The sequence below is a fragment of the Anomaloglossus baeobatrachus genome, chromosome 1 (genome assembly GCF_048569485.1).
Source record: "Anomaloglossus baeobatrachus isolate aAnoBae1 chromosome 1, aAnoBae1.hap1, whole genome shotgun sequence".
NCBI classification, from domain to species: Eukaryota; Metazoa; Chordata; class Amphibia; order Anura; family Aromobatidae; genus Anomaloglossus; species Anomaloglossus baeobatrachus.
This window is the reverse complement of record NC_134353.1, coordinates 860286357-860491701: the sequence shown is the minus strand read 5'-3', so window position 1 is coordinate 860491701 and position 205345 is coordinate 860286357. Positions and strand designations below refer to the sequence as shown.

At 48.7% G+C, this 205345-nt stretch overlaps 1 protein-coding gene across 1 annotated transcript; it reads right to left on the bottom strand.

Annotated features, from left to right (window-relative positions):
• Positions 1 to 7100: 7100 nt before the first annotated feature.
• Positions 7101 to 132685, bottom strand: TENT2 (terminal nucleotidyltransferase 2). Its single transcript, XM_075325773.1, has 14 exons — positions 132327 to 132685; positions 125231 to 125359; positions 118375 to 118621; positions 108567 to 108681; positions 108366 to 108457; positions 88382 to 88448; positions 88059 to 88125; positions 65676 to 65752; positions 58079 to 58207; positions 50364 to 50407; positions 49042 to 49178; positions 40803 to 40894; positions 37415 to 37494; positions 7101 to 8760 (listed from the first exon to the last, which is right to left on the bottom strand). The coding sequence occupies exons 1-14, from the start codon at positions 132458 to 132460 to the stop codon at positions 8683 to 8685; spliced, it is 1488 nt and encodes a 495-aa protein (XP_075181888.1). The 5' UTR covers positions 132461 to 132685; the 3' UTR covers positions 7101 to 8682.
• Positions 132686 to 205345: the final 72660 nt, after the last annotated feature.

The following is a 205345-nucleotide window of genomic DNA, read 5'->3' as shown; positions in this document are numbered from 1 at the left end:
GCAAGACAACCTGGTTGCCAGTAGCCTCATAGAAATGAGTCATGGACAAACAGGAAAAAGCCTGGGAAGCTGGATCATCTGTCTAAACCAATGGTTCCCAAACTCCAGTTCTCACGACCCCCAATAGGTCATGTTTTCAGGATTTCCTTAATATAGCACAGGTGATGCCTTGATAATGATTCCATGAAAACATGGCTTGTTAGGGGCCATGATGACTGGAGTTTCGGAAACACTGGTCTAAACCTTAAAGGCCCCATAAGACTAATGTTGGATGAACCCGCCAATATCAACCGGTTAAAAATTGCGTGGGAAGGCCAGATGAATTATAGTCAGGAGAGATGTCGATCGCTCATGTCAGATTTTGAACTGCAGATTGCTTAGTTCTGCAGAAAATAAGGCTCTTAAGAAAACACAAGAGCTCGGCTGAACATGTGCTCCTGTGCATAGGAGAGTAGGTGGAGATAGTTGTCCGATGATCAACCAAAGCATCATTAGGATGACAACCATTTGACGTGTATGGGCAGCTTAAGGCTACATGCGCACGCTGCATCTTTTTTGTGTTCACAAACTGCAGCCAAAACTGCAGCCAAAATGCAGCCAAAACTGCACCTTGTCAGAGAGAGCCTGGAAATGTCACAAAAAACGCATGTAATTTTAGGTGCGTTTTCGGTACGTTTTTGCTGCGTTTTTGTGACAAATGTTGACAAAAACGCAGGAAGAATAAACATGCTGCATTTTATTTGTCACAAACCTTTGACAAATAAAACGCTGACAAATAAACTGCAAGGTGCACATGACAAATCTGACTTCTCATAGCCTTTGCTGGGAAGTCAAATGTCAGAAAGTTCTGACAACAAAACTGCAGCCAAAAAAAGCAGCAAAAAAAGCAGGAAAAAAAAAGCAGCGTGCGCTTGTAGCCTAAAGGTAACCAATCAGGATTTTAGTATATAAGGTAAAGCCAGTGCAGTACTGGCACTATCCGGCACAGGCTGTACATACCATTAGTGGGCAGCTCGGATGTTTAGGCTGTGAAATCCAAGTTTATAAAGTTTGAAAATAAAAGTTTGTCCTCATAAGCTATCGCTCTTTTCAAGTAATAATTCCCATTTATGCTGGAGAGGATGTAATTTAAAGGGAGATATTCTTCACATATTTTGGTCTTGTCCCAAATTCAGATGTCTCTGGAGGGAGGTTAACCTTTTAATAAATCAAATTCTTGGAAATAGTATCACTATTACGCCTCAAATGGCTCTTCTTTCATTAGATTTAGATACAGTCAGGGCCAGAAATATTTGGACAGTGACACAAGTTTTGTTATTTTAGCTGTTTACAAAAACATGTTCAGAAATACAATTATATATATATAATATGGGCTGAAAGTGCACACTCCCAGCTGCAATATGAGAGTTTTCACATCCAAATCGGAGAAAGGGTTTAGGAATCATAGCTCTGTAATGCATAGCCACCTCTTTTTCAAGGGACCAAAAGTAATTGGACAAGGGACTCTAAGGGCTGCAATTAACTCTGAAGGCGTCTCCCTCGTTAACCTGTAATCAATGAAGTAGTTAAAAGGTCTGGGGTTGATTACAGGTGTGTGGTTTTGCATTTGGAAGCTGTTGCTGTGACCAGACAACATGCGGTCTAAGGAACTCTCAATTGAGGTGAAGCAGAACATCCTGAGGCTGAAAAAAAAGAAATCCATCCATCAGAGAGATAGCAGACATGCTTGGAGTAGCAAAATCAACAGTCGGGTACATTCTGAGAAAAAAGGAATTGACTGGTGAGCTTGGGAACTCAAAAAGGCCTGGGCGTCCACGGATGACAACAGTGGTGGATGATCGCCGCATACTTTCTTTGGTGAAGAAGAACCCGTTCACAACATCAACTGAAGTCCAGAACACTCTCAGTGAAGTAGGTGTATCTGTCTCTAAGTCAACAGTAAAGAGAAGACTTCATGAAAGTAAATACAAAGGGTTCACATCTAGATGCAAACCATTCATCAATTCCAAAAATAGACAGGCCAGAGTTAAATTTGCTGAAAAACACCTCATGAAGCCAGCTCAGTTCTGGAAAAGTATTCTATGGACAGATGAGACAAAGATCAACCTGTACCAGAATGATGGGAAGAAAAAAGTTTGGAGAAGGGAATGGCACATGATCCAAGGCACACCACATCCTCTGTAAAACATGGTGGAGGCAACGTGATGGCATGGGCATGCATGGCTTTCAAATGGCACTGGGTCACTTGTGTTTATTGATGACATAACAGCAGACAAGAGTAGCCGGATAAATTCTGAAGTGTACCGGGATATACTTTCAGCCCAGATTCAGCCAAATGCCGCAAAGTTGATCGGACGGCGCTTCATAGTACAGATGGACAATGACCCCAAGCATACAGCCAAAGCTACCCAGGAGTTCATGAGTGCAAAAAAGTGGAACATTCTGCAATGGCCAAGTCAATCACCAGATCTTAACCCAATTGAGCATGCATTTCACTTGCTCAAATCCAGACTTAAGACGGAAAGACCCACAAACAAGCAAGACCTGAAGGCTGCGGCTGTAAAGGCCTGGCAAAGCATTAAGAAGGAGGAAACCCAGCGTTTGGTGATGTCCATGGGTTCCAGACTTAAGGCAGTGATTGCCTCCAAAGGATTCGCAACAAAATATTGAAAATAAAAATATTTTGTTTGGGTTTGGTTTATTTGTCCAATTACTTTTGACCTCCTAAAATGTGGAGTGTTTGTAAAGAAATGTGTACAATTCCTACAATTTCTATCAGATATTTTTGTTCAAACCTTCAAATTAAACGTTACAATCTGCACTTGAATTCTGTTGTAGAGGTTTCATTTCAAATCCAATATGGTGGCATGCAGAGCCCAACTCGCGAAAATTGTGTCACTGTCCAAATATTTCTGGACCTTAACTGTAGTATTACCAAAGACAAATACCTAATTATTCACATTTTTTTAATTGTCAAAATTCATATAGCGGCCAAATGGAAAGACAGATATACCATCTATTACAGAAATTAAAGACAAAATAATGCTTCATAATAATGAGAAGTTTCACCACCTTTAATAATATAATCGATACCCAAAATACCAAAAAATTTGGGAAAGATAGAATAACCTAATGATAAACAACTCTATTTAAACCTGTTTTTTTTTCCCTATCCCAGTTATATATTTAATAATTTATGTTTCTAAAATATCCTTGTGGTTATGATTGATCGATATGTTGTGATTTGGTGATTTCCACTCCAATGAATAAAGAAGACAGATTAAAAGTTGATGTATTTTATTGTTATAGTAGTTTAGTATGTAGTGGTTAAATTTAAAAGTAACATTCTATAACCTAGAATATTGACATGTGAGTTGTTTACTAAAATCAGCAATGTATATTTTCATAACATGTCTGGTTATATTCTTATTACTTTGTGTTAAATAAAAACATTTAAAAGAAAATAAAAGTTTGAAAATTCATCCACTTTTTGATTGACATGTGCACCTATGCTGATAATATCCAGGCTGGTTATGCACATGATTCCTGCCCCCCCCCCCCGCCGCCTATTCCTCCCTCTCACTGGCTGTATGTAAATTTGTCTATTCAGAAACAGGGCGTCGGAGTTGGCGCCTGCGCATAGCGCCTCATCTCCGGCGCAGTATTTATGGAGCCCACAGTACCTAGTATTGTGCATGAGAGGCCGGCGCATGCACCCTCGCTTCTTCAGATCTCGTTGTGACCGCGGGAGCGCGCGCAGTCACAACAGGACTGGAGAACAGCTGATCTTACCGATTAGCTGCAGCAGACGATATCGTAGCAGACGTCTGCTGCAGCTAATCGGGGTAAGATCAGCTGTTCTCCAGACCTGTTGTGACCGCGCACGCTCCCAAGGTCACAACGAGATCTGAAGAAGCGAGGGCGCATGCGCTGCCCTCTCATGCACAATACTAGGTACTGCAGGCTTCAGAAACACGGCGCCGGAGATGAGCGCTATGCGAAGGCGCCAACTCAGACGCCGTGTTTCTGAATAGAGAAATTTACATACAGCCAGAGAGAGGGAGGAACAGGTGGCGGGGGTGGGGTGGTGGATGGTGGACTCATGTGCATAACCCGCCCGGACATTATCAGCAGAGGTACACACATCAATCAAAAAGTGGATGAATTTTCAAACTTTATAAACTTGGATTTCACTGCGTAAACATCCGAGCTGCCCACTAATGGTATGTACAGCCTGTGCCTGACTTGCTTTACCTTATATACCAAAATCCTGATGTTTGGTTCCCTTTAAGGAATTGTCAGCACAGAATAACTGGTCAAGCCAAGTACAGGAGCTTGGTGGCAGGGATATGCTGACAGACTATAAATGGAACTGGATAGCGGATACATGCTGCCCAAACCATAGGTAGTATTAGACACTGGTTGTATTATCCCATGCACTTGATGGCTCTGAAACGCTGCAGCATTACACAGAGAAAAGCATACACTCAATAGCAGCTTGGGACGGAGCCTCGCTGTAGACTACTCGGACAGGTGGGCTTGCTGGCAGTTTCTCTCGGCTTGCTGACCGCAAGACAGATCTCTGCCTATACGCGCACGTAGGCAGAAACCGGTCACTGTCAGGGGGCAAGGAGAAGGCTTGTCTGTCCGACTAATCTGCAGTGCAGTTCGCTCTCCAGCGGCTATTAAACTATGTTTTTCTCTGAAATGCCAAAGCGCTTCAAGGTCAAACATACCTGGCTCAGATCATACAGTCAGTGCCTGACATCTGCTGCCCAAATTGTGGGCAGCTTGTATCAGCTGCCAGGTTCCCTTTGAGGCATCACCTGTGACCCAAAAACCTCTGGACAGATTTCCTTGTCTGAGTCTGGTGGCTTCTCACAGGTAGTAATGTCCCACATAGTCATCTATCACATTCTACTTAGCAGTTTCTTCTGTTATAACATCACCACCCTCTATTCACTCCAATTAGCCAACGCTGCCCATACCCTATCCGGTGCCATTCATATTGACTCAATCATCCATATATGTATTCTGCCCAGCTTCTCCTGCACAGGTTAATCTCCTGTACATACTTATTTTACACCATTCCTCTTATCTATGTATGCCATTTATCATAGTCCATATACCATCTTCCTACCTGACCCGCTGCTCCTTATCACTTTTCCCACTACCAACATGACTTTCTTCTCCCCCCCCCCGAAAAAAAAAAAAAAAAAAAAAAAAATCAGACCTTGTTCTTTATTTCCTTTTTGCAGCTCTCCCTTACTAACATTACTTTTTCCTTATCCCCTTCCCTCTCCATCCCCTTCCTTTCACTTTTCCCAGCACCTCTCCCCTCCATTACCTTAAGTAGGTCCTTCCATATAGTTTTGTAGCGCTGTATATATTTGTTGATATTTATTATTCACATATATAGTAACACCTATGTACTTTGTATGGTACTATGCAAATATTGTACATTTTATAAATTGCTTTCCCTGTGCTTAACAGAAATCCTTGACAAAGACCTTGAAGAGGTTGAAACATTTGAATATTTGTGGTGCCGAATTGTAATAAACTTCACTTTTTGCAGCATTATAGAACCAATTTTTGTCTAATTTTGTGCTGAGGTTTAACGTGTAGTTTCACAAATAGCATAAAAGCAGGGATGGGATGCCCATGACTCATGTGTAGCATTCCAGAAAGGAATGTTCCCTTCTTTGTAGAACATGAAAATTGTGAAGGGTTAGGCCGTTTCAGCAACTCCCTTAATACATACTGGATAGAGCCACTTGCTTGGTTTCGTTTCTCTACCAAATGGGACCCTCAATCACCTGCTAGTGGTAGAAAAACTTAACTTATCACATTTATAAGTGTATTAACTTTTATTATGCCACACCATTATTTCCTCAGTACGTCCAAAGATACTGCTTCAAAACAAAACCTCTTTCATGGAGTCTTACCGTAGCATCAGAAGTGGTTTGGTTTTTTTTTTGCTCAGGATCCAACGGCGGTCCGGTCCGTCCCGTGCCTCTCCTTCCCCCCTGCGGTGGGAGCTCTGGAGAGGGAAGAGGTGACAAAAGCTTGTCTCGAGGGATGACTTTCAATAGATTGCAGCGACTGGAACTGCTCTGCTACGTATGAAACCACGTGACAGAAGCAGGTCTACGAATTATTTAGCACCGCATTCCCAGCGAAACTTGCGGTGCGCTACGGGAGAGAGGCGGCGGGGCTTCCGGCCGCTCTCTGGTCCACAGGGCGTGCGGCGTTACTCGCCGGGGGTGTGGGGGCCCCAGGCTATCCCTGGCCGGGATGGGCTCCTCGGCACTGCGGTATCGTCACGTTTAGGTGGGGGGAGGATTCTGACTTAGAGGCGTTCAATCATAATCCCACACAGATGGTAGCTTCGCCCTATCAGCTCCTCAGCCAAGCACATGCACCAAATGTCTGAACCTACGGTTCCTCTCGTACTGAGCAGGATTGCTATTGCAACAACACATCATCAGTAGAGTAAAACTAACCTGTCTCATGACGGTCTAAACCCAGATCACGTTCCCTAGTAGTGGGTAAACAATCCAATGCTTGGTGAATTCTGCTTCACAATGATAGGAAGAGCCGACATCGAAGGATCAAAAAGAGACGTCGCTATGAACGCTTGGCTGCCACTAGCCAGTTATCCCTATGGTAGCTTTTCTGACACCACCTGCTTAACACCCAAAAAGTCAGACGGATCGTGAGGCCCCACTTTCAGTCTGTATTCATACTGAAAAATCAAGATCACGCGAGCTTTTGCCCTTCTGCTCCACGGGAGGTTTCTGGCCTCCCTGAGCTCACCTTGTTTGACCTGTTTACAAACAAATTGTCTAATGTTTCTACTTTGTTTCACTAAACTAATGTAATATATAAATGTTCTAATATGTAATAAAAATACTGTAACCAGAAGTGATGGGTTTACAGTTCCCCTTAGATTTGCTTTTATTTCGCAGCATAGTAAAGGCGGTACCTCGCTCATAGAATAAAGGAGCACAAAACACTGGTCACCCAATGCCTTATCAGATGTGCGGCCCAATTGTGCCAGGCGTTTCTTCCAATCGGTCTGTGAATGTACAGCTGCACCATTTTTGCTTATCCATAAACTTTATTCCGAGTCACAATGTACAAAAGAAAACAGACAAATTTACATAATTCAATAACAAAATTAAAAGTTATAATAACCAACATATTGACAAAAAGCACCATCCGTGCTACAACGGTTCTGAAGCAAACACTGCTCAGGACTGGACAGCCTCAAGCAAGGTTTTTTTTCCTGGGCAGGGGACTCTGGTGTCAAGGAAAACTCATCCCCCGATGTGGAAAGTCCTTCCAGAAAACCGATCTACCTCCTCAGGAATAGCAGTAACAAATCCATAATTTTTCCGTCAAACAAACAAACATACAAATATTTACAAGATAATAAAGGGGTAAAAATAAACTATTATAGTAGCAATAACAGACTATTTGTTTGGGGAAACTGGTGCTTTATTCAGGGACTGAAATGCCCACAAATACCAATTTCACACATCCAACCTTTATAGTCAGAGTATGATTGCGATGCCCAGACGTGAGTCTCTTGCCCCAAACTCAACAGTCTGACCTAAGCCTGTGAGACAATCGAGTTCTGGATCAGACTGACTGAACATTGCGGTCCGTACTCAGGCCAAAAACGACAGACGTATGGAACAAGTATCAAGCCTAGTACATGTGAGAGATAATGGATAAAGCCTTTATCCAAAAGTAACTATTCTCAAGAAACACAAGTTCTTATCTTTCAAAAGACCTTTATTCACTTCTGACACATCTGAATTGGGAAAATCCATGTTCCACCGATGAAATGATGTTGCAGCAACTTTTCGTAGAACTCTGCATTGTAACACTCCACTGCAGTTCCTCTTGGAAATGTACGAATACACCCACAACTGGGCGATACAAGTTACTGACTAGTCAAATGGAGTCAGCAACATTCACCACTCCCGCCATTATGAAAAGGACCTCGCTCAGCATATCCCCCCCACCAGTCATGAGCTGTTAGAAGGCGATCAAGGGACGTTGGGTGTTGTAGTTTTACAAGTTGCTCGCTTCTGCACACATTGTTAGTGCATGCAGACAAAACTTTGCTTGAACTTTTGATAGTTCTATCACTTTTTTTTCCCCCCTTCCTCAAGAACGAAGAATGGGATTTCGAGAAAAAAAAATAAATAAAAAAAAAACAGATCAAAGATCAAGAACAAAAAAAGAAAATCCCCTCGAAGAGATATTTAATAGTCAGCAGCTAATGAGGTAAACAGATTCAAGCTTATATTTCATGTCGTACACCGCCAAAGGAAAGCCACAGATTTACGCAGGCTAGGAGGAGAACATTTGATCAGTGTGTAGTGCAATTCTAGAATTTCTCACAAAGGAAAAAAAAGATAGCGGTATCTTCACTCACAAATATATTAAATCAAGTTAAATCAAGTTTCGGCCAACACCCCCAGATACATACAACAGCAAAAAAATAGAATAAAAAAAAAAAAAAAAAAGATATATATTTTTCTAAAAGTATTTTTCCTTTCCTTTATACAGTATTTATAACGAATGTTAAAAAGGGTAATTAAAGTCTTGAGGTGTAAGCATATTGCAGATGAAAAGTTGTTTTTTTATTTCCATCCTTAAGACACATTATCATTTCTGCTTTCCCACAAGTCTTTGAAGAGGCAGCACACTATTGAGATCTTGGTTATCTCGCAATCTCACCCATGCCTAAAAAAGGAAATAAAAAGGATACATTTTAGAACAGATTTTAGTAAATTAATACATAAATTGCATTAAAGGGAACCAATCACCAGGATTTTCGTGTATAACCTAAAGCCAGTGCTATACTGGCACCATCAGGCTGATTCTATACATACTTGTAGTTGTCAGCTCGGATGTTTAGGTTTTGAAATCCAAGAAAGTAAAGTTTATAAAATTATCAGCTTCTTGAGTGACAGCAGCTGAGGATCAGATAATATCTAGGGGGTAGGCAGAGTTATCCCCTCCCCCTATTAGAATTAGCATTTGGGCTAATCGAATCTGCCAAAATCCAGACCGGCGGATCCCTGCCGGAATGAACAAAAACAGTCTGGATCCGCTCCGGATTATGGTTCCCATATAAATCTATGGGGACCAGAATCCAGAGATTAAAAACGGTGGTGATAGGTATAGGTATAGGGGGGCAGGAGCACGAGCGGTATATTCACACGAGGCTGTGTCATCGCAGCAAACTCCTTCAGAGTCACGCTTTTCCCCTCCGGTGCCAACAATTCAATATTCATTTTTTGCCCGTCCACCAGCGCGTGTAATTTGTTGCAGTTAGACGCGCCCCCACCCTGAGTGGCAGAGAGTCAGCTGACTGCAACCAATCACAGGAGGCGGGGAAAGCAGTGCAAGTGTCTGCGGGTAAGTATGGTGAATGTGCATGTGTTTCACAAACACACACACGTTCCTGTGAGAAGTGAGCGGCTGTGCTGTTGACGCGCTGTCAGACTCATACAAGTCTGACATGACATCAGCCAGCATGGCCTGCGGTCTCTGAGCATGAGCATGCATGTACACAAAAGCACAGGCATTTTTATTTTATTTAAATAAAATTTAAAAAAAAACAAAAAAAAAACACGACGTGCAGTCCCCATAAATTTGATACCCAGCCATGATAAAGCCGGCTGGGGGCTGGTAGTCTCAGCCCGCAGCTGCCCGGTATTGCCGCATCTATTAAATGTGACAATCCCGCTGCAATACCAGCTCTTCTCGATTGCCCTGGTGCGGTGGCAATCAGGGTAACAAGGGGTTAACAGCAGCGCACAGCTGCTACTAAGCCCCAGGTTAATGATGGCACAGGCGTCTATGAGACACTCCCATTATTAACCTATAAGTGAAAGTAAATAAACAGAGAAAAATCCTTTATTTGGAATAAAACACAAACACACACCCTCCTTCACCACTTTATTAACCTCCAATACCCTGCAAGTCCGGCGTAATCCACACGAGGTCCCCCGCCGCTTCAGCTCTGCTACGTAGCCAGCGGCCAGAGAGCACGACCGCGGGTGTGCAGACAATGACTGAGCCGCGATGACTGCACAGTAGGCAGATGCTGTCACAGGCTGGGGGCGCGGTCTGCCTGCAACCAATCACAGACGAGAGGACGGCCGGTGATCGGGGAAAACACGAAAAGCTGTGTGTATACGATGTACAGTACAGGAAATGAATGTGTGACCCGGAAGCAGTGTGCCGCCATGACACACAGTCTCGCTAAGTATGAAACGCTGTTTGTTTTTCTTTATTTTTAAATTATTTATTTTCGCCACTGCCGGCCGGATCCCGGAAATCTTTGAAACCGCACAAATACGGAGTTTTACAATCCGGATTCGCTCAGCCCTAATTAGCATAAGTGTGATACAATTGACCTAGCAGGACCTGTGTGAGGTCATACCCATGTGGTATCCCCACCCCTTCTGGTCACATAGGTATGACCCTGGTTACATGGGTATGACCTCATCACAGGTCCTGCTAGGTCGATTGTATCATACTTATGCTAATTCTAACACAGGGAGGGGAAAAAAAAGAGAATTTTGTTTACTTACCGTAAATTCTTTTTTTCTTATAGTTCCGTATTGGGAGACCCAGACCTTGGGTGTTTAGCTTCTGCCTCCGGAGGACACACAAAGTACTACACTTAAAAGTGTAGCTCCTCCCTCTGAGCTTATACACCCCCTGGTGAGCCAGTCCCAGCCAGTTTAGTGCAAAAGCTGAAGGAGAATAGCCACCCACAAGTAGAACAGAGCAAGAGCCGGAACAACCGGAGAATCTGTCCACAACAGCCGGTGATAACACGCGGAACAAGAAATTGCCAACAGTCAACAGGGAGGGAGCTGGGTCTCCCAATATGGAACTATAAGAAAAAGAATTTACGGTAAGTAAACAAAATTCTCTTTTTCTTTATCGTTCCTTTGGGAGACCAAGACCTTGGGACGTTCCAAAGCAGTCCCTGGGTGGGAATAAAACAGAAAAACTAAGAAGTAGGCAGAACCTAACTTCACAAAATGGGCGACAGCCGCCTGAAGGATGCGTCTGCCCAAGCTCACATCTGCCGAAGCATGAGCATGCACTTGGTAGTGCTTCGAGAAGGTATGCAGGCTAGTCCAAGTGGCAGCCTGACAGACTTGTTGAGCCGTAGCCTGGTGCCTAAAAGCCCAAGAGGCACCCACCGCTCTGGTCGAGTGTGCCTTGATCCCCGGCGGGGGAGGCACCTGAGTACTCTGGTAGGCGTCCGAAATGGTCGATCTAATCCAACGGGCTAAGGTCGGCTTAGAAGCAGGGAGACCCTTGCGCCGACCTGTGGTTAGCACAAAAAGAGAGGTGCACCGGCTAAGCGCAGCGGTGCGAGACACATAGATCCGGAGAGCACGCACCAGATCTAGAGTATGCAGCGCTTTCTCAAAGCGATGAACAGGAGCCGGACAGAAGGAAGGTACCAGTTGGAGGAACGAAAGGAGCGAAACCTCGACTGATTCCTACCCTGGGCAGGTTTCCTGGTTTTGGTTTGTGGCATGGAAGTACTCTTCCCGCCAGTAGCTTCTTTGATAATTTCATCCAGCTGTTCTCCGAACAGCCGGGACCCAGCAAAAGGGAGCCCAGCAAGGTATTTCTTAGAAGAAGCATCTGCCTTCCACTCTCGAAGCCACAAGATCCTGCGGATAACGAGGGAATTAGCTGAAGCCACCGCAGTGCGGTGAGAAGCCTCCAGCATGGCAGACATGGCATAAGATGAAAAAGCTGAAGCTTGAGAAGTTAAGGCAACCATCTCGGGCATAGATTCCCTGGTGAGGGAATGCATCTCCTCTAGAGAAGCAGAGATGGCTTTGAGAGCCCACACTGCTGCAAAAGTTGGGGAAAATGCGGCCCCCGCCGCTTCATACACGGATTTGGCCAGAAGGTCAATCTGACGGTCAGTGGAATCCTTAAGGGAGAGCCATCAGCCACCGACAACGGTCCGGGCTGAGAGCCTAGACACCGGAGGGTCTACCTTTGGGGAATGAGCCCACTCCTTGACCACCTCAGGTGGAAAGGGAAAACGGGCATCAGAACCACGTTTTGGGAAGCGTTTGTCAGGACAGGCCCTGGGTTTGGTCACAGCGGCCTGAAAACTGGAGTGGTTAAAGAACACACTCTTTACTCTCTTAGGCGAGGTAAACTGGTGCTTTTCTGCCAGAGAGGGTTGCTCCTCTGATACTGGCGGATTGAGATCCAGTACAAAATTAATGGAAGCAATCAAGTCACTAAGATCTGAGTCACCCTCGGAAAGATCAATGGGGTACATGGAGTTAGCCTCCGAGCCCCCTGTAAAGGCATCCTCCGAGTCAGCTCTTGAATCAGAGCCACGGGATGAGGAGGGAGAGGAAACCCTGCGTCTCCTCTTAGGAGGACGGGGTCTTGGCCCTGATGATGAATCCTCTGTGAGCTCCGGTGGACGGAGGTCAGATGATAGAGATCCTAAGGGACCCTTAGCAGTAGAGGCACCCTGTGAAGGGGGCTGATGCATATTCAACAAAGTCCTGGACAGAAGTCCCATGGACTCAGCAAAAGACTGGGAGAAAGACCTAGAAAAGGATTCTACCCAAGCCGGGGGTTCAGCCACAGGTGCAGGAGCAGCCTGAGAGACCACTGGGGGTGAGACTCCAGGCTGTGGCACCGCCAAGTTAGAGCAGACATCACAATGTGGATAGGTGCTCGGTTCAGGCAGCAGGAGCTTACATGCAGCGCATACAGTATAAAGCTTTGGAGCCTTGCTCCTCGTGTGAGACATGCTGCTGGAGTGGGGACAGCTTCTACAAGAGAATAAACCCCAGAGAGTAAATACAGAGGTCCACAACCAGAGACCGGTTGTGGCTTACCAGACCAATGGCAGCGGTGTTGTGTGCCCTCCAGATCCCGAAGCCCGGACCCCCAATGCACAGCACCTCAGCAGGGATGCAGAGTGCAGGCCAGCGCAGAGTGAACCCTGTCTGAGAAAATGGCCGCCGGAGCGAAGAGAGGGGGCGGGACTTGGGGCGTTCCTGTAGGAGAGCGGGATCTGGAGGGCCATAGAGACCTACAGGGGGGGGGGGGGGGGAGACACGCACAGCAGTGGGGAGTGTCCCTCCCCTGTGCAGGACGGCCGCCGGGAGGAGCCGAACCTGTCCCTCTGCATGAGTGACATGCGAGGGCAGTGAACAGAAACTAGGCCTCCGGCAAAGCCGGGGCCTAAATTTGAGCGGCGAGGCCGACGCGCAGGCACCATCGGCGCGGTTCTCGGGCGACAGCTAGAGAACCCGCCGGAAATGCCAAGATAAATACAGTAAGCACACTCTCCCCATACAATAAAGCACAGGGACCCCCAACATATAAACGTCTCAGGTACTTAGCTGCTGAGACGCAGGGCCAGGTCCCTGGGGATGAGTGCTCCGGTCCAGCAGGATCCTAAAGGGCTGCGGATGGAGACCGGTCTCCTGCCAGGCATGGAGACCGCGCTGGCTCCCACTTCAAGCCAGAGCCCAGGAGGGATGGTGAAGGAGCACGGCATGTAAGGCTCCAGCCTTGGAATCAACCTTACAACACCACCGACACAGTGGGGTGAGAAGGGACATGCCGTGGGTCCAGACGTGGACCCGCACTTCTTCAATCTCATTCCAAAAAGGAAAAAAATTATATGAGAATGCATGTGTGGATGTATGCCTCCTGAACACAAAGTGATAAACTGGCTGGGACTGGCTCACCAGGGGGTGTATAAGCTCAGAGGGAGGAGCTACACTTTTAAGTGTAGTACTTTGTGTGTCCTCCGGAGGCAGAAGCTTAACACCCAAGGTCTGGGTCTCCCAAAGGAACGATAAAGAAAGTATGAATACCCTCCCAGCTATTATCCAATCCTCAGCTGCTGTCACTTAACAAGCAGCTAATTTTATAAACTTAACTTTCTTGGATTTCAATACCTAAACTTCCGAGCGGACCACTAATGGTATGTAGAGAATCTGCCTGAAAGTGCCAGTATAGCACTACCTTTAGGTTAAACAATGTTAGGAAGTTCATATTAGCAATAATTATTACACAGGTTTAAAACTATAATGACACATATATGCCTCGTGTAGAGAGATGCCATATAAACCTCAAAAGAGTTGTATGAAGCCATAATAGTGCACCCATTAAAATATAGACCTCCTGATACCACATCAAGGCCTTTTTCTAACAGATTCCACATAGAAGAAAATAAAATGTGCAATTATCCAAGGATGCTGAATTGCTTAGAATAAATGCTTCTTGGTATACATAAGAGGAAAGCACACAAAGCATCTATGGGTAGTACTGTGTTTTTCCAAAAATAAGCCCTAGCAGTGATTTTCAGCATTTTCGGAGCAAGGCTTAAATATAAGCCTTACCCCGAAAATAAGCCATAGTCGCGGATCAATAATGAAGTGTCCGTGCAGCCAAGTTAAAGAATACTGCAGGACACTTCATTATAGAAAGCAGACACCCCGCAATCATACTCACCAGATGCCGAGTGGGAGGCCCTGCAGTGGATTGCACACCCACACACATCCGATCGCCCACCCACACACATCCGATCGCCCACACACACACACACACACACACCAGATTGCAAACACACACGCACCACATACAGCAATACAGATCCTGAGATATGTGGTGGAGCGCAAGGACCTGAGGATTGAATGCTTGCTTACAGGACCTGCGACACATGACTTTCTCCCATCCCTGCGTCCAGAGACATTCTGTATCGCTGGATGTAGTGAGTGTGTGTGTGTATATGAGTGTGCGCGCGATCTGATGTAGGAGTATGTCGTTAAGAAGCAGGGGAGGCAGCGTGCAGTACATCTGCTGGGAGGGCCCGCTAGAAATCACAGGAGGACCCTTGCAGCCGTCCGGGCACTGGTAAGTATAAGTCACCTGAATGGGGGAGCGGGGGGGGGGGGGGGGTGTCAACTTACCCCCAACCATGTTTCTCCAAGAAAAAGACCTACTCCAAAAATAAGCCCTAGTGCTTTTTTGGGAAAAAAAAAAAAAAGGAAAAAAAAAAAAGTATAAGACTGTCTTATTTTTGTTATTTTTGGAAAAACACGGTACAATAATAACTGTACTTTGAGTACAGTACATGGCAGAGTTATACATCATGCACAGAGCTCCATCCAATGTCAATGGGGCAGACCAACAGCTGAGTTGCTGCACCGTCCCCTTTCACTATGATTACTGTGGTGTTCTCCTAAAGCTCAGTTCACACGATTGTAGAAGGGGTGAGGGAGAATGGACAATTTTTCACCCATATATGTTATGCGCATTTTTTTTTTTTTTTTTTTTTTTTTATAGGTCTGCTTTTTATATCTGTATAGCATTCATGTGTATATATATATGTAGTATGTTATATGTCTATGAACACACACATCTAGATATATCAGCTATTTTTTACAGGTTTCCTATGCTAAGAATTGCAATGTATATGTAAAAACTTAGATGCTATAAGATCAATCTGTATGGGATTTTTTTTATGCTCCCATAGACTTAAAATAGGCAAGTCTCATCCAACATATGGAAGACACTAGTCAGTAATTTTTTTTGTTTATATGGACATGCGATCTGAGTGAGAAAACTGTCACCTTAACAGCTCAATGGAATAACAGTGGTCAAAGTGGACAGTACTGGGACAGAAAATGCTGTTGTGTGATCGTACCCTTAAAAAGGGTTGTCCCTTTCAGTAAATGTTTGTCTCCTGCAACAGATCATCAAAAAGAAAACAAACCATGCTGTACACGACTTCTTCAGGTCCATCGGTCAGCCTCCGCCACTGCTCCCAGTGTCTGGCACTGTGTGTGCTGAAGTCACATCACATCGCTGAGCTTATTCATTGGCTGTCGCACTGTCGACGATCAGCAAATGACAGGCACAAGGAGCAGCGGAGGAGACTCGCCGGGAGGTCTTGGGAACGGGAGCACAGAGCGGTTTGTTTCTTTATAATAACCTGCAACTGGAGACAAACATTTAACAAAAGGGAACAACCCCTTTAATGCGATTTTGCAACAACGAGGAAAAAAGCGCTACTTACCTTTCTATTGTGAGAAAACTCTTAAAGCCCAGACCCCATAATGACAGGACAATTTTTTTTTATTTGGCTTTTACTTTCTGCTGCATTTTTTTTATTTTATCGACATGGCAGTATGCGTCCCTTTATCCCTTTGTGTATTTTTTTCTCTTTTTGCAGAAACTCCTTGGCATACATATTACACACACACACACACACACACACACACACACACAAATTCACATATGCATATACCAACATATTACACCCACACACAGACATACCAGTTTTTATGCAACACAAACAGAAAAATTGTTTCATTTCATATTTACACTTTTTTTTTGAAGTGAGGGACTTTTAAAAAAAAAAAAAAATAAATAAATAAAATAAATAAAAAAAATTATGGAGTTTTTATATATTATACACACATCAACTTTGAAATTGCAGAATATAGGAGGAGTTGAACTATTGAAATCACAAAAAGGAGGGAAAAAAAAATTAAAAAAAAACATGTTTGATTTATTCGACAGATTATGAGCGTCATGTGCAGAAATACCCACACTTGCATGCCTTGGCAGAGACATGGCGATCATGTGGTCACAGTGTCCTACAGCAGCATCAGTACTGACCCTTTATAATACTGAGGTTATAAATGAATTTCAATGAGGCTATTATAGTCTGAGGAACGTTCTGCCATGTGGAATGCACTTGGTCATTCAAATCATCAAAATCCACTGCTGGCAGCTCCCTTTGCAATTGCTGACCAATAACATCTCAGATGTGATCAATGGGAGACAAGTCTGGAGACGCTACAGGGCATGATAAACATGTTTAGGCCACACAACTGCTCACAGTAGCACCAACAACATGAGTCCTGGTGTTGTCAAATTGAAACTCTGCTTCTTGGACACTTTGGAGAAATGGCCGTCCCATTGGTTCCACCACCAAATCAATGTAATGCAGGGCTGGAGCTTCTAGCAGGAGCTATTGATGATTTGTGAGCCTTAAGCCCGCTTTACATGTTACGATTCTGCATACGATATCGTATGCGATCGTAACCGCCCCTATCGTATGTGCGGCATGTTCACTTTTGTTGAATGTGCCACACAAACGATTAACCCCCGTCACACGTACTTACCCGTCCATACGACCTCAATGTGGGCGGCGAACGTCCACTTCCTGGAGTGGGAGGGACGTTCGGCGTCACATAGACGTCACGCAGCAGCCGACCAATAGAAGCGGAGGGGCGGAGCTGAGCAGGACGTAAACATCCCGCCCACCTCCTTCCTTCCGCATGGCAGGCCGGGAGCCGCAGGTAAGATCTGTTCATCGTTCCCAGGGTGTCACACACTGCGGTGTGTGCTACCCCGGGTACGATGAACAACCTGACGTTCCATTCATGAGGAATGAACGACGTGCGTGCGATGAACGTTTTACCGTTCATTCGCAATCGCATGTAGCTGTTACACACTACAATGTACCTTACGATGCTGGATGTGCGTCACTTACGACGTGACCCCGCCAACACATCGTAAGATATATTGTAGCATGTAAAGCGGGCTTAAGGCTATGTGCCCACGGGAGCTTGCTTCTGCGGATATATCTGCAGGTACGGCCGCAGGTTTCTCGCCGGCATCCGCAGCTATTTTTAGCTGCGGTAAACCTGCGGACTTTCATGTGATTTACCTGCGGACGTCCCGGCCTCTATCTCCATAGTGGAGGGCCGAGATTTCCACAGGCAATTCCGCAGAAATAATTGACGTGCAGTTACGTCCGGCTGTGGGATATCCGCAGCATATTCCGCAGCCGCACATTCCACAGCGTGGACACAGACACTCCATGTCCCATAGGATAACATGGGGAGTGTCTGTACATGCTAAAACCTGCGATTTATCTGGAAAATCCAGATAAATCCGCAGGTTTTCCGCGGCAAAATCCGTAGAAGCAAGCTCCCGTGGGCACATAGCCTAAAGGCCCAGTCACACACAACGACTTACCAGCGATCCCGAAAATGATGCGACCTGATAGGGATCGCAGGTAAGTCGCTGGGAGGTCGCAGGTGAGATGTCACACAGTCAGATCTTACCAGCGATGCAGGAACAATACAGGTCGCAGTAGCGACCTGTATAACGATCTCAGCAGTCACTGTGACCCTGTCACACAGTGTCAAACACAGCGATGTGTCCTGCCCAGCAGGACGTCGCCTTTGAAGAAAATGACCTGGACCATTCAGCAACGACTAGAGATCTCACAGCAGGGGCTTGATCGCTGGTAAGTGTCACACATAACGAGATCGCTAACGGGATCGCTACTGCGTCACCAAAACGGTGACTCAGCTGCGATCTCGCTAGCGATCTCGTTATGTGTGACAGTACCTTAAGGCTGTGTGCACACGATGCGTTTTTTACCGCGGAAACGCTGCGTTTTGAACCGCAGCGTTTCAGTGGCAAATTGCATGCGTTCAGCTTTCCCAGCAAAGTGTATGGGAAAGCTGAAAAATCAGTGCACATGCTGCGTTTCTTTCCGCAGCGTTTTGGATGCCAAAAATCGGTGCGGAAAGAAAAGCAGCATGTCACTTCTTTTGTGCGTTGTGGCTGCGTTCTCTCCCCCATTGAAATCAATGATGTGGGGTCAGAACGCAGCCACAACGCATGGACCTGCTTTTTTGTTGCGGTCCGCGGCCTTTGTCGGCACGCCAGAACGCAGGCATTTACCTGGAAGTGAGGTCAAGAGGCTTCCTGTTGACCTCACTTCCTGGCAAAGCCCCCGGTGTCGCCAAAGTGCCCGCCCCGACCCCCGACCCCCCTCCCGAAAATCCAACATGGCCGCGCGCACAGTAGCGCACCGGCCGCCCTGCTCCTATGATTTCTGTCGCATGTGCAATAACACATGCGACAGAAAACTGTTCCCCAGGCCCTGCCCGGTCACCCCCTATTCCCCCCGGTGTCATACATACCTGTCCGGTCGCAGCGCTGATCCCCCGCGGCCCCCTCCTCCTCCTTCACAGTGCACGCTGGCCGGTCACATGAGCAGAGCAGCTGACAGCCAGCACAGTGTTCAGTGTGAGCTGTGCTGGCTGCTCGCACTCTGCAGCTGTGACCCGGGGAGAGTGGGTGCAGATTTTTGCACCCACTCTCCTCAAATGGAGAGTCTGCCCTCCTAGAAAATGGGGGATACGTTTCCTGAACGTGCCCCCATATTCTAGAAGGTCCAGAGGCGACGTGGGACATCCATATGGATTTCTGCGGACCCATTTTTTTTTTTATTAAATTGGAGAACAAGGGAATGATTTGGGGAGTGTTTTTTCTAATAAAACATTTTTTGTTGTCTTTTTTTGCTTTTGTTTACTGTCAATTAGTTATGTCGGGTGTCTGATAGACGCCGTGACATCACTAATTGCTGGGCTTGATGCCAGGTGACATTACACATCTGGTATCAACCCCATTTATTACCCCGTTAGCCAACGCACCAGGGCGCGGGATGAGTTGGGGCGAAGCGCCAGGATTGGCGCATCTAATGGATGCGCCACTTCTGGGGCGGCTGCGGCCTGCTATTTTTAGGCTGGGAAGAGTCCAATAACCATGGCTCTTCCCACCCTGAGAATACCAGACCCCAGCTGTCAGCTTCACCTTGGCTGGTGATCTAATTTGGGGGGACCCCACGTTATTTTTTTTTTTATTCTTTATTTATAAATAAAAAAAAAAAACATGGGGAGCCCTCCAAATTGATCACCAGCCAAGATGAAGCTGCCAGCTGTGGTTTGCAGGCTACAGCTGTCTGCTTTACCCTGACTGGCTATCAAAAATAGGGGGGACCCCACGCCATTTTTTTCATTTTTTTTTTTTTTTTTTTATTGGATAAATACTAAGCTAGGCACCCTTTAGTGCCACATGAAAGGTACTAAAGGTGCCAGCTTAGAATATGCAGGCGGGGGTAGGACGTTCTATATATTTGACATCCCTTCATCCATTGACGCTTTTTAGGCTGTGTGTCCACAATCAGGGTGTGAGGCAAATCCCGGGATATGAAGATGAATTATGACTCCAGTCATAATCCCTCATCACTCCCTGGCAGTGCCCCCTCCCTTCTTGTTCTCAGTGTTCCACTTACACCTCCATGGCCATGTCCTGTGATATGGAAATGAGGTGGTGTGGGAACAAAGGACACAGGATGACTCCCTGCCGTCACCCTGTAACAAGAGTTGTATCTCATTAGCAAGGCTATGGAACTAGCAGACAGAACGACTCCAGTAAAAAATGGTTCATATCTCGCAAGCCATATTTCCGATAAATATGGCAACCATAAAAATGGTGTCTCCGCATGCGGACGATGCCGGCACACCCTTTTTATGGGAGCAGGACATTGGGAAATGCCCCAGGCGTGATATCAGCCAATGGGGAACTGGCAGACAGGTCATGAGTCCCCTCGTTCTGTAGCTAAATTCATAACTGTCACAATGAGAGCATTGGCGTCCGCCTACGACGCTCCCAGGCAAAGTTATGGCCATATTCCATGTTGTGGATTTTGTCCATAACTCCAGCCAGGGGTGGAGCAGTGCTCCCTCTGAGGTCACGAAGGTAGGAGGGGACCTGGATTTGTCCAGGTTGATAACCCTACTTCGGCCATTTTCCAGTGTTCTTTCGCTGGGGGTCACGTGCAGGAAACATCTGTGGGAGTTCCTGGAAACCTGGTCTACAGCGCCCCCCTGTGGCCAGACGCACAAGGTAACTGATTGAATTGCATACCTGTCTGTAAACCATGCTTTATCTGTAACTGTACTCTGACATATGTATATTCTGTAGATTCCCTATTGTATATATTGTAGTTTCTAGTGTGCTTTAGGCTGATTAAATTATATAATTAATCTTGGGCTGTTCTGTTATCTCGATCTTGAATCCCACGTCTGTGTGTTCGGCTAATAGTTACCGTAAATCGGTTGGTGGCAGCGAATTGTGCCAAGGATTATTGTGGGGAGGCCAGTGAGATTCGGGGAGATTTTATATATTCCGCCCGCGGAGGTCGGGGGAATATATACCTTACTCTCACCGGGGACCCTTCAATAATCGGCATAAGTAGTATAGCGGCCTCCTTGCTTATGGTCGGGCAATTCCATAATTGGCCTGACTATAAGAGGGGCGCTAGAGAGCGCGTCACGTGCTCTGTCTGTCGGTCGGGAGGTATAAAGGAGGGGTGACCCCCACTTGTTACCCCCCGATTGTGACGTACTGGTAGCCAGCGCGGGGGATTTCTGAGTGACCCCCCCGGTGGTTTGTGACATATTGGTGGCATAGCGGTGGGATCGAGATAATAGTGTGTGTGAGTGTGAGACCCATACTCCCAGACACTAAAGACTGCCTGCAGCAGCTGTGGCTGCTGGGGTCTTCAGACTAGCTCAACACTAGAGTGTCAGAGTGCAGATACTGTAAGGTGTGTGGAGGCATCAGGTGTCAGTTCTGTGTCAGTGACCAAAAGTCTGCAAGAATGGCTGATGGCACCAGGAGCAGAGCTATGCAACTGGCCAATGCTAAGGCAGCAGCCGAAGAGAGGGAGGACGGTGCTGCGGACAGTAATGAGGAGGTTGCCCACGAGTCCTCCAGGAGCTCGACGCCAGAAAACAGCTCTGCAGAGGACATTGCACAACCTAGCAATTATGGACAAGATGAGGAGCAGCTCACCCAAGGGTCCTCAACGAGCCAGATGCCAGCCCTCCGCTCTGCAATGGACAGTGAAGCACCAGGCTCCGCAGCGGGCCGCAGATCACCACGTGCCATTCCACCGAGCCTGGGAGGCTCGGATAGCCTTCTTCAAATGGCTATGGCCCTTCTCCAGGCTGGAGACCAGAAGGGCTACAAGGAACTCCTGGCAGAGCGCAGGGCAGAGCGGCAGGCAGCGCGTGAAGAGCGCCAGGCAGAGCGTGAGGCTGCGGAGCGACGGCAACAGGCAGACCGTGACCACCAGCTGCAGCTAGCTCAGCTCCGGCCCTCATCAGCCACACGTGACCTTCAAGACACCAAACTTCCAAAGGTCCGTGTTGAGGACTTCCCAGTGCTGGAGAAGGATGGAGACTTGGACTCTTTCTTGACTGCTTTTGAACGGACTTGCTTGCAGCACCATCTGGACAAGGACCAGTGGGCCAAATACCTGACCCCCCGTTTAAGGGGTAGGGCCCTGGATATCCTTGGGGACTTGCCTGCTGAGGCAGATCAGGGCTACGACACCATCAAGCGGGCCCTGATCCAACAGTACAACCTCACCCCAGAGTCCTACCGCAAGAAGTTCCGGAGCCTACAGAAGGGACCAAAGGACTCCTGGGCTGACCACAGGCGGGCACTTGCCCGAGCTGCCGACCACTGGACCCAAGGCCTGCAGCTTTCCACCGGACCGGAGATCCTGGACTTGTTCATCACGGAGCAACTCTTGTGGAACTGCCCTGAGGATCTCCGCCAGTTCATCCGAGACCAGAAGCCAAAGGGGTCCACGGCTACAGCTGCCCTGGCCAATGACTACACCAACAATCGGGCTCCTGAAGCCAGGAGAGCAGCCACCAGCAGCACCTGGAGAGGGGGTAAGATGAATTCTGCGACTGCCCCACCTGCCCCTAGACTGCAGGGGGTGTCCCCCTCAACTCCCCTCTCCAGGCCCGTGGCAGAACCAAGACGGTGCCACCAGTGCAACCTACCTGGACACTTCAAGGCCATGTGCCCTCAGCGTCCCAAGGCCCCGGCTCCGTCCCCGTCCCAAGGGCCGCCCAAGGTGTATTGTGTGGGTGGGGGTGGTGGTAGGTCCCTGGACAGCTTCCAACCTGTCACCGTCGGCCGGTCTGTGACCATAGGACTGCGAGACAGCGCCTCGGAGGTGACTCTGGTGCGGCCTGAGATGGTGTCCCCCCAAGACTTGATCCCTGGAAAAACCCTCGCTGTCTCCGGGATTGGAGGCATTGACCCGGCGCTGCCTGTTGCTGACATTTATGTGGACTGGGGCGCAGGGCGAGGGGTGAGGGAGGTGGGGGTAACTGATCGGATCCCCGCAAACGTGCTACTTGGGACAGATTTGGGGCAGATAACCTCCCAGTTTGGGCCCCAACCAAGGGCTGAACCTTCAGCCAGTACTGACATGCCTCCGGACAATGTTAATGTGTTATCTATGAATGATGTAAGGGAGGAGGGAGTGAACTCTGATATTTCTGCTTGCATAGACACCATAGACACACACACAGCTGCAGCTGTGACAGGGGAGGGGGTCAGAGAAAGGTGTGACAATGCCTCTACAAGTAATCAGCCTGTGAGCTGGGATCTGTTGCCCTCTGCAGGGATAAGCAGAGAGCAGGGTGCTGCAGGGGGAGGACCAGTGTGTGGGGTGGGGGCTACCACAGCCAATGTGGGGTCCCCAGAGATTTCACAGCGGGGTTCTGTTGCTGCAGGAGGGGAACAGGCAGGTGAGATTGGGGCCGGTCCAGGAGCGGAAGTGCTCCCAGGTAAGATCTCGGTGCATGGTTCCCCCACAACCGGGGTGTCAGGAAGCCAGGTAGGTCTGCCTGAACCGGCGACTTGGTCAGGAACGGAGGAGGAGCAGGCACGACCCACGGTCGCAGCGGCTGTGGCCGCTGTCACCCGCAGTGGGAGTGCTGGAAGCCAAGGGGCCTCCCGGAGGTCCGATAGCTCTTCCCCTTCTGACCAAGTGGCAGCCGAGTCAGGTGGAGGCCAGGACACAGGTCCCGGGGTACTGACTGAAGATGTGACAGTCTCGTCGATTCTGGCCACATCTAGTCAGGGGTTTCAGGCAGCGTTAGAAGCTGACGACAGCCTGAAAGCTCTTAAGGAGCAGGCGGCACAGCCTCCCTCGGACTCGGACCCGGAGCGAGTGGTCTGGGACCAAGGACGGCTGTACCGGGCCACGGTCCAGCAGGGTTCACCGGAGGCGTGGCCCAGGGACCGACAGTTGGTGGTACCCTATCCGTTCCGGACGGAGTTGTTGCGGATCGCACATGAGATTCCGATGGCCGGACACCTAGGGATCGCTAAGACCAAGGCCAGGTTAAACCAGCATTTCTACTGGCCAAAAATGGGGGCCGATGTGGCTGCCTACTGCCGTTCGTGTGAAACCTGTCAGAGAGTGGGGAAGGCGGGGCCACGCCCCAAAGCCCCACTGGTATCTCTGCCAATCATCGATGAGCCTTTCAGGAGGGTGGCTGTGGATCTGGTCGGCCCGCTGGCCATCCCCAGCAGCTCCGGGAAACGCTTCATACTGACGGTAGTGGACTATGCCACCCGGTACCCAGAAGCAGTGGCCTTGTCGTCCATTCGGGCTGACAAGGTGGCCACCGCATTGCTGGAGATTTTCTCCCGAGTGGGTTTTCCCCAGGAAATGCTCACTGACCGGGGGACCCAATTCATGTCCCAGCTGATGGAGGCCCTCTGTAAGCAGGTCCAGGTGCGACATCTGGTGGCCAGCCCGTACCATCCACAGACTAATGGCCTGTGCGAGCGGTTTAATGGCACCTTAAAGCAGATGCTTAAGATGTTGGTCGACTCCCATGGGCGTGACTGGGAGCGGTATCTCCCACACCTGTTATTTGCTTACCGGGAGGTTCCACAGGCCTCAACAGGATTCTCACCGTTTGAGCTCCTGTACGGGCGACGTGTGCGGGGCCCCCTGGCTCTGGTGAAAGAGGCTTGGGAAGGGGATTTGGCCACCCCTGGAGTGTCGGTTATCGAGTATGTCATGCGCTTCCGGGACAAAATGCAAGCCTTGACGCAACTGGTACACGACAATATGGCTCAAGCCCAGGCCGATCAGAAGCGTTGGTACGACCAGAACGCTTGTGAGAGGACCTACCAAGTGGGTCAAAAGGTGTGGGTACTGGTCCCCGTACCACAGGACAAGCTTCAGGCAGCCTGGGAAGGCCCATACCTCGTGTACCAGCAGCTCAACCCTGTAACGTACCTGGTCACCCTGGACCCTGCCCGTGGAAGGCGGAAGCCCTTCCATGTGAACATGATGAAGGCACATCATGAGCGGGAGGCATGTGCGCTCCCCGTGTGCAACCTGCCCGAGGAGGGAGAAGCGGAAACCCTCTTGGATATGCTAGCCCAGGTTAGGGCAGGCGGATCCATTGAGGATGTGGAGGTTGGCCACCAGCTCTTGGAAGACCAACGGTCCCAGCTGTGGGCCACCCTCCTCCCCTTCCGGGGGTTGTTTACCAACCAGCCCGGAAGGACTGACTTGGCTGTCCATCACGTGGACACTGGGGATCATCCCCCGATCCGGCGTTCAGCATATCGGGTCTCCCTGGAGGTGCAGCAACACATGCGCCAGGAGATTGACGAGATGCTGAAGCTGGGGGTGATCCAGGCATCCAACAGCGCTTGGGCCTCGCCTGTAGTCCTCGTCCCTAAGAAGGACCGAACCACTCGGTTCTGCGTGGACTACAGGGGGCTCAATGCGGTCACGGTCGCCGATGCGTACCCAATGCCACGCATCGATGACCTGCTCGATCAGTTGGCCGGGGCTCAGTACCTGACCATCATGGATCTGAGCCGGGGATATTGGCAGATCCCCCTGACTCGCAAGGCCAGGGAACGCTCTGCCTTTATTACCCCATTTGGACTGTACGAGTCCACGGTGATGCCATTCGGGATGAGGAATGCCCCTGCCACTTTCCAGCGGATGGTCAACACCCTGCTCAAGGGACTTGAAGGGTACGCGGCCGCGTACCTGGATGACATTGCCGTCTTCAGTCCCACCTGGGAGGACCACCTAGAGCATCTAGCACAGGTGCTCAGGCGGATCCACCGGGCAGGTTTGACCATCAAGCCGGGAAAGTGTCAGCTGGCCATGAGCGAGGTCCAGTACCTCGGTCACCGGGTAGGTGGGAGAACACTGAAGCCCGAGCCTGAGAAAGTGGAAGCCATCGCATCCTGGCCCACCCCCAGGACCAAGAAGCAGGTGATGTCCTTCTTGGGGACCGCTGGGTACTATAGGAGGTTTGTTCCATGCTATAGTAGCCTGGCAAAGCCCTTGACGGACCTCACCAAGAAGAAGCTGCCCTCTGCAGTCGATTGGACAATGGACTGCGAGACAGCCTTCCGGGCCCTAAAGGACGCCCTGTCCAGCCCGCCCGTGCTACAGGCAGCCGACTTCACGCGGCCGTTTGTAGTACAGACCGACGCCAGTGACTTCGGCCTCGGTGCGGTGCTCAGCCAGGTGGACTCTGCGAGCCAAGAGCACCCAGTCTTGTACCTGAGCAGGAAGCTGTTACCAAGGGAAGTTGCCTATTCCACGATGGAGAAGGAGTGCCTGGCCATAGTGTGGGCCCTGCAGCGTCTGCAACCCTATCTATACGGGCGCCACTTCATCGTGGAGACGGACCACAATCCCCTCAGCTGGTTGCACACCGTCTCTGGGACGAATGGGCGATTGTTGCGATGGAGCCTTGCGCTCCAGCAATACAACTTCACCATTCGCCACAAAAGGGGCCGTGACCACGGTAACGCAGACGGGCTGTCCCGACAAGGAGAGGTCGCGGACGGGCGCACGGGGGAACACCGGAGTGTGCTGCCCCCTAGCGCCCTCAAAAGGGGGGAGGTGTGAGGCAAATCCCGGGATATGAAGATGAATTATGACTCCAGTCATAATCCCTCATCACTCCCTGGCAGTGCCCCCTCCCTTCTTGTTCTCAGTGTTCCACTTACACCTCCATGGCCATGTCCTGTGATATGGAAATGAGGTGGTGTGGGAACAAAGGACACAGGATGACTCCCTGCCGTCACCCTGTAACAAGAGTTGTATCTCATTAGCAAGGCTATGGAACTAGCAGACAGAACGACTCCAGTAAAAAATGGTTCATATCTCGCAAGCCATATTTCCGATAAATATGGCAACCATAAAAATGGTGTCTCCGCATGCGGACGATGCCGGCACACCCTTTTTATGGGAGCAGGACATTGGGAAATGCCCCAGGCGTGATATCAGCCAATGGGGAACTGGCAGACAGGTCATGAGTCCCCTCGTTCTGTAGCTAAATTCATAACTGTCACAATGAGAGCATTGGCGTCCGCCTACGACGCTCCCAGGCAAAGTTATGGCCATATTCCATGTTGTGGATTTTGTCCATAACTCCAGCCAGGGGTGGAGCAGTGCTCCCTCTGAGGTCACGAAGGTAGGAGGGGACCTGGATTTGTCCAGGTTGATAACCCTACTTCGGCCATTTTCCAGTGTTCTTTCGCTGGGGGTCACGTGCAGGAAACATCTGTGGGAGTTCCTGGAAACCTGGTCTACAGCGCCCCCCTGTGGCCAGACGCACAAGGTAACTGATTGAATTGCATACCTGTCTGTAAACCATGCTTTATCTGTAACTGTACTCTGACATATGTATATTCTGTAGATTCCCTATTGTATATATTGTAGTTTCTAGTGTGCTTTAGGCTGATTAAATTATATAATTAATCTTGGGCTGTTCTGTTATCTCGATCTTGAATCCCACGTCTGTGTGTTCGGCTAATAGTTACCGTAAATCGGTTGGTGGCAGCGAATTGTGCCAAGGATTATTGTGGGGAGGCCAGTGAGATTCGGGGAGATTTTATATATTCCGCCCGCGGAGGTCGGGGGAATATATACCTTACTCTCACCGGGGACCCTTCAATAATCGGCATAAGTAGTATAGCGGCCTCCTTGCTTATGGTCGGGCAATTCCATAATTGGCCTGACTATAAGAGGAGCGCTAGAGAGCGCGTCACGTGCTCTGTCTGTCGGTCGGGAGGTATAAAGGAGGGGTGACCCCCACTTGTTACCCCCCGATTGTGACGTACTGGTAGCCAGCGCGGGGGATTTCTGAGTGACCCCCCCGGTGGTTTGTGACACAGGGTTTGCAGCGTTATGGGCGCTGAGTGTTTTCCCTGCGTCCATAACGCTGCGTTGTGCAGTAGAAGCACAGTGGAAGGATTTTTGGAGATCCCATGCCCACTGTGCTTCTTTTCTCCGCAGCATAAACTGACCGGTAGCGTGGCTTCCCGAGCCTCAGCATGTCAATTTATGCTGCGGAGACGAGAGTGTTCTCTGCAGGTAGCATAGAGCTCCACAGCAGCCTGAACCCAAATCGTGGGCATGGGCAGCTGCAGGAAGGCTGACACTGTGTACTAGACGCCGTGTCGCTGGATCATGGCCACATAGCCTTAGGCCCCTTTCACACGTCAGTGATTCTGGGACGTTTGTGCTTTTTTTTAAACGTACCAGGATCACTGACATACGCAGACCCATTATAATGAATGGGTCTGCTCACACGACAGTGATTTTTCACTGCACGTGTCTCCGTGCGGCGTACCCGCGTGTGCGTGATTGCCGCACGGAGACATGTCCATTTTTTTCTGGCATCACTGATGTCCCACGGACCACGCAGTGGTGTGATCCGTGAAACACGTGCCAGAAAAAAACGTGCTTTTAAAATAAAAAACATTTTAACTCACCCGGCTCCAGCGATGTCTTCTGCAGCCCGTCCTCCCTGTTCCTTCTGTGCCGGCTCATTATTGTCGCGCATATTCATGATGCACGACACAGCCGACCCGGAAGCAGCTGCTGCGGGGGTCAGCGCCGGCCGGATGCTGCACCGCGGGAGCGATCAGCACCATGGAGAGCGGGAGCGGGTGCAGGTGAGTTAATCTCTAAGTGCAATCACGGGCCACGGAGAACGGAGCCCGGATTGCACTTAGACAACCCACGTGTGCCGTGATTCACGGCACACGGAGGGACATGTGCGTGTTTTACACGCCAGTGAAAAACGTCAGTGTTTTTCACTGACATGTGAAGCGGGCCTAAAAGTGAGAATATTGTTGCTACAGCAACATTTTGGGTGAAGTAGCTGTGGATTCAAAATGCTTAATATACTCCTGAATAAAATCCTTGATGGGTGCAGATTCCAAAATGGGGTCACTTGTGGGGGTTTTCTGACTTATAGGTACCTAAGGGGCTTGGTGCGCGAAGTTTATTTCAACTTTTCCAAAATTCAAATGGTGCTCCTTCCATTCCAAGCCCTCCCATTTATCCAAACAGAATGTGGAGAAGGAAATGACATCACAGGTTTTTTTTTCCAAAGGTCTGTGTTCAACCAACTTTATTATCACTGACAAGTCTTAAAAAACGCAGCATGAAAAACGCATGAAAAACGCATGAAAAACGCATGAAAAACGCATGAAAAACGCATGAAAAACGCATGAAAAACGCATGCGTTTTCGATGCGTTGTTTCTCAAAAAGCATTGTTTACAATTCTCCCCTCTGCCAGAGGGTGCGTTTTTTTCCGCGCGGAAAAAAAAGCAACGTGTGCACATACCCTAAGTCTATTCAGCGTGGCATAACCCTTCTTACACAACAATTAATAACCTCATTGATAGCAGCAACACACACAGACACTTTCTTCCCCAAGGAATCAGAGAAGATATGTGGGGAAGGGGAAATTTGTTTTGTTTTTTTGTTTTATTGCTAAATTATTTCCACATTTACACTTTAGTTAAAACACAACTTAACTATTCATTAAATTACCATACATAGTTGCTATCAACCTTATTTTCTCTTAGTTTCATTTATACTCGTTCATTTTATACAACGAACATTCATATTATAGCTCTATAGCTAGCTGAACATGTCCCATCTAAGCTACATAGCTGAGCACATGCATGTTACTAAGACTGGGCTATAACTTCCCCACAGCTGCAAATTGGAGCGCTGCTTGCGTGTCAGTATTAAACTATGCTGGCTCGCAGTATGTGTTCCACTGCGCTGAAGTCACTTTTTCATTAGCTGGGTCAGATAGTGACGCATGCTCCGTTATAGCATCTGAGAATTGCGCGTCACTATTGCACTTCATTCCGATTGGCTTGGGTACATATTCAACCTCAGACGCACCCCCCACCCGACACGCCCTCTGAAGCAGGGCGAAATGCGCGTCGGGGTGGAGGGACAACGGGCAACGCTGCACAGATTTTTATTTTTTTTTTACAAGTAATGGACTTTACATCATATCATCATATCTACATCGCCTCTTATTTACAAGTTTACAATATGTATAAATCCAATGAGCCACACTACATATATTGATTCTTAAGGGTGCTTTACACGCTGCAACATAGCTAGCGATCTCGTTAGTGATATGACACGCCAGATCGCAGATAAGATTTGCAGAGATCGCACATAGGTAATTTTTGTAGCGCTGGTCTCATGTGCAATCTCGGCAAATCGTATGTGCAATCTGTCGTGTTACATCGCTAACGAGATTACTAGCGATGTCGCAGCGTGTAAAGCACCCTTTAGGCTGCTCAGACATCCCTTATAAGATTGGACTGCACTGAATTTTATGTAAGGCTTGTTTGCTCAGCACTTTATTGTATATATGTATTCAAGCACATACTTAGGTCCTCTTACAATTTATTATTATTAATAATAATAATTTTATTCGTTTATATAGCGCTATTAATTCCACAGCGCTTTACATACATTGGCAACACTGTCCCCATTGGGGCTCACAATCTAGAGACCCTATCTGTATGTCTTTGGAGTGTGGGAGTGTTGAGGATAAAGAATTGAGTATTCAAAAATACTTAATTCAGCCATTTCATAGACTCAGTTATATAGTTCAGTAGATGTGAACTAACACACATATTTGTGAATGCTTTTGTTTCTTATTAACATGTATATATGTATATTGCATATTCAGTGTATTTTCCTTAAACTCAGTATATACTAGGATATATATGTATAGCTTGAATATGGCCACCATTTCCTGGTTTACACCCAAGACAGATGGACAAAGAGAAATTCCTGGATCCTAGACTGACCAATCAACGGAGAATATGTAGATCTCTCTACGTCATGAAGCCCTGACTTACGATACTTGATTGGACTAAAACTTTTGTTCACACCCCCTTACTGTTTGGTCTAGAGTCTCTTTCAAACAATAAAGAACACACTTGGTTAAGAGCCCGTCATGGAGATAGATGTAACTGACTTGCTGTGCAGTTATTTCTCATTCTCGTGTGCACCCATGACATTTTAATTAGAAGCAGCAGCCGGATATCAAGAGATCCTTTGAGTCTCATCATCATCGTCATTCTGACCTTGACAGTTGGCGCACCAAGTGTGGGGCAACCGAGAAGAGTGAGTCAGAGCTTCCACTTTCCGGACGTCTGGGGCTACTCCACAAGTATCCAGGTGTTGCTCGATATCGAGGACTTGATCACCCTCCGTTTCACGGTAAGAACATCATATACATTGTGTGTGCTGTTTTACCTGTGGATCGAGACACCTGGCGAAAGTGGGTGGTCACTAGTCCGGAGAATGGTAGTGCACCGGAGACCTAACGGTGTGACTGTCACTCGCCGGTGGGCTAGAAGGACCCAGCTCCCATAGGGGCTAGGGGTAGGTTGTAAAGTATCCGGCTGTCTGTAATTAGAAATGGGGTGTTTTCTTGAGTAGCTGTTTATTTGTATATAAGTGTATGGTTAATCAAGCTTGTGATTTCTCTGTTTGGTTCTCGGAGAGTTAATTGTCTGTTATTGTTCGCGGAGGGAGAGAAAATGGAGGCTAAGGAGCTGCTTGTCTTTGTTCTGTGTCTGCAGCCTCTTAGACAAAGACAGCAGGAGGGGGGAGGTTAATCACCCACTGCCTGCACTAAGAGGAAAGTTTGTGTGTGTGTTAGGAATGCGAGAGGGGGGAGCACATCCTTACATTCTTACACTCTGAGGAAGCAAAAAGGTGGGGGCTATATGTCCACCAGCTGCTTGAGGCAGAGCGGAGATCAAATTGCATAGCTATGTCCCTGCTGTCTTTTAGCTAAGAAACAGGGGGGTGGAGGGTGAAGAGGCAGACGCCGGGGGTGTTAAAACAGCGCAGCTCTTTGGAGCGAGGTAATATACAGGAGGTGGCTGCAGTCTTTGTATACTACATTAAGTTGTAATGATTTGAAAGAAAAACAAGTGTTATCTTGGTTTGGATTTGAGAGAAATTAACTAGTTTATGCGTTTTTCAGCATTTTGTAATCGTTGGTTTGTTTTTGGAACAGAGAGATAAGGGAATTGGCGTGTCCCCCAGTGTTTTATTTATATATATATATATATATAAAATACATCGATTCTTGTGTTAATAGCCGGAAATGGGAACACGTGGAGAACGGTATTAGTATCCACGTGTTGGACGCTGAAAAAGTGCGTCCGCTTACACGGGAAAGAGGGGGAGGGATTCCGGTGGTGGAGAAAAGTGTTTTGAACCAGCGTATTCCCCTGAGTATTAACTCATGCACTGCTATGTGAGACGCCGGAAAAATAGGAACGTACGAGGAACGGTATTGTATTCGTACGTTGGACGTCGCAGTATGTCCTTATTGCATAGTAGGGAAGCGGGAAGAGGGTTCAGTTGGATGTGGCCAATCCAGCTAGAGCACTGTATACTCTGTTCAAGAAGAGATTGTTTTTTAGTAGGAGCTGAGAACGCTGTCGCCCTAGTTACAAAAAACGGAAAAAATATAAAAGATTGCAAAAAGTTGTGTAATATCGTTGGACTACCACTAGATGGCAGGCTGCAACCCATGTATTGAAGTTCAGATTAATCTGTAGTGAGTTTATAATGAAGAACAAAGACCTCATTCACTGTCTGTTGCTGTTTGTAGAATCACTAAATATTTTTCTCTAGCGGTGCCTTATTGTTCTTCTCTAGAAGTCATTATATCTGGTGCTAATCATATCTCTCCTTTGTATGCTGAAATGCAAATTTACAGGCACCAAAAGTATCCCTGGTTTACTACGTAGTTCCAGCCACTCCCAGTACACCCAGGGAGTCACAACATGGATGCTACACCCGGAAGTCAGGTGCCTAGAACTTCCTGTGGCAGCCGTCTTGCTACACCCACTGATGGCAGTACACCTCATAAGCCACACCCCTCGCAATGGCTCTTTGTTCAAAGCTCTCCACCCATCCCCGGTGGGAGGTGTTCTGTGGTATAAATGACTAACATATTTGAATAAGTATAAATTGTATATTTGTTTACTCAGTTATCCCATAAATGCAAGTCAAAGATAAGTAAGTGAAATTTTTACAGAAATGATGTGGAAATAGATCTGTTCACATAAAATTAATTGGTATTTTAAAAGTCCTGCAGCATTATATCATAAAATAAAATAGAGGAAGGTAAATATATATATATCTTTGTATTATGTTAGTTAATTTAAAACAAAAATCGTAAACGACTTACCCCTACTGATGTCAAAATGTATCAAATCCATTTGTAAAAAGGAATTAGGAAAAATGTATAATGTATCCAATGTAGATTTTGCTAATGGATGTGTTCCCTGCTACGTCTTTGTTATAACAAAGGATGAGTTTTTTTTTCCTTCTTCCTGTCTCACTTTTAAGAAGAATGGAATGTGTCTCTCTCCAATAGTGACGTGAGTTTGGTTTAACCCTTAGAGTTCAGGATTTCCCATTTTTAGTTTGCTGCTTATACCTGAATAGGGAATATTAAATTTTATGGGATGTGCGATATAATTTGTGTTGTTTTGTGTTTAATGGCGATTTATTTGAACAATATATTTTTATTTTGTGACTCCATCACCTTTTCTGTTTTTACGATTATTTCTAAACCATTCATATATTTTTTGCCAGTTAGTCGCCTAGTCACAGCTGTCATTTCATCATGTCTCAGTCGTTTCTAGTATGAAAGGTTTTTCTTTTCTTTATGGATACAGTGTTGTTTATTGTAAAGTTTTAAAATTCCCCAGTAATGTATATTGTTGTGAGATGTACGTTATTTTCAGTGTTTGTTCCTTTTAGTATGTGGCTAATTTATTACCTGCTATTTTATCTTTTCTTTTAGGGAATACCAGTATACAAATGCTGAATTTTGCCATATTGGTAAATAAACAATTAAACAAGGGGGGGAATAAGGTATTAATTATATTCTCCAGTTTCTTGGAGGGCGCAGCAGGCATATTAGATAGGTTTTGAAATTGACCTTGGTTTTGAAGCTGACCTGTTTCCCATAGGTTATGTTTATTAGATTACTATGGGGTATATCTGTTAACTGAAATAGGAAAGTCTTGTCTTATATGTTTATTTGTTTATTTGTTTGTTTATTTATTTAGTATTCTCAGTCATGTGAGGTATAGATGACCACTAACTGTATTATGATCAGAGATGAAGTTATAAGAATGATCTAATGTATATTTTTTAGTTTTTGTTTTTATAGATGAAACCAGATGGTGGTCGATTCTGCACTGGATATGCTGCTGTTTACACCACATGAGGTAGTCTAAATTCGACCACTCCCTCCAATCCTATTGATACAGGAGACAGTGATGCATTAAATGCCTCTCTTGATGGGTAGAACAGGAGTGGGTAAGAGTCTTTAGAGGTGTATGTAGGTTGTAGATTTTTTTCCTGTTGTCAAATGAATTAGGTATGCCGAAAAGAAAGTCTAGATCTGAGCTGATGGATTCGGATGGAGATCCTTGCACAGGTGCAGCTGACCAAGAAGCAGTGAACGGGCCTAGAGTTGAGAGTCTTTCACCAATACCGACCATGCCTTGGTGACATTGGTCACGTCAGTGACTTCTGTTACTCCTTGTGTTCTTAAATCCCTACAGGAACAAGCGATACAACAAGGAATGGAGTGTGACATGCAGGGAGCCAGCTGACTGAGGAAGGTCTGTGGACAAAGGGTGGTAAGCTTTCTCTGCCATGAGAGCTCTTCTTAATGATGGCCCAGGTAACATCTGTGAAAGAGAATTGTCAGCGTGTGCTTTGGTGACACCGGGTTCAGTACCCAGGTGGGCAGATTCACCCAGTCTTGTGAGACAAGTGCTTAGAATGAAGTGAGAAAAAAACTGTAAAGAGTCCGTAGAAACACCCTGCACCTACTCTACCCATTCTTAGAGACTGCAAACTGATTATAGATGTATATCATGAGCACGTTGTATGCAAGTCTGTGCGTGTTGTGTAAATTTCTTTCCAGGTTTGGTCAGAGGCATTCCTGTGCAGAAAACGACATTATTGTTGAGAAGCACATGAAGGTGGTATGTAAAGAAAAATGTGTTTACAAAAAGTGTATATTTTATAGAAAAGTGGAAACTAGTAAATGGTGTATAAAATGTATATGTTCTGTTTTCTTTTTGCAATAAGCAGGTCTTTATGTAAGATGTTTTTTGGTTTAGCATAGACATGTATATTTTTATATAATTGACTGAATAGTGTGCTAAACAGGTGTATTCTCCAATTCCAGATCTTAAATCAGAGCTATTAGCATATGGTCTCCAGTCAGGAGACTGATTGATCCTAAAGGACAAGCGAGAAAGAGCTATGAGTCAACACTAGAGGAGCTGATCCAACCACAGAAACATCTATGGATCCACACCTCGCATTGCAGAAGGGTTAATCAACCAGAGCTGCACTGAGCGTTCTGCTCATACTTATCCTTTTCAGAAAACCCTGTACAGTTTTAGACCAGTCTTGCCAGAACAGTTAGAAGAGAGGACTTAGAGAACCTTGAGACATGGGAAAGTCCAACTACAAAGGGTGAGGACTCGCCTAGGAGTCCTTGGTCTCAAACCGGTGAAGAAAACCCCTTTCCCCTTTCCGCCCATGTTTCAACGTTCAGTTAGGCAGGTTTTTCAACAGATCTTTCTACCTCTCTTCCTAAGGGAACACAGTACCCTTAGAATTTAGAAATGGCAGAAGTAAGTCTTTAGGGGGGACTGTTGAGGATAAAGAATTGAGTATTCAAAAATACTTAATTCAGCCATTTCATAGACTCAGTTATATAGTTCAGTAGATGTGAACTAACACACATATTTGTGAATGCTTTTGTTTCTTATTAACATGTATATATGTATATTGCATATTCAGTGTATTTTCCTTAAACTCAGTATATACTAGGATATATATGTATAGCTTGAATATGGCCACCATTTCCTGGTTTACACCCAAGACAGATGGACAAAGAGAAATTCCTGGATCCTAGACTGACCAATCAACGGAGAATATGTAGATCTCTCTACGTCATGAAGCCCTGACTTACGATACTTGATTGGACTAAAACTTTTGTTCACACCCCCTTACTGTTTGGTCTAGAGTCTCTTTCAAACAATAAAGAACACACTTGGTTAAGAGCCCGTCATGGAGATAGATGTAACTGACTTGCTGTGCAGTTATTTCTCATTCTCGTGTGCACCCATGACATTTTAATTAGAAGCAGCAGCCGGATATCAAGAGATCCTTTGAGTCTCATCATCATCGTCATTCTGACCTTGACAGGAGGAAACCGGAGAACCCGGAGGAAACCCACACAAACACAGGGAGAACAAACTCCTTGCAGATGGTGTCCTTGGTGGGATTTGAACCCAGGACCCCAGTGTTGCAAGACTGCTGTGCTAACCACTGAGCCATATTTTATTTACCTCTGTCACTGTATTCAAGCTTTGTACATACCATATAGAGGGCACAATGCAATTTACCGCTAGTATATATAACAAGATAAGCTGTTTAAATGTCACTTGTGCAACAATAAAATAAATCTCTTTGTTAATATATGGGCTCTAAATTGGGTATCTACTGGACTAGGTCAAGATAGAAGTGTATACCTGTACTTATTACGAAATACTGCCTACAGTTCCTTCAATTGAAATGTTTTACTATTTATACTGTTTACATAATTTAAATATTACTTCTAAAAATTGTTTTTTATATCTCATTTCCCTTCTTTTCACACCGTTTTTTTCTCAGATTAATATCTGGGTTTTGAGTTGATATTTAATTGTTTCCACTGTAGCAACTCCTTCTATAGTGATAGAAGTCCTTGACGAAGCTGATCTGGATCTGCTAGAACCGAGAAGCTCTGTTATATTCGGAAGAGGCCTGGAAATCCTATGATCAATGGGTCCTATAGAAGCATCAGCACTGCCCCTGCATTAGGCTCACTGGTCAGGCAAAGTACAAGACACAAGAAGTAATAGAACAATTTTAGTACAAGAACTTAATCCTGTAACACATTTACAATAGTGTGGTGTCATATCCCAGGACGTAGTGCTGTAAATGTATGGCTCTTGGTCGTTATCGGGCTAATAACCTAAACTGAGCCACTAAAGTGCACACAATTTAATCATCTGATAGACTGAGTTTAGACCCCTGCCTGCCACACGTCAACTTCAGACAGGGATGGAGCAGTGCCGCAATGTAAAAAACAAGCACAAAAAAGCTACAACATACTTGGTGGTACAATGTGAAGAGAATTCACAAAAGCCACATACCCATCCTCCCAATAATCAGCAGTAAACTCTTACCTTCATGAATTCCTCCTGAATAATGTCAAATTTCTGTTTTTCATGTACAGCTCTAGCAGTGTTCGTTCCGTCAAACGGCTCTACACAGGGAAACACACACTTAAAATGATTTACGAATAAACATTGTTTTCAGTCTCAACATATCATAAATGCAGTGCGGTGCGTGACCCTCCCAAATTATGAATACTAAAGCACCTTTGTACTTTCGTGACCATCTCCTACTAGTTTGTATCTTGAGCTCCTATGCAGATGTGTGCGGCCATGATAGAGGCTACAACCATGGTCTCATCCTGCAGTCATGCTCCTCTACGTCTTGCAAACAAATAGACGCAAGTTTGACTGTAGGATTAGACTACAACAGGGATTACAGAAGTTATCCACTACCTAACTCATTTCATATTTTATCCATCAATCGTGCTATTTGCCACTAAATCCATCCATACTCTTATAGCAATCTAAACCTTTTATCATGCAGATAGCATCACTTGGTGTCTACCAGCGGCAGCTCTGATATTTACATCCATCTTTTCCTCTCTCTCCACAGGCTTACTGTGTGCTATTACAAGTGCCATCATGCATTGCTGCAGCCTGTTATCTAGCACTTCGCTCGTCCCCCCTCCCTTCTCCATGATGTGCTGCTGAAGATATTGGGAGATACAAAGTGTAAGGGGTACTTCTCACATAGCAGCGATCTCGCTAGTGATCTCGTTAAGTTACAGGTTTTGTGACATAATAGGGGTCTCACCAGCTATCTCGTTATGTGTGACACTAAGGAGTGACCTGGCCCCTGCTGTGAAATCGCTGATCATTACACTGTTCTAGTTTATTTTCTTCAAAGCCGATGTCCTGCTAGGCAGGACGCATTGCTGTGTTTGACACCTACCAACAGCCTCCTATACAGGTCGCTCATCATTATACAGGTCGCTGATCTTCACTGCATCATTGATAAGGTCTGACATCTCACCAGCGACCTCCCTGCGACTAAGGGTACCTTCACACTTAGCGATGCAGCAGCGATCCGACCAGCGATCTGACCTGGTCAGGATCGCTGCTGCATCGCTACATGGTCGCTGGTGAGCTGTCAAACAGGCAGATCTCACCAGCGACCAGTGAACAGCCCCCAGCCAGCAGCGACGTGCAAGCGACGCTGCGCTTGCACGGAGCCGCCGTCTGGAAGCTGCGGAGACTGGTAACTAAGGTAAACATCGGGTATGGTTACCCGATGTTTACATTAGTTACCAGTGTGAGCAGGGAGCCGCGCACACTGAGCGCTGGCTCCTTGCTCTCCTAGCTACAGTACACATCGGGTTAATTAACCCGATGTGTAATGCAGCTACATGTGCAGAGAGCAGGGAGCCGCGCACACTGCTTAGCGCTGGCTCCTTGCTCTCCTAGCTGCTGTACACATCGGGTTAATTAACCCGATGTGTACAGCAGCTACATGTGCAGAGAGCCGGAGCCGGCAGCACAGGCAGCGTGAGAGCTGCAGAGGCTGGTAACTAAGGTAAATATCGGGTAACCACCTTGGTTACCCGATGTTTATCTTGGATACAGCTTACCTCAGCTGTCAGATGCCGGCTCCTGCTCCCTGCTCGCTTCATTTGTCGCTCTCTTGCTGTCACACACAGCGATCTGTGTGTCACAGCAGGAGAGCGGCTTTGAAGAAAACGAACCAGGGCTGTGTGTAACGAGCAGCGATCTCGCAGCAGGGGCCAGATCGCTGCTCAGTGTCACACACAGCGAGATCGCTAATGAGGTCACTGCTGCGTCACAAAAAGCGTGACTCAGCAGCGATCTCGGCAGCGAGCTCGCTGTGTGTGAAGCACCCCTTACCAGCTATCCTTATCAGGTCGCATAGTTTTCGGGATCACTGGTAAGTCGTTAAATGTGACGGGGGCTTAAGAGCAGTCCAGGATAGGTCCCAGCCCATCTGGCAATTACAAACTGGCCAGCACAGCCTTGTCACTGTTTGTTCTGCAAATTTCAGCACTTTTCATCAGTCCACATCAGTGATTGGATTACCTAAACCCTTTGCTTTTGAAATGCAGATCAGAGCACTTCAATAGATGTTGGTCACACCTGTTACTGTTGAATGAAATGGTCAGCTTAAGGTCCAGTCACACTAAGCAACTTACCAGCGATCCCAACAACGATAGGGATCGCTGGTAAGTTGCTAGGAGGTTGCTGGTGAGATGTCACACTGCGACGCTCCAGCGATCCCACCAGCAACCTGACCTGGCAGGGATCGCTGGAGCGTCGCTACACGAGTTGCTGGTGAGCTCACCAGCAACCAGTGACCAGCCACACGTGCAGAGAGCAGGGAGCAGCGCACACTGAGTGCTGGCTCCCTGCTCTCCTAGTACAGCACACATCGGGTTAATTACCCGATGTGTGCTGCAGCTACATGTGCACAGAGCAGGGAGCAGCGCACAATGCTTAGCGCTGGCTCCCTGCTCTCCTGGCTACAGCACACATCAGGTTAATTAACCCGATGTGTCCTGCAGCTACATGTGCACAGAGCAGGAGCCGGCACTGACAGTGAGAGCGGCTGAGGCTGGTATCAAAGGTAAATATCGGGTAACCAAGGACAGGGCTTCTTGGTTACCCGATGTTTACATTGGTTACCAGCCTCCGCAGAAGCCGGCTCCTGCTGCCTGCACATTTAGTTGTTGCTGTCTCGCTGTCACACACAGCGATCTGTGCTTCACAGCGGGACAGCAACAACTAAAAAATGGCCCAGGACATTCAGCAACAACCAACGACCTCACAGCAGGGGCCAGGTTGTTGCTGGATGTCACACACAGCAACATCGCTAGCAACGTCACAAAAGTTGTTCGTTAGCAGCGATGTTGCTAGCGATGTTGCTTAGTGTGACGGGGCCTTTAGTTTAGTGAGGCACTGAGGCAGCCTAATTGTGATTCATTCAAAAACATCCATATCCATCATCAGGAGCCAAGTGATAAATCAGACAAAATAAAAGTAAGTTATGTGCTGGAAACAAAGTATCAGACATAACAGATGAGGAAGAAGGATCTGCATTACAGTCCAGTACTAGGTGATCACTGCTGAGATGTGTTCATAGAAGCTGTACATCCAATACAACAATAATACAAAAGGTATTGTTAAGAAGAAATATGATGTATGGCAAGGAGGTGAAGAAGTAGTTTGGTAGAACTACCCTGGCCTGGTGTCCAGTTTGGTCCTCCGTGGCAGCTGGACCAGGGGAGTATTCACTTCTGTGATGACAATAGTCTGGCATACTGGGCACCTCTGCTACTTATTAGGCCTCACACAATGTCATGACGTGTGTCACGTCACGGTGGCTTAGTAAATATTGCCCCATTTAAGTGCCTTGCACTCTAGTAATTGGGAAGCAGCGTTTCCTTACCTTCCACACAGATGTATTTGTTCCTCCATTCAATGCCTTCTGTCCGTTGAACGGTTTTGCCTTCGCAAACCGAAATCAGCTTGTTCTTCCAGCTAAGACAGAAATGCAGTATTAGTATAGGACACAATACAATGTGCCAAGCTTAGACAAAACAAGCCAAGAAGGATGGGTGTGCATAATACAGAATATACAATAAAGACCTCCTTGATGAATATGGCTTTTTAGAAATCCTCACTTGCTCCTCTGCATCTTTCATTCCTGCGTAAAATTCTGATTTTGCACTAATGCATTAAACTCTGCAAATCTCAGCATTCCCATAGTGAATAGGCATGACCTGTTTACACAGAATTGGTGCAGGCCACACTTCTACTCAGTGTATAAAAGATACACAGAATGTGACCAGGTACACATCTCGATTGTATATCATCTAACCATTTTAGAAGAAAGCCACTCCATAATGAAATTAGAACCCGAAAACAGGAGCTTTAAAGTCCAATTATAAAAATGTTTTATTTAATTTAAACACACAGTAAAACCACATATAATAAAACACTCATAGAAACAGTGGTAAGAAGTGCTACTTGAAAGGGAACACCCAGAAGCATGTGAGAGACTTGGGCTAGGAGTTCTATAGACAGAATACTAGGGAGCCCAAGTAATGTTAAATAATGCAAGTTGTCTAGCCGGTAGAATGAAGCCGTCAAAAGTGATGAACAGCTTACCCATAGTTAGTACACCTCACCCCCGTGTTCACATGAAACAAAACTCCTCCAACGCGCGTTTCGCGTCGCACAGTGTCAGCTTCCACAGGGTGGTTCTAACACTGGTTCTAATTTCAGTGTATAAAAGGACAAAGAAGGGAATTTTGTTACTTACCGTAAATTCCTTTTCTTCTAGCTCCAATTGGGAGACCCAGACGATTGTGTATAGCTACTGCCTCCGGAGGCCACACAAAGCATTACACTAAAAAGTGTAAGGCCCCTCCCCTTCTGGCTATACACCCCCCGTGGGATCACGGGCTGATCAGTTTTAGTGCAAAAGCAAGAAGGAGGAAAGCCAATAACTGGTTAAACAAATTCAATCCGAAGGAACATCGGAGAACTGAAACCATTCAACATGAACAACATGTGTACCCGAACAAACCAAAAATCCTGAAGGAAACAGGGGCGGGTGCTGGGTCTCCCAATTGGAGCTAGAAGAAAAGGAATTTACGGTAAGTAACAAAATTCCCTTCTTCTTCGGCGCTCCATTGGGAGACCCAGACGATTGGGACGTCCAAAAGCAATCCCTGGGTGGGTAAATGAATACCTCAAGTTTGGACTGTAAAAACAGCCCTTCCCTACATGGAGGCAACCTCCGCCTGCAGGACTCATCTACTTAGGCTGGCATCCGCCTAAGCGTAGGCATGCACCTGAAAATGCTTGGTGAAGGTGTGTAGACTCGACCAGGTAGCCGCCTGGCACACCTGCTGAGCCGTAGCCTGGTGCCGTAATGCCCAGGACGCACCCACGGCTCTGGTAGAATGGGCCTTCAGCCCTGATGGAACCGGAAGCCCAGTAGAACGGTAGGCTTCAAGGATTGGTTCCTTGATCCATCGAGCCAGGGTGGATTTTGCAGCCTGCGACCCCTTGCGCTGACCAGTGACAAGGACAAAGAGTGCATCCGAGCGGCGCAGGGGCGCCGTGCGGGAATGTAGATTCTGGGTGCTCTACACCAGATCCAACAATGCAAAGCCATTACATATCGATGAAATGGATAAAAGGAAGGTAAGGAGATATCCTGATTGTGATAAAAAGGGGATACCACCTTAGGGAGAAACTCTGGGATCGGGCGCAGCACTACCTTATCTTGGTAAACACCAGGAAGGGAGCTTTGGATGACCGCGCTGCTAGTTCGGACACTCTCCAAAGAGACGTGACCGCTACCAGAAAGGCCACTTTCTGTGAAAGTCGAGAAAGTGAAACATCCCTCAGAGGCTCGAAGGGCGGCTCCTGGAGAGCAAGTAATACCCTGTTCAGATCCCATGGGTCTAACGGCCTCTTGTACGGAGGGACAATGTGATAACCCCCCTGCAGGAACGTGCGTACCTGAGGAAGTCGTACTAGGCGCTTCTGAAAGAATACCGACAGCGCTGCGACTTGTCCCTTAAGGGAGCCGAGCGACAAACCTTTTCCCAAACCAGATGCATGAAAGGAGGAAAAAGGAGACAATGCAAATGGCCAGGGAGACACTCCCTAAGCAGAGCACCAAGATAAGAATAACTTCCACGTCTTGTGGTAGATCTTGGCAGACGTCGGCTTCCTAGCCCGTCTCATGGTGGCAATGACGTCTTGAGATAATCCTGAAGACGCTAGGATCTCGGACTCGATGGCCCCACAGTCAGGTTCAGGGCCGTAGAATTCAGTGGAAAAAACGGCCCTTGGGACAGTAAGTCTGGCCGGTCTGAGAGTGCCCACGGTTGGCCGACCGTGAGATGCCACAGATCCGGGAACCACGACCTCCTCGGCCAGTCTGGGACGACGAGGATGGCGCGGCGGCAATCGGAGCTGAGCTTGCGTAGCACTCTGGGCAACAGTGCCAGAGGTGGAAACACATAGGGTAGCTGGAACTGCGACCAATCCTGAACTAAGGCGCCTGCCGCCAGAGCTCTTTGCTCGTGAGACCGCGCCATGAAAATCGGGACCTTGTTGTTGTGCCGAGACGCCATTAGGTCGACGTCCGGCATCCCCCAGCGGCTACAGATTTCCTGACACCATTCTGGGTGCAGAGGCCATTCCCCTGCGTCCATGCCCTGGCGACTGAGGAAGTCTGCTTCCCAATTTTCCACGCCCGGGATGTGAACTGCGGATATGGTGGATGCTCTGTCTCCCACCCACATCAGAATCCGCCGGATTGCCTGGTAGGCTTGGCGATGCGTGTTCCGCCTTGGTGGGTGATGTATGCCACCGCTGTGGAATTGTCCGACTGAATTCGGATCTGTTTTCCTTCCAGCCACTGCTGGAAGGCTTGCAGGGCAAGATACACTGCCCAGATTTCCAGAACATTGATCTGAAGGATGGACTCCTCTCAAGAGAGTCCTTGACCGCCTGAGAAGGGAGACGTTCCTGTCTAGGGACGTCGACTCCCCAACCCATTGGCAAAGCATGTCCCATTGAAGTGGACGCAGATGAAACTGCGCGAAAGTGACTGCCTCTGCATGAGGCGTCTTAAGGGGTGTGACTGGCCTTGAAGGAGAGACTGCACCCCCGTCTGTAGTGAACGCTGCTTGTCCAGCGGAAGCTTCACTATCGCTGAGGGAGTGTGAAACTCCATGCCCAGATATGTCAGCGATTGGGTCGGTGCCCGATTTAACCTTGAAAAGTTGATGATCCACCCGAAACTCTGGAGAGTCTCCAGCGCCACGTTCAGGCTGTGTTGGCATGCCTCTTGAGTGGGTGCCTTGACAAGTGGATCGTCCCAGTAAGGATCACAGAGTGACCCTGAGAGTGCAGGACTGCTGCCACTGCTGCCCTGAACTTGGTGACAACCCGTAGGGCTGTCGCCAGACCGAAGGGCAGGGCTACGAACTGAAGATGCTCGTCTTCAATAACGAATCGTAGCAAACGCTGGTGCTCTGGAGCAATCGGCACGTGGAGATAAGCATCCTGATGTCTATTGATGCTAGGAAATCTCCTTGAGATATTGAGGCAATGACGGAGCGGAGGGTTACATCCGGAACCGCCTGGCCTTCACGTGCTTGGTGAGCAGTTTTAGGTCCAGAACGGAACGGAAAGAGCCACCCTTTTTTGGCACCCCAATCAGATTGGAGGAAAAAACCGTGTCTTGTTCCTGAAGAGGAACAGGGATTACCACTCCTTCTGCCTGCAGAAGAGCATCGGCTCGGTGGGGGGGGGGGGGGGGGAAGTTCTGAAGAATCGAGCCGGAGGACGAGAACAGAGCTCTATCCTGTACACGTGAGACACAATGTCTCTCACCCACCGGTCTGTGACCTGTGGCAGCTAAATGTCGCCAAGCGGGAGAGTCTGCCACCAACCGCGGATGCGGAGAGAGAGAGCTGAAAGTCATGAGGAGACCGCCTTGGTAGCGGTTCCTCCGGCTGCCTTCCTTGGGCGTGATTGAGCCCGGCCGGAATCTGAGCCCCTCTGAGCCTTTTGAGCCCTTTTGGACGAGGACAATTGGGACCTGCCCGAGCCTGGGAAGGACCGAAACCTCGACTGTCCCTCCAGGACAGCATTACTAGGGTAAGTCGCAATGCAGACATTGCGAGGTTAAGGACACCACCTGCGGCACAGATGTACATGTGCTCAAGACCAGCTGCGCAAGACCAGCTGAAATAGCTTAGAGTGCCCATACGGCTGCGAATGCCGGAGCAACCGACACGCTGATAGCTTCACAGACAGATTTCAACCAGAGGTCCATCTGTCTGTCAATGGCATCTTTAAGTGAAGTCCCATCTCCACTGCAACTATGGATCTAGCCGCAAGCCTGGAGATTGGGGGATCCACCTTTGGACCCTGGGTCCAGCGCTTGACCACGTCAGGGGGAAGGGATAACGTGTATCCTCAATACGTTTGGAGAAAACGCTTATCTGGTAAGCGTGGTGTTTCTGAACTGCTTCTCTGAAGTCAGCGTGGCCAGAAAAGTACTCAATATACGCATGAGATACTGAAAAGGGATTTCTCCTGCTGTGAAGCTGACTCCTCCACTGGGGGAGCTGAGGGAGAAATATCCAACATTCCATTGATGGACGCTATAAGATCATTCACTATGGCGTCACCATCCGGTGTATCCGGATTGAGAGCGGTGTCAGGACCAAAGCCCTGATCAGCTACGTCTGCCTCATCATACAGAGAGTCCTCCTTTGCTGGGACCCTGACCAGTGATGAAGCCGAGTGCCGCACCCAGCGAGCTAGCTTAGGCTGTCTGGGACTGTCGTCCGTGTCAGAGCCTTCACCCTGGAATGCCTGGGACCCCCCCGGAGCACTGATTATGTTCCAAATGAGGGTGGCCAGGGAGCATTGATCAAGACTGCCCATGGCCTGTTTGGACTGCAAAGTCCCTATCCCATGACAATCTATCAGCCGAAACTGCAACTCCGTCCCTGTCCCTGGACAGGGTTCACAGGTGGTTCCTTTGGCCACCTCTAGTAGAGACCCCGGCTGACCAAGTGCTACAGGGGAGCATTGCACACAATGGGGGTCAGTGGAACCTGCCGGTGGAACAGTATCACATGCAGTAAAAGCAGCATAGAAAGCCTGTGTTGCTTTTTTGCTGCTGTATTCTAGCCATCTATGCAATGTATAGCATACAAGCATAAGTACAATGAACACTTCAGCACATGCAATACAAGCAGCATAGAAAGCCTGTGCCTTGGCACCCTTGCTTTTTTGCTGCTGTTGTCCAGCCATCTAGGAGAATATAGCCAAGAGTAGCGACCGTACAGTGCAATGTATAGCATACAAGCATAAGTACAAATGAACACTTCAGCACATGCAATACAAGCAGCCTATAAAGCCTGTGCCTTGGCACCCATGCTTTTTTGCTGCTGTTGTCCAGCCATCTAGGAGAATATAGCCAAGAGTAGCGACCGTACAGTGCAATGTATAGCATACAAGCATAAGTACAAATGAACACTTCAGCACATGCAACACAAGCAGCATAGAAAACCTGTGCCTTAGCACCCTTGCTTTTTTGCTGCTGTTATCTCGCTATCTAGGAGGGCATATAGCCAAAAATAGCGACCTACAGTGCAGTGTATAGCATACAAGCATAAAATACAAATGGACACTTCGGTATTTAGTGGGGTCAGCACTTCAGGTGCTGCTTACCGCCCGCCTATAACGCGGGTGTGTGGTCGCCAGAGCCCTGTGACTGGTTTCCCAGAGCTTGTCTCCGTTCCCCAGCTCGGACTGCGTGTAGGAATGGCTGCCGGCGTCCTGTGAAGAGGGGCGGGCCGTGGGCGTGCCCCAGACAAGAGCGGGAAACTGGCGTCCCACTGTGTCCAGTGAAGGGGGCTGGAGAATGCAAAGCAGACTCCAGCCCTCGGCGCTGACTGTCTGTACAGCGTCCCGCCTCTCCCCTGACTGGCAGGGCTGGAGGCGGGAACGAAACGAAAACTAGGCCGCAAAGCCGGGGACTCGAGTAATAAGCGCGGCCGTCCATGTGCACGGCCAGCGCGGAAGTCCCCGGCGCACCACAAGTCCCAGCCGCGCCACAATGTAAAAAACACCCAGCAGCGGCTGGCGCGGCAGTTCCCAATACATAAAGTCACTCAGCAAAGCTGTAGTGAATAATAGCACGAGCGCTCCGCGCTGTTGCCCCCGGCGCACTAACACTCCCAGCAATGCTGGTGTGTGTGTGCGCGCTTGCCCGGGGACACAGAGTACCTTAATGTAGCAGGGCCTGTCCCTGACGATACTCAGCTCCATATCCAGCAGGTTCTCTGGGTCTGTGGATGGAGCCCGGTCTCAGTGCCTGGAGACCTGTAAGATCCCACTTCGCCCAGAGCCCTGAGGGGGGATGGGGAAGGAAAACAGCATGTGGGCTCCAGCCTCCGTACCCGCAATGGGTACCTCAACCTTAACAAACACCCGACAAAAGTGGGGTGAGAAGGGAGCATGCTGGGGGCCCCATATGGGCCCACTTTTCTTCCAACCGACATAGTCAGCAGCTGCTGCTGACTAAAAACAGTGGAGCTATGCGTGGATGTCTGACCTCCTTCGCACAAAGCTTGAAAACTGATCAGCCCGTGATCCCACGGGGGGTGTATAGCCAGAAGGGGAGGGGCCTTACACTTTTTAGTGTAATGCTTTGTGTGGCCTCCGGAGGCAGTAGCTATACACCAATCGTCTGGGTCTCCCAATGGAGCGCCGAAGAAAGTAGATTTTTTTGTGTAAAATATTTAATGGGCTAGTCTTTACCAGGAGGATATTAGAGAAAACACAACTAATGGTACATCTGGTAGAGCTCCTCAGAGGGCATAAAGCACTGGCATCACAATCATTCCTGGGCATCTTCTGTTACAGGTCATAATATACAAGACTAATATAGGCACAAGGAGGTACAGACTGAATGGTGTATCACGGTAATATGTACTCTACGATTACAAAAAAAAAAAAAAATATCAATAAATATATTTATATTAAGATTTTACCCTCTTTTACATACTTTAACTTTTAGTAAAGGGAATCGGTCACCAGATTTTTGCCACCCAATATGGGAACAGCATAACATAGGGGCGGAAATTCGGATTCCAGCGATGTGTCACTTACTGGACTACTTAGTGTAGTTTTAATAACATCACTGATTAATCAGCAGTAGATTATCATTAGAGGACTACTTGGCATGCTGCCAGGTAGTCCAGCATATTCATGAGTTCTGTATAACTCCAGCAGAGAAAGCATTGATTTTATCAAAATGACAGCAAACAGCCCAGTAAGTGACACATCACTGGAATCAGGGTCTCTGTCTCTTCATTGTGCTGCTTTCAGATGGGGGTGCAAAATCCTGGCGACAGAGTCCCTTTAAATAAAGTATATTTTTGCTAATAAAAGTAAATACTTTTAAAAACACACCATTTACGCTATACCACCTTCATTGGTTTTGTATATGCTCTTTGCAGATGCCTCATGACTTGTACAGTAGTTTTTCTTTAGGTGATTTAACAAAACAAAGTTAATATTTTGGAAGAAATTTCAATGTTCTTGCTTAATAGAAAGAGAAGCCTAAAATGAGTAAAAAAAAAAAATCCCCCAAAAATAAACGTTTGGGCTAGACTGTGGTCTTTAGTACAACCCTTGTCTATATAATCAACTAAGGCTATGAATGTCATGGTGTGGGTCTCACCATGTGGAATAGCAGTTTCCCCATTTGCCAGACCAGACTAAACCCTGCATTACATGGATGTCCATTTATATGAACAACCAACATGTAATTTTACATTTAGTAGATTGCTTTAGCAATAAGAACTGATCACATGGGGGTGACACGTCGGTCACATCAGCGTCTAATAAAACAAGTTATCATACAGCCCTTATAAAGGAGCCCTTATAGCCCATCAATCTAACGTTCAACCATAATGGGACACTTACCAGTGCTCCGTAAGGAGTAAAGGAATTTGTTTTGCCTTTAAGATTTTGTGTCATACTCTGAAAATTGCATGCTTTCCAACAGGCGGCATGACTGGCATTCTTAAACAGGGCTTTACGCTATTGTAGTAGTGAATATTTACGTTACTTACTCAAATTCAATGGCAAAGTATTTCAAGAAACCAATGAGAAGGTCGCCCAGGCTTGATGTATTTTTGGACACATATTGAGGGATATTGCGAGGAGCATGGTGGACAAGGTGCAACTGCATAGCAGGGTTAAAACATTCCTGTCAAAGATTAAAAAAAGCTATATGTATATATAATGTGAAATGCTATATACATATTATAGGATCACACAGGCATTTGGGAGACAGTTTTGGCTATGAAAACCAAGAAAATCCAATTTAGGCTAGGTTCACATTTCCGTTTTAAATCAGTCAGTGACGGATCAGTTGTTTTTTAGATGGCAACTGACGCAACGGATGTGTTTTTCACAGGATTCCTTTCACAGGCATCCTGTGAAGAAACTGATCCGTTGCGTCCGTTACATCCGCTGTGCATCCGTTTTTTGACGGATCAGTCATGATCAGTTTGTGTTTGGGGACAGCCAGTGGGAGTGCCAAACAGGCTGGGCATGCTCAGTAGACCATGACGGAATCCAGCGCTGGATTCCGTTGTAAGACGGATTACGACGGAATCCAGCACCATAGACAAACATTACAAGCTTGACGGATGGCGAAGGATTCCTGCGCGGTGCAGTAATTTTGACGGCCCGAAAAACGATACATTCTGCGTTGCTCCCGCCTGGCGGTCAGTCCAAAAACGACTGAGCGCAGTGCAGCGGATGCAACGCAAGGTAATCAGTCGCACTCCGCCACTAATACAAGTCTATGGGACAAAACGGAATCCGCTAAACGGATGCAGTTATTTACCAGAGCCGCGGATTGTGACTGATACAATTTAACGGAAATGTGAACCTAGCCTAATAGGGCGCACAATGGAAAACTGATGTTACACCAATGTTGTACTGATGCATGACTGACAGAATGGAGTCTTCGGTGCTTATGGCATCACTCCATCAGCTGCAACACTCAGCATCAGGGACAGTTTTGCTTGGACTGTGGCGTAGACTACATCCAACACATCTGGTAAGCCTGATCCATCTGGCTCATTGCTGTAAGTGTAGATTGTAGCCCCAGAACTCAGAACTAACTATAAACATGCACTTACAGCTCAAACCCACTGATTATGCTGCATTTTGTGAGTATGATGCACAATCAGTGGAGGAGTGTAGTGTCTGCCTTAGATAGCACAGAAGACCCTTTTTTTTTCTAATTTCAAAACATCATTTGAAAAAAGTTACACTGTAAACCTGTATATTAGCGCCTACATACATACATACATACATACATACATACATACATACATACATACATACATACATATATATAAAAAAAAGCTAAGGTACTTACTGGGTATTTTTTTTGTAGAGATGGAAGAATTGGTTCAGGTAGCGCTAGAAAAACAAATGATAGACTTTTAATCTGAAAGTAAACATAGGTGTACACAGCGGCTATACATTGCTTACCCTTGGTGGCTGCAGATATCAGCTGATTTTGGGGGTGCCTACTGACTGACCCCCATCGATCTGACATGACAATCTATCCTGCAGATAAGTCATCAGTCCAGGATGACCCCTATAAAAGGAGCTTTCCAGGATTAAAGTTTTTGTTTAATGTCCATAGGCTTGGCCGGCGTAAAAACATCAAACTGAGCTTTACTCATCATGCACCACTGCCGATACCCCAACTACAGCACATGCCCGATGCAAGTAATCACTGGTTCAGAAGTGTCATGGTGACTACATCCAGGGCCGTATTTGCCACTAGGCACCCGTGGTCCCGTGCCTAGGGCGGCACGTTGCGGGAAGCGGCACTTTCTGGCAGCAAAAAAAAAAAAAAAAAAATATAATTTTTTTTTTTTTACATCCCCGCCCCCCCCGTCCCTCCCTCCGTTACACTCGGCTGTGTTCCGGGGGGGGGGGGGGGGGGGGGGGTTGGGAGGGAGGACAGGCGCACTTCTGCTGTCTATTTAAATGCATGGCGGGCGGCAGGCATAGTGAGCCGACTAGCCCAGGAAGTTCCATGGCCTGCACTTCCGGGGTCAGAGGCGCGCGGGGCGCGACAGTCCAGCTCACTGCCCCGTGCTGCAGCGTCCAATCCTGCAGATGGACACACGCCGCGGAGGAGGACGCGTCTGCAGCTGGAGCAAGCCAGAAGAGGAGCCAGCCAGAGCAGGGCGGCGAGCACAGGAGCAGGTAAGGCAGAGCCTAGAATGTATGGGCACCTTACAGGTTAGTTGATGATCGTTGCAAATTGCGATGCCTCTTTTTGTCCACTGTAATCATGCAAGGGGAGGCTGGGGGGAGAGAGGCTGAGGCTGGGGAGGCTGGGAAGAGAGAGAGGCTGGGGGGAGGCTGGGAAGAGAGAGAGGCTGGGGGGAGGCTGGGAAGAGAGGGAGGCTGGGAAGAGAGAGAGGCTGGGGGGAGGCTGGGAAGAGAGAGAGGCTGAGGCTGGGAAGAGAGAGGGCTGGGAAGAGAGAGAGGCTGAGGCTGGGAAGAGAGACTGAGACTGGGGGGAGGCTGGGAAGAGAGAGGCTGAGGTTGGGGGGAGGCTGGGAAGAGAGAGGCTGGAAGAGAGAGGCTGAGGCTGGGGGGAGTCTGGGAAGAGAGAGGCTGAGGCTGGGGGGAGAGAGGCTGAGGCTGGGGGGGGAGGCTGGGGGGAGAGAGAGGCTAAGGCTGGGGGGAGAGAGAGGCTGAGGCTGGGGGGAGAGAGAGAGGCTGAAGCTGAGGGGGAGAGAGAGGCTGGGAGAAGAGAGGCTGATTCTGGGGGAGGCTGGGAGGGGGAGGCTGATGCTGAGGGAGGCTGATTCTGGGGGAGGCTGGAGGGGGAGGCTGATGCTGAGGGAGGCTGATGCTGAGGGAGGCTGATGCTGAGGGAGGCTGGGAGGGGGAGGGGGAGGCTTGGAGGAGGGAAGCTGATGCTGAGGGAGACTTGGAGGAGGGAGGCTGAGGGAGGAGGGAGGCTGAGGCTGGGGGAGGAGGGAGGCTGAGGCTGGGGGGAGAGGGAGGCTGAGGCTGGGGGAGGCTGATGCTGGGGGAGGCTGGGAGGAGAGAGGCTGATGCTGGGGAGGCTGGGAGGGTGAGGCTTGGAGGAGGGAAGCTGATGCTGAGGGAGGCTTGGAGGAGGGAGGCTGATGCTGAGGGAGGAGGGAGGCTGATGCTGGGGAGGCTGGGAGGAGAGAGGCTGATGCTGGAGGAGGCTGGGAGGAGAGAGGCTGATGCTGGAGGAGGCTCATGCTGGGGGAGGCTGGGAGGAGAGAGGCTGATGCTGGAGGAGCTCATGCTGGGGGAGGCTGGGAGGAGAGAGGCTGATGCTGGAGGAGGCTCATGCTGGGGGAGACTGGGAGCAGAGAGGCTGATTCTGGAGGAGGCTCATGCTGGGGGAGGCTGGGGGGAGAGAGGCTGATGCTGGGGGAGAGGCCTGCTGCTGGAGGCGGGGGGAGAGAGGCTGCTGCTGGGGGAATGGGAGAGAGGGGCCAATGCTAGAGACAGAGGACAAGGGTTGAGGGATAGAGCAATGACAATATCGATGGGGGGGGAGTGTAAGGACTCAGAATAAGAGGGGGGCAGCATTGGGAGCTCATTATGGAGAAGGGGCAGCATGTGTGGGCTCAGTATGGAGTGGAACAATGTAGGGGGAGTCAATATCAAGAGTGGAGTAGTGTGTGTGTGGGGGGTCTCAGCATAAGCGCTAGTGTGGTGGTCTTAGTATGATGAGTGGGGCAGCATGGAGGTGTCATTATGGAAAAGAGGAAGGCAGCATTAGGAGCTCATGGAAAGGGGCAGCATGCATGGGACACTGAGGAGGGAGCAGCATGCATGGGACATTGTGAGGAGGGGCAGCATGCATGGGACATTGTGAGGAGAGGGCAGCATGCATGGGACACTGAGGAGGGGCAGCATGCATGGGACACTGTGAGGAGCAGCATGCATGGGACATTGTGAGGAGGGGAAGATGCAGGGACATTGTGAGGAGGGGGCAGCATGCATGGGACATTGTGAGGAGGGGGCAGCATGCATGGGACATTGTGAGGAGGGGGCAGCATGCATGGGACATTGTGAGGAGGGGGCAGCATGCATGGGACATTGTGAGGAGGGGGGCATGCATGGGACATTGTGAGGAGGGGGCAGCATGCATGGGACATTGTGAGGAGGGGGCAGCATGCATGGGACATTGTGAGGAGGGGGCAGCATGCATGGGACATTGTGAGGAGGGGCAGCATGCATGGGACATTGTGAGGAGGGGAGGAGGGCTGAGGGGGGCATGCATGGGACATTGTGAGGAGGGGGCAGCATGCATGGGACATTGTGAGGAGGGGCAGCATGCATGGGACATTGTGAGGAGGGGGCAGCATGCATGGGACATTGTGAGGAGGGGGCAGCATGCATGGGACATTGTGAGGAGGGGGCAGCATGGGACATTGTGAGGAGGGGCAGCATGCATGGACACTGAGGAGGGGCAGCATGTATGGGACACTGAGGAGGGGGGCAGCATGCATGGGACACTGAGGAGGGGGCAGCATGCATGGGACATTGTGAGGAGGGGGCAGCATGCATGGGACATTGTGAGGAGGGGGCAGCATGCATGGGACATTGTGAGGAGGGGGCAGCATGCATGGGACATTGTGAGGAGGGGGCAGCATGCATGGACATTGTGAGGAGGGGGCAGCATGCATGGGACATTGTGAGGAGGGGGCAGCATGCATGGGACATTGTGAGGAGGGGGCAGCATGCATGGGACATTGTGAGGAGGGGGCAGCATGCATGGGACATTGCTGAGGAGGGGGGCAGCATGCATGGGACACTGTGAGGAGGGGACAGCATGATGTGAGGACAATGTGCAGATCATATTTCATAATTGAGGAATGTGTGGTGGGTATAATTTATAAGGGAGGGCAGTGTGTAGTTTATTAGGGGCAGTGTGGACAGTCACAGTATATAAGTGGGGACGGTGTGGTGGAAATATTTTATACCCATGCTATGTTTTGATGTGCCTGTGGTGATCCCCATTGGGGGGGGGGGTTCGTGCCCTTCGTTTCTCATTGATACTTTTTAGGCTATGTGCGCACGTTGCGCAAATACATGCAGTTTACGCTGCGCTTTGTAGCGCAGCGTAACTGCATGCGTCCTGCGTCCCCTGCACAGTCTATGGAGATTGTGCAGGGGCCGTGCGCACGTGGCTACTGCCGAAGCGCTGCGTAAAAAGAAGTGACATGTCACTTCTTTCCTGCGCTTTGCCGGCAGCTCCTGCTCTGTCTATGGCAGGAGCTGCAGGCAGAGCGCATGGAATCGGCGCTCACTACGGACATTTTCTGCAGCGATTTAGAAGCGCACATGTGCTCTTCAGATCGCTGCAGAAATTTCTGCAGTGAACTGTACGCAACGTGCGCACATAGCCTTAAAGTGTTTTACAGAGTAGATCTGCCTTAAACAGATGTCGTGTGCGAAAACTCAGTTTTACGTTGTCAATAAGGGGCGCGACCACTTAAAGTGCCTAGGGCAGCATGAAGGCAAAATACAGCCCTGACTACATCAGAATCACAACCAAGCCAATGATTGCCTGCAGTGGTCATACTGTATTTGTGACGTCAACACTGCAGCCTCGTTAAATACTGCAGGCAATGGAGAGACAGAAAGTGAATCTCCATTTGCTCTGGGCAATCCTATGGACAAAAAAGGTTTTTCAGGATTACATTTTTAGGCGCTCTCAGTAAAGTGATTGGTGACTGCCTAGACAAAAATTATTATAAAAAATCAAAATGCTAAGATTTAGTCACACTAATAAATGTAACAACCAGCTCATGTGCTGGGCATGCTTTTCAATGATGATGCCCAGAGAGATAACCAAGGATAGCACATGCCTAATGTGCAGGTATACCCATTCATCTGGCTTCATTATGGTATCTTACAGGCTGCCTCATGTAGAATTGATTTATCACCAGATTTCAAAAAACAAAACACCTGATGAGACTGGTGTACGTACTTTGAAATTAAAAAAAAAAAAAGTTTGTAAAATTCAGAAAGTGAGCATTTTATAACTTAATATGACTTATACAGCCATTCTGATGTGGATCTTAAAACTAAGTGCACCAGCCTTATCAGGTCTAAGGCTATGTGCGCACTAGTGCGTTTTACCCGCGGATTTACCCGCGGATTTGCCACGGAAATTTCATGAGAAATGTCTGCAATCTTTGTGCAGACATTTCAGCAAATCCTATGTGAAAAAAAGTTAGCTGTGCGCACACTGCGGATTTTTCTCAAGAAATTTCCTTGAGAAGAATTTCTTGAGAAAATTTCTTGAGAAAATGAGCATGTCAATTCTTTTCCTGCGGATTTCGGCAGTACAGCCTGCAAAATCCGCAGGGAACAACCTGTGGGAAAATCGCGGGCAAATCCGCATGCGGATTTGGTGCGGATTTTTTCCGGAGGTCGGGAAATCTTCCACTCCCAGAAGTTTCTCAAGAAATTTTCTTGAGAAACTTCACAGTTCTAGTGCGCACATAGCCTTAGGCTGCTTTCACACCTCCAGGTTTTAGCAGAGCCGGCCAATCCGGCTCTAAAACCTATGCAACGGATGCGGCGACAATACGGCATCCTTTGCATAAGTTTGTTACACGCGGCCTGTCCGGTTTTTGCCGCTTGCAGCAGGCTACGGAGCATTCGCAGTGGAAAAAAAAAAAAAAACCGCATGCGGCGGCCTGATGCGGTTTTTGCCGCAGGACGCCGCATGCGGCATCCATAGGCATGCATTGCAAATCGCGCCGCATCGGCCGGATGCGGCGCGATGCGTTTTCTTTGCCGGACAAAAAAAACGTGCCAGGCAACATTCCATCTGGCCGCCGCATCAGCTAAATCTGCCGCATGCTGCAAAAACCAAACGGGAACGCAAGCCCACGCGGCACAATACGGCACTAATGTAAGTCTATGCAAAAAACCGGCAACCTGTGGCAAAAAAAACCGGTTGCGTTTTTTCTGCAAAGCGCCGGATTGTGCCGCACAGGAAAAAAACAGATGTGTGAAAGCAGCCTAAGAGGTTTAATAAAGTGGAGTTTGCATTGTGAAACCTGGTGATAGAACTGCCTCAAAAGTAGTCTGTAACGTTATCACAAGAGACAGGTACGTTTTAGGTTTGACCCTGCAGATAAAAAGCTATATTGGAGCCCTCATAAATATAAACCTGAATGTGGAAAAGACATGCTATTTTTCCACCAGAGAATCTGTTGAGACTTTGGTCCACAAATTCTGTTAGATCTGACAGGAAGCGATCTGTGATACCAACTAGGAAAAAAAAAAAATCTGTGATACCATGAACTGAGTCTGATGAGCAGACCTACAGGGGAATTGCAGTAAAGAGACATTATCAACTATTTGTGAGATATCTGAATAGGATATTGTTCTGAGTCTGACCGCTGAGACCCCCACCAATCGCCTGAATCTCAATTTCAGAGAATTTTAAAAAAAAAACAAAAAAACCCAAACAGTTATATCTGTGATCGGTCAGGGTCATTGTGTTCGGATGGCCAACTAGTGATGAGCAAATAGTAACAATTCGTTTTTGGATTACAGTGGAACCTTTGTTTACGAGAACAATCCGTTCTGGGGAGTGTGCTTGTAAACCAAGTTACTCGTCTAGCAAAGCAAAATTTCCATAGGAAACGATGCAAGCTCAGACAATTTGTTCCACAACTTGTTCAATGTCCCATCCTGGTCCCCTAATGTGCCAAAACACACACACACACACACACACACACACACACACACACACACACACACACACACACACACACACACACACACACACACACACACACACTTCCATCACCAGCCTCCTGGTTCTTGTAGTTCACCGGTACAGGATGTGTATTGGGTAACAATCACGACCGATGCCGGAGCTTGCGCTGACATCAAAGGCATGAGCGCTTGCTCTCTGTTTGGCCAGCGCGCTGCCTTTGGGTAGCAACTGACAGCGGAAGTTTCCTCCATCGTCGCGATAGTTACCCGATACACATCCTGTACCTGCGAACTACAAGAACCAGGAGGCCAGCGATGGAACGGAAGATAAGGTGAGCATAATATGTGTGTGTGCGCATGTTTGTGTGACCTTCAAGAGCGGGTCATAGCGCAGTTAAAGTACGAAACCGGAAGTGTGTGCGGTGAGTATTTGCTCGTACAGCAAAACTTGCTCGTAAACAGTTACAAATTTACAGCAAGCTTTGCTGCGTATAGCGAAATACTCACAAACCGGGTTACTTGTAAACCGAGGTTCCACTGTATTTGTAACAAACACAGTCATATTCCAGTATTCATCACGAATAATGAACCTAATGCCAGTCAATGGGGAACCCGAACATTTTTCTTGTCTTGACAAATACTGGAATTGTGCTCAGTATTCGGTCAGCATTATCCGAACACATAGTTACTATTCGCCCATCACTAGTTATCACCTCTATTGCAGATAAGTGAGAATTACTTCTTAGGTTATGGTTGCCATTACATTGCAGTGCAATACATGTGAATGATGCACTGCATCACCAATAGTACTCGGACCGGCAAGTCACAAAAAATCCAACTTGCTCGTCACAATACACACACTATTACAAAAACTGCAAATGTTACTGTGTGAACGCAGCCTTAATCCCAAAACTAGGGTGGTGAAATGCTGGCTGAAGAGGTTATATGCACATCTACTAATCCAGTTGTTGAATATGCAGTAAATTGGAAATGATGCGCTCGCAACACTGTGGGCTCCCAGCACGGCAGCTCAGTCCTCTGCAGAGATTTCTTCCCCCTCATTCTAGCCCACTCCCTAGTCTCTCACAAAGCCTTTTTGCCTTCTTTGTGCAGCTAATCATGCAAGCAGTGCCTTTCTTCACTAATGATGACTGTACTACTGCAGAGTCAGTGCACAGCTGTGAGTAAGTCAGGCCCACAGGGAAAAAAGGAACTCTGCAAAGCACTCAGCCCCCACAAGACCCTGCACACCCTTCACTTTCCAGTCTGAGATCTGTGCCCTCGCCTTACATGCACCACAATGTTTCTGCACAGTGTACACCGCTTTTTACTTACTTTGTAAATAGTGCAAAACCATCAAAACAAGACTATAGCTGCTTAAGGTTCCTCGGCTGGCATCATTTATACCATGGTGCCCGGCCCAGCGCTTAACAACCAGTACTAATGGACGAACACGGTTCTCTGCTGTGGAAGAAGAAAACAAGTTTTAGTGGTAACCTGACAAGCAAAATATATTTATACCCTCAGTGGTGCGTCCATTGTAAATACATTAATCTGCAATAGTAAATCTTACTTTACTGAAAACTGTATAGATGGGTCTTACTTAAACATATAAAGGGAATGGATCACGTGAAAATAAACAATTTTCTAAATGTAAAATCTTCAATAAACACAGAAAAATAAAATGCACATTTTCATTGACACAATCTACATTAAAGTGACTTCCAGGCTTATTTACAGAGGCTCAGCCTCCTCAGGACATGTGCAGTGATTTATTGTCCTCAGTGATGTCCTCTGTGTGCACCAATGAGCTGTGAGACATTTATACACAGGGACCAATCAGTGAAGGCGGAGCTGCAGAGGGAGGAAGAAAGCCTAACCAATGATGAGACAATAGGTGTGTCTCAGACTACCTCAGTCTCCACTGTAGACATTGCTGATAAACTGTAGTCACAGAGGACTGCTCTGCACTAATGCTGCTAAGCTTAAAAAAACAAAAAAAAAACAACACACAGACACACTGCATGCAGTAGGAAAATAAGACAGTGAGTAATCTACACCATGTGGTACTGGATTTGAATATTCTTTTAAAAAGGGAACTGGTCAGCAGATTTTTCCCATATAAACTTTGGCCTCCACTAGTAAAGTAAGCTCCTTTTTATATACAGTACAGACAAACGTTTGGACACACCTTCTCATCTCTAGAACAACTGTTAAGAGGAGACTTTGTGCAGCAGGCCTTCATGGTAAAATAGCTTCTAGGAAACCACTGCTAAGGACAGGCAACAAGCAGAAGAGACTTGTTTGGGCTAAAGCACACAAGGAATGGACATTAGACCAGTGGAGATCTGTGCTTTGGTCTGATGAATCCAAATTTGAGATCTTTGGATCCAACCACCATGTCTTTGTAGAAAAGGTGAACGGATGGACTCTACATGGCTGGTTCCCACCGTGAAACACGGAGGAGGTGGTGTGATGGTGTGGGGGTGCTTTGCTGGTAAGACTGTTGGGGATTTATTCAAAATTGAAGGCATACAGAACCAGCATGCCTACCACAGCATCTTGCAGCGGCATGCTATTCCATCTGGTTTGCGTTTAGTTAGACCATCATTTATTGTTCAACTGGACATTGGCCCCAAACACACTTTTAGGCTGTGTAAGGGCTATTTGACTAAGAAGGAAAGTGATTGGGTTCTACGCCAGATGACCTGGTCTCCACAGTCACCAGACCTGAACCCAATCGAGATGGTTTGGGGTGAGCTGGAACGCAGAGTGAAGGAAAAAGGGCCAACAAGTGCTAAGCATCTCTGGGAACTCCTTCAAGACTGTTGGAAGACCATTTCCGGTGACTTCCGGTGCCATCAATGGCAGCCCCCATAAAGCGGTGGATTCCGCGTCTGACAGCCCACACAGCATTTTCCCTCACACATGTGCTACTGAGGAAGGTCCACATAGGACCAAAAACGTTTTTGTTACGCACATGAATAAATATTTCTTCAAATCATCTTGGGAGTGCCTTGTATACTTCTCACTATTTGGCTTTGGAACCTGAAGTGCACCCCAATATCTCCTAGACGCATATATAGGAAGTGCCATTCTCTTCTTGCCATGCTATTATGTGACCGGAGCATGGGACACGGAAGTTGCCGCACTGCCACTGTACTGTATCAAAACCGGCGAAAAGCTTCCCGATCCGCTCCCACCCTCCGCTCTCCCCTATCTGCTGCCCGCACCCCCACTTCTCACCCCCGTGATATGTGCTCCCAGCTCCCCCCACCTGTCACCCCCGTGATGTGCGCCCCCTCACCTGTCACTCCCGTGATGTGCGCCCCCTCACCTGTCACTCCCGTGATGTGCGCCCCCTCACCTGTCACTCCCGTGATGTGCGCCCCATCACCTGTCACCCCCGTGATGTGCGCCCCATCACCTGTCACCCCCGTGATGTGCGCCCCCTCACCTGTCACCCCCGTGATGTGCGCCCCCTCACCTGTCACCCCCGTGATGAGCGCCCCCTCACCTGTCACCCCCGTGATGAGCGCCCCCTCACCTGTCACCCCCGTGATGAGAGCCCCCTCACCTGTCACCCCCGTGATGAGAGCCCCCTCACCTGTCACCCCCGTGATGAGAGCCCCCTCACCTGTCACCCCCGTGATGAGAGCCCCCTCACCTGTCACCCCCGTGATGTGCCCTCCCTCACCTGTCACCCCCGTGATGTGCCCTCCCTCACCTGTCACCCCCGTGATGTGCCCTCCCTCACCTGCCACCCCCGTGATGTGCCCTCCCTCACCTGTCACCCCCGTGATGTGCCCTCCCTCACCTGTCACCCCCGTGATCTGCTGCCCGCTCTCCGCTCACCTGTCACCCCCGTGATCTGCGCTCCCTCTACCACCTCTCACTCTCCCCGATTTGCTGCCTCCATCTCCTGTGATCCTGCTGCCTAGATCCATCTTGTAAGGTAACTACCCCAATCTCACCTCCCACTCCCCTTCCCCCCATCCTCCGCCGCTCCTGCATCCACTGCGCCCTCTCCCATCCGCCGCCACCCTATCCCAGTCGCCGCCTTCTCACATTCACAGATGCTCCATTTATATGCCGCTGATCCCCATCTGCTGCCCCCCCATCTGCCGCTGTTCTGATCCATCCTGTAAGTATTGTTCGTGGCTCTTTTCTAACTATCCCCAATCGCATCTCCCACTCCCTCCACCCCTCTCCTCCCCCACCTGCTTGCCGCCAAGTGCTGATCAGCTACGTGATTGGCTGATCAGGTACGTAATTGTTGCTCGAGAAAAACACAACTTGAACAATTAGGTACCTGATCAGCAATCGTCCTGCAGTCGTACTCTACTTTGGAAAGGACTTCTTTTTTCCATCCCACCTAATCCCCCCCTTTTTGCAGAACATCCGTGCGTGCGCCCTCATTTTTTTTTTTACGCCATTGGGTTCTAGTTTCCAAAATGGGGTCACATGTGGAGGAGCTCCATTGTTTCGGCACCTCAGGGGGTCTCCAAACACAACATGGAATACGCTAATTATTTCACAAAATTTTGCGTTTGAAAAGTCAAATGACGCTCCTTGCATTTTGAGCCCTGCTGTGCGCTCAAACATTTGATTTCCACCACACATGAGGTATTTGTGTACTCAGGAAAAATTGCACCATACATTTTATGGTGCAATTTTTCCTGATACCCTTTTGAAAAGAAGGGAATTTTGTTACTTACCGTAAATTCCTTTTCTTCTAGCTCCTATTGGGAGACCCAGACGATTGGGTGTATAGCTACTGCCTCCGGAGGCCACACAAAGCATTACACTAAAAAGTGTAAGGCCCCTCCCCTTCTGGCTATACACCCCCAGTGGGATCACTGGCTCACCAGTTTTAGTGCAAAAGCAAGAAGGAGGAAAGCCAATAACTGGTTTAAACAAATTCACTCCGAGTAACATCGGAGAACTGAAAAACCGTTCAACATGAACAACATGTGTACCCGAAACAACCCAAAAATCCCGAAGGACAACAGGGCGGGTGCTGGGTCTCCCAATAGGAGCTAGAAGAAAAGGAATTTACGGTAAGTAACAAAATTCCCTTCTTCTTCGTCGCTCCATTGGGAGACCCAGACGATTGGGACGTCCAAAAGCTGTCCCTGGGTGGGTAAAGAAATACCTTATGTTAGAGCTGCGAAGACAGCCCTCCCCTACGGGGAGGCAACTGCCGCCTGCAGGACTCTTCAACCTAGGCTGGCGTCCGCCGAAGCATAGGTATGCACCTGATAATGTTTGGTGAAAGTGTGCAGACTCGACCAGGTAGCTGCCTGGCACACCTGTTGAGCCGTAGCCTGGTGTCGTAATGCCCAGGACGCACCCACGGCTCTGGTTGAATGGGCCTTCAGCCCTGATGGAACCGGAAGCCCAGCAGAACGGTAGGCTTCAAGAATTGGTTCTTTGATCCATCAAGCCAGGGCGGCCTTAGAAGCCTGCGACCCTTTGCGCTTACCAGCGACAAGGACAAAGAGTGCATCCGAACGGCGCAAGGGCGCCGTGCGAGAAATGTAGATGCGGAGTGCTCTCACCAGATCTTGAAGCTGACTCCTCCGCTGGGGGAGCTGAGGGAGAAAGATCCAACATTCCATTGATGGACGCTATAGGATCATTCCTTATGGCGTCACCATCCGGTGTATCCGGAGTGAGAGCGGTGTCAGGATCAAAGTCCTGATGAGCTACGTCTGCCTCATCATACAGAGAGTCTTCCTGGGACCCCCCCCCGGAGCACCGATGTTATTCCAAATGAGGGTGGCCAGGGAGCAATGCTCCAGATTGCCCATGGCCTGTCCGGACTGCAAGTCTCTATCCCATTGCAACTCCGTCCCTGTCCTTGGACAGGGTTGAGAGGTGGTTCTTTTGGCCACGTCAAGTAGAGACCCCGGCTGACCAAGTGCTACAGGGGAGCATTGCACACAATGGGGTTCAGTGCCGTGGAACAGTATCACATGCAGTAAAAACAGCATCGAAAGCCTGTGTTGCTTATATGCTGCTGCCGACTTATAGAGCCAAGAATGGCGACCGTACAGTGCAATGTATAGCATACAAGCATAAAGTACAAATGAACACTGCAGCCCATGCAGTACAAGCAGCATAGAAAGCCTGTGCCTTGGCACCCTTGCTTTTTTGCTGCTGTTGTCTAGCCATCTAGGGGAATATGGCCCAGAATAGCGACCATACAGTGCAATGTATAGCATACAAGCATAAGTACAAATGAACACTGCAACACCTGCAATACAAGCAGCATAGAAAAAAACCTGTGCCTCAACACCCTTGCTTTTCTGCTGCTGTAGTCTAGCCATTCTATGGCGAATATAGCCAAGACTAGCGACCGTACAGTGCAGTGTATAGCATACAAGCATAAATACACATGAACACCTCAGTACGTGCAATACAAGCAGCATAGAAAGCCTGTGCCTTAGCACCCATGCTTTCCTGCTGCTGATGTGTCGCCATCTAAGAGGGCATATAGCCAAAAATAGCGACCTATGCAGTGTAAGCATAAAATACAAATGGACAAACTGCGGTATTTAGTGTCAGCACTTCATGTGCCGCTTACCGCCCGCCTATAAGCGGGTGTGTGGTCGCCCTAGTCCTGTGCCTGGTTGCCCAGAGTCCGTTCTCTCAGCTCGGACTGCAGGAATGGCTGCCGGCGTCCTTCTCCAGCTCGTGTGAGTAGGGGCGGGCCGTGGGCGTGCCCCAAGTCAGAGCGGGAAACCGGCGTCCCACAGTGTCCAGTGAGAGGGCTGGAGCATGTAAATAAGGCTCCAGCCCTCGGCGCTGTTGATTGTACAGCGTCTCTCCCCTACCCTGATTGACAGGGTGGGGGGCGGGAACGAAGCGGAGCTAGGCCGCAAAAGCCGGGGACTGGATTTATAAGCGCCGCCGCCGTAAAAGCGCGGTCGGCGCTAAGTCCCCGGCGCACTACAAGTCCCAGCCGCGCCGCCCCGCTCCCGGAGCGTCCGGCGCGGTAGTTCCCAATAATAAAGTCACTCAGCTAGGCTGCAGTGACTGTAACCCTTTACTGTCCCCGGCGCACTAGCACACCCAGCAAGTCTGGAGTGTGCTGTGCCTGTGTGTACGGGGACACAGAGTACCTGAATGGTGCAGGGCCATGTCCCTGAACGGCACTCCCGCTCCACATCCAGCAGGTTCAATGGGTCTGTGGATGGAGCCCGGCCTCAGGGCTTTGGGGCCGGTAAGATCCCACTTCCTCAGAGCCCCTCAGGGGGATGGGGAAGGAAAACAGCATGTGGGCTCCAGCCGCCGTACCAGCAATAGGTACCTCAACCTTACAAACCACCAGTGGGGTGAGAAGGGAGCATGCTGGGGGCCCCATATGGGCCCTCTTTTCTTCCATCCGATATAGTCAGCAGCTACTGCTGACTAAACAGTGGAGCTATGCGTGGATGTCTGACCTCCTTCGCACAAAGCCGAAAACTGGTGAGCCAGTGATCCCACTGGGGGTGTATAGCCAGAAGGGGAGGGGCCTTACACTTTTTAGTGTAATGCTTTGTGTGGCCTCCGGAGGCAGTAGCTATACACCCAATCGTCTGGGTCTCCCAATGGAGCGACGAAGAAAAAAAAGCTACCTAGTTGAAGTAACAATTTTGTGGTAAAAAATTTCCACAGCTCAACTTTATTAACTTTTGTGAAGCCCCCAGAGGTTCAAAGTGCTCAATAAACATCTAGATAAATTCCATGAGGGGTCTAGTATCCAAAATGGGGTCACATGTGGGGCAGCTCCACTGTTTCGGCACCTCAGGGGCTCTCCAAACGCAACATGGTGTGGCTAATGATTCCAGCTAATTTTCTGTTCAAAAAGTCAAATGACGCTCCTTTTTAGAGTCCTGCCATGCGCCCAAACAGTGTTTTTTCGCCACATATGAGGTATCTGCGTGCTCAGAAGAAATTTCCCAACAATTCATTTCATTCATTTAATCCTGCTACCCTTGTGAATATGCATTTTTGAGGCTAAATTAACATTTTTGTTGCAAAATCTAAAATGTTAATTTTTTCCTTCCACATTGCTTTCATTATTGTGAAGCACCTGAAGGGTTAATAACCTTCTTGAATGTGGTTTTGAGTAGCCTGAGGGGTGCAGTTTTTGGAATGGTGTCACTTTTGGGTGTTTTGTATCAAGTAAACCTCTCAAAATCGCTTCAAATGTGATGTGGTCTCTAAAAAAAAGTAGCTTTGTAAATTATGTTGTAAAAATGATAAATTGCTCAAAACTTTGAACCCCTATAACTTCCTTAAATTTTTCTTTTTCCCAAAATTGTGCTGATGTAAAGTAGACATGAGGGAAATGTTATTTATTAATTATTTTGTGTCATATGTCTCGTTGGTTTTAGAGCATAAAAATTAAGTTTGAAAATTACAACATTTTGAAAAATTTTCGCAAAATTTCCATTTTTTTCCACAAAGAAACGCAAAAAATATCAGCCTAAATTTACCACTAACATGAAGCCCAGTATGTCACGAAAAAACAATCTCAGAATCACCGGGATCCGTTGAAGCGTTCCAGAGTTATAACCTCAAAGTGACACTGGTCAAGATTGCAAAAAGTGGCCTGGTCTTTAGCGTCAAAATAGGCTGGGGGCTGAAGGGGTTAATGAAATACAGATTGGCCTGGGCTCTTCTATACAGCCTTCTAGAATGCTGTATATAAGGGCTCACTGGAGGTGGCTGCAGCTTATAGGGGACATATCTGGTGACAGGTTCCCTAAAAAAATCCAAACATTTAGCAGTTTTCTTGTCTTGTAGAGATCCCCTCTGCAGTCACCTTATCACAGGTAAAATCACAGGATCCACCAGTGATAACAGTCACAGTTCACGCCTACAACAATCACACAACAGGCACATTTGTAAAAAAAAGTTTTGAGATAAATAAAGAACTCACTGTGTGCATAGGATCGTAGAAGGAATGTATTTCGGATTCCCACGACATTGTTTACATTCAAGTCAAATTCCACACCGCTAAGAGGAGAGAAAGAGGCGCGGTGTGAGAATATTAGGTAATGAGACGACACACACGTATAGCTGAAAATACCATATCTCTCCAAATATATATATCTATGGAGAGCCAAGAACAGTCAGACTGGTCACACGGAGGCTGCACCGTATCCTAATGGGCAGAGCCAATGCTTTATAGTAAGAGAGGTTGTTAAAATGTAGGAGGCGGAGGCCTCTGCCGACCAGAGCACTGAAGAGCCATGATGGGAAACATCCTTCCCACATTTTCATTATAAATGACCTAAAACTACTAGGATTGGATACAAGTTGCCAGCTGACCTCAGCACATCATTCTGTCCTACACTGAATACAGACTCCTAACAGGAGAGGTAATACTGAGAAGGCTCTAGGACAGACCTGGGCAACGGGCGGCCCGCGGGCCACATCCGGCCCGCCTGCTCTCTGTGACCGGCCCGCCCGTCTTCAGCCGGTGCAGTGGAGCCGAGCTGCAGCATGCCGAGTAGGGAGAGATCCTGTGCAGGTCCGCACAGTCAGTGCAGGAGAAGGAGCAGCACAGCAGAGCAGACGGAATAATTCATCTTCCAGGACCTGCGATGATGTCACGCCCATGTGACTGTGTGGGAGGAGACAGGATTGCCGGGGAGAAAGCAAGACATGCTGAATGCTGAAGGAGATGTGGACACATGATGACTGGTAATAAGAAAAGAGGGGACATGAGGGGGAGGGTGGCTGCAGGGTGAGTGCATATGAGGGAAGATGGAGCTACAGGGTGAGTGGCATATGAGGGCTGCAGACTGACAAAAGGATGTGAAGGGGTGCAGAGTGTTTGAGAGGGGTAAGTTGGGGTACAGGCAGGGTGAGATATGTGGGCAGGGTGTGTGACATATGGGGGTGTAGTGTGTGTGATATGGGGGTGCAGGCTGTATGGGGTGTAGTGTGTGTGATATGGGGGTGCAGGTGTAGTATATTACAGGTGTGCTATATGGAGGTGTATATAGTGGTGTAGTATATGGGGGTATAGTGATGTAGTATATTACAGGTGTGCTATATGGAGGTGTAGTATATTACAGGTGTGCTATATGGAGGTGTAGTATATTACAGGTGTACTATATGGAGGTGTAGTATATTACAGGTGTACTATATGGAGGTGTAGTATATTACAGGTGTGCTATATGGAGGTGTAGTATATTACAGGTGTACTATATGGAGGTGTAGTATATTACAGGTGTGCTATATGGAGGTGTAGTATATTACAGGTGTGCTCTATGGAGGTGTAGTATATTACAGGTGTGCTCTATGGAGGTGTAGTATATTACAGGTGTGCTATATGGAGGTGTAGTATATTACAGGTGTGCTATATGGAGGTGTAATATATTACAGGTGTGCTATATGGAGGTGTATATTACAGGTGTGCTCTATGGAGGTGTAGTATATTACAGGTGTGCTATATGGAGGTGTAGTATATTACAGGTGTGCTATATGGAGGTGTATATTACAGGTGTGCTCTATGGAGGTGTAGTATATTACAGGTGTGCTATATGGAGGTGTAGTATATTACAGGTGTGCTATATAGGGGTGTAGTGATGTAGTATATTACAGGTGTGCTATATGGAGGTGTAGTATATTACAGGTGTGCTATATAGGGGTGTAGTGATGTAGTATATTACAGGTGTGCTATATGGAGGTGTAGTATATTACAGGTGTGCTATATAGGGGTGTAGTGATGTAGTATATTACAGGTGTGCTATATGGAGGTGTAGTATATTACAGGTGTGCTATATTGAGGTGTAGTATATTACAGGTGTAGTATATGGGGTGTAGTGATGTAGTATATTACAGGTGTATATAGGGGTGTAGTGATGTAGTATATTACAGGTGTATATAGGGGTGTAGTGATGTAGTATATTACAGGTGTATATAGGGGTGTAGTGATGTAGTATATTACAGGTGTACTATATGGGATGTAGTGATGTAGTATATTACAGGTGTGCTATATGGAGGTGTAGTATATTACAGGTGTAGTATATGGGGTGTAATGATGTAGTATATCGGAGGTGTATTATATAGTGGTGTAGTATAATACAGGTGTATATGGGGGTGTAGTATATTACAGGTATATGGAGGGAGTGTAGTATAATACAGGTATAGTATATAGGGGTGTAGTGATGTAGTTTATTACAGGTGTAGTATATGGAGGGGGTGTAGTGATGTAGTATAATACAGGTGTAGTATATAGGGGTGTAGTGATGTAGTTTATTACAGGTGTAGTATATGGAGGGGGTGTAGTGATGTAGTATAATACAGGTGTAGTATATGGAGGGGGTGTAGTGATGTAGTATAATACAGGTGTAGTATATGGGGGGTGTAGTGATGTAGTTTATTACAGGTGTAGTATATGGAGGGGGTGTAGTGATGTAGTATATTGGGTAGAACTGAGGTAATTATATTAGTCCGGCCCTCTAAACCAATCCCAATTTCTCATGCGGCCCCATGGGAAAATTAATTGCCCACCCCTGCTCTAGGACATAGGTTTCCTTATGCAGAATGACATTTAGGTTTCGGTCAGATGATCTACGCCACCAGACTGACTGCAAAGTATGATTATCATGAAGTCTGCCCACTGGTACCCAGCAGCATCCCACAGGATTTTATATGCACATGCAGAGAAGTGAGCAGAGTCATTTAGTGCACGCACACAAAATATTAAGGTAATGGGGGATAAAATATATTAGGCAACTGCCATAAATGCAATTCCTTAATACACTGGCAAAAAAATTATTTTTAACGCTTGATTAATTAAGTACGCCCTAGTCTGTACATTGCAAAAGTTGTGGCGGTCACAGCGGTTTATGTCAAACTCCATTTGGTGCGTTTTTTTGCCCGACGTACCCCACTCATTGAAAAGGGTGAAATCCAGCGAAAAATTAGCAAAGAAAATAAGTCAATAAATCATTTAACATTCATATTGCACATTAAAGGGAACCTATCACCAGGATTTTGGTATATAACCTAGCCAGTGCTATACTGGCACTATCAGGCTGCTTATCTACAAACCATTAGTGGTCAGCACAGATGTTTAGGCTTTTTCAAATACAAGAAAGCAAACTTTAAAAAAAATCAGCAGCTTCTTGATTGGCATTTGCAACTGAGCAGATAATATATGGGTGGGTATTCCGATGGATTCCCCACCCCCCTGGCTGTTGTTCCTCCCTCTCTGTTCCCTATGGTATTATACAAACAAATCACTTTGCTTAAGGCCCTGTAGTGAGGTCATCCCATGTGACCTGGTATCCAGCTTTGTCTGAGGCCCCGCCCCTTCTGGTCGCATGGGAATGACCTCACCACAGGTCCTTAAGCAAAGTGATTTGTTTGTATAATACCATAGGGAACAGAGAGGGAGGAACAACAGGTGGGGGCGGGGGTGAGAATCCATCTGAATACCCACCCATATGTTATCTGCTCAGTTGCAAATGCCAATCAAGAAGCTGCTGATTTTTAAAAGTTTACTTTCTTGGATTTGAAAGCCTAAACATCGGAGCTGACCACTGCAGGTATGTATAGAATCAGCCTGATAGTGCCAGTATAGCACTGGCTTTAGCTTATATACGAAAATTCTGGTGATTCGTTCCCTTTAATCTTTTTGCACAGATTTCTTCCAAAAGTGTGTGGATTAGATGTGATACAATCTCATCCACAATAGCGAGACTAATACTTCAGGAAGGAAAATCTGCTACATATCCACCTGATGTGAACATAAACTGCTAGTAATATAATAGAGTATAAGCATTTATCAAGGCCAGGTGACTCTCCTATATAAAGCGCATCGAAATTTTGACTCCCCCACCGCCCACCACTGGAAACAAAACAGAAAAACCTGAAGAACAAACAAAGTGCATTTCAGAGTTCAGTCCTTCCAGACGGTTTTGTATGGGGCTTCTTTTTTACAAGGAGGATCGATTCAAGAATTGCTTTTAGGGTGCATGCCCACGATCAGCGCTGTGATGTAGAGTACAAGCACAGTGGATGTGATTTATAGAAATCCCATGCCCACTGTGCGTGTATGGTCCGCAGCGAAAACTGACCTGCGATGCGGCTTCCCGAGCTCCAGGATGTCAATTCTTTGCTGCGGAGTCGCAAGCGTTCTCCGTAGGGAGAACACAGCGAGAGAACACAGCGAGAGGCCACAACGCCCCGAACCCTGATCATGGGCACAAGCATCTGCGGTCTCCTGCGGAGGAGACTCGCAGCCCCACTGGTCAAGACCCACCACGTCCAGGACGCAGCGGGTCTTGATCGTGGGCACGTACCCTTAGAATATCGTGAATATATAGCAGATCCCTAAATTCTGAATGATCTGTTCTTATTGGTGAACAAGTAAAAGTCTCATTAAGAAAGCTTTACATTACACGGTGTTCCAAATTATTATGCAAAAAGTTTAGGAGTGGCAAGGTCAGAATATTTTTTGTTTGTCATGTAAACTCATTGCTGGTGATGTGTGTCAGGGCTCTTTATATCACTGAAAGCAATTGCAGATACCGGTGCACATTAGTTTGGCAGGTGTGTCCGAATAAAGGCAAGACTACTTAAGAAGGCTGTTCCACATTATTAAGCAGCCTACATTTTTTGCAAAAATGGGAAAGAAAAAAGGATGTGTCGGCTGCTGAGAAGCAACAAATTGTGGAGTATTTAGGTCAAGGCATGACTACAATCAACATTGCCAAGACACTTCATCATGATCATCGCACAATCAAGAAGTATGTAGCTGATTCACAGCACACGCGTGTGCGTGCTGATAAGGAGAAATTGAGGACTCTTTCCAACAGGCAATTGTGTCAGGTTAAAAGCATCTGCTAAAATGCCTTCTAGCAGCAGACAAGTTTTTGAAGCTGCTGGTGCCTCCAACGTCCCCCGAATAACAAGATGCAGGGTCTTACAGAGGTTTGCAGCTGTGCGTAAGCCATCCTGTCGACCACCTCTATCCACTGCACACAAGCAGAAACGGCTCCAGTGGGCCAAACCATACATGAAGACTGACTTCCAAACTGTTTTGTTCACCGATGAGTGTCGTACAACGCTTGATGGCCCAGATGGATGGAGTGGAGGATGGCTGGTTGATTGACACCCCATGAAAATACGGCTAAGGCGCCAACAAGGAGGAGGTGGAGTAATGTTTTGGGCTGGAATCATGGGGAGAGAGATTGTCGGCCCCTTTAGGATCCCTGAAGGGTTAAAGATGAACTCCATATTCTATGTGGAGTTTCTAAAACAGCACTTCCTGCCATGGTTCAGGAGGAAGAACCGTGCATTCCGCAGCAAGATCATTTTCATGCATGATAATGCACCGTCTCATGCTGCAAATAACACATCTGCATCTCTGGCTGCTATGGGCATAAAAGAGGACAAACTTATGGTGTGGCCACCATCTTCCTCCTGACCTCAACCCCATTGAGAACCTCTGGAGCATCATCAAAAGGAGTGTCTATGATGGCGGGAGGCAGTTCACATCTAAGCAACAGCTCTGGGAGGGTATTCTGTCCACATGCAAAACACTTAAAGCACAAACCATCCAAAAACTGACAAATTCAATGGACGACAGTGTTCAGAAGCTTCTTTCAAACAAGGGTTCCTATGTACAAATGTAACATCACCTAGAATTAAGTTTTGACTTGAAAACTGTTTGATTTCATTTTGTAATAAGCTGATAATGCTTAGAATTTCACAATTGTCCATTTTGTTTTTCAAAATAAAAATAAAAAAGGTTGAAAACTCTGCTGTGCATAATAATTTGGAACATGCATTTTGAGTGTTTATTATTTTTAAAAATATACTGTTTTCATAGGCAGTTTGATCAAAAACATTTCAATTATACTTGAATAGTAGATGACTGGAAAATAATAATGACTGCAATTCATAAAGTTAATTTAGGAAAATATGAAAAAATATTTTTTGCATAATAATTTGGAACACAGTGTAAATAAGGATCATTTACCAATCCGGGATGCAGCTTCCTGACAGTGTAGTATTTTGGACGCAAGTGACAACACCACAGTCTGGTTCTTTTTAAAATGGAGTTTCCTTTTCCATATAAATTTCTCTACTCACAAAAAGTTAGGGATATTTGGCTTTCAAGTGAAATTCATAAAAAAACGTAAAATGTTACAGTGATATTTTATCATGAAAGTTGGGTATTTAAGTAGAAGCATGCAATGGTGGTTTCCTCATCTCAGGCAATTTATTGAAACAAAAGCCATCAACAGTGGTGGGTATACCCCCAAAATGTCAATAATAATCTTTATTTCTATAACGTCAACATATTCCGCAGCACTTTACAATTCAGGGGGTACATATGCAAACAAGTAACAGTTATACAAAATAAAGAGAATTTTGTTTACTTACCGTAAATTCTTTTTCTTATAGTTCCGACATGGGAGACCCAGACCATGGGTGTATAGCTTCTGCCTCCGGAGGACACACAAAGTACTACACTAAAAAGTGTAGCTCCTCCCTCCGAGCATATACAACCCCTGGATAACCAAATCTAGCCAGTTTAGTGCAAAAGCTGAAGGAGGACATCCACCCACAAGTAGAGATAGAGCAAAACCCGGAACAACCGGAACCTCTGTCTACAACAACAGCCGGTGAAAACACACGGAACAAGAACTGCCAACAGGCAACAGGGAGGGTGCTGGGTCTCCCATGTTGGAACTATAAGAAAAAGAATTTACGGTAAGTAAACAAAGAAGGGAATTTTGTTTACTTACCGTAAATTCCTTTTCTTCTAGCTCCAATTGGGAGACCCAGACAATTGGGTGTATAGCTACTGCCTCCGGAGGCCGCACAAAGTACTACACTTAAAAGTGTAAGGCCCCTCCCCTTCTGGCTATACACCCCCCCGTGGGAGCACGGGTCCCTCAGTTTTAGTGCAAAAGCAAGAAGGAGGAAAGCCAATAACTGTTTCAAAAACAAATTCAATCCGATAAACAATATCGGAGAACGTAACTTATCAACATGAACAACATGTGCACCCGAAAAACAAATACCCTCAGAAAAAACAGGGCGGGTGCTGGGTCTCCCAATTGGAGCTAGAAGAAAAGGAATTTACGGTAAGTAAACAAAATTCCCTTCTTTTTTGCTCCTAATTGGGAGACCCAGACAATTGGGACGTCCAAAAGCAGTCCCTGGGTGGGTAAAAGAATACCTCGCGATCGGGCTGTCAGGCAGCCCTTTCTTACAGGTGGGCCACCGCCGCCTGCAGGACTTGTCTACCTAGGCTGGCGTCCGCCGAAGCATAGGTATGCACCTGATAATGCTTGGTAAAGGTGTGCAGACTCGACCAGGTAGCCGCCTGGCACACCTGCTGAGCCGTAGCCTGGTGCCGTGATGCCCAGGACGCACCCACGGCTCTGGTAGAATGGCCTTCAGCCCTGAAGGAACCGGAAGCCCAGAAGAACGGTAGGCTTCAAGAATTGGTTCCTTGATCCACCGAGCCAGGGTGGATTCGGAAGCTTGCGACCCTTTACGCTGACCAGCGACAAGGACAAAGAGTGCATCCGAGCGGCGCAGGGGCGCCGTGCGGGAAATGTAGATTCTGAGTGCTCTCACCAGATCCAACGAATGCAAATCCTTTTCACATTGATGAACTGGATGAGGACCCAAAGATGGTAAAGTGATATCCTGATTGAGATGAAAGGAAGATACCACCTTGGGAAGAAACTCTGGAATTGGACGCAGTACTACCTTGTCTTGGTGAAACACCAGGAAGGGAGATTTGCAAGATAACGCCGCCAGCTCTGACACTCTCCGAAGAGACGTGACCGCCACCAGAAAAGCCACATTCTGTGAAAGCCGAGAAAGGAAATCTCCTTCATAGGCTCGAAAGGTGGCTTCTGGAGAGCAATTAGAACCTTGTTCAGATCCCAGGGTTCCAATGGCCACTTGTAAGGGGGAACGATATGACAAACCCCCTGCCGGAACGTGCGTACCTTAGGAAGTCGCGCCAGGCGCTTCTGAGAGAATACGGATAGCGCAGAGACTTGTCCTTTAAGGGAGCTAAGCGACAAACCTTTTTCCAACCCAGACTGCAGGAAGGAAAGAAAAATAGGCAATGCAAATGGCCAGGGAGAAACTCCCTGAGCAGAGCACCAAGATAAGAATATCTTCCACGTTCTGTGGTAGATCTTGGCGGAGGATGGTTTCCTAGCCTGTCTCATGGTGGCAACAACATCATGAGATAAACCTGAGGTCCCTAGGATCCAGGACTCAATGGCCACACAGTCAGGTTCAGGGCCGCAGAATTCAGATGGAAAAACGGCCCTTGAGACAGCAAGTCTGGACGGCCTGGTAGCGCCCACGGTTGTCCTACCGTGAGATGCCACAGATCCGGGTACGACGACCTCCTTGGCCAGTCTGGAGCGACGAGAATGGCGCAACGGCAGTCGGACCTGATTTTGCGGAGCACTCTGGGCAACAATGCCAGAGGTGGGAACACATAAGGTAGTCGGAACTGCGACCAATCCTGAACTAAGGCGTCTGCCGCCAGAGCTCGGTGATCGTGAGACCGTGCCATGAAAACCGGGACCTTGGTGTTGTGCCGTGACGCCATTAGGTCGACGTCCGGCATCCCCCAGCGGCAACAGATCTCCTGAAACACGTCCGGGTGAAGGGGACCATTCCCCTGCGTCCATGCCCTGGCGACTGAGAAAGTCTGCTTCCCAGTTTTCCACGCCTGGGATGTGAACTGCGGATATGGTGGATGCTGTGTTTTCCACCCACGTCAGAATCCGCCGGACTTCTTGAAAGGCTTGTCGAGCCACTGTTGGAAGGCTCGCGGAGCAAGATAGACTGCTCTGATTTCCAGAACATTGGTCTGAAGGGTGGACTCTCTCTGAGTCCACGTACCCTGAGCCCTGTGGTGAAGAAACACTGCTCCCCACCCTGATAGGCTCGCATCTGTCGTGACCACCGCCCAGGATGGGGGTAGGAACGACTTTCCTTTTGACAATGAGGTGGGAAGAAGCCACCATCGGAGAGAGTCCTCGGTTGCCTGAGAGAGGGAGACATCCCTGTCGAGGGACGTCGACTTCCCGTCCCATTGGCGGAGAATGTCCCATTGTAGAGGGCGCAGATGAAACTGCGCGAAAGGGACTGCTTCCATTGCTGCCACCATCTTCCCTAGGAAATGCATGAGGCGCCTCAAGGAGTGGGACTGGTTCTGCAGGAGAGATTGCACCCCTGTCTGCAGAGAGCACTGCTTGCCCAGTGGAAGCTTCACTATCGCTGAGAGAGTATGAAACTCCATGCCAAGATATGTTAGTGATTGGGTCGGGATTAGATTTGACTTTGAAAAGTTGATAATCCACCCGAAACTCTGGAGAGTCTTCAGTGCCACGTTCAGACTGTGTTGGCATGCCTCTTGAGAGGGTGCCTTTATAAGTAGATCGTCCAAATACGGGATCACGGAGTGACCCTGCGAGTGCAGGACAGCTACTACTGCTGCCATGACCTTGGTGAAGACCCGAGGGGCTGATGCCAGCCCGAAAGGTAACGCTACGAACTGCAGGTGTTCGCTTTCTATAACGAAGCGTAGAAAACGCTGATGCTCTGGCGCAATCGGCACATGAAGATAAGCATCTTTGATGTCTATTTGTGCTAAGAAATCTCCTTGAGACATTGAGGCTATGACGGAGCGTAGAGATTCCATCCGGAACCTCCTGGTTTTTACGTGTTTGTTGATCAACTTTAGATCCAGGACGGGCCGAAAGGACCCGTCCTTCTTTGGCACCACAAACAGAGTGGAGTAAAAACCGTGACCTTGTTCCTGAAGAGGAACGGAAGTCACCACTCCTTCCGCCTTTAGAGCGGCCACCGCCTGCAGCAGAACATCGGCTCGGTCGGGCGGTGGGGAAGTTCTGAAGAAACGAGTTGGAGGACGAGAGCTGAACTCTATCCTGTACTCGTGAGACAGAATGTCCGTCACCCAACGGTCTTTGACCTGTGACCGCCAAATGCCGCCAAAGCGGGAGAGCCTGCCACCGACCGAGGATGCGGAGAGAGGAGGCTGAAAGTCATGGGGAAGCCGTCTTGGTAACGGTTCTTCCTGCTGTCTTTTTTGGGCGTGACTGAGTCCGCCAAGAATCTGAGCCTCTCTGATCCTTTTGAGTCCTTTTGGACGAGGAGAATTGGGACCTGCCTGAGCCTCGAAAGGACCGAAAACCAGACTGACCCCTCCTTTGTTGGGGCTTGTTTTGTCTGTGTTGAGGTAAGGATGAGTCCTTACCCTTGGAGTGTTTAATGATTTCATCCAAACGCTCACCAAACAATCGGTCACGAGAAAAAGGCAAACTGGTTAAGCACTTCTTGGAAGCAGAATCTGCTTTCCATTCTCTCAACCACAGGGCTCTGCGCAAAACCACGGAGTTGGCTGACGCCACCGCCGTACGGCTCGTAGAGTCCAGGACAGCATTAATCGCGTAAGACGCGAATGCAGACATTTGAGAGGTCAATGGTGCCACCTGCGGGGCAGATGTACGTGTGACCGAGTCGACTTGTATAAGCCCAGCTGAAATAGCTTGGAGTGCCCATACGGCTGCAAAAGCTGGCGCCAACGACGCTCCAATAGCTTCATAGATGGATTTCAGCCAGAGCTCCATCTGCCTGTCAGTGGCATCTTTAAGTGCCGCTCCATCTTCTACTGCAACTAAGGATCTAGCTGCAAGCCTGGAGATTGGAGGGTCCACCTTGGGACACTGGGTCCAACCCTTGACCACGTCAGGGGGAAAAGGATAGCGTGTATCTTTAAGCCGTTTAGAAAACCGCTTCTCAGGATAAGCGTGGTGTTTCTGGATTGCATCTCTAAAGTCAGAGTGGTCCAGAAAAGTGCTTAATTTACGCTTGGGATATCTGAAATGGAATTTCTCCTGCTGTGAAGCTGCCTCCTCCTCAATAGGAGCTGGCGGAGAAATATCTAACATTCTATTGATGGACGCTATAAGATCATTCACTATGGCGTCACCATCCGGTGTATCCAGATTGAGAGCGGACCCAGGATCAGAATCTTGATCAGTTACATCAGCCTCATCACCCATAGATTCGTCCCGCTGGGATCCTGACCAGTGAGACGAAGTTGAGGGCCCCTCATAACGAGCCCGCTTAGGTTGTCTGGGACTGTCGTCCGAGTCAGAATCGTCACCCTGGGGTGCATGTGACACCCCCGGAGCTTGGAAGTGTTCCAGCTGAGGGGGACCAGGGAGCAATGATGCCACAGTGTCCATGGTCTGAGTTACTGGTCTAGACTGCAATACTTCAAGAATCTTTGACATGGTCATAGACAATCTGTCAGCAAAAGCTGCAAACTCCGTTCCTGTCACCTGGACAGCATTCCCAGGTGGTACACCCTGGGTCACGTCCAGCAGAGGCCCCGGCTGTGCAAGTTGCACAGGAGCCGAGCACTGGACACAATGGGGGTCAGTGGAACCTGCCGGTAGAGCAGCCCCACATGCGGTACAGGCAGTATATAATGTCTGTGCCTTGGCACCCTTGCGTTTTGCGGACGACATGCTGTTGCCTCCTTGTAATCTAGGAGGGGGTATAGCCGAGAATCACCAGCGACCGTACAGTACAAAGTATTTGCAAACACAAAATACTCAGTATACAAATGGCACAAGTGGGGGTGAGCCCTTGAGGCTGCTTACCGCCCGCTGAACAGCGGGTATGAGGCCGTAGAATCCAGTGTCTGGGTCTCCCCGTCTCCCCTCTGCAGCTCAGCGTGCAGGCAGGAATGGCTGCCGGCGTTCTGTGAAGAGGGGCGGACCGTGGGCGTGCCACAAACAAAGAGCGGGAAACTGCGTCCTACTGTGCCTGGTGTGAGGGCTGGAGTATGTAAAAACGACTCCAGCCCTCAGCGCTGATGCTCTGTACAGCGTCCCGCCCTCCTCCTGACTGGCAGGTGCGGAGGCGGGAACGAACGAACTAGGCCGCAAAAAAGCCGGGGACTGTAGTAATAAGCGCGGCCGTGATCTATGCACGGCCAGCGCGGAAGTCCCCGGCGCACCACAAGTCCCAGCCGCGTCGCAGTCCCAGCAGCCGGCGCGACCGTTCTCCCTGAGTCTACCCACTCAGCTAGGCTGAAGTGAGGAAATGGCACAAGCGCAGCAGCGCTGTTGTCCCCGGCGCACTAACACACCCAGCAATGCTGCGGTGTGCGCGCGTATGCACGGGGACACAGAGTACCTTGACGGAGCAGGGCCATGTCCCTGACGATACTCAGCTCCATATCCAGCGGCTTCTGCAGGGGCTGCGGATGGAGCACGGTCTCAGTGCCTGGAGACCGGTAAAATCCCACTTCGCCCAGAGCCCTAATGGGGATGGGGAAGGAATCAGCATGTGGGCTCCAGCCTCCGTACCCGCAATGGGTACCTCAACCTTAACAAACACCGCCGACAGAAAGTGGGGTGAGAAGGGAGCATGCTGGGGACCCTTGTATGGGTCCTCTTTTCTTCCATCCGACATAGTCAGCAGCTGCTGCTGACCAATCTGTGGAGCTGTGCTGTGCGTGTCTGACCTCCTTCGCACAAAGCAAAAACTGGGGGACCCGTGCTCCCACGGGGGGGTGTATAGCCAGAAGGGGAGGGGCCTCACACTTTTAAGTGTAGTACTTTGTGCGGCCTCCGGAGGCAGTAGCTATACACCCAATTGTCTGGGTCTCCCAATTAGGAGCGAAAAAGAAATTCTCTTTTTCTTCATCGTTCCTTATGGGAGACCCAGACCATGGGACGTCTCAAAGCAGTCCCTGAGTGGGAAATAAACAGAAAACTGAGAAGTAGGCAAAACCTAACTTCACAAATGGGCGACAGCTGCCTGAAGGATGCGTCTGCCCAAGCTCGCATCTTCTGAAGCATGAGCATGCACTTGGTAGTGCTTCGAAAAGGTGTGCAGACTAGACCAAGTGACAGCCTGACACACCTGCTGAGCCGTAGCCTGGTGCCTGAAAGCCCAAGAGGCACCGACAGCTCTGGTCGAGTGCGCCTTGATCCCCGGCGGGGGAGGCACCTGAGTACTCTGGTAGGCATCGGATATGGCCGACCTAATCCAACGAGCTAGGGTCGGTTTAGAAGCCGAGAGACCCTTGCGCTGACCTGTGGTCAGCACAAAAAGAGGTGCACCGCCTAAGAACAGCGGTGCGTGACACATAGATCCGGAGTGCTCGCACCAGATCTAAAGTATGCAACGCTTTCTCAAAGCGATGCACAGGGGCCGGACAAAAGGAAGGCAATGAAATGTCCTGGTTAAGGTGGAAAGGAGACACCACCTTAGGGAGAAAGTCCGGAGTCGGACGGAGAACCACCTTGTCTTGGTGAAAAAACAAAAAAGGTGACTCCGAAGAGAGCGCAGCCAAATCAGAGACTCTCCTGAGAGAAGTTATGGCCACCAGAAAAACGACTTTCTGTGAAAGTCGAAACAAAGAAACCTCCCTAAGAGGCTCAAAGGGGGGGTTTCTGTAAAGCCGTGAGGACCAGATTAAGGTCCCAGGGGTCCAAGGGCTGCCGGTAAGGTGGGATGATGTTAGATGCGCCCTGCATGAAGGTGCGCACCTGGGCCAGTCGGGCGATACGCCGCTGGAACAACACTGACAGAGCCGAGACCTGTCCCTTGAGGGAATTGAGGGATAGTCCTAGCTGCAGACCGGACTGTAGAAAGGACAGGATGGTCGGCAAGGAAAAAGGCCAAGGGACATGCCCGGAAGAACGACACCAGGACAGGAAAATTCTCCAAGTCCTGTGGTAAATCCTGGCCGAGGAAGACTTCCGAGCCTGAGTCATAGTGGAGATGACCTCGGGAGGAATGCCGGAAGCCGTCAGGATCCAGGACTCAAGAGCCACGCCGTCAATCAGAGCCGCAGAATTCTGGCGGAAAAACGGACCTTGTGAGAGAAGGTCTGGGCGGTCCGGGAGATGCCACGGCACCTCTACGGACAGACGGAGCAGGTCTGGGTACCAAGCTCGCCTGGGCCAGTCTGGAGCAATGAGTATGACCCGACGGCCCTCCATTCTGATCTTGCGCAGGACTCTGGGCAAGAGAGCTAGAGGGGAAAACACGTAAGACAGACGGAACTGGGACCAATCCTGAACCAGCGCGTCCGCTGCCAAGGCCTGAGGATCGTGGGAGCGAGAAACGTAAACCGGGACCTTGTTGTTGTGCCGGGATGCCATTAGATCCACTTCCGGAATGCCCCACTTGCGGCAGATCGACCGGAACACTGCCGGATGCAGAGCCCACTCGCCGCTGTCCACGGTTTGACGGCTGAGATAATCTGCCTCCCAGTTTTCTACGCCTGGGATGTGGACTGCGGATATGGTGGACTTGGAGTCCTTCCACTGAAGGATACGTTGAACCTCCAACATTGCCAGGCGGCTGCGAGTCCCGCCCTGGTGATTGATGTAGGCAACTGCTGTCGCGTTGTCTGATTGGACTCGAATGTGCTTGCCCGCCAACAGGTGGTGAAAGGCTACGAGAGCTAGGAGCACAGCTCTGATTTCCAGCACACTGATCGAGAGGGCTGATTCGGACGGAGTCCAAGTGCCCTGTGCTCGGTGGTGGAGAAATACTGCTCCCCAGCCGGATAGACTGGCATCAGAAAGGAGCGTCCCTGGGACAGAGAGAGGGGCCGAAGCCACCACTGAAGAGAGCTCCTGGTCTGTGGCGATAAAGCCACTAGCCTGTGCAAGGAAGAAGTCCGCTTGTCCCAACAGCAGAGAATGTCCAGCTGCAGAGGACGCAGATGGAACTGGGCAAAGGGAACCGCTTCCATTGACGCCACCATCTGACCCAGCACCTGCATGAGGTGCCTGACGGAATGACGGCGGGGCCTCAACAGAGAGCGCACCGCCAGATGAAGGGACTGTTGTTTGACTAAGGGCAGCTTGACAAGTGCCGGCAGAGTCTCGAATTGCATCCCTAGGTACGTAAGTTTCTGGGTCGGGGTCAGAGTGGACTTGGGCAGATTGACAAGCCACCCGAATTGAACAAGCGTGGCGAGAGTGAGCGAGACACTCCGCTGACAGTCTGCACTGGATGAAGCCTTGACAAGAAGGTCGTCCAGGTAAGGAATCACTGCCAACCCCTGGAGGTGCAGAACCACAACCACTGCTGTCATGACCTTGGTAAATAATCGAGGGGCCGTGGCTAACCCGAAGGGGAGAGCCATGAATTGGAAATGTTCCTCTCCAATTGCAAAACGTAGCCAACGCTGGTGTGAAACTGCAATTGGCACATGCAGATAGGCATCTCTGATGTCGATGGATGCCAGGAAATCTCCTTGGGTCATTGAGGCAATTACTGATCGCAGAGACTCCATGCGAAAATGCCGCACCTGAACATGCTTGTTGAGAAGCTTGAGATCCAGGATGGGCCGGAAGGAACCCTCCTTCTTGGGGACTAGGAATAGATTTGAGTAAAAACCTCTGAACCGTTCCCTGGCGGGAACCGGTACAATTACTCCGTTGGCCTGTAAGGATGCCACGGCCTGAGAGAAGGCGGCGGCCTTGGAGCAGGGGGGAGTGGACAGAAAGAATCTGTTTGGCGGGCTGGAAGAGAACTCTATCCTGTAGCCGTGGGAGATGATATCCCCCGCACCCACTGATCGGAGACGTATTGAAACCACACGTCGCCAAAGTGGGAGAGCCTGCCACCGACTAAGGACGTTGCTGGCTCGGCCAGATAGTCAAGAGGAGGCTGCCTTGGTGGCAGCAGCTCCTGCGGACCCTTGTGGACGCGGCTTCTTGCGCCAGGTGGGCTTCTGGCCCTTGGCTGAGTTAGTGGACGAGGCCGAGGGCTTAGAGGCCGCCCAGTTAGAGGAACGAAAGGAACGAAACCTTGACTGGTTGCTGCCCTGGACATGTTTCCTGGGTTTAGTCTGTGGCAAGGAAGTACTCTTCCCGCCTGTAGCCTCCTTAATAATTTCATCCAGTTGTTCACCGAACAGCCTGGACCCAGCAAAGGGGAGCCCAGCAAGGTACTTCTTTGAAGAAGCATCTGCCTTCCACTCTCGAAGCCACAAGATCCTGCGGATAGCGAGGGAATTAGCGGAGGCCACCGCCGTGCGGTGAGAAGCCTCCAGCATAGCAGACATGGCGTAGGCTGAAAAGGCTGAAGCCTGGGAAGTTAAGGCAACCAATTCAGGCATAGAGTCCCTGGTGAGGGAATGCATCTCCTCTAGGGAAGCAGAGATGGCTTTGAGAGCCCACACTGCTGCAAAGGATGGGGAGAACGTGGCCCCCGCCGCCTCATAGCCAGACTTGGCCAGGAGGTCAACCTGGCGGTCAGTGGGATCCTTAAGTGAGGTGCCATCAGCCACAGATACGACTGTTCGGGCTGAGAGTCTAGACACCGGAGGGTCTACCTTTGGTGAGTGAGCCCACTCCTTGACCACCTCTGGTGGAAAAGGAAAACGGTCATCAGAACCACGCTTTGGGAAGCGTTTGTCAGGACAGGCTCTGGCCTTGGACACAGTGGCTTGAAAACTGGAGTGGTTAAAGAACACACTCCTTGTTCTCTTAGGCAAGGTAAACTGGTGCTTTTCTGCCAGAGAGGGTTGCTCCTCTGATACTGGCGGATTGAGGTCCAGTACAGAATTAATGGACGCAATCAAATCACTAACATCCGCATCACCCTCGGACGGATCAATGGGGCACATGGAGGTAGTGTCCGAGCCCCCAGTAAAGACATCCTCCTCGTCCTGCGAGTCGGCTCGTGAATCGGAGCCGCGGGACGAGGAAGGAGAGGGGTCCCTGCGTCTCCTTTTAGGAGGACGGGGTCTGGGAACAGAAGAAGAGGCGCCCTGAGAAGGGGGCTGATGCATGGTCAGCAGAGTCCGGGACAGCTGTCCCATGGAGTCGGCAAAGGACTGGGAGATAGCGTTAGAAAACGATGCTACCCAAGCCGGGGGTTCAGCCACCGGGGCCGGAGCAGCCGGAGGGACCACTGGGGAGACTCCAGGCTGAGGCACCACCATGTTAGAGCAGGCATCACAATGTGGATATGTGCTCGGTTCAGGCAGTATGAGCTTACATGCAGTGCATATTGAGTACAGCCTTGCAGCCTTGCTCCTAGTGAGAGACATGCTGCTGAGGTGGAGGCTCTGCAGTAAAGAACACACTCCTTCAGAATGACCCCCAGAGAGTGTATAAGAGTCCACAACCAGAGGTTGTGGCTTACCAGCCCGTTTTGTGTGCCCTCCGGATCCCACAGCTCGGACCCCCAGACAGGTTGCAGAGATGCAGCAGCCAGCGCCGATCAGTGTGTGAACGCTGATAAAATGGCGCCGGAGTGAGGAGGGGCGGGCGGGGCTTAGTCCAAGAGCGGGAACCGGAGGGCCAAGGAGATATACAGGGGAGGGAAACATCTCCTCAGAGAGGAGTGTCCTCCCCTGTGCTGAACGGCCGGTGGGCGGCGCCGCACTGTCCCCCTGCATGACTGACATGCAGGGGCAGAGAAAACGAAAGTAGGCCGCAGCCGAAGCCGGGGCCTACATTTTTCAATGCGGCCGGCGAGCAGGCACCCTCGGCGCGGTTCTCAGGTGAAAACCAGAGAACCGGCCGGAAAAGTCACCAAAGTAACCTGACACACTCTCCCCGACAATAAAGATGTAAAGGACCCCCTGCAATAACGTCTCAAATACTTAGCTTGTGAGACGCAGGGCCAGGTCCCTGAGGGATGAGTGCTCCGTCCGGCAGGGTCCTGAAAGGGCTGTGGATGAAGACCGGTCTCCTGCAAAGCAGTGAGAACCGTGATGGCTCCCACTTCAAGCCAGAGCCCGAGGGATGGTGAAGGAGCGCGGCATGTAAGGCTCCAGCCTTGTAAAATCAACCTTAACAGCACCGCCGACACAGTGGGGTGAGAAGGGACATGCCGGGGGTCCAGCTTGGACCCGCTTTTCTTCCAACTCTTTAAAATCAAAAATCAGATGAGAATGCATGTGTGGATGTGTGCCTCCTGAACACAAAGCATTGAACTGGCTAGATGTAGTTATCCAGGGGGTGTATATGCTCGGAGGGAGGAGCTACACTTTTTAGTGTAGTACTTTGTGTGTCCTCCGGAGGCAGAAGCTATACACCCATGGTCTGGGTCTCCCATAAGGAACGATGAAGAAAATGAGAGTATGGGAAACAAAAAAGACAACCCTGCTCGTGAGAGCTTACAATCTACAATGAGATTGGGTACAAGGGCTTACTTACGACAATCCAGCCCTCTCAAGGAAATGGGGGATAGATTATGGCTGCCTGGACCAGTTGGCCAGAACCTTGAGATGCATTTGGGTGCGGTGGAGTTTGACGTGGCGTTGTGTTCTGAGAAGGCGTGGAGTTGTGATTCGTCCTAGATTCTTGGGGTAGAGCGTTCCAGAGGATTGGTGCAGCTCGGGATAAGTCTTGGATCCGGGTGAGACTAATACTCAATATCTCTATGACTTGTCATATGGCCTTGAGCAGCAATTACAGCTGACAACAACTTCTCCTGCTGTTCACAAGTGGAGTGATTGTCTGCTGAAACGTGGCATCCCACTGTTCTTGAAGGGCGTCCCTCAGGTCATTGAGTATCTGGGGTACAGAGTTACGACCTCTACACAGTGACTCATCTGATCCCATAGGATTCAGGTGTAGAGAGAGTGCAGGTTGCTTCATTTGAGGTCCGGCAGTCTCCAGCAGCCGTTCCCTAATGATGCGACCTCGATGAGCTGGAGCATTGTCATCCATGAAGATAAAATTAGGCCTGTGTTGTTCATGCAGAGGCACAATGACTGGATTAATGATTTTATTCTAGTAGTAGGGGCTGTCACTGTACCATAAACAAAGTGTAGGGCAGTTCTGTATTGTCCAGACACATCCCACAACACTAACACAACCACCACCTAAGGCTCGTCTGGTCACAACAGGGGCTGATGCACAGCGCTCTCCTTGGAGTCTCCAACATCATTGGTGGCCATAATTTCTGCTCCGCATGAATGGACTTTCATCAGTGAACAGCACTGAGGCCCACTGGTCCCTCATCCAACAGGAAGATGATGCCTGGTATGTGGTCAGGTACCCTTGTAGGTTGTCTAGCACGCAGACCACACGGATATAAACGGTTTTGATTGGTCTAACGTGACAATTGGGTGTCGCTCACCTTCCTTAAAAGGGAACTTGTCACCAAGATTTTACCTTATAAACTGCAGCCAGCAACAGGGAGCCCTTATATACAGTATTCTAGAATACTGTATATATAAGTGTCCAGGCCACGTTATATAACTTAAAGGGCTTTATTATACTCCCTTACGGGGCAGTCAGGTCAAATGGGCATCCCTGCTCTCGGGTTCATCACCTCCTATCATTTGTCTATCGCCATCCTCCTCCTCAGCTCCGTGTGGATGACGCGTCCTACATCATCCACACAGAGGCCTCAATGGCATTCCTGCGCAAGCGCACTTTCCTCTGCCCTACAGAGGGCAAAGCAAAGTACTGTAGTGCGCATGTGCAGGAAGTCATTGACCTTTCCTCGCCCCTGCAGATTACAGTACTTTGCTCTGCCCTCCGTATGGAAAATCAAAGTGCACTTGCGCAGGAGTGCCATCGAGGCCTATGTGTGGATGACGTAGGACGTGTCATCCACAAAGAGCTTGGAAGGAGGATAGCAATGGACAGAATAGAGGCGACGCCGGAAAGAACGGTGATGCCCATCGGACCCAACTGCCCCCCAGGTGAGTATAATAAAGGTGTTTTTTAGGTTATACAGAGCAAACAGGGCTCTTATATACACTATTCTGGAATGCTGCATATAAGAGCTGACTGGTGGTGGCCGCAGCTTATAAAAAAAATATCCTGGAGACCAGTTTCCTGGAGTTGTGTGGCATTCGTCATCTAGCTCTGAAGGGCATTGTTCACTATGAAGCAGTCATCAGTGTGGGATGTGGCCAAAGGACGTCCACTTCTCTGCCTTTCTGTGACTCTTGCAGTCTCTCTGTATCACTGTACAACCTGCTGATGACACTGACACGCTAAACTCTTTCGCCACTTCCATCAGAGAGCATCTTGCTTGAAGCCTCACAATGGCGAGGTACTGCTGATCAATTGTGAGGTGTCCTCTTGGTGTCATGATGTCAAAATGTGTACAGTATGATAAGGAAGACTGTAATACCAATTCTAATTGAGCCTCAAAATGTATTGGGCGATTCATGGATCAAACACCTGTTGTGAATTTTGCTATTAAAGTTCCTTGTTAGGCTACTTTCACACTTGCGTTGAACGGCAGCCATCACAATGCATTGTGTAACGCATGTGACGGATGCCTTGCAAAAAGTGTGATAATAAAGGCAACGGATTCCAGTGAAATAACGCGTTGCGTTAAGTTTTCTTTAGCCGAGAGAGAGCCCTCATCTTCACCGCCCACCTCCCGACACTACCGCCCACCTCATCCCCGCACACACTGGCACTACCACCCTCATCTTCATCGCACACTTAGGCACTACCGCACTAATCATCACCGCACACACACACACACACACACACACACACACACACACACACACACACACACACACACACAGACACTACCTCAGTGACGTCCCCGCGATTCACTTCAGTTGCTGCGTGGAGCTCACAGGAGCGGCGGTGTTCTACTACCGCTCCTGTCAGCTTCATGTAGCAGAGCTGAAAGCGTCGCAGGACCTAGTGTGGATTACGCCGGACCTGGAGGGGTATTTGGGGATTTTAATAAAGTGGTGAAAGATAGTAATTTTGTGTCTTTTATTCCAAATAAAGGATTTTTTCAGGTGTATGTGTTTATTTACTTTAACTTACAGGTTAAATCATGGAATGTGTCTTAGACGCCTGCTATGATTAACCTAGGACTTAGTGGCAGCTATGGGCTGCTGCCATTAACTCCTTATTACCTCGATTGCCACCGCACCAGGGCAATTCGGGATGAGCCGGGTAGAGTCCAGGGACTGTCGCATCTAATGGATGTGGCAATTCCGGGCAGCTGCTGGCTGATATTTTTAGGCTGGGGGGCTCCCCATAACGTGGGGCTCCCCATACTGAGAATACCAGCCTTCAGCCGTGTGGCATTACCTTGGCTGGTATCAAAATTGGGGGGGACCGCACGCCGTTTTAAGTATTTATTGTACTGCATGATATAGACCCGCCCACCGGCAGCTGTGATTGGTTGCAGTGAGACAGCTGTCACTCAGTGTGGGGGCGGAGCTTTGTGACAGCCGTGCAGGGCTGCGCCCGTGATCGGTGAGTGTAAGGGGGGGGGGGGGGGGAAGAGACCAGGAGTGATTTTAAACGATTTAGATCGTTCTTCTGGACATGCTGAGCATGCACAGTAGAACGTGACAAATTCCGTCAGCGGATTCCGCCGCTTAGCGCATAGCGGCGGAAACCGCCAAAGACAATCATTAGAAACCGTGGCGGATTCCAACGGAATCAGTCAAGGTGCGCTGTTTTAACGACACAAAAAACTCTACATGCAGCGTTCCTTCCGCCCAACGCAGCGTCAAAATAACAACGCTGCGTCGTTCAGCGGATGCAACGCAAGACCATCCGATGCCATCTGTAGCTAATAGAAGTCTATGAGGAATAAAACGGTTTCCTGCAACGGTTACCGTAATTCCTCAAGGCTGCGGATAGCAACGGAAGCCGTCCAACGCAAGTGTGAAAGTAGCCTTAGAGAATAGCAACTTGTACAAAAAATACTGAACCAGTTGGACATATTCATCCAAACGATTAGAGAAGGTAACATCAATTTCATCTGAAAAGGTTAGAGGGCATTTTGGGATCATCCTGAAATTTCAACCGAAAGACAAAATATCCCTCTTTTTGTGAGCAATGTATTTATTTTGCTTTAAAAAGACCTTTGGAGGAGGAATTCTTCCATATCCATTCTTTTTATTTTTTTGGTTGATTTCCCAGCTGTAGCTGGTTAATTAGCAACAGCTACAGGGCTGCATAGTAGAGCAACTACTGCTCCCTCCCTACATCACATGTTCACTGGTTCAGTGCTTTATATAGAGATGGAAAAGGTAAAAATGGTAATAAAGCATAGTTATCCCATCTCTGGGAAGTCAGGTTGCGTCCGACAGCCGGATCACCCCCAGCCCAGCTACATGATCTAGTGTTCGCTGCTTACACTCGGTACTGATGTTTCAGAGCGTTAGTGTAGGGATACGTGTGGACTGTGCGGCCCTGCCCTGAGGTTTATAGTCTGATCAGTCCAAAAGTAGTGTGCCATAACTCCAGAGGCTCACATAACACAGAATAAGCTAGTCCTCATGACTTACCTGACTTTGTCCCTGAATTTTACAATTGGCACTTTTGCTCGAATTAGTTGAGGTCGTTCAATATATCCTTTGAAAGAAAAAAAAAAAATGTCTATGAGTGTTTATGGCAGGATGTAAAATTAATATTGGTAACACTGACTAGCTGAGCACGCATGTTTATTGAGATGGTTGGGGATGGCTAAGACATAGCCAGCGATACAAAGCCCATCAGCTTATAACACAGGACATAGCCTAGTGATCAGTCATTACTTCAATAAAACTGATTTACAACACATGAATCACGTATATAACTTATTGGGAACATTTACATGGAAATCACTTACCAAGTCTAGTGTAGAAGTGTTTTTGGAGTAAGCTGAGGATATGCCTGGCTTCTGTTTTCTGATTGATCTGCATTAGGATGGGGAGGGCAGAGAGAAAAACACACAGGGTAAACGCCATGAAGAATACATCAAGAATAAATGAAAAAATACATCTGATCGCTAGTCAAGAATGAAGGCCTATGACACTAAGGGTATGTGCCCACGATCAGGACTCAGTGCATCCTGGACACAGCCGGTCCTGACCGGGGGTGGGGGGGGGGGGGGGGGCTCGTCTCCTCCGCAGGAGAACACAGGAGACCACAGCTGCTCGCACCCACGATCAGGGATCAGTGCGCTGCGGTATCTTGCTTGTGTTCTCCCTTTGGAGGACGCATGCAAATCTGCAGCAAACAATTGACATGCTGTGGTCTGGAAAGCCGCACCGCAGGTCACCGTTTGCTGCAGAAAAAACAAGCACAGTGGGCACGGGATTTCCAGAAATCCATACACTATGCTTTTACTGTACAACGCAGCGTTTCGGATGCAGCTGAAGTATGCAGAGTCCAAAGCGCTGTAAACACTGATCGTGGGCACGCACCCCAACAAGATGTCAGAAGCACTAAAAGGAGTTGGTCAAATTTTGTCCAAATTTCTACAATGGCTGTAAAGTGTTCTACACCACCCCAAGCAAAGGTGAAATAAACGGATTTTTCTGTACTCACCGCAAAATCGTTTTCTCTTAGCCATCATTGGGGGACACAGGACCATGGGTGTTATACTGCCTATTCATAGGAGGACACTAAGTAGATGCAAAAGCATAGCTCCTTCACTGCAGTATACACCCCCTGGCCGGGCCAGGCAAGCTCAGTTTTAGTACACAAGCAGTAGGAGAAAAAAAAAAGGGAATTTTGTTTACTTACCGTAAATTCCTTTTCTTCTAGCTCCTATTGGGAGACCCAGACAATTGGGTGTATAGCTTCTGCCTCCGGAGGCCACACAAAGTATTACACTTTAAAAAGTGTAACCCCTCCCCTCTGCCAACATCAACAACATGTGTACACAAAAGAACAACCAGCCCGAAGGGCACAGGGGCGGGTGCTGGGTCTCCCAATAGGAGCTAGAAGAAAAGGAATTTACGGTAAGTAAACAAAATTCCCTTTTTCTTTGTCGCTCCATTGGGAGACCCAGACAATTGGGACGTCCAAGAGCAGTCCCTGGGTGGGTAAAAGAATACCTCAATAAAAGGAGCCGAAAACGGCCCCCTCTTACAGGTGGGCAACCGCCGACTGGAGGACTCGCCTACCTAGACTGGCGTCTGCCGAAGCATAGGTATGCACTTGATAGTGCTTCGTGAAAGTGTGCAGACTAGACCACGTAGCTGCCTGACACCTGCTGAGCCGTCGCCCGATGCCGCAATGCCCAGGACGCACCTACGGCTCTGGTAGAATGGGCTTTAAACCCTGAAGGAAGTGGAAGCCCAGAAGAACGGTAGGCCTCGAGAATCGGTTCCTTGATCCACCAAGCCAAGGTTGACTTGGAGGCCTGAGAGCCCTTACGCTGGCCAGCGACAAGGACAAAGAGCGCGTCTGAACGGCGCAGGGGCGCCGTGCGAGACACGTAGAACCGGAGTGCTCTCACTCGATCCAAAGAGTGCAAATCCTTTTCACACTGGTGAATTGGATTAGGGCAAAAGAAAGGCAAGGAGATATCCTGATTTAGATGAAAGGGGGATACCACCTTAGGAAGAAATTCCGGGACAGGACGCAGAACCACCTTATCCTGGTGAAAAACCAGGAAGGGAGCTTTGCATGACAGCGCTGCAAGCTCAGACACTCTCCGAAGTGATGTGACCGCCACCAGGAAGGCCACCTTCTGAGAAAGACGGGAAAGAGAAACATCCCGCAGCGGCTCAAAAGGCGGCTTTTGAAGAGCCGTCAGAACCCTGTTAAGATCCCAAGGATCCAACGGACGTTTGTAAGGTGGGACCATGTGGCAAACCCCCTGCAGGAACGTGCGGACCTGCGGAAGCCTGGCTAGACGCTTTTGAAAAAACACGGAGAGCGCCGACACTTGGCCCTTGAGAGAGCCGAGGGACAAACCCTTGTCCATTCCAGATTGTAGGAATGAAAGAAATGTGGGTAAAGCAAACGGCCATGGAGACAAACCGTTATCAGAGCAGCAGGATAAGAAAAGTTGCTAAGACCTGTAATACATCTTGGCGGATGTTGGCTTCCTGGCTTGTCTCATGGTGGCAATGACATCCTGAGATAACCCTGAAGACGCTAGGAGCCAGGACTCAATGGCCACACAGTCAGGTTGAGGGCCACAGAATTCAGATGGAAAAACGGCCCTTGTGACAGCAAGTCTGGACGGTCTGGAAGCGCCCATGGTTGACCCACCGTGAGATGCCACAGATCCGGATACCACGACCGCCTCGGCCAGTCTGGAGCAACGAGAATGGCGCGACGGCAGTCGGACCGGATCTTGCGTAGTACTCTGGGCAGCATTGCCAGAGGGGGAAACAAATATGGCAGTCGAAACTGCGACCAATCCTGGACCAGAGCGTCCGCTGCCAGAGCTCTGTGATCCTGAGACCGTGCCATGAAGGCCGGGACCTTGTTGTTGTGTCTCGATGCCATGAGATCGACGTCCGGCGTTCCCCAGCGGCGACAGATCTCTTGAAACACGTCTGGGTGAAGAGACCATTCACCCGCGTCCATGCCCTGACGACTGAGAAAATCTGCTTCCCAGTTTTCCACGCCCGGGATGTGAACTGCTGAGATGATGGAGCCTGTGACTTCCACCCACTGCAGAATCCGCTCGACTTCCTGGAAGGCTTGACGACTGCGAGTGCCGCCTTGGTGGTTGATGTAGGCGACGGCAGTGGCGTTATCCGACTGGATTCGGATCTGCCTGCCCTCCAGCCACCGATGGAAAGCCAATAGGGCTAGATATACTGCCCTTATCTCCAGAATATTGATCTGAAGGGACGATTCTATTGGAGTCCAGGTTCCTTGAGCCCTGTGGTGGAGAAAAACCGCTCCCCAACCTGACAGGCTCGCCCAGGAAGTGCATGAGGCGCCTTAAGGGGTGTGACTGACTCCGAAGAAGTGACTGCACCCCCGCCTGCAGAGAAAGCTGTTTGTCCCGCGGTAGCTTGACTAACGCTGGAAGGGTATGAAACTCCATCCCGAGGTAAGTCAGTGATTGGGTCGGCGTCAACTTGGATTTCGGGAAATTGATGATCCACCCGAACTGCTGGAAAGTCGCCAGAGTGACGGTAAGACTTCGTTGACACGCCACTGGGAAGCTCCGGGCCCTGACTAGGAGATCGTCCAAGTATGGGATTACCGAGTGGCCCTGAGAGTGCAGGACCGCCACGACGGATGCCATGACTTTGGTGAAGACCCGTGGGGCTGTCGCCAGGCCGAAGGGCAATGCGACGAACTGGAGGTGTTCGTCCCCGATGGCGAAACGCAGGAAACGTTGGTGTTCGGGTGCGATCGGCACATGGAGATAAGCATCCTTGATGTCGATCGATGCTAGGAAGTCTCCTTGTGACATCGAGGCGATGACCGAGCGGAGAGATTCCATCCGAAACCGTCTGGTTCTCACATGTCTGTTGAGCAGCTTGAGGTCCAGAACGGGACGGAAAGACCCGTCCTTTTTTGGCACCACGAACAAGTTGGAGTAAAATACGCGACCACGTTCCTGAAGGGGAACGGGAATCACAACTCCTTCCATCCTTAGAGCGTCCACCACCTGAAACAGTGCGTCTGCCTGTGCGGGGGGTGGGGAGGTTCTGAAAAAAACGAGCCGTAGGTCGAGAGCTGAACTCTATCCTGTAACCATGAGACAGAATGTCTCTCACCCATCGGTCTTGAACGTGTGGCCACCAGGCGTCGCCAAAGCGGGAGAGCCTGCCACCGACCGAGGATGTGGCAAGATGAGGCCGAAAGTCATGAGGAGGCCGTCTTGGAGGCAGTGCCTCCTGCGGCCTTTCGGGGACGTGACTTGGACCGCCACCCATAGGAGTTCCTCTGGCCTTTCTCCGGCCGGTTGGACGAAGAGGATTGGGGCTTGGCGGAGGGACGAAAGGACCGAAACCTCGATTGGATTTTTCTCTGCTGAGGTCTCTTAGTTTTGGACTGGGGTAAGGAGGAGTCCTTTCACGAGGATTCCTTAATAATCTCATCCAACCGTTCGCCAAACAAACGTTCGCCAGAAAAAGGCAAACCAGTTAAGAACCTTTTGGAAGCAGAGTCTGCTTTCCATTCGCGCAGCCACATGGCCCTGCGGACTGCCACGGAGTTAGCGGATGCTACAGCCGTACGGCTAGCAGAGTCCAGGACGGCGTTCATGGCGTAGGACGAAAATGCTGATGCCTGAGAGGTGAAGGAAGACACATGCGGAGCAGAATTCCGCGTGACAGCATTAATCTCAGTCAGACATGCCGAGATTGCTTGGAGAGCCCACACAGCCGCAAAGGCCGGGGCGAAAGACGCGCCCGTGGCCTCATAAATAGACTTCACCAAGAGCTCTGTCTGTCTGTCAGTGGCATCCTTCAGGGATGAGCCATCGGCAACAGACACAACGGACCTAGCAGCCAATTTAGAGACTGGCGGATCCACCTTGGGAGAGTGTGCCCAGCCCTTAACGACCTCAGGTGAAAAGGGATAACGCGTGTCAGAGTGCCTTTTAGCAAAACGCTTGTCCGGGACGGCTGTGGGCTTCTGGACAGCGTCCCTGAAGTTAGAGTGATCAAAGAACGTATTGCGCGTACGTTTGGGGAATCGAAATTGGTGTTTCTCCTGCTGAGAAGCCGACTCCTCTACCGGTGGAGGCGGGGGAGAGAGATCCAACACCTGGTTGATGGACGAAATAAGATCATTTACTAAGGCGTCCCCCTCAGGGGTATCAAGGTTGAGGGCGAAGTCAGGGTCAGAGCCCTGAGCTCCCACGTCCGCCTCGTCATCCTGAGAGTCCTCCAGCTGAGATCCAGAGCAGCGTGAGGAGGCCGGGGAAGAGTCCCAGCGAGGCCGCTTAGCCGGTCTGGTACTGCGATCCGGGCAGGAGTCCTCCGCCTGGGACCTAGGGGCTATCCTGGGAGCGCGCTGCGGCGCGGACCGAGAAGGCCCTGGAGGAGACAAACTAACAGGGGCCGGGGCCTGTGAAGAGCCCGGTCTGGACTGCAAAGCCTCAAGGAGCTTAGATGACCATTTGTCCATAGACTGTGCAATGGATTGAGAAAGGGACAGAGAGTTTCTCAGCGAAAGAGGCCAATGACGGTGACTCTGTCCCTGCAGCCTGCTCAGGAGGAGCAGGAGGATCTACATGAGCCGAGGGGCCCACAAGTGCCCCGGGCTCCGGCTGAGCAAGCGTGGCAGGAGTCGAGCACTGATCACAGTGAGGGTAGGTGGATCCCGCAGGCAACATAGCCCCACAAGAGGTACAGGCTGCGAAAAAAACCTGTGTCTTAAGGGCTTTGCTCCTTGTGGACGACATGCTGCAAGCAATAAGTGTCCCTTAGGAGAGCGACCACTGAGGGTATATTGGAAAGGGTTAAACAGCCGTTCCGAATATATATAATATATGTAGATATATATATATATATATATATATATATATATATATATATGTAGATATATATATCACGGCACCCTAGGGGAACCAGCACCGGGTGACCGGTGTGGCTTACCAACCGCTGGTGTCCTCCAGATTCCCTGTCGTGGGTCCCCCAGAGCTGTAGAGATGTGCAGCTGCAGCATACACCGGCAGAATGCCAAACATGGCTGCCGGAGCTCAAGGGGGGAGTGGAGCCATGGGCGGCGCCGGCAAAAGGCGGGAATCTGGAGGCCCCATAGTGGTCCATGAGAGGGGAGGGGAGGCATGCAAAGATGCTCCAGCCCTCTGTCGGTAATACCGCCCTTCCCCCTGACAAGCAGGCCCGGGGGCGGGATTTTTCGCGACTAGGCCGCAATGAAGCCGGGGACTAAATTTAAGGCCGTGCCCGACAAGCAGGCACGTCCGGCGCGGAAGTCCGATGAAAAAACAACGGACGGCGCTACTGGGGAGAAAGGCGACCTCTCTCCCCGTACCGTCCCCCCATGGGGACACAGAGTACCTTGAAGGTGCAGGGCCCAGTCCCTGGGGATGAAAACGCTCCGGTCCAGCAGGTTCCACCAGGGGCTGCGGATGGAGCACGGTCTCAGCAGGTGAATGACCGATGAAGCTCCCACTTCTCCCAGAGCCGCATAAGGGATGGTGAAGGAGACGGCATGTGGCTCCAGCCTTTGTACCCGCAATGGGTACCTTAACCTTAACAACACCGCCGACATAGTGGGGTGAGAAGGGAGCATGCCGGGGACCCCATAGGGGACCTCTTTTCTTCTGTCATACTATGTATGATAAATCTTTTTTTTTTTCTTTTTTCTATGAGTGGATGTGTGCCTCCTTCCACACAAAGCATAAAACTGAGGAGCCCGTGATCCACGGGAGGGTGTATAGGCAGAGGGGAGGGGTTACACTTTTTTAAAAGTGTAATACTTTGTGTGGCCTCCGGAGGCAGAAGCTATACACCCAATTGTCTGGGTCTCCCAATGGAGCGACAAAGAAAAAAAAACAGTAAAAACGTACCTCAACAGAGGAACATGGGGGGGAAAAAAAGTCCTAACCAAATAAGGTACTGAGAGTACCAAGGCCCAACAGGGCAACAGGGTGGGTTCTGTGTCCCCCAATGATGGCTAATTGAAAACAATTTTCCGGTGAGTACACAAAAATCCGTTTTTCTCTGACGCCTCATCGCCTCATTGGGGGACACAGGACCATGGGACGTCCTAAAGCAGTCCATGGGTGGGAAACATAAAAGAAGATAACAACCCAAGGACTAGGAACCAGTCCCAGACAGCCTGGAGCACCTACTGAGAGAGGTGCTCTACTGCCGTTTGCAGAATTTTCCTACACAGATTTGCCTCAGTTGAAACCTGGGTATGGACTCTGTAATGATTTGAAAACGTATGTAGGCTAGACCAGGTCGCAGCCTTACACACCTGTTCCACTGAAGCCTGATGCCGAATGGCCCACAAAGCTCCAACTGCTCGCGTGGAATGAGCCCGCAGCCCACTAGGAATGGGCTTGAGTTGCAAGCGGTAAACTTCCTGGATCGCAGAGCGAATCCAGCGAGCCAGCGTCGCCTTTGAAGCTGCCTGTCCCTTCTTAGGCCTCTCAGGAATGACGAACAAAGAGTCCGTTTTCCTAAAGGGGGCTGTCCTGGATATGTAATATCTGAGAGCTGACGAGGTCTAACGATTACAGAGACCTTTCCACCCTATGAACCGGGTGTGGACAAAAGGAAGGCAGGACAATATCCTCGTTCAAATGAAACGGGGTAAGAACCTTTGGAAGGAAATCCGGAAGCTGGTGCAGAACCACCTTGTCCTGGTGAAAGATCAGAAAAGGCTCGCGGCAAGAGAGTGCTGCCAGCTCCGAAACCCGTCTGATGGACGTAATTGCCACTAAGAATGTTACTTTCCAGGACAGAAGAGCAAGGGAGGATTCCTTGAGGGGTTCAAAGGGAGACCTCTGGAGACCGTCCAGAACGAGGTTGAGGTCCCATGGTTCCAGCGGCCGTTTGTACGGGGGAACTAGATGGGAAACGCCCTGGAGGAAGGTCTTGACTTGCGGTTTTTGAGCCAGGCGGCATTGGTAGAAGATTGAGAGCACTGAGACCTGCCCTTTAAGGGAACTGAGAGCCAACCCCGCTTGCAAGCCAGACTGTAGAAAGTCGAGAATTCTGGGGATGGCCAGAGGCATAGGCTGGACGTTAGTTTCCCTGCACCATGAAGGGAAAATTTTCCACGAACGGTGGTAAATGCAGGATGAAGCAGGCTTTCGGGCGCTGATCATGGTGGCAATAACCGCGGGGGAAAATCCCGCTCTTGTTAATACCCAGGTCTCAATGGCCATGCCGTAAGCTTCAGGGCTCTGGAGTTCTGATGGGAAATGGGCCCTTGGGTCAGCAAGTCTGGGATGTCTGGAAGGCGCCACGGTGTGTCTGTGAGCATTTGTACTAATTCGGCGTACCAGGCGCGCCTGGGCCAGTCCGGTGCTATCAGTATCACCGGGACTCCCTCTGCCTTGATCTTCCTGATTACCCGAGGCAGCAGGGGTAGAGGTGGAAATATGTAAGGCAGGCGGTGGTGCCAGGAGCAGACTAGAGCATCCGAGCCGATGGACTGCGGGTCGCGTGACCTGGCTATGAACATGGGTACCTTTGCATTCAACCTTGAGGCCATTAGGTCCACGTCTGGTGTGCCCCAGCGAGAGCAGATGTGTAGAAACACATCTGGGTGGAGAGACCATTCTCCGGCAGCCAGGCCTTGGCGACTCAAAGTCTGCTAACCAGTTCTCTACCCCCGGTATGTGTACCGCTGATATCACTGATCCCGTCAATTCGGCCCAGCTGAGGATCTTGTGGGCCTCGAGATAAGCCGCTTTGCTGCGGGTGCCCCCCTGCCGATTGATATAGGCTACAGCTGTCGCATTGTCCGATTGGACTCGAATCGGACGACCCGCTAGCAGAGAGCAGAACGCTCTGAGCGCGAGGAAGATCGCGCGGAGTTCCAGGATGTTGATGGGAAGGAAGGACTCCTGGGGCGTCCAACGTCCTTGAGCAGTGTGGTGCCGGTACACTGCTCTCCAGCCTAGGAGGCTGGCGTCCGTGGTCAGGACCAGCCAGTTCACTGGGAGAAAAGATCTCCCCTTCGATAGGGATGAGGACCGAAGCCACCAGCGGAGTGCGTACCTGACTGAAGGCGTCAGGTGAAGAGGTCTGTCCAGGGAGAAGGGGCTCTTGTCCCAGGCCGCTAGAAGGGCTAGCTGCAGTGGGCGGAGGTGCAGTTGAGCAAAGGGTACTGATTCCATAGCCGCCACCATCCTGCCGAGCACTTTCATGCTGAATCGAATGGAGCGAGACGGAGGACGTAGAAGGCAGCGTACCGCTCGTTGAAGAGCGAACGCCTTGTCATGAGGGAGAAGGATCAAGCCCCGACGGGTGTCCAGGGACATGCCCAGGAAGGTGATGGATCGTGATGGGATCGGGGATGATTTGTCCAGATTCACTAGCCACCCTAAGCGGGATAGGGTGTCCACAGTGATCTGTACGCTGGTTGAGTAGTCGCGGAAGGAGGGGGCCTTGATGAGGAGGTCGTCCAAGTAAGCGAGAACGACTACTCCCCTGGTGTCTGGTGTGAAGGACGCTCATGGCGGCCGCCATGACTTTGGTGAAGACCTTTGGTGCGGTGACAAGGCCGAAGGGTAGAGCTACGAATTGAAAGTGGGAGTCCTGAATTGCGAAGCGGAGGAACTTTTGGTGATCTGGGGCGATGGGTATGTGCAGGTACGCGTCCTTGATGTCTATGGAGGCGAGGAATTCCCCTTCGACCATGGATGCAATAATGGACCTTAGGGACGCCATTCTGAATCTCCGTACGTCCACATGTTTGTTCAGGTGTTTGAGGTCCAGGATGGGTCGAACCGACCCATCCTTTTTGGGGACCATAAAGAGGTTGGAACCCCCCCCCCCCCCCGAACTTCTCGTCGTCTGGGACAGGTATTATCACTCCTGCTGTTTGGAACAAGTGGATTGTTGAGAAAAAAGCTTTGCGTCGTTTTCGAGTCTTTGGGGGGTTTGAGAGAAAGAACCGACATGGGTGTCGGGTCCGAAATTCTATGTGGTAACCGGAAGACACAAGATCTCGCACCCATTTGTTGTCTGAGGCGGTAGCCCAGATGTGTTGAAAGAGCCGCAGTCGACCTCCTACAATGAGTGTGTCTTCCGGGGCGCCGAAGGAGTCATGAGGGGGGAAAACGTCGTGGCCGAGTCTCCCTAGTCCTGGACTGTTTCGGTCTAGGCTGCCATGACGAAGTGGGTTTCGGTGAGAGCTGAGAAGGTCGGTCCCTGCGTAGTCCGCGGCTGGTGGCGGGGACAGCACGGGATGTCGACCAACCAAATGAGTTCCGAAAGGAGCGGAACGAGGACTGTAGACGTCTGGTGAAGGAAGTCCTGGACTTCAGCTGGAGGAGGGAGATACACTTTCCTCCCGTGGCGTCAGAAATGAGCTTGTCCAGATGTTCGCCAAACAATCGGTCTAGAAAAAAAGGGAAGGCCCCTGAGAGACTTCTTGGAGGCAGAGTCCGCTCGCCATTGTCGGAGCCAGAAAGCTCTATGGATGGCTATGGTATTTGAGGTGGCAAACGCTGGGCAGGTAGCAGCGTCCATGGAGGCCTGGATGAGGTACTCCGCCGCAGCGGCAATTTGAGCTGTTACCTCTGTGAAGGTATGAGTGAACTGGGATTCCTCAAGCGAAGTGTTAAGGGAGTCTGCCCAGACCGAGATTGCCTTTGCGACCCACACAGAGGCAAAGTAGGGCGAGAGGGAGGAACCCGCAGCCTCAAAAACAGAGCGGGCGAGGTGTTCCACCTGTCTGTCGGGTCCTTGATGGAAGAACCATCGGGGTAAAGACAGGAGCGTCTTTGTGGTAAGGCGGGAGACCGGGGGAAGGTCGACAGAGGGCGGATCGGCCTAGCCCTTAGGGGCAGGTGAGGCAAAAGGGTACCGGGACTCCATGAGTTTTTGGTTACCGAAGCGCCTGTCAGGCTTCTCCCTTTGCTTTGTGAGGATATCCTGAAACTCTGGGTGATCAGCGAAAACCTTTTGGGGTTTCCTTGCCCTCTTAAAGGAGACCGCATGGTCAGTGTGTAGTGGATGGGGGATCCTCCACATGCAGAGTTTGGTTGATTGCTGCTATAAGGGAGTCTATTGCAGTTTGATCATCTGGGGGTGATGAAACCAAGGAATCCTCCTGGCACAAACAGCATTCTCCAACCTCCAGCTCTTCAGAAGCCCTGGAGCGTGTGGAAGAGCCTGCCCTGTGTGCTCCAGAGGGAGAGCCCGCTGGAGACACCCGGCCGTGTGCTTTTTTCCTAATCCCTGCAACCAGTGAAGCATGTGCCCGGATTACCTCAGAAGGATCCTCCATAGGGGTATCCTCAGGCTGCGTTCCGTCCAGGGACCCAGAAGGGTGTGGAGGACGACATTGCATAGCCAGATCCAGGTTCTGTGACAGTTTTTCCATGGATTGGGACAGAAACTGTGCCCATTCCGGTGGGCTGGGGGCCCTAGGCTCTGGGCTGCCGGTTGCGGCGGTGGGTGGGCAGGGGGGGGGGGAGGGATCTTCGGGGCCTATAGGGGCACAGGACTCACAGAGAGAAGAGGTGTGTTTACGTGGTAGCTCAGCGTGGCAGGTAGTGCAGGCTGAATAATAGACTATGTGGGCCTTAGTACTCTTAGTGCCCTTAGATTTCTGCATGTTACTAATAGGAGTATGCCAGGAGGGGGAGCAATGCTCAGCAGAGCTACAAGTGAAGCAAGCACCTTACCCGAATCAGCCTATGGCCCTGTCCTCAGGAAGGATTAAGCTCTATGAAGATCTTCGCACGCTATCCTGGGGGGGCAGGGCTTATCGCGGCGCGGGGAGGCAGGGCTTAGCGTTAAAAGAGCGGAAAGTTGAGTCAGTGTGCCCCCCCCCCCTGCTGTGGGTAGTATAAAAAAAAAAAAAAAAAAAAAAAAAACTGGCGGGAAGGGAGCTTCTGAGTCTTCCTCCCTCTCCCTACAGTCAGCACACAGCTTGTCACCGGCTGGCTTTTCTGCTAGAGCAAATAAACAGAGCAGATAATAAACAGCGAGTCCCTGAGCCCTGGGCCCCTCCCCCCTGGAAATTATCTGCAAGACTTTCTGCAAACAGCAGAACTTCCCCCTTCTCCAGCCAGCAAGCTAGAGAAAGTTAACACTGTGTGTGCAGGATCCTTGCTCCTTGCACATAATACTGTAAATGTCCTGGGAGCCTTCCCTGCAGCGTCTTTTCTCCCTTTGTCTGGGAAACCAGTCAGGGGGGATCTCACCTTAAAACACTGCTTTCCAGGCAGTAAAAACAGAGTCAGCTTGCTGTGTCGGTGTCATATTCAACTCAGAGCCTGCAGAGAGGGGCTGAGGAATTGGGCTATAGGGACACAGGCCTCTACCCTGGGCTTTGGTGTCTGTGGAACCCGTCGTCCAGCCAGGATCCAGCGTCGCGGGAGGGGGTACGTGTAGGCAACACTTCACGTTCCCGCCCGTTGATGGTAGTGGGAGATCGGTCCCAAAAGGAAACAGTCGCCCTCAAAAAATAACAAACCTTGAAAGGAAGTGCTTCCTACAGACACTAAGCTAAAACTGAGCTTGCCTGGCCCGGCCAGGGGGTGTATACTGCAGAGGAGGAGCTATGCTTTTGCATCTACTTAGTGTCCTCCTATGGATAGGCAGCATAACACCCATGGTCCTGTGTCCCCCAATGAGGCGTCAGAGAAACTAAGAAATATCTTATCAAACTGATTTAGACCAAACGTTTTACTCCCTTTTGTCTGAAAATGTTAGGTATAAAATGATGTATAATTGCCCAAATGTCACAGTTTCATTTATGTATAAGTGAACAAGAAAGATTACCCTGCGGAAGTAAATGTGCTTATGCTGCAATCCGCTCCCCTCCTTAGGTCATAATGAAACTCTTGGAGAAGTACTAGTTCCTCAACTCAGTTTTGTTTCTCTCCATTTTCAAGATATCTCACCCAAACTGAAATTTTTGGTACTCATCTAAATTATAAAAGATACTCCCTACCTGCCTATATCCACGTTCACCTTCATTAATATAGCCTGGAAAGTCATTGACAAAGGATGAGGTGCAGAATGGAGGACGTTACATGGACAAGCACACAGTAACAGAAGTCTCTCCTTGTAATGACTCTTTACAATGTTCTGATCGCTGTGACCACTGCTATATATCACCTATGTCTATGTACAGCAGTATAACTAGAAAGCAGAAGGGTCGCATGTCAGTAGGTGCAGAGGAAAAGGCAACAAGCCATTTTGCCTTAGCAAGAGTATATAGCTATAGATTATTTAGTAAGCTAGCAGCTCCAGAAATTGGGCATAATTTGTGGGGGGGGTGGGGAGATCGGGTCTTTCATGCCATGCCCCACATTTTGCAGCCGATCCATTAAAGGGGTGGTTCACCCATTTTTTTTTATTTTCTGTAGGAGTTCTACTTACCTTTCTAGGCGTCTTCTCCATTGGCTTGTGTTTCCAGTTCTAGCACTGAGCGGCGCTATCCTGCACGCTCAGTGCCGGTCACATGACCCCCTGGAGCTGTGGCCGCCGGCATCCTCTGACGTCCCGGCATTTCCGGGCTCTCAAACAAGACGGGTACGTCACAGGATGCCGGCGCCACTCAGATTGAGTGACAGGGCTGTGGGCGGTGACTACCGCACGTCACAGCCCAGTATCGAGGGGAGGATCCGGAGGACGTTTGTGTGGAGCCGGCGTCCTGCAGAGAGGCTGAGACACGGGGCGCCAGGGTGCAGTACAGGGGGGGGGGGGTCTTTAGCTGAATCCCCCCCCTGCACGTAAGTATGTGCTCACACTGTCCACCCGCCCGCTCTGCTGCGATGTCAGGAGAGCGGCCGGTGTCGGGCAGTGTGATCGTGTGCTCCTCCCAGCAGCAGGACACTGACAGGCATGTCACCGCTGTGCTCTGCCATCTGTCCTGCTGCATGGGACCAACTGTCTGCACTCTGTCACCTGCACCACAAGTCACAGAGTGAAGACAGTTGGTGACAGAGCACCTCTGCCCCCCCCCCACCCCCCGTTCTTTCCCCCCACTCTTCTCTCCCCCCACTCTTCTCCCCCTCTTCTCTGCCCCCCTCTTATCCCTCTTTTCCCTCGCTCTTTTCCTCCCTCCCTCGCTCTTTTCCTCCCCCCCTCGCTCTTTTCCTCCCCCCCTCGCTCTTTTCCTCCCCCCCTCGCTCTTTTCCTCCCCCCCTCGCTCTTTTCCTCCCCCCCTCGCTCTCTTTTTTTCCTCCCCCCCTCGCTCTCTCTTTTTCCTCCCCCCCTCGCTCTCTCTTTTCCTCCCCCCCTCGCTCTCTTTTCCTCCCCCCCTCGCTCTCTTTTCCTCCCCCCCTCGCTCTCTTTTCCTCCCCCCCTCGCTCTCTTTTCCTCCCCCCCCTCGCTCTCTTTTCCTCCCCCCCTCGCTCTCTTTTCCTCCCCCCCTCGCTCTCTTTTCCTCCCCCCCTCGCTCTCTTTTCCTCCCCCCCTCGCTCTCTTTTCCTCCCCCCCTCGCTCTCTTTTCCTCCCCCCCTCGCTCTCTTTTCCTCCCCCCCCTCGCTCTCTTTTCCTCCCCCCCTCGCTCTCTTTTCCTCCCCCCCTCGCTCTCTTTTCCTCCCCCCCTCGCTCTCTTTTCCTCCCCCCCTCGCTCTCTTTTCCTCCCCCCCTCGCTCTCTTTTCCTCCCCCCCTCGCTCTCTTTTCCTCCCCCCCTCGCTCTCTTTTCCTCCCCCCCTCGCTCTCTTTTCCTCCCCCCCTCGCTCTCTTTTCCTCCCCCCCTCGCTCTCTTTTCCTCCCCCCCTCGCTCTCTTTTCCTCCCCCCCTCGCTCTCTTTTCCTCCCCCCCTCGCTCTCTTTTCCTCCCCCCCTCGCTCTCTTTTCCTCCCCCCCTCGCTCTCTTTTCCTCCCCCCCTCGCTCTCTTTTCCTCCCCCCCTCGCTCTCTTTTCCTCCCCCCCTCGCTCTCTTTTCCTCCCCCCCTCGCTCTCTTTTCCTCCCCCCCTCGCTCTCTTTTCCTCCCCCCCTCGCTCTCTTTTCCTCCCCCCCTCGCTCTCTTTTCCTCCCCCCCTCGCTCTCTTTTCCTCCCCCCCTCGCTCTCTTTTCCTCCCCCCCTCGCTCTCTTTTCCTCCCCCCCTCGCTCTCTTTTCCTCCCCCCCTCGCTCTCTTTTCCTCCCCCCCTCGCTCTCTTTTCCTCCCCCCCTCGCTCTCTTTTCCTCCCCCCCTCGCTCTCTTTTCCTCCCCCCCTCGCTCTCTTTTCCTCCCCCCCTCGCTCTCTTTTCCTCCCCCCCTCGCTCTCTTTTCCTCCCCCCCTCGCTCTCTTTTCCTCCCCCCCTCGCTCTCTTTTCCTCCCCCCCTCGCTCTCTTTTCCTCCCCCCCTCGCTCTCTTTTCCTCCCCCCCTCGCTCTCTTTTCCTCCCCCCCTCGCTCTCTTTTCCTCCCCCCCTCGCTCTCTTTTCCTCCCCCCCTCGCTCTCTTTTCCTCCCCCCCTCGCTCTCTTTTCCTCCCCCCCTCGCTCTCTTTTCCTCCCCCCCTCGCTCTCTTTTCCTCCCCCCCTCGCTCTCTTTTCCTCCCCCCCTCGCTCTCTTTTCCTCCCCCCCTCGCTCTCTTTTCCTCCCCCCCTCGCTCTCTTTTCCTCCCCCCCTCGCTCTCTTTTCCTCCCCCCCTCGCTCTCTTTTCCTCCCCCCCTCGCTCTCTTTTCCTCCCCCCCTCGCTCTCTTTTCCTCCCCCCCTCGCTCTCTTTTCCTCCCCCCCTCGCTCTCTTTTCCTCCCCCCCTCGCTCTCTTTTCCTCCCCCCCTCGCTCTCTTTTCCTCCCCCCCTCGCTCTCTTTTCCTCCCCCCCTCGCTCTCTTTTCCTCCCCCCCTCGCTCTCTTTTCCTCCCCCCCTCGCTCTCTTTTCCTCCCCCCCTCGCTCTCTTTTCCTCCCCCCCTCGCTCTCTTTTCCTCCCCCCCTCGCTCTCTTTTCCTCCCCCCCTCGCTCTCTTTTCCTCCCCCCCTCGCTCTCTTTTCCTCCCCCCCTCGCTCTCTTTTCCTCCCCCCCTCGCTCTCTTTTCCTCCCCCCCTCGCTCTCTTTTCCTCCCCCCCTCGCTCTCTTTTCCTCCCCCCCCTGCTCTCTTTTCCTCCCCCCCCTCGCTCTCTTTTCCTCCCCCCCTCGCTCTCTTTTCCTCCCCCCCTCGCTCTCTTTTCCTCCCCCCTCGCTCTCTTTTCCTCCCCCCTCGCTCTCTTTTCCTCCCCCCTCGCTCTCTTTTCCTCCCCCCTCGCTCTCTTTTCCTCCCCCCTCGCTCTCTTTTCCTCCCCCCTCGCTCTCTTTTCCTCCCCCCTCGCTCTCTTTTCCTCCCCCCTCGCTCTCTTTTCCTCCCCCCTCGCTCTCTTTTCCTCCCCCCTCGCTCTCTTTTCCTCCCCCCTCGCTCTCTTTTCCTCCCCCCTCGCTCTCTTTTCCTCCCCCCTCGCTCTCTTTTCCTCCCCCCTCGCTCTCTTTTCCTCCCCGCTCGCTCTCTTTTCCTCCCCGCTCGCTCTCTTTCCCCCCCGCTCGCTTTCTTTTCCTCCCCCCCTCGCTCGCTCTCTTTTCCCTCGCTCTCTCCTGGCATGGTCAGTACAGAAATCTCTCCATCGTGGAGGGGTGAGAGGGAGTAATAAACATGGAGTCCCTACTGTGTATGTGTATTTATTTCTAATAAAGTATTTTTCTCTGTGTGGTCTTTTTTTTTTTAACCCTTTATTGGAGATTCTTAATGGCCAGGTCAACCTTGGCCTGACATTTAGAATCTCGGGCTTTATACCAGCGGGTAAAACATAGCTGGTATTAACCCCTTATTACCCAGCGTGCCACCTGCCACCAGGGCCACTGGAAGAGTTGGATACAGCGCCAGAAGATGGCGCTTCTATAAAAGCGCCATTTTCTGGGGCGGCTGTGGACTGCAATTCGCAGCGGGGGGCCCAGAAAGTTTGGGCACCCTTCACTGCGGATTCCAATCCCCAGCTGCCTAGTTGTACCTGGCTGGACTCAAAAAAATCGGCGAAGCCCGTGTCATTTTTTTTTTTAATTATTTCATGAAATTCATGAAATAAAAAAAAAAAAAGGGCTTCTCTATATTTTTGGTTCCCAGCCGGGTACAACTAGGCAGCTGGGGGTTGGGGGCAGCCCGTAGCTGCCTGCTGTACCTGGCTAGCATACAAAAATATGGCGAAGCCCAAGTCATTTTCTTAAAAACGTTTTCAGGGAAAAACCTTTATAAAAAAAAAAATGCTTCCCTGCATTTCTATTGCCAGTGAAAGTAACACCAAGCAGCGGGGGCTAGCAGCCAGTAGCTGCTTTGGTTACCCTTAGCAACAGAAAATGCAGCGGGAGCCCACAAACAATGTGATTTTTTTTTTTTTTTTTTTACTTTTAATTAATTTTTTTAAAAAAAAAACGGCATGGGCTTCGCCCATCGAGCACCAGAGCATTTTACTGCTCAATTCATCCCAAGTAAATCAGATGACTCCAGTGTCGGCCGATTACTTGTTCTGTGTCCCCCTGCATCCATCGCAGCGTGTTCGGGCTGTGAGGTCAGCGGAGTGGAGACAGTGACATGCTCTGATCTGACACATAGTGTGCTGCATGTCACTATCTTTCTCCACTCTGGCACTTGTAGTGCAGGTGACCGGATGCTACATGTCACTAACTGTCTCCACTATGGGACTTGTTGTGCAGGTGACCGGATGCTACATGTCACTAACTGTCTCCATTATGGGACTTGTTGTGCAGGTGAGAGTGTATACAGTTGGTACTATGCAGCAGAAATCACAGAGTGGGGCAGTTAGTGAGATGTATCATCCGGTCACCTGCACAACAAGTCCCAGAGTGGATACCGTGACATGCAGCACACTATGTGTCAGAGCAGAGCATGTCACCAACTTGCTCTGCTCTGTCACCTGCGGTGCTGCATGTCACGTTTTTTGCCGCGATTTGGTGCCTTTTTTGCTGCGTTTTTGCTCACTGCGTTTTTAATCAGTGCACAATGCCATTAAAGATTGTTGATGAAAAAAATAAAAAAGGTCTGATGTCATTTCCTTATTCAAAATGTTCATTGTATGCAGGAGAGCAGACAGCAGCTGCAGAACTACAAGGCTCAGCATCCTCCATCCAGGACTGTATGCAGTTTTTTACCCAAAAAGAAAAAAAAAAAAATGACGTGGGCTTCGCCATATTTTTGTATGCTAGCCGGGTACAGCAGGCAGGTACGGGCTGCCCCCAACCCCCAGCTGCCTAGTTGTACTCGGCTGGGAACCAAAAATATAGAGAAGCCCTTTTTTTTTTTTTTAATTATTTCATGAATTTCATGAAATAATTTAAAAAAAAAAATGACGTGAGCTTCGCCTAATTTTGGTGTCCAGCCGGGTACAACTAGGCAGCTGGGGATTGGAATCCACAGTGAAGGGTGCCCATGCTTTCTGGGCACCCCCACTGCGAATTGCAGTCCGCAGCCACCCCAGAAAATGGCGCTTTCATAGAAGCGCCATCTTCTGGCGCTGTATCCAACTCTTCCAGCTGCCCTGATGCCGGGTGGCTAGCCGGGTAATAATGGAGTTAGGGCTAGCTGTATATTATCAGCTAGCCCTAAGCCCGAAATTCATGGTGTCACGCCAATATTAGACATGGCCACCATGAATTTCTAGTAATGATAAGAAAAAAAAAAAAAAAACAACACACAAAAATATTTTTATTAGAAATAAAACACAACACAATTAGTGACTCCATCTTTATTGAAATAAACCCCCCTCCGCAGTAATCCTGGGTTAGGGTCCCGCGCCGTCCAATCCGGATCCAATATCATCTGATCGGTTTGCTGGAAGGCATACCGATCAGATGATGTGTCAGGTTAAAGGATGTGAATCACATCATACATCAGCTGATTGTATAAAAGCCGATTATACAATCAGCAGATGCATCAGTAGAAAAAAAAAATAATAAATAAATACTCACGTCTGTGCTGATGACCGGCAGCTCCTGCAGCGGAGTCTGATCCTGGCCCATCACTGCAGGAGCTGCCGGTAATCAGCTGATGAAGTCCCCTGACGGCAGGATCAGCTGATAGCCGGCCGGGCAAGAAAAAGCCGGCGAGACTACGATCAGCTGATGCGTCAGGTGACTGCATCAGGTGATCCACGGCCAGGTCCTGCAAGCAAGGTCCTGCCCCGGGGAGACTGCACACAGCCAGAGCGGCGGTACCGAGACAGGGGCTGGAAGCAGGCATGGCACCGGGACCCTGCAGACAGGTGAGTATGACATACACACACACACACACACACACACACACACACACACTCACTCACACACACACACTGTATATACGCACACACACTGTATATTATAATATATATATATATATATATATATATATATATATATATATATATATATATATACACACACACACACACTGTATATATACACACACACACACTGTATATACACGCGCACACACTGTATATACACGCGCACACACTGTATATACACGCGCACACACTTTCTTCCCCTGGCTGTGCAGAGCTGCTGTATCTGTGATTTCTCTGAGTGCACATCCACTGGGAAGAGGCTGGGAGGAGGGTTTGGGTGGGAGCAGAGTGGGTGTATTAGACACAATGGGTGTGTTAGATAAGCTAGACACCGCCCTAAAGCCACAAAGAATTCTGGGACTTGTAGGAACTGAACACAGGAAGTCAGAGGAGAGATTAACCCCATCAGAGCTGGAGCCAGCAATGACCGTGTGCTGCTAGTGCACAATGAAAGGTAATTTTGCTGAAAAAACATAATAGATGTGTTGAGGGGCACATATTAGCAAGATTTATCAGAAAAAAAAAATCAGTTTTGGTAACTGGACAACTTCTTTAAGACTAACATTATGCACGCCAGTCTTACTGAAGGGGCTCCCTGGAGTACAGCGCAGTTATTTTACTAAGCGGCCCATGGGGACGTATCAAGAATTTCATGGGTGGGAGTAGTTGCGCCCAGTCCATAGCATGAATTAGGTACATCTTAGAGGCCTGCACCCACTTGCCAGAGACCAGAGTAGCATTTATGGCGTAAGAAACGCCAGCCCTTAAAGTGAAATTGACGGATGGTCGTAGTCCTGCCCCATCCCATCTCATCCCCATTCTAGCGGGGCTACAGCAAACTGGCATGAAAACTACAAAAAAGGTACTAACTTTTTTTTGGCGCAACTACATATTGTGCAAATTTCTCAGCATTTTACACCAATTTTTTGGCAGAACATCGATGTAAATCAGGGAAAATTGTATATATGATGTGAAATTATTGTTAAATGTTTTAGGACTCACCGGCTCATCTTTTATAACTAAACACAAATCTGCATCACTGCTTCTTGTGCCAAACCCGTTAAGTGATGAACCGACCAGGTACAGTCTGCTTTCTTCAAAAGGTACAAGAGGATAATTAGGATACATTTATTACAATGGTCAGATAATAAAACCGCAACGAACTGCAAGAATAATCATGACACTATACTCCTAGGTACGTACGGGGAAATATTTGCTGAATTTCCCTCTGGAGTTCTGCCCGACAGAGGTCTTTCTTCTTCAAGTCACAGACTTGCTGTTGACAAGCCTGAAACAAGTCCAGGATCTGCTGACTCAACTGTGATGGGAGAAAAGCAGAATGACTGGTTTTATTATACAGGAGGCCCAAAAGTGCACTCACACTACCTCTGGATACAATGCAAGTTTCCCTATGTCTTGGACACACATGGTAGGAACAGTTTTAGGCCCTGTGCGCACTGGAAAAGAAGGGAATTTTGTTTACTTACCATAAATTCCTTTTCTTCTAGCTCCAATTGGGAGACCCAGACAATTGGGTGTATAGCTACTGCCTCCGGAGGCCACACAAAGCATTACACTTAAAAGTGTAAGGCCCCTCCCCTTCTGCCTATACACCCCCCGTGGGATCACGGGCTCCTCAGTTTTAGTGCAAAAGCAAGAAGGAGGAAAGCCAATAACTGGTTTAAAAACAAATTCAATCCGAAGGAACATCGGAGAACCGAAACCATTCAACATGAACAACATGTGTACCCGAAAAAACAAAAATCCCTAAGCAAACAGGGCGGGTGCTGGGTCTCCCAATTGGAGCTAGAAGAAAAGGAATTTACGGTAAGTAAACAAAATTCCCTTCTTCTTTGGCGCTCCATTGGGAGACCCAGACAATTGGGACGTCCAAAAGCAGTCCCTGGGTGGGTATAATAACCCCTCGTGATAGGACCGTAAAAACAGCCCTTCCCTACAGGTGGGCAGCCGCCGCCTGAAGGACTTGTCTACCTAGGCTGGCGTCCGCCGAAGCGTAGGTATGCACCTGATAGTGTTTGGTAAAAGTGTGCAGACTCGACCAGGTAGCCGCCTGGCACACCTGCTGAGCCGTAGCCTGGTGCCGTAATGCCCAAGACGCACCCACGGCTCTGGTAGAATGGGCCTTCAGCCCTGAGGGAACCGGAAGCCCAGCAGAACGGTAGGCTTCAAGAATTGGTTCCTTGATCCACCGAGCCAGGGTGGATTTGGAAGCTTGCGACCCTTTGCGCTGACCAGCGACAAGGACAAAGAGTGCATCCGAGCGGCGCAGGGGCGCCGTGCGGGAAATGTAGATCCTGAGCGCTCTCACGAGATCCAACAAATGCAAATCCTTTTAACATTGATGAACTGGATGAGGGCACAAAGAAGGCAAGGAGATATCCTGATTGAGATGAAACGGGGATACCACCTTAGGGAGAAACTCCGGAATCGGGCGCAGAACCACCTTGTCCTGGTGAATCACCAGGAAGGGAGATTTGCATGACAGCGCTGCTAGCTCGGACACTCTCCGGAGAGACGTGACTGCTACTAGAAAAGCCACTTTCTGTGAAAGGCGAGAAAGGGAAACATCCCTCATAGGCTCGAAAGGCGGCTTCTGAAGAACAATTAGAACCCTGTTCAGATCCCAGGGCTCTAACGGCCGCTTGTAAGGAGGGACGATATGACAGACCCCTTGCAGGAATGTGCGTACCTGAGGAAGTCGTGCTAGGCGCTTCTGAAAAAATACAGATAGCGCTGAGACTTGCCCCTTGAGGGAGCTGAGCGACAAACCTTTTTCCAAACCGGATTGCAGGAAGGAAAGAAAAGTAGGCAATGCAAATGGCCAGGGAGAAACTCCCTGAGCAGCGCACCAAGATAAGAAAATTTTCCACGTCCTGTGGTATATCTTGGCGGAGGTAGGTTTTCTAGCCTGTCTCATGGTGGCAATGACCTCTTGAGACAATCCTGAACACGCTAGGATCCAGGACTCAATGGCCACACAGTCAGGTTCAGGGCCGCAGAATTCTGATGGAAAAACGGCCCTTGAGACAGCAAGTCTGGTCGGTCTGGTAGTGCCCACGGTTGGCCTACCGCGAGGTGCCACAGATCCGGGTACCACGACCTCCTTGGCCAGTCTGGAGCGACGAGGATGGCGCGGCAGCAGTCGGACCTGATCTTGCGCAGCACTCTGGGCAACAGAGCCAGAGGTGGAAACACATAAGGAAGCCAGAACTGCGACCAGTCTTGAACTAAGGCGTCTGCCGCCAGAGCTCGGTGATCGTGAGACCGTGCCATGAAAGCTGGGACCTTGTTGTTGTGCCGAGACGCCATTAGGTCGACGTCCGGCATCCCCCAGCGGCGACAGATCTCCTGAAACACGTCCGGGTGAAGAGACCATTCCCCTGCGTCCATACCCTGGCGACTGAGGAAGTCTGCTTCCCAGTTGTCCACGCCTGGGATGTGAACTGCGGATATGGTGGAAGCCGTGTCTTCCACCCACGTCAGAATCCGCCGGACTTCCTGGAAGGCTTGCCGACTGCGAGTTCCTCCTTGGTGGTTGATGTATGCCACCGCTGTGGAGTTGTCCGACTGAATACGGATCTGCTTGCCTTCCAGCCACTGCTGGAAGGCTTGTAGGGCAAGATACACTGCTCTGATCTCCAGAACGTTGATCTGAAGGGTGGAGTCTTGCTGAGTCCACGTACCTTGAGCCCTGTGGTGGAGAAAAACTGCTCCCCACCCTGACAGACTCGCATCTGTCGTCACCACCGCCCAGGATGGGGGTAGGAAGGATTTCCCTTTCGACAATGAGGTGGGAAGCAGCCACCATCGAAGAGAATCCTTGGCCGCCTGAGAAAGGGAGACGTTCCTGTCGAGGGACTTCGACTTCCCGTCCCATTGGCGGAGAATGTCCCATTGCAGTGGGCGCAGATGAAACTGCGCGAAAGGGACTGCCTCTATTGCTGCAACCATCTTCCCTAGGAAGTGCATGAGGCGCCTCAAGGGGTGTGACTGGCCTTGAAGGAGAGATTGCACCCCTGTCTGTAGTGAACGCTGTTTGACAAGCGGAAGCTTCACTATCGCTGAGAGAGTATGAAACTCCATGCCAAGATATGTTATCGACTGGGTCGGGGTTAGATTTGACTTGGAAAAGTTGATGATCCACCCGAAACCCTGGAGGGTCTCCAGCGCAACGTTCAGGCTGTGTTGGCATGCCTCTTGAGAAGGCGCCTTGACAAGCAGATCGTCTAAGTAAGGGATCACAGAGTGTCCCTGAGAGTGCAGGACTGCAACTACAGCTGCCATGACTTTGGTGAAGACCCGTGGGGCTGTCGCCAGGCCAAAAGGCAGGGCTACGAACTGAAGGTGTTCGTCTCCTATAACGAAGCGTAGAAAACGCTGATGCTCTGGAGCAATCGGTACGTGGAGATAAGCATCCTTGATGTCTATTGATGCTAGGAAATCTCCTTGAGACATTGCGGCGATGACGGAGCGGAGGGATTCCATCCGGAACCGTCTGGTTCTCACATGGTTGTTGACAAGTTTTAGGTCCAGAACGGGACGGAAAGACCCGTCCTTTTTTGGTACCACAAACAAATTGGAGTAAAAACCGTGACCTTGCTCCTGAAGAGGAACAGGGATCACCACTCCTTCCGCCTTTAGAGTGCACACCGCCTGCAGAAGAGCATCGGCTCGGTCGGGAGGCGGAGACGTTCTGAAGAATCGAGTTGGAGGACGAGAACTGAACTCTATCCTGTACCCGTGAGACAGAATGTCTCTCACCCAACGGTCTTGGACCTGTGGCAGCCAAATGTCACCAAAGCGGGAGAGCCTGCCACCGACCGAGGATGCGGAGAGAGGAGGCCGAAAGTCATGAGGAAGCCGCCTTTGTAGCGGGTCTTCCGGCTGTCTTTTTTGGGCGTGACTGAGCCCGCCAAGAATCTGAACTCTTCTGATCCTTTTGAGTCCTTTTGGACGAGGAGAAATGGGACCTGCCCGAGCCTCGAAAGGACCGAAACCCCGACTGTCCCCTCCTCTGTTGGGGTTTGTTTTGTCTGGGCTGAGGTAAGGATGAATCCTTACCCTTTGACTGTTTAATGATTTCATCCAAACGCTCACCAAACAGTCGGTCACCAGAAAATGGCAAACTGGTTAAGCATTTTTTGGAAGCAGAATCTGCTTTCCATTCCCTTAACCACAATGCTCTGCGTAAAACCACGGAGTTGGCGGATGCCACTGCCGTACGGCTCGTAGAGTCCAGAACCGCATTAATCGCGTAAGACGCGAATGCAGACATTTGAGAGGTTAAGGATGCCACCTGCGGAACAAATGTACGTGTGACCGTGTCAATCTGTGTAAGACCAGCTGAAATAGCTTGGAGTGCCCAAACGGCTGCGAATGCAGGAGCAAACGACGCGCCGATAGCTTCATAGATGGATTTCAACCAGAGCTCCATCTGTCTGTCAGTGGCATCTTTAAGTGCAGCCCCATCCTCCACTGCAACTATGGATCTAGCCGCAAGCCTGGAGATTGGGGGATCCACCTTGGGACACTGGGTCCAGCTCTTGACCACGTCAGGAGGAAAGGGATAACATGTATCCTTAAGGCTACTTTCACACTTGCGTTGAACGGTATCCGTTGCATTGCGTTGTGTAACGGATGCAACGGATGTGTTGCATATAGTGACACAACGGATGCAACGGATGCTGCAAAACAACGCAATTCGTTTTGCTTTTTTTTTTTTTTTTCCCGGTTTTACCAGCGGCAGACTATAGTGAACGATCAGCTGATCGTTCCCTGCAGCCGGCCGCTGGGTGATCAGCTGATTGCTCCCAGTAGCCGGCCGCCGGGTGATCAGCTGATCGCTCCCGCCCGCCGGGTGATCAGCTGATCGCTCCCTGCAGCCGGCTGCCGGGTGATCAGCTGATCGCTCCCGGCCGCCGGGTGATCAGCTGATCGCTCCCTGCAGCCGGCCGCTGGGTGATCAGCTGATTGCTCCCAGTAGCCGGCCGCCGGGTGATCAGCTGATCGCTCCCGCCCGCCGGGTGATCAGCTGATCGCTCCCGGCTGCCGGGTGATCAGCTGATCGCTCCCTGCAGCCGGCTGCCGGGTGATCAGCTGATCGCTCCCGGCCGCCGGGTGATCAGCTGATCGCTCCCTGCAGCCGGCTGCCGGGTGATCAGCTGATCGCTCCCGGCCGCCGGGTGATCAGCTGATCGCTCCCTGCAGCCGGCTGCCGGGTGATCAGCTGATCGCTCCCGGCCGCCGGGTGATCAGCTGATCGCTCCCTGCAGCCGGCCGCCGGGTGATCAGCTGATCGCTGTCACTTGCCGGCGCCCGGGCATGCTGGTGGCCGGTCATTCAGCTGAGCGCTGTCGCTTGCCGACGGCCGGGCGCTCAGCTGAACGTTCGGCCACCGCGAGCCAAAATAAAGTTTGATTTAAACAAAAAAAAAAAAAAAAAAAAAAAACAAAAAAAGAGCATGCGCAGTGAAATCCAGAGGATTCCGCTGCTCAAAATAACGTTACATGCTGCGTTCCTCCCGCTGGGCGGAAGCAACGGAGCGTCGCCCAGCGGAAGCAACGCAGCTCCTTTTGGTACAATCCGTCAACCATACAAGTCTATGGGAAACAGCGGAATCCGTTAACGGATTCCGCTGTTTCCCAAAAGGGCGGATTGTAACGGAAGGAAAATAACGCAAGTGTGAAAGTACCCTAAGCCGTTTGGAGAAACGCTTATCTGGATAAGCGTGGTGTTTCTAGACTGACTCTTTAAAGGGAACCTGTCATGAGAAATGTCCCCTAAAACCTCACAGATTCCCCCTCTGCAGCTCCTGGGCTGCATTCTATAAAGGTCCCTGTTATGATTGTGGCCACTTTCTGACCTAAAAAAAGTGTTTATAAAGTTGTACCTTTTTTGCTTCTGATTCTGTAAATACGTCCCGGGGGCGGGCTGCCTGATGGCCGTTAGTCTGCCCCCTGGTCCTGTATGCCGCCCCCCTCGCTGATTACAATAATGCTGGACGCCGCCCCCTGCTACATCCATCGCCGCGCATGCCCAGTGCCCATCTGTCGGGGATGAGCACTGTGCCTAGCGTCACCGCTGGTGACGTGCACGCAGGGTTAAGATTATGGGCGGTGCTGTGATGTTTATTCCTAAGCAACCGCCCATAATCGCGGGGCCGCGCTTGCCCCCTCGGCCTGCTTCGTTCTGCGCAAGCGCACTGCTGCTGACCCCCACGTCACCTCCTTCCCATCTTGCCCCGAGGCAGGAAATAGATGGGAGGAGCGGTGACTACACCGATCAGGAGGAGACGCGGAGATCAGATTACCAGCAGCGCGCTTGCGCAGAACGAAGCAGGCCGATAAACATCACAGCACCGCCCATAATCTTAACCCTGCGTGCACGTCACCAGCGGTGACGCTAGGCACAGTGCTCATCCCCGACAGATGGGCACTGGGCATGCGCGGCGATGGATGTAGCAGGGGGCGGCGTCCAGCATTATTGTAATCAGCGAGGGGGGCGGCATACAGGACCAGGGGGCAGACTAACGGCCATCAGGCAGCCCGCCCCCGGGACGTATTTACAGAATCAGAAGCAAAAAAGGTACAACTTTATAAACACTTTTTTTAGGTCAGAAAGTGGCCACAATCATAACAGGGACCTTTATAGAATGCAGCCCAGGAGCTGCAGAGGGGGAATCTGTGAGGTTTTAGGGGACATTTCTCATGACAGGTTCCCTTTAAAATCCGAGTGGTCCAGAAAAGTACTTAATTTACGCTTGGGATACCTGAAATGGAATTTCTCCTGCTGTGAAGCTGACTCCTCCACTGGAGGAGCTGGGGGAGAAATATCCAACATTTTGTTGATGGACGGGATAAGATCATTCACTATGGCGTCACCATCAGGTGTATCCAGATTGAGAGCGGTCTCAGGATCAGAATCCTGATCAGCTACCTCCGCCTCATCACACAGAGAATCCTCCTGCTGGGACCCTGACCAGTGTGACGAAGTAGAAGGCCGCTCATAGCGAGCACGCTTAGGCTGTCTGGGACTGTCATCCGTGTCAGAGCCGTCACCCTGGGATGCATGGGACACCCCCGGAGCCCGGAGCTGTTCCAACTGAGGGGGACCAGGGAGCAATGAATGAACAGTGCCCATGGTCTGAGTTACTGGTCTAGACTGCAAAGTTTCTAGAATCTTAGTCATAGTCACAGACAATCTATCAGCAAAAATTGCAAACTCTGTCCCCGTCACCTGGACAGTATTCACAGGTGGATCTCCCTGGGACACCTCCAGCAGGGGCCCCGGCCGTGCAAGTGGCACAGGGGCCGAGCACTGCACACAATGGGGGTCAGTGGAACCTGCCGGTAGAACAGCCTCACAGGCGGTACAAGCAGCATAGAAAGCCTGTGCCTTGGTACCCCTGTTTTTTGCGGATGACATGCTGTATTCTCCACTGAGCAATCTAGGAGGGTATATAGCCAAGAATCACCAGCGACCGTTTAGTGCAATGTATAGCATGCAAGCATAAAAGTACAATTGTACACTTCGGCACTAGTGGGGTCAGCACCGGAGTGCCGCTTACCGCCCGCTAAAAGCGGGTGTGTGGTCGCCAGAATCCCGTGCCTGGGTCTCCCAGAACTTGTCTCCCCTCTCCAGCTCAGACTGCATTCAGGAATGGCTGCCAGCGTTCTGTGAAGAGGGGCGGACCGTGGGCGTGCCTCAGACAAAGTGCGGGAAACTGGCGTCCCACTGTGCTCAATGTGAGGGCTGGAGTATGTAAAGCAGACTCCAGCCCTCGGCGCTGACGTTCTGTACAGCGTCCCGCCCTTCCCCTGACTGGCAGGCCTGGGGGCGGGAACGAAAGGAAACTAGGCCGCAAAAGCCGGGGACTCTAGTAATAAGCGCGACCGTCAAATATGCACGGCCAGCGCGGAAGTCCCCGGCGCACCACAAGTCCCAGCCGCGCCGCAGTAAAAACTGCTAGCAGCGGCCGGCGCGGCAGTTCCCCACACAATAACCCCTCAGCAAGCTGTAGGAAGTGTGGCACAAGCGCTGCTGTCCCCGGCGCACTAACACACCCAGCCGTGCTGCGGTGTGCGCGCGGTCTGTACGGGGACACAGAGTACCTTGACGTAGCAGGGCCTGTCCCTGACGATACTCCGCTCCATATCCAGCAGATTCCCCAGGGGCTGGGGATGGAGCACGGTCCCTTGTGCCTGGAGACCGGTAAAATCCCACTTCACCCAGAGCCCTAAGGGGGATGGAGAAGGATGCAGCATGTGGGCTCCAGCCTCCGTACCCGCAATGGGTACCTCAACCTTAACAAACACCGCCGACAAAAGTGGGGTGAGAAGGGAGCATGCTGGGGACCCTAGTATGGGTCCTCTTTTCTTCCATCCGACATAGTCAGCAGCTGCTGCTGACTAAACAGTGGAGCCATGCGTGGATGTCTGACCTCCTTCGCACAAAGCTTGAAAACTGAGGAGCCCGTGATCCCACGGGGGGTGTATAGGCAGAAGGGGAGGGGCCTTACACTTTTAAGTGTAATACTTTGTGTGGCCTCCGGAGGCAGTAGCTATACACCCAATTGTCTGGGTCTCCCAATGGAGCGCCAAAGAAACGGAATTTTCTTAAGAAAATTCCGCAGGATCTGAAAGATTACCGCATACGCGGTAAAAAAACGCGTCAAACTGCACCCGAAAACTGCACGTGGTTTGCAGCGGTTTTACCGCGGTATTGCAGCATGCGGGTTGGTACATGTGCTTCCTTCTGAGATACATAGCAGACAGATAAATAGACAGAAGGATAGATAGAGGGATAGAGTCCCTGTGAGCACACGCTGCATTTCTCCCGAGCGGTAGTGCGTGTTCACATTACCGGCCGTGGGAAATGCCCTGTAGTTACCTCTGCAAGCTCGTTGCGAGGCTGCATTCAGCAGTGTCAGTCGCGGCTGGATGCAAGCATCGCAGGACGTGGATTACGCCGGAGCGGTGTGTTTCGGGGGGGTTAATAAAGGGGTGAACCAGGGGCTTTTTTGTGTTTCATTTAAAATAAAGGATTTTTCGGTGTGTGTGCTGATTCACTTTACTTACGGGTTGATCATGTCAGCTGTCTCATAGACGCTGCCATGATCAAGCCTGGACTTAAATGGCAGCGATCCGCTGCCATTTAACTCGTTATTACCCTGATTGCCAAAGCATCACGGCATCTGGAAGAGTCGGGGGACACTCCGGGACTGCCGCATAATGGATGCGACAGTCCCGGGGCAGCTGCGGGCTGATATTCTCGCCTGCGGGAGGGAGGGGGGCATTAACCCTGGCCCTCGCCCTCCCCAGCCTGAGAATACCGGGCCGCCGCTGTGTGCTTACCTCGGTTGGAAGGTAAAAATACGGCGGAGCCCACGTGTTTTTTTTTCTATATGTCCGTTTGCTTTCTAGGTGTATTCTATATGTCTGTGTGTGTGTGTGATCTGTGTGTGTTTACTCACTGCTTCACTTCCTCCTCCTGTCATAATGACATTACTTCCCTGCAAACCGCAGGCAGCGATTAACATTACCACAGGTAAACCGCGAAATACCGGAGGGAATAACGCAGGAAAAGGCAATGAACCGCACAGAATTTGCTGCCTGCGTTATTCCCTGCGGGATTTCACGATTACATTGCAGTCAATGGAGTGAAATCCCGCAGCGACGTGTGGAAAAGAAGTGACATGCAATTGTTTTTCCTGCGGAAATCCCGCAGCAAAACATGCAGCTGTCAAAATCCGCATAGTACGCACAGCATTTTTTTCCCCCATAGGTTTTGCTGGTGATTCACTGCAGAGATGTTATGAACATAACATGCAGCGAAGCATGCAGCAAATCCGCGGCAAAAACCGGCAAGTGCGCACAGGGCCTTATGGTGACATCAGTGGCCACATTTATTAACTTTATGAAACTAGAGAAGATATTACGATATTATACATACATTTTATTTACATTATTAAGAATGTTGTTTCCAGTTTTACCTTGTCATTAGCAACAGGCAAAGTGGTTTCTACGTCTTCAAATAGCCAGGAATCAGCCGAAGATGCAACTCGACCATTTACATCAGGGCTCTGAAGAGATTGCCGCAATGGCAACCCATCAAAGGAGTAATAGAAGTCATTTCTTAAAGGCACTGACTGGTGAACGATCGCTGAAGGCAGCTGCTGAGGAGACTGAAACCTTTGCCTCTTCAGATCATACTGATTAATCCCCTCATCACTTCTCCTCCTGGAAGAAAAAAACAAAGAAAACAAAAACACAAAATGCATCTAACTGCCCCAGACACCACCACCATATGACGAGTATACAGAGAGCTTATATCAGGTGCATCACGGACAGTCATTATGAGGCCACCACTTATATACAATAGGTTCAAGTGAGGAGGCAAACCGGGGGAGGCTCTTACCGTAACAGTGATTCAATATGGAGAATCTGTCTAAGTAAAAAGGGTAATCTGGGCAAAAGAGAACCTAAATTCACTGTGCACATCTTTACACTAAACAGTTGAGAAGATTCACTACAAAGCTATGATTAGAACTCAAAATTCACTTGAAGCACCACCCCGTGTTAGATTTAAAGCACCACTCCAGTGGTCATGGGAAGAAAACAAAAGGCCCCTGTCCTATACTTCCCATCCAGTATTTTCATCCTTTTTCAGCACCGCTCTGGTCCCACAACGCCGTCTTGTACCTGTAACGGCTGAGTGGCCGGAAGTCATGTCACAAGCGCTCAGCACAAGTCTATGGGAGTCAGAACAAGTCTTTCATAGACATGAATTGAGTTGTGACCTAGAGCAGGCGGCAGGTCACAAATCACCAGAGACCGACCGGAGCAGTGCTGGAGACAGATGAACACGCCGGAGGATAAGTATAAGACAAGGCACTTATATTTAAAGCACCACTTCAGCGGTGAAATTAAAAAAAAAAAAAAAAAAGACTAAAGTGGTGGCTTCAGTCCAAACCTTACGGACACGGAGATCTGTAGTCTTCGCTTTTGTTCACACCTGATTTCCATAGATCACCATGCATGCATTTGCCAAAAAGTGTATTTTTGGCACAAGCTGGGTCCAAAGAAGACTGCAAAAGTCTAAAATCAGACATGTGTGATTGACATCTCTCCTGGCCATCGGTCAGCTGGCGCCCACATACACATTATACCATCAACCAAACCCTTCAATATCTGCGGGTTCAGCCGACTTTAGTCTAATGTGTATGGGGCCCTTAAGTAGTAGACGCAGACTCCCTTGTTTCAGGTGTCGTAGACTGAACTTTTTTTTAGTTACAAAAGAAAAAAAAGTTTTGGTACCGTGTTAGCCAGTTGAGAAATGATTGATTGTTCTCAGTGAGAGAAAAAAAAATTATAATTTTGTAGTTGTGATTCCTTATAATGGCTAACTAAAATAAAAATAAAATGGTGTTACAAAGCAAGCTTTCCAGTCATCTCAGGTTCCTTCATCAGGTATGGTATGACAATATCTGAACACAAATATTACACAAACAGAGCAGAGGGATGGCATAATAAAAGGACATTTAAATAAACACTGAGCTTAGAGAGTGACTCCTAAGGCTATGTGCGCACTAGAAATGTCATGTTTCTCAAGAAACTTTCTTGAGAGACATTCTGGGAGCTGAAGATTCTTGCATCTGCGGAAATAATCCACACCAAATTCGCGGCAAAAACGCATGCGGCTTTGCCGCGAATTACCCGCGGATTTTTATGAATGGATAAGTGCAAATCCGGGGGTAATCCGCAGGAAATAATGAACATGCTCATTTTCTCAAGAAAGTTTCTCGAGAACATTTTCTCAAGAAACTTTCCTTGAGAAAAATCCGCAGTGTGCGCACACCTATTTTTTTTTTCCATAGGTTTTGCTGGGAAATGTCTACAGAAAGATTTAACAGCTTTCTCAAGAAATTTCCGCAGCAAATCCGCGGGTAAAACGGTCTAGTGCGCACAAAGCCTTAATTAAGCTTTGATTAGCGGTGTGAAAGGTTTATTGTCCCAATATCCATGTAGGATCAGAGGTCTGGTGCCCTCAGTCTCTGGAACAGACTCCTCAGATTTTGTAGTGGGTCATAAATCCTCCTGACATGTTGAGTCCTGACTGGACAGTTAAACATTTTAACAAATTTGTACTCTGACCCTTGGTGATCTGAAGTTGCCTTTTAATATGACTCACTACAAAATCTGAGGAGTCTGCTCTAGAGCCTGCTAGGGCACCATGCCTCTGATTCTTGGGACAATAAACCTTTCATACCACTAATCAAAGCTAATTAAGGAGTCACATTCTAAGCTCAATGTTTATTTAAATATTCTTTTATTATGCCATCCCTCTGCTCTGTTTGTGTATATATTTGTGTTTCTTCACATATTTTGTCATACCAAGCATGATGAAGGGACCAGAGATGTCTGGAAAGCTTGCTTTGCAACACCATTTTAATTTTATTTTAGTTAGCCATTAAAAGGTATCACAACTACAAAATTATAATTTTGTTTCTCTCACTGAGAACAATCAATCGTAGACCGAACTATGACAGATTGCCAGCTCATGTACTGTAGTTAATCAGATACAACAGTGGACATATGTATATGGGAAAACAACATAGGTGCAAATAGATAAACGCTTTTCAAAAGTTTGAACAATTAATTTATGGACACGTTAGTATACAGCATATATGTAAAGGGGCTTACTTTAAATGCCCATCACAAGCGTGATAAGAACATAGCCCAATAAACAGGCTTGCTAAGATCGAGGTCGATAAGAAAACGCCATCTCACAGATATGAAAATGTTTTGTTTTTTCTAAGCTATTTTGATTTAACAAGCAGCTGTAAGCGCCCCGTGGAGATCCCGATGTGCCTCACAACTGCATCCTCTGAGGACACTTCTCATCCAGGTGGTACACACGAGACATCCAGATGTGACTTGTTTAGAATGAAAAATACACTAAGGTCAGGACCACAGGTAACAATCACTACATAAAAAGAAGGATTACAGAGAACGGAAAAACTCAAATGATTCCAATCAGGAGATGTGGTGATAGAAGATGCATCCATAACCTCAACTGTAAGGAGCAGAAGAATTAGAAGCCTCTTAAGCTTAAAAAAAAAAAAATCAGTAACAGGAAGAGCTACAGATATCGTGTATATACCATGATGCATTGGGAAAACAAAAACACCGCAGAATCTCAAAACTACAAAGTCATAGCACAACACAGAGGCCACGGTCAGATACAGCAGTAGTCCTCAATGATCACAAAACGCCTCTGTTTCAGCTATACTAGTCTATGAACAACCTGGAAACCAAATGAAATATAAAGATAATGGCCCAGATTCATCAAGGTCAGCATTGTTCACGGCGGCCTTGATGTGGGGGTGTGCTGGAGTCAAATTCTCCTGATTCATGAAGAGTTAAAGGGGGTGTCCAGTCTTAAACAAGTCTGCACTCACTATGACTGCAGCCTTGGAAAACCTCATATTACGCCCACTGTGCAGATTCTCTGGTGCCAGAAGTGGAGGGCATGTGAATTTATACAATTTGCATATATGTGGTCATGTGCCAACTAGACTATTTGTGCAGTCTGGTCTGAATGTAGCCCATAGTATGCAAAACATATACTTGGAGTAACAGCGGCCGCTCTTGTCGACAGAGAATCTACATAGCTTGCGGTACAGGAGATGTGAGGATTCACAAGTCTGCCGGAAAGTAGAGCGAGTGCAGACTTGTAGCTCAAGACCGAACAACCCCTTTAATAAATCTCCCTTAATGCGTCTACTGCTCAGAATACTGACACATAAGGCTGCTTTCACACTACTTTTAACATGCGTCATGAACGTTTTTTTTTAACGCAAAAACGGATCCAGTGGAAATGCGTTTTCATTTCAATGCATTTGCAATGGACTCGCGTCAACATGCGTTCACAAGTGTTTGCGTGCGGTATAGTGAGGATTCAGCGACTTGCAGTTTTTCAACTTTTTTCAAGAACGCTACTTGTACCGTTTTTGAGCTGCGTCCAAATACTGCAAATTGCTGGATCCTGACTATACTGCACGCAAACGCATGTGAACGCTGGCATGCTGATAGACAGGATCCTGCTTGCTCTACTGAGCATGCCCAGAAACCAGCCTGGCGTGATCAGTCTCTCTCTCCCCCGCCTGAGAGCGGCGGCGCTCGTAACCAGGGTAAATATCGGGTAACCAAGCAAAGCACTTAACTTAGTTACCTGATGTTTTTTCCTTTTTATCAGTGTCTGCAGCTGTCAGATGCCGGCTCCCAGTCTATGACGTTCAGTTCCCCTCACTCCCGATCACATGACTTCAATGCCCGCCCATAAACTTCAAGTGGCAGGATCCTGCAAAATAACACATGCGTTTGCATGTGTTTTTCTTTTTAAAAGCAGGATCCACTTTTACAGCAAAAAAACGTTCATGACGCATGTTAAAAAAAACGTAGTGTGAAAGCAGCCTAAGCGTTATTGAGAAATATAATAAGTTATAATGAGCATAAACCACACAAACACAATCAGCTTCAAAACATCATGGAGGCCCTGCCAATAAATAGTGAAAAAAAGTATTCTACTGTCATGATTATCCTGAATTGTATTGAAATCTGCAGTTATGTTACACAATAGTCAAAGTCTGTTAAGTTGTCTTGGAAAAAGGTCCATTAATAAATGCCCGAGTTGGGAAAAAAAAAAAAAAAAGCATGACAAAGTGGTGTACTTGTCCCAATGCTCGCAACTGCATATGGTGGCTCTTATAAATACTTGGCCAAATACAGTTGAAACCAGACGTTTACATACACTATCTAAAAAGACACATCTGCATGTTTTTCTCACTATTTGACATGAAATCAAAATAAACCTTTCACGTTTTAGGTCAATTAGGAACCAAAATTATTTATATTTGCCAAATGCCAGAATAATGAAAAAGAGAATGTTCTAAGGCATTTTTATTACTTTCTGTAAAGTCAAACGTTTACACACACTAAAGGGGGCTTTACACGGTAGCGATATCACTAGCAATTTGTAGCGATAGCAAGCGTGTAAGTACTCGCCCCTGTCGCGCATGCGATTGTTTGTGATCGCTGCCGTAGCGAACATTATCGCTACGCAGCGTCACACATACTTACCTAGTCGGCGTCGTCGCTGTGACTGCCAAACAATCCCTCCTTTAAGGGGGAGGGACGTTCGGCATCACAGCGACGTCACCGCAACGTCACTAAGCGGCTGGCCAGTGAAAGCGGAGGGGCGGAGCTGAGCGTGATGTAAACATCCCGCCCACCTCTTCCTTCTGCATTGCGGCCGGCGGCAGGTAAGGAGACGGTCCTCGCTCATGCGGTGTCACACACAGCGATGTATGCTGCCGCATGAGCGATGTACCACCTGGATAAACAACCCTTACCGATTTTTGAGTTTGGGACGACCTCTCCATGGTGAACGATTTTCACCATTTTTGAGGTCGCTGGTAAGTATTACACGCTGCGATATTGTTAATGACGCCGGATGTGCGTCACTAACAATGTGACCCCGACGATAAAACATTAACGATATCGTAGCGTGTAAAGCCCCCTTAAGAGTACTATGCCTTTAAACAATATGGGACAGCCCATATAAGGTGGTCATGTCTTTGGAAGCTTCTGATAGGTTTATTGGCAACATCTGAGTTAGAGACACACCTGTGGATGTGTTTTGATGCACACATGAAACACACTGCTTTTTTGTGTAGCATCATGGGAAAGTCAAGAAATCAGCCAAGATCTCAGGAAGAGAATTGTGGACTTGCACAAGTCTGGTTCATCCTTGGGTGCAATTTCCATATACCTGAAGGTGCCTCATTCATCTGTACAATTATATCCAAGTACACACAAGATGGGAATGTCCAACCCTCATACTGGGTAGGAAGGAGACTGTTTCTGTGTACCAGAGATGAACGTGCTTTGGTCAGACATGTGCATATCAACCCATCCCAACTGTGAAACACAGGGGTGGCAGCATCATGTTGTGGGGTTGTTTTTCTGCAGGAGGGACTGGTGCACTTCACAAAATAGATGGCATCATGAGGAAAGAAGATTATGTGGTAATACTGAAACAACATCTCAAGACATCAGCAAAGAACTTAAAGCTTAGGCGGAAATGGGTCTTCCAAATGGACAATGACCTGAAGCATATTGCCAAACTGGTTACAAAGTGGCTTAAAGATAAAGTGAATGTTTTGGAGTGGCCATCACAAAGCCCTGATCTGAATACTATTTATTGAACATTTATGGGCAAAACTGAAAAGGCAGGTGCAAGCAAGGTGACCTACAAACATGGCTCAGATACACCTCTGTTAGGACGAATGGGCCCAAATTCCTACCAACTATTGTGAGAAGCTTGTATCCAAAATGTTTTACTCAAGTCATACAGTTTAAGGGCAATGGTATCAAAGACTGATGAAATGTATGTAAACTTGACTTTGCAGAAAGTAATAAAATATGCCTTAAAACATTCTCTCTCTCTCTCTCTCTCTCTCTCTCTCATTATTCTGGCATTTGGTAAATATAAATAATTTTGGTTAATAATTGACCTAAAATGGGAAAGTTTTATTCTGATTTCATGTCAGATAGTGAGAAAAACGTGCAGATGTGTCTTTTTAGATAGTGGATGTAAACGTCAGGTTTAAAGTGTAAGTGAAAACGATGTCCAACAAATGTAGGATACTCAAAAGAGGACATCTCCAGAACTTATTGTCACAGACAAATGTCTGACTGTTTGGATAGTACAGTATGTTGCTATTCACACACATGACATACAGACCATACAACAAGCAGCTGATGGTGACGATTGGTGGCACTCACTTTCTGTTTTGGAATGGTGAAGGTGAAGAGACCGGATTGATTAGGGGGCTGCGATTGCCAAGAGACCATGGTTGTGGGGACATCGGAGGCATCGTCAGGACATTGCCACTCATCAGCATCCTAGAGAGGCTAAAAGAGTAAATGTTATAAAAACATGTTACATTCAACTGTACTTAAAGCCAAATGACTACACCTGTACCCAATAAGGTCTGATACCGGCCAAATGCCCCTACTATTTGGAAGCCTACACATTGAACTTGGGCAAAACACTCAGCACAGAAGGGGGTAACACATTAAAGGGAACCGGTCACAAGATTTGGGGCCTATAAGCTGCGGCCTCCACCAGCATTCTAACATGCCATATACAAGAGCCCAGGCCGCTGTGTAGAACAGAAAAAAAAAAAAAAAAAACACTTTATAATACTCACCTAGGAGGTCGCTCTGGGACCAGCGCCTCCTCTTTCGGCCATCTTGGTTTTCCTTCTTCTGAAGTCAGCGTCGTATGTCATACACACAGGCTGGTATTGAGGTCCTGCGCAGGCGCACTACAATACTTTGATCTGCTGTGAGCAGGGCAGATCAAAGCGCACCTGCGCAGGACCTCAATGCCGGCGAGTGTGGATGACCTAGGACGCGTCATGCACCCCGGCTTCAGAAGAAGGAAGACCAAGATGGTCGAAAGGAGAGGCGTCGTTCCCAGAGAACGGAGACACACATTTAACCAGTCTGCACCGAGCGACCTCCTAGGTGAGTATTATAAAGTGTTTTTTATGTTCTATACAGAAGCCTGGGCTCTTATATACAGCATGTTAGAATGCTGTATATAAGAGCCCACTGGTGGTGGCTGCAGCTTATAGGCCCCAAATCTGGTGACAGGTTCCCTTTAATGTAGAATCAAACTACATATGATTTATGGCTTGTAACCAGTGACACACTGGTCTGCACAGGGGCTGCATACACAAAAATATATTCACTCTTCTATTGTCAAGTGGCTTGTGTGTCATTTTACATACATAGGGACTAAAAGGTTTGCAAATATGGACACCAATGTATTCAACCACTGGCTATAGGACAGAGGGGAATCGCCTGGCAAGGTCTCCAGCTGTATCTCTTAAGTGCCATATATTTGACCACAGTTGCATTCAGATATTCTGACTGTGGTTGTACAAGGAGGATGAACTTTGGATTACAGGCCCACTGTCTTAGTAAACACTGGGGGGGTCACTGCAACTTTAAGCGCTGATCATATGGCTGATAAGAGTGCAGTGTGAGAAAAAACCCTTTTCGTTACTGAATGCTTCATTTTATAAGGCCATAATTACACGTACGTAATTTTCCATCTTTTGGGATTTAAAAAAAAAAAAGTAGGTGAGAATGTAATATTCTCTCCTGTACACTGGGGGTTATTTTCAGTGTATAAAATGACCTGCTTGGGGATTGTTTTTTCTTTCTATAAACTGTGGTCTTATTGTGAATCTTCACCGTGAAGTCAAAATCTGCAATATAGATTTTATTTTTATATGTTGATTACTTGTTCATTCTACTGCAAAGTTCACAATGAAAGAAAAAAGCCAACTACAAGTTAAACTATGTTCACACAGGGCATCTTGTTATGTGCATTTTGAGAGCATCTTGAGAGTCCAACTCATTTTCTGAAAATGCACCGCAGCAAAAATACATGCATTTTTACCGCGTTTTGTAAATGAAATCTATTGACTAGAAAGCTCAAAAACGCGGTAAAAAACACAAAAAGGTCTTGTTCATACACTGCGGCTTTACCCACGGTTTTTTTTTTGCGGTTTTGCTACCGAAATTTTTCAAGAAAATGGTTGCAGACATTCCCCAGCAAAACCTAAGAAAAAAAATTAGCTGTGCGCACACTGCGTTTTTGTTTTTTTTTCTCAAGAACATTCTTTCTGCAGAAATTCTTGAGAAAGAATGGAGCATGTCACTTCTTTTCTGCAGATACCTGCTGTTTTTGACATAGATAATGGTAAAAAACGGCAGGGACCAACCTGCGGAAAGACCGCACCAAAAACTGCAGTGCAACCGCATGCGGTTTTCGGTGCGGTTTTTGACCGCAAGTGCGGTGATCTTTCAGACTCAAGAAGTTTCTTGAGAAAAATCCTTTTTCTAGTGTGAACAAAGCCAAAGAATTGACATGCTGCATCTTGAAAAACGCAGCCAAGATGCAGCCAACAAAAGATGCACTGTGTGGACAGCAAAATAGAAATTTCATAGACTTTACTGGGAGAAGGAAATGCATGCATTTAGGTAAATCTTTGTGACCTCAAAAAACACACCAAAAATTGCCCTGTGTGAACTTAGCCTTAGTCCCCTGTGCGGTCACATACTCCGCTTCCTGGCCTCAATATAGTGACATTCCATCCCATGCGTCCATTACACAAAATATAAACTAGTAGCCACCAAGACAATCATGGAAACACAGCTAAAAATGGAGAAAACGGCAACTGAGGCAAGTGATTTTTTTTTTTTTTTTTTAAGACTGCAGGAAAATTGGCAGCAAAATCCTCACGATTTAGTCCGGGTCTCTTGATGTGGGCACTCGTAGAATTTCTCAGGACAGTTTTTGTTTTCTTCCACTTCATGTGGGTTGTATGCAGCGAGGCTAAAAACACGGCACCTCCATACACCTCACAAATTACATTCCTAAGGCTGCTTTCACACATCAGTTTTTTGCAATCAGGCACAATCCGGCTCTTTGTAGAAAAAACGCATTTGTTTTTTTGCCGCCGGATGCGGTTTTTTCCTCATAGACTTGCATTAGCGCCGGATTGTGCCACATGGCCTTACGTTGCGTCCGGTTTTTTGCCGGATGCGGCATATTTAGCCAATGCGGCGGCTGGATGGAACGTTGCTTGCAGCGTTTTTTTGTCTGCGGCGAAAAACCGCATCGCGCCGGATCCGACGCGATTTACAATGCAAGCCTATGGACGCCGGATGCGGCGTCCTGCGACAAAAAAAAACAAAAAAACAAAACATCCGGTGGCCGGATGCGTTTTTTTGAACTGCGCATGCTCAGTATCAAATCAGAGCCGTCAAAAAACGGACGGGCCGCATGGAAAAACTTATGCAACAGATCTGTTTTTTTCGCCGCATCCGTTGCATAGGTTTTTGAGCCGGATTGAGCCGCACTGCAAAAAAACTGATGTGTGAAAGCAGCCTAAGACGTTACAAGGAAATCTACAGCGTTAAGAGAGTTCTGTTTGGTCAGATCGTTCTTCTCTTTCCAGGGAGATCATTTTTATCAGACACGACGGGGTAAGATCCAGCTTTCGTGAATTCCTTAAAACTGCCCGATTCAGGGATTACACATCCCCCTTGTCTATTCCTAATCTTGGGGAGATCTTGATGGAGCTGTAATGGCAGCTATGCCACACACTTCCAGGTCACAACCTGACAATGTGAAATGTATTCATTTATCGCTTCCTGTGTAGGTTTTTGTTTGTTTTTTAAATAAAGCTCTGTTTACATATTTACTTATAACAGATTTTGCAAGAAGACAAAAAACTAGATGTGTCCAAAAAGTGAATGGAAATAGAAACCAAGCTGAGGCTAACATTTCTGTTTTGTATCCATTTCCACCAGAGGAGTCGGTCACCTCCTGTATTTTGGGCACATGTCGTGCTTACAGACAAATCCAGAGAGTGAATGAGCATCCAATATGCGCCAAACTGCGTAAGTTGAAAATTTTAAAAAAATCTGAAGAGTCTGTTCAGTCTCTTTTTTTGGGAAAAAAAGAGAACATGACTGGATGGAATGGAGCAAAGTGAGGACATTATAGGAAAAACAGCAAACATTTATATGAATGAGTCTGGAGAGATCATAAAACAGAAGTAATGGTCCAGGCCCAATGATTCAGAGGAACAGATCCACCACATTACATGGGGACGACCCTGGTAAAAAGAACGATTAAAAGGTGCTGACAGAGCACTACAGTGTCTTAGGCTATGTGCGCACGTTGCGCAAATACATGCAGTTACGCTGCGCTTTGTAGCGCAGCGTAACTGCATGCGTCCTGCGTCCCCTGCACAGTCTATGGAGATTGTGCAGGGGCCGTGCGCACGTGGCGTTTTAGAGCGCAGCGCTTCGGCTATTGCCGAAGCGCTGCGTTCTAAGAAGTGACATGTCACTTCTTCCGTGCGCTTTGCCGGCAGCTCCTGCTCTGTCTATGGGAGGAGCTGCAGGCAGAGCGCATGGAATCCGCTTCACTACGGACATTTCTGCAGCGATTTAAAGCGCACATGTGCTCTTCAGATTGCTGCAGAAATTTCTGCAGTGACTGTACGCAACGTGCGCACATAGCCTTAATGTGCAGATCCCAAGCAGGCATATACTCCTCAGTGCTGTGATGGCACACAAGTGGGTGTGGGTTACCTCTGCCCTGTCACCTTCCTACGTCACCCCAAACATCACACACTGTCCTCGCTCCCCATCTACACAGACAATCCCCACCACACACCGTCACCCCAGCACATACTGTCCCATCCCCCACCACAGACACACATACTGTCCTCCACTACCACACACACACTGTCCTCGCTCCCCCATCTACACACTGTCCCCCCCACAGTAGACACAGTCACCTCAGCACATACTGTCCCATCCCCCACCACATAGAAACATATACTGTCCCCCCACTACAACACACTGTTCCGCCCCCCCACCACAGACACACACTGTCCCACCCCCAGCACATAATGGCATGTCCCCCCCACCACATAGACACGCGCGCCGTCCCCCCACTACCACCACACGCGCGCGCCGTCCCCCCACTACCACCACACGCACGCGCCGTCCCCCCACTACCACCACACACTGTCCCCCCACTACCACCACCACACACTGTCCCCCCACTACCACCACCACACACTGTCCCTCCACTACCATACACACACACACTGTCCCCCTACTAGCACCACACACACACACACTGTCCCCCTACTAGCACCACACACACACACACTGTCCCCCTACTAGCACCACACACACACACACTGTCCCCCTACTAGCACCACACACACACACACTGTCCCCCTACTAGCACCACACACACACACACTGTCCCCCTACTAGCACCACACACACACACACTGTCCCCCTACTAGCACCACACACACACACACTGTCCCCCTACTAGCACCACACACACACACACTGTCCCCCTACTAGCACCACACACACACACACTGTCCCCCTACTAGCACCACACACACACACACTGTCCCCCTACTAGCACCACACACACACACTGTCCCCCTACTAGCACCACACACACACACTGTCCCCCTACTAGCACCACACACACACACTGTCCCCCTACTAGCACCACACACACACACTGTCCCCCTACTAGCACCACACACACACACTGTCCCCCTACTAGCACCACACACACACACTGTCCCCCTACTAGCACCACACACACACACTGTCCCCCTACTAGCACCACACACACACACACTGTCCCCCTACTAGCACCACACACACACACACTGTCCCCCTACTAGCACCACACACACACACACTGTCCCCCTACTAGCACCACACACACACACTGTCCCCCTACTAGCACCACACACACACACTGTCCCCCTACTAGCACCACACACACACACTGTCCCCCTACTAGCACCACACACACACACTGTCCCCCTACTAGCACCACACACACACACTGTCCCCCTACTAGCACCACACACACACACTGTCCCCCTACTAGCACCACACACACACACTGTCCCCCTACTAGCACCACACACACACACTGTCCCCCTACTAGCACCACACACACACACTGTCCCCCTACTAGCACCACACACACACACTGTCCCCCTCTACCACACACACACACACTGTCCCCCTCTACCACACACACACACACACTGTCCCCCTCTACCACACACACACACACACTGTCCCCCTCTACCACACACACACACACTGTCCCCCTCTACCACACACACACACACACTGTCCCCCTCTACCACACACACACACTGTCCCCCTCTACCACACACACACACACACTGTCCCCCTCTACCACACACACACACACTGTCCCCCTCTACCACACACACACACACTGTCCCCCTCTACCACACACACACACACTGTCCCCCTCTACCACACACACACACACTGTCCCCCTCTACCACACACACACACACTGTCCCCCTCTACCACACACACACACACTGTCCCCCTCTACCACACACACACACACAGTCCCCCTCTACCACACACACACACACAGTCCCCCTCTACCACACACACACACACAGTCCCCCTCTACCACACACACACACACACTGTCCCCCTCTACCACACACACACACACTGTCCCCCTCTACCACACACACACACACACTGTCCCCCTCTACCACACACACACACACACTGTCCCCCTCTACCACACACACACACACACTGTCCCCCTCTACCACACACACACACAGTCCCCCTCTACCACACACACACACACACTGTCCCCCTCTACCACACACACACACACACTGTCCCCCTCTACCACACACACACACACTGTCCCCCTCTACCACACACACACTGTCCCCCTCTACCACACACACACACACTGTCCCCCTCTACCACACACACACACACTGTCCCCCTCTACCACACACACACACACACTGTCCCCCTCTACCACACACACACACACTGTCCCCCTCTACCACACACACACACACTGTCCCCCTCTACCACACACACACACACTGTCCCCCTCTACCACACACACACACACTGTCCCCCTCTACCACACACACACACACTGTCCCCCTCTACCACACACACACACACTGTCCCCCCACTACCATACACACACACACACTGTCCCCCCACTACCATACACACACACACTGTCCCCCCACTACCATACACACACACACTGTCCCCCCACTACCATACACACACACACTGTCCCCCCACTACCATACACACACACACTGTCCCCCCACTACCATACATACACACACTGTCCCCCCCACTACCATACATACACACTGTCCCCTAACACTATCACCACCACACACTGTCCCCCTCCCGCACTCACCTGGCATTCTTCTGGTAGGTGAGGTGGGCCTGCAGCAGCTCGGGGGGCACCACCAGCGGCACCTTACTGAGCTGGTGCTGTATGGGGAAGGACGGGTGCGGACTGCGGCCCACACTGGGGGAGTTAGGGAACATGCTCCCCCCGGATAGGGCCGCACATTAGCCTGGGGTCTGCCAGGCCGCCTGGGAGAAGCTGGAGACACCGGCAGGGAGTGACTGACAGACTAATTCCGCGACTTTGTCTACAAGCTCCGGAGAAAATGGCGGCCACCAGGAAGAGAGATGGAGGGCGGCGACAGCACGCGAGTCAGGGGCGGCCGGTAGTCAGGGAGGAGCTGGGCGCCATGGTAACCAAAACACATCACGTGATCAGTCAGTCAATCAGCTGTTGCCTGAATAAGTGTGTATAGCTGGCCGTGGCGTCTACTGCAGTGTGTGCAGCGCCCCCTGCTGTGCCGGGAGTCTGCTGGTCCTCAGCGCAGACGAAAGTCACAAGGAAAGTTAGAAAAAACAATCTTTATTTTTCAACCAATCAGTGCACAGCTTTCATTTTACCAACTCTCCTTATAAAATGAAAGCTGCAATATAATTGGTTATCACGGGCAACAACGCCAGGCTTTCCTTGGCTGTTTTGATGCCCTTTTCCTTGGGCCTGCATTGCCCTTATTCGATGAACAATAAAGTGTCTCACATTTGATTGATAAAGTTGCGCAGAAATTACACCGCTGTCCAGAAATTACACCACTGTCCAGAAATTACACCGCTGTCCAGAAATTACACCACTGTCCAGATATTACACCGCTGTCCAGATATTACACCGCTGTCCAGAAATTACACCGCTGTCCAGAAATTACACCACTGTCCAGAAATTACACCACTGTCCAGAAATTACACCGCTGTCCAGAAATTATACCGCTGTCCAGAAATTACACCGCCGTCCAGATATTACACCGCTGTCCAGATATTACACCGCTGTCCAGAAATTACACCGCTGTCCAGAAATTACACCACTGTCCAGAAATTATACCGCTGTCCAGAAATTACACCGCTGTCCAGAAATTACACCACTGTCCAGAAATTACACCACTGTCCAGAAATTACACCGCTGTCCAGAAATTATACCGCTGTCCAGAAATTACACCGCTGTCCAGAAATTACACCGCTGTCCAGAAATTACACCGCTGTCCAGAAATTACACCGCTGTCCAGAAATTACACCGCTGTCCAGAAATTACACCACTGTCCAGAAATTACACCGCTGTCCAGAAATTATATCGCTGTCCAGAAATTACACCACTGTCCAGAAATTACACCGCTGTCCAGATATTACACCACCGTCCAGAAATTACACCGCCGTCCAGAAATTACACCGCTTTCCAGAAATTATACCGCTGTCCAGAAATTACACCGCTGTCCAGAAATTACACCGCTGTCCAGAAATTACACCACTGTCCAGAAATTACACCGCTGTCCAGAAATTATATCGCTGTCCAGAAATTACACCACTGTCCAGAAATTACACCGCTGTCCAGATATTACACCACCGTCCAGAAATTACACCGCCGTCCAGAAATTACACCGCTTTCCAGAAATTATACCGCTGTCCAGAAATTACACCACTGTCCAGAAATTACACCGCTGTCCAGATATTACACCGCTGTCCAGATATTACACCGCTGTCCAGAAATTACACCACTGTCCAGAAATTACACCACTGTCCCGAAATTACACCGCTGTCCAGAAATTACACCGCTTTCCAGAAATTACACCACTGTCCAGAAATTACACCACTGTCCAGATATTACACCGCTGTCCAGATATTACACTGCTGTCCAGATATTACACCGCTGTCCAGAAATTACACCACTGTCCAGAAATTACACCGCTGTCCAGATATTACACCGCTGTCCAGATATTACACCGCTGTCCAGAAATTACACCACTGTCCAGAAATTACACCACTGTCCAGATATTACACCGCTGTCCAGATATTACACCACTGTCCAGAAATTACACCACTGTCCAGAAATTACACCGCTGTCCAGAAATTACACCGCTGTCCAGAAATTACACCACTGTCCAGAAATTACACTACTGTCCAGAAATTACACCACTGTCCAGATATTACACCGCTGTCCAGAAATTACACCGCTGTCCAGATATTACACCGCTGTCCAGATATTACACCGCTGTCCAGATATTACACCGCTGTCCAGAAATTACACCGCTGTCCAGAAATTACACCGCTGTCCAGAAATTACACCACTGTCCAGAAATTACACCACTGTCCAGAAATTACACCGCTGTCCAGAAATTACACCACTGTCCAGAAATTACACCGCTGTCCAGAAATTACACCGCTGTCCAGAAATGACACCGCTGTCCAGAAATTACACTGCTGTCCAGAAATTACACCACTGTCCAGAAATTACACCGCTGTCCAGATATTACACCGCTGTCCAGATATTACACCACTGTCCAGAAATTACACCGCTGTCCAGAAATTACACCACTGTCCAGAAATTACACCGCTGTCCAGATATTACACCGCTGTCCAGATATTACACCACTGTCCAGAAATTACACCACTGTCCAGAAATTACACTGCTGTCCAGAAATTACACTGCTGTCCAGAAATTACACCACTGTCCAGACATTACACCGCTGTCCAGAAATTACACCACTGTCCAGAAATTACACTGCTGTCCAGAAATTACACCGCTGTCCAGAAATTACACCACTGTCCAGATATTACACCGCTGTCCAGAAATTACACCACTGTCCAGAAATTACACTGCTGTCCAGAAATTACACCGCTGTCCAGATATTACACCGCTGTCCAGATATTACACCGCTGTCCAGAAATTACACCACTGTCCAGAAATTACACTGCTGTCCAGAAATTACACTGCTGTCCAGAAATTACACCGCTGTCCAGAAATTACACCACTGTCCAGATATTACACCACTGTCCAGAAATTACACCGCTGTCCAGAAATTACACCGCTGTCCAGAAATTACACCGCTGTCCAGATATTACACCGCTGTCCAGATATTACACCGCTGTCCAGAAATTACACCGCTGTCCAGATATTACACCGCTGTCCAGATATTACACCGCTGTCCAGAAATTACACTACTGTCCAGAAATTACACCGCTGTCCAGATATTACACCGCTGTCCAGATATTACACCGCTGTCCAGATATTACACCACTGTCCAGAAATTACACTACTGTCCAGAAATTACACCGCTGTCCAGAAATTACACCACTGTCCAGAAATTACACCACTGTCCAGAAATTACACCGCTGTCCAGAAATTATATCGCTGTCCAGAAATTACACCACTGTCCAGAAATTACACCGCTGTCCAGATATTACACCACCGTCCAGAAATTACACCGCCGTCCAGAAATTACACCGCTTTCCAGAAATTATACCGCTGTCCAGAAATTACACCACTGTCCAGAAATTACACCGCTGTCCAGATATTACACCGCTGTCCAGATATTACACCGCTGTCCAGAAATTACACCACTGTCCAGAAATTACACCACTGTCCCGAAATTACACCGCTGTCCAGAAATTACACCGCTTTCCAGAAATTACACCACTGTCCAGAAATTACACCACTGTCCAGATATTACACTGCTGTCCAGATATTACACTGCTGTCCAGATATTACACCGCTGTCCAGAAATTACACCGCTGTCCAGAAATTACACCACTGTCCAGAAATTACACCGCTGTCCAGATATTACACCGCTGTCCAGAAATTACACCACTGTCCAGAAATTACACCACTGTCCAGATATTACACCGCTGTCCAGATATTACACCGCTGTCCAGATATTACACCACTGTCCAGAAATTACACCACTGTCCAGAAATTACACCGCTGTCCAGAAATTACACCGCTGTCCAGATATTACACCGCTGTCCAGAAATTACACCACTGTCCAGAAATTACACTACTGTCCAGAAATTACACCACTGTCCAGATATTACACCGCTGTCCAGAAATTACACCGCTGTCCAGATATTACACCGCTGTCCAGATATTACACCGCTGTCCAGATATTACACCACTGTCCAGATATTACACCGCTGTCCAGATATTACACCGCTGTCCAGAAATTACACTGCTGTCCAGATATTACACCGCTGTCCAGAAATTACACTGCTGTCCAGATATTACACCGCTGTCCAGAAATTACACCGCTGTCCAGAAATTACACCACTGTCCAGAAATTACACTACTGTCCAGAAATTACACCGCTGTCCAGAAATTACACCACTGTCCAGAAATTACACCACTGTCCAGAAATTACACCGCTGTCCAGAAATTACACCACTGTCCAGAAATTACACCGCTGTCCAGAAATTACACCGCTGTCCAGAAATGACACCGCTGTCCAGAAATTACACTGCTGTCCAGAAATTACACCACTGTCCAGAAATTACACCGCTGTCCAGAAATTACACCGCTGTCCAGATATTACACCGCTGTCCAGAAATTACACCGCTGTCCAGATATTACACCGCTGTCCAGATATTACACCGCTGTCCAGATATTACACCACTGTCCAGAAATTACACCGCTGTCCAGAAATTACACCACTGTCCAGAAATTACACCGCTGTCCAGATATTACACCGCTGTCCAGATATTACACCACTGTCCAGAAATTACACCACTGTCCAGAAATTACACTGCTGTCCAGAAATTACACCACTGTCCAGAAATTACACCACTGTCCAGACATTACACCGCTGTCCAGAAATTACACCACTGTCCAGAAATTACACCGCTGTCCAGATATTACACCGCTGTCCAGATATTACACCGCTGTCCAGAAATTACACTACTGTCCAGAAATTACACCGCTGTCCAGATATTACACCGCTGTCCAGATATTACACTGCTGTCCAGATATTACACCGCTGTCCAGAAATTACACCGCTGTCCAGAAATTACACCACTGTCCAGAAATTACACCGCTGTCCAGATATTACACCGCTGTCCAGATATTACACCGCTGTCCAGAAATTACACCACTGTCCAGAAATTACACCACTGTCCAGATATTACACCGCTGTCCAGATATTACACCGCTGTCCAGATATTACACCACTGTCCAGAAATTACACCACTGTCCAGAAATTACACCGCTGTCCAGAAATTACACCGCTGTCCAGATATTACACCGCTGTCCAGATATTACACCGCTGTCCAGAAATTACACCACTGTCCAGAAATTACACCACTGTCCAGATATTACACCGCTGTCCAGATATTACACCGCTGTCCAGATATTACACCACTGTCCAGAAATTACACCACTGTCCAGAAATTACACCGCTGTCCAGAAATTACACCGCTGTCCAGATATTCCACCGCTGTCCAGAAATTACACCACTGTCCAGAAATTACACCACTGTCCAGAAATTACACTACTGTCCAGAAATTACACCACTGTCCAGATATTACACCGCTGTCCAGATATTACACCGCTGTCCAGATATTACACCGCTGTCCAGAAATTACACCGCTGTCCAGAAATTACACCACTGTCCAGAAATTACACCGCTGTCCAGAAATTACACCACTGTCCAGAAATTACACCGCTGTCCAGAAATTACACCGCTGTCCAGAAATGACACCGCTGTCCAGAAATTACACTGCTGTCCAGAAATTACACCACTGTCCAGAAATTACACCGCTGTCCAGAAATTACACCGCTGTCCAGATATTACACCGCTGTCCAGAAATTACACCGCTGTCCAGATATTACACCGCTGTCCAGATATTACACCGCTGTCCAGATATTACACCACTGTCCAGAAATTACACCGCTGTCCAGAAATTACACCACTGTCCAGAAATTACACCGCTGTCCAGATATTACACCGCTGTCCAGATATTACACCACTGTCCAGAAATTACACCACTGTCCAGAAATTACACTGCTGTCCAGAAATTACACCACTGTCCAGAAATTACACCACTGTCCAGACATTACACCGCTGTCCAGAAATTACACCACTGTCCAGAAATTACACTGCTGTCCAGAAATTACACCGCTGTCCAGAAATTACACCACTGTCCAGATATTACACCGCTGTCCAGAAATTACACCACTGTCCAGAAATTACACTGCTGTCCAGAAATTACACCGCTGTCCAGATATTACACCGCTGTCCAGATATTACACCGCTGTCCAGAAATTACACCACTGTCCAGAAATTACACTGCTGTCCAGAAATTACACTGCTGTCCAGAAATTACACCGCTGTCCAGAAATTACACCACTGTCCAGATATTACACCACTGTCCAGAAATTACACCGCTGTCCAGAAATTACACCGCTGTCCAGATATTACACCGCTGTCCAGATATTACACCGCTGTCCAGAAATTACACCGCTGTCCAGATATTACACCGCTGTCCAGATATTACACCGCTGTCCAGAAATTACACTACTGTCCAGAAATTACACCGCTGTCCAGATATTACACCGCTGTCCAGATATTACACCGCTGTCCAGATATTACACCACTGTCCAGAAATTACACTACTGTCCAGAAATTACACCGCTGTCCAGAAATTACACCACTGTCCAGAAATTACACCACTGTCCAGAAATTACACCGCTGTCCAGAAATTATATCGCTGTCCAGAAATTACACCACTGTCCAGAAATTACACCGCTGTCCAGATATTACACCACCGTCCAGAAATTACACCGCCGTCCAGAAATTACACCGCTTTCCAGAAATTATACCGCTGTCCAGAAATTACACCACTGTCCAGAAATTACACCGCTGTCCAGATATTACACCGCTGTCCAGATATTACACCGCTGTCCAGAAATTACACCACTGTCCAGAAATTACACCACTGTCCCGAAATTACACCGCTGTCCAGAAATTACACCGCTTTCCAGAAATTACACCACTGTCCAGAAATTACACCACTGTCCAGATATTACACTGCTGTCCAGATATTACACTGCTGTCCAGATATTACACCGCTGTCCAGAAAATACACCGCTGTCCAGAAATTACACCACTGTCCAGATATTACACCGCTGTCCAGATATTACACCGCTGTCCAGAAATTACACCACTGTCCAGAAATTACACCACTGTCCAGATATTACACCGCTGTCCAGATATTACACCGCTGTCCAGATATTACACCACTGTCCAGAAATTACACCACTGTCCAGAAATTACACCGCTGTCCAGAAATTACACCGCTGTCCAGATATTACACCGCTGTCCAGAAATTACACCACTGTCCAGAAATTACACTACTGTCCAGAAATTACACCACTGTCCAGATATTACACCGCTGTCCAGAAATTACACCGCTGTCCAGATATTACACCGCTGTCCAGATATTACACCGCTGTCCAGATATTACACCACTGTCCAGATATTACACCGCTGTCCAGAAATTACACTGCTGTCCAGATATTACACCGCTGTCCAGAAATTACACTGCTGTCCAGATATTACACCGCTGTCCAGAAATTACACCGCTGTCCAGAAATTACACCACTGTCCAGAAATTACACTACTGTCCAGAAATTACACCGCTGTCCAGAAATTACACCACTGTCCAGAAATTACACCACTGTCCAGAAATTACACCGCTGTCCAGAAATTACACCACTGTCCAGAAATTACACCGCTGTCCAGAAATTACACCGCTGTCCAGAAATGACACCGCTGTCCAGAAATTACACTGCTGTCCAGAAATTACACCACTGTCCAGAAATTACACCGCTGTCCAGAAATTACACCGCTGTCCAGATATTACACCGCTGTCCAGAAATTACACCGCTGTCCAGATATTACACCGCTGTCCAGATATTACACCACTGTCCAGAAATTACACCGCTGTCCAGAAATTACACCACTGTCCAGAAATTACACCGCTGTCCAGATATTACACCGCTGTCCAGATATTACACCACTGTCCAGAAATTACACCACTGTCCAGAAATTACACTGCTGTCCAGAAATTACACCACTGTCCAGAAATTACACCACTGTCCAGACATTACACCGCTGTCCAGAAATTACACCACTGTCCAGAAATTACACTGCTGTCCAGAAATTACACCGCTGTCCAGAAATTACACCACTGTCCAGATATTACACCGCTGTCCAGAAATTACACCACTGTCCAGAAATTACACTGCTGTCCAGAAATTACACCGCTGTCCAGATATTACACCGCTGTCCAGATATTACACCGCTGTCCAGAAATTACTCCACTGTCCAGAAATTACACTGCTGTCCAGAAATTACACCGCTGTCCAGAAATTACACCACTGTCCAGATATTACACCACTGTCCAGAAATTACACCGCTGTCCAGAAATTACACCGCTGTCCAGATATTACACCGCTGTCCAGATATTACACCGCTGTCCAGAAATTACACCGCTGTCCAGATATTACACCGCTGTCCAGATATTACACCACTGTCCAGATATTACACCACTGTCCAGAAATTACACTGCTGTCCAGAAATTACACCGCTGTCCAGAAATTACACCACTGTCCAGATATTACACCGCTGTCCAGAAATTACACCACTGTCCAGAAATTACACTGCTTTCCAGAAATTACACCGCTGTCCAGAAATTACACCACTGTCCAGATATTACACCGCTGTCCAGAAATTACACCACTGTCCAGAAATTACACTGCTGTCCAGAAATTACACCGCTGTCCAGAAATTACACCACTGTCCAGATATTACACCACTGTCCAGAAATTACACCGCTGTCCAGAAATTACACCGCTGTCCAGAAATTACACCACTGTCCAGATATTACACCGCTGTCCAGAAATTACACCGCTGTCCAGAAATTACTCCACTGTTTACACCACCACCTTTACCGGAGCAAATTTAACCCCTTCTCGCTCTATAACGTACTATTACGACATGAACGGTTGGGTTTAACGCAAACTACAATACTATTAGCCTATATGCACATGCTGCACTTTTTTATGAACACAAACTGAAACCAAGACTGCACCATGTCACAGAGAGCCTGCAAATGTAAAAAAAAATAGTAATGATGGTGCGTTTTTACCTCAATTTTGCCACGTTTTTCTTAATGCATTTTTTAAAGAAGAAACAAAATATAATAGGATAGGATAACTGATATATAGCTAGAATAGATGGATAGATAGATATAGATAGATAGATAGAAATAACAGAATAGCTCAATAGAGCGTTAGCTAGCTTGGTTAGCTGTTTTTTAATTTCTGGGGGGGTAAAAAAATTACGTTGGGTCCCCCCATTTTTCATATCCAGCACAGGAACAGCAGCAACTGCAGGCTGCAACCCTCAGATGTCTGCTGTACCCTGCATGGTTATGAAAAATAGAGGGGATCCCACACTTTTTTTTTAATTATTTGATTTATTTTTATTTAAAAAAATTACGTGGGGTCCCCCCCATTTTTCTAAAACCAGCCAAGGTAAAGCAGACAACTGAGGGCTGATATTATTCTGATGGGAAGGGCCATAGTTATTTGGCCATTTCCAGCCTAACATTAACAGCCCACAGCCGCCCCAGAAGTGGCGCATCCATAAGATGCACCAATTCTGGCGCTGGGCTCGGCTCTTACCGTTGCCCTGGTGCAGTGGCAATCAGGGTAATAAGGAGTTAATAACAGCCCACAGCTGCTACTAAGCCCTAGCTTAGTGATGGCTGGCGTCTATGAGACACCGACCCATCACTAATCTGTAAGTGAAAGTAAATAAACACAAACACTGAAAAAATCCTTTATTTGAAATAAAAGACCAAAAAAACCCTCTTTCACCAATTTATTAACCCACCCCAAACACCAGTCCAGGTCCGACGTAATCCACACGAGGTTCCACAGCGATTTAGGTATACTATAGGCCACTTTACACACAGCGACATCGCTAGCGATGTCGCTGGTGAAAGCACCCGCCCCCGTCGGTTGTGTGTCACGGGCAAAACGCTGCCCGTGGCGCACAACATCGCTAGGACTCCTCACACTATACTGACCTGCCTAGCGACGTCGCTGTGGCCGGCGAACCGGTTCCTTTCTAAGAGGGCGGTTCCTGTGGCGCCACAGCAACGTCACTAAGCGGCCGCCCAATAGAAGCGGAGGGGCGCAGATGAGCGGCCGAAACATCCCGCCCACCTCCTTCCTTCCTCATTGCCGGCGGCCGCAGGTACGATGTTGTTCCCCATTCCTGCGATGTCACACATAGCGATGTGTGCTGCCTCAGGAACGACGAACAACCGGCGTCCTGCAGCAGCAATGATATTTGGGATTAGAACGACGTGTCAACGATCAACGATTAGGTGAGTAATTTTGATCGTTAACGGTCGTTCGTGCGTTTCACACGCAACGACATCGCTAACTAGGCCGGATGTGCATCACGAATTCCGTGACCCCAGCGACATCTCGTTAGCTATGTCGTTGCATGTAAAGCCCCCTTAAATCCCTGTCTTGTCACAGCAAACATCATAGAATATGACTGCCCGCTGTTAGCTGCATGCAGCAATTGAAGTGAGCCACACGATGAGTGGTAACGTTACTTGGGTGATTTGTGGTCACAGCAGGAGTCCATGTGTCCTGGAGTCCACGACTGAAGTGAGACGCAGCTGGAGGACTCACCAGAGTGATGTCACCACTGATCGCGCAGCTCAATTCCGTCATGGCAGCCTGATTTGTGGTCACAAGTGGAGGACTCCAGCTGTGACCGGAAATCACCTGAGTGACGTCACCGCTTATCGTGCGACTCACTTCACTTGCTGCATGGAGCTCACAGTGGGCAGTCTTGTTCTATGGCGCTCACTTTGAGAGTCAAATGTAGCAGAGCTGGAAGCGTTGTGGGACCTCGTGTGAATTAAGTCGGACCTGCAGGGGTGTATGAGGGGGTTAATAAAGTGGTGAAAGAGGGTGGCTTTTTTGTCTGTTATTTCACATAAAGGATTTTTTAGGTGTTTGTGTTTATTTACTTTCACTTACAGATTAGTGATGAGGGGGTGTTTCATAGACACCTGCCAAGATTAATCTGGGACTTAGTGGCAGCTATGGGCTTGCAATAACTCCTTATTATCCTGATTGCCACTGCACCAGGGCAATCGGGAAGAGCTGGATAAAGTGCCAGGACTGTCGCATCTAATGGATGCGGCAATTCCGGACGGCTGCTGGCTGATATTTTTAGGCTTGGGAGAGCCTAATAACCATAAGCCTCCCTAGTCTGAAAATGCCAGCTGTGGGGCTTTATCTTGGCCGGGTATCAAAATTGAGAACCGCATACCGTTTTTTTAAATTATTTATTAATTTATTTATTTTAGGATATGGACCTGCCCACCGGCGTCTATGATTGGTTGCAGTCGGACTGCTCTCATTCAGCGTGTGGGTGCATCTGACTGCAACCAATCACAGACGTTGGTTGGCGGGAGAAGCAGTGAATATGCATGAGCCTAATGAGTGGGTGAAGTGAATATGTATGAGCCTAATGAGTGGCTCAAGAAAAAGAATGAGAGGCTGCGGGAGCAGTGTGACAGCCGTGCCGCGCTGGTGATCGGTGAGTATGAACCGCTTGGATGGAGGGAGAGAGAGATAGAATGAATTTATCCTGGAACAATGTGGGTGAGCTGTGTTTTTGTGACAAAAACGCAAGTAAAACATAAACAAAACGCACAAATTTGGTAGCATGCAGTTTTCCTTGCGTTTTTCATCCCCTTATTGATTTCAATGGGTGACAAAAGGTGACTAAAACACAAAAAGAATGAACATGCTGCTTCTTTTTTCTCAAAAGGATTTGACAAATAAACTGCAGACGAAAAAAACTGCAATGTGCATACAGCAGATCTGAGTTCTCATAAACTTTGCTGGGAAGTCAAAAGTCAGAACTTGCTGACAAAAAAAACTGCACCAAAAAACGCGGCAAAAATGCAGCCTGTGGCACATGTACATGCACATGCACATGTAGCCTATGGCACTGAAATTGTGCGGGCTCAGCAGTTGAGTTAAAAAATAAATCATCCTTTCTCGCTCTTTGGGTCCATTCTTCCTGGAAAAATAAATGATAAATAAGAAAACCATAAAAAATAAATAAATAAATTGGTATCACTGTGTCTGTAGCGACGTGAGCAATAAAACTAACATGTGACTTAACCCAACTGGTGAATAATGTAAAAAAAAGCCAGAATTGCTTTGTTTTTGAATCACTTGAATAAAAAGTGATAAAAAAATCCCATGAATACAATTATGCCACATACGAGAAAAACGGTCCGATTATTCTGATCAGAGTTTGACCAGATTGGCATCAGTTTTTCTCGGATGCGGAGAGAAAAAGAAAATGGTTCTCCACCTTCTTCATTCTGTCAGTCAGTGAAAATCAGGCTCCATTTGGATGTCATTGGAGTGCGATCCGACTTTTCTCACAAACCCATAAACTTGAATTGAAAACAGGAATCCAGTGATTGAAAAATTTCCAAGTCCTTTTAAAGCTTCATATTTACTTCATAATTAAAAAGCTCATATTAAGACAACAAATTCCTTGTTGGTAACATCTACATGTTTTGGCCATCCCATCGGACGAAACCCGTAGGATTTTAACGACAAGGACTTTGCTATATTAATATGAAGTTTTTAATTAATCAATAAATAGGGGGTCAGGCAGACTGGTGGGAGGAGAGACAAGGAGTTCAGGGTTAGCCCTCAAAGAGTGAGGAGCTGGGGAGTTGGAGCTCCCAGGGAGGCAACAGGTTGGGTCGCAGACGGTAGTCTGGGACCACAGGAGTCGGAAACCCGGTCGCAGGGTACTGGAGAGGTGTAACAGACTTAATTTTGGAAAACGGTTGGCACCAGAAGTCCAGTAACAGGACCGGTACCGAGCAGGGCGGGGTACAGGACCCTAGATCAGGGAGTAGCTTAATGCAACCTGATAATTCACCTGTGGAGGATAATCTCTTTATGAACTTTTCCCAAGAGCTCAGAGATTGAAGGCATCAGCACAATGCGGGGGGTAGGGTTCTCCAAACTACACAACTCACCGAAATCCCAAGTGCCATCCATCAAGAGCACAGCTGTCAAACACATGGGTAGCGGGGCTCCGAAAGCTTCAAGCCGAGGGGCCACAACATTCAATAAATTTATGCACGGAGGCAGGGCTCCGGACTTACCAAGTGACACTGGTGAAAGCGGGACCTGGACGGGCTCCCCCCATAGACACTGCGGTGCTTAGAGACTTTGGTTTACCATCTGTATGAGTGTCTGCATATTTCACCTGATCCAGCACCACGACTACCGCAGTGAGTAATCTGACCCCTGCACCCCCCTGCTTTCTAAGGCCAAGCCACCCATTTACCAAATTCCCCACTGTCCGGGGCCTTCCCTACCTGCGGAGGGACTGACACCTGGCTGCCCCTGTGACGCCCTGGACTAGTCAGGGCGTTAGGGTAGTCCCTTGCACACACACCCCTCCCCTTAGAAAAGTGACAGCAGCCAACCTACAAACCTTTGTCACCACCCTCCGGGTTTGATGTCCACACCAGGGGGCGAAACCAGGCAGTTGGCTCCGCCCACTGAGGAGTTCACAGGCCCGGAGGCGGGAAAAACAGTAGATTAGCTTTGACAGTGAGTGAGGAGAGTCAAGTTCAAGGGCAGACCTGTGCTCAGGCCTGCCAAAGACTACACCATGTGTCTGGGTCGGAGCCCAGGCACCTTTGGCAAAGAGGCAGACGGTGGTGGCCGCCTGCAGGAGCTGGTGTTGCGGGCGGAGGAGGGGAAGCTGCGCTCTCCCCACTGCTCGGGTCCGGCCGCCGCTGCTGCTGCGGCCTGCTGCTGCTCGGTGGCTCGAGCGATGGGCCGGATCCCGGGGACTCGAGCGGCGCTCCTCGCCCGTGAGTGACAAGGGGTTTGGTTTTTGGGATAGTTTATTGTCCGTGACGCCACCCACGGTTGTGGTGATTGTGTGGACACCACCGCTGCTCTGTATGGGGATCCCGGGAGCGGTGACTGGGAGCAGCTAAGTTGTTAGTTCTCCCCTCCGTGGGTAGGGGGTGGTTGTCCCGGGGCCCAGTGATGAGGTGGGGGATGCTGGATGGCAGGGCCGGTGCAGGGCTTGGTGGGGTGCAGGGACGCGGGGGCAGCGCTCTGCCTCACGGCACTGTGATACTCACTCAGCCTGAGACGGTGGACACAGTTCTCGGTAAAACACACGGCTGGAAAGACGGTTCCCACGGACGGCTGCTGTTGCTTTTCCCCAGTAGTTGACGGTGATGGTCCCTTTTCCTGCACCTAAGTCTATGTTTGTAGCGATGGGTTCCCACCGGTAACCCGCTCCCTGGCTTGGATATGGGCCGGAGGAGCCCCTCTTTGCCCGTAGGCGCTGGCCCTGAGAAACTGGTGCCTTGGCGGTGGCGGTGTCTCTCTCTAACGGTTGGACTGTTGCCTTCAATCGGGACTTGGTTGCTGGGAGACCCAGAGGTCCCCTTCGCTGGCGGATTTGGCAAATTCACGGCGACTCCTAGCCTTGCCGGGATCCGAAAGGCCCCTGCCAATGGTGCTGGCTTCTCTTCGTATACCGCTCCGGTACCGCCGGGCCACCACCCGTCCACGGTCCTTTCGGCAACCTCCGATCAGCCTCTCCTGCAGACAGCCACCGCCGTCTGCTGACCTTGCTGTCTCAGTCCGGGGCACACACCCGGACTAACTTCAGGCTTTCTCAACTGTCACTTTCTCTTCCACTTTAACTCCTCTCACTTGCTCCTCTACCACTCCCTTCTTCAACTCTCACTAAACTCTATCTGTCTGGTTTTCCCGCCTCCAGGGCTGTGAACTCCTCGGTGGGCGGAGCCAACCACCTGGCCCACCCCCTGGTGTGGACATCAGCCCCTGGAGGAAGGCAACAAGGATTTTTGTGTAGCTTTGGTGTACCTATCCGGGGTGTAGGGTGTGGTGGTGTCATGACCTGTGACCCCTGGCTTACCCAGGGCGTCACACTGGGATTACAGCCGGTGGAACCGTAGGGACCGGGAATGGGCCGTTTTCCCGCCGGTACCGAACCGGGGAACCGATTGGAAACCGGAGCACCAGGAGGGGTACTCAGACCCAGTACGAGGCCCAGAAATAACTAGGCTAAGTCAAATCAACTGATTGAGGACTGGACTTTAGGACCTTTCCCACACAAGACCCGACTGAAGACAACAGCCCAACCATTAGGGTAAAGCCACCGCCAAGGCATAGAGACCCAAGGGGCCAGCGTCTGCGGGCAAACAGGGCTCTCCCGACACACAGCAAGCCGGGGAGCGGACTACCGTTGCTTAGGCATAGGAGTCATAACGTTTACACTAAAGAGGTGCAGGAGAAAGGCGGAAACCACCAACCTGTTAAGGGGAAGCTGCAGCCGGTTGCGGGCACCGTTCATCATCTCGTTTGGTTTGCCAGAGACTCTAGCGTGTTGTATCATAGTGAGTACACCAGTGCCTTCGGCCGACAATTGCGCCACACCGCACCAACACCCCAGCACGCATCCATCCCCTCGCCTCAGCACCTCCCTCAGGCCCCCGGGACCATCATCCCCCCTACCCACGGAGGGGGTCAACACCACGCTGCGCAACACCGTCCCCGGGAGCCTAGTCAATGGCAGCGGTGGTGTCCATCCATTCACCACAACCCGTGGGTGGCGTCACAAACTTAAAATCCCCTGCAAACCACCGCGGCTCCAGCCGTGGACCTCCCCACCGAAGTTCCTACGTGTAGCGCCAACCCCCCTTTCAGAGCGACGTGACCCCCGGGTCCGTGGAAGAGCTTGAGCCACCCACCGACGAGCACGGATCTGAGCGCCCCCACACCACCCCCACACCATCTGCCTCGGTACTCCCTTCGGCAGCGGCGGTGTTCCCATTTACCGCAACCCGCAGGTGGCGTCACAAACATTCATCCCCTGTAAACACCCCCTTTTATATTCGAGTGGCCGCAAGCCCCCTGGTCCGGAGACCCTCAAGCCACAGCAACCCCGGATCCGAGCAGTTTGACTGCTGCAGGGGTGGCACATGAGCACCTTTCATATATTTCATTAGGGTGAGGCAGGGCTGGCTAGGGATAGCCTTTTGAGAGTGGGGGCACCATATCATTTATTTTAGGATGCTGATCTCCGCGCAAGGTAGTGGACAGGAGGGAGGTATATCTGTAGGGTGTGATCTTTAACCCTCCTTCCTTTTCTGTGCACTTTAGTTTTTATGTGTATTTCTTGGATGTTTTTAAATTGGTTAGAATAAAGTTGATGTTTTTAAGGGTTATTATAATTTTTGTCAAATGGACAAAGGAGAATTAATAAATGCAAACAAAAGGTAAACTCCTAACAATCTAACAGGAAATAAAAGGCAGGTATAGGAAAGGTAAAAGAGAGTACACAAAGAAAACAACACTGGTCCCTGGCTAAATCCCTTAGGCCTAAAACACACTTCCACATAAAAAACGTCCGTGTGACACGGTCCATTTTTCGGGTCCGTGTTCCGTTTTTTTGGGGCGTTTCTCCGGTACGTATGGCATCCGTGTGATGGCGTATGCGAGCCGTGTGTACGTGTAAAATGTCCGTGTTTGTGTGTAAAATGCCCGTGTATGTGTACGTGGAAGGTCCGTGTGGAATGTCCGTTTGTGTGTTGCACAATGTCGTTGATACATGTCGGCTGACAGCAGACAGAGTTGCGCGATGAGAATGAACTCGGGTGAACTTCACCCGACTTCATTGTCATGCCGCGGCTCTGTCTGTGTGCCGCGTACTGATTAGCGGTCACCTGTGAAGGATTCACCAGTGACCGCTAATCCCCCGAGTGACTGAAGTGAGCAGCCCTCTCTCATACTTACCGCTCCCCGATCACCAGCGCGGCGAGGAACAGCTGTGCAGAGAAAATGCGGCAACAATTACTTTGAATATGCCGGCCGCTCATTAATCAATCTCGTATTCCCTGCTTTCCCCACCCACAGACGCCTGTAATTGGTTGCAGTCAGACACGCCCCCCACGCTGAGTGACAGGTGTCTCATTGCACCCAATCACAGCAGCCGGTGGACGTGTCTATACTGTGCAGTAAAATAAATAAATAAATAATTAAAAAAAACGGCGTGCGGTCCCCCCCAATTTTAATACCAGCCAGATAAAGCCATACATGATTAATCTAGGATTTAGTGGCAGCTATGGGCTGCCAAAAACTCCTTATTACCCCAAATGCCAATGCACCAAGGCAAATTGGGAAGAGCCGGGTACAGTCCCAGAACTGTCGCATATAATGTATGCGGCAATTCTGGGCGGCTGCTGACTGATATTGTTAGGCTGGGGGGCTCCCCATAATGTGGGGCTCCCCATCCTGAGCATACCAGCCTTCAGCCGTATGGCTTTATCTGGCTGGTACGGTATTAAAATTGGGGGGGACCGCACGCCGGTTTTTTTTAATTATTTATTTATTTATTTTACTGCACAGTATAGACACGCCCACCGGCTGCTGTGATTGGGTGCAGTGAGACACCTGTCACTCAGTGTGGGGGGCGTGTCTGACTGCAACCAATCACAGGCGTCTGTGGGTGGGGAAAGCAGGGAATACGAGATTGATTAATCAGCGGCCGGCATATTCAAAGTAATTGTTGCCGCGTATTCTCTGCACAGCTGTTCCTTGCCGCGCTGGTGATCGGGGAGCGGTATGAGCCGGGGGAAGAAAAAAACCGAGCGCCAATGTAAGTATGACTGAGAACACCAGAAAAAAAGGTAAGTATACTGAATTTAATTTAAAAAAAAATAAAAATAAGATTGCTAGTGTAAAAACGCACACGCACGAAACGTACTGAACACGGACATACTCCGTGTGCGGTCCATGCAGGCACGGACCCATAGACTTTAGCGGGTCCGTGCCTGCGTGCTGCCAGCCAAAAACGGACATGTCGTCCGTGCAGAAAAGCACACACACGTACTTAGGACACGGACACACGTTCCGTGTGATTTTACGTGTGTGTGCCATCTACCATTGAATAACATGGGTCTCCGTGTGTACGTGTCTCCGGTACGTGCAAATACGTACCGCACACGTACAAAAAAAACAGATGTGTGTTGCGGGTCTTAGGGTACTTTCACGCATTCCGTTTTTGCCATCAGGCACAATCCGGTGATTTGCGGGAAAACCAGATCCAGCGTCTGTTGCCACCGAATCCATTTTATTCTTCATAGACTTGTATTGGCGCCGGATTGTGCCGCATGGCATCGCATTTCATCCGGCGTGCGCCGAATACGGCAAAATTTCTGTGTCTGCCTGCCTGAAAGGACGCACAAGGGAACATTTTTTGTCACCGGCAAAAAAACGCACTGTGCTGGATCCGGCGCCGTGCATCGTGTCGTCAAATGAAAGCCTATGGGCGCTGGATTCGTTGTCCTTTCTGGTTAAAAAATCTCTCTCTCTCTGTCTGTTGGACTCTCTCTCTTTCTCTCTCGGTCTGTTGGTCTCTCTATCTGTTGGTCTCTCTCTCTCTGTCGATGTCGGTCTCTCTCTCTCTGTCGATGTCGGTCTCTCTCTCTCCGTCAGTCTCTCTGTTGGTCAGTGTCTCTCTCTGTCGGTCAGTTGGTCTCTTCCTCTCACCCCCTCTCTCATACCCACCGATCACCAGCGTAGCACTGCACAGCTGTCACAAAGCTCCCGCGGCTTCTCCTGCTTTGAAAATGCCGACCGCTCATTATTCCATCTCATCTTATGCTGTCTCACTGCAAACAATCACAGCTGCTGGTGGGCGGGTCTAAATCTTGCAGTAAAATAAATAAATAATTTTTAAAAAACAGCATGCAGTCCCCCCCAATTTTGATACCAGCCAAGGTAAAGCCACTCGGCTGAGGGCTGGTATTCTCAGGATGGGGAACCCCACATTATTCGGTGCCCCCCAGCCTAAAAATATCAGCCAGCAGCCATCCGGAATTGCCGCATCCATTAAATGCGACAGTCCCGGGACTTTACCCGGCTCATCTCGATTGCCCTGATGCGGTGGCAATTGGGGTAATAAGGAGTTAATGGCAGCCCATAGCTGCCACTAAGTCCTAGCTTAGTGATGGCAGGTGTCTATGAGACACCCCCCATCACTAAATTGTAGTGAAAGTAAATAAACACAAACACTGAAAAATCCTTTATTTGAAATAAAAGAAAAAAACACCCTCTTTCACCACTTTATTAATCCCCAAATACCCCTCCAGGTCCGACGTAATCCACATGAGGTCCACAATACATCCAGCTCTCCTACATCGGAAGCTAACAGGAGCGGCTGTAGAACGCGACCGCTCTCTGTGAGCTCCACAGAGTAACTGAAGTGAGTCGCGCTGTCAGCAGTGACGTCACTCAGGTTACCCGCGGCCACAGCTGGATTCTCGGTACAAACTGCTACAACGGATCTATTTTTTTACCGGATCCGTCGCATCAGTTTTACCACAATCTGCGATGGATCCGTTGCATCAGGCACAAACCGGATTGTGCCTGATGGCAAAAACCGGATATGTGAAAGCACCCCTAGCTGCAGGGATGGAAATCCTCGGCAGACAACCACCTAGAAATATAGCCAGCAGAGAATGCTGTTAAATGGAGAGTATAAATAGCCCCACCCAGGACGTGATAGGACAGAGAAAATGAGTTAGTGAAAACACCTAATAACCACAAACCAAAAGGATTGAAACAAACGTAAAATACTGTCAGCATTTGGACAGGGACTAAGCAGACTGTCAGTTCATGCTCAGCATGAAAGGAAACTGACCAAGCTGCACAAGGTCAATGGTTCGCGTTCCGACCCTGAGGAATGACATATGAATGCTGAGCTCTATATAACTCGTCTAACACCACTGATTGGCAACTTTCTGTGTGCATTGTGCACCCTGCCTGCAGTTATAGGGGCAGGGTTATACAGAGCTCATGAACATGGAGGACTACCTGGCAGCAGGTTTACTAGTCCTCTAGTGAAAATCTCCTTCTGATAAAACTGTGATTTTATCAAAACTACAGTAAAAAGCACAGTAAGTGACACATCGCTGAAATCAGGGTCTCTTTCGCTAGATTATGCTGCTCTCAGATTAGATGGAAAAAAACTAATCAGAGATCCCCATTAACTGGTGGAGGCCAAAAGAGTGTCGAATTTAGGAAGTCGTCCAATAGTTCTTCTGCCACATAAGAGGAATCATTATTATAAAGTTCATGTTGTAAAGTTAGGGAACTATGTTAAAGGTTTTACTTAGACATTTCAAATTGCAGCTTTGGTTACTAAACTATAATTTTTCATACAATCACCGAGATGTTAATACAATACTTTCAGATATTTGGCCAATTGCTGACGGCTTAATGACGCAGACACCACACATAGAAAATTAAAGCAATAGTTAACTATAACAATTAAATTACTTTGTTAGAATAATTAACACTTTAATTAATCACGCAGCTCATAGGACGCTCCAGTAACTGTCTGATTTTATCACATATTACTAATTGCTGGAAACATTGTAATGCTTTGAAAACAAATATTTGTCGTGCCTTATCCTCATGAATTAATTTCACTTGATAGCACAATTACTGTAGTCATTTACTACTGTAGTCCTGAATTAGAAAAACATGCTATGATTTGTACTATTTGATGACGAAAAAATGTACATATTTTACCCCCTTAAGGAGTCTATTTTTCAAAATGGAGTCACTTGTTTGGGAGCTCCACTATTTAGGCAGATCAGGGGCTCTGCAAATGCGACATGGCATCTGCTGATGACTCCAGCTAAAGTTAAATGGTGCTCATTCCCTTCCGAGCCCTGCTATGCCTCCAAACAGTAGGTTTACACCGCTTTTGTGGTATCAGCGTACGCAGGAGAAATTACACAACTAATTGTACAGTGAATTTTCTCCTGTTACCCTTGTGAACATGAAAGATTTGGGGGTGAATGTAGCATTTGTGTGCTAAAAATGTATTTTTTTTTTCATTTTCACGGCTCAATATGAAAAAATTCCATGAAGCACCTGGGGCTTCAAGGTGCTCACTAAACATACATTCCTTGAGAAGTCTAGTTTCCAAAATGGAGCCACTTGTTTGGGAGCTCCACTGTTTAGGTACATCTGGGGTTCTCCAAACACGACATGGAGTCCACTATCTATCCCATACAATTTTGGACTCCAAAATTCAAATGGTGCTCCTTACCTTTCGAATACTGCAATGCGCTCAAACAGTAGATTTCCACCACACATTGGGTATCAATGTACAACATTGCACTTTCTCTTGTTACTTTTGTAAAAATACAAAATTTGGAACTAATGTAACATTTTAGTGGGAAAAGGGGGGTTCATAAACTTCTTGGATGTGGTATTGAGCAGTGTGAGGTGTGCAGTTTTTAGAATTATATCACTTTTGGGTATTTTCTATCACCCAGGCCCTTCAAGGTCTCTTCAAATTTGATGTGGTCCCTGAAAAAAAAATGGTTTTGTAAAATTTGTTAGAAATTGCTGGTAAACTTTGAAAACTTTTAACGTGTTAACAAAAAAATGATGTTTCAAAAATGTCACTGATGTAAAGTAGACATGTGGGAAATGTTATTTATTAACTATTTTGTGTGACATAACTCTTGCTATAAGGCCATAAAAATTCTGGAATGCTTCAGCGGATCTCAGTTATTCTGTGACTGTTTTTTCGTGACATATTGTACTTCATGATAGTGGCAAATTTAGGACAATAATTTTTGCTTTTATTTGTGGAAAAAATCAGAAAATTTTGCAATTTTCAAACTTTTCATTTTTATGCCCTTAAACCAGAGAGTTATGTCAGACAAAATAGTTAATAAATTACATTTCATACATGTCTATGTGCCGCCCCAGGGCTATGGGGTAGTCGGTCATGGGCGATGTACTGCTGGGGAAATGTCACTGGGTGGCCGATGTCCGGTTCCGTGACCCTGGGGGTCGCTTTTCAAAGGGAGAATATTTACAGGGGAGATGAATAAAAGTTTTTGTTGTGACGCCACTTGCAGGTTGCGGCTAGGTAGATGGAGCCGCCGCTGCACAGTTCTCACTACTGGGGCTGGTGTTGGTGGCAGCCTGGATGTTGGGCCCTCCTCAAGTAGGGCCAGGCCCCAGGGGATAGATGATGTTGTTGGGCGCAGAAAGAAGGTAGACCACACAAGGGATTGCACTGTAACTTTTTTCTTTTACTCACTCAGTTGTTGTGCTGGTAATCTGAGGAGTGCTGGTCCTCACCACTGGTCCCCTTAGTCCCAGTGCCGGTTTCATAACCTGGTGGCTTCTTTCCCCTGCACCTTTCTCTAGTTGGTGGGTCCCTGTGGCTTGGAGCATCTGGGGGTCCCCTCCTGGTTCTCTTTCAGTCTTAGTCCGTATAACAGGTAGCTTGAACCCTGTGGGGTCGGTTTCTCTGGTCCTGTTCCCCGGTTCTCCCGTTGCTACTGTGTCCCGAACTTTATAGTCAGTGAGGTCGTGGATAGTCCCCTCACTGTGCAGATTTTATCAGGTCTGTCTGCGTTTGGCTGACCTAAGATTCTGTACCCCGTTGGTGCTATGGTTCTGGGAGTACTCCACCGGCAACCACACGCCTGGGCCATCAGGTCACCATTACACTCTCCTGTCAGTGCAGTTACGTCCGTCTCCTCTCACTACCACTTACTGACTACACACTCACTACTGACTGTCTGACCCCTCCTCCCCTAGTTATTGTCTAGTGGACTGGATTGGCTCCACCCCTATGTGGCCATCCATTGAGTCCAAAATTAGTCTGTCAACAGTCTGTGGGAATGGGGAAAATCAGGGATTATATTGCGTTTTGCTGTTACCGGCACTGGTCTTCTGAGTTCCTGGGGGTAGTCCCTGCATCTTTGACAGGATGCAGTACCTTGTAGTTCCTGATGGCTTCAGGGGCGCTACATTCCCCCTTGGTTAATTCTAGCACGTCTTCGAGCTGCAAAAGTGTTAACACTTTTAATTTTCATTTTCAAACATTAACATTCTTCCCAAGCAGGGGAGGCATTTTCTTTAACGTTGCTAAACCTGTCGTACTCTTTACATCAACCCCCACCCAAAAGTCCTGGTCCCAAAACCCCTAGGAGGCATGTCACTGGTTTCCATGGAGACTGGGTCTCGGCCGCCTCTGCCGCAGACCCTTCCTGAGACCTTTTCCTCTCCTTGCCGGTAGTGTCAATGAGAGTCCTCTTTGTAAGTTTGTACTCTGGTAGTAGGCACAATTGGTGCAATTATTTACAGGTGAAAGTTTTTACTGCTGCCAGTCCTGTGACCTTTTCCTCTGTTCTTCTGGGTTCCTGGGGGTAGTCCCTGCATCTTTGACAGGATGCAGTACCTTGTAGCTCCTGACGGCTTCAGGGGCGCTACATCTACTTTACATTAGCACAATTTTTTAAACAAAATTTTTTGGGGTTAGGAAGTTAGAAGGGTTCAAAGGTCATCAGCAATTTCTCATTTTTCAACAAATTTTACAAAATAATTTTTTTAGGGACCACATCACATTTGAAGTGATTTTGAAAGGCCTAGGTGACAGAAAATCACCAAAAGTGACACCATTCTAAAAACTGCACCCCTCAAAGTGCTCAAAATCACACCCAAGAAGTTTAAGCCTTCAAGTGCTTCACAGGAACTAAAGCAATGTGGAATAAAAAAGAAAATATATAATTTTACCTACAAATGTTGCTCTAGCCCAAATTTATTCACTTTTAGAAGAAATAACACAACAAAATGGACCCCAAAATTTGTTACCCAATTTCTTCTGAGCAAGCTGATACCCCATGTGATGGTGGAATATTGTGGATTGTGTACCATTTTGTGTGGGTTAATGTTTGGGCGTGGTTCACTGACCATTCTGTATTCCTTATGTATACACTGTCCCATTTTCAGGTTTAATTCCTCCCCTGCCAGCCTTTTGTTCCTAAGTTGGGGGAGGGGGCATGAGATCCACCTACTGTAAACTCTCTGCTTATCTGGGAGATTCAGGCAGTCTGTTGGAGAACTTCAAGAATGAAGCAGGAAGATTGATCCTCTGGTAGAAGCTGAGACTTCTCAGAGAGAGACCTGAACATTTATCGCTTACCGGACTATATTTGTGTTACTGGATTAATTTTACCCTCTGTTTTGTGGATTATCTTATAGACCATTTTGATTTGTTGGAATAAATGCTCTTTGGATTGTACCGCCATCTCTCGCTCTGTTGATTGTGTGATATGGAAGAAGGACCCCGTGACAACTGGTGGCAGCAGTGGGATCAACAGAGCGCAGCCTAATGGAGATCCACCAACAGAGTGAGTACAGAAACTGGACTGCTTCCAGTCTAAAGGAGAGAGCCAAAGATGTGGGCCTGAGCTACCAGGGACTGAGTAAAGAAGCCTTAATTGATCTACTTGTGGGTGAAAGCCAGTCCACCTCCTCCCATATTATATATAAGGATAAGGCTGCACATCAAACTTAGATAATGGTATAATGCCTCAAGCATATGGAAAAATATTGGAATATACAATGAAAATTGCTACTTGCTAATTTGAACATGTGAATAATGAATTGCATACCTGCCATGAATATAAGGAAAAAGGAGATATTTAGCAATCGCATTGATCAATGTAACTGAGCCCCAAGACCTCGTCAAGGTATATCTCTATATTGGGGTCCCTAGCTCTGTGACCCTAACTGTGTGTCATCTCATTGCAATTAAAAACTGCTGTGGGTGGAGAGGGGTAACTAAGGACTTTCTTATATAGGAGATGGAAAAAACATGGCTGAAAGGGGCGGAGCTGTGTTTACATTCAGAAAAAAACTACATATAACTGAATAGGATAACTGAAGTGAGCACTAATATATATATATTATGAGTGCAAGCCAAAAAATACATACTATATATAAGGATAAGGCTGCACATCAAACTTAGATAATGGTATAATGCCTCAAGCATATGGAAAAATATTGGAATATACAATGAAAAATGCTACTTGCTAATTTGAACATGTGAATAATGAATTGCATACCTGCCATGAATATAAGGAAAAAGGAGATATTTAGCAATCGCATTGATCAATGTAACTGAGCCCCAAGACCTCGTCAAGGTATATCTCTATATTGGGGTCACTAGCTCTGTGACCCTAACTGTGTGTCATCTCATTGCAATTAAAAACTGCTGTGGGTGGAGAGGGGTAACTAAGGACTTTCTTATATACGAGATGGAAAAAACATGGCCGAAAGGGGCGGAGCTGTGTTCACATTCAGAAAAAAACTACATATAACTGAATAGGATAACTGAAGTGAGCACTAATATATATATATTATGAGTGCAAGCCAAAAATACATACTATATATAAGGATAAGGCTGCACATCAAACTTAGATAATGGTATAATGCCTCAAGCATATGGAAAAATATTGGAATATACAATGAAAAATGCTACTTGCTAATTTGAACATGTGAATAATGAATTGCATACCTGCCATGAATATAAGGAAAAAGGAGATATTTAGCAATCGCATTGATCAATGTAACTGAGCCCCAAGACCTCGTCAAGGTATATCTCTATATTGGGGTCCCTAGCTCTGTGACCCTAACTGTGTGTCATCTCATTGCAATTAAAAACTGCTGTGGGTGGAGAGGGGTAACTAAGGACTTTCTTATATAGGAGATGGAAAAAACATGGCCGAAAGGGGCGGAGCTGTGTTCACATTCAGAAAAAAACTACATATAACTGAATAGGATAACTGAAGTGAGCACTAATATATATATATTATGAGTGCAAGCCAAAAAATACATACTATATATAAGGATAAGGCTGCACATCAAACTTAGATAATGGTATAATGCCTCAAGCATATGGAAAAATATTGGAATATACAATGAAAAATGCTACTTGCTAATTTGAACATGTGAATAATGAATTGCATACCTGCCATGAATATAAGGAAAAAGGAGATATTTAGCAATCGCATTGATCAATGTAACTGAGCCCCAAGACCTCGTCAAGGTATATCTCTATATTGGGGTCCCTAGCTCTGTGACCCTAACTGTGTGTCATCTCATTGCAATTAAAAACTGCTGTGGGTGGAGAGGGGTAACTAAGGACTTTCTTATATAGGAGATGGAAAAAACATGGCCGAAAGGGGCGGAGCTGTGTTCACATTCAGAAAAAAACTACATATAACTGAATAGGATAACTGAAGTGAGCACTAATATATATATATTATGAGTGCAAGCCAAAAAATACATACTATATGTAAGGATAAGGCTGCACATCAAACTTAGATAATGGTATAATGCCTCAAGCATATGGAAAAATATTGGAATATACAATGAAAAATGCTACTTGCTAATTTGAACATGTGAATAATGAATTGCATACCTGCCATGAATATAAGGAAAAAGGAGATATTTAGCAATCGCATTGATCAATGTAACTGAGCCCCAAGACCTCGTCAAGGTATATCTCTATATTGGGGTCACTAGCTCTGTGACCCTAACTGTGTGTCATCTCATTGCAATTAAAAAACTGCTGTGGGTGGAGAGGGGTAACTAAGGACTTTCTTATATACGAGATGGAAAAAACATGGCCGAAAGGGGCGGAGCTGTGTTCACATTCAGAAAAAAACTACATATAACTGAATAGGATAACTGAAGTGAGCACTAATATATATATATATATTATGAGTGCAAGCCAAAAAATACATACTATATATAAGGATAAGGCTGCACATCAAACTTAGATAATGGTATAATGCCTCAAGCATATGGAAAAATATTGGAATATACAATGAAAAATGCTACTTGCTAATTTGAACATGTGAATAATGAATTGCATACCTGCCATGAATATAAGGAAAAAGGAGATATTTAGCAATCGCATTGATCAATGTAACTGAGCCCCAAGACCTCGTCAAGGTATATCTCTATATTGGGGTCCCTAGCTCTGTGACCCTAACTGTGTGTCATCTCATTGCAATTAAAAACTGCTGTGGGTGGAGAGGGGTAACTAAGGACTTTCTTATATAGGAGATGGAAAAAACATGGCCGAAAGGGGCGGAGCTGTGTTCACATTCAGAAAAAAACTACATATAACTGAATAGGATAACTGAAGTGAGCACTAATATATATATATTATGAGTGCAAGCCAAAAAATACATACTATATATAAGGATAAGGCTGCACATCAAAAACTTAGATAATGGTATAATGCCTCAAGCATATGGAAAAATATTGGAATATACAATGAAAAATGCTACTTGCTAATTTGAACATGTGAATAATGAATTGCATACCTGCCATGAATATAAGGAAAAAGGAGATATTTAGCAATCGCATCGATCAATGTAACTGAGCCCCAAGACCTCGTCAAGGTATATCTCTATATTGGGGTCCCTAGCTCTGTGACCCTAACTGTGTGTCATCTCATTGCAATTAAAAACTGCTGTGGGTGGAGAGGGGTAACTAAGGACTTTCTTATATAGGAGATGGAAAAAACATGGCTGACGGACAAACACTGGGGACGGGGATCCCTGCCCCAAAAAGCCAGTGGGTGGTGTGGTGCGAAATAAGAGATGGCAGCTCTTGGCCCCGGTGTATCTCAGGAATATCAGGAGCAGGCTGCTCGCCGAGCACAGGGGAGACAAGAAGCAATGGAGTTCGACAGAGGGAGTAATGTGAGTTGGAGTGTAAACCCAGCGATCCTGGAGCCTGTGCGGATCACCCGGGCGGACTTCAAGCCATTTGATGAGGCTTCCGGACATGTGGAAGGGTTCTTCAAGGACTTTGAGCAACAGTGTGTCATTATGGAGGTTTCCCACTCTGGCTGGGCGCGTTTGTTAGTGGGACTCCTGAATGGAAGCCTGGCAGAGGCTTATCGCACCATTGACTCACAGCAGAACCGGGATTACAACATTGTAAAGCGGACTATCTTGGATTACCATGACATCACCCCAGACTCACATAGGGCACAGTTCCGAGACCTCCCATGCACCATGGGGGGATTGTTTAGGATGTATGCTCATAAGATGTCCCAGGCATGTCGGAGATGGCTGGAAGCAGAAGACGCCTTCACTATGGAAGACGTTATACAGGTATTTGTTATAGAACAATTTCTGTACAAGTGTCCCTCAGAAATACGGGAATGGTTCAGAGAGCGCACGCCGTGCACCTTGGATGGAGCTGCAGCCCTGGCTGATGAGGCCTTACTATCCGACCGCAATGGAGGGGGTTTCTGGACAATAAGCCACAGCCTGCTCCCCGGCCCTCTCCAGTTATATCTGCCCCTCCAACCAGCCACAGGCCGATGACAACCATGGCTCACAATTCTGGGCCCCAACAGTTCCGACCAGGGCTGCCTCTAGGAATTTCAGGGCCCCATACTGGCAAAAGTTCGGGGCCCCCTTGAGGCTCCACCCCAGCTCCGCCTCCGCCCCAGCTCCGCCTCCACCCCGTGAATCTTCCATAGTCCCACCGTCACTCTTGGAAAAACTTCACTTCTGCACTACAACCTCACCAATCACACATTAACCCTTTACATTGAACACCGTATCACACACACAGACATCAGATTTTGTTTTGGCCAAAAGATTTTTTTAAGCCTGCCACCACAACAAGATAGACTCTTTTGGCAGGGCCTACTCTAACTTTTTTTTTTTTTTTTTTAAAATCTAACTTCTTTGGTATATATTTATTTTTGGTATATCTATTTTTTTTTTCTTTAAGTGAATGTGTCATATATAGTTTTTAAACTAATTGAAACCAAATTGTGATAATGCAGACTTGTGGATTTAGACCTAACAACCCCTTCAAAGGGAATCTGTCACCGGGTTTTTAACATCTAATCTGAGCGCAGCATAACATAGGGGAAGAGATCCTGATTCCAGCAATTGTCACTTATTGGGCTGCTTAGTGTAGTTTTGATAACATCACTGGTTAATCAGCAGGAGATTATCATTACAGGCCTACTTGTCATGCTGCAGGTAGTCCAGCATATTCATGAGGTCTGTATAATTGCTAGATCTGCAGCAGTGAAAACATTGATTTTATCACAATGAAAGCAAACAGCCCAGTAAGTGACACATCGCTGGAATCAGGGTATCTGTCTCTACATTATGCTGCTCTCAGATGGAGGAGCAAAAACCTGCTGATAGATTCACTTTAAGGCTCTTTCAGCAGATAGATAGATAGATAGAATCATAGATAGATGGCTAGATAGATAGATAGATAGATAGATAGATAGATAGATAGATATGTGGCGCCCCTGTGGCTTCAGTCACCACAGGGTACTGCACCTCAATTAAAGTGCAGTACTCATCTTGGATCCAGAGGAGGTCGGTACCAGTTCCACAACACAAACTCATACACACAACCAAGTTGCCCTCCCCATTGGGGACCGGGCTAGGGTCAGGTCTTAAGGTAGTCACCAAACATGGGGGGCAGCCACCCACTAGTGACAGGGAACCGGGGGAGGAGCAGCCACCAGGGGAAGTTAGGAGCTTACACAACAGTTAGAGTGTTCTCCAGCAGGAGAGAACAGGAGCGGGATCGGTGCGGTTCAGGGTGCAGAGCCTTAGGGTGGAACAGAATTCACGTTGTATCACCAGTATCTGCAGGACAGGGGGATTGCATGTCCCTCTGACCACCACGAGATCCTGGAGCACAGTGCCACATAGGGTCCAGAGTCGTGATTACAGTCAAGCCCCACAGCGGCCCCGTGTCACCTACACACGGGACAGGAGCTAACACTACACAAACCGGAGTCCCCAAGCAGCGTCAGGCCACAGGGATCCATCTTAAAGGTGCAACAAGGAAGGGCCCATCGACCACCGTACCGGTTCTAACCTCCAACGGATCCGGGATCGTCTGGGGCCCATCACGGCTGGAACCACAGCAGCTGATTCAGCCTTTTGATTGCCGTCGCCCCGCGCTTCGGCGCCAACGGCCACTACTCTTCTCATCATTCTCCCCGGGGCCTCGCTCCACCTGTGGGGAGCAGAACCATCCTTGCTGCAACACCATCCACCCCGAAGGACAGCGACAGCAGCGGTGGCTAATCCCTGGCCACGTACCACAGGTGGCGTCACAAGACTATCATCCTCATCATCCCCCCACCATCATCCAAATCCCCTTTTATTGTATACCTTGGAGCCACGAAGCCGGGCAGGGCCACCTGTGACATCCCTGACCCGACATCACCGGCTCGGCGACGAGTAACATTTAACCCCTGCGCCGTGGGTGCTACAGATAGGAGATAAATAGACAGATAGAATCATAGATAGATAGAGGAATAGAGAGATAGAGAGAGGAATGAATAGATAGATAGATAGATAGGTGGGGGGTCCCACAGCAGGTTGGGGTCTCACAGCAGCTGGGGTCTCACAGCAGCTGGGGGGGCTCACAGCAGTTGGGGGGGCTCACAGCAGCTGGGGGGCTCACAGCAGCTGGGGGGATCACAGCGGCTGGGGGGATCATAGCGGCTGGGGTGGATCACAGCGGCTGGGGGGGATCACAGCGGCTGGGGGATCATAGCGGGTGGGGGGTCTTACAGCGGGTGGGGGGTCTCACAGCGGGTGGGGGTCTCACAGCGGGTGGGGGGGTCACAGCAGGTGGGGGTGGTCACAGCAGGTGGGGGTCATAGCAGGTGGGGGGGTCACAGCAGGTGGGGGGTCACAGCAGGTGGGGGCTCACAGCAGGTGGGGGGGTCACAGCAGGTGGGGGGATCACAGCAGGTGGGGGAAAGTGAGAGGTGGGAGAGGGGGCAGCAGATGAGGGAGGGGGGCAACGGCTGATGGGGGAGAGCGGTGGCAGATGGAGGGGAGGCAACAGATTGGTTCAGTGGCGGTGGATGGGGGCAGTGACTTCTGCAGCCGGCGTTTGAGGGGCAGCGGCTGAAAGGAGACAGTGTCTATAACTTACCGATCGCTCCCATCAGCTTCCACAGACGCCGGAGTGAAGCTGAGGGGGCGGTCTCCGGCCCCAGATCCACAGTGATTGGAGAGATCGGTCACAAGGCCGATCTCTCCAATCAGAGCTGGGAGCGGGTGAAACTGAGGTCACCCAGCTCCAGCCAATGATCGGTGCTATAGCTGCACTGATGATGGCTGGATTTCTATGTTTCAGATATTTTCAATGGCTGAAACATTACAATGGCTGTGATTAGCTGAGTGGCGTTCGTCAGCCAATCACAGCCTCCTTAGGTCTGGTGAGGAGACAGCACCCCTCCTGAGGTCGGGCAGAAGTCCCCTCCTCCCCGAATCTAAGATATTTGCAGCGATCGCATCCACCAGGGCTCCGGGTCCACGATCTCGCCATGACGTACTGGGTATGTCATGGGTCCTTAAGTACCAGTGAGTCATGACGTACACAGTACGTCATAGGTCGCTAAGGGGTTAAAACGTTTTCAGGCTCTAGGGGTCCGCTCTCGCTTGGGGCCCCTGTGCGACTGCAGGTACTGCACCGCGATATGTCTTCCAGTGCAACGTCCTTGCCCCCTGCCCATGGGGCCCAGTGAGCAGAGGAATGAAAGAGGAGGAGCCCGGGCTGTCAGCCGGGCCCCCCTCTTTTCACCTGGCCCGATACAGGAGTCACACTAGTAACTCCCTGATGGCGTCCCTGGTTCTGACCACGCCCTGGGGGGATCACAGAGAGGAGATGTTATGGGTGCGGACAACCTGGGCACCTGCAATCCAGTTGTCCCACAAGGACTCGGAAGGACCCCCACGCACCTCCATCTCGTCCGGTGCATTTTGTGCACTCCATCCCGCCTGAGGAAGAGTTACCACCACCTACACCAGAGTGTACCGCTGACCCCTGCACCATAGATGCCCCTGTTGGAGTGTATGGTTGGAGTGTATGGTCTCCGGCCTCTGTCACCAGGTTCTCCTACTGCCTTCTCCAGAATGCACACTGGAAGGAGTACAACACAGAGGAGATGTTATCGATGTGGACAGCCTGGGTATTTACAAAACACTTGCCATGTTGGTCGATTGAGGAATGACCTTGCACCAAATCGACTTGTTCATTCTCTACAGTCGAACACAATGGGGGAAGAGTTCTCACCCCTTCAAGTTGACTTGCCTAATGATTCAGAAACTCATGGTTGGCCACTAGGGGTTCATGGGGTGCAAGCCACAGCCCCAAGTTCCTCTTACCATCAAAGCAAGCACTTACAGGAGGTTGCACTGGATGGACAGAGAGTCATTGGATTTTGTGATTCTGGGGCATTTCTCACAATTGCTGATCCCCGGGTGGTTCAGCCAGAGGCAATACATCATGGACCAGGGATTGTTATTGAATTGGCTGGAGGACAAAAAAGGAATATTCCAAAGGCGACTGTGAATCTGGACTTTGGCTTTGGAGTCAAGCAATGTGTGGTTGGGGTAATGAGCGGCCTGCCTGCAGATATTCTCCTTGGAAATGATGTGGGAGATCTACAATGTCGATTTGTGGGTGCAGGAAACACAGTTTGAGTGAAGGAGGACACAAAGGGAAGATTGTGCTTTCAACCCTATTGCTGTACAAGGGACTACCTACAGCTTCTCCATCCAATACAAGCGTGGAAGTCAACACCAGAACGCTGATGGACTGTCCCTGCAAGAAGAACCATAGACTATCCACAGCTGAGCAACATGGGCTTAAGTGAGATGGCCAGAGGTCTGTGTAGTCTTCATGGCATACTCACTTATTCAGAAGGAGGGAGAGGTTGTGATGGTGGAATATTGTGGATTGTGTACCATTTTGTGTGGGTTAATGTTTGGGCGTGGTTCACTGACCATTCTGTATTCCTTATGTATACACTGTCCCATTTGCAGGTTTAATTCCTCCCCTGCCAGCCTTTTGTTCCTAAGTTGGGGGGAGGGGGCGTGAGATCCACCTACTGTAAACTCTCTGCTTACCTGGGAGATTCAGGCAGTCTGTTGGAGAACTTCAAGAATGAAATAGGAAGATTGATCCTCTGGTAGAAGCTGAGACTTCTCAGAGAGAGACCTGGACATTTATCACTTACCGGGGAGGAGACTACTGTCTCCTCCCCAAAACCCTTTAGAACGTAAGCCCGCAAGGGCAGGGCCCTCTTCCCTCTGTACTAGTCTGTCTATTGTAACTTGTAGATGTACTCTGTATGTAACCCCTTCTCATGTACAGCACCATGGAATTAATGGTGCTCTATAAATAAATAATAATAATAATACCGGACTTTATTTGTGTTACTGGATTAACTTTACCCTTTGTTTTGTGGATTATTTTATAGACCGTTTTGATTTGCTTGGAATAAATGCTCTTTGGATTGTACCGCCATCTCTCGCTCTGTTGATTGTGTGATATGGGAGAAGGACCCTGTGACACCCCATATGTGGTCAAAAACCTCTCTTTGGACAAATGGGAGAACTCTGAACAGAAGGAGCAATATTTGAATTTTGGAAAGCAAATTTGGCTGAAAAAGATTGCAGGTACCATGTTGCATTTTTGCATGCCCCCCAATGTACCTAAACAGCAGAAACCTCCCACAAGTGACACCATTTTGGAAACTAGACTCCTCAAGGAAATTATCTAGATGTTTGGTGAGTACCCTGAACCTCTTGGTGCTTCACTTAAGTTTTTATCGTTGAGCTGTGAAAATAAAGTACACTATAAAATGTATTGGTCAATTTCTTATGAGTACGCAGATACCTCATATGTGGTGGAAATTAACTGTTTGTGCGCATGGCAGGGCTCTAAAGGGAAGGAGTGCCATTTGACTATAAAATTGGCTAGAATCATTAGTGGATGTCATGTCGCATTTGGAGACCCCCTAGGGTGGCAAAACAGTGGACTTCACCCACCTGTGACCCTATTTTGGAAACTAGACCCCTCAAGGAATTTATCTAGACATTTGGTGAGAACCTTGAACCCCTGGGGGCTTTACAGAATTTTATAATTTTGAGCCGTGAAAATAAAAAAATAAATTTTTAACATAAAATTGTCACTTCAACCAGATAGCATTTTTTTCCACAAGGGTAACAGAAAAAAATGCACCATAAAATGTATTGTGAACTTTCTCATGAGTTTGTCGATTCCTCATATGTGGTGGAAATCAACTGTTTGGGCGTACTGCACGGCCCAGAAGGGAAGGAGTGCGATTTGACTGCAAAATTGGCTGGAATCATTATCGACCGCCATGTCGTGTTTGGAGAGCCACTTAGGTGCCTAAACAGTGGAGCTCCCCCAAAAGTGACCCCATTCTGGAAACTAGACCCATCATGATTTTATCCAGGGGTATAATTAGCATTTTGAATCCACAGGTAATTCACAGAATTTGATAATCTTAAGCCTGCTATACACGCTTCAATATATCTCACAATCCGTCGTTGGGGTCAAGTTGTAAGTGACGCACATCCGGCATCGTTTGTGAGGTATCTGCGTGTGACATCTACGTGCGATCAGGATTGAACGCAAAACCGTTGATCGCAAACACATCGTATCTTTGTCTAGAATTGAGCGTTTTGTTGCACGAACCTAGTCAATTGAAATGTGTGACATCCCTCATACGATTTTGGTGTCTGATGCTATGTGCGCAGGTGTGCGCTCTGCACCGCAGCTTAAAAAAGGTCCGCTTCAGAGCGCAGCTGAAAAGCTGCGTTCTGAAGCGCCTCACAATGTCTGTCATTCAGTAGTCTCTGTCAGTCGGTCACTATCTCTGTCCCTCTCTCTCTGTCCATGTCAGTCTATCCCCCTCTCTCATACTCACCGATCCCTGATCCCCGGCGCTGCACGGCGTTCACACTGCTCCGGCGGCTTTTACTATTTTGAAAAAGCCGGCCGCCCATTAAACAATCTCGTATTCCCTGCTTTCCCCGCCCACCGGCGCCTATGATTGGTTGCAATGAGACACGCCCCCACGCTGAGTGACAGGTGTCACACTGCACCCAATCACAGCAGCCGGTGGCCGTGTCTATACTGTGTAGTGAAATAAATAATTAAATAATTAAAAAAAACGGCGTGCGGTCCCCCCAATTTTAAAACCAGCCAGATAAAGCCATACGGCAGAAGGCTGGTATTCTCAGGATGGGGAGCTCCATGTTATGGGGAGCTCCCCAGCCTAACAATATCAGCCAACAGCCGCCCAGAATTGCCGCATACATTATATGCGACAGTTCTGGGACTGTACCCGGCTCTTCCCGATTTGCCCTGGTGCGTTGGCAAATCGGGGTAATAAGGAGTTATTGGCAGCCCATAGCTGCCAATAAGTCCTAGATTAATCATGTCAGGCGTCTATGAGACACCTTCCATGATTAATCTGTAAATTACAGTAAATAAACACACACACCCGAAAAAATCCTTTATTAGAAATAAAAAACACAAACATATACCCTGGTTAACCACTTTAATCAGCCCAAAAAGCCCTCCATGTCCGGCGGAATCCAGGATGCTCCAGCGTCGCTTCCAGCGCTGCTGCATGGAGGTGACCAGAGCTGCAGCAGACACAGCCGCTCCTGTCACCTCCACACAGCTAATGAAGACAGCCGCGCGATCAGCTGAGCTGTCACTGAGGTTAGCCGCTGTCACTGGATACAGCGGTGGCCACGGGTAACCTCAGTGACAGCTCAGCTGATCGCGCTATTCCCTTCATTAGCTGTGTGGAGGTGACAGGAGCGGCGGTGTGTGCTACAGCTCCGGTCACCTCCATGCAGCAGCGCTGGATGCGACGCTGGACCATCCTGGATTCCGGCGGACATGGAGAGCTTTTTGGGCTGATTAAAGTGGTTAACCAGGGTATATGTTTGTGTTTTTTATTTCTAATAAAGGATTTTTTCGGGTGTGTGTTTATTTACTGTAATTTACAGATTAATCATGGAAGGTGTCTCATAGACGCCTGACATGATTAATCTAGGACTTATTGGCAGCTATGGGCTGCCATTAATTCCTTATTAGGGCTGCTTCTCACTTGCGAGTTTCTCGCAGTAGAGCAATGCGAGAAAAACTCGCATTGAAATCGGACACATGTTAGTCAATGATTCAGCTCTCATCTGCGATTTTTTTCTCAGTCCAAATCGGACCGAGAAAAAAATCGCAGCATGCTGCTTTTTTGCGAGTTTCTCGCACCATTTGTCCCAATGATTTCCTATGGAAGGGGATTAAAAGTAGCATCACACACGCGCACCACCGTTCACATTTGCGAGTGTGGCAGTAACTTCGCTCATTAGATGAATGTGACAGCTCATTCCCATAGGTTAATTAAATGACACATGTGTAATAGCTTTTATCTAATTAAGATGTTGCATGAAACTAGCATCGCAATCGCAACACACACGCGAGCAAAAAGCATCGCACTTGCGTTGCACTCGCACCTAACGTGAACTAAAATCAGCCGAGTATTTTTCAGCCCAGTCGGACCAATTTTACTCGCATAGATGTGTTTCCAGCCTTACCCCGATTTGCCAACGCACCAGGGCAAATCGGGAAGAGCCGGGTACAGTCCCAGAACTGTCGCATATAATGTATGCGGCAATTCTGGGCGGCTGTGGGCTGATATTGTTAGGCTGGGGAGCTCCCCATAACGTGGGGCTCCCCATCCTGAGAATATCAGCTTTCAGCCGTATGGCTTTATCTGGCTGGTTTTAAAATTGGGGGGACCGCACGCCGTTTTTTTTAATTATTTAATTATTTATTTCACTACACAGTATAGACACGCCCACCGGCTTCTGTGATTGGGTGCAGTAAGACACCTGTCACTCAGCATGGGGGCGTGTCTCACTGCAACCAATCATAGGCGCCGGTGGGCGGGGAAAGCAGGGAATACGAGATTGTTTAATGGGCGGCCGGCTTTTTCAAAATAGTAAAAGCCGCCGGAGCAGTGTGAATGCTGTGCAGCGCCGGAGATCGGGGATCGGTGAGTATATGAGAGAGGGCTGCTCAATTCAGTTACTCAGGAGTTTAGTGGTCACCGGTGAGTCCTTCACAGGTGACCGTTAATCAGGGCGCGACACAGACAGAGCCGAAGCATGACAATGAAGTCGGGTGAAGTTCACCCGAGTTCATTCAGACAGTGCGGCTCTGTCTGTGTCTGCTGTCATCTGCCATTCAGCTCTGCTACATGGCTGTCTGTGTCTGCTGTCAGCGGCCATGTAGCAGAGCTGAATGGCAGATGACATAGTAAAAACGCATCCCTACACATTACACACGCTTGTCAAGTCAATAAATTAAAAAAAAAAAAAGGTGCATAATGCATACGTCACAGAACACATGATCTAAAGGATCGCACATAAAATTGATCAATTTAACATAGACTACTAACGCTCGTGTGACAGCAAATGAACGACCTACATGCGATCTCATAAGATCCCGTATGCAACCTGGGCGTGTCACATCGCAAATGCGATTGTACAACTAATTGCAACGTGTAAAGCAGGCTTTAGGTCACCAAATTGAAAATTTTCATTTTTTTCACAAAAAATGTTGCTTTAGCACCAGGTTTTTCACTTTTCAAGAGGCAACATCAGAAAGTAGACCCCACAGTTTGTTATCCAATTTCTTATGAGTGAAGGGATACCCCACATGTGGTCAAAAACCTCTGTTTGGATAAATGGGAGGGCTTGGAATGGAAGAAGCACCATTTGAATTTTGGAAAAGTTGAAATAACTTGCGGGCACCATGTTGCATTTGCAGTGCCCTTATACAGCAGAAACCCCCACAAGTGACTCAATTTTTGAAACTAGACCCCTCAAGGATTTTATTCAGGGGTATAGAGAGCATTTTGAATCCACAGGTACTTCACAAAAGTGTTGCTGTAGCAGCAAATTTCTCACTTTTAAGCTATGTGCACATGATCCGGTGACACCGCGTATATGTATAGGATGCAGTGCCAGCCCTCATGCAGAGGTGTGTGTTGTCCATGGGAGAACGCAGCTACCCATGCCCATGATCCGGGTTCAGGCTGCTGTGGACTTTAGCTCTATTCTCCCTGCAGAGGACACTCTCGTCTGCAGCATAAATTGACATAATGAGGCTCAGGAAGCTACACCACAGGTCAGTTTATGCTGCACAGAAAAGAAGCGCAGTGGGCTAAGGATTTAAAAAAATCCTTCCACTGTGCTTGTACTGTACAACACAGCATTATGGATGCAGCAAAAGAACTCTGCAAATTCTGATTGTTGGTACATAATCTAAAAAGATAGGATGATTAAATAGAAATAAAACACATATATACTGTCCTAACCCCTGCATATTCTAAGCTGGCACCCTTTAGTGACTTTCATGTGACACTATAGGGTGCTTAGCCTTGTATTTAGCAAAAAAACAAAATATCATTAAAAAAACTGATGGGGCTTCCCCCCCCATTTTTGACAGTCAGCTAGGGTAAAGCAGACAGCTGCAGCCTGCAGACCCCGGCTATCAGCTTCACTTTGCTGGCAATGCAATTTGGAGGTCACCCCCATGCTGTTTTTTTAATTATTAATAAATAAATAATAAAAAAGTGGTGGTCCCCCCCAAATTGGATTACCAGCCAAGGTAAAGCAGGCAGCTGAGGTCTGGTATTCTCAGGGTGGGAAGATCCATGATTATTGGCCCTTCCCAGCCTAAAATAACAGGCCGCGGCTGCCCCAGAAGTGGCACATGCATTAGATGAGTCAATAGTGGCGCTCCGCACCAGTTCAACCTGTTGCCCTGGTGCGGTGGCAAACGGGGTAGTATATGGAGTTGATACTAGATGTAATGTCACCTGGCATCAAGCCCAGAGGTTAGTGATGTCACAGCATTTAAAGAGATAGCCGACATCACTAACCCAGTCAGTAATAAAAAAAATAAAGACGACCAAAAATTTTTTATTTGAAAAAAACCTCCCCAAAACATTCCCTCTTTCACCAATTTATTGAAAAGAAAGAAAATCCGGTCTGCTATAATCCATTTTGGAGGTCCCATGATGACTCTCGTCCTTCCAGAATATAGGGGCATACTCAGAAAACCTATCCCTCATTTTCTAGAAGAGCATGCTCTCCATGTGAGCAGTCTGGGTGCAGTGATCTGAGAATACTGCACTCACACTGCCCCGGTCCAACCGAGGGCAGAGTGTCCTCCAGTAACCTCATTCCAGAATATGAGGGGCATGCTCAGGGAACGTATCCCCCATTTTCTAGAACAGCAGGCCCTCCATGTGAGGAATGTGGCTGCAGGTTACTGCACTCACACTACCCTGGTCCAGAGTACAGCAGTATGAGCTACAGAAAGCTCAGCGTCCCTGCTTGCAATGAGCGGCCGCCATCTTTTCAGAAGGAGGAGGAGGGATCGCGGGGACTGGAGCAATAGCAGGTACCAGGGAAGACCGGGGGTGACAGAGGGTAACGGGGGGTGGTCTGGCAGGACCTGGGGACGACTTTTCAGTCGCATGTGACATGTCACATGCTACAGAAATGAGGATGAATGTGGCAGGCGCGCTGGTCATGTGCGCCACCATCTTGAAAGATCATGAGGGGGTTGGGGAGTCGGAAGGGGTACTTTGGCAACATTGGGGAACCAGAGGGGACCAAGGGAGGACCCAGGGAAGAGATTTAGCTCCAATCTAACATGTTTGATCATGCCTGTAACGTGATCATTGGTATACGGTATATACTGATGATCACGTGTTGGAGGACCAGAAAAACGACCTCAATCGTGATCTCCATGGTCTCAGCTATCCCAGATAGCTGAAACCCCAGAGATTTTCTGATGCTGGGGGGCGCTATTCACTTTTTTCTGACCGCCATTTTAAGATGGTGATCTGACATAAATACCCTATAATAATAATGTAATGTAATAATAATAATAATTATATTAGCAAATACCTCCAATTAGAAATGTTATGTAGTTCTCCTGACTAGCTATGTCGCTTACCTCATGTGCAGGGCATCACAGAAGCTTAGGTATTCATAGTTACAACCACAAGCAGCTAACTGTCAATGTATGAGTGCTTATAACCATGGATACCTAAGCTTCTGTAATGCCCTGCACATGAGGTAAGTGATATACAGTGCCTACAAGTAGTCTTCAACCCCCTGCAGATTTAGCAGGTTTGATAAGATGCAAATAAGTTAGAGCCTGAAAACTTCAAACAAGAGCAGGATTTATTAACAGATGCATAAATCTTACAAACCAACAAGTTATGTTGCTCAGTTAAATTTTAATAAATTTTCAACATAAAAGTGTGGGTCAATTATTATTCAACCCCTAGGTTTAATATTTTGTGGAATAACCCTTGTTTGCAATTACAGCTAATAATCGTCTTTTATAAGACCTGGTCAGGCCGGCACAGGTCTCTGGAGTTATCTTGGCCCACTCCTCCATGCAGATTTTCTCCAAGTTATCTAGGTTCTTTGGGTGTGGGTGTCTCATGTGGACTTTAATCTTGAGCTCCTTCCACAAGTTTTCAATTGGCTTTAAGGTCAGGAGACTGACTAGGCCACTGCAACACCTTGATTTTTTCCCTCTTGAACCAGGCCTTGGTTTTCTTGGCTGTGTGCTTTGGGTCGTTGTCTTGTTGGAAGATGAAATGACGACCCATCTTAAGATCCTTGATGGAGGAGAGGAGGTTCTTGGCCAAAATCTCCAGGTAGGCCGTGCTATCCATTTTCCCATGGATGCGGACCAGATGGCCAGGCCCCTTGGCTGAGAAACAGCCCCACAGCATGATGCTGCCACCACCATGCTTGACTGTAGGGATGGTATTCTTGGGGTCGTATGCAGTGCCATCCAGTTTCCAAACGTCACGTGTGTGGTTGGCACCAAAGATCTCGATCTTGGTCTCATCAGACCAGAGAACCTTGAACCAGTCTGTCTCAGAGTCCTTCAAGTGATCATGAGCAAACTGTAGACGAGCCTTGACATGACGCTTTGAAAGTAAAGGTACCTTACGGGCTCGTCTGGAACGGAGACCATTGCGGTGGAGTACGTTACTTATGGTATTGACTGAAACCAATGTCCCCACTGCCATGAGATCTTCCCGGAGCTTCTTCCTTGTTGTCCTTGGGTTAGCCTTGACTCTTTGGATAAGCCTGGCCTCGGCACGGGTGGAAACTTTCAAAGGCTGTCCAGGCCGTGGAAGGCTAACAGTAGTTCCATAAGCCTTCCACTTATGGATGATGCTCTCAACAGTGGAGACAGGTAGGCCCAACTCCTTGGAAATGGTTTTGTACCCCTTGCCAGCCTTGTGACCCTCCACGATCTTGTCTCTGATGGCCTTGGAATGCTCCTTTGTCTTTCCCATGTTGACCAAGTATGAGTGCTGTTCACAAGTTTGGGGAGGGTCTTAATTAGTCAGAAAAGGCTGGAAAAAGAGATAATTAATCCAAACGTGAAGCTCATTGTTCTTTGTGCCTGAAATACTTCTTAATACTTTAGGGGAACCAAACAGAATTCTGGTGGTTTGAGGGGTTGAATAATAAATGACCCTCTGAATAAACTTTTCACAATTTAAAAAAAAAAAAAAAAAAAAAGAAATAATATTCTTTTTTGCTGCAGTGCATTTCACACTTCCAGGCTGATCTACAGTCCAAATGTCACAATGCCAAGTTAATTCCGAATGTGTAAACCTGCTAAATCTGCAGGGGATTGAATACTACTTGTAGGCACTGTAGCTAATCAGGAGAACTATGCTGCATTTCTAATTGGAGGTATGTGCTAATAATATTACACCTATTTCATATTGGGTTAGGATCTTATTATTATCGTATTCAGAGCTCAGCATTCAGAGTACTGGTAGATCTGCAGCAGATAAATCAATGATTTTATCAAACCTGCAGCAAGCAGCCCAGTAAGTGACATGTTGCTGGAATCAGGGTCTCTGCCCCTACATCATGCTACTCTCAGACGGGATATAAAAAACCTAGTGACATATTAACTATAAGTTAAAACAAAAAAGAATCATAGGAATAAACTTTTTATACATATGAATAAGGCAATGCTTGTATTTGGGTTTTCTTTACTGTTTTTTTATTTAATGTTTTGGAAAATTCCTTCAGAATTCTGTCTGGACGTGTCCCTCACATAACATTGAGTCTGGCAGATTCCCATGTGTCTTATCTACCATGAAGGACAACCACAATCTACAATCCTGGCAGCTCAGCTCTAGACCCTCTTATCTCATGCCAGCCTTTCCCCCTTTTCTGTACCTTGTTTGTCTGTTACTAGTTTCCCAATGAACAATAATTTGCTCTATAATAAAAGTAGTAAGGATTCAGCCCAGTGCTAATGAATAGGGATTTTCCAAATTCCACTTACACATTGTAGACAACACTAGTAGTAGTTGTAGGGGATGGATGCTGCATATTTACACTATTCTGGTGGCTGATTTAACCCTTGCCATTACAAAGGGTTATTTGTCTTTTATGGGAATTTTGTTGCAAATTTTCAAGTTTTTTTCTTTATCCTTCCAACTGGATACACCTTTATCATTGGCTCAGAAAATAATCAACCAAAAAGAAAATGTACATCTTTCTTAAGGCGGCGTCACACAGTACAATATATCGTGCCGCCGTTGTTTGTGCGTCACGGGCAATTCGTTGCCTATGGCGCACAATGTCGTTAATCCCCGTCACATGTACTCACCTCCCTAACGACGTCCCTGTGGGCGGTGAACATCCTTTTCTTGAAGGGGGAGGGACATTCGGCGTTACAGTGACGTCACACAGCGGCCGCCCAATAGAAGCGGAGGGGCGGAGATGAGCGGGACGTAACATCTCGCCCACCTCCTTCCTTCCTCAGTGCCGGCGGCCGCAGGTAAGCTGTGTGCGTCGTTCCCGGGGTGTCACACGTAACAATGTGTGCTGCTGCAGGAATGATGAACAACCGGCGCACACAGGGCTGGCGTCACCACCCGGCATACCCGGGCAAATGCCGGGGCCCTGGACAGCCGGGGGGGCCCATTAGTGAGTTCTGGGAACCACAGTCCTCTGCAGGAAACTGCGGGTGCTGTCCCTTTAAGGCTAAGTTCACATTTCCGTTGTTTTGTATCAGTCACATGCGTTGCTTGACGCATGTGACTGATGCGCTGTTCAACGCTGTACAACGGATGACAAAGAACAGAATTCTTTGTCGGATTCCGTTGTGTGCGGGGGGTAGAGTTCGGGGGGGAGGAGCCGAGCGGGGCCGTGGCACTGAGGACGTCAGTGCCGCAGGGACTGCAGGACAGGTGAGTGTGTGTGTGAGTGTGTGAGTGTGTGTGTGTGTGTGTATACACATGCTGAATGCGGGAGGGGGCGGAGCCGAGCGGGGGGCGGGGCCAGGCACTGAGGATGTCAGTGGCAGTGCTGCGGTCTGCATGGCTGGGGGCAGGTGAGTGTATGTGTGAGTGAGTGAGTGTGTGTGTGCGTGCACATGCGGAGTGCGGGAGGGGGCGGAGCCAAGCGGGGGCGGGGCCAGACGAGGGTGTCAGTGGCAGTGCTTGTCTGCATGGCTGGGGACAGGTGTGTGTGTGTACACACATGTGTGGAGTGCGGGAGGGGGCGGGGCTGAGTGGGGAAGTGTCGGCCTCCCTGCACACGTAACCAGACTAAATATCGGGTAGCAAAGCACCCGATGTTTACCTTGGTTACCCGATATTTACCTTGGTTACGGGCCTACACCGCTTAGCGCTGGCTCCTTGCACCGTAACCAGGGTAAATATCGGGTAACCAACCAAAGCTGGTGACGTGTGCAGGGAGCCAGAGAGCATGCGCAGCGAAATCCGACGGATCGCACTGCTCAAAAAACGTTACATGCTGCGTTCCTCCCGCCCGGCGGTCAGTCGTTCCATGACTGATAAGTCGGGCGGAGGGTGCAACGCAGCATCATCAGTCACAATCCGCTGCTCATACAAGTCTATGGGAGCAACGGAATCCGCTAAACGGATTCCGTTGTTTACAAGAGCACTGGATTGTGACTGATACATTTTAGCGGAAATGTGAACTTAGCCTAAGGCACGCTGTCCACAGTGTTCCCTGTAAACTCCTTGTCTGAACTTCATCTGTGGGCGGAGCTATCACACAGCGTCCTGCTCCAGTCACTGTCCCACAGATGAAGACAAGGAACAGTGCCAGCCAGCGACCCCCAGCACAACGCTGCCCTCCAGCGCTGTGTGGACCCCCTCTCCACAGTGATTTGAGTGGTATGTTCAACAACCCTCCCCGCCCCCCGATTTATGGGCCCCAGTGAGCTGCATGGGCTTTTTTCCCCCTGAGATGTATGTCCTGGCCCCCAACTATGTGCTGTCCCCCAGAGCCGAGTGTGTGGGGCCCCCAGAGCCGCGTTTGCACATGTCTCAGATCATGTCCCATCATAATCTAAAACCCCTTGCATTAAAAGGAGATAACTACAACAGTAAGTGTGTGTCTGGGTGAAGCAGAGCCGAGTGTGTGTCTGGGTGGAGCAGAGCCGAGTGTGTGTCTGGGTGCAGGAGAGCCGAGTGTGTGTCTGGGTGAAGCAGAGCCGAGTGTGTGTCTGGGTGAAGCAGAGCCGAGTGTGTGTCTGGGTGCAGGAGAACCGAGTGTGTGTCTGGGTGAAGCAGAGCCGAGTGGGTGTCTGGGTGAGGCAGAGCCGAGTGTGTGTCTGGGTGAACCAGAGCCGAGTGGGTGTCTGGGTGAAGCAGAGCCGAGTGGGTGTCTGGGTGAAGCAGAGCCAAGTGTGTGTCTGGGTGAAGCAGAGCCGAGTGTGTGTCTGGGTGAAGCAGAGCCGAGTGTGTGTCTGGGTGAAGCAGAGCCGAGTGTGTGTCTGGGTGCAGGAGATCCGAGTGTGTGTCTGGGTGAAGCAGAGCCGAGTGGGTGTCTGGGTGAAGCAGAGCCGAGTGTGTGTCTGGGTGCAGGAGATCCGAGTGTGTGTCTGGATGAACCAGAGCCGAGTGTGTGTCTGGGTGAAGCAGAGCCGAGTGGGTGTCTGGGTGAAGCAGAGCCGAGTGGGTGTCTGGGTGAAGCAGAGCCGAGTGTGTGTCTGGGTGAAGCAGAGCCGAGTGTGTGTCTGGGTGAAGCAGAGCCGAGTGTGTGTCTGGGTGAAGCAGAGCCGAGTGTGTGTCTGGGTGCAGGAGAGCCGAGTGTGTGTCTGGGTGAAGCAGAGCCGAGTGGGTGTCTGGCTGAGGCAGAGCCGAGTGGGTGTCTGGGTGAAGCAGAGCCGATTGGGTGTCTGGGTGAAGCAGAGCCGAGTGGGTGTCTGGGTGAAGCAGAGCCGAGTGGGTGTCTGGGTGAAGCAGAGCCGAGTGGGTGTCTGGGTGAAGCAGAGCCGAGTGGGTGTCCGGGTGAAGCAGAGCCGAGTGTGTGTGTGGGTGCAGGAGAGCCGAGTGTGTGTTTGGGTGAAGCAGAGCCGAGTGTGTCTGGGTGTAGCAGATCCGAGTGTGTGTCTGGGTGAAGCAGAGCCGAGTGTGTGTCTGGGTGGAGCAGAGCCGAGTGTGTGTGTGGGTGCAGGAGAGCCGAGTGTGTGTGTGGGTGCAGGAGAGCCGAGTGTGTGTCTGGGTGAAGCAGAGCCGAGTGTGTGTCTGGGTGAAGCAGAGCCGAGTGTGTGTCTGGGTGCAGGAGAGCCGAGTGGGTGTCTGGGTGAAGCAGAGCCGATTGGGTGTCTGGGTGAAGCAGAGCCGAGTGGGTGTCTGGGTGAAGCAGAGCCGAGTGGGTGTTTGGGTGAAGCAGAGCCGAGTGGGTGTCTGGGTGAAGCAGAGCCGAGTGGGTGTCTGGGTGAAGCAGAGCCGAGTGTGTGGGTGCAGGAGAGCCGAGTGTGTGTCTGGGTGAAGCAGAGCCGAGTGTGTCTGGGTGAAGCAGATCCGAGTGTGTGTCTGGGTGAAGCAGAGCCGAGTGTGTGTCTGGGTGGAGCAGAGCCGAGTGTGTGTGTGGGTGCAGGAGAGCCGAGTGTGTGTGTGGGTGCAGGAGAGCCGAGTGTGTGTCTGGGTGAAGCAGAGCCGAGTGTGTGTCTGGGTGAAGCAGAGCCGAGTGTGTGTCTGGGTGCAGGAGAGCCGAGTGTGTGTCTGGGTAAAGCAGAGCCGAGTGTGTGTCTGGGTGAAGCAGAGCCGAGTGTGTGTCTGGGTGAAGCAGAGCCGAGTGTGTGTGTGGGTGCAGGAGAGCAGAGTGTGTGTCTGGGTGCAGGAGAGCAGAGTGTGTGTCTGGGTGCAGGAGAGCCGAGTGTGTGTCTGGGTGAAGCAGAGCCGAGTGTGTGTCTGGGTGCAGGAGAGCCGAGTGTGTGTCTGGGTAAAGCAGAGCCGAGTGTGTGTCTGGGTGAAGCAGAGCCGAGTGTGTGTCTGGGTGAAGCAGAGCCGAGTGTGTGTGTGGGTGCAGGAGAGCAGAGTGTGTGTGTGGGTGCAGGAGAGCAGAGTGTGTGTCTGGGTGCAGGAGAGCAGAGTGTGTGTCTGGGTGCAGGAGAGCCGAGTGGGTGTCTGGGTGCAGGAGAGTCGAGTGTGTGTCTGGGTGAAGCAGAGCCGAGTGTGTGTCTGGGTGCAGGAGAGCCAAGTGTGTGTCTGGGTGAAGCAGAGCCGAGTGTGTGTCTGGGTGAAGCAGAGCCGAGTGTGTGTCTGGGTGCAGGAGAGCCAAGTGTGTGTCTGGGTGAAGCAGAGCCGAGTGTGTGTCTGGGTGAAGCAGAGCCGAGTGTGTGTCTGGGTGAAGCAGAGCCGAGTGGGTGTCTGGGTGAAGCAGAGCCGAGTGGGTGTCTGGGTGAAGCAGAGCCGAGTGGGTGTCCGGGTGAAGCAGAGCCGAGTGGGTGTCTGCGTGCAGTAGAGCCGAGTATGTCCGGGTGAAGCAGAGCAGAGCATGTGTCTGCAGCAGAGCTGTGTGTGTATGTGTGCAGTAGAGCTGTGTGTATATATACTCTTTGGGCAGCAGAGTGTGTATTTACTCTGGGCAGCAGAGCTTTATGACTATGTGCTGTTTGGGCAGCGTAGCAGAGATGTGTGCAGCAAAGCTGTGTGTATATATAGTCTTCGGTCAGCAGTGATGTGTATATATGCAGCAGAGCTGTGTGTGTGTTTGTGTCTGTACATATGCAGCAGAGATGTGTGCAACAGTGCTATCAAGGGGTGTGTGTAGCAGAGCTGTGTGACTGTGTATGTATGGATTAGAGCTGTGCGTACGCCCCCCCATAGCCATGTGTGCAGCCCCCCAGAGCCGTATGTGCAACCCACCCCAGTAATGTATATACCCCCAGAGATGTTTGCTACTCCAGTAACATCTATGCCCTCCAGTAATGTCTATACCCCCTGCCCCTCCTGTGATGTATATACAGCAGTGTCAGTGTGCACTGTGCACAGCCATGTCTGTTACGACCATCATGCAGCACAGCCACATGTCTAGGAGGAGCTGGATGGAGACAAGCGGGTATGTGTCTGTATGCAATGATGTGTATCTATGTCTGTCAGTGTATATGACTATAGATTTGTCTGTTTATAAGTATTTTTGTGAGTTTGTCTTCAAATATGTATATGTGCGTATGCCTGTATGTGTATATGCGTGTCTGTATGTGCGTGTCTGCGTGTGGAAGGGGCCCAGTGAGACTCTTCCGCCCGGGGCCCACAAAAACCTGGAGCCGGCCCTGGGCGCAGAGAAGGAGGAACGACATTATTAAAATGAACGACGTGTCAACGAGCAACGATAAGGTGAGTATTTTTGCTCGTTCACAGTCGTTCGGACGTGTCACACACTACGACATCTCTATCGATTCCGGATGTGCGTCACTAACTACGTGACCCCGCCGACATATCGCACGATATTTCGTAGCGTGTGACGGGCCCTTTACATGTTACCTACTTTAAACATTTTTTCTCTGCATTTTAAAATATCATACACATTTGTTCATTTACAAACGTATGACTTTTTTTTACTAGTTTTATTAAATATTATTTATTATTATTTTAAATAATTAATATATTCCTATTTCTTTCTGCATATAACATCAAGTGTTAGTCATTAAGTGACTTTGCAGCCTGCAAGAATTACTGTTATTTACTAATATTATTATTATTATTACAATCTACAATATTTTTTATACTATTTTTTATTATGGGAACCAAAATCCAGCGATTAAAAATGTTGGTGGAAGAAATAGGGGGCTAGGAGCGCGCTCGGTGTATTCATCGAAGCTCTGTGGCATGGCGCAAGCTGCTTCCAGGTCACGCATTCACTTCCACGGTATGCAGCAGGAGGCTCAGGATGAGCTGCGTCCGTGATGATGTCTCCTCCTCTGCTCATTCTGAGCCTCCTGCTTCATTAATCATGATTCTGACCCCCAGACAGCGCCTGTCGTTGGTTATAGGCAGACGCTGTTGTGGCGCCCCTGACCTGGTCAGGCACCACTGAGTACTGCACCCATGCTGGGGACAGTACAATACAGGTAATCCAGAAGGCTGACCGGGGTGTGGAACACAGGCGCATAGTGATCAGGTCTCACACATGTACCCATGAGAGGACCCCTGGGGATCCCAGGAGGGGGAAAAGCCTTCACCTCCACTGGAATAGTGGAGGGGGCCAAAAGCCTCCATCTCCTCTCAAGGGGTGTGGTAAGAGAGTCTGGTTGCTAGGTGGCGTAGGCAAGAACAGGAGAGGAGGGGCAGTGAGCCAGGCAGTGCAGAGTCCAGGGAGCTCGAGTGAGGAGCAGATCCCGTGGGCTGCTGTAGTCTGACAGCGTCCGCGCAGTGGCTACCGACGGGGGAGAACGGTCAACTAGGAGTGCTACCCGAAATCCATCTTCAGCTAGAGAGAGAGCAACGGAGTGGGAAGTAAGGAGACTGCTAGAGAGTACCAGGCCCAAACGGGCGGCAGATCCCGAAGCGGAGATAGATCCAGCTTTCTTTTGCTAAACCTGCCGGTGTGGGGCTCTCAAAGCCCACGCCACAACACCACAAAAGCCGCAGCCACGTAGCCACAGTTAGGGCCCATAGGTCACAGGAGGCAAGCAGCTGGAGTGGCCTGGTCCAGGCGACAAGCAAACGGCAAACGAAGGGGAGAGAGGCTGCAGCATCTTCCCTGGGTGACCCCCATAGGGACTCAAAGTCGGGGTTACCCCAAACCACCAAGGGCTAAGGAAGGCGAGTTAGTAGTCACCCTCACAAGTCAGCCTGAAGGACACCTGGTTCCCACTTGGTTCATCCCAGCTACGCCCGGGTCACTCACCCTGCCATCAACAGTGAGTAAAAAACCCTGAAAGACATCCTGCCTGTGTTGAGTCATTCTGCGCCTTGTAGTTCTACACATCTACACAGGGCCCTGGGGCTTGCCTCACTCTCAGGAGGCTACTACAACTGGCTGCACCCACCATCAGCCCCAGGCATCCCTTAACCTGCAGTGGCGGTCCCACACTGACCGCAAATCTGAGAGTGGCGTCATGACAAACTACAAAGAAGGTTTCCTACCTGTGACCAGACAGATCCAGCTGAGTGGAGTCCCTGAAGGTAATGCACCGACACAGCGTCCCCGGGGCTTCACACTGTCGTGACAGGCTGGGGGCATGTTTGACTGCAACCAATCAGAGACGCTAGGACGGACGGTGGGCGGGGAAAGCAGTGCATATGTATGAGCAATGATGAGCGGCCCAGGGAGGCTGCAGGAGCAGTGTACAGCTGCGGGGAGCAGTTTATAGCTGTGTCGGAGCCTCGGTAAGTATGAAGTGCTCGCTTCAATTTTATTTTCTTTATTTTTTTTAATTTCTTGAGGGCCGAATCCGGATCAAACACTAGGGCACCTTTGAAACCGTGCAGATCCGCACTTTTACAGTCCGGGTCCGCCCATCACTAATACTGACATTTCATATAAGTTTTTTGTTTGTTTTTTTTTCTGACAAACTCTATAGAGAACCATATGAAGAGAAATGTCTTCAGTCAGGGACGTTGCTAGGGTCCTAAAAGATCAGAAGCCCTAGCCCCAAAGTACATGGCTCGCCGTACGACCTCCCCACCACTTGAAAAATCTATACGTATGTAATTACAATATACCACTTTTGCTAACACTAAAACACACTGAACAAAACCAATATTGCCAAAATTACTACAATAGAAGGTCAAAATAATATCGCTACACACACTGCCGGACACAGACAGAAAAGAGCCTCTGTGCAAGAACAGTATATGGGCTCTTTTCAATCCAATAACTCATCAAAATTCACAATTCCACCTGTTTTGGAAGTAGAAATGGACCCCCCAACTTCTTTTGGCCCTGTGCGGCTGCACATATTGCACCAATGATATGTCCACTACCATTACCACTACATATTGAATACATAATATTATAATATGACCATTACCTCTACAAAACAACACACATTATACAAAGACCAATAATAATACCACCATACACCTACCACTACCTAATGACTACAATGCATTAACCCCTTAACGACCTTGGACGTACTGAGTATGTCATGGTGACATGGTGCTAAACGACCCATGACGTACTCAGTACGTCATGGCGAAATCGCGGTCCCGGAGCCCCGGGGAGTGAAATTTATTTACTTAAACGGTAGATTCGGGAAGGAGGGGACCTCTGCATGACCTCAGGAGGGGTGGTGCCTCCTCCCTGAACCTACAGAGGCTGTGATTGGCTGACGAACGCCGCTCAGCCAATTACAGCCACTGTAATGTTCCAGCCATTGAAAATGGCTGGAACATTGAAATCCAGCCCTTGATCAGTGCTGCTGTAGCACTGGCCATTGGCTGGAGCTGGGTGATCGATGCTTCACCCGCCCCCAGCTCTGATTGGAGAGACCGGTCTTGTGACCGCTCTCTCCAATCAATGTGGATCTGCGGCCTGTGATCGTCCCTAGAAGCCAAGGAGAGCGGTAAGTTGTTGTCCCCGCCGCCCGCCCCTGTCCCCGATCGCCCCGCCGCTCGCCCCTGTCCCCGATCGCCCCGCCGCTGCTACCGCTTTACCGCTGTCCCCGCCGCTGCTCCCGCTTCACCGCCGCTGTCTCCGATCGCCCCGCCGCTGCTGCCGCTTCACCGCTGTCCCCGCCGCCATGCTCCCGATGCACCGCTGTCCCCGCCGCCGCTCCCGATCCACCGCCGTCCCCGCCGCCATGCTCCCGCTGCACCGCTGTCTCCGCCGCCATGCTCCCGCTCCACCGCTGTCCCCACCGCCGCTCCCGATCCACCGCCGTCCCCGCCGCCATGCTCCCGCTGCACCGCTGTCTCCGCCACCATGCTCCCGCTGCACCGCTGTCCCCGCCGCCACTCCCGATCCACCGCCGTCCCCGCCGCCATGCTCCCGCTGCACCGCTGTCTCCGCCGCCATGCTCCCGCTGCACCGCTGTCCCCGCCGCCGCTCCCGATCCACCGCCGTCATGCTCCCGCTGCACCGCTGTCTCCGCCGCCATGCTCCCGCTCCACCGCTGTCCCCGCCGCCGCTCCCGATCCACCGCCGTCCCCGCCGCCATGCTCCCGCTGCACCGCTGTCTCCGCCGCCATGCTCCCGCTGCACCGCTGTCCCCGCCGCCACTCCCGATCCACCGCCGTCCCCGCCGCCATGCTCCCGCTGCACCGCTGTCTCCGCCGCCATGCTCCCGCTGCACCGCTGTCCCCGCCGCCGCTCCCGATCCACCGCCGTCCCCGCCGCCATGCTCCCGCTGCACCGCTGTCTCCGCCGCCATGCTCCCGCTGCACCGCTGTCCCCGCCGCCGCTCCCGATCCACCGCCGTCCCCGCCGCCATGCTCCCGCTGCACCGCTGTCTCCGCCGCCATGCTCCCGCTCCACCGCTGTCCCCGCCGCCGCTCCCGATCCACCGCCATCCCCGCCGCCATGCTCCCGCTGCACCGCTGTCTCCGCCGCCATGCTCCCGCTCCACCGCTGTCCCCGCCGCCGCTCCCGATCCACCACCGTCCCCGCCGCCGCTCCCGATCCACCGCCGTCCCCGCCGCCATGCTCCCGCTCCACCGCTGTCCCCGCCGCCGCTCCCGATCCACCGCCGTCCCTGCTGCCATGCTCGCCACTGTCCCCGCCGCCGTCGCACCCACCTTTTTCAGCCGCTGCTGCCCCCGATCGGCGGCGGCCGCCGCCTCCTTCATCGGCTGCCCCTTCTCCATCGCCACACCACCTATCCCTCCATGTGCTGCAAGCCACCCTCCCCCCACGTGGGGGGAGGGTGGCTGGCTTGCAGCACATGTGGGGGGAGGGTGGCTGGCTTGCAGCACATGTGGGGGGAGGGTGGCTGGCTTGCAGCACATGTGCTGCAAGCCACCCTCCCCCTACATGTGCTGCAAGCCAGCCACCCTCCCCCTACATGTGCTGCAAGCCCCCCTCCCTCCTCCTACATGTGCTGCAAGCCCCCCTCCCTCCCCCTACATGTGCTGCAAGCCCCCCTCCCTTCCCCTACATGTGCCATCTCTCTCTCGCATCAGACTCTGCCCCCCTCCCCGATCTGCTGCCTGCTCTCTCCCATTTTCCATCTACTGCCCCCTCTCACCCTCCTCGATCTGTTGCCTCCTTCATCTGCTGCCTCTTCTGTCTGCTGTGATCCTGCTGCCTAGATCCATCCTGTAAGGTAGGTATCCCCATCTCACCCCCCCCCATCCTCTGCCGCTCCTCCATCCGCTGCGCCATTTCCCATCCATCCGCTGCGCCATTTCCCATCATCCATCCGCTGCGCCCTTTCCCATCCTCTGCCGCTCCTCCATCCGCTGCGCCATTTCCCATCCATCCGCAGCGCCATTTCCCATCATCCATCCGCTGCGCCCTTTCCCATCCTCTGCCGCTCCTCCATCCGCTGCGCCCTTTCCCATCTTCCATCCGCTGCGCCCTCTCTCATCTGCCGCCCCGCCCTCTCGCATCGCATTATCCAGCGCAGTTGCTCGCTTCCAGACTGCAGTGGATGATGTGATGCGAGACTCGTGCATTGCTCTCACGTTTGGCACTGGTCTTAGTGGCAGGCGCTCTTTTTTTTTTTTTTTTTACTGATGTCTGTATTTTTTATTTCGCCAAACTAATTTTTTTTGTATGGGGGGGGGGTCTAGTTTCCAAAATGGGATCACATGTGGGGGAGCTCCATTGTTTAGGCACCTCAGGGGGTCTCCAAATGAAACATGGCGTCTGCTAATAATTCCAATCAATTTTACTGTGAAATGGCGCTCCTTCTCTTCTGAGCCCCGCCGTACGCCCAAACAATTGATTTCCACCACATATGAGGTATCGTCGTACTCAGGAGAAATTGCACAATACATTTTATGGTGCATTTTTTTCTGATACCCTTGTGGAAAAAAAAGCTACCTGTTTGAAAAAACAATTTTGTGGTAAGAAAAAGAATAAAATATTTTCACGGCTGAACATTACAAACGTTTGTGAAGCCTCCAGGGGTTCAAAGTGCTCACTAAACAGCTAGATAAATTCCATGAGGGGTCTAGTTTCCAAAATGGGGTCAATTGTGGGGGAGCTCCATTGTTTAGGCACTTCAGGGGGGTCTCCAAATGAAACATGGCGTCCGCTAATAATTCCAACCAATTTTGCTGTGAAATGGCGCTCCTTGCCTTCCGAGTCCTGCCGTGAGCCCAAACATTTGATTTCCACCACATATGGGGTATCTGCGTACTCAGGAGAAAATGCACCATAAATTTTATGGTGCATTTTTTCCTGATACCCTTGTGATAAAAAAGCTACCTGGTTGAAGCAACAGTTTTGTGGTAAAAAAAATTTTTTTCTTTTCACGGCTCAACGTTATAAACTTCTGTGAAGCCCCCAGGGGTTCAAAGTGCACATCAAACATCTAGAAAAAATATTTGAGGGCTCTAGTTTCCAAAATGGGGTCATTTGTGGGGGAGCTCCATTGTTTAGGCACCTCGGGGAGTCTTCAAACCCGACATGGCGTCCGCTAATGAGTGCAGCTAATTTTGCACTCAAAAATTCAAATGGCGCTCCTTGCCTTCCGAGTCCTGCTGTGTGCCCAAACATTTGATTACCACCACATATGGGGTATCTGCGTACTCAGGAGAAAATGCACGATACATTTTATGATGCATTTTTCCTGATACCCTTGTGAAAATACTAATTTTTATGGCTAAAGTAACATTTTTGTGTTAAAAAAGTAAAATTTTCATTTTTTCGTCTACATTGCTTTGGTTGCTGTGAAGCTCCTAAAGGGTTAATAAACTTCTTGGATGTGGTTTTGAGCAGAGTGAGGGGTGCAGATTTTAGAATTGGGTCACTTTTGGGTATTTTCTGTCGCCTAGGTTTCTCAAATCACTCCAAATGTGATGTGGTACCTAAACAATTTTTTTTGTAAATTTTGTTGGAAAAATGAGAAATTGGTGATGAACTTTGAACCCTTCTAACTTCCTAACGGAAATTTTTTTTTTTCAAAAATTGCGCTGGTGTAAAGTAGACATGTGGGAAATGTTATTTAGTAACTTTTTTGTGTGACATATCTCTCAGATTTATGGGCATAAAATTTCAAATTTTGAAAATTGCAAAATTTTCAAAATTTTCGCTAAATTTCCGAAATTTTCACAAATAAACGCAAAACATATCGGCCTAAATTTACCACTGACATGAAGTACAATATGTCACGAAAAAACAATCTCAGAATCGCCAGGATCCGTTGAAGTGTTCCAGAGTTATAACCTGTCAAAGTGACACTGGTCAGAATTGCAAAAAATGGCCGGGTCTTTAAGGTGAAAACAGGCTGGGGGCTGAAGGGGTTAAGCTATTACTATCTTAAAAAAAAAAATAAGACAACTTTTTCCAGTCAGGACTCATCTGCAGAGATTACAACAAAGGCACTTCTGATTTCTCACATTTCCAGCACCGTCCCATCTATTCCAACCTGCACAAACTCCTCATCCTGCCTGCTCCTCCGGTGTGGAACAGTAACCCCAGTACCTCACAAATGTATCATTACTATGATTACTCCTCCACTACTTAGACAACCCCCTCTCATTCCACATTTTTACCCCCATAAAAATAATAAAGCCTAACCTCACCTCCGATGCTAGCACAGTTTCAGCAAATTCGGAACTTGCGTTGCAAGTGCCCATGTGACATTGTTATGGCAAGCAAGTGCCGCATCCAATTAGCGCCAGCTCCTCTACCACACCCAATTAGTGCCAGCTCCTCTCTTGCATCCAATTAGCGCCAGCTCCTCTCCCGCACCCAATTAGCGCCAGCTCCTCACCCACATCCAATTAGCGCCAGTTCCTCTCCATGCCTTCAGACACAGGAGCAATCAACAGGAGGTAAGCAACAGCTGCAGCGCTCACTTCCTATTAATTATGTGGTGCCCCTGACCTGGTCAGGCGCCACTGAGTACTACACCCATGTTGGGGCAGTACTTCCAGGTAATCCTAAAGGCTGGAATAGGGTGTGTACGCACAGACACATAGCAACCAGATCTCCCACACCCTGAGAGGGGACCGTTGGGCAGACCCAAGAGGGGATTACCTCCACATCTCAGCAAGGGGTGTAGGGGGAGGGGCTGGAAGCTAGGTTGCAGCGGCTGTCAGGAAAGTAGGAGGAGAGGCAGTCTGAGAGGGAAGCGGCGCAGTTGCGAGTGGGACGCGCGCCGACCTTAGTCAGACCCTGCACGTGGAGTAGCCGTTAGCGGGGGAAAACGGTCACCAGCAAGTCAGTCAGATAGACGCTGAGGGAGTCAGCCGGTCGAGTACGGGGGCTCCTGGTGACTAGGCACGCACGGGGAACAGGTCCCTAGAGTAGACGTCCATTTATTTGATCTGCTAAACCTGCCGATGAGGGGAACTACAAGTCCCTCACCAACCATCTAGAGTCCAAGCCTCAGCAGCAACGAGTGGGCCCATAAGGAGGATCGAGCCTGGAGCCATCTTCCTTGGTCCACGCTGCCGGCAAACGGGCCGAAAAGGGGAGAAAAGGCAGTAGCGACTTCCCTGGATGAATCCCACGGTACTTCAAGTAAGGGGTTATCCAAAACAAGAAGTGCTAGGAAGGCGAGTTAACGGTTACCCTCAGACCGGCCTAAAGGATGTCTGGTTTCTCCTGGTTTAATCTCAGCATCGCTTGGGTACCTCACAAAACATCCAAAAGTGAGTAAAAACAAGTTGAAAGACTTTCCGGACTGAGACTGAGCTATTCTGGGACCTTTTGTTCTACACACCCGAGCCCCTGGGGCCAGCCTCACTCACGGGAGGCCACACAATCCGACTGTAGACTCCATCAGCCCCAGACGCTTGTTAAACCTGCAGTTTCGGTCACCCATAACCCTGACCGCAAACCGTGAGTGGCGTCACGACTCCTATATATATATATATATATAAACCGACATACCTGTTGGCAGAAATAACCAAGTGAAGACCCTGTGGCATCCCTAGGGTGGAGTGACGTCCCTGGGGCGACCGCTGCAGGTGGGCGACACAATTACCTAACGCCCTGTGCGCACTTACTGTTTTTTTCCCGTGGATTTCCTGCGGTTTTGCTTCATGTTTCGCTGCAGAAAATGTTCATAACATCTCTGCAGTGATTCACCAGCAAAACCTATGGAAAAAAAAATGCTGTGCGCACTATGCGGAATTTGACAGCTGCATGTTTTGCTGCGGGATTCCCGCAGCAAAAACAATTGCATGTCACGTCTTTTCCGCACGTCGCTGCGGGATTTCATTCCATTGACTGCAATGTAATCATGAAATCCCGCAGGCAGCAAATTCTATGCAGTTCATTGCGTTTTCCTGCGTTATTCCCTCTGGTATTTCGCGGTTTACCTGCAGTAATGTTCATCGCTTGCCTGCGGTTTGCAGGGAAGTGATGTCATTATGACAGGAAGAGAAAGCGGAGCAGAGAGTAAACACACACACACATCACACACACACAGACATCACAGACATAGAACACAGACATATAGAATACACATAGAAAGCAAACGGAAATATAGAAAAAAAAACACGTGGGCTCCACCGTATTTTTACCTTCCAGCCGAGGTAAGCACACAGCGGCGGGCCGGTATTCTCAGGCTGGGGGGGGCCAGGGTTAATGCCCCCCCTCCCGCAACCGAGAATATCAGCCGCAGCTGCCCCGGGACTGTCGCATACATTATGCGGCAGTACCGGAGTGTCCCCAGCTCTTCCTGCTGCCGTGATGCGGTGGCAGTCAGGGTAATATAAGGTGTTAATGGCGGCGAATCGCCGCCACTAAGTCCAGGCTTGATCATGGCAGCGTCTATGAAACAGCTGATATGATCAACTCGTAATTAAAGTGAAAAAACACACACACACCGAAAAATCCTTTATTTTAAATAAAACACAAAAAGCCCCTGGTTCACCCGTTTATTAACCCCCCCCCGAAACACACAGCTCCGGCGTAATCCACGTCCTGTGATGCTTGCATCCAGCTGCGACTGATACTAACACACTGCTGAATGCAGCCTCGCAGCGAGACAGCAGAGGTAACCACAGGGCATTTCCCACGGCCGGTAATGTGAACTTCCTACCGACCGTGAGAAATGCAGCGTGTGCTCACAGGGACTCTCTGTCTCTCTGTCTATCTATCCTTCTATCTAACTATCTAGCTATCTCTCTATCTATTCTTCTATCTATCTATTTATCTGTCTGCTATCTAAGAAGGAAATTACTTTTTTTATTTTTTTTTTTCAATGTGCTTTATTGCATTGAATGTATTAAAGCACATGTACCAACCCACACGCGGCAAAACCGCGGCAATACCACGGTAAACCCGCAGCAAACCGCATGCGGTTTTCGGGTGCAGTTTGTCACGTTTTTTTACCGCGGGTGCGGTAATCTTTCAGTGCTTCCGGAATTTTCTTGAGAAAATTCCATTTTCCAGTGCGCACAAAGCCTAACAGTCCGAAGGCGTGGAGAGGAGCTGACTGTGATTGGATGCGGGGTTTGCATATCATAACAATGTCACGTGGGCACCAGCAACGCAAGTTCCGACTTTGCTGGAACCGCACCAGCATTGAATATGAAGAGTATTGGCTTTATTGTTTTTCGGAGGGGGGGGAGGACACATTGTGATGTGAAGGGGTTCTCGAAGTAGTTGACATCCCATAAATGCTACAAAGAGTAAGTAGCCTTTAATGTTACAAAGGGGGCCTCCAAAAATAATCATGTCCCATAGAAAGTAGTAAAGACCACACTATGCTACCTGTCAAGTAATAATGCCGCTATGCTCCCTTGAAAGTTATAATATCCCAAGTGCCCCCTTCAAGCAACAAATACCCTTGAGTATCCTCTTTATGTAACAATGCCCCCCAAAAAGAAATAACTCCTCCTTAAAGCCCCAATCAAAACTAATAATGCACCCATTTAAAGCAGGTAATGACTTGAGTGCCCCCATAGGCCCCCTATGTACTGTATGATAGTCCCACGCTAGGTACGGGGAACTATCAAACGAACGGCAAAAGGGAAGTGAAACCCTGTGTCTAGGGAAGGGTGAAATAATGACCCCTGACCAAGCCTACCGCTTTCCTCAACACCCTAGATAGGTTACGTACCTATGCGACAAGCCGGATACCTGACACTGAAATGGGCCCTAGGTAGGGAACAGATGGGATGAGAACTTAGTCAACCCCACTAAGCTCTAAAGAACACATAGGGAAACACAAACAGGGGGAAGTAACAGAATAACTTATCTCCAGCTGACTCAGGGAGAGGAACTGCAACAGCAACAAAGTTTCCACAGATGAATACCAGCAGACTGCTGGCACTGAAGACTTGTTAAGGGTATTGGTCCTATCACCAGCACAGAGTAAGGGGGAATGAGGGTATTTAAAGACAACAAGGGAAGTTCTGAAGATTAACAGCTGAAAAGATGAAGACATCTGCAGGGTCCTAAATATAAAAAGTTAAACCCCAAGCAGGGAAATAGTTAATGTCAGAGAGCAGCTTGTGTACCTAAACGCTGCGACCTTCTACAGCCGGAAACTACAGGACTGTCTGTCAAGCATGACACACCAGTGACAGATGCTCCCACAACTCTCTATGCACTGTATGATAGTCCCACAACTTCTTGTAAACTGTATGATGGTCCCACAGCTCTCTATTAACAGTATTGTTATGGATATGGTTATGAACTGTTATGAACAGTATTCAGTATTATATCAAGACTAGCTGTAGTATCCGGGCGTTGCCTGTTATAGTAACTGTCTCTCTGTCTGTCTCCCAGTCTCCGTCTGTTTGTGTCTGTCTCCCGGTCTCCGTCTGTTTGTGTCTGTCTGTCTATGTCCCTCTGTCTATGTTCGTCTGTCTCTATCCATCTATCTCTCTATCTCTCTGTCTGTCCGTCTCTCTGTCTGTCTATCTCTCTGTCTTTTTCCCTCTCTGTCTCTGTGTGTCTGTCTGTCTCTGTCTGTCTGTGTGTCTGTCTCTATCCATGTGTGTCTCTCTCTATACATGTCTGTCCGTTTGTGTCTATCTTTATCTGTGTTTATCTCACTGTCTGTCTCTCTCTATCTCTGTGTCTGTCTCTCTCTATCTCTGTGTCTGTCTGTCTCTCTCTATCTCTGTGTCTGTCTGTCTCTCTATTTCTGTGTCTGTCTATCTCTTTCCCTGTCTGTCACTTTCCCCGTCTGTCTCTTTCCCCGTCTGTCTGTGTCATTCCCCATCTGTCTTTTTCCCTGTCTGTCTCTGTCTCTTTCCCCATCTGTCGCTGTCTCTTTCCCTGTCTCTGTCTCTTTCCCTGTCTCTTTCCTTGTCTGTCTTTTTCCTTGTCTCTGTCTCTTTCCCGGTTTTTGTCTCTTTCCTTGTCTCTTTCTTTGTCTCTTTCCTTGTCTCTTTCCTTGTCTCTGTCTCTTTCCCTGTCTGTCTGTGTCTGTCTGCCTCTGTCTCTTTGACTGTCTGTCTCTCTCTCTTTGTCTCTTTCCCTGTCTGTCTGACCTCTCTTTCCCTGTCTCCCTCTCTCTGTCTGTCTCTGTCTCTTTCTGTCTCTTTCTATCCATCTCCCCACTGACATCTTATTACCTCACACATAAGCTTCTTATACTAACAGTTTATTTTGTTCCTATAGCAATCTATGTGTGACTGGTCCAATCAATAATTTATGTAATTGATAAGGTCTGGGATCCTGGTCTTCTACAGAGAGAAGATTTGAAAGGGGGGGTTTCAGCGGTTTCCTGCTAAGTACTGGCTGATGGTAAGAGCCCTGGCTGTATTTAGTGGAGGTTAATGAGTACTTTCATGATCCTAAGAGAAAAATAGCATTAGAAAAAATCCTTAACCTTGGCCTTGATCAAGTTTTTGAGTTTTGGATGGACCGTCTTTATGAGGTATATGTAGGGTAAACAGACTTTGGTACTTGTAATATCAATATACGGCTGGTGTATAGTGAGGGTTTATTAAATTTTTTGTCACACACGTGATACTGGTTTTGGCATGCACTCTGATTCTTTCCCGAAGCAAAAGTTTTCAGACTAAACATTCACGCTGGAGCAGCGGTAGGCGATCCTGTCAGTGACGTTTGTATAATCCTGTGAATGTACGCAGTTTCCGTTGAAACTGCAAAAAGAGAAGTGTTAGTTTTTGTATTTGAAGATCTGTGAAATAAAGTCAAATGAGACCAGCAAATTTAGCATGTTGGGAAAAAAAAAGAAAATGGAAAATTCTCCTCAGGGGGGCAGGAATTAGATGAAAAGAGATTGAGGTAAAGGATGTGATATTGATAGAGCATCAAGGGAAGTGAAAATATTGATATGGATTGAAGAACTGTAACGCTGAGTCTAGTAACTACACTAAATATATATTGCCTGTCTGTGAACATGGCTTGTCCGAGGCCCGTTAGAAGGCAACGCCCTCCACCCTATAAGCTGTCCCCATAGGTTGGACTTGTGTGGAGCACTGTGTCCACGTAAGCCCACCCCATTATTTCCTGTCCTGAATGTAGATAGCACGCCCCATGTCCCACCCTCCCTCTTCGGCCTCTTCGGATGCCATTTTACCCTGGCCAACACCTAGTTCCTTTTTTCCCCTCTTTTGGCAGCAATTTTAACTCAGACACGACATACTTCCTCTTTTGGACGCCATTTTATCCTATCCAACACCTAGTTCCTCTTTTTCAGCCATCTAAGGACCCAAAGCCACTAGTCTGTTTATTGCTGGTGCAACAGCAGGTGCAGAGGAGGGACATAAAGGCCTGAAATGCACGCTGCATTTTTTTTATCATATATGCATTTGTGCCCCATTGTGTTCCCACTGATGAACCTTAATAAAGGACATTGCTGATTGTTCTGAGAAAACTTTTTTCCTTCACTTTTGCATATTTCTTTTTGCTGTACCTAGTATACAATTTATTATATCATATCAATGGACTGCTCACTATTTTGTCCTGTTAGACATTGAATATTTTTCTGCCTAGGGCAGTTGCTACTTAGCCTAGTTTTGAGATAAACTCGCTTGTATATTATCTTGCCTGGTATCTTGCACAACAGTTCCCTGATGTAGTGGGTGGAGGATCGTGTGGTTCTAAAGGAATTTTAATCATCAGGAATTGGCATATATTAAGGTTTTTGCTGGCAGCACCCAGTTATCTATTCTATCCTTTTGTGTCTTAGTTAGCAGGGCCTCTCTTTGCTTAAGTCTATCCCTAACCACCTGTCATCGTCAATATATGTTGGGGCTTTAACTATCTCTATGGGGCTGCTTCGAGGTAAGTTAGGATTTCTTTCTTCTTCTTTGAGGCTAGCTAGTTTTTTAGGCGGTGACAAGGCGTCTAGTTAGAGTAGGCACGCTCCACCGCTATTTCTAGTTGTGTATAACTAGTCAGCGGGTTGCTGCTTGTTAGTTACCAAACACTCTTTTGCTCTTTTTCTGGAGTTTTAGGGGATCTTAGTTTTTGGAATCTCAGTGTTCTCCTGACCCCAATTTACACCCGATGCTCTTCCAAATAATCTGAGTATAGTCCTCTGTATCTCTCCTCCAATCCAGATCCCACCAGATCCAGATCAGGAGATGGCTGTCTACGAGCCCTGGAACCAGATATGATGTAACCTTCCAAGGTTTACTGATGATCAGCACTGCTGTAAAGGTGGAAGAGAGACTGTTATGAATACGTTTTCCAGTTTGGGGCTCCCTCTTGTGGTCAATGCTGGCGGTGCAGTTGATTTGTGGAATGAAAGCCACACACCTGTGGAGGACTGGCAATCAGGCATTTCTGATTGGACTATATAACTGAGCAGTTTTCTCCTGTTACTTGCCAGTGCTCAATGGATATCCTGTGTGTTAAGGACATTCTGAAACCAGTCCTGCTCACTACCAGAACTCCTCTCAGATAAGTGGTCTTGTGCTTCTGCTTATTGGTTCTACTTTCTTGCTGTTTTTTCTGCTTTGATACTATGCTTGATTCCAATTTTGTCTGTGTGAAGTTCTTGGTGGAATTGGATCATTCCCTGGTGGTAGTGTCTGTATACTTAGCTCCATGATTCTGCAATGTGTTTTGTCATGCTTGGTATTAATTCAGTCCCTCATGTTTATTAGTGTTTTTGGATCCCAGTAACATCTGAGTGCTGATCTAGTGGGGGAGAGGCCGTTGGGCCTCAGGGTTTTTCCTTATCAGTCGTGTTGGTATATATTAGGGTTTTTACGGCTGCAGACAGTGCTCCTTCCTATCCTTTCCTATAAAGATAGTTTGGGCCTCATCTTTGCTGAATATGTTTTTCTAGCTTTGTATTGTGTTTTCCTATATCACCGTAGTCTTTACATGTGGAGGGCTATCTATATCTTTGGGTAATTGCTCCGAGGCAGATTAGCTTTCTTATATCTCTATCTGTGAGAATATTTAGTTCTCCGGCTGTGTTGAGACGACTAGGTCATCGTAGGCTTGTCCCACGGCTACTTCTAGTTGTGTGTCAGGATTAGGTCTGCAGTCCGTTAAGGTTCTAGCCACTCTGTTACCTTTTGGGTTTTCGCATTTTTATATCCTCCTCGGTCCCTGAATCATAACAGGAGACCCACATAGATCCATGCATCCCACTACAAGAAGATGTCGGACCTGGGACCAAGAGAGGGCTGTCTCCCCTCTTCTACCTGATACTTTGTGTCAAGAAGATGGTATCCAAGCTTGTGGACCAGAAGATGACTATGACTATCACCGCCTGATGAATATCAGGCTCTGAGTGCAACCGACCCTGATGAATAAGAACTGATGAAAGGACAGATGTGAGGACTACCACCACCTCCTTTCCCCCTGAATAACATGCGCCAGCGTGAAATATAGCCATGAGGACAGTCAAGGGGGTACGGCCAGGATCTGACTTCCTATACATAGCCTGTTGGGTGAGGAGGTTCATCCACAATGGATGGGTTATCTCGTAGGCAAGTGAGGTAACCATCAGTATTAGGACAGATCAATAGACTCAATGGAAGTAGGGAAAGATTTTTGACTATCTCCAAAGGGGGAATGGTATGGATATGGTTATTGACTGTTATGAACAGTATTCAGTATTATATGAAGATATCCAGAAACAGGACTTAAAAATGGAGTTTGAACTGTACTCAGATACGGGACTTTCTGGTGATAAGTGATTCATACTGACTTAGCTTAATATAAAATGATGAAACACATATACATATATATCTCAGAATAAGCTTTTTTGATGTTTACCCAATGGAAGAGTGTTACGTATTCTTGGTTCCTATCTAACTGACTTCTATATTATTCTGTACTTCCTTAAAATAAAGCAGTCATCTTTTCTACCCAGATCAGTGTTCATCTCTGGTCTATGTGGACGAATATCATGTATACAACTGACAAATGACTCATGATTTGGAATGCAGACGGGTTTAAGACGTGAATGCATAACTTGAATTGCATCACCCTAAATTATACCCCCTTTAACAGTATGATGGCACCCACAACACCCTATATACCGTATAGTGGTCCCTGCAGCTCCTTATATACTGTATGATGGTCCCTACAGCTCCCTGTACACTTTATGATGACCCCCACAGCATCTTATATACAGTATTATGGACCCTACAGCTACAACAAGTATATACAAGTGCATCTCAAAAAATTAGAATATTATTAAAAAGTTAATTTATTTCAGTAATTCAATACAAAAAGGGAAACTCATATATTATATAGAGTCATTACACACAGAGGGATCTATTTCAAGTGTTTATTTCTGTTAATGTTGATGATTATAGCTTACAGCCAATGAAAACCCAAAAGTCATTATCTCAGAAAATCAAGAACCTCTCTGGACGTGGGAGAATGAGGAAAATTGACAAGAGATGTCTTCGAAGGTTGGTGTGAATGGTGGAAAAAACACCACGTCACACATCCAAAGACCTGTAGGCTAACCTGGAAGAGTCTGGGGTCATGGTTTCAACAAATACCATATACCGCACACTAAACCAAGCAGAGCTTTATGGGCGAAGGCCAAGGAAGAAACCATTGCCAAAGAAAATAAATAAAAAGGAACAACTGATCTTTGCCAAAGAGTACCTTGACAAACAACAATCCTTCTGGGAAAATGTTCAGTGGACAGGTGAAACAAAATAGACCTTTTTGGCAATGTAAAGCAACAGTTTGTTTACAGATGGTATAATAATAATAATAAATAATAATAATAATTTTATTCATTTATATAGCGCTATTAATTCCACAGCGCTTTACATACATAAAGCTTATAAGGAAAAGAATACCTTACCAACAGTTAAGCATGGTGGAGGATCCATAATGCTGTGGGGTTGTTTTACTGTGTCTGGTACTGGAGAACTTGCCTGTATCACAAGAATCATAAAATAAGAGAATTATCAAGAGATTTTAAAGCAAAATGACCTACCCAGTGTAAGAAAACTTGGTTTGAGTTGAAGATCATGGGTCTTCAAGCAAGACAATGATCCAAAGCACATAGCCAAAAGTACACAGGAAAGGTTGAAAAAGAAAATATGACCTATTTTAAAATGGACAGCAAAGAGTCCTGACCTTAGTCCCATTGAAAATCTTTGGGGTGAGCTGAAATCTGCCATTGGGAAAAAAGACCCCTGCAAACATTCAAGAGCTTGAACAAACTGCAAAGGAAGAGCGAGAGAAAATACCAGCTGACAAGTGCAAGACGCTTATAAGTAAACATAAATCCGGCGCTCCTTGAAAAAGGATAACTAAAGAATTTTATTTGCAGAAAAATGGTCCATTTTTGTGCAAATAAAATTCTTTAGTTATCCTTTTTCAAGGAGTGCCATATTTCTGTTTACTTGTATATCGGGAGTGGTGTCCAATCCGAGCCCCCTGGTCCTTCTGTTTAGCGGAGTGACATGTATTACACTCAATAATGCAAGACGCTTATAGATGGCTACAAGAAACGTTTGGAGGCTGACATCAGTGCCAAAGGGTGTGCAACCGAGTATTAATTACGTGGGCAACCAAGTATTAATTAGGGGCCTTTATTGCTGCACATGCTGTTTATTTGGTTTCTTCTTTGAAATTGTCACATGTAAGTTGACAACAGTCAGCAGAAGTAGGAGCGCACTACAATCGTGAATAAATAGAATACAAAATCACAAAACAGGGTGCTACAGTCATATGAAAAAGTTTGGGCACCCCTATTAATGTCAACCTTTTTTCTTTACAGCATTTTGGGGTTTTGCAGCAGCTATTTCAGTTTCATCTATCTAATAACTGATGGACTGAGTAATATTTCTGGATTGAAATGAGGTTTATTGTTCTAACAGAAAATGTGCAATCCGCATTTAAACAAAATTTGACCGCTGCAAAAGTATGGGCACCCTTATCAATTTTTTGATTTGAACACTCCTAACTACTTTTTACTGACTTACTAAAGCACTAAATTGGTTTTGTAACCTCATTGAGCTTTGAACTTCATAGGCAGGTGTATCCAATCATGAGAAAAGGTATTTAAGGTGGCCACTTGCAAGTTGTTCTCCTATTTGAATCTCCTATGAAGAGTGGCATCATGGGCTCCTCAAAACAACTCTCAAATGATCTGAAAACAAATATTATTCAACATAGTTGTTCAGGGGAAGGATACAAAAAGTTGACTCAGAGATTTAAACTGTCAGTTTCCACTGTGAAGAACGTAGTAAGGAAATGGAAGAACACAGGTACAGTTCTTGTTAAGCCCAGAAGTGGCAGGCCAAGAAAAATATCAGAAAGGCAGAAAAGAAGAATGGTGAGAACAGTCAAGGACAATCCACAGACCACCTCCAAAGACCTGCAGCATCATCTTGCTGCAGATGGTGTCAATGTGCATTGGTCAACAATACAGCGCACGTTGCACAAGGAGAAGCTGTATGGGAGAGTGATGCGAAAGAAGCCGTTTCTGCAGGCATGCCACAAACAGTGGCCTGAGGTATGCAAAAGCACATTTGGACAAGCCAGTTACATTTTGGAAGAAGGTCCTGTGGACTGATGAAACAAAGATTGAGTTGTTTGGTCATACAAAAAGGCGTTATGCATGGAGGCAAAAAAACATGGCATTCCAAGAAAAGCACTTGCTACCCACAGTAAAATTTGGTGGAGGTTCCATCATGCTTTGGGGCTGTGTGGCCAATGCCGACACCGGGAATATTGTTAAAGTTGAGGGTCGCATGGATTCAACTCAGTATCAGCAGATTCTTGACAATAATGTGCAAGAATCAGTGACGAAGTTGAAGTTACGCAGAGGATGGATATTTCAGCAAGACAATGATCCAAAACACCGCTCCAAATCTACTCAGGCATTCATGCAGAGGAACAATTACAATGTTCTGGAATGGCCATCCCAGCCCCCAGACCTGAATATCATTGAAAATCTGTGGGATGATTTGAAGCGGCTGTCCATGCTCGGCGACCATCAAACTTAACTGAACTGGAATTGTTTTGTAAACAGGAATGGTCAAATATACCTTCAACCAGGATCCAGGAACTCATTAAAAGCTACAGGAAGCGACTAGAGGCTGTGATTTTTGCAAAAGGAGGATCTACTAAATATTAATGTCACTTTTATGTTGAGGTGCCCATACTTTTGCACCGGTCAAATTTTGTTTAAATGCGGATTGCACATTTTCTGTTAGTACAATGAACCTCATTTCAATCCAGAAATATTACTCAGTCCATCAGTTATTAGATAAATGAAACTGAAATAGCTGCTGCAAAAAGCCAAATTGTTATAAAGAAAAAAGGTTAACATTAATAGGGGTGCCCAAACTTTTTCATATGACTGTATGTGCTGCAGTAAGAAAGTATGTAACAGGCAGAGGAGAAAAAGCTACCGCACATGAATCAGATGCACACCAATTCACTATCATTTAGAAAACACCTTTATTATGTACCAACATGTTAAAACCATTTAAAAGTAGTACAAAAAACACACAAAAGAGAGGTCAGTTTGCCCTGAGCATGAAAACCGCAAACATGACATACATGGCAAGTACAATACAAGTAATAATTACAGTAACATGTAACCCTGTGCCAACATGCAATGTTGAATATGAAGAATCTGTAGACAGCAAGCTAAAGCCCAAAGGCTAACAGGGAAATGTCCTGTCAGTATATCAATGAACAGAAATAAAGGGGGCAAACCAGTGTGCGTACCGGAGTACAAGCAAACATACCTCAACTAAAGGGGGCTTTACACGCCACGACATCGCTAATGCGAAGTCGTTGGGGTCACGGAATTTGTGACGCACATCCGGCCGCATTAGCGATGCCGTTGCATGTGACACCTATGAGCGATTTTGCATCGTCGCAAAAACATGCAAAATCGCTCATCGGTGACATGGGGGCCCATTCTCAAATATCGTTACTGCAGCAATAACGAAGTTGTTCCTCGTTCCTGCGGCAGCACACATCGCTCCGCGTGACACCGCAGGAACGAGGAAGCTCTCCTTACCTGCCTCCCGGCCGCTATGCGGAAGAAAGGAGGTGGGCGGGATGTTACGTCCCGCTCATCTCCGCCCCTCCGCTTCTATTGGGCGGCGGTTCAGTGACGCAGCTGTGACGTCGCTGTGACTCTGAACGAACCGCCCCCTTAGAAAGGAGGCGGTTCGCCGGTCACAGTGACGTCGCCGGGCAGGTATGTACGTGTGACGGGTCTGGGCGATGTTGTGCGGCACGTGCAGCGATTTGCCCGTGTCGCACAACAGATGGGGGCGGGTACCCACGCTAGCAATATCGGTACCGATATCGCAGCGTGTAAAGCCCGCTTAAGTCAATAAAATCTATGGTAGCAAGTACAAGAGGCAATGATGAAAGTATTTTGGAAATAATAACCACCTAAAGTGAATCCGTGAAGAGATTCACAGTGGAGAAAACCTCATATGTGCATGGAGTATGGAGCACACTGGCTGTCCAAAGTGCCCTTCTGGGCAGCTGAAAGCGAGAGCCCGAGCCCACAACAGCATGTACTGAGAATGAGGTACCGCTAAGCATAGGAAAAGTACCATATGAGCAGGTGACAGGAGCGGTAACGTGGGTCGCAGGAAAACAGCGCAGGGATCAAAGGTCAGGCACAGGTGGGGTGGAAGAAAAATGCTCAGGGCGAGCAGGCCAACGCGTATCGCCGCCTGAGCAGCTTCCTGAGGCTACTTTCACACATCCGGCTTGAGCCCTGCGGCTCAATCCGGCTGTGCAAGCTATGCAACGGATGCGGTGAAAACACCGCATCCTTTGCATAAGTTTTTCCCATGCGGCCCGCCCGGTTTTTGCCGCTTGCGGCATGCTACTGACCATGCGCAGTGGCAAAAACCGCATGCGGCGGCCGGATGCGGTATTTGCCGCATCGCGCCGCATCCGGCCGCCATAGGCATGCATTGAGAGATGCGCCGCATCGGCCGAATGCGGCGCGATGCGGTTTTTTTTTGCCGCACGAAAAAACGTGCCAGGCAACGTTCCATCCGGCCGCCGCATTGGCTAAATCTGCCGCATGCGGCAAAAACCGGATGGAACGCAAGGCCATGCGGCACAATGCGGCACTAATTAAAGTCTATGCAGGAAAATCGCAACCGGCAGCAAAAAAAAACGGTTGCGATTTTCCTGCAAAGTGCCGGATTGTGCCGCAGAAGAAAAACCGGAGGTGTGAAAGTACCCTCAGGGAAAGTTACCGCTCCTGTCACCTGCTCATATGGTACCTTTCCTAGGCTTAGCGGTACCTCACTCTCAGTACATGCTGCTCTGGGCACGGGGCTCTCGCTTTCAGCCGCCCAGAGGGGCACTTGGGACAGCCAGTGTGCTCCATACTCCATGCACATATGAGGTTTTCTCCCCTGTGAATCTCTGCACGGATTCACTTTAGGTGGTTATTATTTCCAATATACTTTCATCATTGCCTCTTGTGCTTGCTACCATAGATTTTATTGACTAAAGCTGGGGTCACACATAGCGACGCAGCAGCGATCACGACGGGCGACCTGACCTTATCAGGATCGCTGCTGTGTCGTTACATGGTCGCTGGTGAGCTGTCAAACAGGCAGATCTTACCAGCAAGCAGTGACCAGTCCCCAGCCAGCAGCAATGCGTGGAAGGGCTTGGTAACTAAGATAAACATTGGGTAACCAAGGAAAGCACTTCTCTTGGTTACCCGATATTTACCTTAGTTACTAGCGTCCGCCGCTCTCACGCTGCCAGTGCCGGCTCCCTGTTCCCTGCTTTCCTAGCCAGAGTACACATGGGGTTAATTACCCGATGTGTAGTCCGGCTACGTATGCAGGGAGCAGGGAGCCGGCACTGGCAGCGTGAGAGCGGCGGTGCTAGTAACTAATGTAAATATTGGGTAACCAAGGAAAGGTCTTCCCTTTGTTACCCGATATTTACCTTGGTTACAGCTTACCGCAGGCTGCCAGATGCCGGCTCCTGCTCCCTGCTCGCTTCAGTTCGTCGCTCTCTCGCTGTCACACACAGCGATGTGCGCTTCACAGCGGGAGAGTGACGACCAAAAAATGAAGCTGGACATTCTGCAACGAGCGGCGACCTCACAGCAGGGGCCAGGTCGTTGCTGGATGTCAAGAAGAAGAAAATGGTGACGTAGCAGCGACGTCGTTATCGCCGTCGCTGTGTGTGACACCACCTTTAGTTGAGGTATGTTTGCTTGTACTCCGGTACGCACACTGGTTTGCCCCCTTTATTTCTGTTCATTGATATACTGACAGGACATTTCCCTGTTAGCATTTGGGCTTTAGCTTGCTGTCTACAGATTCTTCATATTCAACATTGCATGTTGGCACAGGGTTACATGTTACTGTAATTATTACTTGTATTGTACTTGCCATGTATGTCATGTTTGGGGTTCTTCATGCTCAGGGCAAACTGACCTCGCTTTTGTGTGTTTTTTGTACTACTTTTAAATGGTTTTAACATGTTGGTACATAATAAAGGTGTTTTCTAAATTATAGTGAATTGGTGTGCATCTGATTCATGTGCGGTAGCTTTTTCTCCTCTGCCTGTTACATGTAAGTTGACAAACAATGTTTCATTGATGTATTACTTTGGACCACTAATTAAAAAGTGCTGAGTATATAACTTTGTACAATATCTTCAAAATGGAAATGTACCAATCTATGAAAAAAATGAAGGGATGCCGATAATGGTGAGCAGCACTTTATGGAAGGAACTAAAGCTCAGAATTCATAGAAAGAGCCCATGGGACCTTCAGTATTGGAAGTGTCCGTGTGGGAAAATGGGCCAAAATCCCCTTGAGCAATGCATGCTACTAGTTTCTCCATAAAGGAGACGTCTTGAAGCATCACCAACAAAGGCTTTTATACGAAGTATTAATGAAACTACAATAAGCGTGTTCAATACTTTTTTCTTGTGTCATTTATTACACATCAAAAAATGTATAGACATCTATAGTTTGATATCTTTGCCTATTTGGATTGAATGGATTCTTACCAACATCTGGTGAGACATTCATGTCAATAGCACCTCCAGAAATTGATTTACTTAGAAAATTGGTGACATGTTCAATACTTATTTTACCCGCTGTATTTTGCATGTCATGGTATTTCCACTTGTCCACAAGGACTCTTTAGGATGCTGTAGGCTCGACCAGCATCACCACCCGGCGGACAAAAGGGGGGCACACGCACCGTTGTGGACACCGTTCGCACCGCTTGCCTGACGATGTCCCCAGAACTTACTGGTGTATGGGGTCCGGGGTAACTATCTCCCTTGTGCAGTATCTCCTTCCGTGCTCTGTGCGATGAGCGTAGTGCCTGGACTGTTGGCGGCTCATGAATAGTATTAAGCTGGCAAAAGAGTGGTGCCCTATCCCTGGCAGAGACCAGTGACGTCCCCTGTGGGGCGGCGCTCATCTCCTGCACCGTCGTGTATAGTGGCATAGCTCTGCTGTGGAGAGCAGATGGAGGAAGACAGCCACCTGGGAGGAGACAGGGGAGAAGGCAGTGCACCAGGGGAAAACAGTGCACAGGGGGGGACAGCACATGGGGAGAGACAACGTATGGGGGAGAAGACAGCGCATAGGCGGAGAAAACAGTGCACAGGGAAGACAGTGCAAGGGGCGAGACAATGCATAGGGGGAGAAGACAGCGCATGGGGGAGATGTTGCACAGGGAGAGAAGACAGTGCATAGGGAGAGAAGACAGCACACAGGGAGAGAAGACAGTGCACAGGGAGAGACGACAGTGCTCAGGGAGAGACGACAGTGCACAGGGAGAGACGACAGCGCACAGGGAGAGAAGACAGCGCACAGGGAGAGAAGACAGCGCACAGGGAGAGAAGACAGCACACAGGCAGAGAAGACAGCACACAGGGGAAGAAGACAGCGCGCAGGGGGGAGACTGCACAGTGAGAGAAGATAGCACACAGGGAGAGAGGACAGCGCACAAGGAAAGAAGAGAGCATACAGGGAGAAAATAGCGCACAGGGGGAGAAGACAGCGCGCAGGGAGAGAAGACAGCGCTCAGGGAAAGAAGATAGCGAACAGGGACAGAAGACAACACGGAAGGAGAGAAGACAGCACATAGGGAGAGAAGACAGCGCACAGTGAGAGAAGACAGTGCACAGGAAGAGAAGACAGTGCACTGAGAGAGACAACAGCAAACAGGGAGAGAAGATAGCGCGCAAGGAGAGAAGACAGCATGCAGGGAGAGAAGACAGTGCACAGGAAGAGAAGACAGTGCACTGAGAGAGACAACAGCAAACAGGGAGAGAAGATAGCGTGCAGGGAGAGAAGATAGCGCGCAAGGAGAGAAGACAGCATGCAGGGAGAGAAGACAGTACACAGGTGGACAAGACAGCATACAGGGGGGGAGACAGTGCACAGGGAGAGAAGACAGTGCACAGGGAGAAAAGACAGCACACAAGTGGAGACAGTGCACAGGGGACAAGACAGCACACAGGAGGAGAAGACAGCACATGGGGGGAGACAGCGCACAGAGAAGACAGCACACAGGGGGAGACAGTGCACAGGGGAGAAGACAGCACACAGGAGGAGAAGACAGCACATGTGGGGTAGACAGCACACAGGAGGAGAAGACAGCACATGTGGGGGAGACAGCACACAGGGAGAGAACACAATGCACAAGGAGAGAAGATAGCATACAGGGGGAGAAGACAGCACACGGGGGAGAAGACAGTGCACAGGGGCAGAAGACAGTGCACAGGGGGAGAAGACAGCACACAGGGGAAGAAGACAGCGCACAGGGGAGAAGACTGCATGCAAGGGGAGAAGACAGCGCACAGGAGGAGAAGACAGCACATGGTGAAAACAAAGCCCATGGGGAGAAGACAGCGCACAAAGGGAGAAGACAGTGCACAGAGGAGAAGACAGTGCACAGGGGCAGAAGATAGCACACAGGAGCAAAAGACAGCGCACAGGAGCAAAAGACAGCGCACAGGAGCAGAAGACAGCTCACAGGGGCAGAAGACAGCGCACAGGGGGCAGAAGAGAGCGCACAAGGGCAGAAGACATCTCACAGGGGGAGAAAACAGCGCACAGGAGAAGACATCCCAGAGAGAGAGAAGACATCACACAGGGGGAGAAGACAGTGCACAGGAGGAGAAGACATCCCACAGGAAAGAAGACAGCGCACAGGGGGGGTGACAGTGCACAGGGGGGAGAAGACATCGCACAGGGGGGACAGTGCACGGGGGTGTCCGAGATACTTCACAAGAAAGACAGTGCATGGTGGGGGGGAGGCAGTGGTATGTGTTAAGGGGGCTTACTGAGATTCTTTTGTAAAAGCACATGAAAATCTGGAGCCACTT

What these genes read in the sequence shown, in the direction of transcription:
- TENT2 (XM_075325773.1), bottom strand. Translation starts at nt 132,460, where the DNA reads ATGTTCCCTAACTCCCCCAGTGTGGGCCGCAGTCCGCACCCGTCCTTC. An exon ending in GGTTTTGCACTATTTACAAA is followed by an intron (nt 50,408 to 58,078) that starts GTAAGTAAAAAG and finishes TTGTTTTTCTAG; the next exon opens with CGCTACCTGAACCAATTCTT. An exon ending in CTCTACAAAAAAAATACCCA is followed by an intron (nt 49,179 to 50,363) that starts GTAAGTACCTTA and finishes AATCTTTGACAG; the next exon opens with GAATGTTTTAACCCTGCTAT.